A 237,796-nucleotide genomic window follows, 5' to 3' on the forward strand; every position below is an offset into this window, starting at 1 on the left:
CCTGGGAGAGATAAGGATTTTGAGAAGCGTATCCACTTACAAACTAGGTACAATAGACCGGTAATTCCCACAGCAGGTAAAAATTACATTGTGTTTGTGACATAATTTGCCTTTACTTATTCTACAGGCTGTATAGCTTTGCTTGCACGTGCTATTTAGTTATTTTTCGTGAATATTTGATTTGTCGCTTGGAATGCTTGGAATTGTATAGGTACCTAATGAATAATTTTAAATAATAATCAATCTAATATTTTTATATTAACAACAATAAATAAGTACTTAACATGTTCATTTATCTTTTGAAGGTAGGTAGGTATACCTTTCTACTTAGATGCGAAATTGCCTTTACTTAGTCCGGGCCATCTCATTTCGTGTGATTTTGCGTATTGGTCAATGATGATTAATGTTGTATCGTATTACTATTTAAACAATTTACTAGAATTATTATGACTATAATTAACACTGTTATGTATAAATTTGTCAACTCGGAAATATTTGCTGAAGCCAGCAGTTTTGGTGGTTGATGCTGAATAAAACCGTTGTACGCGGAACTTTTGTTTGTAAAAGTTATCGGAGTTGCGCGTGTGCTATCGCTCCGTGGCCGACATTCCTCCCTCGCGCGTACGCATTTCGCGACTCGTTGATCGTTCCCAGTTTGAATTTGGCGCGAAGGCTAGCGGTCGAGCCGCGCGCGCGCTACTGCCCAGAGTGCCCAGCGACCCAACATACGAAAAAAAAAACAAAAAGTTCCGTTCTCGGTTCGCGGCCGGCTGGGCTTGTCCGTGTTTATTTTGTATTTATTTTCTTTAGGACTGGTTTAAGTTAAGTGCAGAAACTAAAGTTTTATGTGTAAATATAGGACAAAATTAAGTGTAAAATTAGTTAAATTGAAGAAATTAAAACAGTGGCTTCGGATTCCTATGGTATGTTTTGCATTTAGTGTTATCAACCCGCGGTTATCATGTGCGAACTTTTTATAAAGCTTTGCTTCCTTTGTTTAGGAGCGCCAACGCCTACGCCGACGATGATTGTATGAACGTAGTACTACGTACTACTGCGAAACATTCAGAATGGATGGAGAAAGGAAAGTTAACTTAGGCGAGGGAGTCCCGTTGAATTCTTCTGGTGCTGCGAACATATTTCTGAATACTGGTAGATCTAAAGTGAACCCGGACGGGACTGTCATACATTTGAACACAGGTGACATTTCCATAAACATTTATTGATATTATTTTCAAACTTAACTGTACTTTAGAAACTTTAAAATAAAAAAGCGTGTTGTTTTTTTAGAGAAACCAGCGGATGTCGGCGTTCACATCAATACGACGTTCTCGATAGCGTCTTCCAAGAAAATTAAGGTTCTCTTTGTGTTGAACTTCCTGCTGAGCGTGATCTGTATGGTGATCAGCTGCTCCATAGCCTTCTACTACTGGAATGAGATGATATCCATGAGGAGACAACTGGATAACATGAAAGACCAGTTCCTGTTAAACCATAGCCAAGACAGGATTGAATCTAGTCCACTGGTGGCAGAAAAACGCCACATGTTCAAAGGTATAGACGTCAGAGAACCCAGAATGGACTCGGGAGCTAAGGCTGATATCTCACCGAATGCCAGACGGTACTATGTGGAAGATCTCGGGGAAGATATGGTATTAGTAGACTCGAGAAAAAAGAATCCCAGTACGGACAAGGCTCCGGTGTATGATTTATCTGTTTTCCAAAAAGGTAACTATAATATGAATTTGTAATGAATGAAATATTTTTACACCATATAAGCTCTGTCTTTCCAACAAAGCTTTTATTTATTTATTTATTTATTTATAAAAAAGGTACACCAACAGGTTATATAATAAAACATTAAATAAAATAAAAGTTACATCAGGAATTAAGACTGTTACATAAGCCAAACAGCTTTTCTTGTTAAAATATAACATAAGTAACTCTTAGCAATTTATTTCCTCATTCAGGTATTGTTATGTATTTATTATTAATTTCTTTATTATTATTTTCAGACCCACTCATTGCACACTTCAATGGAGCAGTAAAGGAAATAAATATAGGAGGAAACAGTGAGTACTTCTATTATAACTATTTTATTATTATTATTTAACCATTATATAAATATCATTAATTGCAATTTTGCAAAAATTAAAATTCTTGTTGTTTGAAAGAAATAGACTCATACATATTGCAAGTTCTTTCGAAGGTTGCCTAGTAGAAATTACTATTCAGCAATAAGGCAGTTGATTGTGCTTCCTTTGTGTTTTTGTAATTGTGTTTTCTAATATTACAATTTCTTTCATTAGGATTATAAGGATATCAAGTAAAAGCTGTGTGAATAGACCTTTGCATTGCTGTGGGACCCTATTCACTAGTCATGTATTAGTGATATGTACCACTCTTGTGTTAACAGCCTCCGTGGTCTAGTGGTTAGAGCATTAGGCTCACGATCTGGAGGTCCGGATTCGATTCCCGATGGGGACATTGTCGAAATCACTTTGTGAGACTGTCCTTTGTTTGGTAAGGACTTTTCAGGCTTGAATCTCCTGATTGTCCGAAAAAGTAAGATGATTCCGTGCTTCGGAGGGCACGTTAAGCCGTTGGTCCCGGCTATTAGCCGTAAAAACACCTCCACCAACCCGCAGTGGAGCAGCATGGTGGAGTATGCTCCGTACCCCCTCCGGTTGATTGAGGAGAGGCCTGTGCCCAGCAGTGGGACGTATGTATAGGCAGTTTATGTATGTTATGTACCACTCTTGTAATGATTAGGTCTTCATATAGGCTGTAGGGGTTACTTGAAGCAAGTTTCTTGTTATATGAGAAATGACCATTAGATACCATAGAATGAATAATAACAAAGACTTCCATCAGCCATTAAGATACCTATAGTCATACGACGTTAATCTGTAAAGTAAAACTGGCTCTTATTACAAGACCACAAGGTCAAGATCTGAGAAACTGTGCCAATGAGCCATATGTTCCATGCCATACAATTAAATGATAATGTATGTATGACTACTGAATACTCACAGGATGTGTGTGTTTACTATGCCTAGATATTTTTATTGTGACTTGACTTGTATGTCACTATAAATAGGTACTACTTCTTACTTTGTGTTTTGTATTGCATCTTGTGCATTGTCATAGAAATACTTTGGGGCCTACAATACTGGGTGTTAGTGACATCGTAACGAAAACTTTGAGGGATGATTCAGACCATGATTCTGAGTTAATATCAAGTGGAATTTTCCGTCGCAAAATTCATGATTTTTTTTTAGTTTTTTAAAATTATTTTCAATTCTATACTTTTGCGATGGAAAATTCCACTTGATATTAACTCAGAATAATGAGCTGAACCATCCCACTCAGCATTCGTTACGATGTCACTTACACCCCGTACAAGTACATACAAGTAGCCATACAAGTAGATATGGGTGTTAGTGACACCGTAACGAATACTGAGGGGGATGATTCAGACCATGATTCTGAGTTGATATTAAGTGGAATTTTATGTCGGAAAAATTATGAAAATTTTTGTGATTTTTTAAATTATTTTCCGTTCCATACTTTTGCGACGGAAAATTCCACTTGATATTAACTCAGAATCATGGCCTGAATCATCCCTCAAAGTTTTCGTTACGATGTCACTAACCTGTATATAAAATGGCCTCCTAAGGCCGAAATTTCCAGACACAATAGTTAAACAATGGGGTTTGGATTTTAAAAGGACTTTCGGTCTTACGACTATGAGGCGTGCGTTCCAGAACGCCACAATACTACGTATAGAACGACAACTCCGCTCCCCTCTGAGCTAGGTTTCACCCCCCCCCCCCCCCCCTGAACATAGTTTAGACGTGAATCGTATGGCGTCAGACGTCATACACACAGATGCGCGTGTACGTTAACGTCAATGCGTAGTGTCTGTGTAAAACGAGGTTGTTTGTATGAAGTGTCTAACGGGGGTGCATTGTTTCCCGTCGGAGGCGCGTGTTGCTCTATGTTTGCCCCCCATATTCCACCATATTCCAGTGGCCTTATTAGGTATATCAATTTGAATCTGATCCAAAAAACTCGCCAGTAGTATAGATGACCCTTTCGTAGATTTCTAATATTCTATGTTGTCCAGTGGTTGAGAGTTGTGATCTGAGGTTCCAAGTTCGAATCCCGATGAGGATATATCACAAAGATCACTTTGTCATCCCTTTGGTTAGTGTAACGGAACCGACCCCAATAACCAACATATTCAGTAAGAAGCGGAGAAGCAAGGGTGGCTGGTACGACATGCGATGGTGGTACATATTATGTTTGATATACCTATTGAGGGCGTTACATTAGGAGCTAGAACTTGGCTCACCCGATTGTCAGAAAGCAAGATGATCCATGTTTCGGAGAGCATGTTAAATAGTCTCTGCTACTGTTTACTTAGTAATATGGTAGTTGTTACATGAGCCATGTCAGGAGCCTGTGGCGGCTCAATGATAACCTTGAGGCCAGGGTTGATGAAATCGGTTATTGACCTTTCAACCCAAATGAGAGAAGAATATTGTCCATGCTTCCGTGAAACGTTATGGGTCATGGCTATTGAAATACGCGTAATGTTGCAAATTAGGCCAAAATACAAATCCCCCCCCCCCATTTCCACGGTTGATGGAGGGGTAGCTTGTGCCCAGCAGTCTGCCTCTGTGTTCCAGTGGTTGAGCGCTGGACTGACGATCCGGAGGCCCCGGGTTCGAATCCCGATTGTCCGAAAGTAAGATGATCCGTGCTTCGGAAGGCACGTTAAGCCGTTGGTCCCGGTTACTATTTACTGATGTAAGTGAGTAATCGTTACATGAGCCATGTCAGGGGCCTTTGGCGGCTCAATCGTAACCCTGACGCCAGGGTTGATGAGGCTGGTATTCCACCTTACAACCCACACGATAAGAAGAAGCAGTGGGACGTACATAGACTTAGATATTTATGTTTTAGCAAGATATCTCGCTCCATTGTATACCTCGATGCGTCTCCCATTTATCCCAAGTTTTGGGGATTTACCGCTGCAATCGAAATAGCGAGAATTTCATTAGCAAAAATAATTATTACAATCTATTCGATCATACCGATAACTTTTTATAACAATGTAATAAAATGTTATTTGTTATTGGATTAAGTTGGGAGAAGTGTGATGGCTCAGTTGAAGAACCCGTTGTCACGGGTTCGAATCCTCGGGTTCGGGAAGCTCAAAGAAAACACGAGGGAAACCCCTATTACATAAAGAAATATATCAATCTCATACTTCTAAATCCCTTCAACATGCTATAGAATTGTGGGTTTCCTCACAACGTTTTTCTTCAGCGATGAACGTGATAACCATTTATGAATACGGAAATTCGAAAATCATTGGTTTACACCCGTGCTGGGATTCGTACCTGCGACCTCATATTGAGAATCAAGCGTTCCACCTGGGCAACCACTGGTACATAGGTCGCTTATAGGGGGTTTGGTCGGAACGTCATGTTGAGTATAAAAATACTTCCTTATTCGAAAACTGCTCCGCATCAGGTAGGCACCGTACGGCCTGGCAAAACTATCGCAGCTGAACCATTTTCACAAACCCTATTTAAATGTTGCTCAAATTTTATTGCCCATGAAAAAAATAAAAATGGCGGAAAAATAAGATGGCCGCTATACAAAGTATATTATATTTGCTCAACCGTTAGAGGTAGGTGGATGAATTTTGAGCAATTACAGGACACGGGAAGCTGCTTTAGCCGCGAACGCACCGCGCAATATGACATCTAGCCACTATATAAACTTACAGTCGCTAATAGGAGTCATGTTGTCTCTTATGTTTGTGATAGCAGCCATATGCGAATGTTTTGATTACAATTAACATCCACTTACAACAATTAAGCTACCAGACGACGTTAGATAGGTCGTTTTGTAGAGCTTGCATATTGTAAGAGCTTAGGCACTAACATCTGTCCGGTTTATGAAGTGATTTTAATGAGTTGTTTTTACATTGTAATCTTATCATTAGATAAACATTTATTATTCGATTTTCTAAGCGTTGATAGATAAGAATGGCTAGCCTTCGAGTGTATTGTAGTTCAAAGCAAATACTTATCCTTTTTTGCATCATCATCATCTTGCATTGTCCCTTTTTTCACAGGGTCCGCTTACCCAACCTGAAGATTTGCCAGGTCCGGTTTTTTACAGAGGCGACTGCCCGTCTGTCCTTGCAACCCGCGAAGAGAAAACCAACCCAATACGGGTTAGGTCACATACCTCCGAAAATGCATTTCTCGGTAATGTGGGTTTCCTCACGATGTTTTCCTTCACCACTGTGCCTTCAAAAAAGGAGGAGCTTCTCTATTCGCCGGAATCTTTTTTATTTATTGATGTGACTTATAGTAGGTTTGCCTCAATGGCTACTTGGACGGGCCTCTAGTTACATACATACATACATACATAAACTCACGCCCGTAATCCCTAATGGGGTGGGCAGAGCCACAAGTAATCAAAGACAACTTGCAGCCACTGTTGATACGAAGTCCAAAGATGGATATGATGGGCCTCTAGTTATTAAATACATTGATTAAAAAGATGTGTTGCTGTTTCAGTTTCTAGTCATTTCTTCTCATCAGCCATAACATTGAAATGACGTAGATTCAAAAATGTTAAATTGACCTTCAACAAGTTTGTCTATGATTGAAAAAATGATTCTGAATAAATAATACATGATTATTCTATGTCGATACGTCATATGAGACAGGGAAATATAATTAGGTACCTACTTATTTCATAATTACGAATGAGTGCACAATGAAAACTGCTTGTGAGGATAATTAAAACGAAATATTTTTTGAAAGGAAAACAAAATCTTTTAAATAATTAAGTTTTCTTTGGAAATCAGCATAATCAAAACAAAGTGTAACTCAAGGAGATCCGCTCAATCCCGTCAATCGCGAATGGGATCTCGTCATATCATGCTTCGGGATTGATCCCGAAAAATTTGTCAAGATTGGGATCCCGCGAAATCGGAATTGCATTCCCTAGTTAGTTACATTATATTTTGTAGCTAGTCATGTCTACATACCTACTGAACAGTAATAAATAACAAGTTATTGTATTCCTTATTATTTGGTGTATTCCCGAAGGGAAATCACTACTAAGTATACCCATACTTAAGAGTCATTGGCTGTAGTAGCTAACAATATGATTCAAAAGGTATTAACCATACGTGTATGTTACAAAACAATAGATAAATCGCAACCATTATTAATTTTAAATTTCTCAATTGTGTCATGAATGCAAAAGTTTAATTGTATTGGTTTTCCTGTCCACAAAAGTTTTACAAATTATCCTTGTTTACACTTGTATCAGGTTTTGTTTCCTAGCCATTGACCTTAGGGAAACTCACATCAGCCGCCCAATTGGACAATAAACAGCCTGTTATAAGCTTTGTTTTATCAATGAGGACTTTTTCTTCTTCTTCTTATCGTGTGGAACGGGAATGAGGGACTTTCCAGGCTACTTTCCTTAAAAAAATAAACATGGCGCTTGTAGAGTACACCTTTTGTATACTGCCATGATTTGGCTCGCCAACACACCATCACTCTGTACAGGCAGACCGTCCTGCATTGACTGACTCTTTGTCTTGCTCTGTATTCAGATGACGTATGCGCCCGAGACAAGGATAGCAATATCAATACACTACAGCGCTGTTCAGAATTAACGTTATAATTACCTATTTTCTCATTGCTCGGGGGACATAATTATCCAAAAATATAATGTAACTTAACCTGTGTTGGGCTAGTTTTCCCTTCGCGGGTTGGAAGGTTAGACAGGCAGACGCTTTTGTAAAAAACCGGACCTATCAAATCTTCAGGTTACGTAAGAGGACCGTGTGTAAAACGGGATAGTGCTGGGGATATGATGATGATGATGATAATGTAATGGCAGAGACATAGAAATGTGTTTCTATATCAAATTGTGGGATAATGAAGTAACTCGGGATATTTTTTAAACGTCTTTACTCCTTTTATTTTACACACACCTTATATTAAAACCAAATCGTCTCACCCGTGCAACATCGCACCAAAGACTCCCCTTTCTTACTTTTTAAAACTGCCTTACGTCCCATTCATTAACCGTCCTCCTTTCATACCATAAACAATCAAATTACCATTCACTATCCTTACATAGCATTCTCACTTTCCTAGAGAAATAGAAAAAGTGATGGCTCTGGCTGCTGACAATGTTCATTTATTCGTACTTTAACCACCTTACAAATAAAAAATAAACCAGGAATGAACGTGGGTTTAAGTATTTGACAGCTTAGCAAAATTTAATCCAATTATCATACAATTCGACTGAACTTTGCTGTCAGTTGTCCATAAATAAATAAAATAAACCCACGTTCATCCCCGGTTTATTTTTTATTTGTAAGGTGGTTACTCTCTAAGATCTATATCCGATTATTTTGATATAAATTCTTTAGAAATATCAGGCTAGGAGCTTTAAAAAAAATATGTCTAGGTAATTTCATTCAATCACTATAAGCCACTTTATGACACAGATAAAAAACTTACAAGTAGACCAAAATATAATACAGATTATTCTTGGGACTATATTAAACATTTATAATTGGAACCATATGGCCGTCATATGGCAAAATAAATACGATATCAAAACTTAGCCGTCTGTTTCCGCAACCAGCAAGTTATCGCTAGAACGAGTTATTTTAATACTATGTCTGTATTCTGCATACGCTTAGAAAACATTCCGAGAATTAATATGGCCTATGTAGCGGCTATTATGTAGTAGTTTGCATCATCAAACGTCATCTTTATTAAACTATACAATACTACTTGAGGATAATTATTAACAGAGATTGTAACACATAAACATAAGCTCACGACTATATCCCAATGGGGGTGGTCAGAGGTACATCCAGCGCAAGATGAACTAAGTACCTACACAACTAAACTGAACACTACTAAAAAAGCTTATTATAAGATTAATGAATACCTAAATGATAAAAATGTCTGGTATTGAATGTGTTCCTCTAGTTATTAAATAACTTGTACTGTACCCTCATTGATTTAATAGATGTGTTGCTGTTGCAGTTTCTTGTCATTTCTTCTCCTCAGCCATAACACCTTGCGAAATGACGTAAATTCAAAAATGTTACATTATCCTTCAACAAGTTTATCCATGATAATTACGTTGAATAAATGATTCTGATTTCTGATTACACCTCACCGAGCTTTCTCTGTAAGACCAACGTGTTGAGCCGTATCGCCGTCTGTAATGGTTGAGCTAACAGTGTCAGTGAGAAGTAAAAAACTAATAAACATAAATCACCATTATACGTCCCACTGCTGGGCTCAGGCCTTCCCTCAATCAACCGGAGAACTTAGTACCCATCAAAAGCTGCTGCAGCTTATCATTTAGCTACTTGTAACTCTGCCCACCAAAGGACGTCATATACGATCCCGACGACCCGATTACTCTAGTTATAGAGGCGGCCAATCAGCTCGCGACAACAAACACTTCAGGACACCGATACCGACCCCGCCGGCGTGGTCGACGATTTCCCTCAATCGGCGCTTACCGTCGATTAATTCTTTGCAACGCTCTGAGCCGAGGTTCGCTCCCAACTGGCATCAATGGGCGCCCTCAGGCCTCTTAAATTTTGTACCGGGTGAGAGCCCGCAACGCCATTTGTCCGGTCAAGTAGTTAATGCCGTCTGTGGCAAATGTACAATAAATCACGTGCAAAAATAGACTGCCCACCACATAAAGGATTACGGGCGTGAGTTTATCTATGCATGTGATACATACATGATGCACATACAGTCATGAGCAATATCGTATACCCACTTTAGAACCCTGTCACACTATCTTATATGACATTTAAGGAGATTTACGGTTTAATCTGTCAAAAAAGTTAATGTGACATGGTTTCAAAGTGTATACATATTAGTACTCGTGACCGTACATACAACAGACAATTCTCACACTCCGATGGCGGTATTATTGTGGTGTAAACTCGAGGGGCTATCATCCACTACTGATAATGCTGTTTAATAACAAAAGCAATCAAAAGATACTACGAAATTGATGTCACTAGCTATTATTAACGTACTATCACATAGTACTAATGTCTGACTATGAAGAAATTGTTTTAATACACTTGATAATGTGAATTAATCTTTGTCACGATACTTGTAAGTGATATTAAGTAGTATAAGTAATGCGCAATATTGAATCATGTCAAGGAGTTCACATCCTGTGCTGTGTTTGATATATGATTGTTTTAACATAACGTAGCATCACGCTTGTATCCCCGAAGGGGTAGGTAGGGCTTCTCTCATGTGGGTTGTGAAGTGGATTACCAACCTCATCAACCCTTGTGTCAGGGTTCTTATTGAGCTGCCAAAGGCCCCTGACATGACTCATGTAACACTCTCGGATAATCAGGTGATCAGCCTGTAATGTCCTAAGCAAACTAGGGACCACAAAGTAATTTTTGTGATATTTCCCCACTGGGATTCGAACCCGGGACCTCCGGATCGTGAGCTTAACGCGCAACCTCTGGACCACGGATGCCGTTAGGTAGGGCTGTATAGTATGTACATCCACTCCTCGCTAGCTCTGTTTCAGTTCCATACACACGTAGGTAATAGGGGAGTGCCTATAGTCATTAAACACGCACAAATCCTGCAAACTACGTGATATCAATCATCTATGATTCAAACATGAATTTAAACTCGAATTCAGTGTTTTACAGCCCGAGCTAGGATTCAAATCCGTGTCCCTACGATTTAAGTCACGCGTTCTCCGAACTGAGCTATTTCTTTCTTTTTTTTTGGTGCAACGAAAATATGTTTATTGTATTATACTGATAGAACACAGTTCCTAAACCTCTTGCGCGGAGTCTCAGAAACCCATGTTTGCAAAAAGGAATTTATGACCCAAATAAGGCCACTAATTCAAAAGCAAAATCTACCTATAATCGTGTCATTGTATTTTAATATGACCTAAAAAGCAGACAAATACGTTTAAAATTTGGCAACCCAGCGATAAGTTATCGCTGTAGATTAGATCCGTGTCCTTCTAATTCTAGAATGATTATTAAATCGACTGGCAACTGGGGTCTAAAAAGGCAGTGGATATATTATTGACTCTCACGCAGATAATGATGGTGCATGCAGACTTGTGTAGTTATGAGGAGGATAGATGGTAAAATAATATGTCGACTCAAAATTCAAAAAAGACACATAAATACACACGAAATGGGCGCGCGGTCGTAGAAAAAGGACAGGGTACAAAGTTGCTATTTTATAAATTCTGTCTATTTATCTATTTGTCTTTTTTTTTTCTTACTGATGTAAGTAAGTAGTCGTTACATATGAGCCATGTCAGGGGCCTTTGGCGGCTCAATAATAACCCTGATACCAGGGTTGATGGGGTTGGTAGGTAATTCACCTCACAACCCACACGATAGTAGTAGTGTGTGCCTGTGTCCACCCACTGCTGGGTATAGGCCTCCTAAGACTGGGACGAGATGTACCCTCGTTCACGCCACCCGGTATAACTCACAACGTCACCAGGCTAGTGGTTTTATAAATTAAAATTCGTCAACCGGAGGGGGCATGAAGCATACTCCACCACGCTGCTCCAATGCAGTTTGGTGGAGGTGTTTGGTCTTGTAGCCAGGACCAACTTACGTGCCTTTCTACTTTATTGCACATAAACATACAAATATTTAAACAACATAATGGCCTCAATTCCTGCAGACACATCCTTATTTTATTTTAAATTATACCTGTCATTTTCCTAACCGCCAAAAAGGAAAGGGACGGGTGATTGACGACTGTTAATTTTAAAATGAATAACCTTGCGAATAAAATTGGCATCTCGCTGCTATGAAATCATTTGACGTGTGCTGTAAACTTAATTTTGTCGGGTGATTAGGCCAATATAAAATTTTGGTAGGACTTTTTAAACTGCCTAAAATGGACGTGTGTTCCATAAATTTTGTGGCTGTTGATTACCCGTCCCTTTCCTTTTCGGCGGATAAGATAATGACAGGTATAACTTAAAATAAAATTAGATGGTGTGTACTGGAATCAGCAGGAAGCATGTTATAACTACAGTACGGTCATGAGCAATATGTACCCACTTTGAACCCTGTCGCACTCTTATTTGACATTTAATGAGACTTAAGGTATAATTTGTCAAATAAATTAATGTGACATGATTTCAAAGTGTATACATATTAGTACTCGTGACTGAAACAAACACATGGCCAATATAAGTAGGATAATATTTACATAATCTAACCAGCCTATGTTTCTTCCAGTGATTCTCGGCCCGTGGGTGCGCGATAAGGAGGTGTCGTCGAAGAACAGCGAGGCCAAGATCGAGCTGAACAACAACTTCGTTACCATCCAGGAGAGCGGCCTCTACTTGGTCTATGCTCAAGTAAGTAGTTAAGTCTCTCAGTATAGGATTCTCTCATAATGTCATAACAGCCTCTGAGAACCAATGGTCGAGCGTTAGACTCACGGTCCCGAGTTCGAATCCTGGTGGGGATATATCACAAAAATCACCTTGTGATCCCTAGTTTGGTTAAGACATTACAGGCATCAGGTGATGACCTGATTGTCCAAAAGTAAAAGTTAAGCCGTGGGTCCGGTTACTACTTACTAATGTACGTAATCGTTAAATGAGTCATGTCAGTGGCCTTTGGTCGCTCTATAACCCTGACACCAGGGTTGATGAGGTTGATAATCCACCAACCCACACGATAGAAGAAGCTTATGTGAAAGAATAATACTAAGCCCAAGAACAATGAGGCCAAGATCGAGCTAAACAGCAACTTAGTCACGATCAAGGAGAGTGTCCAATTTAGTGAACGATGTTACCCAAAAAAATATATATCGATTAACAAAAGAATATTTTTTACAGGTGGTGTACCTAACGCATGCACCAAACTGCTTCTTCATCTGGGCGCGCCAGCCGTCTCAGGACCCTCGTCTACTGACCACCTGCGCTACCGGGGACGACTCCAGCTCGCGCCCACTAGACAAATCCCAGATATCCTGCTCAGTACAAACTGTCACCCGATTGTACAAAGGAGACACCGTCAACATCGCCCAGAGAGAACCAAACAGGACCCTCTGGCTTCGGCCGGGTTATACCTACTTCGGCTTCGTCAAACTTAGTTCCTAATAGGCTGTGATAGTTGTAGGTTAGTTTTATTGCGACCCCGCGTACGGACTGTGAAACCAACAAACTGCTCAAGGACTATGTATCTTAAGAAGAGGTGATAAGTGCGCGGGGGATGAGAGACGGTGTCACTGCCAACTGCCAAGTCAATGCAAAGACAAAGAAGACTATTACCCGTATTCTAAGATGTGCACTCGACTCGTCCTCCACTTGAATCGGACTTAGCTGCGCATTTTGGTATTTCAAGTTGACATTTATGTCCTTGACTTAAGGTCTTTGAATCGAGCATACCATACTGCCAACAAAATAATAGTTGAGGCCCCGTCTAAGAATACCGATTTTAAGCTGAGTTCAAGGAGACCTCAAGGTCGCCTCATTTGAAGACGGAGTAGGGGATGGATCTTAGAATACGGGTGTATGCCCTTATTATACTCTCAGTTGAGGCACTGAAGCATAAGGGTTAGTACACATAATTTGATATTACGATAATGTATATAAACAAAACGAGGTGACTGAGTGCCATAATGTACATAAAGTAATTGCATACGCTACGAATGCATCACATTTGTGAATAATCACGATATGCTTCCACACCTGTTGATTCATTTGTTAAGCAAACGTTTTATTGTCGTTAAAGAGCCAAGGAAAAACTTTAAACACATTTTGTTTATAAATAATGGTAAAGTTAGTTTTTAAAAGTAAATTGATCTCGGTATCGATCGAAGCATCCCACGGTTTTGTACCAAAATTTCGCGTTAAGTTTGTCAAAATTTATTGATATTTTGTTTGTATGTGCGAAGGTTCACTGTTAATTTTGCAATATAGGTAATTTTTACTTTAGCGTGTGAAGAACAATAATTAGCGTAGTCAAGTTTACTTACTTATAATTTGCTCAAACGCCTTTTTTGACTTATTTCGTGTTAATTATACATTTTACATTTGTCTAATATATTAGACATGTCTATACTACTTAAATTTTAAGTACTCTTTTTAAAATAGCAATTATTTTACAAGATTTTTACCATTAGGTAATGTGCAAGTCAATAGTGAATTGAAAGGTTAAAATTAGATGTAAGGATTCTATTGTGGTGCTGATTTATTAATTATTGTTCGGTTAAAAAAGTTGTTACACGACGACGAAACAAAAAGGAGAGTTATTATTATAGTCTTACCTGCATTGCTTAGATTGATTTTATGAGAATACATAAAAGGCATTCGCCATTTTCTACTTTTCGTTGTAACTTTTTTAGCCGTGTGTATGTGAATATCTATAGGAGACAATATTCATTTCAGTGAACACTTATGGATTTTGTTCAATAGGTAGTTACATGAACAATTTCTCCATCATCTTCATAATATTTACTCGGGTTTTTATGACTAGCGAAGCGTGCACTACATTGTACATATATATTATTTACGAAAGTGTTTAGAAACCCGAAAACTTAGTAGTATAATTTATAAATCCTTAAGTGATTGACAATGCCTTATGCATTCCTATAGAAATGCGCATATTTGTCTCATTATCTCATATCATATCCATGTGATATCGCCATATAATTTAGAGATTACTAAATGATAATTCTAGACATAGAGAACCCAGTAATGTACAGATTCTGCATTTCTACTTGTAAGAGATTGTGGTGTAATATTGAAAGTTTTTTGTAATAATTTAAGTAAGGATGTTCCCATACATCTAGTACCAGTTACTTATTGGTCCAAGAGACCCTACTACTGTAAGTTGATTGTAAATATATGCAAACTATTGTAAAAACGTAATAATTTTGTAGACAATTTCCCCGTCCGTTAATAAATGGCCTATTACAAAGTACTTAGCAGTTTATTTTATTACTTTAACTATCCAACGCATTGAACCGCCTGCCTTATGCTCCATAGAAGTTTTGCTCCGTAAATACATAAACTTATGCCTATTGGAGTGGATAGAACGACTGATCTACAAAGATTGAGAAAGAAGAATCTACATCTCAAAGAATCATCTACAAAGAAGCTAGATTTTGGCGTTCAAAGATAGAATAATGATGAATTTACGCTGAAAAATAAGTCCATCACATTTCTTTGTTTCTGAAATCCATATAAAAAGTGAAAACAAGAAGGATGAATATAGATATTTTAATTAATGTAGATTCAGTACGTGTATCCGAATTTATCCGTTCCGTTCCGCTTACTTTGACAGCTAGAAATTTTTATCGGACTTGACAGCTGAACAAACTGTCATGTTGCGCGTAATGGAATGTATAACATAACCTAAAAAGTAAAATTCGTGTGATTTTTCGTAAATAAACCTATATTTATTTCAAAATGTTAACCAGGTCTGCATTCATGAATCATATGTTCTTCTAATAAATGGACTTATTTCGTCAGTATCCATTATTAACCTTAAGCTGAACAATTATTTTCAGACTAAGGTTCAGGCGAGATTTTAGACTTGTAGCTAGATGTTTATCCGACAAACCTTCTGATGATGGGAAACCACCAAAACCGGAGAACCAACCAAAAACTCCGGAAGCACAGAAGAAAGCTACAGACACGGAGAAAATACAACAACTCTTGAAAAGTATGCTGACTGCTAAACCAGTAATTTCTGATGACGAATATAGCAAGAAGTTCACAGTCGCACCTGAAAGGAAGCGCAAACAGAAACCTGACGAGATCGAACGAAAGACGGAGAAAATAGGTACCTACCTACTCAACTAACTTTCATTAGTTATGAAATGATTTAATTTTTAAGGGAATTCGCGCGCCTTTGTCTGCAACATTAACTGAGTACCTAACAATATTAACCTCTCTTTTGTCGAGATACCAAACACAATACATTTTACATTGTGCTAGGTCAATCTGGGTTCCTAAAGAGGGGTTGAGACCGCTTGACCCTTACTTCAACATTTATTCCTTGATATTAGAAATAAACCATAAAAAAGTATGATCGGCCCAAAACAACCAGAATATGTACAAATCATGTGTGCTGATTATTTCCAGAAGAAAGTCTGACCAAAGCGGCTGGTGATGTGGCTCAGGCAATTGGAGGTGATGTGAAGCAGACAGAGGCTGAACTACTGTCTAAAGTCCTCGGAAAAATTAACCAGACTTCTACAAACCTGAGGTATCTATAACACTTATCTAGATAAAACAATGTAAATGTATTGCTAACCTAGCCTCTGCATTTGTATTTGTGATTATTTTACATAAGGTTCATAAACTTTTAATCCCTATATGGGTAGGCAGAGCTGCACAACAGAAAACTAAAATCAAAGAAACAGAAAAGGAAAAAAGGAAGAAAGAAGTTTGGCTGGTTGGGTGAAGGTTGTTAATCAGGAGATAAACTAACAGAAAGATCGGTGAGGTGTGGGTACTTTGTTCATCTTGTGATGGATGTACCTCTAACTACCCCAATTTGTATGTAGTAGTGAATTTATGTTTCTTATCATTCCAGTGACCTAATAATTGGTATGAAGGTGGACCGTAGCAAGGAGAGTGATGACTTGCCAAATGCGACCAGGGGGCAGCAGGTGAAGAGGTTGGTCAGCCAGTCCCGGAGTGACCCACAGAAGACCAGATTTACACAGAGGAAGACCAAGCCTCAAGAAGGTTTTGCTACTGGGAAGAGAAGGTGAGCATAGCTTAACCCAATCACCTTTTATATAAGTACTGTAAATATTTATTTTTTGATGTGACTCATTGTAGATTTGCCACAAATAGCATTAACTACTTGGCCGGACAAATGGAGAATAGTGAAGGCTCTTGCCTGGTACAGTAGATATAGCTCATGTTCAATCTACAGTAGGTACTTATATACCAATGTTTATCACCCACAATAAATATTATATCTTCTTCTTATCGTGTGGGTTGTGAGGTGAATTACCAACCTCATCAACCCTGATGTCCAATAAATAAATATAAATATTATATTAAAAGGTGACAGGCAAACTACTAATACTAATTACTGATAATTAATACTAATCGGGTCATGTACTTGGTTCAAGATAAATTATGAAATTCTGATTGCTAAATAAAGACAGATCTAAAATTAACGAAAAACGTTTTCTGTTTTCTATTTAACTTACTCATTAAATTAATCAAGAAGAACGTAATAATAAGTCCGAGTGAGTCATTTTATCACATTTTTCTATGACATCACACAGTGCTATTTTACACAAATTCCATAATAATCTTGTGTTTTGACTAGTTGGAAACTAACCTATTACTATTATTTCACATCCATTAAAAACAGACTCGGAGTAAAGGACAGGCAGCTTACTAACTTAATAAATGACATATTTTTCTAAACCTTGAAATTACCTTCCCCAGTTTACCACAGGCCACAACTGTTAACATATTCAGCGGCGAACCTCTTGGCATCTTCAAGGCCACTGACTCCAACTACGGCACCAAACTGGACGTATGGGAGAGCCTCAAGCGAAGAGAGCTGTCATTGGCCACCGCACAGCCACCCGCCAACTACTTCCAGAAGATGATACTATGGACAGAGCAGGGGAAAGTCTGGAAGTTCCCCATTGACAATGAACAAGGTAATTTAAAAAAAAGTTGGGTAAATATACACTCATAGGACTTGAAACTCGACATCAATATTCTGAGTTAATATTAAATTGAATTCTCCGCCGCAAAAGTATAGAATTGAAAATAATTAATATTTATTCAGAAACAATAATAATAAAAAAAACAGAATGTAAATCCACCACAGGCTTCGTCAGTACCAACATTCATATTAAAAAAATAAAATAAGGGAAAGCATATTCAATTCATACGTAATAAAATCTGCACAAGCTTCGTCAAAATACAAAAACAAAACCACAATTGGCTTGGCTTGGAAAATAATTTAAAAAAAACCCAAAAATAAATAAACATTTTGCGACGGAAAATTTTACTTGATATTATATTCAGAATCATTCCCCTCAGTATTCGTTACAATGTCACTAACACCCTGTACTTTCCTTGTTTTTTTGCGAAATTCGTACTAAGCCCACTAACTAGCCCTAGCGTACTTTTATAATATACAGTATCTTTTCAGGAATGGAGGAGGAGCAAAATGTCCACTTCTCCGAGCACGTCTTCCTAGACTCCCTGCTCGAGGACTGGTGTCCGAAGAAGGGTCCTATCCGCCATTTCATGGAGCTCGTCTGCGTAGGGCTGTCCAAAAACGCCTTCTACACTGTCAAGGAGAAACAAGACCATATCATGTGGTACAAGGAATACTTTGAGTCAAAGAAGGATGTCTTGACAGAAGTAGGTGCGTGGGATATTAAGTCTGGGTCCGAGTCTCCAGAGGCGTCGACGCAATCGTAAATTTAGTATTAAATTAATAAATGTCTAGGTAGATAAGTTGTTTGGTTTCTTTTCTAGTTGCCTCGCTGTCTATCCCGATGGTGGGCAATATTTACTCTGAAAATATTCAATAATAATATAAAACTAACATTTTTACTTATATTTCAGTCAGGTGCTTGGATATCAATGTTTGGATAAGACAAAATTCTTTCTCACTACCTATATACCATAGAAACCTGTTGTGTACTCTTCTAGAGGTATTTCTCTTTTTACATTGTTTTAAGTTTACGCGGTTTACAGTCATCCCGTGATCATGGCACTTGCAACAGTGTCGAAATATCGAGTCTCATATCCCTATTTTAAGCGCGGTAAGAACCCGTTATTGGTGCTAATTCCTGTAAATACCATCTAATTTTATTTTAAGTTATATCTGTCATTTTCTTATCCGCCGAAAAGGAAAGGGACGGGTAATCGACAAGCATAAAATTTATGGAACACACGTCAATTTTAAGCACAAATCTAAACCAACCGTCTAAAAATTTTACATCCGTCAATAATGATAAGATTGCATACCAGCGACGTACCTTTTGATTCGCCCGGGTTATTCATTCATTTACTCATTCTTCCTAAAATTAAGAGCTGTGAATCATCCGTCCCTTTCCTTTTCGACGGATATGAAAATGACGGATATAACTTAAAATAAAATTAGGCGGTGTCTGCAGGAATCGGGGCCATTATGTTTTAATTATTTCTATTTTTGTTGTAATTTTGTATTTGGTGTGTGCGCAGTAAACTATTAATGTTATAGAAAGGGCGATAAATGAAACCAACGAATTATAGATTCCTTATTATTTATTGCACCTATGGAAGTACACTTCGTTGCTAATTTTCGATGTTTCGAGTCTCGATATAAACATTAACAGTAGTGCCTTAGCCGCCCTACATTTACACGTTAGTTCATTATTATGCGATTCCAAAGATCCCACTATCTAAAATATACAGATGTTATTTTAATCATTATTGATAAATAAGTGTACCTTGACAAACACGAAATCCATAGAAAATTCGATGATTAAAATAACAATCTGCATTCACAAATTAAATTTATTTAAGAACATTCTCGAAGGTTCCTTTTCTAAGGACGCGCGATACATTTCAGTTGGAATCTACAACTACATTTTTAACATTGTGTAGTGTGTAATTATGTAAAACCAGTGTCATTCACTTAGTAGCAACACTACATTAATTATATAGAACATTAACATCTTTGATGCCGATATGACGCCGCTAACTTACAGTACCCAATCGTATCGATAAAACAAAGGAACTCATTAATACCTAAGTACATATTCTTACATTAATCTTCGTATACTTTCAAAAGCCTCCAAAATGTTCCAAATTAAAAAGAAAATACAAAATAAAAATGTACTTAAAAAAAATCACATCAATTTGTACAATCTTGTGCTTGAGTACATTATGTACATGACTTTTGTAAAAAAAGTTAATATAAAGGAACAATAACGGAATGTGAAAAAGTGATTCTTTATTGGCGTTATACATGAATTGTGAAGAAAATAATATATTTACGTCAAATTAACTGGTAGTACTGTAACGAAACAAGTTGCTAACAAAACAAGAGGCTTTGAGTATTAGCCGTGAGTAAATGGTGGTTAAAAAAGACATTGAAGCAATTCATCTAAAAAGGGTTATTGCTATTTGACACTTACTTTTATATGCGCAAATGCCAAATGGCAAAATTATTTTTTTATATGAATTGCTTCATCGCGGCCCTTTTAGGCCCCCAGATCTCAAAACAAGAACTAAATTCATTCAAATCGATTTGACGTAGGTACATACTCTCACAAAATAACAGATTAAAATGCACAAGGAATGTTAGCTGATAACGCAGCATCAACATAAGTAGCATCAAATCGATAAACTGATGAGTATTTCTTGTTAGATAAATATCATTTCCCAAACTTACACTTATTAACTGGAATGATTAACGTTATTGAAACTGAAATAAAGAAGAAAAATATTGAATGCAACGACTATGTTATTACAAATAATGTTAAGTATAGTTTAATTGTTAGGACACAAGACAGTGTATAGTATAGACAACAAAAGAGATATCACAAGAGAAAACTAGCGGAAGACAGAAGGAAGTACTAGACTTACAATTAAGTGCAAAAGTCGAATCACAGTAACAGATCTTTCGATACCATACGTAGAAACATATCTTTTTTTGAAGTTTCATTTTGGCACAAATCGTTTCGGAAACATATTTTTAAGTATAAATGGAAAAGAAAGATTACAAAATAGAGGCATTCATTTGGCAAGAATTTCCACAGACAGTGAGCAGTTTTAGTAAGTTGACTAATAATTTCACAATTGTAATATCTGCCCAACTATGATAGAATGCGCGGTCAATTTCATGTATTTCAGCAAATAAAGAATTCAAATATCATTTAAGTGAGCTGAGTCACATAATATATTATACCACTCGAAGAAGTAGGCAGAGAAATTTTTCGTCGTCCGATCAAAAATGACTGTATTGGATAGTCAGATAATACGATATGCATTGCTTTTCTATCAATCCAGAACTTAGTCAACCTACTAATCACTTTATCCTGTGCCTATCACTCATAACAAATAGTACTCGAATAAAATTACTTACACGTTAAACTCGTAAATAATTATAGTACAAACGGAATGACATAGTTAACTTACAATGGGGGCTAGTTGCGTAGCGGAACTGTAGATTGAGTAAAAGGGAAGATGAATGTTTGTGTTTGTTCATATCACCAATACATAGTATTAAACCTATCGGGCTAATCTCTAGAACCATTTGATCGTTTTGGCTTGTCTTCCTAAAAGACTAAAGGGGAATTGTTCACCTATCTTCAACTACTAAGTATCTATAGGAATTACTAAGCCTGTTATAAGATATTATTGCTGTATTGTGGGCGCTCTGAACGCTCCCAATGTTTTTGAAAAGAAATAGGTATCGATTTTAAGTTTTACAATCTCTTCCCTTATGTATTAAAAACTAAAGCCCTTATCATGTTCATTACATAAAAAAATGAAATTATATTTTTTAAAGTTTATAATCAAGTGGTGTCTGGTGTCATATACTTAATTTTTAGTTTGGCAGCTCTAAAGTGCTGTCCTTCACATACGATGGGTGCAAGAAAGAGATAGACCTAGTTTTAGAGCTGTCAACATGGAATAACATTAAGTTTGTGTGGCAGAATCTGCGCTTGTGAGTTACTTGTCCTGCGAAATTCCTGCTGAGGCCCCCACTCGAATATTGTCTCGACGTATTCAAATTTCTATCAAATTGACATCGCACCTGGACGGGTTCGGAAAGCACGCGACACGCCTTACATCACCTGAAAGTAATATAATTTTTAGTCAGTTTCCGTAGTCCAGTAGTTAGAGCGTTGGGCTCACGGTGTGGAGGTCCAGGTTCGATTCCCGATGGGGACATTGTCGAAATTACTTTGTGAGATTGTCCTTTGTTTGGTAAAGACATTGTATGCTTGAATCATCCGATTGTCCGAAAAAGTAAGAAGATTCCATGTTTCAGAGAACGTTCAGCCGTTGGGCCCGGCTATTAGCAGTAAAACACCACCAATCCGCAGTGGAGCAGTGTGGTGGAGTATGCTCCATACCCGCTCCAGTTGATTGAGGGGAGGCTTGTGCCCAGCAGTGGGATGTAAATACACAGTTCAATCTTCAGGCGGCTTGACAACTCCAGCTACTAGTCCGAATACCGACACACTATAGGGTCAAACTACATCTGTCAGCCACCTCATCGCACTTTCCCATACTTCTATCTTTTTCTGTTACTACTTAAAAAAAGACAACAACATCATATCAAATTTCCACTAAAACAATTACAAAAAAGCAAGTCGGATGTTTGTCGGATGTAAAGTGGGGGTGGACGTCCTGAGATAAAAGGGCCTCACTCAGCACAAGTCGCGGCGTGAACCACAACGCTGATATTATGTAGACCCTGTTGGGTGACGCACGAACGTCGTGTTCCATACATTATAATTATTATACCAAATTACTTTAATAGAATTAGAGTGTACATAAACAAATATTATACAGGGTGTTAGTGACACCGTAACGAATACTGAGGGGGATGATTCAGACCATGATTCTGAGTTGATATCAAGTGGAATTTTCAGTCTGAAAATTTATAAAAATTTTTGTTTTTTTTTTTATTATTTTCAGTTCCATACTTTTGCGACGGAAAATTCCACTCGATATCATCTCAGAATCATGGCCTCAATCACCCCTCAAAGTTTTTGTTACGATGTCACTAACACCCTGTATAAGTGCTATGAGTTGCTGCCAGATGTGGTTCAACCCTTAGTGTAGAGTAGTGTAGTGTATACCTGCAGGATCTGGCTGGCCTCGAAGGCGGTGCCCGGTAGCAGCACGATGGGCGCGGCCACGCGGCCCGCCTCCACGCACACCATGTTCGGAAACTCGTCGTCGCCGAAGTCCGGGATCTCTTTCGCGTACTCCGCCCAGGGGTTCCAGATTACTGAAATATATATAAAGAATGTTAAAACATCTATAATTGGGTGATAAGTTATGAAATTCTAATTACTAAATAAATACAGATCCAAAACTGACAAATAATATTTTCTTTTTTTCTATTCAACTTATTTATGAACTTTAATGAACAATAACGTCCGACATTTTATCACGTTTACCTATGACGTAATTTAGTAATTTCATGGTTTGACGTTTAGTAAAAAGGAACCAATTTGACTAATTGGAAACTAGCCTATTAGTAAAGTCACGGTCAATATTCTTTCCATCATTTGTTATGAATAAAAACACACTTTAGTGTTGCGGAGCGACAGTGTTACCTCCTAGAGAATATTTTGCCGCGTCGCGCAAGCTCAGTTTGAGCTTTACTACACCGAAGGAGACATCAGATATAAAGCAGCGTCTCGAAGTCACAGACGACTTGCACAGCGATCGCCTTGAAAGCTTAAGCACGTAGAACAGCTTGGTCAACATGGTGAACGACCTCGCTGGTCCAGTGGTTGAGCGTTGGGCTCACGATCCGGAGGTCCTGCGTTCGATTCCCGGTGGGGACATATCACAAAAATTACTTTGTGGTCCCTAGTTTGGTTAGTTTGGTTGGATTGTCCGAAAGTAAGATGATCCGTGCTTTGGAAAGCACGTTAAGCCGTTGGTCCCGGTTACAACTTACGTAAGTAAAGTAAGTAGCCGTTACATGAGCCATGCCAGGGGCCTTTGGCGGCTCAATAGTAACCTTGACACCAGGGTTGATGAGGTTGGTACTTCACCTCACAACCCACACGATAGAAGAACATGCCCCTTTACCGGCTTTCGATAATAGAGACACTTGCCAAGTCTGAATAAATTGATAAATAACCGATAGAGGTGAAAAACGGGATAACGCTAGAGAAATGATACTAATAGAAAAATAGAAAATAGAAAAATATTTATTTCAAAAAAAAAAAGAGATTTACAAAAATAATCTGTTACAAAAAACTGGTTTTATGAGGTAGTTTCAGAAAATCTACATATAGACAGATAACACAGCGGACCCTGCACTAAGCATAAGCCTGTATCGCAGGGGCCCGAAAAATTTAACATTGTTTGGTTTTGTTCGGACTTATCCAGAAGCAACAGATGAAACATTTTAAACGTACAAAAGAAACTGGTATGTGAAAAAATATAATATGTATATAATATATAGTATTTATAAGTTAGAAGGAGTGTCTATGTGGGTGTGTGTGTGTGTGTGTGTGTGTGTGTGTGTGTGTATGTGTGTGTGTGTGTGTGTGTATTTCTGTGTGATCCCGTAATTATGAATTTGGCATCAATTCCTCCGTTTTGTCATAGTAAATATAAACTTCCAGTCTTCTCTTGTTCTAGAAGCGATTCTCTTACCAATGAGCCCTGAGCATGTAAAACTCACCAGTATCAGGGAAGTTGTACTTCTGTATCCTCATCTTGCGTCCGCTGACGACGTTAGTGATGATGTGCTCCTGCATGGTGTTCTGGTAGATGCGGTCCGTCCACTCGTTGATGGTCACCACCTCGCGAGTCTCTTGGTAAACCGCGCCTTCCCGCGTCTGGAAGGATTAGGGACAATGTTAAGGATTATTTAAGTCTTACGAACTTAGGTAGGCATACGGACGAAAAGTTCCTCAATACATTGAAAAGACATTGCTTCTCGCCCAGGGTCAGCAGATATATTACATGAATGTAATATACGTAGTCGTTACATGAGTCATGTCAGGGGCCTTTGGCGGATCAATAGTAACCCTGACACCAGGGTTGATGAGGTTGGTAATCCACCTCAAAACCCACACGATAGTAGCAGTAGTAGCAGATATGAATAGATATGTATTTTATAATTGACGTTTATTGTATAACTTATCAATGAACATTCATCCGTGCATGACAGTGAACGCCAGCTCCTTCTTGGGGTTGTAAACACCGCTGTTGAACTGCAATTATTTATGCAGGCTAAGACACCAGTTACCTATAGCTACTCACCATGTTTCGGACATTCTGCGATTTGGGCACTTTAGAAGAACGATCATGACCAAAGGGGATCAGTATATCTAGGTTAGATGACATAGGATGACTTGTACCTTATCAATGAACATGCATCCATGCATGCCGGTGATCTGGCAGCGGCGTACGTCGGGCACCTTGAAGTAGGTGTGCAGCAGCATCTGACAGCTGAACGTCAGCTCCTTGCTGGGGTTGTACACGCCGATGTTGAAGTGCAGCTCCTTCTCACGCAGGATTAGCCGGTATGTTAGTCTGAACCTGTGGAAGACAGACTTGGGTATTTTGTTTTTTGGGGGGGGGGGGGGGGGTTTCATATAGATATAAAAACACAAGAATGGTTGATTACAGATGGAAAAAACAAATGAGAAACAGTTATGATCCTCAACAGTGGAAGTACAATGACATCCTCACCAACCACCAGTTGCTCTGTGTCTGTCGGAGAAAGAAATTCAACAGACACCTGTTGAGGTGATGTTACACTAGTTTGATGACCCTGGTGCCCACAGCTGCTCTTAATATGGAACGAATATCAAGAATAACATAACATAGCATCACGCCTGTATCCTTGAAGGGGTAGACAGAAGTGTATTGTACACCCACTACTATAAACCCATGTAAATGTAATTTGACGCGAGCCTATTGCCATTAACTGGGCAGAAATGGGAACATACATATGTTTTCCATGATTGGATCCATGTTTGAATTCATGTTTGATTATATGATCCAAACATGAATTCAAACTAAATTCGAATTCAGACTATGATGTTAGTCACGCATTCTCCAAATAGGGCTCAAAGCAGCGCTGGGCAGCCTCTCCGGTATCATCTTCACGCGCCAGCGCAGCGAGCTCTCTTCTTTGTAATAATCCAAGGATCATTGGTATATCCTCCTAAGACCGAATGTTCTTTATAAATCCAAACCCCATTGTTTAACTATTGTGTCTGGAAATCTCGGTCTAAAGAGGTTAAGTATACTAACTGGAAATGCCACATGGAGCGGGTGAAGTCATCGTCCATCAGGCTGAAGACAGCCTCCACGTCGCCGCTGGGCAGCCGCTCGGGCATTTTTTCCACATGCCAACGCGCTATCCGGGCGAATCCATGCTGCGGACCGAACGCCCATTGTCCGAATTGAGCTGTTGGGGAGAATACAGAAAAGTCATTTTCCACATAGATACTAGACAAGTTTTTGTCTGAATATTGGTGTTCTGATCATTCGCACGATGATCCTTCGGATTTTTCCATTCCCTGTGCACAATGTCAGAAAAAAACGGAGTTTGGTAAATAGTATAGCATCGCAAGCTAAATCAAGTGGAGCTAAACTGTTGGCCGCGGTTACTATTAATACTTATCACTGCGAATAACATATTTCTACCGATACTGTCAACCAAATAAAATATAGACAGGATGCCAGACAATTCGGCCAGACTGATCCGGATCAAGAGATCTCTATTTACCCGATTCTAATATTATATTTACACGAAATCAAATCTGCGGGACCATTGCATCATTGTGTAACAACTCCATTATTATGGAAACATAAACCTAATTCTAAAGTATTTGTATTTTAAATTTCAGTATACTTACGAAATACGAAAGGTATTCCTCCCCTTATCGCCCGTTTCCCGTCGAAAACGGCTTGTTTACTGGAAAGAAGAAAAACAACATTAAATATAGAAACATAATTTTAAATTAACAAATCACAAATAAAAATAAAGGAATCTCTTCAAGTTGCAGAGTTCATACAAAGCGGAACTCTTAAACTCTTTCGCTTTTAAAAAATGAAAGAAAGAAAGTTATTCCAAGTCCGGAAGGGTCCAAATAGCTAAATGATGACGAAAAATATTTGCAAGAGCAATCAAGATTAACTGTATCTCAACTCTGACAACTTGAAAGGTTTCTACGGGTTTCTTTGAAACATTTCCCGTTTGTACAAACAGAAAAACATCTATTTCTGATAAGCGCTTACGTGCGGGTACAATTTGAAGTGGTTGCGCAAAAAAATCAAATTTGTTAAATTGGTGTCGGATATTGCGGAATCATTAAATCTGTTGTTCTGCGGTGATGTTGATCTTGTCCAAAACGTTATGATTTGAGTCGACCACGTAGGTATGCAATGGTGGCGTGGCTAAATCAGACAGCACGTTTCAATGTTCGGACCGGCCGGGATGTGCATATAAAGGCATTAGCGATCAGTCGGGACCACAATACGACCGCACCATTACCGCTGCAACTCACGTTTGGAGTCCGATCAATTTTAGCGGTTGCATTCCACCGCGGACGGGGCACCGAGCAAAAACCACCCTTATATTATAAATGCATCAGTGGACAGGTCGCCGCGACAAAAACTCAGATCGAGCAAGCCGCGTATAAATTATTTATGCCATTTTTAGCATTTCGGAGTTTGTCGAATGGACAGGACTGGACGAGCCGTCGGCGGCGACAAATCGAATGTCCGATTTTGTTGATTGTGACCTAGCTAGCGTGTTTTGTTAATAATCTGTTGCTGGATGCCACTTTGAGGAAAATAGTAGAACCCGGGAACTTTTAAAGCCGTATTTTAAACCTAAATTTCAAAAATCCAAAGACTTATTTGAACATTCCAACTTGTTTTTTTATACTCTTTTACGGCCGAGTCCATGGCAGCTTTAGCCATAAGATGCTCGTATCATACGGTCGATGACAGCACAGCTTTTCCTTAATGATCTCGCGTTAATGCTCACACATCCGATGAATTCGTGGAAATTTTTTCATCACTCCTGTAGCAAATTGACTCTGGGACATGATGAACTTTGCAAATAAACGTTGTTTCTTGATATTCAACGTTTCAAATAGATCGGTATGATGTTTTTGATGCAATGAACTATGTAAATATGGGTTTTCCAAACAGGACTTGTAGATTTGATTCATAACCTGAATTCAAGATTAATATCGAATAAATATTAAATAACCATCATTTTAAAACGATCTTATAGATTGAATTTAAGTAGAGATAAGCGGATAAAATGGCTTGACATGACAAGGCGACCACGCTTCTTTCTGCCACAGATCAGATCAGATAAATCAACATAGCATCACGCCTGTATTCCCTAAGTGGTAGGCTAAGGTGTATAGTATCTACTACACCCACTCTTCACTACCTATGTTTTAAGTCCCTTGTACTTTATAGGGGTGAGCCTATTGCCATTAACCGGACACAGGTCCTGGATACCACGTGATATCAATTATCAAACTTACATAGTCAAATTCAATGGTTTAGAGCCCAAGCCGGTATTGGAACCCGTGTAACTAAGATTAAAGTCACTCGTTTTGAACAAGGCTATCTCATATACAGATAAATGATACTACGAAAATCGCGAAAACTTGGTCCGAGACAGGTAACACAAATAAAAATAAGCTAATCCCCACCACGATTGATTTATAACAAAAGGCACTATACCTATTTGTCTTTATTACAATCCACTATTGATAAAGGCAATTTATAGGCTGTTACAGGCATAAATAACGGTCGGGAAGTCAATAAAGCTTCACACCTACGTCTATGAACTATGAGCAATCGTGTAACCTAATAATATTAAACGCGGTGAACAAATCACAAACCTAAATGATAGTCTTGCGAATCAATAGGTAATTTGCAGAAGTATTGAGAAAGAATACATACAAAAACTCACGCCTATTTTCCACCGGGGTAAGCAGAGATTAAAAAAAATGTTGTCGTGTCATGTTTAACTTTTTAACGATTTACTTTAAAGAAGTTGTTAAGCATTGTCATTTGATAACTTAATAAGCTTCTAGTGTTTAATAAAATTATATTATGTAATAATTGTTTATTATAAAAGCCATGTTTTATTAATCAGGCATTATTTTATATGTAAATTTTTAATGCGATCTTTAAATGTCGAGTTAAATGCTGTTTAATTTCCTTTTTTTCCCGTCGGCATCCGAGCACACTTATTGCGCATGTTGTTTACGTTTAATAATGCAAGAGGCGTGCTTCTTTAATTGGGACTAACAAATATGGAATATATGACATTATATATTTATAGAGTCTAATGTCACATCACCTTTCCATTCAACCATTGCAATCGTTACCCGGCGGACAACCGCCGGCATATCTAAACGTAGTTTCATAGAAGCCATACAAGATAATTGCATTTACATAGATAATAGCCGAGCTTATTATAATCCAAATAGCTCGGTGTGTTCTGTCCCATGGGAAAATGCATCGTCGTTACATGTAATTATGATTTAATTCTCGTAATTGCGGCTAAGTGATACGCCAGGACAAACGATGTCGTTACTTTCAATTTGTACCTATCGATAAGATTGCGATTACTCAATAATTGCTTATGTTGGTAAACATGTTGTTACTACACATACATAATAAATAGTTCCTTAAATATATTATTTCACATGCTATTGAAAAAGAAAATTATTAAAATTAGTAATTACAAATTCATCAGCGATCTTGACGCTTTTATCGTTGTTGGCAACATCTAACAAATTTTACTTTTTTTTTTTTTTTTCATAAAATAACAGATTTTTATTCTTACCGCGTTAAATTAGAAATATGAGACTCCCGATATTCCCCGATATTATGTGGTTTAGTGATATTTATAACCGCGTAAACCTCAAACAATGACAAGTGTTGTAAGTTATAGAAAAATGGCGCCAGACTTACAATAGCAATGACTGACGTAACAATTTTTCCGGTATCAAATGGACTTTCGATTGGATTTAGTTCGAGAAAGAGCGAGGGATAGATAAAGTTTTAATTAGACATTCCCGTACCCGCGACTTGCCTCGCACATTCCGCGCTTTTTACCGCCATCGGATCTACCATCCTCTCACCCGCAATAAATCCACCTTCGGCTATTGCCGCCCCTTAGATAATCGCACCATTTTTACAATTCACCGTTTTTTGCGGATGGTCGACTTTAGGATCAATCGGGCGTAAAATCGCACGTGCGATTAATTTTTAACACGATTAACTAATCATTTAATAGTTCAACGCAGTTTTAATAAGTTTTTTATTGACGTAACTTATTGGCCGGTCAAATGGGGAGCGCTGAGAGCTTTTACCCGGTACATGAAGACAACAGGCTTGTTAGGCGCGAACCTCTGCTCAAGCCGTTGTCTCAGAGGATTATATTTGAAAGAATTAATCGACCCTAGTGGGGCGATAGCGATGAGCGCTGAATGAGGGAAATCGTCGACTACGCCGAGATGTAATAAGTACACGTGTAACTTGAGTATCCAATTTAAATGGGACAGTAGATATCATTGCGTCAATTATCGTTAAAATTGTTCCCGATTCAAACAAGCGGAGATGCCCGGGGCATAAATGTACCGTAAAGTAGCTCCCGTAACCTGCTTAGCGACTCCGTAAAAGTAAATTGCAGCTATTTTTGCGCCAATAAAGCGGATACAATAACAGAATCGATTAGAAAAGAATAAAAGGAAAGATAAAACTATCATGCGCGTGCACCTGCTAGATGTCTCCAATAGTCTCTTGATAAGGAATGTGGGTACCAGTAGAGACACAAAAAAGTTACACCCTGAATGGGGACAGCGCCAGTTAAAGATCAATGAAGCAATTAGCAGTTGACAGGTTTGATAGGATACAATTCCTACTTGGCAGCTGTACCAGGGGGGTTAAACACGATGTTGAAGCGTTTAAAGACGGTGCAACATGACCTTATTATAACTGGGGGGTCAAAATGGCCACATTCAAATCAAAATCAAAAATTATTTATTCGGACAACATAAGATCCATAGGGTTAGTAACAAAAACTTACACGCTAAGTTAGTTTACAAAATAAGGTGGACGATATTCGGATTTAAATCCGCCCGCCATCCTAATCAGGTGGCACATTAAGGGCGAATCGTATTTGTCGGCAATCGCATTGAAGCAATTCATCTAAGAAAGCAATATTGCTATTTGACATTTGTGTGCATTGCGCACTAACTTATTATGCGCAAATATAAAATTACAATATTGCTTTCTTAGACAATTCATCTAATTCGATGTGGCTGTTTTAACCCCCCAGTTCTTACTTTGGCATCGTGTTTGTTGCTAATAATAAGCTCGTGTTCCACCGTCTTTAAATGCTTCAACATCGTGTTTACTAAAAAGATGAAACTTGACAGTAACCTACTGCGATGATGTGACGTAGGTATATCAATCTGGTTGGCGGGCGCGTTATTTAAAAAAATGCATTTTAATGATCGAGTGATTTATGTCATATGCGCCCAGCCGTAGTAACTTTTCAGTTAATCTGTGATGCAGCCAAGTTCGAAAGGGACATATCAGAAAAATATGTATTATCAGTAAGTTTCAACTCAACTTTGTATCAAATTAGGTATATCATTTTATCATCATCTCCCTATCCCGTATCTCGTTTATCCATTTTTCACGGGGTCCGCTAACCTAACCTGAGGGTTTGAGGTCCAATGTTATTCGAACCCGGGGCCTCCGGATCGTGAGCACAACGCTCAACCACTGGACCACGGAGGCCGTTCTTACACCCTTAAAAGCCACTTCCAAAAAGGATATAATAACTTCCTTCTTTTTGAAGTCGGTTAAAAATCAAATGGACAAAGTTTATTTTTTACTCCAGACGAGACGGTCCATTTCTCGGAATCACTCCACTATCATACTATGCTACTCAGTTAATCCGCTCATATTGTCCTCATTGAGCCGATCACGGTAAAAAAACGAATATTGTGCCAGTTTCACGAGACTAGACTCCCAAGCATTGTGTGCACTTTCAAGTATCGATTAGATGCCTTCCCAACATTGTTGAGGTCGTGAGATGCGCCGGCGCAGGGTGCTGTCACACTATGAGTATTCATTAGATCTAAGTATGGTAAGTAAATGGTTTGTTAATGCTATGTATTATGTAACAAACAACACTTTTTAACACAGTGTTTAATAAGGCCTTCAGGTTATTTTAGTGTAGATCTTTCTTTATCAAACAGCCTTTACTAAACAGCCTAAACTATAGATTGATGGCAAAAGCATCTGGCAGCTTAGCACTGTGTATCTTTGATTACTTGAGACTCTGCCCATTCCGTTAGGGATAACGGGCGTGAGTTTCTGTATATATGCGTATAGCAAATGTGCCTTGGTCAGTGATAATGTTTCCGGCAGTAAATAAGAGCAAAAATACAGGGTGTTAGTGACATCGTAACGAATACTGAGGGGGATGATTCAGACCATGATTCTGAGTTAATATCAAGTGGAATTTTCCGTCGCAAAATTCATGTATTTTATTTAAATTATTTTTAATTCTACACTCTTGCGATGGAAAACTCCACTCGATATTAGTTCAGAATAATGAGCTGAATCATTACCCCTCAGTATTTGTTACGATGTCACTTACACCCTATACAAGTACATACAAGTAGCCATACATTTTTTTTTATTATTTTCCGTTCCATACTTTTGCGACGGCAAATTCCACTTGATATCAACTCAGAATCATGGCCTGAATCATCCCTCAAAGTTTTCGTTACGATGTCGCTAACACCCTGTATGTATATAGAGCTTTATTACCTAATTTAAAAAGGAAAAACAGTTTTTACAACGGGAATATTCTCAAAATGGGAAAATGGTAATATTCCCGGGAACAGCACTACACTGGTGTCGGTTATTAATACATATCCCTGCAGGGTATACAGCTGGTTGTAGACGGTTCATCTTGTAGCGGGACAGTTTCGCTTAATGAATTTTTGTCACGACACTTACGACAAGGCGCGACGGCGACGTCGCCACTGACAATGACAGTGGCTTATTTTTTTTTATTTATAAAGGTACACCAACAGCTTACATAATAAAACAATAAAAAAAATAAAAGTTACATCAGGAATTAGACTGTTACATAAGCCCATAGGGTAGTTTCCAACTAGTCAAGACAGTTACTTTTTACAAAAATGTAAAAAAAAACTTTATACATTTGTATGGAAATGCAACCTGTGACGTCATAGAAAACGTGACAAAATGTCGCACGTATTATTAATTTTTTCTTTATTAAAATTTGTAAATAGTTTGAATAGAGAAAATAAAACTTTTTTGTCACCTTTAAATCTGTCTTTATTTAGTAATCAGGATTTCATAAATTATCTTTGACCTAGGTAACTACCGGATTTAGTTGTTTTACTTTGGCTTTTAACAGTCTCCGTGGTCTAGTGGTTTGAGGGATGGGCTCACGATCCCGGGTTCACATCCCGGTGGTGACGTATCACAAAAATCACTAGTTTGGTTAGGACATTACAGGCTAATCACCCGATCATCCGAAAGTAAGCTGATCCGTGCTTCGGAAGGCACGTTAAGCCGTTGCGTTGGTCCCGGTTACTACTTACTGATGTAAATTAGTAGTTGTTACAGGAGCCATATCAGGGGTTGACACCCTGACACCAGGGTTTGGTTGGTAATCCACCGCACAACCCTCACGATAGAAGAAGATTTTGGCTTTGTATAGATTTTTTTTATTAGACATTTAAGAAGTTAGAACATGTTACATGTCGTTATATTTAAGACGTTTGGAGAATATTTAAAGAAGTTGTAGACCAGAAACTGGTACTGGTACTGGTGTTACATGTTGTGCTTTTTAAGAAGTCAGAATACATAAAAAAACATTTATCCAAACATTTCAAACTCAAAGTCGAATACGGTGGTTTAGAGTTCGAGCCAGGATTCAAACCCGTGATACTACGATCACGAATGGGTCTATGACGGAGAAGTGAGAATTACGTAAAGTATATGAAATGATAACTTGATAAGTAATAAATAAATAAATTATAAACCTTAAGTCACTGTAGAGCGAAGCAACTCGAAGGGTTATGTACATATATGTATGTATACTTAGGTACAGTAAAACTAATAATCTTATCCAGTTTATGTAGATAATAAACTGATACAATTTCAAAAGGCAATTAGTACTTGTAACTTGTTGCAAAGCTAATCAATTTTTTACTTTTTTTTCTATTCTTCAATTAAAAATAGAACTTCCTCGCCCACCACTTTCTTAGAGGTTAACGTACGATAAGTTTACTCGTTATTGAATATAATAATTCCGCAAAGCAGCCAACAAGTACGAGCTCATTATGTCCATGAATGGAAATTCATTAATATTGATTGAGGGCACTTTCCACACGTTAGGGGCGAGACCGCACAAAAACTACGAAAGCATCAATAAAAATGCAAAACAGACATCGTTTTTCCCTTTCTATTTAATACTGTACGCGGATAAAAAGCTAACTGAATTAACTTTTAACTCGTTCTTTGATCACTGTGCTATTATTACGCTCGACTACTACAAAGTATGTAAACGCTTAAACATGTTCAGGTCGGAGCGGTCCTTTATTTAATGAATCCTCTAATTATTTTAACCAGAGGCCGTGTGAAAAAAGTAGCGTGAGCTGTCACAAAAAGCAAAGAGAAACCGAATTGAGGAGCTACCGAGATAATGAGTGGTGCCGCGTCACTTTGACATATTAAGAGGAGATCGGGGACTGGTTCTGATGTAAAAAGCCCTAGACGTAGACTGAGCATCGACAAAATAAAGGTGCGTAACTGATGCGACACCAGACCTTATTAGATCTGTTTAGGATAACCACACCCGCGGGCGATATCATTACCTCCCTACATGGCTTTCGAGGCAATTAAAAAATAATTGTCCGACCACAATGAAGGTTCAGTACATAAATTATATAAATGAAAAATTTAATATGTTGATATTCTCGTTAACGTCGCAAAAGAGAAAAGTACTCCTATTGTATAATAAATACAATGCCATAGCTCTACGTTGCACTAAATATTTTCTTGATACCCATATGATAACCATAACCACACCCAAGCGACTGCAAATCTCCAACTTAATACACCGTCTTTAACCCAAACACTTCTTCTCTTGTGTAGGTTGTGAGACCAATGCCCGACCTTATCAACTCTGGTGTCAGGGTTACTATTGAGCCACCAAAGGTCTGACATGACTCATAACGACTACGTACTTACATCAGTAAGTACCTACCGGGACCAACGGTTTAACGTCCCTCCGGAGCACGGATCATCTTACTTCATTAATAGGGTGTTCAGCAATGTCCTGAATAATCTAGGAATCATAAAGTCCCTACCGGGTTTGAAATTCAGATCCTCCGGATCGTGAGCCACTGGACTACGAAGACCCAAACGCTAGGGAACCCTAAAATATGACATTTAAAAGCGGACAGCATCTTATAAGCTTCTGTTTAATAAACAGCCGATGTTACCTTCCATTTGAGTAATTCCAGTAATTTCTGATTATAAATTATTTCGCCAATCGCCTGATTACACACCTCGAGCTCAAAAATGGCCGGTTAATTTTGTATCAACACGAAACTGTATAAAGTCAGATGGCTTGAGTGTCGGGTTGGAACGCGTGAGTGGGAAATTCTTCAAGTATTTTTTGGAACCGGTTATATTAGAAGTGCAGTAAGTTTGCCGCGCAAAGCAATTCTTGAACTGAATTCCTAGGGTCAGAATCATGGAAGATCTCATATGATAGCTACTGCATTTGTTTATTAATTTATTTGGTCATCAGTCAAAAGAATCGGTGAGCAAAAAGTCAGTGAATCCGAGACTTAAATCGTCACGGGTTGGAATCGATTCGGGCTCTAAATCACTGAATTCGACTTCATGTGTTTTCTTAACAATTGATATCACGTGGTTTCCTGGATTTGTGCCCTGTTTATGGAAATATGCTCGCCCCCTATTACATGGGACTTAAGATTAGTGGTGGTGGTTGAAAGTGATGTGTCAGGATCGAAGTAAGTGGAATTCCATGGTTTCTGCCTACCCCAACGGGAAATAGGCGTGGTCTTATGTATGTATGTAGAAAACACATAAATCGCTTCTTGTCATTTATCATTATCATTAGCTTACAGTATATTGATGACTCTTATATGTATTTCTAATGTTTTCATTACACGAAAAATAGTTTATTATTATTTTCTTAGTCGATTCAAAATAATAAATGTCCACCATAAATAAAATTAACATTAAAGTCTAGTTCGCCGTTGACCTGTTCCTGTTTAATAAAATTAATTAAACCTGATCTGTCACAAATCATTTTATGACATTCATTGCCCAAAAACGAAACGCCTCATTTTTTTGGACGTGACTTTATTGTACATTTCCCGCATACGGCATTAGCTACTTGGCCGAAAGGCATTAACTCCTTTACCGGACAAAACATAATGCCCCGGAGGCTAAGTAGCCCGATGTAATTTTTTTTAAAAGTATTAAGATGATCCATAATTTTCTTTCATAACTTACTGTTAGAAACATATGGCTATGCAAGTAGAACACGGGGAAAAAAGATCCCCGTGGTTCACCTGGGTGGAGTACGAGGTGGACCACGGGAAATAGAAGTTCCTACTCCACCTTCAGCTGCTTCTCTTCCTGAGCACGTCACAAAATCCGATAGAGATTTTGTTCTTTCTAACATGATAGACAATTGTTATGGGCGATAGACGGACCTCTTGTCACCATAAGGTTCATAATATCCATCTTAGGACTTTGTTTGTTTGTACATACTCTTTATTGCTTTAAAATACAAAGAAAATTTGCATATAATTTATCGTTAGATAAAGCATAGGCGAGCTTATCCCTAATTGGGATTTCTTCCAGCTAACCTTGGACAACCTGAAAGAAACTCACTGGGCCGGAGTGGGAGGACTTCGTAGCAACAGTTACTGCAAGTTGTCTTTCATTACTTGTGACTCTGCCTACCCAGTTAGGGATAACAAACGCGAGTTTATGTAGGGATGTTGACTGACACACGCTTATTTACACTGAAAGTAAGTCGTGATCACCCAGCCAATTCCGTTACTACTTTAGTATTTGACAGAAAGAGAGAGAAAACATTCGTATTTAACAGACACCATTGCATTATGAATGAATGTCATACATAAATGCCAGTCCCCCAGTTGCTTTGCAGCTTAATCATAACGTGATCCAAGCCGGTTGTTCGCTTCAAAGCCGTAGGCTTCTGTGCTTTAAAATCAAGTCTGCGCCATTTGGTTATAAATCCCGAGTCTGATAGAGTGAGTGATTCATTCGTAATCAGACGATGTAATAATTCGTATTACAAAACCGGAGACACGTGCGCTGGTTGGGCCCACGCAGTTCCGCACTTTCGCGGCCCTGCGGCTGAAGGTCTCAGGTTCTATAAAGTGAACAGCTATGTTCCACAGAAGCTCGTATCTTATTTAGGCTTTAATATCAGGAGAATATTAGTTTTACTCCCAAAGTCTTCCATTCTTCAGAGGCTATAAAGGCCAATGGTCAAAACGGCTTTCAGATGACTTCAAAACTGACGAAATGTCCAGCCACAGTAGATACATTACGTCTTATGTATTAAAACGTATATTTGTAGGTAGATTTATACTTTTAAATAAATACCGTAATATTCGTTTGTGCCTGGTTAATATCAATAGCTTAGCCCCCTATTACATGGGACTTCAACATAGCTGGTGACGAGTGGGTGTTCTATGTGATATACACCTCTGCCTACCCCCTCGGGAACACAGGCGCGATGCGATGTCACGTTGGTATCTATGCAAGTGCATTTGGCCAACATAGCCGGCCCAATTCCATTTCATCTTTAATTCTTAACTCTTATCTTCGTTGGTTGAGTAAGTCCCACAAATTCTACACTAATTACAACGTAAAACCCATCATAACCCCATCATTATATTTAGAAGACAGAGTTCCGTATTCCGGGTCTATAGAGATCTTTGACTTTATGGTCCACAAACCACGGCCTGTTCGATTCGAAAGCCGTTTGAAGGCCTCTCAGTTGGTTTAACTATTTGTCAATGAATTACAATCTGTCAATGATAGATAACAGGCTGCTTAACACGACTACATTATGGCTATAAAGTTAAAATTTCTGTAGCACGAGACTAGGATTCAATATTCTTTTGACTTTCAAAGTTTCAAGTCACCCGATTAAGAATAATTAACAAAAAAGACCCTACCTATTACCTATTTTACCTATATATGATAATAATAATCATTTGTATTCATAACTTTGTTACACGTCAAATTAAAATACATCTTATAAAATAACGAAAAAAAAAGAAAAATTCATTCATCGTATAATCTGCGATATACAGATAAGTTATACTAAAACTACAAATTACATTAAAATATAAGTCAAATCAGATCAAATATCTATACTTTAACATTGGAAACAATACATTAAGAATGTATAATTTAATAGATATACATTAATAATTATGTTATATCCTTTAATAATATAATGGTACCTATTTTAAAACTGAGTCCTAATTTATCAACTTTTCTCGTTGTGAGATTTTCTAAGTACCTAGATTACTTACAAGTACCTACCTAGATTACTTAAGTTAAGCTAGAAATAGATGCTAGTCTAACATAATCAATTTCATTTTTCTTTTTGACTTATTTTCGATTTTCTTTTATGTATTAAGTAACAATGAGTCCGACTTTTGACTGCTTTTATTAATAACGTCACAGGACAGTATTGCCATACAAATTCCATCGAATTTTTTTCATAGAAAATCTCATTTGAGTAAGTTGTCAAATAGCCTATTCTTCTATATTCTTTCTGGTCTATATTCTTCTCTCTTCTTTAAATCCTATTATCCCCTGCCCGTAATTTGTCCTTCCCTTCCCCTTTGCTTCTCATCCACTGCCTATTGTAAGATAGAACATAATCGATCGGCCTAATCTCGACTGATACATCACTATGCTAATGTACGTCACAACATTGGCTTCTGTACTTTGACAGATCTAACTCGTACCGAGTAATGAAGCTATTGTAAAATATTATCTACATTGATATATGATCTTCAGTAACTGTACTAACTGAACTAGACGTTCTGTTCATTATATCAACCAGCTGGGTAGATCGTTCCGTGTCTTACATACACTGTCTGAATGATGTGTATGAATTAACTATTAATTATTAAATTATTAATTATTGAATTATTGGGTAAGCAGAGACTATGGAATTCCATTTGTTTGGATCTTTACATACTTCTCTTGTTTCCGTGCGCTTACGCGCTCTGTCTATAGCCGTAAGGCATCTTACACCATGTTTGCTTATTAGACCCGATCTTGGTTCACAAACACGTAATTAAGTGTTTATTTTTCAATTTGTAATACTTGTTTTCCTTCTATAATGTTTGTTATAAATGAATCGTGTCGTATCAGGTGGCCAAACATATTTCCTCTCCGGTTCTCTATAGTGAAGGGAAGAGAGGAAGGGGTAGACCTAGGATAACATTTATGAAACAAATAAAAGAGAAGGTGCAGGTCGTGTCGTATCGGGAGGTGAAGGTTTGGCGGTTACTCCACTGACAAGAGGGCAGCTCTTAAATAGAGAAAGAGAGAGAGAGAGAGAATACTTGTTTTAATATCATACTAACGCGGATACTAAGGTGCTTAAATTATTATCTTGGGTTTGAATTCTATATATGTAAGTTAACTTTTCAGACACACAATACCACCTCTAATTACATTTTAGACCTTTATTATGATTATATAACGTAATATACACGTTGCCGAATGTAACTATACGGAAGCGAATGACTCATACATTTAACAAATATAAATTTTGATTGACGTGTTACCTAAATGCGCAAATGGGGATAATTATAGTCGGCGCAAGATTACATGGGCAAACTAAAGAATACCCGAACACGTGTTAAACCAACTTATATTATTATTCGTGAATTTAAAACTAAAGGTACTTGTAAGTAATCTAGGTACTTAGAAAATCTCACAACGAGAAAAGTTGATAAATTAGGACTCAGTTTTAAAATAGGTACCATTATATTATTAAAGGATATAACATAATTATTAATGTATATCTATTAAATTATACATTCTTAATGTATTGTTTCCAATGTTAAAGTATAGATATTTGATCTGATTTGACTTATATTTTAATGTAATTTGTAGTTTTAGTATAACTTATCTGTATATCGCAGATTATACGATGAATGAATTTTTCTTTTTTTTTCGTTATTTTATAAGATGTATTTTAATTTGACGTGTAACAAAGTTATGAATACAAATGATTATTATTATCATATATAGGTAAAATAGGTAATAGGTAGGGTCTTTTTTGTTAATTATTCTTAATCGGGTGACTTGAAACTTTGAAAGTCAAAAGAATATTGAATCCTAGTCTCGTGCTACAGAAATTTTAACTTTATAGCCATAATGTAGTCGTGTTAAGCAGCCTGTTATCTATCATTGACAGATTGTAATTCATTGACAAATAGTTAAACCAACTGAGAGGCCTTCAAACGGCTTTCGAATCGAACAGGCCGTGGTTTGTGGACCATAAAGTCAAAGATCTCTATAGACCCGGAATACGGAACTCTGTCTTCTAAATATAATGATGGGGTTATGATGGGTTTTACGTTGTAATTAGTGTAGAATTTGTGGGACTTACTCAACCAACGAAGATAAGAGTTAAGAATTAAAGATGAAATGGAATTGGGCCGGCTATGTTGGCCAAATGCACTTGCATAGATACCAACGTGACATCGCATCGCGCCTGTGTTCCCGAGGGGGTAGGCAGAGGTGTATATCACATAGAACACCCACTCGTCACCAGCTATGTTGAAGTCCCATGTAATAGGGGGCTAAGCTATTGATATTAACCAGGCACAAACGAATATTACGGTATTTATTTAAAAGTATAAATCTACCTACAAATATACGTTTTAATACATAAGACGTAATGTATCTACTGTGGCTGGACATTTCGTCAGTTTTGAAGTCATCTGAAAGCCGTTTTGACCATTGGCCTTTATAGCCTCTGAAGAATGGAAGACTTTGGGAGTAAAACTAATATTCTCCTGATATTAAAGCCTAAATAAGATACGAGCTTCTGTGGAACATAGCTGTTCACTTTATAGAACCTGAGACCTTCAGCCGCAGGGCCGCGAAAGTGCGGAACTGCGTGGGCCCAACCAGCGCACGTGTCTCCGGTTTTGTAATACGAATTATTACATCGTCTGATTACGAATGAATCACTCACTCTATCAGACTCGGGATTTATAACCAAATGGCGCAGACTTGATTTTAAAGCACAGAAGCCTACGGCTTTGAAGCGAACAACCGGCTTGGATCACGTTATGATTAAGCTGCAAAGCAACTGGGGGACTGGCATTTATGTATGACATTCATTCATAATGCAATGGTGTCTGTTAAATACGAATGTTTTCTCTCTCTTTCTGTCAAATACTAAAGTAGTAACGGAATTGGCTGGGTGATCACGACTTACTTTCAGTGTAAATAAGCGTGTGTCAGTCAACATCCCTACATAAACTCGCGTTTGTTATCCCTAACTGGGTAGGCAGAGTCACAAGTAATGAAAGACAACTTGCAGTAACTGTTGCTACGAAGTCCTCCCACTCCGGCCCAGTGAGTTTCTTTCAGGTTGTCCAAGGTTAGCTGGAAGAAATCCCAATTAGGGATAAGCTCGCCTATGCTTTATCTAACGATAAATTATATGCAAATTTTCTTTGTATTTTAAAGCAAATCGAATTCATTAGTTTAGAGCCCTAGCCAGGTTTCGAACCCGTGACACTACTATGTAAGTCACGCGTTCTCTGAACACACCTATCGCGGATTTTATATCATATTCCGTTTATTTATAGCGTTCATTATAATACAACAAGTCGATATACGTCGCAATGTTTGACGTAGTATTATTTATAAATAACATAAATGGGCCACATAAATAGATCTCAAATGATATATGTTCGCAATTAGTTACCAGTGGGTTGAAATACGGCTAATTGCGTAGTTTTAAAATTAAAAATGCAAAGGATAGCAAACCGGTCAAATGGATATTACTTATTACTTCACTTCGTTCTATTTGCATACTTTTTTGTATTGCACAGTTGTCCCACAATTTGTACGGGACATATTCACAATTATTGAAAAAAAAAAAAAAAAAAACTTTCTTTTGTTTAAAATCCAATTAGGTACAATGTGTTTCGGCGAACAAATACAAGGCGATGAATTTAAAAGAAACAGGTGTCCAGTGACTGCAGTCCATTCCAGTCCGTTTAATATTCAGTGTTCATGAGTTAAGGCTCGTCTTCACTAACGATATGAGTCGATATCGGTCGACGTCGCTAGTTTTCGACCGACTGCTGTCTTCCGAAATCGCGCGTTTTTTTTTTTTTTGACGTGACTTATTGTAGATTTGCCGCAGATGGCATTAACTACTTGGCCGGACAAATGGGGAGCGCTGAAGGCTCTCACCCGGTACAACGTTTAAGACAACAGGCCTGAGGGTGCCCAGTTGGGCGCGAACCTCGGCTCAGGGCGTCATCTGAGAGGAAAAATATTTGAAAGAATTAATCGACCCTAGTGGGTCGATAGCGATAAGCGCTGAATGAGGGAAATCGTCGACCACGCCGGCGGGGTCGGTATCGGGGTCCTGAAGTGTTTGGTGTCGCGAGCTGATTGGCTGCCTCTATGGCTAGGGTAATCGGGTCGTCGGGATCGTATATTAGGACGGACGCCGATACTTTTCAGTACCGTCCCTAAGCGGGATGTATTCGGAAGCCGCAACTACCAGGGGATTTGGGTGGTGCGGAGCAGAATCGAAAAAACGTTTGGAAGCTAATTTGAGCCATTGGGCAATGGTTGGCAGACCTAGGCCAATGTGCAGATTTTCATTGCGAAGGAACCACGGAGCTCCCGTGGCTTTCCGCATGAAACGATTTTGTATTACCTGTAGACGGTGAATTTGAGAGGTGCTCGCGTGAGCGAAAACTACCCCTGCATAGGTCATGATTGGACGGATGCAAGTCGTGTAGATTTTCACCTTATTCCTAAGGGATAATTTACTTCGCTTGTTAAGGAGACAATGAAGACGGCCCATTACAAACGCGGCGCGATCGCGCACTCGTTTGATATGGGCCTTGAAAGTAAGACGTCTATCTAAGACTACGCCGAGATATTTGACTTCGAAATCGCGCGACGCGGGGAATATAATATGAGAATATACTTGGCAGAGGCGGACTTATTGTAATTATCGCGATAACCGAAGTCATCGCGGACGCGGATGGATAGCTTAGTTGACATATAAATTAATTGATGGAGTCTTATCCTTCTAGTTTCACTTTTTTTTATGTACTTCTAATTTTTATCCGTCAATGCCATCGTTAAACGAGTTCATGTTAACATTTTTTTATCAGGTTATGTTGTGTTTCATATTGATGTCGTAGCCAGATCGACACATGAAATGGTTGAACACATCATGAAATGATCAATTCTACGATTTGGCCACGACATTGACACTGTGGCGTTCTTACGTAATAAACATATCTTCTCTCTTTTTTCATCATAATCACTAACCTAGGGGTGTTGATGACCTACCAACGTAGGCTGTGTCTAGTTTAATTAGTCTTTTACCGTGTGGGTTGTTATATTACCAACCCCATCAACCCTGGTGTCAGGTTTATTATTAAGCCGCCAAAGGCCCCTGACATGGCTCATGTAACGCTCAACCACTGGACCACAGAGGCCGTTAATTAGTGTAACTTATTAACTTGTCTTAAGCGTTTTAACACAAAAAAAATGCAAGCAACAAATTATTATAACGAGCGATTAACTCAGTTTTTCACGCTTTTACCTACAGTGTTACTCGGCCTTTATACACGGTTACGCTATTTATGGATACAGAAATCACGCTTGTGCCTCTTTGGGGGAGAGCAGAGCGACAATTGGGTAGTTTCCTAGGTCAAACATAATTTATGAAATTCTGATTACTAAATAGACAGATCTAAAGGTGACATAAAACGTTTTCTTCTTTTCTATTTAACTTATTTATGAATTTTAACACCATAAGCTAAAAAACTAGCTACCTAAAACATGCATAGCATGCTATTTTTTCCTAAAAAGTAGCATGGAGACTGCTACACCGACAAGAGCGTGGCTCTTAAACGAGTGATGATGATGAATTTTAATAAAGAAAAATGTAATAATTAGTGCGACAGTTTGTCACATTTTTCTATGAGGTCACAAGTTGCATTTTCATAAAAATTCCTTAGTAATTTCGTATTTTGACGTTTAGTAAAAAGTAACTGATTTAATTAGTTGGAAACTAATAGGAATCATTATTGTGAAATCACAGGTGACGTACAGACACACACAGGTGATGGTTAGACAGGTGATCGGCATACTCTATGGTTAGATTATGTTTCTTCTAAGTTTAGACGTCCCATTTGTCCTTAGTATCCGGACACAGGGCCCTAGTGCAAATGTGCTCTAATTTAGATAATCATACTTTTATTACCGATCTTAAAATGTAGTACTTGCACAGGACATTTGCTATAGATTAGCATTAGCATGATAGACACCTTGTGGTGGCCATAAATTTCCGTTTTCTCATTTAAAACTCGACTAGGCACCGGTTGCTTGCGCGCCGCGGGCTACTCCAGTCTTATTAATTTAGACTTAAGGTCAGATGTAGATATAAATACGTAGATACAAGATATCCAAGCGATACTTATCGCTACTTGTATCAACAAATTACACGTTCCGTGTTTTTGACGCTAAGTAGTGGGAACGTTTGATCTTTGAATGTGTGTAACTGTAGATCGTTATTGAGGCATCGCAGGTAGAGTAGGTTTTGTTAATGAAATGTTACTAATTAATAGGAGGAGCTCGGTGGCGCAGCGGTTCACGCGCTCGGTCTGCAATTGTTGAAGTTAAGCATACATTTCATAATTTATCTTCGACGCAGTCAAATACCATATTCATCTAAAAACTAAACATTACAATTTGACATTTAGGCATGTAAAACTAAGTGCGCAATGTAAACAAATGTTAAATAGTAATATTTCTTTTTAGATGAATTGTTTCGATGTGGCCTTTTTAACCCCCCAGGCCAATTTATTACGAACAGATCCAACTATAGCCGTATTAATTAGTCATCATCACCAGCCCATCAACGTCCCCACTGCTGGGGCACGTGCCTTCCCTATAGATGGATAGGGAGATCGGGCCTTAAACCACCACGCGGGCCCAGTGCGGATTGGTGGTTATTAACGACTGCTAATGCAACCGGGACCAACGGCACGTGCCTTCCGAAGCACGGAGGAGTTCGAGATGAAAACTTCTTTTTTGTGGTCACCCATCCTATGACCGGCCTTTGCGAAAGTTGCTTAACTTCAACAATTGCAGACCGAGCGCGTGAACCGCTGCGCCACCGAGCTCCTCCTATTAATTAGTAACATTTCATTAACAAAACCTACTCTACCTGCGATGCCTCAATAACGATCTACAGTTACACACATTCAAAGATCAAACGTTCCCACTACTTAGCGTCAAAAACACGGAACGTGTAATTTGTTGATACAAGTAGCGATAAGTATCGCTTGGATATCTTGTATCTACGTATTTATATCTACATCTGACCTTAAGTCTAAATTAATAAGACTGGAGTAGCCCGCGGCGCGCAAGCAACCGGTGCCTAGTCGAGTTTTAAATGAGAAAACGGAAATTTATGGCCACCACAAGGTGTCTATCATGCTAATGCTAATCTATAGCAAATGTCCTGTGCAAGTACTACATTTTAAGATCGGTAATAAAAGTATGATTATCTAAATTAGAGCACATTTGCACTAGGGCCCTGTGTCCGGATACTAAGGACAAATGGGACGTCTAAACTTAGAAGAAACATAATCTAACCATAGAGTATGCCGATCACCTGTCTAACCATCACCTGTGTGTGTCTGTACGTCACCTGTGATTTCACAATAATGATTCCTATTAGTTTCCAACTAATTAAATCAGTTACTTTTTACTAAACGTCAAAATACGAAATTACTAAGGAATTTTTATGAAAATGCAACTTGTGACCTCATAGAAAAATGTGACAAACTGTCGCACTAATTATTACATTTTTCTTTATTAAAATTCATCATCATCACTCGTTTAAGAGCCACGCTCTTGTCGGTGTAGCAGTCTCCATGCTACTTTTTAGGAAAAAATAGCATGCTATGCATGTTTTAGGTAGCTAGTTTTTTAGCTTATGGTGTTAAAATTCATAAATAAGTTAAATAGAAAAGAAGAAAACGTTTTATGTCACCTTTAGATCTGTCTATTTAGTAATCAGAATTTCATAAATTATGTTTGACCTAGGAAACTACCCAATTGTCGCTCTGCTCTCCCCCAAAGAGGCACAAGCGTGATTTCTGTATCCATAAATAGCGTAACCGTGTATAAAGGCCGAGTAACACTGTAGGTAAAAGCGTGAAAAACTGAGTTAATCGCTCGTTATAATAATTTGTTGCTTGCATTTTTTTTGTGTTAAAACGCTTAAGACAAGTTAATAAGTTACACTAATTAACGGCCTCTGTGGTCCAGTGGTTGAGCGTTACATGAGCCATGTCAGGGGCCTTTGGCGGCTTAATAATAAACCTGACACCAGGGTTGATGGGGTTGGTAATATAACAACCCACACGGTAAAAGACTAATTAAACTAGACACAGCCTACGTTGGTAGGTCATCAACACCCCTAGGTTAGTGATTATGATGAAAAAAGAGAGAAGATATGTTTATTACGTAAGAACGCCACAGTGTCAATGTCGTGGCCAAATCGTAGAATTGATCATTTCATGATGTGTTCAACCATTTCATGTGTCGATCTGGCTACGACATCAATATGAAACACAACATAACCTGATAAAAAAATGTTAACATGAACTCGTTTAACGATGGCATTGACGGATAAAAATTAGAAGTACATAAAAAAAAGTGAAACTAGAAGGATAAGACTCCATCAATTAATTTATATGTCAACTAAGCTATCCATCCGCGTCCGCGATGACTTCGGTTATCGCGATAATTACAATAAGTCCGCCTCTGCCAAGTATATTCTCATATTATATTCCCCGCGTCGCGCGATTTCGAAGTCAAATATCTCGGCGTAGTCTTAGATAGACGTCTTACTTTCAAGGCCCATATCAAACGAGTGCGCGATCGCGCCGCGTTTGTAATGGGCCGTCTTCATTGTCTCCTTAACAAGCGAAGTAAATTATCCCTTAGGAATAAGGTGAAAATCTACACGACTTGCATCCGTCCAATCATGACCTATGCAGGGGTAGTTTTCGCTCACGCGAGCACCTCTCAAATTCACCGTCTACAGGTAATACAAAATCGTTTCATGCGGAAAGCCACGGGAGCTCCGTGGTTCCTTCGCAATGAAAATCTGCACATTGGCCTAGGTCTGCCAACCATTGCCCAATGGCTCAAATTAGCTTCCAAACGTTTTTTCGATTCTGCTCCGCACCACCCAAATCCCCTGGTAGTTGCGGCTTCCGAATACATCCCGCTTAGGGACGGTACTGAAAAGTATCGGCGTCCGTCCTAATATACGATCCCGACGACCCGATTACCCTAGCCATAGAGGCAGCCAATCAGCTCGCGACACCAAACACTTCAGGACCCCGATACCGACCCCGCCGGCGTGGTCGACGATTTCCCTCATTCAGCGCTTATCGCTATCGACCCACTAGGGTCGATTAATTCTTTCAAATATTTTTCCTCTCAGATGACGCCCTGAGCCGAGGTTCGCGCCCAACTGGGCACCCTCAGGCCTGTTGTCTTAAACGTTGTACCGGGTGAGAGCCTTCAGCGCTCCCCATTTGTCCGGCCAAGTAGTTAATGCCATCTGCGGCAAATCTACAATAAGTCACGTCAAAAAAAAAAAAAACGCGCGATTTCGGAAGACAGCAGTCGGTCGAAAACTAGCGACGTCGACCGATATCGACTCATATCGTTAGTGAAGACGAGCCTTAACTCATGAACACTGAATATTAAACGGACTGGAATGGACTGCAGTCACTGGACACCTGTTTCTTTTAAATTCATCGCCTTGTATTTGTTCGCCGAAACACATTGTACCTAATTGGATTTTAAACAAAAGAAAGTTTTTTTTTTTTTTTTTTTCAATAATTGTGAATATGTCCCGTACAAATTGTGGGACAACTGTGCAATACAAAAAAGTATGCAAATAGAACGAAGTGAAGTAATAAGTAATATCCATTTGACCGGTTTGCTATCCTTTGCATTTTTAATTTTAAAACTACGCAATTAGCCGTATTTCAACCCACTGGTAACTAATTGCGAACATATATCATTTGAGATCTATTTATGTGGCCCATTTATGTTATTTATAAATAATACTACGTCAAACATTGCGACGTATATCGACTTGTTGTATTATAATGAACGCTATAAATAAACGGAATATGATATAAAATCCGCGATAGGTGTGTTCAGAGAACGCGTGACTTACATAGTAGTGTCACGGGTTCGAAACCTGGCTAGGGCTCTAAACTAATGAATTCGATTTTATGACTTTGAATTCATGTCCGTTTCATAGCAATAGGGTCGCTCCCTTTACATGGGACTTAAAGATGGCTGGCGAGGAGAGTGGGTGTATTTATACACCCCTGCCTATCCCTTCGGGGATACAGGCGTGATGCATTTTCAATATACCCCTATATCCAATCAATAATTCAATATATCCGGGACCCCTTATTGAAAGTAAATATGTTAAATATTTCTTTTTTGCTTATAACCTAATGCTACAATAATTCCTTATTGCGATCATCATCATCATCTCTTCTGGCATTATTTCGTTCTTCACAGGGTCCGCTTACCTAACCTGAAGATTTGATAGATCCGGTTTTTTACAGAAGCGACTGCCTGTCTGACCTTCCAACCCGCAATAGGAAAGCCAGCCCAATACAGGTTAGGTTGCACACCTGCGAAAATGCATTTCTCGAGAATGTGGGTTTCCTCGCGATGTTTTCCTTCACCGTTGAGCACTTGATATATTCATAATCGTGATATAATTCCTTATTCCGATAAGTATCAGAATTAGTAATTTATATTATGTAGACTAATTAATATCGACATAGGTTATGTTAAAACACTTAACTGTGAAAATAATCGAATCGCGTCCTTATATGGTTCTTTGATATAATCTTGATTACACGCAATTATAGTTTGCGTTGAGACACGAATTTATATTTAATAAAAGTGTTAAATGACGGCCTTATCGAAAATGCTTTTATAAAATAAATTCAATTTGTGTAGGTAAGAATCAAATTTATAATTAAGTAAGAAAATTTTGAATGAATCAGTTCGATTTAACGGGAATAAGTCACACTCTAAATATAAACGAAGACTATTTTTAAAAGTTATAAAATGTTAAATATAAATTAAATAAATAAATATTATATTAATATAAATTAAATATATATTGCTGGAAATGTATCTAACATTTTATTATATTATATATAATATTATATTAACAAAACTGGAAGTCTACTTGGCTCCACAACATTGATCGAATACTAAAATTAACATCTTATTGATGTAAGGAATATTCTAGAAATAGTAATAAGATTATCATATCCTTAGCGTTATTCCGTTTTCACAGGGTTAGCTTACTTAACCTGAAGAATTGGCAGGTCCAGTTTTTTTTTACAGACGCGACTGCTTTTCTTACCTTCCAACCTGCAAAGGGAAAACCAGCCCAATACAGGTTAGGTCACATATTCCGAAACGCATTTAAATTTAAAAAATATTAATACGATTATCAATAACACAGTTGGCTCGACCATTATAGGGCGACACGGCTTCCCACCTATCACGTTGGTGTAACAGAAAGCTCGGTGAAGTGTGGGTACATAGATCATCTTACGATGGATGTAACTCTGACTCCACTGGGATATAGTCGTGAGCTTATGTTATTTAATAAGATATACTTTAGTAATAGTAACACACTTGAACAATAGCGTTTAATAACATAAACCACATGAGAGGACAGTTTAGCCGCACAGAGGACAGAGGGCTGTCAGACATACACGCCCTCACCTTAAGTAAAATAAGTTAAACACGCTAGGGTTGTCAACACAAGCTTAACGAACTATTGATCGAATTAGGTAGAAAATAAGATATTATGAAACCAGGCAACGCTGTTTTAGCAAGCCATTTGAAAGAAAATTTATAAAACGAGAATCGAAACGAAAATCAATTTTCGAACACGGGCTGTGTTTTTTATGCAGGGCAAAGACCTTCTCTTGATTCATCCTCTTTTTCCTGTTTCTGCACGTACTCCGGCAAATCCTCCGGTAGGCATAATGACGTCACCACAGTATCTTTTACGAGGTCTACTTCGAGTTTCTATTAAGTAGTTACAAATTTACGTTTATAGTTTCTATCTACCACATAATGCTTTCCGTGCCACGTGAGGTAAATAAACAAACTCGATCATATCTGGACCAGCTTCAAATATCCGTCCTATCCTAAGTATCTCGACATCTCCCATTATCGCTTCCCTAACATTAACCTGTTTTCACAGGGTCAGTTTACCTAACTTGAACATTGACAGGTATAGTTTCTACCACTTCCAACCCACCGCGAAGGGAACCAAAAACCAGCCCAGGTTATCCTAACATATCCCATGTATTAATTCCCTACGAATAAAATATACAAATGAATTAAATAAGAAACATGACACATCTCTGTTTTAAGTTTACGCGGTTATTATCATAATTAAAACACATAATAACGGGTTCTTACCGCGGTTAAAGTAGGGATAGGAAGTCTCATATCCCTACTTTAAACGCGGTAAGAACCCGTTATTATGTGTTTTAATTATGACACATCTCATTGTAACATGTAACATAAATTTCAAAAAACCGCCAAAAAACTCACGACTCCCCAACCCTACAGGCGGGTCAGTCTGCAAATAGCGTCCGCAGATGTACGGGACAGCCGATTAATAAGACGGCGCTCCGCCCCCGGGGCTGCGGTGGCGACTTAACAGCACCAATTTACAAGCACCCCTGATAAGCCGCTTACAAATCTCTCTGACGGCTACTGAGATGTCACCAACCCTGGTTTTGGTTTGCATTGTTGTTGTCTATTTGCATTTCGGTTGAGTTACTTCGCACTTATACTTTTTTTATGAAAAATAAGTTAGCCAATTTAGACTATTATAAAAGGAGATAGCGCGAGTTTTTGACGTGACTCGTTGTAGCAAATCTACAGAAGGGATTCACTATATGCCTGGACAAACCCTATTCAGTATTCTTTACTTAGGTACTATTCTTATATAAATTACGTGTCACTAGAAGCGTCTTGATTGTCTGGTGGGTATAAGCTCTGTGACGTCCCGCTAAATTCAATGTGGCGCCCTCTAGAGGACATAAACTGAGGACGAAAAAAATGTTGTCCAAGGGTATCATAAACTGCCTATATACGTCCCACTGCTGGGCACAGGCCTCCCCTCAATCAACCGGAGGGGGTATGGAGCATACTCCACCACGCTACTCCACTGCGGGTTGGTGGAGGTGTTTTTACGGCTAATAGCCGGGACCAACGGCTTAACGTGCCTTCCGAAGCACGGAATCATCTTTCTTTTTCGGACAATCAGGTGATTCAAGCCTGAAAAGTCCTTACCAAACAAAGGACAGTCTCACAAAGTGATTTCGACAATGTCCCCATCGGGAATCGAACCCGGGTATCAAAAGGGCTTAATTTTCACAATTAAATAAAGTACATATTACTAGTTTATACCCCCGGGTTTGCTTGTAATTACCTAATAATTACGTTTAATGGATAACTCTGCTCTGCAGTCATGTTTTAGTTTTTAATTTTATATTTTTTTATTATATCAAATCGATTATAATTAGCTGCAGAGCAATAGAATGCGCTCAATGAAATCATTTTTAATGTATCTCCCAAAGAGAACAAAGATGACTTGTACAAAAAAGTGTAAGTAGGTATGTCATGATTCATTATTAAAAACATTTTTTTCGCCATCACAGAATCTGGCAGTCCATAAAAGCGATTCAACATCCATCTCCAGATCATGATCGCAAGACGGGTCTCCTTTTTAAGCGTGTTCTGAAACGATCGCAATCAAACACGATCAGCTGTTTGCAAGTAATAGATCATACGCGTATACGCCACCTTGTAAGGCAGGGCGCGTGCGCGAACAATCCGATGATGTCATGTTCAACAGTTGAACCGCGAATCGTAGATCTTAGACATAACATGTGCTGGGTGATAGATAAGTGTAGTGTAGCTATTTATAGACGTAAGTAGACTAAAGTGACGAAACTGCACATGATTTAAACCTCCATCCATCTACTCATGACCTGACTTATTGTGATTTTCCTCAGGAAGCATTCACCACCGCACACATAGGAGCTCTGAGGGCTCTTAGAACATAGAATCACGGATGCTGCTTCTATGCTGTTCTGGGAGCAAATAAAACTCGTTCTGCTTATCTTCCCGGGCATGTCGTAAAATCCGACAGAGGGATTGTGTCCTTTTGGGCGCTAGGCTGATCCCTTAACACCATAAGGATCATCATATCCAGCTTACGACATCGTATCAACAGTGGCTGCAAGTTGTCTTTGATTTGTCGCTCTGCCCACCCTATCAGTGATTATGGGTGTGAGTTTAGTATGTTTATGTATGTATCACGGATGTATCCCCAAAGAGGTTAGGCAGAGCTGTATATTAACCCCACTCCTCGCCAGCTATATCTAGGTCCCCTAAATTAGGGGTCCAACCTTTTGCCAATAACCGGGCAGAAATCGTGGAAGCCACGTGATATGAATAATCTACGATCCAAACGTGAATTCAAACTCATCAAGTCGAATTCAGTGCTTTAGCCTACGCGGTCTCATCCGGTACAAAATTTAAGACGACAGCCATGAGTCTGAGAGTCCGAGCGTAGGTTTTTATGAACAGAGGGAAGACTAGGTGGTTTATAAAAAAAGGAATATTCTAGAACCAGCAGGTTCCTTGCAGCGTTTTTCTTGACCTTTAAGCATGTTAACCAATGTGTGTTAAGTTTAGAATGAATAATCCATTAGGCGAGTGAGGACGGTACATGTACCTCCATAATTTATTTCTCTGCCTATTCTTATCTAAGCACTATAATTCTTGAAGATGCTTCGATTACGTCATTTCAATGAATGTTGTAGAGATGATTTACTTCAATGTTTCTTGATTCGACATTTGATTACGCAGTCGCTTCTGTCGGATATACATATTATGTCGTAAAGTATTGTTTCAATGTTATAATTATGGGGGCAAACAAAAGTCAACTTTATTGTGTACACGAAATTGTGTACACGAAATTGTGACCACGCAAAACGTGTGGGCTGACAGTAATGAGTAATGGTGACAAGTGTTCCTCGAGATCTCATGCAAATTAGAGATTTTGAGCAATGGCGGTTTTATACGCTTTTTTCTAACGGCAACTGCTTCCACAGACTATGAAATTTTACTTTTTGAAACATTTTTACTAGTTTTAAACCCGTCAAAAACCTTACAAATGAGACAAATTTACTAAGACTCATAATAAAATAGCGCTTATATCTTAAAATGTGCCTAAAGCCCACGAACTACATGAACCATGTTTAGAAAAATATTTGTCTTATTTTACAATGTAACTCTGCATTTTTCATATTACTAAAGATCATACCTATTCAGTCAAATTCTATTCGCAATTTAAATAGTCAAAGGTCGTGGCGAATTCACGTCAAAAATTATAAAGAGGACTTAATTATGATAAATTACATTCGGAGTATAATAATTACGAGTTGTACCGTCTGTGGATAAGTCATGTCTGGGTTAGCAGCAGGATAATTGTACTAAATCGTTGTCTACGTTCTGTGGGTGTTGCCGAGATTAAACCCGACCTGCTAAGTAAAGACTTCTAAGTATATCCTTACGAGACCCGGTTTTCCAGATTTTATAATACATCTGGCCTTACGATCATAATTATGACATAATATAGTATACCCTCATTGCGCATCGCTTTACTCGTCTTGGCAGGGGCACTCCCGTGCCCCCAGATAAATGGTACTGATTCTTAATTTAATTTTAAGTTATACATGTCATTTTCTTATCCGCCGAAAAGGGACCAATAATCGACAGGCATAAAATTAATGGAACACCCATAAATTTTAGGCAGAAAACCAAACAACCCTCTCAAAATTTCACATTGGCCAAATATACTTTATTGCACCAAAATAAAAAGAAATAAAAATATATATTTATTTTTTGCCCCAACGAAAACAAAGTGTTACAAGTTTATCGTTTGCACCTAATCATGACGACAGATTAGCCTAACCTTCTATGTTTCTAACAAAGCGCAAACGATCACACCTCTCATGGCATTGCAAAAATGTTCCATTATCTTCCGTGTTTTTATTTCGCACCTAACAACAGCGTTGGAAAGACGCAAAGGTCAATCTTCCCCACTGTTTATGTTAAACGAACGTTAGAAAGAAATGATAAAGGCAAAACGCACCATTTAAAATCAGGAGAACCAGTTTCTCGATCCTAATTCATTAAGGACATAATTTTAAGACCTGTCGTCTTTCACCAACGGAAGAGCATTTAGACGTGACGATTATTCACATGGCTTAGTTCGCGTGGAATTCGGTTATCATAGTAATTACTTACGTACCTAAGTCAGTCAGATTCCGAAAATGACCGTTTTAGAGTTTCTACTGTGCCAATTTTCATCCAAATCGGCCCACCGGTTTAAGCGTCAAAAAGTAACAGATAGATATACTTTCCCATTTATAAAATTGGCTTGGATTGACTTGGTCTAAGTAAAATAACCAAAGTCGGTGTTATGAACAAAACGATTTCGTAACTCCAGTGGAGCTGTGATAGAGATTATATTTCGTCGCTTTGTCTTGTCTTTGCCTCTGGGATGTGTGAAAAAAAGAAAAAACGTCAACATGTGTCCTGCCGATGACAAAGTCAGCACGTGCACTGGACGTGGGACATGCTTTATTAATGACACGCGTTTAAAAAAAAATGCTCTTTCTAACACCACGTGGAGGAACTCTTATGTCGCCGTATGGTTTGACCTGAAGGTTAGTAAGTAAATGAAGTTCGTAAAAACGAAGTAATGGAGTTGGATTGGATAACATTAAAAGTTCAGTAAATATCAAGATCATTTAGGTTGCCTACATTTCATTTAAATTATTTTGATGTTGAAACAGAAATTGTTGGATTGCTCCGAGTCAGAAGCAAGCGTGATATTAACCCAATCTAATCTAACTTATCCAAAAAGAAAGCTACCCCTGACTCTAACCATGAATAAGCATTTTTTGTCAGCCAGAATATTGGCTGACTCTGATGACTTTCTCCTTAACCACATAGACTTTCCAAAAAACTATGTAGGTCAGACATTTAATCAAACCGAAAATTGTAGACGACAAGTACAGGCTGTTGATTGATCGAACAATATATATAGGAATTAACAGGAAAAACTGAGCACAAATGTGCAAACAATGTTCGTAACAGATATTATCCGTCGGAGTTAAGCACGTAGTTCTGGTTTAGGTATAATTAGCGGGCACCCCGAGCGGCAAGCGTTCAAATCGAGATGTATGAGTCGGAGATTACGCGCGAGCAACGGACCCGGCAGCCGACACTATTCAGCGGAATCAATGGCGTGTGACCGCCGGAGGTCGGCTGGGTGACGCTCGCATTCCTTGCCCAAGTCTTATTTTACTCTTTTTAACCACCTAGAAACATTAGACTTGTTTCCACCGGCCGTGATTCAAGTACGAGTACCTTGTACAGCGTTCCCTCGTATTGTCAGCTTACATACATAATCTAACATTCAATACTTTTACTCCACTTCCCATCTCTCAAGATTAGTGAGAAAAACATCTCGAGATAATTGCAAAGCATCATTAATTACCATCTAATGGTGCGATAAACCCGTCCAAGGCGCCGTTGATCCGTGAAGCGAGCACAAAGCCTGCACTCATTGACGCGCGTCGATCGATGGGTAATCTCGCGGTCATCCCGGCCCCGCTTGTGCATCGGCATAAAATTATCTGGGCATTAGCGGGGGGAGGGTGCTCGGGGGCCATTTGTCATCGGCAGGGGGCGGGGGGGAAGAAAGTGGCGGCGACTCGGGGCTGCAGACGCGACCACAAAAACAAGACGCGGCCAGGGGCGGGCCGGCTACCGCGCACCGCGCCGCCGCAGGGATGTGCCGCACCTATCAGACCTGTTTACTGCGATGTTTGTTTGTTTAACGTTGCGGTTTCTAGCTGCTAGATACAGCTGGTCCTAGCTTCTCATTCCCAAGCGTACCATCGTTAATTATGACATGAATTATGTGTCTACCACAAACTATGTTTCGAAGTTTCAACATTCTCATTTGTTCGCTTTCTGAACTGAATCGTATTTGCAATTTACTACCGTATCGTTTGAGTTAAAATGAAAATGTTATAACTACACTATCCATCACACATGCCATGTTATAGTGTCTAAAATTCGATTGTCCTTTTAAAGCCGCTCGTCATAAAAGGGTCAAGCGGTCACGTCGGCTCGGCGTGGTCGCAAAAACGCCAAGAGTACAAACTATATTGGATATTAGAGCTGAAGGCGCGTGCCGACCACTTTTTGTTGCCGGGGACTCGAGCTCTGGACACGCCGCGTATTTAATTTACCAAATACCGCACCAACGGTCGCCGTGATTTCCAAAACTTTTTGCACATAAAAGTTATTAAATTTTCGGGTAACCCCGACGTTATCACGTTTACGAAGTATCGCGGAATGAGGGTTGGTTTTAATGTGCTACAAAAACGTCTCGATAAGCTGACAAATACGTGGATATAACATTTTTAATCATTGGTTTAGAGCAGCCTTTCCCAGCACAGTTCCGAAACTAAACGAGCGTGCTTCTATGACCTCACTAACCTCCCAATTCGGAGTTCGTGTTACGTAACAAAACGGAATCCTAACTCGCAGAGTAATCCTATGGCTGAGGCTCGGAAGTCGACGATAAACCATCATAAGGTGACTGACGTGAATATTCGCTCGATATAAGCAAGTTACGAATCGATTTTTTTTGCTATATCTTTTTCTGCCGTCCTGTTATCATGAGGGCTGTGAGGTGGACGACCAACCTCGGCAACTCTAGTGTCAGAGTTACTATTGAGCCACCAAAGACCCTGACATGACCTCTGTAACGACTACTTACTTACATCAGTAAGTAATAATCGGGACCAAAGACTAAAGGGTGCCTTCCCAACCACGGATCGTCTTACGTTCGGACAATCGGGTGATCAGACTGTAATGCCTTAACCAAACTTGTGATCACAAAGTGATTTTTGTGATGTATCACCACCAGGTTTCGAACACGGGACCTCCGTAGAGCGCAAATAGTGCTGAAACTATGAGCATTTTATTCGACACGAATATTTACATCGAGCGCCATCTTGAGACTGAGCGTTTGAAACACATACATTTTTTTAAGAATTTATTGCGCACTTGAAGTAGAGCTAGTCATATTCGCACACGCAAATAAAAGCCATCGAAATAGTAGTCTTTAAAAAAGGTTTTAAAGTCTAAAGGCCCTTTCGTTGTCGATACTTAAATCGTTACCGCCCCTGCTAACGTGTTCTCTCATGTCTCCTAGTGCCTGAATTGAATAATTGATTGCCTAGGTTACATGTACAGTATCAACGGTATAAGTAAATTATTATATTGAAAAAGAAGCAAACGTTGAAGATAAACTGTACAATCAAAGAGCAAAAGTGCAGTCACTGAGCCCAGCGAATTATTTGTAAACAGTGGCGAAATTATGAACCATTAGTTGTCATAATTCTAAAATGTATGTTTTTGTAGGTGTTTTTGGTCTATTACAGAAACGACATGTAACCAGGAGGTCTTAAGTGCAACCAGTTAATTTATTACTTTGGAAGAAACTGATTGGACTTTTGCACCATATCGTACATTTGTGTTTTTAATGATAAAGAATGAAGTATTTACGTTCGTTGTCAATGTAAGCGCATTGTGAAGTGAGATACCATGTTGAAAGTCGAAATAGCAAAGCAACTATGTGTACAAAAGGCAGATCACCATCATCATCTATCTCTCTAGCGTTATCCCCATTTCACGAGGTCCGCTTACCTAATCTGAAGATTTGACAGGTCTGGCTTTTTACAGAAGCGACTGCCTGTCTGACCTTCCAACACACGAAGGAAAAACCAGCCCAAGACAGACTAGGTCACATACCTCCGAAAATGCATTTCTTGGGAATGTGAGTTTCCTCCGAAAACACATTCTAAAGACTACAAATCGATAATATCTGACTTGAACAGGATTTGTACCCGCTGCTCTTGGAAAGCCGGAAGCAGTTAACTATTACACCACCGGGTCCTAATCCTATGCACGCGTTGTGACTTGTGAGTTTCGCTAAGCACGGATGAGTGCTTTAAAAAAAACAAAATCGGTGACATTGTAAGGAGTTGTTATTCCAAAATTTGCGCCGTTTTAATGGCAATAGTGGGTGTATTACACACCTCACACCATGTATTATCACGAGCATTAATATGTGTACACTTTGGTACCATGTCACATTAACTTTTTTGGCAAATTGAACTGTAAGTCTCACTAAATGTCAAATATGTTAGTGCGACAGAGTCCTAAAGTGGGTACATTATATTGCTCATGACTGTACTACACACCATGCCATACAGGTGTGGTGATATGTTGTTATTCCGACGAATTTATCTAAAAGCTCTTGGTCGATTTGTGCTAAGGTCCATCCACTCCCTCACCGTTATTCTCCGCGCCACGTGCTATATCTGTAGCTATGTGGCACATAGAATCATTAGCAGCACTCGGTCGTTTGTTAGAGCCATTCGCGACGGCGACGAGTTTTTGTGACTACGCTAAATTGCATCCGCACAATACGTGCCTCTAAATTGATTTCGTATTAATTGATACGTCTAAGGTAAGGTACCTATAGTTATCTGACTGGAGGTATTCGGAGGATAATTCCTGTAAGTCATTATCGGTGGCGTCTTTTTGTCAAGATGGCATAGAATAAAGAATAATACTGCGTATAGGACTGTAACTCTCCCCGCACCAATTCGAATTGGGCGCTGTCCTCACCCCTTCTGGGTCTTATTTTAGTCTTAAATGGCTAAGGAGTAAGGGAAAGCACGCGGACTGTTAGTCTTGCACGCACTTACGTGTCACAGGTGCGAATGATATTTATATATGCAGTGTCCGGGGTGTAGCGATGGCAAAGCAAGAGTTTTTTTTTTAAAGCATCAGAAAAGGCTAAGATACGGTAGACAGTAGACTAGACCGTTTTGAAAACAAGTAAAAAATTTCAGCGAGTTCTGTAAAAACTACAAAATTACATTATTAAACTCCTCACGGCAACTGATTACGTAAGTTTATGATGCGAATAAGTATGCTTTTATTTTCACCTATAAAACTGTGAACAACCATTCGATGCGTAATAAAATATAAAACACATGTAAGCGAGTTGAAGAACCCATAAAAATCATCTTATGCTTTTTTTATTCTGCAGTAGCGAGTGCTAATTCGAAGATAAAACACGCCCCAAGGAGATTGATGGATTAAGGATCGACTTTTCTGTACAGAATGGGGTATGGAAATGAACATTATAGCCGTTGACTTATTAATGGGTTTACGACGCCGTGGAATGAGTTCTGACACGATATCAACTCGGTAACGCTGCCCGCATATCGCTAGCGAAGCGATAAAAGAGCTAACTCCATACGATAAATAAACCAATTCTATTGACTCATTTATCGCACCGCGCGCGATATGCGTGCCATACGCGACGGGTGCGGATGTCAAGTTGAGTTTTGTTTGTGGTCAAATAAGTCACTGGTATATGGTGGTGTTTGAAAGGTTTCAAAAAAATGAAATAAAAAAAAATAAAAAAAAGAATAGAGAGAAGAGAAATGCAGCGGGAGGGCTAATATAGTTACATGATAATACTCGTAAATGGTGCAATATGAAAGAGCGTCGAAAACGTAAAATATAAAAAGGGTAAAGTGGTTATTGTAGTACCCACAGAACAGATCTGAAACCTAACGGAATATCTAAAGTCTAAAGAAAGACAAAAAATGCTACGCCAATAACACAGCCTACATATAGCAGAGTGATACAGCAATAGAGTAATTAAGTGGTTATTGTGGTACCCATAGAACAGATCTGAAACCTAACGGAATATCTATAGTCTAAAGAAAGAAATAAAATGCTAAGCTAACAGCCTACATATAGCAGAGTAATAATACAGCAATAGAGTAATTAAGCTCTAATTAAAGAACTATAATGCACTTACGTAGTTTTTTATTACAAATTGGCATTAAGTTTTACATGCAGATAACAGCAGTAAAGTTAAATTGACCGAGTTTATTAATTAATTGTTTCACTGAATGTTTTATTGATACTTTAAGCGGCAAAGGTTGTATAATGCACAGATGTTGGTGAACTAGGTACTTGTTTCAACATTTCGCTAGCGTTATCACGTTTTTCACAGGGTCCGCTTACCTAACCTGAAGATTTGACAGGTCGGGTTTTTTTACAGAAGCGAAGAAGCCGTCAGAGCCCCAAAAAGGTGACTGTTACTGACAGGTAGATTTCAGAAAATCTGCCTATTTATAGTTATTAATCATGATGACTTATTAAAGTCATCGTCACTAATTCAAGAACCACGCTCTTGTCGGTGTAGCATTCTCCATTCTTGTCTATCAAAGGCTAATTCTTTCACATCCTTATAAGTTACAACGTTCACCTTCTCTTTAGTCTGTTCCATGTAAGCCCTTCTTGGTCTTCCCCTTCCTCTCTTTCCTTGTAGCTTCCCGTCTACGATGTTTTTAATAAATTCGTCGTGTCTTATTAAGTGTCCAATCATCTTGCCTCTTGTTCTCAATTACTCTCAATATTTGCCTCTTTTCCCTTGCATTTCCTCGTAGTAACCCTTTCAGTCCAACTTATTCTTTCCATCCTTCTACAACACCACGTTTCAAAGGCCTCAAGTCTCTCTCTGTCTTTCTGTGTCAGTGTGCAAGTTTAACATCCATAGAGTGCTATACTCCATAAGAAAATTTTGATGCATCGTTTTCTGATTGCTTTGGCTATCTTAGCGTTGAATATGCACCGCTTGTTATGTAAGGCTTGTTTTGCTATTGCTATAATTAAGTAATAAGTATTAGGTGATATTTAGCCAGTCCCCAGGCTAATAATACAATATGATCTATTAGGTTTATGGACAAGTAGGATGCAAATACACATACCTGTAGTCCTATTGTATTCAATAGACGGACGTAATGCATTGTCTCTATTATCTGATCAAAGACTGTACTAACCAATTTCCGATACACAGTTACATGTGCATATATACGTATTATATACTTATATATGAACTAGCTTTTGCCCGCGGTTTCGCTCGCGTTAAATTCGGGGTAACACGGTGCAAAAAATAACGCAGGGAGTTTTCGTTGGTAACAAAGTTTGTGTACCAATATGTAGCTTCCTACTATGAAAACTGTAAAATGACACCCCCTCTTGGAAGCGGTTGGGGGCAATTTCCAAAAAAAAATTGATGCACGATATTTTTTTTAGTCACAAATAGTTCAATAGTAGCGATAGTAGCAATTTTTAGTTTTCTACCTTGAAAATTGCGGAATGTTCCATATATACTTCCATCCCCTATTTTAGGGAAGTGGGGAGTTGTTGTAGACAAAAAGTAGCCTATTTCACTCTCCATCCCTTCAACTATGAGTACTTAAAAAATCACGTTAATTCGTCGCTTCGTTTTGCCGTGAAAGACAGACAAACAAACAGACACACACTTTCACATTTATAATATTAGTATGGGTGCCATGTCATATAGCTTCGTTTGTTCTGGTTGTGTGTATAGAACCAGTGATGTGCCGGGGATGGCGTCCAGAGTAGTCTTTTTCAAAGCCGTACTAGGACTCCTCCTCAGTCTCTGAATAGTACTGACAGTTACTGCTGCTCTCTGTCTGTCTTTTAGGGTGTCTGCTATATCATTGATAAATAATTTAGTTACGCGCAACTTACATCATAGCGTGACGAGATCGAATTCCGCCTGGGGCTCTTATCTTATCCAGCCTAAAGTGTCCCACTCCTGGGCAAAGACCTCACTCCATTTCTTCCAGGACACTCCTGGGGCTCTAAACCACTGAATTCGATTTTATGCGTTAGAAATCATGTTTAAAATAAATAAATGAATAAAAATTGTTTATTGTCATAGAAAAAGATCAACACAACATTGGATGCTACAGAAGTATAACCCTGCTACCTGAACTAGGAGACCTGTATCTCAGGAAGCAGTGTTCAGCAATTACATCTTTTATAATGTCAGTTGAGGCAAACCATTGTTAAACTGAATTTATTTCTCTTTTAAGTTGTTATGTAACATGTGTAACATACTACGTGCTATAATGCACTTAATTAATTAGTATAGCACTTTACATAGTTCAGAGGGGGGAGCCTGGTGAACTGTAATACGGGTTTCGAGCCCAGTACAGACTCTCTCAAAGGTATTCTTTCAAAACATTTTGTACCCATTAGTTATTAAGTGATCCTTTGTAGAGAGAGAAATAAATAAATAAATAAATTTGACAATAAACTGTAAACTCACGCCTAGTCCCTACAGGGGTAAGCAGAGACTATGGAATTCCATCAAATTGTTTGGATATTAGTTAATTGATATTACATGAATTCTAGGATTGGTGCCCGGTTAATGGCAATATGCTCACTAGCTAGCAAGGCGTGGATGTATAGTACTATATGCAGGTATATATGTACGTATGTTTACATAGTTTATACATTTATTCAAAAATCTGCAATTTATTTAAAAATCGTCATAGATAAATAAAAGAGCAACGATAAACAATAATCTATTCTATCTTAATCTATTCTTTACCTACGTTTACACGTTTTAATACTCCCTCTTTGTTATCGGTCCATTCACCTCTCAGACACACCCACAAGTGAGACGTCTGTAACTTTCACGTTCTTTTGAAAATAAATCTTTATAGAAAACAATGTATTAAAAATAAATTGAAGCATAGATTGGTGTGGGACGGCAAAAAATATTCCAAAGCGGAGAAAAAAGATGTTTACTGCGTCAACTTCCTAAACTAGGGTTAGCTAAATGCACTTGTAAGTAACATTGTCCAAAAACTTTACAATGAAAGAAGTAGATAGGATATACAGGGTGACCCAAAGGTTTGAAATTCAAAATGAAAAATTAGATAGAGGGGCTCATTAGCTTCCAGAAGCACTCCATGTATATTCAGCGTTTATTTACGGTTTAGGATATATTATTATGATATAGTATTTTGTACCTTTTCCAAGTTTTTCTACCTTACTTCAGAAACCATTATTTTGTCGCTATATCTTTCTTAATAATTCTTTTATTTTACTTCATGCCTGTTCCTAAGGAAGTGGACCGCTTGTTGAAAAAATAAAAACAGCCAAATCAAACATAAAAAATAAGTTATTAGAAGTGAAATTATTATTATTAATTTGGCCTAAATTGTAACAGTTGTTAAAACTTCTACTCCTCTACATTCATCAGTGGTTTAAAACGCGCGCCGGTTGATGGATTGGCTAATGTAATAAGTGCTGTACTAGTATTTACATACGTTACATACGTAAAGGCTAAATGCATATGCGTGCCGGTGCGTGGAGGCGGGAATGTCAAGTTCACGATCAAGACAAGACAGATATGAATGAACAAACACTCGCATGTTAATACTTTATGAGTGCTTGTTTGCTTCCTGTTCATTAGGTTATTATAAGATTGATAACACGTTTATTTACATGATTGATAAATAGATGGATTGATGAAGTATTTATTACGTATAACAATAGTTTACAAAAAAAAATACAGGCAACAAAAAGGGTGTTTATTTCAGCATAAAACTCTGAAGACCCACGGTCAATGGAGCGCTGATTTTCAGCTGTACCCTAAAATATTATATATTATAAATAATAACACATAACATGTTGTCCTTCATGTTGTTCTGTTGTTGTCTCTGTATTTTGTGTCCATTGTGCTTAATAAAGTATTTTATCTATCTATCTATAGCATCACGCGTGTACCCCTAAAGGGACAGGTAATAATAATAATTAAGCAAGTAACATAAAAACTTAAAATTAGTTGATTGTTAGGTATACATATACCAACGTATTTAATATGTTACTTTATATCGAAATTTGAAATTGTTACGTGCGTGAAACTCCGTTGTATTTTCTATACCATGATGGACAACCACAGACCACAACGTATGGGCGATGGGTAACCTATCACCATACCATCATTTCTATCATAGGATTTCAATAGTCCAGTGTCGAAAATCAATTATCAGTTAAATTAGTAGACTCCACGATTCTACTATTGATTCCTGAATGAATATTTTTTTTACATAGTATTTTGAAAAAAAGTGTTTTTTGACGTCACTTATCGTAGATTTGCCTTTTTTAAGAGATTTGAATACGTTAGACCACGATCCCACCTGACGTTAAGCAGCAATGTGGTCTAAAGTGGAGCACACAAACTCAAATACGTCGCTGATATCTCGAACTGTATCGTCGCTGTATCTGCCAATTTATGCGAAACTGATTTGCACCTGTTACAACTGTCAATAGGACACAAGTCGCTTTAGAAAAAATTACAGATACATCAGTTAACAAAGTCAGCCACGAATAGTGCAATTGACAACACTTGGCCGGAATTTGACAGCGTGAGAAAGACCATCACTGGAGCCTATCTAAATCAAGAACTAAATAAACTAGAAAAAATCCAGACAAATTACACTAATGGCTGATCATTTAGGAATAAAATACATACATAAACGCCTATTTCCCACCGGTGTAAGCAGAGACTATAGAATTCCATTTGCTTCGATCCTGGCATATTTCTCTTGCTTCCTCCAGTTCATCAATCGTTTCATAGTCGCCGGTTCAGAGTAGATCTTACTGAATTTCTAAGGACATCTCCAATTTGGTCAATGTACGTCCTACTGGGAATAAAATAACTTGAGACTAAGCAGCCAAAATGCGCCACTCTGCGTCTCGTCATTAGCGGAACGCGTAGTAACCACGCGGATACATTCAGGGCCAGGTTTTTTAATATCACATAACCACGCGTGCGCTTAACATCTCGTTATACCACCATGCAACACTTGTTGCGAACAATCTATCGGATCGACTTCATATCGCTAAAACGATAAAATTTACCTACTAGTATTTCCGAATGCATATAACCCGGGTGCTTTCAATGGCAGAGTGAACAGGCACCTTCTGGGCGAGCAAGCTCCATCTTAGACCTCGTCAATGCCTTCGGGAAGGTCTATATAACCCGGGTGCTTGCCGTGTGCTGGGGCCAAGAGCAAACCCATCAAAGGTAAAAAAAAAACAAAGAACTTCGAAATGTGCAATCTGAAGAAGCTAGAGCACAAAAAGTGATACATTTAAGTAAAACTTAAACCAAGTTTACCCTTTAGACGACAAACGCCCGTAAGTACAGGGGCTCATTAGAATTCGAAGGAGTTGGAGGCAAAGTTTAACAGGACATGAGTTATAGAGCCGGGAGCGGATGCAGAATGAATGCAAATGTTATGGCATAAGTTATTAATGTAAATTTAATTACGCATAAACCCGTAATTGCATGGTGTCAAAGGCGAATTAATCGCAATATGGTAATTACCGATTTGCCATGCCTGAGCGGCGAAATTAGAAATTAAGATGCCTAGATTGCTGATAATGTACAAACTTGTTTATAAAATATGTTTTTATGGAGACTTTCCTGATTAAACTAACATTGTAATCGAATCAACTGTACTTTGTTGCACACAAACAAAACATACAAACCTTTAGCAACAGTACAAGTAGGTAATGTAACCATCTATTCATTGTAAGTGAAGCTTTCTTTAAAGTCATAAGATTGAATGTCCTTTTAGAATGAATTTAATGTGTGCGTCAAGCTAGCGGCCTCAAAAAAAAAATGGGCACGAAAAAATAATTTGACCATACCAAAAAATAGTACTCATATTGAAAAAAATAGTACCTGTTGTAAAAAAATTAGTACCATCACGGTTCTGGATTTATAGCCATGTTTTATTGCACTTGCTAGCTTGACGGTGAGCGAAATTTGGCGAGAGTTAACGACAAGGTCTTTCGCTTTGATTTAAACGCCAAAAAATAGTACCGAAATAGTACTCACCCCCTGCAAAATACCGAAAGTAGTACTTCAACGGTTCCAAAGTTATAAAGGCAGTTCTTTGATCCCGCTAGCTTGACGTTTTGAAAATACCTATTATCTGGGGAACGCTTGCATACTTCAGTATGTAACTAATGTCAATAAACTCGTATGAAATAGTACTCCCTACCATCATAATTTTGATCCGATTCTCTTTGTAGAAATGTTAAAAAATCATCATAACCTATGCCATACATTTGTTGTTGATACAGTCACGTAGACAATTACATAACCTCACAATTTATTCGTAAGTATTGCCATTTTAGAGGTCTACCCTACGATTTCTTTGCACTTCAGAGTGCTGCTATTACAAAAAATTCCTATTGCATACACCCATATGCACTAATTTTAATAGGAAATGGCTGCATGGGTCTAGTTCTTATCGAAAACAATCTGTGATTTTAATACATCATAATACATTTTTAATCTACTGTTTTATTTTATAATTTATACCTTCATGTTGAATTTGTTACGGATCGAAGTGTTTGTTAATAAACAATTTGCAGTATTTGTAGAATAACTCAAAGAGTTTGAACAATGATATTACTTTCATCTGACAACCCTGGCACTTCACCAATTTTTACCCAAAAATGGGGAAAAATACTAAAATCTGACAACATTCTTGACCATGTGTAATAATTTTGTGCGCGACTGTACTTGTCTTGATAAATGTATGACATAGGTTATAATGACTTTTTGACATATTTCTACAAAGAGAATCAGGTCCAAATTATGATGGTAGGGAGTACTATTTCATACGAGTTTATTGACATTAGTTACAAACTGAAGTATGCAAGCATTCCCCAGATAATAGGTATTTTCAAAACGTCAAGCTAGCGGGATCAAAGAACTGCCTTTATAACTTTGGAACCGTTGAAGTACTCATTTCGGTATTTTGCAGGGGGTGAGTACTATTTCGGTACTATTTTTTGGCGTTTAAATCAAAGCGAAAGACCTTGTCGTTAACTCTCGCCAAATTTCGCTCACCGTCAAGCTAGCAAGTGCAATAAAACATGGCTATAAATCCAGAACCGTGAAGGTACTAATTTTTTTACAACAGGCACTATTTTTTTCAATAAGAGTACTATTTTTTGGTATGGTCAAATTATTTTTTCGTGCCCATTTTTTTTTTGAGGCCGCTAGCTTGACGCACACAATTTAATGTAACATTGATTTAAATTGCCTAGAAACAGCGAATTGATCATTAAATACATACACATACATAAACTCACGCTTATTTCCCACCGGGGTAAGCAGAGACTATGGAATTCCATTTGCTTCGATCCTGACGTACTTCTCTTGCTTCCTCCACATTCATCAATCGTTTCATACACGCACGCCGGTTCGGAGTAGATCGTACTGAACCTTTTCTAAGGACATCTCCAATTTGGTCAATGTACGTTTATAATATGATAAAAATGTAGACAGTAGACACAATATGATTACCTATAATCAATAGTGTGAATTTGCACCTGCTACAAATTAAGAAGAAATAGATAAACAGGTTAAGATTTTCTTTTTATTCTGAACAGATTATTAATTTTATAGCTATCTATTGATGGGTTTTGTTACATTGATTGGCATAAAATATGACTATTTTCTAAGTATTGACTTAAACATTCTCAAGATAAGGGATAATTTAAACTTAGCAAGAAATGTTTTAGATAGAAATTGATACAATTGGGTAGTTTCCTAGGTTACAGATAAATTATGAAATTCTGATTGCTACATAAAGACAGATCTAAAGATGACAAACAATGTTTTCTTATTTCTGTTTAACTTATTTATGATTTTTAATACAGAAAAATGTAATAATAAGTGCGACATTTTGACACGTTTTTCTATGATGTCACAGGCTGCTTTTCCATACAAATTCCAAAGTAATTTTTTGACATTTAGTAAAAAGTAGGTACTTTGACTCGTTGGAGACTACCCTATTATTACACCCTGTATCTGAAAATAAATAGTAAATTTTTAATCTTACCTTACAAATAATTGTTCTTGATTATTAACCCGCCATGATACAACAGTTGCCCCTGTAACAAACAATTAAGTATCAATAAATGATATTAAACATGATAATTGTTGAAGTCTCAACAACATCATAATCCAGCATATAAGTCCACTAGGTACTGTCCATGTGTTACAATATTTGAATCCATGCACAAATGTGTGTTCATAGCAACATGTAAAAATAAAAACAAGTTCAAGGTAAAATCTGTTTTGCATTCATGTATGTTGTATAACAAACAAGTGTATCTAATTGTCAGGGCAAATTATATGCAAAATTACAATTCCAAAACATTACACACAGTCTACTCAGACAAAGTATGTAATTATTTAACTCAACAAGATACTGGATTACAATTAGCATATTTACTTAATATTAATTATGGGAATTTCGGTTGACTCCCAACACTAATTATATGCTACAATTATGTAATTACCTCTTTGCTACATGCATTAATATTAATGTGAAATCAATGAAAATATATTATACAAGTTGCTAGAACACGAGTTATGAATATTTTTTGTGAGTACATCAAATACCAATCTACAATTTAAAAGCAAGTATCTACGGTTTACTTCCTACAATCCAATAGCCAAGGTCACAGTCGCCGCAGACAACTTATTCTATTCACTATACAAAAAACTTGTTGCCTCCCAAACTTAAGTACCACTCAACAATCAGCACAGACGCACAACACCAGAATTTTTCACTAAATCATTTTACGTCCTCTGTACAGGCATCAGCACCAGATTTTTATCAAAACACAAATTCAAAAGTTCCGCGCCTCACATAAAAAAACAAATAAAAGTTAAGGTTATGCGGCTGCTTCTACTGACGCTTCTGAATTTATGAGTGGACGCGAAAATATGATATTATAATAATGTTAACGTATCAACAAATTAGCAAAAACAATACTCACCGAAAAGATTTACGGTACAAGTTGTATTGTTGCCTCTGTCGAGAACGACAACACTCGTCGCTGCCATTTTCCGATTGACAGCAAGCCAACTGCTGCCAACCGCAAGAAAAAAAATAGTTACAAGCTAGTGAAGCGCAGTGCTTTAGTTGTTTAGTAATGTCAATGAGTCGATCGATTAAGTTAACGTGACATTAGTGAAAGCGTAAGTAATGTCATGTTAGCGGTCATTTCAATTTTAAATAAATTATATACAAATATAGATTTTAAACATGCTGACTCAATATGCATTATGTCCGTTTTTTTTGTCCGAAATTAGAAGGTTAAACGAAGACAAATTTGTACAGCGCCATGTATATTTTTAATTTTTATAGAGGACGTAGCCTTAAAAGTCCCTCATTACTATTTTTAAAAGTTTGATTGATATAATATAAAGGGAACCTGCAGGATTTTAAATATTAATATAAAAGTTTATAATAGTTTCTATATTTTATCCACAGACATTTAATACTTTATAAATATCTGTGATTTTATCAAATTTATTAATGCTCGTTCACGCACGCATGAGTGACATAATGAATGTCACGACATTTATTTATTCATGAACGCATCAATAAATGACCAATGAGAAACAGCCAACGCTGTGCCGGCTAATGTCACTTGCGGCATCATACGTGTATTTTTCCGGTCCTTGTCCTTTCTCTAGTATTTCAGCTCGTGGTCGTCAGCGGTGAAATACGCACGGTTTAGCGATAAGTGCCGGTGACTTTATAAAAATGTTAGGTTCACTAAAACTAGTGTTATTCTTAGGTGTAATTTATTTATGTAGGGCCGCCGAGGAGGATGTACTTGACCTTACAGATTCGGACTTTTCGTCGGTGATAGCTCAACATGATACTGCTCTAGTCATGTTTTACGCACCTTGGTAAGTCATTCACCTTTTATGTCGTTAAATTTGTAGTAATAAGGGCTAGAAAGTTTTTGTTTTTTGATGGGGTGTCTTTGATTTTCTAGGTGCGGCCATTGTAAACGCTTGAAGCCTGAGTACGCGGTTGCGGCCGGCGTGCTCAAGACCGACGACCCACCGGTCGCCCTGGCCAAGGTGGACTGTACAGAGGGCGGCAAGAGCACCTGCGAACAGTACTCTGTGTCGGGATACCCTACACTCAAGATCTTCAGAAAGGGAGAGCTCTCCTCTGAGTACAATGGACCTAGGGAGTCCAGTAAGTATTTCTCATAGCTACTGTTTCTTATAAGACTTAGAAATTACAGGATTTGCCTTTATAGCACAATTTTGGTTAAGTTTTAATCTCTCTTTTTGTGACAAGTCATAGGTGGGTACTTTCTCCTGAATATGTAAGTGAATCACCCAGCATTAGTCTTAAGTTTTCAACAGCATGATTCATATCAGAGAATCTACATAAAATCTATGAGTATTAACATTAAATGGACTTGATAATAACCAGTTCATTATACCTAGCTTCTAGAAGAGGAAAACATGTTTTTTAATAATAAGCAAAAAATATATTTGTATAGCATGTATAAGATAGAGAATTATGATAGTTCTTACAGGTAAGTAGGTATGTATGATAGCTGCAAAAGACCAATCAGTTTCTTGCAAAGTAAGAAATTAACTAGTTGCACTAAAGACCTCCTGGTTATATGTTGTTTCTGTAATAGACCAAAAACACCTACAAAAACAAAAAAAATATAATTATGACAAAATGGTTCATAATTTCACCACAAAAATTTGCTGGGCTTAGTGACTGAACTTTTGCTCTTTGATTGTACCTCCTTAGACCACATCTTCACTTACCATCAGGGAACATTGTGGTCAAATGAAAGCATATTTATAAAAAACTAGAGGCCAAAAGAATTTCAATTAGATCCAATGTTCAAAACCTGGGTTTACTAGAAAACTTGATTATTAAACAAATTTTATTTATCCAGTAAAACACATCAATTCTAAATGAACAATTTAGGTAATTAAAACGCATTTAAGAACTAATTGTGTATGTGAAAAACTCTTTTAAAGGTGAATTATTCCCATATTAGGGAATCTTTACAGACCCTGACACCACTAATAGTACATTAAAACCTATCTGTAAAACTACATTAAAACTTATCTGTAAAACTACCATATTGACACCTTACTGTGAAAACAACATAATTTGCATTTAAAAAATTCACATTCAGGTGTGATTTTTGTTAAAAAAAACTTCACAATATACAAGCTTATTTCAATTCAGGACAAAAATTGGAATCTCAATTTTTATTTGGAATTAAATTGTGGTTGTGTTGATGAAAAACACATGACACATGTTTACATGTTTTTTAAAAGACACTACTTTTTAATGTTTAATGAGACTTCTTATACCCTGGGTAATCAAATAGCTGCTTGTGTTTTCACTATAAAACGAAGATATAATGATATTGCTGTATGGTAAATAAATCTGTTAATGCTTTGGGTACTGAAAATAACAGAAGCACACAACTATATCCCAATTGGGGTAGTTAGTGATAAGTCCATCACAAGATGAACTAAATACCCACGCATTACCGAGCTTCCTGTTAGACCAACGTGATAGGTGGTGAGCCGTATCGCCGTCGATAATGGTCGAGCCAACTGTGTTAATGAAAAACTGCACTGAAAGTAAAACTTATTATACCTATCTTTTCAATCAGATGGCATCGTCAAGTACATGCGTGCGCAAGTCGGTCCCAGCTCTAAGGAGTTGCGCACCGTCAAGGAATACGAAGCCTACCTGAACAAGGATGACGTGGTGGTCATCGGCTTCTTTGAAAAGGAGAGCGACCTGAAAGGAGAGTTTATCAAGACTGCTGACAAGATGCGCGAGGAAGTCACTTTCGCTCATTCCTCGGCCAAGGAGGTTCTGGACAAGGCTGGATACAAGTAAGTTCCTTTGCTTTTCATATAGTACCTATATATGTTTTTTTTTTCAGAGGTATTAGTACTGACATTCTAGACCACATCTTTTTAGCATACTAGACATTTTAGGAGACAACCTTGTCCGTCTGAAGGCTCAATAACAGTATGTTCATGTCTATGCGACGTAATTACAGGTTGTTACATTATAGAAGAGAGTAGGAGAACTATGATTGAATAAATCTGTTTTATCTAAAGCCTCTTAATTCAGATAACTTTTTCCAGTCTAACACTTTCATATAACTACCAGGGTATATTAATATTTTAGATAAGATTTGTAAATAATTTAGTTTATTTTATCACTAGCTTTCTGCCGGCGACTTAGTCCGCGTGGATCGCGGCTCACGCGTCTTTTTTAATTTTCATCCATCCCTTTAGGGGGTAATTTTCGGGATAAAAACTATCGTATGTTCTTTCCTAGGTTTCTATCTCCATACCTTTCATCTAAATCAGATAGACTCTTCGTATTTGAATATTAATATTCTGCTAGTAAACATCACACGACAATTACGACATAGTTTTTCAGTTGTCATAAACCTTAGTTATATTTGAAACAATAATGGTACTAATTTCTGTAAACACAAACATTCCTGTAGACTTTGTTGACAGCACTGTCAAACGGGTTGCAAACCAGTGAGATACATATGAGATTCACCCGGGTTTATCATAAAATTAACAGCCGTCAATCATCTGTCCCTTTCCTTTTCGGCGGATAAGAAAATGACAGGTATAACAAAATAAAATTTGTTGGTAAAAAACTAGTTACTGGAATCAGCAGCAATAATTGCAAACTATATCAGTGCAGAGTAATCAGGTTGCATGTTGTGCGTGACTGTGACTCGGTCACACAATGAATTGTAACATTATCATGACAATCTACATGGCAATCTTCACACATAGTCATAACTGTATTTCATACTTCCATACTCATACATAAATGCAACTTTGTGAATTGTGATGAATGAGGTATTTGACTTGCTCAAAGATAAATTATAAAATGCTAATACAGAAGTAGAAGCCAGCGTAATATTTATTTATTAAGGCCCAATGCGCTGTATGACGAGAAAACAATATACAAACTAATACAACAAATATAAACATTGAATGAAAAAAAGAAACAAAAAGAAAAATAAGACTATAAATAACATGAAAAACACTAAAAGAAAGTACAATTTCAAAATTAAAAAGTAAACTATCACACAAAAATAAAAATAATAATATAAAAAACAAAACAGTAAATATGATCAAAAATAAATCTCATTTTACTTTTCGACTTATTTTCGAATTTTATTTATGAATTAAATAAAAATAAGTACGACGTTTGACCGATTTTATGGATGACGTCACAGGACAGTATTTCCATACAAACTCCAAAGAAAACTTTCGTTTTGATGTTTCATAAAAAGTATCTCATTTGACTAGGTTGTCAAGTAGCCTATTATTACTGAAATAATATCTCCAACATAATAAATAGTCAAATAAATACTCAATAATAGTATCTAGTTACACTTTGAATCGTAATTTTTTTGTCAAACTTCTCATCCGCCTGAAACTACTGCAGCTTTTCAAAACCTGTATAGAGTATAAAAGTAGCTGCAAGAAAAACTTCGGTAATATGATCCATGCTGCAGTCCAACCATTAGTGCGAAAGAGACATTTTCGTCTCTTTAAGTCAACATACATACATACACATACATAAACTCACGCCCGTAATCCCTAATGGCAGAGCCACAAGCAATCAAACACAACTTGCAGCCACTGTTGACACGATATCGTAAGCTGGATATGATAAACCTTGTGTTATCACCTAGCCCATAACATTAGTCCATCATGTTAGAGGACACAATCCCTCTAAGTCAATTAGTATTATTTCTTTTTATTTTGGTGCAATAAAGTGTATTTGTATTGTATTGTAAGTATTATAAGTCAATTTCTAAGTAAAACCGAAACCTTGAGAGTTAAAGCGTGCAATCTAAAAGAGTCGAGTATTTTTGCTGTTTTATTTGTCACAGTGATAACAGCCACTGTAATCACCCGTATTTATTTCACCATTATCGGTTATTTGAGAGGAAGTCATATACTCACTGAAAACGTTTAAATGAACTTAACTTTAATTGGGAACTCTGTTTTCTATGTCGATTTTCATTCTGAGATTTTGAATAACCCATAATAAAATATAAGAAGGTACTTATTCGACTATTATATATTACGAGTTACCGCATCACTAAATTTACATACATACATACATAAACTCACGCCCGTAATCCGTAATGGGGTGGGCAGAGCCACAAGTAATCAAAGACAACTTGCAGCCACTGTTGATACGATGTCGTAAGCTGGATATGATGAACCTTATGGTGATAAGGGATCAGCCTATCGCCCATAACATTAGTCCATCATGTTAGAGGACACAATCCCTCTGTCGGTTTTTACGACATGCCCGGGAAGACAAGCAGCTGAACGTTTTCTATGTTTTTTATTTGCTCCCAGAACAGCATAGAAGCATAGAAGCATCACTAAATTTGGTTAACATAAAGCTCGGTGAAGTGAGGGCTTAGTTCCTCTTGCGATGAATGTACACATAAACAGCCTATATACATCCCACTGCAGGGCACAGGCCTCCCCTCAATCAACCGGAGGGGGTATGGAGCATACTCCACCACGCTGCTCCAATGCGGGTTGGTGGAGGTGTTTTTACGGCTAATAGCCGGGACCACCGGCTTAACGTGCCCTCCGAAGCACGGAATCATCTTACTTTTTCGGACCATCAGGTGATTCAAGCCTGAAAAGTCCTTACCAAACAAAGGACAGTCTCACAAAGTGATTTCGACAATGTCCCCATCGGGAATCGAACCCGGACCTCCAGATCGTGAGCCTAACGCTCTTACCACTAGATCACGGAGGCTACGGAGGCGATGAATGTAACTATACCCCAATTGGGAGATAGTCGTGAGCTTAGGTTATGTTATTTATATGAAACCTTATATAGATACTGGTGGTCTGGTGTTGATTCCTGGAAACACCATCAAATTTTATTTTAAGTTATACATGTCATTTTCTTATCCGTCGAAAAGGAAAGGGACGGATAATCGACAGGAATAAAATTTAAAAAACACACGTCAATTTTATGCAGAAATCTAAAACAACCGTCTAAAAATTTTACGTCGGCCAATAACCCGACAGAATTAAGTTGACAGCACGCGTCAAACGGGTTGCGTATGAGCGAGATACCTATTTTATTCGCCCGGGTTATACATTTATTTACTCATACTTTCCTTTTCGGCGGATAATAAAATGACGGGTATAACTTAAAATAAAATTAGGATGTATCCGCAGGAATCGGGACCATTATGTTATCTATTTATTATTGTGTATGTTATACAGGGTGGCCCAGAAGTTTAGGTTCAAAATGAAAAATTAGATAGAGGGGCTCATTAGCTACCAGAAACACCCCCATGTATGTTCAGCAATTATTTACGGTTTAGGAGATATGACCCATTTTGTACCTTTTTCTAGATTTTCTACCTTACTTCAGAAATAATCATTTTGTCGCTATCCCTTTCTTAATAATTATTTTATTTTACTTCACAACTATGCCTTAGGCTGTGTACCGCTAAATCAAAGATAAATCAAAGTCAAATCAAGTATAAAAAAAAAGTTATCGGAAGTCAAAGTGAGAATTCGACCAAAATTGTTACAGTTGTTAAAACTTCGCCGAAGAATAATAAACACATGAGATTGTCATGGACCCTGAAAGTATTTCTAAAAACTTCTCCATTTAATAGGCTTTTAGAAACATCCAAAAAAAGTACCCTTAATAAGGGCATAAAACTAAGTAATTAGCCCTCAAAGATTGCAAGACAGACAGATTTGAAGGAAAATTTGACATTCTCATACAATGTAGCTGCTTCTTTCCAACGTTGTTAAAGGTGCTCAAAGACAGATTTTATTTTAGTATCCAATAGTATGAATCACCAACAGTGTTTGGGGATAACACATAATCACTTTAAGCGATAAGACCGCTATTTGCCATGTACGATAAGCTGCAAAAATCCAATCAGTTTCTTGCAAAGTAATAAATTAAAAGACCTCCTGCTTACATGTCGTTTTTGTAATAGACCAAAAACATAAATGTTTTGGTCTATGTTGTGCTCAAGGTATGTCTATCAATGTGATCATCATCCCCCTAGCATTATCCCGTTTTTCACAGGGTCCGCTTACCTAACTTGAAGATTTGACAGGTCCGTTTTTTCCCTTCGATTGATTGATTGAGACGCTTGTGCCCAGCAGTGGGACGTACATATGCTGTTTATGACCAAAAACATAAATTTTATAATTATGACAACTAATGGTTCATAATTTCACCACTGCTTACAAATAAGTCGCTGGGCTCAGTGACTACACTTTTGCTCTTTCATTGTACCTAGTTAAGTCTTTTTTGTAGCCATTTCCTTTTATTTTAGTGCAATAACGTATAATTGTATTTGAATTATTGTATAATATATATTTATAACTTACATAAATCCCACCCGAACTTATACAACTTTATGAAAGGTATTCTTTTGGGCTATTCAAGGACAGTTTTCAAATATTCAAAACAAATATAATACATTTTTTCCATAAAATAATGTAAAAATGTTTCCAAGTCAATTGTACACCCATTTTAAACTAATATTAACTTTATGACCTTCATTACAAATAAATTACATATTACTTACGTTGGTTGTTATGAACTGTATATACATATAGAATTTCAGATACAATACATATTGATTCAACTTTAAATTGTTTGCTTTTTAAACAGATGCTTATTTTGAAATTGAATAAAGGAGAATATTACTTAATATTTTATTTGTTATAATATTAATTAATGACTTATTTCACATTAGTAATAATATAAGTCATTTTGAACGTATTACACAAATGTTTTTAAATATATTTTAGTTGTTTTAAATAGTTGCTTTGACCTTTCAGTTGCGTTCAAAATGTGAAAACCCTGATGACCCATTTGTCAGGAAATTAGTCAAAAATGAGTTCATTAAACTAATTTCATTTCTGGTTGTATCTGAGTCTGTATGGACATTTAAAATGTTTTATATTCACTTGTGAAAGCTTTTAATTTGCATTTGTTCTTACTTACGAGCATCCATTTTATAAAAAGGTTGTAAGTTACCCAAATAAAATAAAGTTGATAAATTACGAGTTTAAAAATACTACCACAGAGTAGGTAATTTAAAACAAGTAAACAGAAAAGGCGGGAACGGAAGCGAGAATTACGCGGCGAACGAAACAAAAGGAAAACGGGGTTTTTTTTTCACTAATATACTTGGGTCGACCATTATAGACGGCGATACGGCTCACCACCTATCACGTTGGTCTAACAGAACTCGGTGAGGTGTGGGTACTCAGTTCATCTTGCGCTGTATGTACCTCTGACCACCCCATTTGAGATAGTCATACGCTCTATTCTATGTGATTTTATGTCAGACGTCTTCCGACTAAATCTGTTTACTATCTAAATGTTTGGAACCTTTATCGGCGTTATAAACAAATTCAAGTAAAGACAGTCTTATCTAACTAATAATTAAACAATGGACACGCGGCCTATACTTTAAGATAAGAAATTCAATTTATTCGATGACTCATCAAGCGATCGAATCAGTTTATTGTAATGATGTATCACTATTGATAACAAACTTTAGCCATAGAGGTGTCCAAAACCGATTACCGATTCCTTCTAGACATACTCGCACCTTTCAGGGTTCAATTCCAAAATTCCCTAGTAGTTGCGATTTCCAAATACATCCCGCTTAGAGACGGTACTGAAAAATATCGGCGTCCGAGAGACGTATATACGATCATAACAACCCGATTACTCTATCAGCCAACTCGCGACAACAAGCACTTCAGTCTCCTAGTGTCAATTGTTTTTTTTTTTTTTTCAAATCCTCTCAAACGACGCCCTAAGCCGAGGTTCGCACTCAACTGGGCACCCTCAGGCCTGTTGTCTTAAATTTTGTACCTACCAGGTTAGACTCCTCAGCGCTCTTAATTTCTCCGGCCAAGTAGCCATATAAGGCAAAACTACAATAAGTTTCGTCAAAAAATAGAACTACGAAATCTATAGATACTCCCAAACAAAATAACATCATCGTCTCCCTATCATTTTCCCGTTTTTCACAGGGCTCGCTTACCTAACCTGAAGATTTGACAGGTCCGGTTTTTTAGAGAAGCGACTGCCTGTCTGACCTTCCAACCCGCGAAGGAAAACCAGCTTAACAAGTTGTGTGATTATGTCATTCGAAACGCATTTCTCGGGTATGTGGGTTTCCTCACGATGTTTTCCTTCGCCGCAACACGTAACAATAATTTATGAACCAAACATGAATTCGAAAATCGTTGGTGCGACTGCGACCTCACAGTAAGAGTTGTGCATTCTTCCAACAAATAACAAACTAAGCTAGTGTAGTAACAATACATAACAAGGGTGACTCGATAAGGCTATCGTATGCTTATCAGCTTACATTACGAGTACCATCGAATTACCTCGATGGAAAGCTGTTAATTAATTTAACACAATAGGCTAGTTTCCAACGATTTATTCTTCGCTTGTCCCACTGAGTTTTGTCCCATATTATTAGGTCCCAAGGAATATGCTTCCTTCGTCCCATAATATAAAAAAATAAATAAATAAAAAGGGTTTTATTTCTGTAAATCTATAACAAACAAGTTACAGGGGCTTCCCTTAAAGTAGTCAGATGACACTTGTGATGGGAATGCCTCGCTCTTCCAACGCAACCAGTACAATTTGATTTACACTATATTGTCTTAAAGTAAAACTTAGGTAAATTAAACATAATACATGTGTGTGTATGTGTCTCTCTCTCTCTCTCTTTCTGTGTGTGTGTGTGTGTGTGTTTGCGTGTGTGTGGGTGTGTGTGTGTGTGTCTGTATAAAGTTTATATAATATAAAGTTTAATAATGGACGTTTTTCTAATAGGTTTTTTAAATACAATTATTAAAAAACATGTTTATTATGTTGAGGGGACGCATGTCTGTATCCAGCAGTGGGGAATATAGTTTAATTATTTTATTCCTATCATTTCAGTCCTATTTTATATTCCTTCTCCAGCTTATACTTTTTTTATATGCCAAAGCTTAATATTTGCTTTGACAAAACTTACCATTTTGTAGAATCAACAAATAACTAAGTAATTGAAACAATTAAACCGACTTCAAAATCTGTCCCAAAAAAAGGAAGAAATAATATAAGGTTCAATATATTTTAATACATTTTCAGTTTAAACTCGAGTAGTGCTTTTTAACTTATTTTGTTGATTGTAACTTGAAAGTACCTCATCCCAAATCTCGATTTGGAAAGGACAACTTCAACAGTGATATGGGACAAACTAAGATTTTTTTTGGGTTGTGGGACAAAACTTCACGACGAATGGAGAATAAATCTTTGCAACTAATCAAATCAGTTACTTTTTACTAAACGACAAAATACGTAATTACTATAAAATTTGTATGAAAAACCATCCTGTGACGTCATAGAAAAACGTGAAAAAATGTGGGACTCATTACGTTTTTCTTATTAAAACTCATAAATAAGTTAAATAGAAAAAAGATTTGCTTCGCCAGTTTAAGCTCTGTCCTTATTTAGTAATCAGAATTTTGATAATGTATCTTAATAATCATAATCATATAATTTATCATTTCTTTGACTTAGGTTACTACCCAATTATTGAAGTTTTATTGTAAGTTGAATGACATACAAAAGCGAGATTATCCGGGATTCGGAAGGCACGTTAAGCCGTTGGTCCCGGTTACTACTTACTGATGTAAGCACGCGGTCGTTATTCGAGTCAGTTCGGGGCCTTTGGCGGCTCAATAATAACCCTGACACCAGGGTTGCTGAGGTTGGGAATCCACCTCTTCCCATATAGAAGAAGAAATACGGATTTGATTAGAAATCTTTTTTTTTTTGACGTGACTTATTGTAGATTTGCCGCAGATGGCATTAATTACTTGGCCGGACAAATGGGGAGCGCTAAAGGCTCTCACCCGGTACAACGTTTAAGACAACAGGCCTGAGGATGCCCAGTTGGACGCGAACCTCGGCTCAGGGCGTCGTCTGAGAGGAAAAAATATTTGAAGGAATTAATCGACCCTAGTGGGTCGATAGCGATAAGCGCTGATTGAGGGAAATCGATAACCTAGTGAATGCTAGTGAAAATGTACACTTTGTCCGGACGCGAATGTTTGTGTGGTTTCCCTACCAAATTGGTAACTAATAGTGCAATTTTACACCGTTTCACGCCTATTACAGACAATTATTTGAATACCTACGCAATAACACATTATACTGAACTATACCTAATCATATTACTTGATAACAACTCGAATTACCTAGACCGATAAAGAAAAAAAATATGTTTCTTTATTTTTTTAAACAATGGCGTGACGGTTTTATGTTTATTTTATCACTACAAGTGCATGTTGATTACGTGTCTCTTTAAAAAGAAAACCACGTTGCTTTTTCTGTTGCTGACTGACTAAGATTGTGGTGGCACTGGGAACATATAAAAAAAATATAATAAAGTAGATTTGCCTATTGCCATCCCTTTCTAACTCCTTGGTTTCGGATGGCTGTAACTATTTCGATTCTGTTTTCACATCGAGAGAGCTCGCACTGCGTTAGACGGGAAACCCCCCCCCGTAATAATGATATTTTTGAATGATATGTCCAGAGTGGGCACAGGCCTACCCTCAATCAACCGGAGCGAGTATGAAGCATACTCCACCACGCAGCTCCACTGCGGGTTGGTGGAGGTATTTGGGAGGTATTTTTGCTAGTAGCCCGGAACCAAAGGCTTGTCTTGCGTGCCTTCCGAAGCACGGAATCATCTTACTTTTTCGGACAATCGGGTGATTCAAGTCTGCAATGTCCTTACTAAACAAAAGACAGTCTCACAAAGTGATTTCGACAATGTCCCCATCGGGAATCGAACCCGGACCTCCACATCGTGAGCCCAACGCTCTAACAACTAGACCACGGAGGCTGGCTGCTGTGTTCGAATATACATATGTAGTATTAAACGGAAGGTCTAGTTCAATACAAGTAGTGGTTATATTTCAATAAAGATAATGTTTTTCACTCCACTTTTATAGTTTATAGCAGCCGGTCGTCATAGAGTAGACAACCATTACCGCCAAAGTCAAGTATAGAAGATAATGTTTTACATAGCTTCAAAGCGTGGTACGAGTTAGATCTGTCAAAGTACAGAAGCCAGTGTTGTGACGTACATTAGCATAGTGATGTATCAGTCGATCGATTCTGTCGTATCTAACGGTTGTATGTATATTCGGTTGTACCCGCAAGTTTTGACACGTAATTCTCTTGCCCCCAGGGACAACGTGGTGCTGTACCGTCCGAAGCGTCTGCAGAACAAGTTCGAGGAATCCTCTGTCGTGTACAACGGAGAGGGATCCATCAAGGCCTTCATCAAGGAAAAATAGTGAGTATTGTGCTTTAAAAAAGTCACTGTGGCCCTGTGGTATCGGTATACCATAGTATCTTTATTTACATGAGAAGCAAGCCGGTGCTTGCTTCTCATTCGGAGAGCGAGACTCCTTGGTTTACACCAAGGAGTTATTAATTTAAGTGCAATTTTCTAACACAGTTGGCTTGACCATTATAGACAGCGATACGGCTCACCAACTATCACGTTGGAATAACAGAAACCTCACCACCTATCGCGTTGGGTTGGGCCGCCTATTGTACTCATTCTATTTCTCTTTTGTTTTTTCCTGTTTGTGCAATAAAGTATTTGTTATGTTATGTTACGTCGGGTTAACAGAAAGCTCTGAGAAGTGGGTACTTAGTTCATCTTGCCTATGTTCCTCTGACTACCCCAATTGGGAATGTACACAGTCGTGAGCTTATGTTATTGAGCTATATTACTTTGATAATAAGAGTCGTGTTCGCAGTAATACATCTTACAATTTATAAAGATATTTACGAAGACGAAGTCGCGGGCAGCCGCTAGTTAAAGAATATAAGTAGGTATTTACTACTAACTACTTAGATCAGGAACCACCACGCTAATGGCGATGAATACGTTTTTCTTGCAGCTTCTTTTCCCCAGCTATACAGGTTGTGAGCTGCAGTAGTTTTAGGCGGATGAGACGTTCGTTATCTAGAAATTGATGATTGAAAAGGTAACTATGTAAATAAAGATATTTTTGAATTTGAATATATTCCTCCCGTGTGTCACCCACAGCCACGGCCTCGTCGGCCTCCGACAGAAGGACAACATGCAAGACTTCACCAACCCGCTCGTGGTCGCGTACTACGACGTGGACTATGTAAAGAACGCCAAGGGAACCAACTACTGGAGGAACCGTGTGCTCAAGGTATGTCTATCAATTTATTTTATTTTTATTTTATTTATTTTTTTATTATTATCCCGTTTTTCACAGGGTCCGCTTACCTAACTTGAAGATTTGACAGGTCCGTTTTTTCCCTTCGATTGATTGATTGAGACGCTTGTGCCCAGCAGTGGGACGTATATATGCTGTTTATGTTATGTATTAGTTGTAGTATATGCATTCGTGAGTGGATGTCTTAAGATAATAATTTTGTTACCTAACTTTTTCTTAACTTGGTTAATTTGTTTGTTTAATTCATAATGTTACATTATAATATGTGAAAATTATATTACAATCGTTTCTGAACTTCCACTCGGCCGTACACATAACTTCAAACTCTGACTTGGTCCCTCAATGGGAACGTAAGATAATCCGTGCTCCGGAAGGCACGTTAAGCCGTTGGTCCCGGTTACTACTTACTGATGTATAGAATAGAATAGAAATGATTTATTTCGACCATGTGTTCGTACAAATTAGTAGATGTTACATGAGCCATGTCAGGGGCCTTTGGCGGCTTAATAGTAAGTACCCTTACTTACATCAGGGTTGATGGGGTTAGTAATCCATCTCACAACCCACACGACAGAAGAAGAATGAGAATGTACAATCGTGATGATGGATAACGGTGGTGGCCAGTCACGAACGAGTTTACTATTGCTAGTTGTTATAATAAAGCTACTTATCTTTCAATGGTGTACCCTTGCAGGGCGTCACATGTACAATCAAAGAGCAAAAGTGCAGTCTCTGAGCCCAGCGAATTATTTGTAAACAGTGGTGAAATTATGAACCATTAGTTGTCATAATTAAGAAATGTATGTTTTTGTAGGTGCTTTTAGTCTATTACAGAAACGACATGTAACTAAGAGATCTTAAGTGCAACCAGTTAATTTATTACTTTGGAAAAAACTGGTTGGACTTTTGCACCTTATCGTACCATGTAACACCTTAACTACTTGTGACTTTGCAATGAATGACCAACCAACTTTCCCCCGTACAGGCAGCGAAGGAAGTCAGCGAAGCCACGTTCGCGGTGAGCGACAAAGACGACTTCACACATGAGCTGAACGAGTACGGCATTGACTTCGCCAAGGGAGACAAGCCTGTGGTCGCTGGCAAGGACGCCGACGGCAACAAATTCGTCATGACCAATGAGTTCAGGTGAGAGAGAGACGGAGAGAGTACAGTCATGAGCAATAACATGTAGCCACCTTAGAACCCTATCGCACTATCATATTTGACATTTAATGAGACTTACGCTTTAATTTGTCAAAAAAGTTAATGTGACATGGTTTCAAAGTGTATATATTAGTACTCGTAAGCGTACATACTTTTTTTAAATATAAGTGGGTTTGAAATTAACACATAATGAAAATGCGCGTTTCGGGCGCGCGAGGTGTCGCCTCCTGTAACGTGCATTGAGAGAATTGTTAACATACAACTATTTAATGAATAATGTATGTTTTTAAATAGTTTTTCAGACGAGGAATACCAATACTTTTTCGGAAGTGAATTCAAACAAGCCTCGCGTCCTCCTATAAACAGATGGACCCAAACACATAACACGTTGACCAAAAAAACTTAGCAATGTTTAAAAATACTAGTATAATATTGATCTCAATGTAAATATGATTAATTTTCTAAATAAAATTACATAAATTGCCATGTCTAATAAATTACTTTCCTACTGTGAATTATAAAAGGACAGTTATAAAAGGGAAAGTTTTTGTTGAGACTGCAACAACATATTCCATGTTTCCACATTCGCATCTTACATCCAAATGCAGAAACACGGAAAGGCAAAGTCTTTTATGTATTTACGTATTTGCACGGCAGTGTAAAAGTAATAACTTTTGACTAGGTCATGCGAGTCGGAAGTTATTAAATTGCTGCTTTGCGTTTCTACTGCGTGAAATGTAGAGGTTTCTTATTATAATCTATAGATTGGGTTTAGGTACAGTCTCAGAAAAAATATGGAAGCTAGTTGCCAAGCGCACGCGATTCCCAAAGTACATGAACTATCGGTTCGTGTTCTGTTATTCGTGTGACGGTTTAATAATAATAAAAAAGTTTATTCAGGTAAAACCTACGACAGACATAAACATTTACAACATTAAAATATACACACATTAATAATTAGTTGGAAAACATAAAAGTATATATATGGGTGCCGCAGCTCACCAAAAAAGGGGTTCAGTGAAAATTTACCCAGAGGGCAACACTGATTTTCAACCCACGCCGATCGGTTTCGTTTTGGTATGCATAGCTCACTAAAAAAGGCCAGGGTTCAGTGAAAATTTACCCAGAGGTAGTGCTGCAAAGAACTTTAGGCTTTTAGCCCTTATTTTAAGACTAGACTGTTAAATAAAAAGCTTAGTAGGCTAAAAACCTATAAAGCCATTTAGTACTTGCGGCTAGGCTAGGGTTAAGCCTATTCAAGCCTATTGGTTATAAGCCTAAAGGCCTTAAAAAGGCCTAACCTTGTTTAAGACTAATTTAATAAAATAAGACGCTCAAAAAGCCTATGAAGCTCTTAGACCTTAAGGTTATTTAGGCTATACATACAGTCCCTTTCTCAAGTAAAAAAAAGTAAAAGTGTGGGTGGGTACAACAAACTTTAAAAACATATATACCTACACAAACACTGTGAAAAATTGATTTATTGTTAGATGCACAACTAGCTAACTAACTATGAATATTGAAAATAACTTCTTACTATCAATTAGTATGGAAATAGTCTAATAATTATAGTAATACGTAACAGCACGTCCCGTCAGCCCCATACAAATTACTTACGCCAGAAGAACCGATTTTTAAGGCCAATATCATGTGTGAATTTTATGTAGCTCCAATAATATTATATACATACGTATCGAATTGATAACTCCCTTTTTTGAAATCGGTAAAAAGGCTTTTACTAAAAAATGATAATAAAGACTCCAGTCCCAAAAAGCCTACTACTTTAAAAAAAGCTATAGGCTTTTTAAAAGCCTACTACATTAAAAAGGCTATAGGCTTTTTTAAAGCCTACTACTTTAAAAATGGCTAAAAGTTTTTTAAAATGACGAAGCTTTTAAAGCCCTATTTTACTGGTCTAGTCCCAAAAAGGACTCGGTAGGCTGAAATTTAGGGCTAAAAGCCTAAAGTCCTTTGCAGCACTACCCAGAGGGCAACACTGATGTTCAACCCTCGCCGATCGGTTTCGTTTCGGCATTTAAACGCACTTTAATACATCGGCTCCCAAAAAAAAGTGGCATATAAATAATTTATCTTAAGTGCAGTTTTCACTAACACAGTTGGCTCGTTATCACGTTGGTCTAAAAGAAAGCTCGGTGAAGTGTAGGTACTTAGTTCACGTAGCGAAGGATGTATCTCGGACGACTACAATTAGGATATAGTTGTGAGCTTGTATGTTCTTATGCTTCAAAAATGCCCTGCTTTTTTCTGACGCGACTTATTGTAGATTTGCCGCAAATGGCATTAAATACAAGGCCTGACAAATGGCAGCTCTGAGGTCTTTCACTCGGTAAAAATGTCCTGGAAGCAATGTAACTTATATGAATTTCTCAGGTTTCCCATTGTTGTAACTAACTGAACTAAATAAAAGGTTTGTGTAATACAAATAATGCACCGGTACATTTGGTTTTTATGTATTTTGTACAAATAGATGCCGCAACAAACATTCCGTATAAGCGTCGCCCCATTTTGGCTACACTAAGCACACATGTCATGGGCTGGGATATATTTCAATTATTTTGTATCTATTTTTGTGTTATAATCGGTACCTGTTTTGTGAGCCTAATAAAAACATACGTCCCAATGCTCGGCACAGGCCTCCCCTCAATCAACCGGAGGAGGTATGGAGCATACTCCACCACGCCCAAAAAATAAATAAAAAAAATATCTCCAAACAGCTGCTAACAATCTACTCCGATCTATTCCAGCATTGAGAACCTCCAGCAGTTCGCTAAGGACATGCTCGATGGCAAGTTGGAGGCGTTCGTCAAATCTGAGGCCATTCCTGAAGACAACAGTGGGCCTACCAAGACAGCTGTGGGCAAGAACTTCAAGGAGCTGGTGACTGAGAGCGGCCGGGACGCCCTGATCGAGTTCTACGCGCCGTGGTGCGGACACTGCCAGAAACTCATGCCTGTTTGGGAGGAGCTTGGTGATAAGGTAAGATGTTTTGGACTCTTAGGAAAAAATCGATAAGCCACGTCAGAGGCCTTTGGCGGCTCAATAATAACCCTGTCACCAGAGTTGATGAGGTTGGTAATCCATGTCACAACCCACACATTAGAAGAAGAAAAAAATCATAACTTACATTGTAGTGTTACGGGTTCGATACCCAGCTCGGGCTACTAGGCTGTGGTTTTGGGCGACACACGGGAGGAATACATTAATTGACATTTCATTAAATAAATGCAACCTGTTCCTCCCTGTTCGGTGAACGCGTGATTTACATCGCATTGTCGCGGGCTTCAATCTCGACACTGGCTCTAAACCACTGAATTCTAATTAGAATAGACAATTGAACGTCACCTTGAAACAATTATCCCGTTTTTCACAAGGTCCTAACTTGAAGACCTGACAGGTCCAGTTTTTTATAGAAGTGACTGCCTGTCTGACCTTCCAACCCGCGAAGGCAAAACCAGCCCAATACAGGTTAGGTCACATACCACCGAAAATGCATTTCTCGGGAGTGTGAGTTTTCCTCACGATGTTTTCCTTCACCACTGAGCACGTGATAATCATAAAAAACATTAATTCGAAAACCAATTTATCAATTATCTAATAAGCAATATGGTTATTTGACATATTATGTTGACATTGCGTACTTAGTTTTATATGCGCAAATATCAAATTGCAATATTGCTTTTTAGACTCCGAGTTTGACGTAATTAATCTAACATCACCACTGTACCCTCCACAGCTGAAGAACGAGGATGTAGACATCATAAAGATGGACGCGACCGCCAACGACTGGCCCAAGTCCCAGTTCGAGGTGTCTGGTTTCCCCACCATCTACTGGAAGCCCAAGGACACCAGCCAGAAACCCGTCAGATACAATGTGAGTTTACAAGGAGATTTTATTTACTTATAATCATGTAACAACCCATGTTACATGATTATAAGGCGAATGGGTTGAGTAGCCAGAATATTACTCTTGCCGAACTATCGATAATTTGACTTGAAAATAATCCATACTATTGATATTGGCCTATTGATAGACGGCAGCATTACTTTATTTCTGCTCCTCATATAGGATAAGTTTTAGCTTTTATATCAGAGGGGTGGGGTGGGGTCATCAGGTCGCAGACAACCTATCTCCATAGAGAATTAGATAAATGTCTAGTGGCCATCCATTACCCAACCTGAAACGGGCGCGGTGGTGGGGGGATGGAGGGTCATGGCCCAGCAGTAGGATGTGTATTATAACCAATAAGTCAGTAATGTAATTTCAGTTTCTTGTAAATCTAGTTTTGTTTATTTATATATTCTATGTTAATAATACATAAATGTCTGCTACAGGGCGGTCGTGCGCTGGAGGACTTCATCAAGTACATCGCGGAGCACGCGAGCACCGAGCTGAAGGGCTGGGACCGGAAGGGTAACGCCAAGAAGGAGGAGCTCTAAGGAGCGAGTGAAGCGACAGGCCACGTTGTAAGGGGGGATCCAGGCGGGTACGGGTTCAATAACCTCCTAGAGATAGTGACAGAAGCATGGGGTCATTACCCTCTGAGCGAAATATAATTTCTGATTGGTTAAAATTTCAACAAATTGACAGAGGTTGCAATTTTCAGCCAATCACATTAAAGATGGTCATTACAAGAGCGCATACTTAACAATTTTAAATATCGATCATCTTGTTACATCCTGCCCTATAGTGTATTTTCTTGATTACGTAATACTGGCAGAATTATAATCACACAGAAGCCATTCATCAAGAATTGGATTGAAGTTTGACCTCGTAACTCGCATCTGGATTCGCCTCTATGCCTGTAGATCTGCGAGCGAGCGGAGATACACCGCTACTGCTGACCACCAATTGTCATCCAACCTTATTTATAAGTATTATAATGGTAATTTTCCAACTGCCGTTTTCTTGTAGATTTTGGTTACCAAATGCTAAGTCTGAACAAAGCTGTAAAAACTTGCGTAACATCACAATCTATCAAGACCTAATTGGTTATACACACATCCAGCGCCGTTTTGAATGAAAGAAAGGAAAAGAAACTTTTTTTGCGTGTATTCACTTATATATTTTCGGATTTTTGTTTACATTGTCACATTCCAGCGGGATTGGTCTTCATATCGGTACCATGTTCAGTAGTGTTGTAGTCTCCTAGTATATATAGTGTATCTGGTTCATGCACAGTTGGTGCCAAGACCTGCCAGTTGTATACTTAAGCGTTTGTATCATTAGCGGCACCAAATGTCCATGAGCGAGATTTATATTTTAGATTGATCTAAATACAGTAATTTCGAATGCATTTCTTTATATGTCAGTGGGATGATGAATAAATTAGGTTGTATTTATAATTCGTGTATTTTATTTGTCCTTTAATTCAGTTTTCATTTATTATTAGTTGATCATTCATCATTAACAAGTCATCATTAGTTATATTTTATTCTAAAGATTTTATTTCGTTTATTGAATCCATACTTAGGTAATACTAGTGTCAGTAAAGTAATTAAACACAACTAAAACACCGCATCGAAACAAAACCCTGAAAAGTTCGAAAACAATGGGTTTATAGAAATGAAATTTGACTATCAACTATTTATTAATTTTCATCATAATTCTTCCCACTACCAACATCAGTTGGAGAACAATTCCAACCCCGTTTTTCTTTTGTTTCATTCCCCGCAAATTCTCACACTAGAGTGAAGTAAAGACTTTTTCATAAACCAGATTTTTTATTTTGTTTGCTAGCCCAAGAGCAAAAGTGTGGAAGGCAAGAGGGAAACCATTACCCTATTTTTCCCTAAAAATGTAGCACGGAGAAGGCTACACCTACAAGAGCGTGGCTCTTAAATTAGTGATGATGAGCCCAAGAGCAACACGGGGCTCCACTAGCATTCTATAGATTGTTCTTAGAACAGCTTAATCATTTTATTGTTCCAGTTTCTTATTTAGTATGTGAAAGTACCAAAATATCAGGAAAATAATACTCTGGTTCCGTCCTTTTGCCCTGAACCTTTACAGAAACTTAAGACAACAAAATATTATGTTAGTGCCATAGGGCCATTTTCGGTATATCACACTATTCCCATGGAAATAGTGGCACTGCCACTTTTTCTAAATTATATACCATTATTTCCATTGTGGCAAAAAAACGCAGTTTAACACATTATCTACAAAAAAGATTACATTGTTTTTTGTTTTATTTTCTATGTCTAGCCATACATCATAGCATGGACTGCATAAAATAAAACCAGCCAGTCTTACAACCAAGTTTATTATAAATTCTCCTCCTTCCATCTCTCTATCCATTCAACAATAGTGTCAACATTTGTCTGCAATTGCTCGTCTGTGTTATTCTGCAACTCTGTCACTATTTCTGGCTTGTACGAGCTCTGTGCTTCCTCTAATAATGTCTCAAAGATCTCACATTGTATGTTGTCTTCTAACTTCTTGCCTGTGTAACCTCTGCAATAGAGAATAGTTTTACAGAGAGATAACAAAACAATAATAGATATAATATTATACTCTATTGCACACTCAGGAAATATGAAATTACAAACAAAAGAGAAATAGAAAACCACAATAGGCAGACTTATTTCTTAATATCCAGGCAACCTTTGATGAGGCTTATGAAACATTTGTTTGTTTTGTTAGCAGCTTCAAATCAAATACTTTGTTACTGGATGTCTGTCATAGATAAGGGCTTGTTATTTATTAGCTGGGTATACCCATATTACCCTCAGGAAATCTTGGAATGCAACAATGATTTATATAACTACCAAATATATATGCATACCTGGCTGTAAGACGGTCATAGAGTGTTGTGTTGTTGGCCCTGACGACAAATACTCCATCGAACCATCTCTCAGGGAAGAAATCACATCCGTGGTAGTCCACAATGTTTCCTCCTTTGGCCATCATGCCTTCCATTATATCCAGCAACTGGAAAAAGAATCTAACAAATAAACTTTATCTCAGAAAACATGGCAAGGAAGAGATGCCAATTTCTGAACACACAAATTGCAAAACATAAAGGTTTGTTTTCAGGCACACCTTACCTTGTCTTCATTCAAGAAGGGACACTGATACTCCGGATCATATTCATCAAGACAATTGTGTTCCTCAGCCAGTTTTGATACTTCTCGCCACGTAAACTTTGTCTTCTCTGCTAATAGTCGAGAAATAGTGGACTTCCCTACACCTGGAGTGCCTGAAAAACAATTACAAATAATACTTTAGGTATTTTTCTACTAAACAGAAAAGCTCAATAAATATAGAATATACTTTTACGGACCTGTTATTAAAATGTTAGGCACATTTCTTGTGCGATTGGCCATTTTTTTAAGACCTGTAAACGATATTACAAAGTACCTATTTACGCAAAAAACAATATCAATAGTTTTAATAATGTGAGGTTATGTTTTTCCAAAAACATGTTCGGCAGGCTGACACCTGAGACTGACAGCCAACTGACAGCAGAATAAAAATAGTGAAATACCATAGGTGCGAAAAGGACAAAATTCGAACGTCGCTGAATTGATGTTCGGCTACACGCAGCTATTAAAATCTTAATCGATCGATTCAATTTATAATGTTGAACGAAAATGACAGCAGGAAACCGAATACAAACTTCTGTCAAAATTGTCAAATTGTCAATTGTCAATATTATAGGTTACATAAAATAACCTAAAAGGTAGCTAAAAGTACGTAATGTACGTATTTCTATAAAATACACCTATATACTTTATTTATTTTCTTTCTGGTTATTATGCTCCGTATTCCTAAACCAAGAGGGATATCGAGAGGCCAATTTGTACTCGTAGCAGTTTTAGGTGTTTTTGGTGGAGTTTACATCTGGAAACCCGTATTTGAGGACCTTTATCCTAGGAAAAAGCGTGCACAACAGCCAGTTCCCGTCGAGAACTCAGAATAAAGTATGGAGGCTGTACGACATTGGTTTAAAACATCTGGTCCTTTAGTAAAAACCCTGATGGCTATATCTGTAACTTCTGGCTTGATGGTATGTCACCGGATGTGGTATGCACCTTACGCTCGTCGACAGAGGTACGCTGCAGCTGAAGCGTGGGCTAACGAAATTATTGAAATGGAAGAAAAAATGCAGAAGACGGGCGAAACATTTGAAAACTATAATCTTAGATACTGATTTAATGTAAATATTACATAATTTATAGGAGTTTATAGGCAATAAAACTAGTTGTTTTCAGTTTGTCTATTATTGTTTTAAAACCTAGACAAACTAAACACCCAACACACACAAAGCTGCTTTCTGTTGGTCTAACAGAAAGCTTGGTGAGTTGTGGGTGCTTAGTTCATCTTGTGATAGAGATATGCCTTTGACTACCCCAATCGGGATATATTCGTGAGCATCTGTTATGTAAAAAAAAAACAAGTTTTAAAAAACAAAAAAAGCACTATATGAAATTTAAATTTTATGTTAAACTGTCTAGTTTTATTATGTTGTAGGTATGTAAGGTCCATGACGAACATTACCAACCTTTGTCAGCCTAATGTCGTGCCTCCAAAACACGACTTGATTGATTGCAATCACCACTTTACGAAGCATTGGCTTCATAAAGTGGTAGAGAAAGTGTGTAAGAATTTCTAAACTAGGCATAAAAATAATATGATGATTTAGACACAATGTAAAATATATTGTGTCTGGTATCTCGCACAGATAAGAGTTTAACTATACCAGCTACCTATTTTATTTTAATAAGTATGTTATTCTAGACAACCAAGTCACAGTGATTCTTGTTAGAAAGTATAGATGCATGTGCCAGCCTACGGTGGGGTGTGGGCATACATAATTAATACTTATATTATTTTATTGACATTGTAATAGAGAATGTTGGCATTTGATTAGATTACACATAGGTAGATAACATTATGTATAACACATGCCAGGGCTTAGCTTAGTACCTGCTATATATGCACTAACCCACTAATATTATATTTGTACAAAATTTGCCTGTACCCATAGGTTGCCTGGAAAAAATTGCTGCATGAGCAATAAGGCCGCCTGTTGTGCTTTTCTGTATATGTTGTCCTTTTCTCTGTATTTTGCGTCCATTGTGCTCAATAAAGTATTTTATCTGTCTATCTATATATTTAATACTTAGGGAATCGAACCCAAGACTTGCCCAACAATTGAAGAAGAGAGTGGCACTGTCCGCGATGCACAGCACAACCGTCAGAAAGTAGGTACGTACCGTAGACTGTGGGCGTCTGTGGTAGACGGACGGAGCGCTAGTGAAAAACCGGCTTCGGATACCTACCGCCCGTTACGCGTGGTCCAATTACTGATCCATGGCTTTGTCTCGCTTAGAGAATTCTCTTTTTACCTTTCACCATCCACGATATAGATTAAATTATAGATTCTGCAGAGTATGTACGCATTCTTTCATTAGCATTCATTAGTTCTACGGTTCTACATGTCAAATCACTTTATGAAATGCATCGATATCGCATGCAAAATAGGTACCTACATCTAAAGAAGTACCAACCTTTTGTTCCTGATTTCATGACGTTACGTAACGAAACCTTTGGATCGTTTACGTATATGAATCTGATTAATGTTGATCAGGTACTTTTCCTCTAAATATCTGAGGTTACTGGCCTAGATTAGAAGTTCGTTGGCATATAGCATAGGTACCTATTTAATTGTGCATTCTTTAAGTGCTAATCGTTTATATACCTACTTAAATATGGCTTGAGTGATTTTGAAAGAGATAGTGAAACTGTGACCGAAATAAATAGCGCTGCGCTAGTCGCAGTCTTTACTTGCATTATTAACCTATTGCTACATAGAGGTATTTAGTTTGAAATTCCGGGCGCAGGAGAAAAATAATGTATGAGCAGTTGATGACTCACGGTAGACTCAGTACCTACCTAGTTTCTATACCTCATCACTGATAGTAGGTACTACTAGGTAGTTTATCGTCTACCTGCGAGCTGCGTCACACATTTCAACGTTGTGCAATGTTGTAAAATTATTTTAGCAATTGATTTCATAATTTGATTTAACAAAAATAATAGTGCAACTCTTCATGCTAGCCTCTATCAGGAGTAGACAGGTGAAGGTATACACACACGCTAAACACGCCTAATGCTCTCTGTTTGTGTAACTTTTATTCTTCATCGACAAGCTAGGTCTTCCTAGAACCTAGTTCTAGGAACTACTAATAAGATTTTTTTTTACGCTGAACTGGGAGTGAATTAAAAATCCAGAATACCTAATATAGGTAATAGACGTGGGTAAAAAGGCTGCAAAGCTGAAATAGGGTTGAGCTGGTCAGCAGAATGCATCCAGATAGGTGGCGAAGGCGATCACGGAATCGACACCTCCTGGACAGTATAGAGACAGGGGCAGATCTAGGAAACGTTGAAGATGATCTGGGCTTTGGACGGTTTTCATAAAGACCGGAGGGAAATTGCTCAGGACAGAAAGGGATAGAAAAACAGGGGGAGGCCTTTGCCCAGCGGACAATAGGCAAGAAAAACAAACCAAGAGGAAATTGTATTCTATAGCTAAGTAGGTAACAACCAATCTAGGACAGCAAAGGATAGGAAGTCAATATCATTACCATTAACACAAAAATATTCTAGGAACTTTGGTCTTATCCTAGAACTTACGTAATTTGGCGACATACCTAGAGCCTAACTGGATCTACGAATAAATAACTGGATATTTGCAAAAGATATTTTTGCGTCTACCTTTGATATTGACTTCCGGTGTTAGAGATTTTTTTTTAATTCATCTAATGTTTTATTTGATAAATAGATTTTATGCAAAGAAATATTATAATTGTCAATTTGCCAAACCTAAAGTTACCAATATGGAAATATCGATAGGTAGGCAGGACGGAAGAGGCGACTCACCGGGATTGTAACCTGGAACATAATAAAGGGCAGCAGTAACTGCCAGTACATTTCAGAGGCGGAGGACAGGAGTCCTAGTACGGCTTTGAAATAGACTACTCTGGGCGCCATCTCACTCGCGTCAAAGTACTGCGGGGCAGAAACTGCTCCATTTTTCTCTAAAAAAGTAGCATGGAGAATGCTACTACACAATTATTGATGATGAGGCAAGTACCTACCCGACACGACTACAAGATTCATATAGGTAGTTTTTCCCAAATATGTTATAGCTAGCTGCTGTAGCTTTTTCCGGGATCATTCACCCCAATAGTCTAATTTTAGCAGGTGTCCGCTAGAAAACTGTTATTTTTGTATTATCTACAATACCTATCTAGTATGTTTACACACATATCGGGCAAAAATAAAAGTAAATTACAGTAGCCTGTCCTCTACGTTTCTCGAGGTGACATGACAAAGTGTAAAAGCTTTCACTGACTTGCTTCTCTTTAACCATGAAGCGGTTTATATACTACGTACGTACCTACATTATTTAATTTTAAACCACGTGTTTGTGATGTCTTTTATCTACGGCCCGTGTTGATATCCTTCTGGCATGGCGTGTGTAAGAACATAGAATAATCCTTGTTCATTTTCAAACTACTTTTATTTTGTGGACAGGATTATGAGATAATTATACGGAGTTTTGTCTTCCCACCCTATTAGGGATTATGAGCGTGAACTTTTATGTATGTTCATTATTACATGAAATTGATATTTTAAGAAACTTAACATTTTGTTAAAGATCTCCGAATAACTTCGTATTTGTCAAGTTTTGCTTGTGTAGGGTAAATAAAACTGTAAATAAATTACTGGAGGCTACCTTTATTCTATGAATTTACACTTTAGTTGCAGTCATAACAAAATATTTCAGATATATGTATAACCTTATATAAATTATAAAATAATGTTACAGTATAAGCCTTGTAAAAAATATAGAAAAGGAATGAGTTTGTAGCCCTTCTTTCCTTCTGAACACCTTTCGGTGAATGAAGTATCGCAGCTTAATGAAGAATTGTGCTGTAATCAGCGCTAGCTACTTCTTGCCCTTGGAAGCCTTCTCGGCGGCTTTGGTGACCTTGCCACCGGCACCCTCCTTGAAGTTGACGGACTTGATGACACCGACAGCGACGGTTTGCCTCATATCACGCACGGCGAACCTACCCAGAGGCGGGAACTCCTGGAAGGACTCCACGCACAGAGGCTTGGAGGGTACGAGGTTGACAATAGCGGCATCTCCGGACTTGATGGATTTGGGGTTGTCTTCAGTGGATTTACCAGTACGACGGTCAACCTTCTCTTTGATTTCGGCGAATTTGCAGGCAATGTGGGCTGTGTGGCAATCGAGCACAGGCGTGTAACCGTTTGAGATTTGACCAGGGTGGTTGAGGACGATGACCTGTGCGGTGAAGTCGGCAGCGCCCTTGGGGGGGTTGTTCTTGGAGTCACCAGCGACGTAGCCACGACGCAACTCCTTGACGGACACGTTCTTGACGTTGAAACCAACGTTGTCACCGGGCACGGCCTCCTGGAGAGCCTCGTGGTGCATCTCCACAGACTTGACTTCAGTGGTGATGTTGGCGGGCGCGAACACGACGATGGTACCGGGCTTGAGGATACCGGTCTCCACACGGCCTACGGGCACCGTTCCAATACCGCCGATTTTGTAGACGTCCTGCAGGGGCAGACGAAGGGCCTTGTCTGTGGGGCGCGCAGGGGGCAGGATGGCGTCCAGCGCCTCGATCAGGCACTTGCCCTCAGCTTTACCCTCCTTACGCTCAACTTGCCATCCCTTGAACCAAGGCATTTTGGTAGAGGCCTCCAGCATGTTGTCTCCATGCCAACCAGAAATGGGTACGAAAGCGACGGCAGCTGGGTTGTAACCGATCTTCTTGATGTAAGAAGAGACTTCCTTCTTGATTTCCTCGAAACGGGATTCGCTGTATGGGGGTTCAGTGGAGTCCATTTTGTTGACGCCCACAATCAGCTGCTTGACACCGAGGGTGAAGGCGAGAAGGGCGTGCTCACGGGTCTGTCCGTTCTTGGAGATACCAGCCTCGAACTCACCAGTACCGGCGGCGACGATGAGCACGGCGCAGTCAGCCTGTGAGGTTCCAGTGATCATGTTCTTGATGAAATCTCTGTGGCCAGGGGCGTCGATGATGGTGACATAGTATTTGCTGGTTTCGAACTTCCACAGGGCGATGTCGATGGTGATACCACGCTCACGCTCGGCCTTGAGCTTGTCGAGTACCCAGGCGTACTTGAAGGAACCCTTACCCATTTCCTGGGCCTCCTTCTCGAACTTCTCGATGGTACGTTTGTCGATACCACCGCATTTGTAGATCAAGTGGCCGGTGGTGGTGGACTTGCCAGAGTCGACGTGTCCAATGACGACAATGTTAATGTGAATCTTTTCCTTACCCATTTTTGGTTATTCTAAAACAAAGAGAAAAGATTAAGATTAGTATCGCGATAGGGTTATTCGGGGGTCAACGAGAGTCGCGCGATGTGCACCGGCTACGCAAGGTCGCAGCCTCATGTACCGATACACGACCGGCAATATGGCCGCCGCATGGCCGCCTCGCCCTATCTTGACATTTCACAATGGATGTCGGCCATTATGGCAAATTAGTGGAAAAAGCGAATATAATCTGGAATATTACTTTGCAATAGACCTTCTTACTACTGTTTTTTCACTAGAAGTTAAATCAACGAAGGATAATAACCGAAACAAAAGTGTAACAACCACGTGGTGGCTAATGTGCCGGTACGTGCACAAGTGTGACGCGTAAGCACTCTTGCAGATTTTGATTATGGAACAAATTAAACACGTGGAGACGTTCTAACAAACAAAAGACATTGATATTACAGGCTTTAGAACACACTCATAACTTTAACTTGGTTAACGTATGGAGGTTTAGAATTACACCACGATGACTGTAATTAATTCCCCCGGTTTTGGACAAACTACTAACTATTTAAACTGAATCAATACTAACACAAATTATTATAAAATTAGGGGAATTCCAATCACTTGTTGGCACTGCACTTGTATAACTATTTCTTCTGACACTCACCACGGATTACAGACAGCGTGTAATATCCGAGATAGACTCCGACAGAATGGCCGAGAAATGGGTTTTCCTTCAGCTGGAAGGACGAGAGGAACTTCCGGTTTCTAGTGTGGCCACACAGAAAAGATTGTTTACCCTAATATTATCAAGTCAAGTCATGACAACATGTCACTCTCACTAGTGATTATCAAGTAATTTGATTCCTATTGGATGACCCTATCTGTTTACCAACATATTTTTTATAAAACGTTGGTGCAGTGCAGATTTTGATATCTGACTTTTACATATCCATTTTCTTTAACTAGTTGTTTATTTTTTGCATACACCGCAATTTTATGGTCATAAAACTAAAAAAAAATATTGACTTTCCAGGCCACGTTTTCTAAATTTTATGTATGAACTTTTAAACTTTGTTTTTGGGACTCTTGTTATTATGTCCAGGCACCACATTTCTTCAGACCATTATTATTCAGTTACTCTATTCCGTATTTTATATTATTTCTGGCGCATCTAGGTGCGCATTCACCTTTAAGTGTCAAGAATCAATATAAACTGTAACAACATAATTCTATACAAATCTAATCCAAATATCAAGCAACATTTTTTTTTACCCGACTTCGGCGAAGCAGTATAATATATGTATGTATGTATGTAAGTATGTGCCTATACACGTCTGTTCCAACCGGACTTCTTCTAAACCACCTGTCAGAATTTTACAAATGAGATGTCACTAGAAGCGTCTTGATTGTCCAGTGGTTAAATCGTTAATAGGCTGTGACGACACGCAAAATTCAATGTGGCGTCTTCTAGAGGACATAAACTGAGGACGAAAATATTTCTTTTTCGAACGAATTTTGTTGGGTATCAAATAAATTGCAAATTTCAAATATGTACATATTATTTGCGGTTTCCTTGTATTTACTCGACAATTGCGTTAAATTGTTAACGTGACTGCAGACATGTTTGGGATAGGTTTTATCTCCAAATCTTGCATAAAACATGTATCGGAAGCACGTTCTCTTGATAAATAAGACCCCAAAACAATAATAAAAAAAAACTACTACGGCTAAATCACGTTCTAAACAGTATAAAATTAGAAAATAAAATATATTATAACATAGTCAAATTAAATATCCACACTAAAATATGCCAAAACACAAAGATATAGTAAACCATATCACTCAAAAAGCCCTCCAGAAAGCGAGCCCCGCCCGAACGTACCCAGTTTGCTTGCAGCGTCGCCTCTCTGGACCGCAAGTGAAATACGCTGCGCGGGGAAAAATTCAGTTCAAGGATCTCCGCCTCCAACCCTAAAAAAAGAAAAGAATATAGGTATATTTCTCTGAAATTCTTCCGAATAGTGATGTTTAGGAGATAACCGTGGTTTATTTTTAAACTTTTATTTCTATATGACTCTGACTATACAATATGTTTTTGAATAATTCATTATGCATCCGAGCAAGGAAAAAATGCGTAATTATCACATAGGTGTTGTACAGCGCCGTAACAGTATGACTTGGAAAAGATGATACTGTTATTTAGAATGACATAATGACGGTGCAATGTTTTGCAGCTCTACCTACTTGATTTTATTCAATTTATAAAATAGATCTCAATTCACATATTATTCGTTAAGAAAACAATTAGCATTTTCGACTGTGCCTCACGCTTATGACCTGAGCTTTGTTTTAACTTAGTGATTTAATTATTGTGATCATGTAATTATTTTTCACAGCCATATATTATGATGATGATGAATCAAGGGGCAATAAAAATATAATATGTCTTTTAATTTTTATGAACGAATTTGTTGTACTATTTGATGGCTATTCTGACAAATACAAAAATCAATAAGTGCATTTAAGACACAGAGATAATTTTAGAATTTATAAAATTAAGTTGGTACGTGTCAAAATTGACACCACTGTACAAAATTTACTACACAAAAATATTTCCCATGAATAAGTACCCTTTTTCTGTTAATACATTAAAAAAAAACATTAGACAAATATTTTTTGTTTGTGTTTAACCATCTTACCCAAATTTTACCCAGCCTTTAAGTAAATAGTTGACATTTGGCAACATTCAAATAGATCGTCATTTCCTGTGATGAGTAGGCTGTACCGTTATCGTTCAGAAATAGACTGACGCGTTGTAAATGTCACATTTTCTGCTTGGAAAATAATCAATAACTACTATTATAGGTACGCACAAAAAAACTGGTTCACATGAGCTTTTGTTTGATAATTTGAAAGTGTAATGAGTATTGTTTTGAATGTTTTAAAGACATTTATAACGTCATGGATAAAAATCAATTGAAACAATAATGTTTGTTTCTAAACGACTAGAAAATAGCGATGGGTCGTTATCGGTTTTTGAGATAACGTAACGTAAGCGTTATGTGATTTCCAATAACTAGTTTCTTAACTAGTGATTTTTATAACTAGTTATTTTCACAACGTTCTGAAGCAAACGTGATAGGCGCGTTTTAGGCGCGTTTTACATTACTCGTTTTACTCCTTTACGTTGTCAAAGCTATGTGTAAGGTGGTCAATGTAAAACGTCGTTTTCATCTTGTCATTACGAATATTGTAAAACCAGTGATTTTGCGTGAGTAGTGAAAGTAGCCAAACATCGACGCTATGCCTTAAACATAAGAGTGAATTCGATTTAACTTTATGGCGTTGTGATTAAAAGAGTTATTGAAGGAAGACTGATGCCTATTTCGATCGTTTAAATGGCGTTATGAATATCACTAGTTTTTGTTGTAGTGGAAAACGAGTGATCACTGTTCGAGCTCGTAACTGCATATATAACGAGTTATGGTTAATAACGCCCATCGCTACTAGAAAACCGAAATGTCAAAATTTCCTCGTCCTCCCCCTCCCGCACACACCTCAAAATTCCATTTTCGATACGAAATTGGACAAAATTGAAACAAATGAAGTTTTTCAACGGAGAATAGACGATGCAAACACTTTTAATTAAGTTGAAAGTGTTAATTTGACATGACTAATTAGCGGGCACGTGTTTGTTTTCAAATACTCTGAAGAAATCGTTCGGTCAGCATGTTCAAGAGTCGGGGTGATATTGTTTATAAATGTACGGTGCGACTTTTGGAGGATACTGAGATATTAGAATGTGAATTCCATGTGAGTACTAGGCTCTATATATTATTGTTTTATCATTTTCATTAATTGCTAACCGGCTGTTACAATACACTAATTTCACTATCTGCTACTTTGTGATTTATCCAATAAGAATAATGAAAAAGAAATATTGTTTTTATTTATGTGATGTTTTAACTTAAAAATCTCTAGTAAATAAAATTCTACATTATGTTCCTCTTGCTGTGCGTATGGGCAGTATTGGCTAGCTAAGCAAATTTTACTATTTATTTTATTATTTAAAAATTACATGATTATGTTTTTTTTTTAATATTTTGTAAACACACATGCTATACAATTAAGAGGCCTGTTTTTACAATGAGTCAGCAGCCTACTATATTTTTGGGGCATTCTAAATTTGTTTTTTTTTTTAACATTGTTTTATTTTTCTTTCAGCCAAGTTACAAGGGCAAGTACCTCTTGGAGCATGTGTGCCAGCAGCTTAATCTCACTGAGACTGACTACTTTGGGCTTCGATATGTTGACGCAGGAGGGCAGAGGGTAAGACATTATTTGGTGATATTTTGAAAATTTTAGTTGCAGCATTGTTACACTAAAATATATCTTCCACATATTGAAATAGCAAAACCAATGTTAGCTTTTCAATATTTTTGATAAACAATATAATGTTTTCACAGTTCACAAAAGCACTTTTAGAAACAAGCAATATATATCAACACCATTGAAAGTGTTGAGTGAAGTCTATATAATTCCACTCAGATTGTTTTTATTTCTTAAAATCAAATATTTGGCACCTTTATATTGCAAAAATTTAGATAGATATAGATCTTTATAATGAAAGCAAGATAAAATATCACTTTTATAACAATGAAATAACTAAAACTTTAATATATTTTTTTAAGAAAATAAAGATCCGTGTCCGTATCCGCGGATCTTTACACTAAATATCCGTATTCAGATCCGTATCCGTGGATATACATTTTTAACGATCCGGCACATCACTAATCTGAGCCCACTAACACAATATAATAATATCTTAATAACTACATATTGGAAATATATACATAAGATCACTCCTATTTCTTTTTGGGGTAGGCAGAGTCCACAGAATTCTACTTACAATACTACCACTTACTTGATATTGAACATTATAGAATTTTAAAGGCATTATTCTCAGGCATTCAGGTTTGTTTCGGAATTAATTTATCAATAATAATTAAGGGCATTGAACATTTCACTATGGAGGCTGGCATAGCCTGGTGGCGCCACCTAGCGGATTTTTCAAAACTGCGGCGCACGATGAAACCTGTGCATATCGATAGGGGGTACTTTTCTGCACAAAAAAGCTTTAATGAACCTGTGCTCTAAAGCGTCACGTTTTCAAGATATTTAGCTTGAAAGTTCCGAAAAGTGTTGTATGAACAAATCGATTTTACTTTTATATGCAATTGGAATATAGTGACTAAGTGATTATGCATGGAATATTAGTGTTTAATATACCGTATATTTACTTTATTGAAAAATTAATAAATAGAAAATAGATAAAATAAATATCTATAACTTACTTATATGTGTAACTTAAAAGAAATCCAGAAACGAGTCGTGAGATGTACAGCTCATGACTTATTCTCGTGGTAATCACGCTCAAAGTTATTTGCTATGATTGTCTAACAATTTCACACTTTTTGAGTTTTTATGTTTATTCAATGAAAGGCAGCTTAAATGTCTAATCACAGTGAAAGCAGGTGGGGTGTGAAAATTCGCTTTTAGGACTAGTTTACAGCAGTGTATGGAACATAACTAGTTCGTATAGACACACCAATGGGGTGTGTGCCTTCAATGCAACGGGACCTTAAGCTGTTTAGTTCATAACAATCATATTACATGAACACATTGTTCAATTATTCATCGATTTTCTTAGTTGTGTTTTTATAAGTATGAAATAAAACATCGTAAAAGTAGTCATATAGTTATTTATATTTTGCTTCAAAATGTAATCAATACTAATTGTTATTGAATACATACAGTGTATATACTTATAACAAATAGGCTTTTTTATACAAATTCGTACCTATTAGGATAATGAATATCAGTCTTCTTGAATAATCAATCTTCTTCTTCATCAGAAATAATAACTTGATCTAAAAAGGCAGCAGGGGGTTGAATTTCTTGGTGCCGAGCCCATCCCATATACCAAACTATGCACATGACATGAGCACAGCACCCGAGTGTCCGTTTTCCAACTATACAGCTGCAATAGTGACCGACAAGTTTATTTCTGTTTTTCAAACTATTATTTAGCAAGATATATACAAAATAAATTCTGTTGCTCTGGTGCCTCGAGAGTATTTTAGCTCTTGTCAGCCAAGGATCACAAACTACTATGTTGTATTGATTTAAATTATAGTCAACTTCAAAATCTTCATACACTTCAATGAAAAACGTTCCGTTTTCTTTTAGGTGTTCGCCATAGTAGTTTCTTGCCTGCGTCACTTGATACGGCCCCAGAGACATTATCAACAGATCCTCATATGATAAGATGGGAAACTGTTGAAAGCCTTCACTTGAGTTTATAGCTTGGAAAGCGGCTCTGCGTTGATTTAAATTGTTTTGTATTACAAACTCGCACAGATAGTTTGGGGCGTCGTGCTTAAGGTATATATCGTTGATTATTTCATTTACGAGTGGGTGATCTGTCACCCGTTTTCCGAAGGCATTTATTAGGGCGCAAGCAATCCTCACTTCCTCTTTCAAATGTGGCATATTCGGTATTGCGTAGTTAGCTGGAAACGATAAGAATACTGTTCCATCAATAATGAAGTAAGTACGTCACATTTAGACTGCGTTTCCACCAGTAACATGCTAGATGCTACGTTGCATACCCTACAATCGGGTTCATTGTGCCGATCAGAATCAGACCCAATTATCTGATTGGTGGATATTAAACCTAGCAACGTAGCACATGTCAGATGAAAAAACAGCCTTACCGTTGTGCTTGCATTAATATGAACTGATTACTCTCTACTGTTACAAAAAAATGCAAATATCATTTATTATACATAATTAAGTGGTAATAGTTGGCTATAAAATCTATTGAAAGCGTAAGTCTGGTACACAAGTGATACGCTTGGCGTAAGAGCTATCTCTGGCTAATTATAATAGAGATAAGTTGACGACTTTCTGTTAAAAATGTTTTGCGTTGATTACACTTTGTCTAAGACGCTACATAATGAGAGCTTCGATAAAGTAGGATATATTATATCCATACACGAATTTTTTTCATATGACATTTCGATTATGAAAAGCACGATTGAGAAACGAGCCGAATAATAATTATACATTGTCATTTTATGTATTATACTGACCAGGGACTATAATATAGATACCAGATACACTGCATACTGAGATTTTTATTTTTTGCAATGTTCAAATAAGATTACTTAGCTCTCGATCGTCAAATAAGTGGCGAGCATAATTCAGGATGTTGGGGTGCCTAGCAATATAATCTTCAGTTGTCAAGTAAGACTGTATAGGACGCCGAGATCTTCGGCGTGGGCCACGAACAGTGCTTACACCACAACAAAAAACATTGCCTGGCACCAACATGACTGGACATCTTGCCAAGACAACAACAACAAATTCAACAATAACACTAACAAAGTCAACAAAAATACTAACAAACTCAAGAGGAATATTAACAAACTCAACAGTGGTAACAAATACAACAGAATGAACAGGATAGAGTCTCAGAACAGAGAAAAGCGCGTGCGCACGTTGAAGATGAAAGTGGCAAACTGACTGAAAGTTCACCCGGCTGCCAATCGTCCTATTGTATTTATTGCATGATGTTGTCTCACTCACACTTATTGTATGGCTATTCGCTATCCTTGTTGATTCCGCCGAAATAATAGAAATTCGTGCAACTTTAAACAAAGGACCTCCATTTTCGTAGTTCCTGGAATTAAACGAGAAAGCAAAATGGCAGTTAATAAGTACACCATTTTGTTTCTCTTACACAGATTTCTTAAACTTCGAGAATTCTGCTTTTTAACGAGTACTAATGATGCCGCACTAAACGCATTGCGTATATAAAAATGTAAACTTTATTTTATATTTCATTAGATCCTGTCGTTGTGTCAAGTAAAATCAAGTTAAGGAGTAAATGACGCCTATATCATACATAACACAAACTGATAAACTCAGTTTGCAATTAGTAACCTTAGATAAGGTGTGCACAGTTAAGTACTTACCTATGTACTTCCTATATAATGTAGCAAAGACAAAAACCATTAATGTTGTTGCAAGTATTTATTAATTTCATTTTTTCAATAAGATAAATTGTTGTATATTAAATAATGTTTCATGTATAATCAATCACTTTGTCACTATATTACGATTGTATATAGATAAAGAGTAAAATCGATTTGTCCATACGACACTTTTCGTAACTTTCAAGCTAGATATCTTGAAAACGTGACACTTTAGAGCATAGGTTCATTAAAGCTTTTTTGTTCAGACAAGTGTCCCCTATCGATTTGCACAGGTTTCATCGTGCGCCGCAGTTTTAAAAAATCCGCTAGGTGGCGCCACTGAGATATGCCAGAAAGGTTCATAGCCCTTTATCAATATAGGTATTCAAACCTGAAACCTTGAGAGTTGTTGCCATTAGACTTATAAAAAACTTTCATTTATCTGCTAAGTTTCTGGTGATAATGGCACGTTAAACTTTTTATTGTACTTGTTAATACAGATAATTATGACAAAAATGAAAATATGTACAAAAGGTAGAAAACGTAAAAGATGAAAATATGTACAGGGGCCTGTAACCTGGAACCTGCCAGAGGGCAGCAGTAACTGTCAGTACTATTCAGTGACAGGAGGTCTAGTACGGCTTTGAAATAGACTACTCTGGGCGCCATCACACTCGCGTCAGATAGAGTACTGCTGGGAGGAAGGCAAGAGGGTAACCGCTGCCCTATTTTTCCCTTAAATCTTACATGGAGAATGCTACACCAACAAGAGTGTGGCTCTTAAATTAGTGATGTCAAAAGGTTATCTCTGCCAGCCAACCCTGCTTGGAGTGAGAATGTACAACAATACTTTTGAACTAAAAATATAACAATACTGTTTAATGTTATTCCATGCATTTGCATTTAAATATTCCTTGCATATTGCGATCTGACGTGGGTTCTCATTTACATTACAAAAATAATATTTGCGTAACAAAAATCACATACCTATTAGCAATATGGTGAATATGTTTTGTATAAAACTTTGTTTCTTTTTCAGCACTGGCTACATATGGCAAAGTTAATACTAAAGCAGGTGAAAGGTAAGTAATTCACAGGTTTTCTTTTAAATATAATGATTACTCAAACTCAATAAATAAAAATATCACTTTGAATCGTCAATTTTTACTTAACTAATTTTTATTTTGTCGGAAGTCTCAGTGTAACCGTGGAGAAGTAGCTACAAAAAGAACCTCAGCATGGAGCCCTAGACAACAGAACTTAAAATATTGAATATGATTTCAATAATTTAGCTGTCTAATATTATTTCTCAAGTGGTTACATATAATAACTTTTTTATTAAAGAAACATAAACAGCCTATACAGGGTGTTAGTGACATCGTAACGAAAACTTTGAGGGATGATTCAGACCATGATTCTGAGTTGATATCAAGTGGAATTTTCTGTCACAAAAGCATGGAATGGATTTTTTTTTTATAAAAAAACACTAAAATTTTCATGAATTTTCGAACAGGAAAATCCACTTTATATCAACTCAGAAACATGGTCTGAATCATCCCATTCAGTATTTGTTACGATGTCACTAACACCCTATCTACTTGTATGTACTTGTACAGGGTGTAAGTGACATTGTAACAAATACTGAGGGGGATGATTCAGCTCATTATTCTGAGTTAATATCAAGTGGAATTTTTAATCGCAAAAGTATAGAAGTGAAAATAATTTAAAAAAAAATGAATATGGCGACGGAAAATTTCACTTGATATTAACTCAGAATCACAGTCTGAATCATCCCCCTTAGTATTCGTAACGATGTCACTAACACCCTGTATTATGTCCCATTGCAGGACACAGACCTCCCCTCTATCAACCAGAGGGGGTAGACTACAAGACAGTCTTTTTCATTTAGACATTTGTTGCAGATGCGTCACCGATCCTGTTCAGTTTCCGTGTGAAGTTCTACCCTCCGAACCCGCTGCTGTTGAAGGAGGATACAACGAGGTTCCAGATATATTTGCAGCTGAAGCGAGACCTGCTGCACGGCCGGCTTTACTGCACCGCCAACGAAGCAGCCATGCTGGGAGCGCTAATTATACAGAGTAAGAAGATACAAATATACAATAAGTTCAGGGGAATTAAAAAAGGCCACAATGCAGCAATTCATCTCAAAAAGCAATATTGCTATTTGACATTTGTTTGGCCTTTGATATTGGTTTCATACAAGACCAATAACCTGCCCCAGGGGGGACAGAGTCATCTTCTGTGCCCTTCACTGGGACAATTCCTTTTCGGCGCGTTCTTCCCGCAAGCGTGGGCGCCTCATACTTCACTAGGTCGGAGTAAAATGGTGGTTGAGTTCAGACAGGGACTCAGACCGACGGGGTATATCGAAGACCTCAACGGTTGCAGAGGCGGAGGTAGGAGCCATCGGAATGGCAATGAAGGACGGAAGGGGCAAGTCACAGGGACTGTAACCTGACAGAGGGCAGCAGTCAGTACTATAGGAGGACAGGCGTCCTAGTACGGCTTTGAAATAGAATAATCTGGGCGCCATGCCACTCGCGTCAGACAGAGCACTGCGGGGCGTAAGGCAAGAGGGAAACCACTGCCCTATTTTTCCCTAAAAAGTAGCATGGAGAATGCTACACCGAGAAGATAGTGGCTCTTAAATTATTGATGACATTTGTTGATATTGCACTTAATTTTATATGCGTAAATGTCAAAATGCATTATTTTATCTCTGATGGGTTTGCTCTTGGCCTCAGACTCGCCCGAAGGCATTGACGAGGCCTTAGATGGAGCTCGCTCGCCCAGAAGGTGCCTGTTTACTCTGGCCTTGAAAGCACCCCGGGAATGTTATTAGTTTAGGTGGATTGGTGGCCTTTTTAGACCCTTATGACATCCGAATCTGTGACAGCCCTATTCGGCGAACGAGTGACTTATATCATAGCGTCATGGGCTCTAAACCACTGTATTCGACTTTATGGTTTGACTTCACCCTTCTGGGTCTTACTTTAGTCTTAAATGGTCGTAAAACTAAGGAGTAAGGGGGACACCGTGGACAGTCTAGGTATTTCGCTGGCAATGGCGCGTTAAGGCTTCAGCACACCAAGCGGGACAGTAGCAGCGCTGTTTGAATGCGGGCCCGCGCAAGTTGTAATGTAAGAAACTCTTTGAACTGCGTTACACCAAATTTTAACGCGGGCCCGCGTTCGTAATGCTCCGCGCCGCGCCGCTCTGCAGTCCGTGACGTTCGACATGTTGGAGCCTACTACTACCTCCCGTCACAGTGAACGCGGTTTAAACGCGGTCCAGCGTTGCAACTGCTTTGAAACTGCCGCTGCGTTCAGTGTGCCGACTCCCGCGCTGCTACTGACCTGCTCTGCTTCTGACCCGCGTTTGGTTTACCGAAGCCTTAAAACCGGCACAGCACAGAGGGTATGAGTGAGGTTTTTGTACGGAGTGTGTTCAGTCATGAGCAATTTTATGTATCCACTTTAGAACCCTGTCGCACTATCATATTTGACATATAATGACACTTACGGTTTAATTTGTCAAAAAAGTTATTGTGACATGGTTTCAAAGTGTATACATATTAGTACTCGTGACCGTTCATTAGTGTTGAGTTTACCGTCATTGATAATATTTCTAGTTGAACTCGGTGACTACGACCCGAACATCCACGTCGGGAACTACGTGACAGAAATGAGGCTGTTGCTAAGACAAACCGACGCCATCGAAGCCAGAATACAGGTGACAACACTTGTGTAAATATCATTAGATCGAAATCGAAGTAGATTAAAAAGAAGATGTTGACGTAAGTACAGGGCAATACTGATTATACATACTACTTGTTACTAATTGCTAAGCTATTTATTGGAAGGCATAAAAAGGTTTTAATAAAACCATAACAAATTATTAGTTCTGAATTCAAATTAACGTGTGTCAAAATTTGAATTTAGAACTAAATAAATTATTGTTGTTTTGTTCACATAGGAATCTTTAGTAAATCAATAGGTGAGTATTTAGTTCCAAATTCAAATTTTGATACTTTAATTAATTAAAGGGAGGCATGTGGCTTGTGGATCCAGCACAGGCCTAAACCAATGATTGCCGAATTTGTTTTCGAATTCATGTTTGGATCATAAATTAGTATCACGTGTTCAGCGGTGAAGGAAAATATCGTGAGGAAACCCACATTCCGGGAGATGTGGGTACTCAGTTCATCTTGCGATGGATGTTCGTCGCCTACCCCAATTGAGTTGTATCCTAGGTCTAAGATAAATTATGAAGTCTATTTAACTTATTTATAAATTTTAATTAAGAAAAACGTTAGTTTTCGTTGTCTTTACAGTGTGCTTTTTCATGCAATTCCGTGTTTAGACGTTTGGTAACAAGTTACTGATTTGACTAGTTGGAAGCTAGGTTATTAGGATGTAGTCGTAAGCTTATGTTATGTGTTCCCAGGAATTGCACAGAGAGCCAGTAGAAGGCACGCCGGGCGGCAGCGGTGGCGTCAAGGGCATGTCCACACAGGAAGCTGAACGCACGTTCCTCAAGATTGCCTGCCAATTGGACACGTACGGCGTCGATCCACATCCCGTCAAGGTATTGCTCTTATGGTTTATTTACTACCGAAACAGATTTATGACAAGCAAATAATAAAAAAATATATATACATACATAAACTCACTCCTATATCCACTATATGCCAACAACGCATCCTTTCTTATTTCGGCCACACGATGCGCAGAGGTGATGACAGTTTAGAGAAACTGATTGTGGTTGGGAACACTGAAGGCAAAACATCGCGTGGTCGTTCACCGACTAGATGGACTGATCAAGTGAAAGACTCGTCGTCATCCAAGTTCTACACAGTAGTAAGTTAGGTGCTGGACAGGAACCGGTGGAGGCAGATCATCCGCTCCAGGTGGAACCCTGATGCTGACCACGATCCTCAGATATGAGGGACCCACCAAGAGAGACATATCCACCAGGGTAATTCAAATTCAAAAATATCTTTATTCAGTAGGTAACATAGTTACACTTTGAATCGTCAATTTTTACATAACGAACGTCTCATCCGCCTAAAACTACTGCAGCAGCAACTATGGAATTGTAAGCAGAGACTATGGAATTCCATTTAGCTTCGATCCAGACTCGGACACACTTCTCTTGTTTAACAATATCCCGTTCTGCTATTGGAGCAGGACCATCGGGGCAACCAGCTGTACCTGGGCATCAACCACGGCGGCATCCTCACCTTCCAGGGTGGGCGGAAGACGCACCACTTCAAGTGGAACGAGGTTCACAAGATCAACTTCGAGGGGCGAATGTTTATTGTGCACCTCAACTATCCTGAGGTAAGGGTCATATATATCTGGTTTTTGTTGGTTTTGTCGACTCCTATATTGAGATGGGTGTTCTTATCCACAAAAAAAGACAAACCCTTTACATCCATATTCTAAGATGTTAACTCGTTTCCACCACTCAACTCGACCAATACCGTCTTCACCATAAGGGCACACGGGGCCCGTGCCCAGGGCCCCCATTCTCGCGGGGCCCCGAAGGATCCACAATTTCTCTCACACACTTATTCTCAAAACATTTTTGTCGGGCACATTACACTTTTTTCAGAAATCAGGAATCTTATCAGAACGTTAGATTTAACTCGAGTTAAATCTCGAGTAAACTCGAGATAAGGTTGAGGCGACGTCTAAGAATTCCTATTTTGAACTGAGCTCGAAGACCTATCTTCTTTGGGGAGGGAATCGAGGAAGGTTCCGAGTGAACATTCTAGAATACGAGTTCAGACCATCTAATTTTATTTTCAGTTATACCTGTCATCTTCCTATCCGCCGAAAAGGAAAGAGACGGGTAATCGACAGGCATAAAATGTATGGAACAAACGTCAATTTTAGCTAGAAATTTAAAAATCCCTCCCAAAATTTTATATTGGTCAATAACGCGACAGAATTAAATTGACAGCAAACGTCTAACGTAGCGAGATGTCTATTTTATTCGCCTGGATGATTAATTCATTTCATAATTAACATGTTTCCAATCATCCGTCCCTTTGCTTTTCGGAGGATTAGAAAATGACGGGTATAACTTTAAATAAAATTAGGAAGTGTCTGCAGGAATCAGGGCCATCATCATCATCATCAGCCGTACGACGCCCACTGCTGGGCATAGGCCTCCCCCAAGGATCTCCACGACGATCGGTCCTGCGGTGCCCGCATCCAGCGGATTCCCGCGACCTTCACCAGATCGTCGGTCCACCTTGTAGCGGGCCTACCCACTGAGCATCGTCCGACACGCGGCCGCCACTCCAGAACCTTTCCGCCCCATCGGCCATCGGTTCTCCTCGCCATGTGTCCTGCCCACTGCCACTTCAGCTTTGCAATTCTCCGAGCTATGTCGGTGACTTTAGTTCTCCTGCGGATCTCCTCATTTCTGATTCGATCAAGCAGGGCCATTGTTTTGCTTTTGCATTGTTGTATACTTAATTATATCTAATAAAATATGTGTGTCTCTTTTAATCCAAGTATCTTTGCCTCATATATGTTAAACAGTAAGGAATTTGTTTCAGAAAAAGCACACAGTAGGTTTTAAGTGTCCGACGGGCGCCGCGTGTCGACACGTGTGGTGTTGCGCCATCGAGCAGATGCTGTTCTTCACGTGAGTAATATCACTTATTACGTTTCTCCAGACATACTTTTATACATTGCTTCTATGCTGTTCTGGGAGCAAATTAAATACAGAACACGTTCAGCTGCTTGTATTCCCGGGCATGTCGTAAAAACCGACAGAGGAATTGTGTCCTCTAACATGATGGACTAATGTTAACGGCGATGGGCTGGTCCCTTATCACCATAAGGTTTATCATATCCAGTTGTATAACATTTTAAATTATAAATAATTTATATTTTAAGTAATAATTTATATTGGTTACGTAATTCTTATATGCTTTCTTTTATTATATCCCGATCGAATGTGCCCATTACGCCTCCCTCATTCAGCGCTTATCGCTATCGACCCACTAGGGTCGATTAATTCTTTCAAATATTTTTCCTCTCAGACGACGCCCTGAGCCGAGGTTCGCGCCCAACTGGGCACCCTCAGGCCTGTTGTCTTAAACGTTGTACCGGGTGAGAGCCTTCAGCGCTCCCCATTTGTCCGGCCAAGTAGTTAATGCCATCTGCGGCAAATCTACAATAAGTCACGACAAAAAAAAAAAAAAAAAAAAATACGCTCGCAACGAGGGGAATACGGCGAATATTAATTCTATTTAATAATATTTTAATTCCTAAGCACTTCTCCCCAGGCTCCCGTCATCGTCAGACGCGTGCGTGTACTCCGGCGGCGGGCTGTTCTCATGGGGCACCAAGTTCAAGTACGTGGGCCGCACTGAAAGAGAGATCCTCGAGAGGGACGGCCTACTGGCGCCTCGGGATGGTCATGTATGTATTGTATTGTACCTATTTATCTACTAACTACAGGCATAATGAGCAGTTTATGGGTCAACTATACGAAAAACTGCTATAGCAATCTACGCGTGCAGTATAACAATGCTTTCAGGATGCTGATGGGGTTGCCACGATTTTGCAGTGCGTCCAGTATGTTCGCTAGTGCACATACTGATGACTTCTACGCCATCAGAAGGAAGAAAGTAGCCTCTTTATTGAATAGAGTGAGGTTTAGCCATAGTGGCATCCTGAGGGGTATGGGTGATAGGTATGAGTGTCCTATAATTAGGCAATGGATGTCTGTTCTGGTTGGACCTAATAAGGATTCAACTAGAATAAACCATAAATATGTATACTTTTAAAAATTTAATTTAAATACAATTGTTTAATTTGATACTAACTTACTTTTAAGGTTTTCTACTAACACATGTATGGATGAAAGTCTGAAATAAAAATGTTTTATTTTTATTTTTTTTTATTTTATTTATAATAATACGATCTATTGACAGTTTTTTCGATCTAGACCTGTTTTGTTCTAAAGTATCCATGATGCGACAAAAAATTGCGAAAAGTTTCTTTAAAAAAATAAATAAAAATAAAATATTTTTTATTACGGGTAACTTGGACTCAGGTTGTTAGTAACAATGATTCTTTGAGACAAGTGATTTATTAGCCCTATTTCGGGAACGTCATATATTTGTACCTACTTTACTTAATTCTTAATTTTTATGATTGTAAAAGGGTAAATGACTTAGCCACTATTAGGTGGAGATTGTAATTAGCCTTTAGTTACATACATAGTTACATTTAAGCTTAATTCTTTGTTTGTTCAAATGCTATTCTACGATAGTCACTTTTTTATTATTATAATGGCCCCGATTCCTGCAGACACCGCCTAATTTTATTTTAAGTTATATCCGTCATTTTCATATCCGTCGAAAAGGAAAGGGACGGATGATTCACAGCTCTTAATTTTAGGAAGAATGGGTAAATGAATGAATAACCCGGGCGAATCAAACGGTACGTCGCTGGTATGCAATCCGTTTGACGTGCTGTCTACTTAACTGTGTCGGGTTATTGACATGGTAAAATTTTTAGACGGTTAGTTTAGATTTGTGCTTAAAATTGACGTGTGTTCCATAAATTTTATGCTTGTCGATTACCCGTCCCTTTCCTTTTCGGCGGATAAGAAAATGACAGATATAACTTAAAATAAAATTAGATGGTATTTACAGGAATTAGCACCAATATGATGTTATTAGTAATCCTGTTTGTCAAGGAGGAGGGGTCCAGCGCAACCGGTGGCAAGCGGAAAGCGTCCAGCGTTCCCGCCACACCTTCCACGCCTATGACTGGAGATTTCGGTTAGTTTTCACACATTTTAGTAGTATATACAAAATCCTATAACTTTTACAACATATGCACATCATCATCAGCCCATTAACGTCCCCACTGCTGGGGCACGAGCCTTCCCTATGGATGGATCCCTATCCATGGTGTATGAAAATCAGGTATACTCAATCCTATGACAAGCCGTCATTGCTAGCCCTTTGATGACGTAAGTGTTACCATTACATTGGTATCTCCAACATTCCAAGGACGTAATTTTATTATCAAAAATTAAGTGAATTACTGACTAATGTTTTTAATTACTATTACTTGTCACATATATAAAAATCATTAAAACTGTAAGTAAATATTTTACTAAAACTTCAAAATTTCCTTGCAAAGTAAATATAAAAACAATAATTTATTATTTATTAAAAAAATGTAATTTATTATTTACGAAATGGCAACCCAGGGTGGGATGGCGTCTGCTGGGCTAACCTTGAAATGTTAGCTGTCACTTTTGAGCATACCTGGTTTTCTTATACCATGATTATAAGTACATAACATAACAAATACTTAATTGCACAAACAGGAAAAAACAAAATACAAAACAAAAGAGAAAAATAATTAGTACAATAGGCGGCCTTATTGCTAAGTAGCAATCTCTTCCAGGCAACCTTTAAGTATAGGAGATATTGAATATTATGTAATATAGCGGGATAGTGCAGCATGGGAATACTTGTACATATAAAAATAAATACACTTTCGACTACATAAAGTACATAATAATAATACACATAATTATAATTGTTATAATAAATAAATATCACTACTTAAACTACTACATATACTATGGAAGAAAAGGAGTAGATAGATTATGAAGTACGTTTCCATAAGTACGTACTTTACTTGCAGGCTACAGCAGTCTACCCCGTTCGACGCACAGCGCGCCGCTAGAGGAGAGCGGCATAATCCCAAGCAACGAAGCTTGCAACGGCGGCTGTCTGTTGAGCGGGCCTGCCGTCGACATCGCGCTCGCTTGTGATCACGTGCGCCCGGAAGACCCTAAGCCAGGTTCGACTTCAGGGTTACACCAAATCTCCTTACTCTTACTAGGGGACAGGTTAGGATTTTAATAAGGGCCCTCACGGGGCATTGCAGGCTTAATAAGCACCTACACAGAATGGAGCTGACCGAGTCCCCTTTATGCAGATTCTTCTTAAGGGAGGATGAGACGCCACTACATCTGCTGTGCAGCTGTGAGGCTCTCATACATAGTAGAAGCCGTACACTTGGGGGCCACATAATGGACCCCCGGGAAGTCATGGAGCTTTCTCCCAAAAAGACGTTGGATCTCTTCGAACAGATCGGTCTGGAGGAGGATTTTTAAATGTAGGGATTTAGGTCACAATAGATCTGACAAGGTGGCAGTGATCTCGCGGGCTGTATCAGTTCGGCCTTCAAAATTCTCTAATAATATATACCAAATCTCTCAGCACTTCAACCACTTTTCTATGCTTTTATCCTTCTCTGTTACTCATCATCATCTTCCTAGCGTTATCCTGGTTTCACGGGGTCCGCTTATCTAACCTGAAGATTTGACAGGTCCGGTTTTTACTTCCAACCCGCGAAATGAAAGCCCGCCCGATACATAATTATAATCGTTTATTTGCTCTTGAGAAGGGTTCTTATATGTTAATAAACCTAAAACAATGGATAATATTAAAAAAAATGAAATATTTACCTGTTTGGACACCTCAGTAATTTGTAACAAGATGAAAATGACGATTCATAATTTTGCCAATCGTTGGTTGCTAAGTGTAAATTTGCGAATTGTTTTTTGCTCAAACGACCTGATCCCGTGTGTACCCTACACCACATCTTTACTTACCATCAGGTGAGATTGTGGTCCAACGCAAACTTAATTTATTTTTTCTTTTTGGCAAGAAGCTAATAAAAGTGATAAATTATTACATCGTCACTGGAAAGGCAAAATTACATAAGCGCCAAAATATCCTAAAATAGTAGTCCATCTATTGCTAGACATAGAACTTGAAAAAACAATGTAAACTTACGTTGACGTCATCTAAATTGGATAAATGGGTAAAAAGTTATGATAAAAAACCAATAAAATACATACATACATTTTGGCGCTTACGTAATTTTGCCTTTTCAGTGACGATATTATTCTCTTACAGTTATGGTCTCACCGGAATATAACCCGCGCGACTCCTTCGAGCATTCTTCGACGGAGTCCGGGGCCACGACCCACACGCTGCACCCCCACGAGGAGTGGTCCCGCGCGCCCCCCGCGCCCCCTCCGGCCCTACAACCGCCCCCGAGGCCCTTCAGCCTACTACGAGCGTTTGTACCCTCCTTCATATTCGTTTGGCTCTCTCTAGCACTCCTAACACTCCTAGTCTTCGAAACAGACTGGCCTCCTCTAAGGTCTTTAAAACGGAAACCAGAGCTAGTATCCCTCAGACATCACTACTACGCACCCCTAAAGGAGTATCTCAAGAAAAAGGTCATAGAACTCTTCTGATTCCGAATGATGAGTAAACGGTTCAAAGTTTGATACGGGGTTCGGTACAAATTGCAAACATCGAATTTGAATTAAATAATTGTTAATTTAAAAGTAGATTCTTTGTTAAGAATGTGATTCAAACGAAGGTAATAAAATGTAGTAATACAAAGCGAGATTTAAAATATTCAAAATTCCACTAAAACGAAAATTTTACGATGACAAAACTCTTACTTGTCGTTTCATTACGATAAAAAAATATTGATTTGTCGAATGCGAATCATACACCAATAAAAATGATAACCTCATATCATAAAGTATTCAAATCCACTTTGCGATTTGTCCGTGTTTTGTATCAAATTTTATAAAAAGCAGTACTGAAGAACTAAGATTTAAGTAGTATATCTCATACAAATCAACTAGACACCACACCTTACTAGTATGCAACTCCCTAGTCGCGAGGGGTCTAGTTAATTTGCTTGGGTTATAAGTATAGGTCGGTAATTTCGTGCTGTATTTACCTAAACAGTCCATAATGTAGAGTTGTGACTATCGTTCAATGTCTTTGCTGATTTTTTAAAATGCCAATAATTTAATCTTCATCTGAACATTAAAATACTTCCTTAACATAGCTGGATGTTTTACATAACTGTTACTTAAATATGTTATTGATGCGATATAGCTTTGAAATAACCAGAAATTTATTCAATTGCAAAGGACGATTAAAATGATTGCTATTGTAAAGCGGTGAATGGTATTATCAACTCTATATTATATACTACCATCAAGTTTAGGTAAATAAGCCACCGATTTTCCGAGCTATAGTTATAAGTTCGATATGATGCGTCTTTACGCAGTGCCAAGTTCAGAGGAGCTTGCTTGAGCCGGTGTCTATTTTACAATAAAAAAAGAAAAATCTTTTTAGTGTACTAATGTTATAGAAATACATACTATAACAGTGTGTTTACTTAAAGATGGAAATGTGACATTTGACAAAGTGACAGACTAAGAATATGTTACGCGAAGACGAACTCATTATATGAAAACTGTGTATCGAGCATGCGCCCGAATGAAGTCCCGCGGATTTGAATTGAACTAATTGACAACTCATAATAATTCTATGAAAATACTGCGACACTAGCGCTGTGGCCGCGGGACTTCTTTCGTGGCGTGGACTATAGCGTATTCACAATTTCGCATGTTGCGAGATTACGTAGGTCTTAACTCGCGCTTTGATATTTACTCGTTCTACTCGCGCCGTTAGTGTGAATAAGTGAATAGAGATAAATATTGGAAGAAGAAGGAGAAATACAACTAACAAGATATTATTAAGCATTTTTAATCTTTCAATATACGCACTGTTTCAAATTCTGATTTCATACTAGCTGAATCCCTTTCAAACATGTCCATTTAAATATTTGAACATATCTAAATCTTCTCTACTCTATGCACCTATTACATTAGTACACTAAAATCTGTTAAATAATATGATAATATCTAAACTCCCGATGCTGGCTCTCGCCGACTAAATAATAGTGTCAAAATCTTTTCGGACACGTTTTACTGTTAGCGGTAGCATTTGTATAGATAAATGTCTAGCATTTCTCTATAGAGAGACTACTATGTAAAAAGGAATTCTAATATTAGGTCACGCTACGCTTTGTACAGTACAATTAATTTGTAAGCATCTTTTATTCGGCGCACAAACTTGTGATAGCACTTTCAAGGCTTCGGTACACCAAAAGCATAACAGAACGGGTCCGCGCTGCAAACCGCGTTCGGGGTGTAAAAATACCACATTTGAGCAATTCATCAAAAAAAGCAATATTGTAATTTGACATTTGCGCATATAAAAGTAAGTGCGCAGTGTCAACAATGCCTTTTCACATTTGTTTCTCGTGCAATATTCTCCCACAGCGATGTTTCTGTAATATTTGTCTGAAATCGTTTATTTTACGCATACATTACAAACACACACACACACATACACTTATTACATATATACTACATAAACTTTTAAGTACATGCTTATTTTCTACATTTATTTTTACGTATTAATTCATTGATTTTTTGACGAACTGCACTGCCACTGCTTTTGATGTGGAAGGAATATTACGCATAGAACGTAAATCCGCTCCCCACCAGCGGCTGAGCTAGGTTTACCTCACCCACCTCGGTCTTACTTTAGTCTTCAATCGTATGGGGTCAGACGTCCCACACACAGATGCGCGTGTACGATAACGTCAATGTGTAGTGTCTGTGTAAAACTAGGTGTTTTGTATGAAGTGCCCGGGGTGTGGCACTTCATGTATAGTTTCTTGTATTAAGTACAGCCATGAGAAATATAATGTACCCACTTTAGGACTCTGTCGCACTAACATATTTGACATTTAGTAAGACTTACAGTTCAATTTGTCATAAAAGTTAATGTGACATGGTACCAAAGTGTAAACATATTAATGCTCGTGACCGTACATCATGTGCAGACGCACATTCAAACTGCGTTGATTTGCTTTTGGTATGCCGAAGACTTTAGTCTGTGTCTTTTTATTTTAGTATTTAAAGTATCCGCACAGTAAAGCAATCTTTATTAGCACGTTACACTCTAAGAAGAGGTTGTTGTAAAAGAAAAAAAAGAAAAAATGGAGTTAGACTTATTATTAAATGTTACAAAGGTTTTTCCAACAACTGTTAAAACAACTCCCTTTAGTTTTTTTGTAACAACACAGGTTTGTTTGATAACTGTTTGATAGATCATCGTCCAGAAGACAGACAGACACATACAGATAGAGACAGAAGGTCTACTCCTTACAAAAATCTCATTCCTACCATGCGCCGCGTTACTGCGTAAGTGCGAGCGAGACAGACAGTTCGCGTCCTCTCCCCCTTACTCCTAAGAGGCTTACGACCATTTAAGACTAAAGTAAGACCCAGCGGGGATGAGGTAAATCTAGCTCGGCGCCCGTTAGGAATTGGAGCGGGGCGGAGATTTACCGTTCTATACGTAGTATTCTTCTTTATTCTATGCTATCCATAGAGCATTGTGGACACGGAATAGAAGAAAGCGGTTGGAAGGGCCAAGTGAGCGCGAAAAGCGCGCCATACTTGGTACAACTATGAGCAAATAGTTCATACTTCAACTTTGGACTCCACTCTTCCGCAAACTTTGCGACGTACGGAGCACCGCGATAGTACATTAAAATGTCGCCTTGTGCATTATAACCTGCAGGCCAAAAAAACAAAATTCGACTATCATTAAAGTCCCTCCTTATCACAGGAAAGCTTAAATGATCGGCTATTTATCAAAAAAATACTCCTGTATGCAGTATCTTACGAAAAGTAAAGATAATATTGCAGCCTATCACAGTGTAGTAAAGTGGCTATGGAATTTGAGAAGCAGTAGAGCTATCGTAGTTATCTGTTTGCAGGAGTAGTAGTAAAAGGGAGTGGGGTTTAACCGGCGACAGCGGTTCTCATACAAAATGCGCAATATGGCCTTTTTATCTTCTTTCTCCGTCTTTGTGGACGTCTGGCGGACTGTGCTATCAGACAGAGTGATAAAACAGGTCCTAAACCTCGCGGTGTTTATTTTTTTAAAGTACAGAGCTTTATTAATGTCAAGATGGCATTCTTCACTAACTCGCACATTCCTGTATAGTCTTCCAACTATTATTTCTACAAGCTTTTATTTATTAGATTATCTTAAGAGTGACACGATGCATTTATTTATATTTATTATTATATAATTATATTATAAGAGCACAAAAATGTTTCTTTATAAAGTTCTCTTGCAAAAGATTTATGATAACGCTTGTTGTATATGGAGCTGGGAAAGTGGGATGAGCGGTCTAGGGCGCGGCAGTTCGTAATTGGTAATAATTTACTCGTCAGAAACGTGCTACTGTACAGTGCGATGTGATAAAATGCGGTGCAATGTGGTACTATTCGGTGTAATTTGGTACATCATCATCATCATCAGCCCATTAACGTCCCCACTGCTGGGGCACGGGCCTTCCCTATGGATGGATAGGGAGATCGGGCCTTAAACCATCACGCGGGCCCAGTGCGGATTGATGGTTATTAACGACTGCTAATGCAGCCGGGACCAACGGCTTAACGTGCCTTCCGAAGCACGGAGGAGCTCGAGATGAAAACTTTTTTTTTTGGTCACCCATCCTATGACCGGCCTCTGCGAAAGTTGCTTTACTTCAACAATCGCAGACCGAGCGCGTTAACCGCTGCGCCACCAATTTGGTACAATTTGATACAATGTGATACAATGCAGTGCAATGTGGGTGCGGTTTTATATAAAATCCCGCAACGAAAAATTCCTATTTGTACGGCCAAGTAGTTAATGTTATCAGTAATATCACGTCAAAAAAAAAATGCCCGTTAGCCCCGCTTTCCAAGTTCAGTGTGCATCTATCTTAAATTAGGTAGTTTCCAATCAGCTGATAGAAATAATTAAGTAATATTTCGCCATGGCACCTTACAAACGAACTTTTGTATATTTAGATTACAATGTCAATGCAAAAGTGCCATAAGGATTTTACAAGTAAACTAGTCATTTTAGAAATTATCCATTAATTAAAAAATCTATTGAAGCAACTATTAGTTGTATTTTACAAGTCTTAAATGGTAACATTGAACATAATATTGAAATGGTAACTTGTAAAAGTTGTAAATTACGTAATAAAAACAATTATTGTATACTAGCGCCAGCGTTACGTACAAAATAGGACTAACGGAATAAATAAGTTCGTTGTCAGTTATCTATGTTTTTTTAATACAACAAAATGTATGAGAGTATAATGTGATGGACAAGGATAGAAACGTAATTCTTCAGTATATCCTATCTTGTCATTCGCTGTTCAATATAAATCTATGTGATCAGCCAATCAGAGAGCGGCTACATCGCGTGATAACAAGGACCTGTTATTGGTCGAATCATATTTATTGTTTAAAAATCGAAGTGCATTGTTGTATTAGAATTTTTGACATGTATTATCGAATGAAACTTTTTGCATTTATTTAATGAAATGAAATTGATTTGTTTAATATTATATGAGCACAAATAATATTTATACTATTTTTAGATTTAGAATTACTTTTTAGTGCTTAAGTTAATACTTTTTAAGGAATTGCTAATAGCCAGAAAAGTGATACATTTAAAAAGTAATTGAAATGAAAGATCTGTTTTATGCCTATTCTTAGCAAAGAAATTGTTATATAAAGTTATTTTTATCAGCAAAATTATGTTTCTACATATATTGAATCTCTTATTTTATTCCTATTTGTTAAGCTTATTGCATTGTTAATTTATTATTAAGGAATATTATTTTATCGGAAGCGGTAAGCAGTACTTTTATATTATTTTAGTTAAATACAGCAATTGTTAATGCCTTATTAGGAGTGTGAAGTAGGTTAAGAAAAGCCTTGCTAATAAATGTTAGGTAACCATTTCTCATTTGGATTAAAAAAAATACATTTTATTTTAGTGTTATTGTTATATTAAATGTACGGATAAATGAAGAATCTTTGAAATGACGTCGGTTATGTACCTGAAAACTTGTACTTAAATGAAATAAAATCTTCATGTCTTGATAATAAAATATATATCAGTCACAGTTAATAATAAAACAGTAATTTTGGGTTGAAGTTCATCTGGCAGCATCGCATCGCACTTTCCTATGCTTATATACTTTTCTGTGGCTCAGAACCGTCATTTGCTAGAGAGATTTTAGCGGCAGAATCGACAACGCCAGTGGGTTTAGCACCGTAAGCGCGCGACTCTTTCTCGCCTCGACATACGTCACCCGTCACTCTCTCACAGTACTGCACAGGAAGAGACAGACGATCTCTGTCGCGGCGAGAAAGAGTCGTGTGCTTACGGTGCTAGGCCCGCTGAGCGTGTGTTCGCATGTTTAAGCAGGTGATAGCGTGATGTCAGATGTGGTAAACCTTTCGGCGATTAGCGTCCACAATTGAAAATTACCATTTCTAAAAAAAGACCACTTCTTAAAATGACTTTCTCCTAAAATAATAGCAGCCTTTTGGTCCCCTTGCTCTCAGTAACGTCTTTTCCCATCTACACATTTTACAAAAGTTAGCATACTTGTTTACCTGAGCTTATTCATGACTTTTACTCATTATCACCAACGATAAATTTAACTTATTTTTGTACTTATCTCATTTACGTATCAAGAAATGTAGAGAACATAATTATAATATTCTTCATTTTTTAGTAAGGCACTAGTTAAGACGCTTCTTTCTGCCTAGTCAACCACATTCTTCATACTATGTAATTTTAGATGTAACCTGAACACAATGAAATAAGGTATGAAAAAAGAAATGTGTGATGTTTATACCCTTTAAAACGTAGTGTGATTAGAATTACATAGCACGAAAGAGACGAGAGTTATGTGACTCTATATATTACCCTTTTGAAGGGTATAATAAATATTCGCAAACTTAAACTATATTCTGCACGGTTACGCTATCCCGCATGGCGCGATAACTGTGGCGGGCTTCAAAAAATACTAAGTACGACGTGTATCTATTTATTTGCGACTATTGGTTTAAAGTTTAAACCCCAGGTAGTTATCGTACCGCTCGCGAAAGCGCAACCCGTGCAAACTCTACAGATTAAAAAAAAATTCTTTCATCCAGTAACTCTTTCGTTCTCAAAAATATTTCCTTTTAGGTACCTTATTTTATTTTTGATTAGTTTATTTGTGTGTCTTTTACCCGCTGCCCAGCAAAGACAGGATACTCGTATGGATCTGATTCTTCGCGAATAACTAGATATTTTCTTTCATTGTGCTCAGGAGTCCTGCGTCAGGACGTAACGTAGTAAGTACCTGCTAAGATGAAGATGTAAAATCGTGTCGATTAAAATATTTTTACAAGACGCTAATCCATTTTAAGGATCCTATTTCATTGCCGACGGTCTACCGTCACTTATTAACCAGAGTATATTTTTTTGTATCCCTAAATCTAAACTTTATTCATTATGAATTTATGACTCAACTTTTTAAGGAATCCTATAAAATATCGAATGTGTCTAAGCGGAACTTTTTTAGCTGAAATACTTTTGTGATTGATATAGTCAAAATAAAAATGAGTTACATGTTATTGCAAGTAGTGTGGTAGAATCAGGAATTTGCAGCAATAAAGTTTGTGTTACGTTTTATTCGATTAAATCACTAGATTGTCGTGGGTCTAGTGCACGCAATGTGTTATTAGTGTAGTGTTTCTATGAAGCTGCGACACTACTTGTATATATTCAATGTGATGTAAGTAGCGGAATATTAAACCGAGGTTCTAAAATATTATCTATACAGTCATGAGCAATACCATGTACCCACTTAAGAACCTTGTCGCGCTATCATATTTGATACTTAATGAGACTTACGGTTTCATTTGTCAAAAAAGTTAATGTGACATGGTTTCAAAGTGTATACATACCTATTAGTACTCGTGACCGTAGACAAAAATATATATTATAACATTAACAGCCTGTTACAATTTAAAACAGACGGTGTCGAATATTGAATTGTTTTTTTTTTGTGTTAATAATTAAGTATCATATACGAGTACTTACCTTGAAACGCGGGTCATGCGTTCGCCTCGTCTTGAGTGCTCGAATGATAAAAGCATCGGTTTCAATATTCACGCTCCGTGGACCAACGCTTTCATTTTGTAATTTATCTCTGGCATGTCTATTCCAGTGGTGTCTATACAGATACGCTATCGCGCACGGCGCGAAGTATATCACGGCCTTCAACTAGATGTACGCGTTTATCTTAGTACACGTGGGATGCGTCTGTTGGTTAAATCGCGCGGATATTTATCGCGTCGCGCATGTTAGGGTGATCCGTGCAGACCTAGCAGATTTTGAAAAATTGTACTTAGCATACTAGACATTGCTTGCAAAACGAACTTTATCAAAATCTTTGTGTAGTATTCGTTTTCTAATGTTGGACATGCCAATGTGGCTTATGTTATTTTCCAAGCTGTTTGACCATCAAGTAGAGTAAGTTTGTACTTTAGTCTACTAAGCCTGAGCGGTAACTGCAAATAGATATTTAAATTATACGGAAGCCAAACTTCGCCATAAGTTGAACAGAATTCGTAGTATTAAGTTGCCAAGTTAACAGAGAGCACACAAATGTCTCGAAGGATTTGTATCATATTCATTCAAAAATCAATTTTCTTCTAAATCTAATGCTTGATGAAATGCAGTGGTTCTCTGTTAAATTGTCAATTGTATACTAAACTCCATTTATAAATGCTATTTAATAAAATAATTAGCTAAGAGATTAGCTTTTATTTAAGGTTTTGAAAAAATCTTAGAGGTTTTAATAAAACATCCTGCCGAAAACGATTTCGTCGTTTTATTATTAAAAATACTTCCAAAATAAGCAACAAACAAATAACAATGTAAACGAACATTTGTGATGCTCTAATTGTATTAGACTCGGACACTGCAACGATTCCATATAGTAAGTATAATTCATATTGTTTTAAAGAATTAATTTATATTAACCTTGTATTTATTCTGTAATATTGTTTCAGAATCTCACTGAATAAATTATATACTTTGAACTAAACATTATGAGCCACATTGACTCCTTCCATTATTATCATTATGGCACTAGTTATGTTACAAAATAAGTATGCATAATCGCTGTCTTGCATTAGCATTAAAATGATTATTTATTTACTTTTAAAAGTAGTTTAAAAATGTAATATATTTAATATAAACCAACATTCCATTATCCTCGATTAAGATAGCCGTTAAAAACAATATTAAAATACATCGATTACAGTGTTTCGAAATACAAAGCAGCGAAATAAACACAAAATGATCACAAATATAAATTCAGATTCACCCTTATCATCACGTAAATTATACATCCGTTTGAGCTATAAACGATATAACTAAATTCCATATCCACCCATAATATATGTAGGACTTACACTAAGCGTAATTATAACGAAATATAACCTAGCTCGCCTCTACAAGTTAGTACAGAATGTGCTCGAACGCTGATGATATGGTTTCTAACAAAATTGTGTACTAACGTGAGGGTCGCCGAGAGTTGCCGTTTAAGTATGATCGAATGACAGCCCGCGGCGAGGCACAAGCGTGCGGCGGCGATGGAGGCGCCGCGGTGGGCTCGCTAGCAGCAGTATTATTGTCCGGGGGTGGGCTCGCCGTGCTCACTCCACGATGGAGATCTGCGCGTGTCCGATGAGGCCGCGCTCGTCGGCCGGCTCGGCGGGGTCGGCGGACTCCAGGCGGAAGGTGACGGAGCGCGCCGCTTCGGGCGCGGGCCCGGCCGGCGGGGTGCTGGGGAACAGGTGCGCGTCCACGAGGCGCTGCAGCTCGCGCGCGATCACGCCCGCGTCTCGCGCGTCCACCAGCCCCGCGCCCACCAGCTCGGTGGCGATGCCGTCCGCAGAGTCCTTGCCGGGCGCGAACTCGAAGCGGATGTCGTTGAGCTCTTTGCGTGAGTTGCGCATGCGCAGCACGAGGTTGATTTGCGGCGCCTCGCCGGCGCCCAGCGAGCCGATGGTGAAGCCGGCGGCGCCGGGGGCCGCGGTGGAAGGCTCGTCGTCGCTGTCGCTGGACTCGGCCCGCGCCAGCGTGTTCATGGGCCGGTCGCGGTCGCGGCGCTCGGCGTCGTCGTCGGCGTCATCGTCCTCGTCGCTCTCCCACACCCACTCGCCGGTCTCCATGCGATGCAGGCGGCCCGACGTGCCCGGCTGCCGCTTACTCGCCTTGTGCACGCGCGTCTCCATGCTCGGCCCGATGGCCACCAGCGTCTGCTGCAGGTACTTCCTATCCTTCGCCTTCTTGAAGAACGAGTGCTTGAGCAGCTCGGGCGCGGAGGGTCGCTTCGTCGGGTCCTTCTGCAGGCACTCGGATATCATCTTCCGGAAGGTTTTCCCGTAGGCTTTGTACTGGTCCTTCTCCTCGGCGCCGGTGTCAAGCGTGGGTGGGTCGTTCTGCAGCGTCAGCATGAGCACCTTCATCGGCGGATACTTGTGATAGGGCGCAGTGCCGGTCGCCATCTCTATGGCGGTGATGCCGAACGACCAGATGTCAGCCTTGAAGTCGTAGCCGTGGTTCTGTTCCATTACTTCAGGAGCCATCCAGCAGGGCGTGCCGACGAACGTGTGCCGCACCTTCTGGCGAGAGAGGTCTCGACCGGTGGCGAGCCAGGCCGACACACCGAAGTCCGCGATCTGTACTGTCCCATCGTCTCCCAGCAAGATATTCCCGGCTTTAATATCCCTGTGTATCTGTCCGTTCTGGTGGAAATATTCCAAACCCTTCAACACTTCTTTCAGCACCGTCGCGATAGTGGCTTCATCGAAGACGCCGTGCTTGCAGTTGGATATCCTCATCTTATGCTTGATGATGTCCAACAGACTCCCGCCTTCGAGTAGCCTCAGTACCAACCACAGCTCCTCTTTGACGACGAAGCTGGTGTAGTAGGTCACGACATTCTCGTGGTTGCAACTGGACATAGCTTGGATCTCTTTGAGGAGTTCGTCCATAGAGGTGTTCCACTTCTCCAAATTGATGCGTTTGATGGCGCATTTCTCGTTCTTCGCGCGACAATACGCCGCGTGGACCACGGCCGTAGCACCAACGCCGATGACTTCCAACAACTCATAATCGTCCTGGCTGTTCGGCCAAGAGTGCCCGGTACCCGCCATACTTACACTTCTTATTAGCAACTTAATTCGTATCTAATAAGGCAATAGCTAAGGCATGAAATAATCCTAGCTAACGGTCATATGGACGTCAATGACTTGATCGCCCATATCTACGTTCTTAGGGTTAAAGTTTTTGAACACGAGTCTTGTCTTATTGTCCACAAACTCGTAGCGATGCGCCGTGCGGCTGGTTTCTCTTAGTTCTAAGACTGATTTGTCTGATTCTATAACTGTAGGCTTATTGTAGTCTATACTTGATGGGTAGAGCTCGTCACCTGTAACAAGAGGCGCAGAGTTATTCCATCTATAATAACCGCCCGTAATATACAATGTGTTATTATAGTGACATCGCAACGAATACTGGGGGGATGATTCAGACCATGATTTTGAGTGAATATCAAGTGGAAATTCACGTTGTTTTTCAATTATTTTCAATTCAATACTTTTGCGATGGAAAATTCCAGTTGATATTCAGTCTCTCAGTATTTGTTATGATGTCACTTACACCATGTACAAGTGCTTACAGATAGCCATACGGGTAAGGGTGTTAGTGACACCGTAATTAAAACTTTGGGATATGATTCAGACCATGATTCTGAGCTGATACATACATACATAAACTCACGCCCGTAATCCCTAATGGGGTGGGCAGAGCCACAAGTAATCAAAGACAACTTGCAGCCACTGTTGATACGAAGTCCAAAGATGGATATGATGAACCTTATGGTGATAAGGGATCAGCCTATCGCCCATAACATTAGTCCATCATGTTAGAAGACACAATCCCTCTGTCGGTTTTACGACATGCCCGGGAAGAGAAGCAGCTGAACGTGTTCTATGTTTTTTATATGCTCCCAGAACAGCATAGAAGCAAGCTGAGCTGATATCAAGTGGAATTTTCCATCAAAGTTTTCGTTACGACGTCAGTAACAGCTTGTGTGTAATTACAATGTTAGGTACACATAGGAATTCTTAGTGTTTAACAGAGAGTGCTCCCTTTTCCAGTTGTTTTTGGGTTATGCCGTGTTACCAGGGTTCTAGGATGCAAGGGTTCGTTATTCGAAATTAACACAATTCGGTGTGTAAAAAAAAGTTACGCTAATTCTAGAATCATTTCGGGATTTAGTCTTAGTCTTATTTTTTAGCTCTCAAATCAGACGAATGGTGTTTATTTTACAAAAAAAAAAAAAAAAAAATTGGCCTTTTTGTAACCTCTAAATGTAGCCTGTTTACCCAAATTGTCGTTGCCAAATACAAAATGAATATAAAAAATAATACGAAAATAAACGTCATTCCATGCCGGAGTACACTCGAGTTAAGGTTGAGGTACCGTTTAAAAATATCGATTTGGAGTCGAATACGAGGACGCCTCAACTGATTCTATTCTTTTATTCATTCTATTTATGATTTTATTTACATTATATTATTTATATTCAGTGTTATTCATAATAGTTTGTTTGTTATACTTATTTGTTATGTATTATATTCAGTACAAAAAGTGTTCTTAAAAGGAATAAACTTTTTTAGCTTATGCATAAATCTCTAATAATGTTGTAATTGTAACGCTACTGCTCTCATTTTGTTATGATTTTTAAGTGGATAGCTCTTTTGGCAAAAAAATGTAATTTCGAGACTAATTTATACGTAATTATGCTGTTGTTGTCCCAAATAATAATAAATAATTAACATTCTAGAATACGGGTGTTAGACTGACCTGCATAAACATAGAGCTTTCCGTCGGTGGCCCGCACAGTGGCATGATAGTAAAGCGGGTCCACCACGCCGCTGCGCTGTCTGGCGGCGGCGGCCAGCGACGCTGCGTCGGCGCAAGCGGCGAGGCGGGACAGCTCGTACGTTTGTGGCGGGTACAAGACCAGCTCACTGCTCCGTGTCAGGACTTCTGATGGGGTCTGCCACTGCAATGATGGAGATGAAGGTAATAAAAGTTTTGTACAAAATATTGCACTTAGTTGCACGTACAATAGTAGAATATAATAATATTTATTTTATTATAAAAAAATAAAGGTTTAAAACTAAAATCCGGCTACGGAAACATCGCGCTCAAAAGTATGATACAAGAAAATATTTCTTTGAAATTCTTCATTTGATACCGAACACAATATCATTGGAAAAAAAAAGTCTGCAGTAACCTATAACCACCGCCGGTCGATTATTTCTAGTGACACCTCATTTTTGTTAAATTCCGACAGGTGGTTGAGAAGTTAGGTGGTAACAGATTGCATACATACATAGTGGACAAACACATAACTCTCCTTTTGCTTCGCCGCAGTCGGGTAAAAAGGACACCAAAAATAAGATAATAACATCATTTAAAAGATTGATGTTCCTCGAAACGATCATATTGACACTTTAGATTCGAATTTTAAATATTTTGTTTTTTTTTATTTTAAATTGATTTGTGAAGACTAATGCACGTTTAATGAATATTAGTAATCCAAGATCCGTTTTTGTTTCCGTTCCTATAGAACACCCGTGCCGAAGAGTGTGCGCGGTGTACGCGTGGAAAACGCAAAAGGGGGCGGCCCAAAGAGACTTAGTGACGCTCGGTTGACTGAGAACTAAAAACTCTATTGTGGGGGCAAGTTATAGAGGCTGAAAAAATCACGAGTCGAAATCTGTTGCTGAAAACATAAGAAGGTCTGTTCGCATCAGTTGTCTATAAACAAGCAGTGACAACCATATAGAGGTAGGGTTGTACGATTTATTCATAATAATATGTGAGTCACTGATAATGTTATTGCCTCATTTTTTTTTCAATATTGCCCAACATGCGATTGACATTCACCTTGAAAACATTTCGATTGTTTTCATCATCATCATCATCAGCACATTAACGTCCCCACTGCTGGGGCACGGGCCTTCCCTATGGATGGATAGGGAGATCGGGCCTTAAATCATCACGCGGGCCCAGTGCGGATTGATGGTTATTAACGACTGCTAATTCAGCCGGGACCAACGGCCTAACGTGCCTTCCGAAGCACGGAGGAGCTCGAGATGAAAACTTTTTTTTTGTGGTCACCCATCCTATGACCGGCCTTTGCGAAAGTTGCTAAACTTCAACGATCGCAGACCGAGCGCGTTTACCGCTGCGCCACCGAGCTCCTCTGTTAGATTGTTTTAGTTACAAAATATTTTTGGTAAACTAAGGCTTTATTCTGACGTCAACTAAAATAACATGTAACTAATTGAATGATTTTAAAGTCAGTAAAAATATTTTTTATTTTTATGAGCGACTCAAATTCTTGTTCACTATTCATTTCTTAGTAAATATTTTATTATTCTTTTAAACTTTGTTATAGTTTTAAATGAAAACTTTATGTTAACAAACTATTTTATGGGTAAACATGTACTGAATACATGTTTCTTCTCTTGACATTAGGAATTGTGTTATGCCCCTTTATGTGATTGTGTCCTTTTACCATAAAAGTATGTACAATGTTGATTAAATTATGTTGGGTATTTCTCATAGAATTTTTAGCTATTTAGTACACGTACTTATATATTTTATTTTGTTGCATGTTAAAAGAAAAAACCTTGAGATGATCGATGACATAATGAAATGAGCAAATTGGCTGTATTTATACAAAATAACAGAGTAAATTGAATGCAGACGTCTGGTGTTTAGTCAACTTATTATCTGACTGCGCCGAAGCAAAGGCCGGTTATTTGCCGCAGATGGCATTAACTATTTGGCCGGACAAATGGGGAGCGCTGAGGGCTCTCACCCGGTACAAAATTTAAGACAACAGGCCTGAGGGTGCCCAGTTGGGCGCGACTCTCGTCTCAGGGAGCCGTCTGAAAGGAAGAATATTTAAAAGAATTAAACGACCCTAGTGGGTCGATAGCGATAAGCGCTGAATGAGGGAAATCGTCGACTACTCCAGCGGGGTCGGTATCGGGGTGGGTCGGTATCAGAAACATACAATTTAAGAAAAAAAAAGCAAAAGCAAAACTCACCTCAACCTTCACAACTTCTCTACTCCCCTTTATAACGGGTTTACTCTTCAGAGCAGCTAAGAAGAACGCTGTATCGAATCTCTTTGGCAGCTGGGTAGGGGACAACCAGTTGCTCCAGTAGTACAAGGACCAGATGTCTGGGTAACACTTCAGCTCCTTGCAGAGGGTGAATAGTTCTTCAGGGTCTTTGCTCACCTGAAAACAAGGAAATAGGGAGATTAACTTATTTCATCATAGAAGATGTATTTGACCTCTTCTGTCATGTGGGTTGTGAGGTGGATTACCAACCCCATCAATCCTGGTATCAGGGTTACTATTGAGCCGCCAAAGGCCCCTGACATGGCTCATGTAACGACTATTAACTCACATCAGTAAAAAGTAAAAGGGACCAACGGCACAACTTGCCTTCCGAAGCACGGATCATCTTACTTTCGGACAATCAGGTGATCAGCTTGAAATGTCCTAACAAAACTAGGGATCACAAAATGTTTGTTGTGATATGTCCGTACCGGGATTTGAACCCGGGACCTCCGGATCGTGAGTTCAACGCTTAAACCACTGGACCACGGAGGCCGTTATTTATTAATGATGGTGTTCTTTTTTTTAAGAACGTCTAGGGCCTAGTGTAGTTTTCCTGCAGCTTCTTTTCCCCGGCTATACAGGTTGTGAGAAGCTGCAATAGTTTTAGGCGAATGAGACATTCGTTATGTAAAAAATGACGCTTCAAAGTGTAACTATGTTACCTATTTAATAAAGATATTTTTGAATTTGAAGATTCGATTAAGGGTGGTATTAATAAAGTAATCTCAGCTGAGACTGCCCTCAAGATCATGCTCAAGTCCCTGTTTTTATATGAGAACTGTCACATTGACACGATCTTGAGAGCAGTCTCGAAGTTGAAATTAGTTTTTTAATACCGTCCTAATAGCTCTCAAACTGTCATGTGTAATATTCATAAAAGTACTCGTGTCAGTAGTAGTTTGCAAGCTTGGCTAACACGGCTCTTTTTCCAGTACATAGGAGGAATATAATGAAAAAAGAACAAGTATATAATCAATAAATTATAACAAGAAAGTTACTTCACAAAACATGAAGAAAAACAAACATAATAAAGAAAGTTGGTTGTAAAATAATGGCGCATAAATAGATCGATAACGTGCCTACTACAGGTAAAATATATCTACTAGTGTTGCTTGTCGATACAATTGAGTTTTTTAAACTATAGATAGCCGATAGCTCCCATTCATATTTTGAAAACATGACTTCGGCTTCTTCTAAAGTTGCTTTCTGCTGTGGAGTCATTTTAAAGGCGTTTTGTACTGAAATCTTGGAATAACAGTTGCAAGAAATCAGTATTATTTATTCAACGTAATTATCATGGATAAACTTTTATGATCCAAACATGAATTCGGAAACAAATTCGACAAGGTTTCGGCCTGTGCTGGATTCGAACCTGCGACTTCAAAGTGAGAGGCAAGCGTTCTACCAACTGGGCTACCACGGCTCCCTAATAAAGTAAGCTTCACATGAGCTTTAAATTTATTTTGACAAATTCAAAATATTATCAGGTATGTTATTGGACGGACGACGCTCAGTGGGTAGGCCCGCTACAAGGTGGACCGACGATCTGGTGAAGGTCGCGGGAAGCCGCTGGATGCGGGCAGCGCAGGACCGATCGTCGTTAAGATCCTTGGGGGAAGCCTATGCCTAGCAGTGGGCGTCGTACGGCTGATAATGATGAATGAATGATGATGTTATTGTAAAAGAACAATCGATACTATCTATAGTGCTATCAAGGTCAAATCGATTACCAAATTAACCTTTTGTTTATCGTATTTAGGTTTCTATCTAAGGCACAGATACAAAAAAACGGCCGTATAACAGCTACAACCGTTTTTAGCTTAGCTTTAAGACGATTTGTCGTTCTGCCTATGCCTAAACCACATAACAACATCACAGCATCCCCAAAGGGGTAAGTAGAGGTGTATAGGTAATATATTTCCTCGCCAGTTATGTTTAAGTCCCATGTAAAAGGTGAGCCTATTCGCATTAACCGTGTACAAATCCTCGTAACGTGATGTCCAGTACCTATCCATGATCCAAACATGAATTGGGTCGTGTACAAGGTTCAAGATAAATTATAAAATTCTGCAGAGTTAGCGCCGTAAGCGCGCGACTCTCTCTCGCCTCGACATAACGTCACCCGTCACTCTCTCACGGCACTGCACAGAAAGAGACAGATGATCTCTGTCGCGGCGAGAAAGGGACGCTTGCTTACGGTGCTAAGCCCGCTGATTACTACATAAAGACATCAAAACTAACGAAAAACATTATCTTTTTTCTATTTAAGTTATTTATGAATTTTAATCAAGAATAACGTAATAATAAGTCAGACATTTTATCACGTTTTTCTATGACGTCATAGTGTAAAAAGTAACTGATTTGAATAGTTCGAAACTAGCCTATTCAAACCTCATCATCCCCCTAGCATTATCCCGTTTTTCACAGGGTCCGCTTGCCTAACCTGAAGATTTGACAGGTCCGGTTTTTTACAGAAGCGACTGCCTATTCAAACCTACAAAGTCAAAGTCAGTAGTTTAAGCCGAGCCGGATTTCTGCCAAAGATACCTAACCAAAAGATACCTATTTGCGTTTGAATTAAAGTAGGTATGTGTGTATACTATAGTACTTGCAGGGGATAAAACCGTAGCTATATTTGTATCTCGCGTGGAGTACAATTGTTTGCTATTACGATAACAAACATAGATAACATGTGTTTATTGAAACAATACAAATGTAAATGATGTTCAAACTTGGCCTATTAGGCTATTAAGCAAGAGGAGAGATCTAGAAAAATAAATTAAAAAGACCATTATTTACATGAAGTCGCGACCGTGCTCAAAGGGTCATAGAATAAATAATAATACTGTGTATAGAACGGTAACTCTCCATTATCATCGTTTTCTTGGATGTAGACCTCTACTATACCAGTGGTTGAGCGTTGGGCTCACGATCCGGAAGCCCCGGGTTCGAATCCCGGTGGGGACACATCACAAAAATCACTTTGTGATCCCTAGTTTGGTTAAAACATTACAGGCTGATCACCTGATTGTCCGAAAGTAAGACGATCCGTGCTTTGGAAGGCACGTTAAGCCGTTGGTCCCGGTTACTACTTACTGATGTAAGTTAGTAGTCGTTACAGGAGTCATGTCAGACGCGTTTGGTGGCTCAATAGTAACTCTGACATCGGGGTTGATGAGGTTGATAATCCACTTCACAACCTACACGATAGAAGAAGATTCTCTACTGTGAGAGAATAGAGAGTAATGCTTGTTTTTGTACTGTTGCTAAATGTTTGTATGTTTTGTTTGTGCGCAATAAAGTTTCACAATCATGATTTTTACCCATCTCCTAATTACATGGGACTTAAACATAACTGACGAGAAGTGGGTGTATCTACTATTCACCTCTGCCTACCCCTTCGGGCCTACCCATACAGGCGTGATGTTTGTTTTTTTAGCTTTTTTTTCTTGGTTTAAACTACAATCAGTCCTCTAGACTATAAGCAGTTTCGTTGAGTGGATAGTTTTTTAGCTTTAACTAACATTTGTTCGTTAGTGAAATAGGTTTTAGTTGCCCGTTACCCATGTCACAAGACTTCATAGCAATTATGGGTAATTTTATGGTTCAATTAAAAACCTTTCTCCACTTCCCATTAGTCACACTATACCCTGTCATCTAATACAACGGAATGGTATTGACGTAATGAAAAATGGAAATTTACAGTGCATAGATAGATAGATAAATACTTTATTGAGCACAATGGACACAAAATACAGAGATAAGGACAACGTAGCTTTAGCCTAGTGCAGGAGTTACAGCTAATCTTGTAAGAACGTTTAATAACAGTTAAAATATGTACCAATACTTTGTCTGAAGATGATTGTTTGAAAATAGTTATAAGTACTTATGTTTTTTTTCTGATTTTTTTTATTATTATTAAATTTAAAAAGAGGAGCATATACTGAAAAGCACAAAAGGCGGCCTAGTGCATAAATTTGGTCATTAGAATAAAAGAACAATTTCATGTCAATAAACCAACCCTATATCTCATATTAATTTTAATTTACAATATTGTGATTCGGAGTTAATATCAAGTGGAATTTTCCGTCGCAAAATTCATGTGTTAAATTATTTTCAATTCTATAAGTTAGCGATGGAAAATTCCACTTGATATTAACTCAGACTCATTGTCTGAATGATCCCTATCAGTATTCGTTACGATGTCACTTATACCCCGTCGAAGTAGCTATACAAGTACTTATGGGTGTTAGTGACAGCGTCACGAATACTGAAGGGGATGATTCAAACCATGATTCTGAGATGATATCAAGTGGAATTTCCTGTGTGTGTTTTCGTTACGGTGTCACTAGCATCCCGTATTTTGCATCAAGTAATGGAAATTGATTGTGGGTCAACAAATAGTCAATAAGTCCACTGAATTTCGGGACTTGGTCACAATAGATCTCACAAGGTTGCAGTGGCTTATCATTTATCATGCTGCATCAGCTCGATCTCTTTTCAAATCATAGTATGTCTTATGAATCTTGTAATAATAGGTAAAATAATGGAGATTTTAAAATGTTATTAGGCCCACAACCACTGGCTTCTGTATAAACCAGACCTGTAACATCTTCAGGTTAGGTAAGACAACTCCATGCAAAACAGGACCAAGATAGGGATGATGATGATCAGTCCCGCAACCTTAAGATATCAATGCATATGAACTGATGAGTAAATAAAAACCACTCACTCGACTCTGCCAGAGTTGGACATCAAAGTCGGAGAGATGGTCGGCCCTCACACTGTCCCTGTCTGCCTTACGAGCTCGGCTGCAGATGAGAAGCCCTAGCTCCTCAAATGTCTCCCGAATCGCAGTGATTCGCAGGGCAATGTGTCTACAGACAATAAAATAACACTGTGGGTTTTCTATTATTATCAAAATAAAGTAGTGAATTAAATTTAGTTTATTTTCCTGTCTTAAAACAGTTTATATATAGTTTGCATTATATATGTACTGGCTTGAGAGAGACAGGAACGCAAACTGGAAGATCTTGTGTTTTGGGTCGCCGAAGGAACAGGTAGTTATTAATCTTGTAAGGCCAAGATTTCCAGACACATTAGTCAAACAATGGGGTTTGGTTTTTAAAAGAACATTTAGTCTTACTCTGATGGAAGTGCAGTGTTAATAATACTTTAAAAAATATGCACTGCACCCCTATGTACTGGTGAACGGAAATAAATGTTGTTGTAGAATTCTGATTCTACTTTTTTAATGGTGTATAGACTGATAAAATGCCATGCACATTTACCACGTTAGATGTCATAGATATCTAATAAGGGACTACAACTTGCCTTGTAGCTCAACCCTCTGCAGTACAGTCACCATTATAAATTCATAATAAAAATAAATCTGTAAATGTTTTTATTTATGTACAGGGGGTATAAAAATGCCCCATTGTTGCAATTCATCCAAATATGCAACGTACCAATTTGACATTAGCGCATATAAAAGAAACGGTCAACAAATGTCAAATAGCAATATTGCCTTTCAGATGAATTGATTCAATGTGATCTTTTTAACCCACAGATCTTAAAAACAATCGGAGTACAAAAATATGTTAGGCAAAAACATACCCTGATCTGTATTGATTCACCACGGTCTACAAGAGATTCAGATTAATTACAATGAACAAAAAATTGAACAAGAAATACATCTGATTGTATAATGATTTGTTTGATCAAGATATCAAGTAACAATGTTTTGTAGCTGCTATTGTAACATAATACTTTGATAACTTCAAGTATAAACAGATATAACATAAAGTAGTATCATGTTATATCAATAAACAGAACAATAATCCCTCACATTGTAAACTAGACAAATATATCTCCTGATGTGCCGTTCCTGGGAATGTTACCAAAGTGGTAATGTTCCCGTTGTAAATACTCGTTGTTATAAAAAAGAAAATAATCATTTTCGGACACCACAGACAGACAGGCACAATATGTTTAACACAGGACAGAAACCACACGGAAAAACGTATAAAAAAGCACATTAAGACTAAAAATTATAAAATACAAAACAAACCAAACAAACCAAAATCATAAAAAAAATAAGGTTAATAGTAACAACACCTACTGCTTTACTTTTACAAATTGTTCTTTCTTGTATTCTGATCTTATTTGCCAAAAGGTTAAGTAAAGTTATAAGTAGTAGTGGGAAGGCAGCGACGGGCGTACTTGGTCGCAATCGACCAAGCGCCGCCTTGACGGGGACCTGTGGACGGTGGTCGGGGGACCGCCGTCCACAACATAGGTCCCGTGCTGTAGGGCTCCCCGAGCCCTCGGCGGAGGGGGAGGCGCTTGACGCGCTCCCATGGGCGCTGGGCCCCAATTTTACATAACTTTTACTAACGGGAATGTTTCAAAATGTTTCAAAGTGGGAATATTCCCGAGAACGGCACACCACTGTTCCTGAATTAGTAGTAGTAGGTTAGTCGGCTAGTTGCATGTGAGTTCACATAATAAGAGTAAACCTGCTTGAAAAAACCAAAATGATAATAAAATAACTAGCGGTATGATGATATCTAGACGAAAGCAAATATTTAAACTTGGAAACAGAAACATAATGTACGTAAATATAATGTACATTCCTAAAAAATACCATATTCATGTACTAGACTGTGCAACTGATATAATAACATTTATTATCTGTATGTTATATGTACATTAACCTTGTACATAGAAAAAAGTTAATTGAAAAACAAACAATTTCTTAAAAGCCACTGAATGTATATAATTTGAAATTAATTAAAAGTGATAATACTAAGGAATTGATATCATTAAGAATTTTTATCAACCAAAACGCGTATTCTTTATATCAATTATTTGTAATTGGTTATTGAAGTGTGTAGAGGTGAATCATCACAAAACAATTACCTGCTTGTTTGCTTAATGCCAGTTGTGTTACACTTTTCAGGGACATTATGTAGATGACAATGTATTGTTGAAAAATTTTGTTAAATATGCATTACCATACAAACAGATTTAGGTAGGTACTAAAGAATTTTTGATGCTGAATGTGACATTGAGTGTCTTAGTGAGATGTAAAAAGCCATGTTTCATTGTTTTTCTTTTTAAATGACTAACCATTCAGGCAAACTCTTATCTACTTGTGAAATTATCATGTAGTCGTATTGAATATGGTTACCTGAGCACAGGATTGTCTTGTAGTATAGGGGTGATGTGAGAGCCAGGATGGTGGAGAGCTTCGAAGTCGGACTGCGAGTAGCCGAACGAGGTGAGGAGGCGCAGCCAGCCGGCGCTCGCATCCGCGGGCTCGCTCACTCCGCCGGGGAACACCACGCTGTTGCGAAACGAACCTCCTTGCGGTCGAGTCTGCAACAAGACCTCGTAGTTACACGGATCGCGTGCCACCGACACGCGCGGACTCAGCGCCACTAACGACGCAGCGTTGCGCCAGCCCTTTCCAACCGCACTTTTCATAATACCACCCAAATCCACAACTGCGCCGAGCCCGAAGGGTTATAATGGTTACGATAAACACAGTAACGATACTCACGTTCTCGAATAATGACAAGTGGTACGTTACGAAACAGAAATCACCTTATCAATGATAAGTTTGTTTTCACAACGCAGATAAATGGAATTTTTACTTAGAATAGTACAAAAATAGCATAAAAATTGACTTTGCTTGCTTGACGTTCGGTCGTTTTAATCTAGTGATGGGTTCGTTGACGTCAATAGTATCGATTATTGTTATCGGATGAAATAGTCATGTCATTGTAATATTATACGGTAGAAAGTTTTAATCGATAAAAACCCGTACCAGCAGAAAAACTATATTTTTATAATTAAAATGTAGGTTTTGAACACAATCATACATACCCCACAAAGACTAATCGATATATTTTTTTATCTCGATTAATTTAGATAAGAGGTGTGCTTGTCACTAGTGGTAAATTTTTGACAGTTAATTTTCAATGATGATTGGTTAATATTGTGCTGCAGTAACTTGAACGGTCCAATCAGAACGAAATATATATCCAGCTGTTGGCTGTTGGATTTAGTGCTGCCATCTATGAATTTGATAAACAAATTTCAGGCACGTTCATAATTTATAATGGATAGGTAGGTACGTATGCGTTTGTAGCAAAGAATTTTATTATAAAAGAAATAGGCCAAGTATTAACAAACGTTGCGAAATATAATCGCAATTTTTGTAACAATAATTAAAAAAAATAATTAAATGATTAATAAAATCTTATAATTTACTTTTTGTCAGTCTCTTACCTTTCACACCTAAACCGCTGAATGATGAAAATTTACATAAAGATAAATCGAAAGTGTTTTCCGATGCGTTGCGGATGCGATTCGGAGGGATTATAACCGTTAGATACAAAAAGCTTATAATTAATTTTCTCATTACTCGGGTACATACTCGTAATTATTCAAAAATATAGTGCTATCTTTATTGCTTCTCTTTATTTTGAATAGAATAATAATAGTTTAATAAAAAGGGTCATCATTTATACCCAAAAACAGAGATAAAATATGCATAAGTACTTATAATATCTTTTATCCATGAAATTATAAAAACGAAGGCATATCTGTACAGCGCCATCTATATTTTTTTGGAGAACGTAGTCTGGAAAGTCCCGCATTAAATTTAAATTAATTGTTCCATGCGTCACTAATTATTAGAGAGACCAAGCGAAGTCATCAATGGCAAGAGTGGCTGCAAGTTATAAACCAATCTGTGGATATTGTGGGTTTGTCTCCAACAGGGATAATCAACGCCATAACGTATTTTAAGTACAAGCTTATACCGCTTATGGTCTATTTACACGCCACTTGAGATAAGCGTCTACTTATTTACCTTCTCCTCTTAGATGGGGAGGGGACTGGAGGGTAAATCTTATGAATAAACCAATTTTGACCTACATTTTATGTCATTACGGCGGCGGCATTTCAGTTTTCTTTTTTCTTCTTAACAGGTTGATTATTGCAGTAATTTCGTTAATGTGTTATCGGGCTAAGCCGCGCCACAAGTATGAAGTCCTAAGATGCATTTTGATTAATAGTAGTAGGAAAAAAAAACATACACAAAATCACATGTTAACAGAAACGTAAAAGGAACAGAATAATAATAATAAAATACAAAATATTGGTCGTAACAGTCATATAAATGTTTGTATGTTTTGTTTGTGTGCAATAAAGTATATTTGATTTGATTTTATGAGGAGCTCGGTAGCGCAGCGGTTAACGCGCTCGGTCTGCGATTGTTGAAGTAAAGCAATTTTCGCAAAGGCCGGTCATAGGATGGGTGACCACAAAAAAAAAAACATCTCGAGCTCCTCCGTGCTTCGGAAGGTACGTTAAGCCGTTGGTCCCGGCTGCATTAGCAGTCGTTAATAACCATCAATCCGCACTGGTCCCGCGTGATGGTTTAAGGCCCGATCTCCCTATCCATCCATAGGGAAGGCCCGTGCCCCAGCAGTGGGGACGTTAATGGGCTGATGATGATGATGATGATTTGATTTAGATCATGAATAATTTATATCACGTGGTTTCCAGGATTTGTGCCTGGTTATTGGCTATAGATTCGCATGCACATCGGACTTCAATATAGCTGGCGAGGAGTTATTAGGTAGATAATATACCTACACCCTTTGGGGATATAAGAGCGATGCTATGTTACATTTTAGATAAAGCTTATTTTGTTTATGTTTACATATTTTCCTTATAAACGACGATTCTTCCTTATGGATGAATATAGTGAAACTTATTTTTCGTAATAATTTTCCTGCTCAAACAAATTAACTTCGGAAATATTTCTATCTATCATGAGATTAAACGTTGCGTGGCGAAATTCTTTTATACGAGCATGTTGCGACGAATAAGTAAACAATCTCGGAAAATCTTGGAGAATTTTCCTTTATGTATGTACTATAAACTCGCGTCCACAAGGAATCCCAGGAGGAATGGTACAGTGCTAGACATTGTGAGAAAACATGTTGCAGCTGTAATACAAGAATAAAATGAATATGATGCAGTGCAGTGATATTACTTATAGGTACTTATATTACTATGGTAACGGCCTCCGTGGTCCAGTGGTTGAGCGTTGGGCTCACGATCCGGACGACCCGGGTTCGAATCCCGATGGGGGCCACAAAAATCACTTTGTGATCCCTAGTTTGGTTAGGATACAGGCTGATCACCTGATTGTCCGAAAGTATTAGGATCCGTGCTTCGAAAGGCACGTTAAGCCGTCGGTCCCGGTTACTACTCACTGATGTAAGTACAGTATTCGTGACATGAGTCATGTCAGGGGCCTTTGGCTCCTCAATAGTAACCCTGACACCAGGGTTGATGAGGTTGGTAATCCACCTCACAACCCACACGATAATTCATAATTAATTTATTCGCCTTTAAAAATGGTAGGTACAGTTTGCAGATGGTCAGCAAGAAGAAGAAGACTATGGTTCTAGATAGTATAATGGTTCCCTACGATTGTATCCCAATTGGGGTAGTCAGAGGTACATCCATTGCAAGATGAACTAAATACCCACACCTCGTGGTAGGTGGTGAGCCGCTTTTTTTTTTGACGTGACTTATTGTAGATTTGCCGCAGATGGCATTAACTACTTGGCCGGACAAATGGGGAGCGCTGAAGGCTCTCACCCGATACAACGTTTAAGACAACTGGCCTGAGGGTGCCCAGTTGGGCGCGAACCTCGGCTCAGGGCGTCGTCTGAGAGGAAAAATATTTGAAAGAATTAATCGACTCAGTGGGTCGATAGCGATATGCGCTGAATGAGGGAAATCGTCGACCACGCCGGCGGGGTCGGTATCGGGGTGGTGAGCCGCATCGCCGCCTATAATTAATGATTAAACGAACTTACCTGTAAGTATGTGAAGTTCTATCATAATTATACGAAGTGCTTCGTCCGAAGAGATTAGTAACAATACAAGAGTAGGTAGTGACATTCGAGTCCTACTACATAATGTTAAAGACTTACTAATCTTGAGGAAGCATGAGTATAATGGACTACCGTGTAAGTCATCATCTTAGCATTATCCTGTTTTTCACAGGGTCCGCTTACCTAAACTGAAGATTTGACAGGTTTGTTTTTACAGAAGCGACTGCCTGTCTGACCTTCCAACCCGCGAAGGGAAATCCAGCCCAATATAGGTTACGTCACAAACCTCCGAGATGCATTTCTCGGGAATGTGGGTTTCCTCACGATGTTTTTCCTTCACCGCTGAGCACGTGATTAATCATTTATGATCTAAACATTAATTCGAAAACAAATTCGAAAATCATTGGTGCTGGGATTCGAAGCTGCGACCTCAAAGTGAGAGTCAAGCGTTCTACCAACTGGGCTACCACGGCTGCTCGTCCACGTGTGATCTGTATTAGTGAAAACTGAAAAAAATGCAAGTTCGGGTCCAGGATTTGAACCGACGCTCCTCGATTGAAAACCGAGCCTGTGTACCACAGGACCACAGTGAATTCCAGTACACACCAACTAATTTTAGTTTAAATTATACCTGTCACTTTCTTATCCGTCGAAAAGAAAAGAGTAATCGACAAGTATTTACGTATACATCTTTGCGATAATATTTGTCTATGTACACTCTAATTCTATTAAAATAATTTGGTATATATCATAATGTATATTTTTGAATTTAATTTGAATATATACACCATTAACACATGTTTATGGAATACGATGTTCGTGCGTCACCCAACAGGGTCCACATAATATCAGCGTCGTGGTTCACGCCGCGACTTGTGCTGAGTGAGGCCCTTTTATCTCAGGACGTCCATCACCACCTTATGGTCATTTCGACAAACATCCGTCTTGCTTTTTTGTAATTGTTTTAGTGGAGATATGATGTTGTTGTCTTTTTTTTTGTGTGGCGTCCTTTTATAATAAACTTTTTCTATTCTATTCTATACAAGTTTAAAAATGGAACGCACGTCAATTTTGGCAGTAATTTAAACAACCGTCTCAAAATTTTGTAGAGTTCTACAAATGGACGCCGTCTGCGAAATCGGTCCTCATAACGATAGACTATGCGTATTTCTAGAGTAGACTATGCATAGAACAAATTCATGAATGCATCAACATACATCGCCGACACTCGTGTAGATACATATACCTACATATTAGATTATAAGTGCGTCTGGAATCCACTAGGACAGCCAGGCTATTGATTTTGCGTTACCAATCGCCTAATATGTTATGTATGGCTGTCTATCGTCTGTATCGATATGCGATAGGCGTAGTGGGTATGTCGTTAGAGTCGCGAGATCGCGATCCGCACCTGAAAAGCTCATCAACGTATCTTTATGCGAGGATCAGAATATTGATGTCATTCTAAAGTGGAAAAACTCCAATTTTCTCACATTGCATTTTTATCTTACTGCCAATGACATTAACAATCTTTTTATGATAAGTTCTATCGTGTGGGTTGTGGAGTACCAACCTCACCAACCTTCGTGTCAGGGTTACTATTGTGCCAAAGGTCCCTGACATGGCTCATGTAACGACTACGTACTTACATCAGTAAGTAGTAACAGGGACCAACGGCTTAACGTGCCTTCCGAAGCACGGATCATCTTACTTTCGGACAATCTGGTGATCAGCCAGTAATGTCCTAACCAAACTAGGTACCACAAAGTATTTTTTGTGATATGTCCTTACTGGGAATCGAACCCGGGACCTCCGGATCGTGAGCTCAACGCTCAACCACTGGACCACGGAGGTCGTTGAAACCTCGTAAGATCAGGATTTCTGTCAACAACCTTGCAATAGATATGCTAGTTTCCATCCAGGTAGTAATTTGTGGTGTCAATTTTTACCCGTAATGAAATGAAAGGAAATAAAGGTATTCAAATCAAATCGTTTAATTATTATTTTTTTTCTTTTTTTTCTTTTTGTTGAACAAAATCACATCAGAAGGTGATTTAAAATAAATGCGTTTAAGTACTTCGTTTTCGCTGTAATGCGTTAAGTAGGATTAACCACACAGTGAAAGTTGATTTTTCATTGAAAGTATTTATAACAGCTTATTAAATACACAGAAAAATACACACGAAACAAACGTTTGTTTCTAATAATTTACTTATAAACAATTCTATATTTGAACAACAGCGTTATCAGGATAACAGGTTTCTCCCGGGGTCCGCTTACTAACCTGAAGATTCGACAGGTCCAGTTTCTACATACGCGACTGCTAGCCTGACCTCCCAACCCGCGAAGAGAAAACCAGCCCAATTCAGGTTAAGTCCCTACAAAACGCATTTCTCGGGAATGTGCATTTCCTCACGATGTTTTCCTTTTACCGTTGAGCACGTGATAATCATTTATAATTCAAACTTGAATTCGAAAGCAAATTCTAAAATCATTGGTTTAAGTCCGTGCGAAATGCGAACCTGTGACCTCATAATGAGGGTCAAGCGTTCTTTCAACTGGGTGACCATGGCTATTAAATACTTATAAATATAAGTATATAGCTACCCGCCCCGGCTTCGCTCGGGTGCAATGCTGAGGAAAAAATGAAATTATTTACGACATTACTTTAAAAATCACAAAAATAACAGTATTTCTCCACTATTTAATGAATGTTATTATACATATAAACTTTACTCTTGAATCCCTTTATCTATTAAAAAAAAAACGCATCAAAATCCGTTGCGTAGTTTTAAAGATTTAAGCGTACATAGGGATATAGGGACAGAAAAAGCGACTTTGTTTTATACTATGTACCTAGTGATTTACTTATAAACAACTATTGTTCATAAAATCACGCTCGCTATCTATAACTGGGTGGTCAAAGTCACGATTGCCACACATATAGGGAAAAGTTTCAACATAAAGAAGATAGATAGACGTGTAAGTACATACGTAATGTTTTGTACAAAGTTATCGCATTAGGAACATCATGTCGCTTCGCATCAAGACATTTACAACATTTAACATAGACTAGCGTTAAACCTAACAATATTTAGAGCCGAGCTCACTCTAATTCCTAAGTAGGCAAGGTCGGTTTAACAGTATTCTAGTTGCATAAAATAACGCGGTAAACGTGACAAAATTATATTTAGAATCCACCTCACCCTAATTCCTAAGCAGGTAAGGTCGGGTTGAGTGTTCTGATGCATATAAAAAAACGTGACAAAATTATATTTAGAAGAGCCCTTCACTCTAATTTCTAGGTAGGTAAGGTTGGAAAGAGGGTATTCTAGTGTGTGTGGTTTGTGTATTGTGGCCGCGCGCAACAAGTGCGGCGCAGGTTGAGGGTTGGAAGGGGGGATCATTGATCAGGCGACGCCTGTTGCTGGACGTCCCCCCCACTCACCCACGACGAGTGTAATCAACCTGACGTATGGCAACACTGCGCTGAAATGACTTCTCATCACCATTAAAACCCGCTAACTGTATTGCCGTTATATTTTAAATTTGCACGAATATTCTGGTAAAGGCAACTCTGTAAAATCTAGTAAGTACAAAGAGGCAACAGATTTGTTTTACGTAAGTAACTTATAGTGGTATTAATAAACTAATCTCAGCTTCTGTGACAGTTCTTATAAAACAGGGACTTGAACATGATATTGTGGGCAGTCTCAATTAAGATTAGTTTATTAATACCACCCTTATGGTAGATTTGGTGTATATTCCATTAACTACCTGGCCGGACAAAATATGAGGAGCGCTCTCACCCAGCACAAAATACACCACGCCGGCGGGGTAAATATCGGGGCCCTAACACTGTTGCGTTACATAAAATATAAACATAAACAGCCTATATACGTCCCACTGCTGGGGTCATGTCTCCCCTAAATCAACCAGAGGGGGTATGGAGCATACGCTGCTCTACTGCAGTAGATCTCTGGTTGATTTAGGTCTGGCAACCTGCAGGTTGGTGGGGGAGCTTTTACGGCTAATAGCCGGGACCAACGACTTAACGTGCCATCCGAAGCACGGAATCATCTTACTTTTTCGGACAATCAGGTGATTCACGCCTGCTTACCAAACAAAGGACAGTTTCCCAAAGCTATTTCGACAATGTCCCTATCGGGAATAGAATAGAATAGAAATAGTTTATTATAAACGCCACACGCAAAAACAACAAGACAAAAACATAATTTTCACAAAACAATTACTTACAATAATAGCAAAACGGATGTTCGTCGAAATGATCATGAGTTGATAAAATGAGAAAAGGGAATTGAAGCCGCACCTCCGAATCATGAGCTTAACACTCTAACCACTAGACCACGGAGGCTGTTAGCAGTTGTCGTTATTTATGATATATGATAAATAATACAGGGTGTTACTGACATCGTAACGAATGCTGAGGGGGCTGAGTCAGTCAGACCACGATTCTGAGCGAAAAACACAAAAAATAACATGAATTTTGCGACGGTAAATTCCACTTTGTGTCTCAGAATCATGGTTTGACTCCCCTCAGTATTCATTACTATGTCACTGTACTGTACGGTCACGATTACTAATATATATACACTTTGAAAACATGTCACATTAACTTTTTTGACAAATTAAACCGTAAGTCTCATTAACTGTCAAATATGATAGTGCGACAGGGTTCTAAAGTGGGTACATGATATTGCTCATGACTGTACATGTAGTCACTGTACATGTACTATAGAAATAGAAATGTTTTATTCCGACCATGTGTTCGTACAAAATGTAGTGTTATGAAAATATAGAAGAACTTAAGTATTATAGTATCAACATGGACCCGGTAAGGGCACTGCCACTAGTAAAGAAGACAATGGTGCTAATTCCTGTAAAGACCATCTAATTTTATTTTAAGTTATATCTGTCATTTTCTTATCCGCCGAAAAGGAAAGGGACGGGTAATCGACAAGCATAAAATTATGGAACACACGTCAATTTTAAGCACAAATCTAATACAACCGGCTAAAAATTTTACATTGGCCAGTAACCGGACATAATTATGTTGACAGCACACGTCAAACGGTTTGCATACCAGCGAGATACCTTTTTGATTCTCTTACTCATTCTTCCTAAAATTAAGAGCTGTCAATCATCCGTCCCTTTCCTTTTCGGCGGATAAGAAAATGACAGGTACAACTTAAAGTAAAATTAGGAGGTGTCTGCAGGAATCGGGGCCAATATACTTAATTATAAAAATATGTTGTAATGGATGTCTGTTACGGGTAAAGCCATTCAGGCTACTGAGCCGAAACTTTGGCTATTAATAAAAAAATAACGACTAAAAGGACACAAAGAACTCTCTGGTAGCAATTAATCATGATTATGAATTTATGGTTTCGCTTATCGTGTCATTAGGATCTTAATCGAGCCATATTGCTGCGAGGTGGTTGCCGTATGGTGTGGGATGTGTGGAATAGGTTGGCGATGTCGTTAAGAGGGTGATTAGACGGCGTTTACGATGGCTTTGAGTACAGATTTGCTACTAATTGTTGTTTTATCTCTTCCAGCTATTCTTGTTTACGTCTGGGTTGTTTGTCTGCTTCTTTAGGTATTTTCTATTTATTTATTTAATAGTTTACTGTACACAGAAACTTGAGGAGCTCGGTGGCGCGCTCGGTCTGCGATTGTTGAAGTTAAGCAACTTTCGCAAAGGCCGGTCATAGGATGGGTGACTACAAAAAAAGAGTTTTCATCAGTTTTCTCGAGCTCCTCCGTGCTTTGGAAGGCACGTTAAGCCGTTGGTCCCGGCTGCATTAGCAGTCGTTAGTAACCACCAATCCGCACTAGGCCCGCGTGGTGGTTTAAGGCCCGATCCATCCATAGGGAAGGCCCGTGCCCCAGCAGTGGGGACGTTAATGGGCTAGTGATGATGTACACAGAAACACAAAATGAAGACAAATAGATTACACTCAAAACCGACAAACGGTTTAGCTTTTTTCTACTTATCTATGTAAAACCTAAATGTCTGATACTAAATGTGTTCCTCTAGTTATTAAATAACTTGTAATGTAAGTATACCCTCAATGATTTGTGATTGCTGTTGCACTTTCTTGTCATTTCTTCTCCTCAGTTATTGTGTTACATTGACGTTCAACAAGTTTATCCATGATAATTACGTTGAAAAAATTATTCTGATTTCTAATAGATCGCTTTAGCACCGAGCATTCCACGCAATTATATGCTATTTATACTTGGATCACCCTACAAAATCGAATTAAACATGGCCGGTCAAACGTTAGGTTTAAGTTGATATGACGGGGAGTAGACGGGCATATCACAAAATGCCGGCACATCATGATCTGCTCTGTTTTACGATAGGTCCACGACACTTATGAGCCAAGGAAAATATAGCGTCACGCCTTTGTCCACGGTGTAGGCAGAGGTGTATAGGCAGTGTTAGATAGAAAAGAATCGATCGACTTAATATCGACTGATACATCACTATGCTAATGAACGTCACAACACTAGCTTACGTACTTTGACAGATTTAATTCTTACCGCGCATTGAGACGACTGTAAACTGTTATCTTATTGATATAATAATCAATAATTGTACTGTACTGGGGGGTTAAAATGGCCACATCGAAACAATTCATCTAAAAAAGCAATATTGCTATTTGACATTTGTTTACATTGCGCACTTACTTTTATATGCGCAAATGTCAAATTGAAAAATTGCTTTTTTGGATGAATTGCTTAGATGTGGCATTTTTAACCCCCCTGGTCGTTCTATTTAATAGTAGTAAATACACCCACTCCACGCCAACTATGATAAATGGTTTGTTAGTTGTCTTTTTTTTTTAAATATTATATAAACATTAACAAATCAAATTCATTAATTACATAAACATCGTCATTCCGTCGTTTCAAGAGACACTAGACCGTCTTCCGTTTATTCATCACAAGAAAATTAATTTGTTCATGGTTTTCATTATTAAACTGTATAATGAATAGACTTTAATTAAATATTTTCACTGGGAATTGCCGCAAAAAGCTAAAGGCACAATTTGCGGCATATTTATCTATATTATATGAGCTTACATATTTATCCATCTTTCAGGATGAAATATGACAAAAATCACCGGTATTCATTCATATACCTATAAACAAGTATTAAGTGATTAAGTATTCATATTACGTTAGTACGTAATATACTTAATAATATTATAATAACTTTCTTTTGATTGGGAGGAAAGTCTTGAAACATCTAAACTTAAGTAAAAGAAAATTTCGTTTCTCGTATTGACCCAAACGGGAACTGGTCCCGGGTCTAACAAAATGGTGGTCTAGGTGTCTAAACGTACACCACAGACCGTCGTCAGTACGACGTCAAACAATTTATTCAAATGAGGTAAGTAAACTTTTTACGAAACGTCAAAACGATTTTTTTTAAAAAAAGAACGTCTAGGTCCCTGTGCCGAGGTTTTTCTTGCAGTTTCTTTTCCCCGGCTACACAGGTTGTGAGAAGCTGCAGTAGTTTTAGGCGGATGAGACTTTCGTCATGTAAAAATTGACGATTCAAAGTGTAACTATGTTAATTTGAATTTGAATTATGGAATTTGTATGTAAATACTGGCCTGTGACGTCATCAGTAAAACCAGTCAAAAGTCGAACTTATTATTATTTAAAATAAGATTTATTTTTGACCATGTTAGAGTGGCTTCTATTTTTAGACTACCATTTTATAATTATGTTTGACCCAGTCAAATACCCTATTAAATTAGAGCTAAAATATTATGGGTGCTATACTTGGCTAAAACTAGAACGAAATATGAATAAGTAATTAGTGGTGTGACCTTAAGTTAGATGAATAAATATTCACTCCATAATTAAGTTCCTTTGTACAACCTTAGGTCGTTATGTTTTTAATTTATTTTTCATTAATTCGTTTTTGTATAACGGAGGTAAATAATGTTTATTGCCGATTTGGCACACGAAACATTTTTCCGTGGGCTATTTTAGTTAAATAAAACTCTTACTTTTAGTCAATGAAGGGTTTCACTTCTACCTTACCAGGGACAGGTCCGGTTTTGATATTTTTTTTCTTTTGTAGGTGTAGTTTTTTTGTATCATTTTACAGTTTCGTGTCATCTGCAATAAGTAGGTACCTTTGAAACATTGACACACACCGGACACTTCATACAAAACACCTCGTTTTACACAGACACTATGCGTTGACGTTATTGTACACGCGCATCTGTGTGCGTGACGTCTGACGTCATACGATTGAAAACTAAAATAAGGTCGAGAGCTCAACCTAGCTCAGACGCTGGTGGGGAGCGGAGAGTTGCCGTTCTATATGTAGTATTATTCCTTATTCTATGATATTGGTGTATAATAAATATGTATGTCACTATAGTATTTGAAAGAAAGGAATAATTCATTAAATTGTTTATCTTAAAAGGACGATATATACTGTAATAATCTAAAAAATCAAATTTAAAACAAGACTTACACAAAGTGACAATTAAAAAAATTAAAATAGCATTTGTCACGATTTGTCTTTGTCATGGGATTGTTTTTTTTTGACGTGACTTTTGCATTTAATGACATTAAATATTTTGTCGAAAAAATTGAGAGATCTGTGGGTCGCGAAACGAAAAGACAGCAGGCTTCTAAAGACTTTAATGTATTACGTATAACATAAAAATATGACATTTAATTTTAGTTAGACAGTTTATAAAACTAGCCTTATCTCTGTCTTGCACTCTTCATAAGTAAAGGACGGCACTAATTCAGAGCTGTCAGAAATAAAAAGTTTTGACTGCGAGAATCGGCAGCAATGTATATTTATGTTCCAACGCCAAATACGGAAGACTCGACAGGAGCCCTCCTACAGCTATACGTTTAATTCTGCTGGCCAGTTATTCTGTGCGCCACGTGGCCGAACTTTCAAATCGAAGTTCGGTTTTGCTAGCCACATTAGAGCCTATCATAACAACGACCTGGGATAGACATTTAGGAGTCGCCGCCGCCGGACACGGCTTGGACGCCATGATGATGATATTTGTTTAATCCCTTCTCTTGTTAATCCAATTTTCAAGGGATTTAAAGACATTATACTATGCAATGGCATTATCATCCCAAAAAGACAGTCAGGATGAGAGTGTCAGAAATTACTACGGAATTTGTATGAAAAAGCCAAAGACCAAGTATTCTTGGTCCTTGGAAAAAGCTCACTGTGACGTCATTGAAAAACGTGATAAAATGTCGGACTTATTATTACGTTTTTGTTGATAATAATTCATAAATAATTTTCTGTTATACAGAAAAAGAAAATGTTTTTCGTCATTTTTCCATCTTTGTTTATTTAGTAACCAGAATTTCATAATTTCTCTTGAACTTAGTACCTATCATCTCAGGCCTTTACATCTTTATCAGATGATTCAAACAGCGTTTCTGTGGCAGCTTTTAAAATGGCTTACGACCTAATTAATTTGAAAGCTGTCAGAAAGACACGTAAGTAATACAGTTTGACATTAAGTTTAGTTTGCAAATCAAAATTACCTTCAGGCTATGGAGTATGCATCTTCTATCGTGTGGGTTATCAGGTGGATTACCAACCATATTAACCCTGGTATCATGGTTACTACAGAGTCCCCAAAGGCCGCTGACATTACTCATGCAACGACTACTTACATAGTATGATAAATATAAATTGTATCACTGACTAATAATTAAGTATGTTGTCCTCTCTACCAGTTGCAGTGCCCTTACCGGGTCCATGTTGATATTATAGTACCTACGTCTGTATTTTTACAACACCACAATTTGTATGAACACATGGTCGCAATAAAACATTTTCTATTCTATTCAGTAAGTAGTAATTGACAACGGCTTAAGGTGCCTTCTGAAGCACGAATCATCTTAGTTTTCTTTATTTTTGGGTATAAATGATGACCCTTTTTATTACACCCAGGCATAATTACATCTTCCACGCATTATTATTCTGATCAAAATAAAGAGGAGCTATATAGGCAGCAACGCAACTCTATACATAATGTAATCCAAATATCAAGCAACAGTTTTATATATTATGCTTCTGCCATTACATTGTATTTTTGATTATTAATTATGTACCCAAGTATTGAGAATATAATAAATCTAGACAACGCCATCTAAATTATTTTTGGCGAATGTAGCCTGGAAAGTACCTAATTACGCGGTTAAGCGACACACGGAAAGAGCAATTTTTGTATACAGTGTCCGGGCTGTAAAAGAGTGATTATAATCTCTAACGAAGTAGGTACAAAGGTCACTTTGGTAAAAGCTATTCCATACTTGGCACGTTTTAGGTTTATTATTGCAGAGGGTTAGATTGTAATCAATCACTGAGGCAGTTAACCGCCATGCCCATGTTGTGGCTTCAATCCGTCATGGTTACAATTTACATTTTAGAAGCCACACCCCGGACACTTCATACAAACAACCTCGTTCTACACAGACACTTATCATCATCATCATCAGCCCATTAACGTCCCCACTGCTGGGGCACGGGATGGATGGATAGGGAGATCGGGTCTTAAACCACCACGCGGGCCCAGTGCGGATTGATGGTTATTAACGACTGCTAATGCAGCCGAGACCAACGGCTTAACGTGCCTTCCGAAGCACGGAGGAGCTCGAGATGAAAACTTTTTTTTGTGGTCACCCATCCTATGACCGGCCTTTGCGAAAGTTGCTTAACTTCAACAATCGCAGACCGAGCGCGTTTACCGCTGCGCCACCGAGCTCCTCGTATATATTAAACAATAATTCTGCGTATAGCCACTGTGGTCATGTGGTTCATCGACTTGCTTCTCAAACGGGGAGCGGCGGTTTGAACCCCGGTACCGAATTGGCACCAATAAGTTGTTAATTTATCTTAGATATCTCATAGACACTACACATTGTTATTATCGTACACGCGCATCTGTGTGTGTGACGTCTGACACTATACGATTCAACTCTAAACTATGTTCGAAGGGGGTGAGGTAAACCTAGCTCAGACGCTGGTGGGGAGCGGAGAGTTGCCGTTCTGTACGTAGTGTTATTCCTTATTCTTTGGCCTAACGCTGGAGTTTGATAGCAATCATCACTACATCATTTGGCAATATTAATAGTCTAGTATTTAGTCGCTGTGGTCTTGTGGTATATCGACTTACATCTCAAACGGGGAGCGCCGGTTCGATTTGTTTGTTTTTATTTTTTGACATGACTTTTCGTAGATTTGCCGCAGATGGCATCAACTACTTGGCCGGACAAATGGGGAGCGCTGTGGGCTCCCACCGGTTCCACAGGTGGATTCAAACCCTGTTACCGGACTTGCAACAATGAGTTAATTTTATCTCAAATTCAGTTTTCACTAACACAGTTGGGTGGACCATTATTAGATGGTGATACGGCTCAACACCTAACACGTTGTTTGGATAATAAGCTCGGTGAGGTGTGGGTACTTATACATTGTTTTAAGTTTACGCGGTTATTATCATAATTAAAACACATAATAACGGGTTCTTACCGCGTTTAAATGGGGATATGAGACTCCCGATATTTCGACACTGTTGCAAGTGCCATGAGACTGGAGTGCCATGAGATGAGATTGGAGTGGAGTAGGTAGATCCATAATTTTCTACGGGCAGACATATCTGTCTACCCTCTTTCTTTGCCGCTTGTTTATGTTTTTGATATCGGAATGTTCGGACCCATCTGAACTCGCACCAAACTCACTACGACAAACCGCACTCACTGTGTCCTCACGTTTTTTCACCACATTAGGCCGTGTCAAGCTTTTTACAACACCTACTATTGGATTCCACATGGTCGATAATTTGAACCCGTCTTCCCTGTTTGTTTGTTTGTCTGTTTGTTTGTTTTTTTAAACGCGGTAAGAACCCGTTATTATGTGTTTTAATTATGATAATAACCGCGTAAACTTATTGTGGGTACTTAGTTCTTCTGCGATGGATGTACCTCTGACTACCCCAATTGGGATATAGTCGGGAGCTTATGTTGGTTATCTCTTTCACATTAGACATCTACTGACATTTCTATGTTTGTGCCTTTCTATTTTACTGTGTACAAAGACAATTTGTCACGATTTTGTATGTTGATGTTTTCTTGCCACTGGTTGCCTGGTTGTTGCTTAACAATAAGGCCACCAGATTGCACTGTATCATTACAATACAATACAATACAATACAATACAAATACACTTTATTGCACCAAAATAAAAAGAAATAATTACAAAAAGTCTCTTAACTAAGTACATGGCAAATGGCGGCCTTATCGCTTAAAGCGATTTCTTCCAGACAAGCATAAGGTGAGGAAAAAGGTAAAAAAAAAAAATTTCAAAGATTGCGGGTACAAACTATGCATACAACTTAACAACAAATACATGCAAATAAATATATAACATACTTACAAATATAATATATACCTAACCTATATAGGTTATATACATAACCTAGCATATATACCTACTTATATAAATAGTACACACAAAATACCTAATAATAAGCAACTCAAGAGATCATTCGTACATGTGTGTAAAACTTGTTTTGTATGTTGTGTGCAATGAAGTATATTTGTATGGTATTGTATTGGTCTGTCTTGCTTCCAAATTAATTAACAACCATTTTTTGAGGTAACCCTATTTTGAATTTTATGTGCGATTCAATTCAACATCTACCAAAGTGAGGGCTGTCACAGACGACTAATATATGCGGGTCTGTCGGTCGGTCGGCGCGTCAAACTAAAGTTTAGTTTGAAATTAGTTAGTATAGTAACCCCAACTATATGTCCCAGATATTGGCCATAGATACTAAGTTTGTTTTAGACTTGTGTTCGGCAAATATGTACCCGCAAAATGCAGATTTCTGGCAAGAGACTTTAGGTATATTTGTAAAATGTAACTAGTTCATAATATGTGTGTTTACGTACGTTTTGTTTGCTTATATTTCTAAATGATACTGTCTTTGTTCGCTCTGAAAAAATAATAATGTTTTTTTTTAACACCTAACACAAATGCCAAAAAGTTTTTGCTACAACGTGTCATTATGTATATTACTGGACGAAAATGCACAGAAAATTCGTTTCGAAGCCATTAAAAAGTATAAAAACTTAAACATACTTACTTTTTGAAAAGTTAATGGCTTTATTATTATTTTTTTCTGAGATAATTATGGCCAGGAGCTTTTGTTTGAGTTTTCAAAACATAAGGTTGTACCTATATGTTTTCTTAATCTCTTTATTACTTATAATTTGTTACATTGTGCGTTTCTGTTCTATTTTTGAAAGATATTTAAACCCTATAGAGCTGAGATTAATATTTAATCTTTTCCATATTTAACAATACGATCGTTTCTTCTATCTTCTATCGTGTGGGTTGTGAGGTTACCAAATATTGAGCCGCCAAAGGCCCCTGACACTCATGTAACGACTACGTACTTACATCAGTAAGTAGTAACCGGGACCAACGGCTTAACGTGCCTTACCAAGCACGGATCGTCTTACTTTCGGACAATTAGGTTATCAGCATATAATGTCCTAACCAAACTAGGGATCACAAAGTGATTTTTGGGATATGTCCCTATCGGGATTCGAACCCAGGACTACGGAGGCCGTTATCGCTTTTTTTACTATTTTTCTAAGACTTGTGAATCTAAAGTTTTCTCTTCAGGCGACTCTATTTTTTCTTTTTTTATGGTAAAAAAGGCAATGGAAGGTGCGAGAGCACGTCCTGTAGAAGTTCCAAATTTGATTGATTCCGGGCATTGATTGGTTTAGCGTCCAGACCGTCCCTCGCGCTAGTTTACCCCTCTGTCTTGCAAATCAATGACATGACATCAATATCGGCATTGTTGCAAAGTTCCTACAAATTATTGTTTTAGTCTATGAATCAATGCTTCATGAAATAACTTAAAGTGAAATGAGGTCAGTGTGTATGAGAATTATTAATAATAGAATTATGTTGCTATCTACTCGTATTTTGATCAGAATAATAATGGGTGGAAGATGTAATTGTGCCTGGGTGTAATAAAATGGGTCATCATTTATATCCAAAAACAAAGATTGACGATGTATATGTATGTCTGTTATCCATGAAATTAGAAGGTTAAACGAAGGCACCTCTGTACAGCGCCATCTATATTCTTTTAGGGAACATCGTCTGGAAAGTCCGTCATTGAAGGAATGAATTGATGAATTATTTGAACGAACATGAATTATTTTAAATTAACGACCTCCGTGGTCCAGTGGTTGAGCGTTGGGCTCACGATCCGTAAGTCCCGGGTTCGATTCCCGGTGGGGACATATCACAAAAATTACTTTGTGGTCCCTAGTTTGGTCAGGACATTACTGGCTGATCACCAGATTGTCCGAAAATAAGATGATTGATGATTTTCGTGATGAAGGCACGTTAAGCCGTTGGTTCCGGTTACTAATTACTGATGTAAGTGAGTAGTCGTTACGTAAGCCATGTCAGGGGCCTTTGGCGGCTCAATAATAACCCTGACGAGGTTGATGAGGTTGGTACTCCACCTCACAACCTACACGATAGAAGAATTTTAAATTATGTACGTATGTAATGTCTTATTTTGGAATAATGTTAATGGTAACTATTTGTACGCTGTTGTCAATAATTGATTAGGAGAGATTTGTTCTATTATAAGTGACTTGTTGCCTTTGGTCTTGGTTCCATACAACTGGAACTGTACAGCGCCATCTATATTATTTTCGCGACTCGCGACACACATACGTCCACTCACTCACAAACAGATCACATTCTGGTGCTGATGCAAGGAGTGCATTAAGCATGTGCACGGCACGGAGGAGTGGCGAGTGTGTGCGCAACACCATCTAAGAAAGCAATATTTTAATGCGAAAAGTTGATTCGCCAAACTGTTTGGAATGTGGCGTGGTAGAAGATGTATACCATATTTTGATGGAGTGTACTCAAAATGAGTCTGCGAGGTTCAATTTGTACAACACTTTTGATGATTTAAGATATGTTGGAGGATGTAACATTGCTTTGGCAAACCCATTATCGAAAAAGGCCAAAGCACTTTATAAATTGGTCAATATAGGCGTAAACTTAAGATAAGTAATGTAATTTGTTTTTAGTACTCATTTTTGTTGCCTTATAGAGCGACATAGTTTCTGTTTGTGACTAAGCTCTTAAATAAAGATAAAAAAAAGCAATATTGCTATTTGACATTTGTTTGAATTGCGCACTTACCTTTATATGCGCAAATGTCAAATTGCAATATTGCTTTGTTAGATGAATTGCTTTGATGTGGCCTTTTTAACCCCCCAGATCACGGATTCACGTTAACGTAGATATTACGTTCATTTATATCAGTCACCACTTTTGTTCACGAGAATTTCCGAAAGTAAATATGCGTGGGGTAATGGGAAAGGTTGTTTGTTAACTCTCAGTGCTAATAAGTTACCTACCTAACTGGAACAATATAGCACAGAGACGGAGCGATTAGGGGTGGCAATTTTTGAAATAACATAACAAATATTTTATTGCACAAAGAGGAAAAAACAAAAGAGAAATAGAATGAGTACAATAGGCGACCTTATTTTCCGATTGCTAAGTAGGAATCTCTAACGTCAAATGTTCTGAAATGTTCTGTATCTACGTATTAAAAGTGAAAGGTCACTGACTGACTGACTCACTCATGAAACTATAAGTGCTAGGAATCTGGGATTTCCTTTTGAGACGTAGTTGCTCACTACCTCGGGATTTTGCGAAATTCAACCCCTAAGGGGGTAAAATACGTGTGAAAGTTTGCGTGAGACTTCTATAGTTTTAATAGTGGGGTTTTACGAGAACTAAGCCATGGGTAACGGCTATTATAATACAGGGTGTTAGTGACTTCGTAACGAAAACTGTGGGATGATTCAGACCAAGATTCTGAGTTGATATCAAGTGGAATTTTCCGTTGCAAAAGTATAGAACTGGAATTAATTAATTAATTGAATATAATATTATTCACTTGCCTACCCATTAGGGGATGCAGGCGTGAAGCTATATTATGATTTGTTCTTCTCTCTTCACATATATACATACATAAACAGCCTATATACGTCCCACTGCTGGGCAAAGGCCTCTCCTCATTCAACCGGAGGGGGTATGGAGCATACTTCACCACGCTGCTTCAATGCGGCTGGTGGAGGTGTTTTTATGGCTAATAGCCGGGACCAACGGCTTATCGTGCCCTCCGAAGCACGGAATCATCTTACTTTTTCGGACAATCAGGTGATTCAAGCCTGAAAAGTCCTTACCAAACAAAGGACAGCCTCACAAAGTGATTTCGACAATGTCCCCATCGGGAATCGAACCCGGACCTCCAGATCGTGAGCCTAACGCTCTAACCACTAGACCACGGAGGCTGTTCTCTCTTCACTGAGTTAAAATTAACTCATACCCTTCACATACAAATATACATCTACACAAAAATTCCATAATTGTTAATTTGGTAGCATGAAAGCGCGTTTCATGATGATATGCAAAAGATCTCATCTCGCGGGGAACTGCTGCGGAACTTTTGTAGCGTTGTTGCTGTTTACATAGTCAAAGCTCACCAGAATTGTTAGTCCTCATTAGCCGCGACTAGCGAGAAACTAAACGAATTTTTATAAGGTATTTATCGATTTAAATCTGTATATTCCGTTCAAATAATTTGATCGAAAAAGATCAAATTATTTGAACGTTCCACCAAAAATACTGACTTGCACACTAATTATGCACATTAAATAATGCGAATTGAATATACTATTTAAAGGTATTTGCAAAACTGTTTTACTGAACGAATCACAATTATTAAAATTATATATCTAATCTAGGTTCATCATACCCAGCTTACGACATCGTATCAACAGTGGCTGCAAGTTGTCTTTGATTACTTGTGGCTCTGCCCACCCCATTAGGGATTATGGGCGTGAGTTTATGTATGTATGTATATATCTAATAATTCCTGAGTTCAACAAACATTCTAAACTTTCAACTTTCTAAAGGAAAACCATCATCTAATTTACTTTTAGGGACATCGTTTATTCTAAACAACATTGTCAAGTAGGGAAGTTTCGAAACTCTTCTTACCCGACTGCCAAAGGAGGAAAGTAATATTTTTTCTAATAGGCTACTTGAAAACCTAGTCCAGATGAGCTGAGCTGCCTGGTATTCCACCTCACAACCCACACGATAAGAAGAGACCTGATTGACCAAAAAGTAAGATCAAGAAGTGATTCGTGTTTCGGAAGACACGTTAAGTTGGTCCCGGTTACTACTTACTAATGTAAGTAAGTAGTTGTTACATGAGCCATGTCGGGAGCCTTTGGCGGCTCAATAATAACCCTGACACCAGGGTTGATGAGATTGGTAGTCCACCTCACAACTCCCGCGACAGAAGATAGAAGAAGCAATCGTATTGTTAAATATGGAATAAGATTAAAGATTAATCTCAGCTCTATAGAGTTTAAATATCTTTCAAAAATAGAACAGAAACGCACAATGTAACATATTAAAAGTAATAAAGAGATTAATAAATCATATAGGTACATATAGAAGAATTATTTTATCGCCCGCAGTAACACAGGTGCCGTATAAAGGAGCAAAGTGTGAATAAACCGCGATAAGACGGGGTGTCTCGGTTCAACCCGCTAATAAATTGTCAAGTTTTCACGCCACGCCAGCGAAATGACGGGTGTTCATTAAGTTTACTATATTTACATACCCAGGCTTTATACAGGCTCGAGGCTTTGTTTCCCGCCTTTAGATCATACAGCTATAGATTCTTCGATTTGTGTTAAAAATATACAGTTTTGTAGCAATCAATTTATCACGTATAAACAAGTACATAGTTAATAATTAGCGTCCGTTATATGGGTGTCAACCATACGCGGCGTCAATATATTTTTTTTCTGTCGCGTCGACGTAGATAGCATAACCATGTTGTGAGAGTATGGTTATTCATGTCATTTGCGATTCAAACTAAATGCTAGACTTTAAGGGAGTCAGTTTGCTTAGAATTTGCACTGGCTTTGCGAGCATCAAAGCCGTTTTTGTTGAATGCTGTGTATTGTTTCTACAAAGTGCATGCGCGTGCACAAACATACCTACATCCATGAACATGGATGTATACAGGGTGTTAGTGACATCATAACGAATACTGAGGGGGATGATTCAGACCATGATTCTGAGTTAATATCAAGTGGAATTTTCCGTCGCAAAATTCATGATTTTTTATAAGTTTTATTTATTTATTTTCAATTTTTTACTTTTGCGATGGAAAATTCCATTTGATATTAACCCAGGATAATGAGCTGAATTATCCCTCTCAGTATTCGTTACGATGTCACTTGCACCCCATACAAGTACATACAGATAGCCATACAAGTAGGTATGGGTGTTAGTGACACCGTAACGAATACTGAGGGGGATGGTTCAGACTATGATTCTGAGTTGATATCAAGTGGAATTTCCTATAGGAAAATTCATGAAATTTTTTGTGTCTTTTTAAATTATTTTCAGTTTTATACTTTTGTGACGGAAAATTCCACTTGATTTCAACTTAGAATCATGGCCTGAATAATCCCTCGAAGTTTTCGTTACGATGTCACTAACACCCTGTATACAAAAGTGGGTAGGTAGCGCGTGTGATCGCATTAGAAGTTTGTAGTAGAAATAGAGTTATATAGGTCTTCAGACGTAGCTCTTTATTGGTTTACTTAAGGATACTTGGTGGCGCCACCATTGTCGGGTCACCAAAAAATGTAGGTATGCTGCTGCTTGTTGGTGGCACAACCAACAAGACTCCAAGAAAAGTAGAATTTATGCAACTACATACATTTTGTTGTTGGCGCAGTCACGAAGATTAGGAAAAAATACTTATTTTTATTTTTTGAAACAACAAAGACAATCTAAAGTAAGTAAAAGTCTGTGAATACAGTTAAACATTTTAATTTCCGCAGCTAAAAGAATAACAAAAAGCAGAGACTGACAGATTCGTCCTGAAGTTGGCCACAAACTCTACAAAGAAGACGAAGTTCTGATTTTAATTATTTTTATTTCAGAACGAAAATAAAAGCCCGTTTTTTCTTTTGAAATCTCGGCGACATTGTTCAATCCACAGAGGTTTGCTCTGAGACAGAGGCAGTATTTTTGTTCAACCGCAGTGACAGTTTTACTTTTTAAAGTTTGCGCGCGGTCTATTCAGCCAATTCTGTTGGTATTCTTGGAAAATGAAGAAAAGCTGTCTGAAAAGGCGTTGGTTATGTAGTTTGTAAGCCGGCTCTGATATGAAGTGGCCGAGTAATACCCGTTGCTCTGAGGAGATTACACGAATTAGGAACGTGTTATGGCGCTGTACCAGCCAGTAATGGTATTACGGTCTCCGTATTAAGGTTCTATTTTGAACTCAAAATTAAGCACAAGCCGCTTGCCAGTCGTCGATCGAAGGAGATCGTTTGCAAGTAATTTAAGAAATAATTATGTTGCGGGCTTTATTTTTTTAAGTTGATTTTATACGATCAAAAGTAAGTACTTAAGTAAATACCTATGGTTTTTGAAGCAGGTTATCGTCTGAATAATCTGAATTCATATTTAAACTTATAAATATTTTAGTTGTAAGTAGAAATGTGTTTAGTAAAAGTATTTTGTAAGCTGTTGGTTTTTACATGTAAGTAATAAATAAAAAAATCGGTTTATTCCAACAGTGGTCTACTAAGTAAGTAATGTAAGTATATTTCAATCCTTTTGATGTGTTTTGTGAATAATATTCACTGATGAGAGACTTTCCAGGCTTCGTTCCCCAAAAACCAAATAGATGGCGTTGAACAGATTTTCTCACTGCATAATTATTCAAAAATATTATGCAATGGCAGAGGCGTGTATAAAAATAATTGTCGCTTGATATTTCGATCAGATATGATACTTATAGAATTATGTTGCTACCTGTTTCACTTTATTTTGATAAGAATAATAATGGATGGAAGATATGCCGTGCTTGGGTGTATTTACAAGGGTCATCACTTACACCCAAAAACAAAGATATTTTTATTTTTTTATTATGCATATGTCTGTTAAACGAAGGCTTTTTTTTTTTGACGTGACTTATTGTAGATTTGCCGCAGATGGCATTAACTACTTGGCCGGACAAATGGGGAGCGCTGAAGGCTCTCACCCGGTTAAACGAAGGCAAAACTGTACTTATTTTAGGGATGGCAGCCTGGAAAGTCCCTCGTTGCCCGTGCGGTAAATCTACAATAACTAACATCAAGAAAAACAAAAAAAACAACAACATAGAATGGAAGTCGCATACCTATGCAGTTTTCACTCAGATTACAGCGGTATTGCCTTCTTTCTACGATCTCGCCTAATAGTAGACCACACAAAAGTTATTGTTGTAGAAAACTTCGTAAAACTCCTCTAAAACAAGAGTTAGTTGGGCAAAGTTCCAGGATAACTTGACATAAAGTTTACTTAACTTCTTATCAAAGTGAGAGTGTCAAACAGGGTCGCATTAGCAGATTAGACCAGAGGAATGAAGTGTTTTATGGGTAAAGAAAGCTTTGTTTTTTATGTTTTAAGTTCCCGGCTACTATTTACTTATGTACCATATAAGGTTCATCATATTATTTATCTTAGGACTTCTTATCAACAGAGTTACAGTTGTCTTTGATTACTTGTGGCTCTGCCCACCCTGTTAGGGTTTTTTACGTAAATACAAAGATACAAATATACAAAGATATATATAGATAGATAAATAAATAAATAAATAAATACGGTAATCCCTGACGGGGTGGCCAGAGCCACAAGGATAAACTGCTTAACGCGCCTTCCAAAGCACTGATCATCTCACTATCAGACAATCGGGGAACAGTCTGCAATGTCCTGACCAAACTAGGTATCATAAAGTGACTTTTGTGTTATAACCTTACCGGGATTTGAATCCGGAACCTCCGCATAGTGAGCTCAACGTCAACCACTAGATCACGGACTCCATGGAGGCCGTCAACCAACTTGGTATCAACCTTCATTTCAAAACTGCATTCCTCTAAAAAATATATGTTTAAGAACTAAAACCCGACTACCGAAAAATCGCGCTCTAAAAAGTATAAAACAAGAAAAGATTTCCCTGAAATTCTTCCGAATAGTGATGTATAGGTGATGATAAGGATTTAATTAGATTTTTTTTGATTTTAGCCTTGGTAAGCAAACTCGTAGGATAGATTGGCTACATGGAATTTTGCGTGACTTCACTTAGCCTATAACCACCGGCCAATCAAGACGCTTCTAGTGACGCGTTATTTGTTAAATTTTAATAAATGGTTTAGGAGTTAGGAAGGAACAGACGTGCATATACGGTCACGAGGACTAATATGTGTACACTTTGAAACCATGTCATATTAACTTTTTTGACAAATTAAACCGCGAGTCTTATTAAATGTCAAATAATAATAGTGCGATAGGGTTCTAAAGTGGGTACATGATATTGCTCATGACTGTACATACATAGTGAGCAACAAAATCCTACTTAGAAAAATAAGCATGTAGGTAAGTACACTTACCTTACAGGAAAAAAATACAAGCGTATAAAACATTCTAATATGTTTTGTTTCCCGCTTGTTAAGTCCGATGAATCCGTGTAATCCTGTAACTGAATGTTTTGCTAACAAATTGCAGATGCGATCCCTCGACTTTCAAATAATAATGTTACAACACGAAAAAATATTTTTTTTTGTAGAATAAAGAATAATACTTATTACGTATAGAACAGCCTCCGTGGTCTAGTGGTAAGAGCGTTAGGCTCACGATCTGGAGGTCCGGGTTCGATTCCCGATGGGGACATTGTCGAAATCACTTTGTGAGACTGTCCTTTGTTTGGTAAGGACTTTTCAGGCTAGAATCACCTGATTGTCCGAAAAAGTAAGTTGATTCCGTGCTTCGGAGGGCACGTTAAGCCGTTGGTCCCGGCTATTAGCCGTAAAAACACCTCCACCAACCCGCAGTGGAGCAGCGTGGTGGAGTATGCTCCATATCCTCTCCGGTTGATTGAGGGGAGGCCTGTGCCCAGCAGTGGGACGTATATAGGCTATTTAGTAGTAGTACGTATAGAACGGTAACTCTGCGCCCCGCACGAATTTGTATCGTTTTTTTGACGTAACTTATTGTAGATTTGCCGCAGATGGCATTAACTACTTGGCCGGACAAATGAGGAGCGCTGAAGGCTCTCACTCGGCTCAACGTTTAAGACAACAGGCCTGTGGGTGCCCAGTTGGGCGCGAACCTCGGTTCAGGGCGTCGTCTGAGAGGAAAAATATTTGAAAGAGTTAATCGACCCTAGTGGGTTATCGTCGAGGGAAATCGTCGACTACGCCGGTGGCGTCGGTATCGAGGTCCTGAAGTATTTGGTGTCGCGAGCTGATTGGCCGCCTCTGTGGCTAGAGAATTTGTATTGAGACTGCTCCACCCCTTCTAGGTCTCACTTTAGTCACAGAATATATTTAGTTGCTAAGTAAGGGAGAGCGCGCGGACTGTGTCTCTCTCGCACGTACGCGTCAGGTGGCTAAATTTAGCTCGTCACGGTTATGTACCAATCGGTGCTGGTCGAAGAGTGTGTTGACAATTGCAACATAAAAATAACTTTTAAAAAAAGCGACCCGCCCCGGCTTCAAACGGGTACAATGCTGAGGAAAAAATGAAATTATTTACGACATAACATTCTAAACCTCAAAAGTAACGGTATTTCCTCTTGAATCACTTTATCTATTAAAAATCCGCATCATAATCTGTTGCGTAGCTTTAAAGATTTAAGCGTACATAGGAATATAGGGACTGAAAAAGCGACATTGTTTTATACTATGTACTTAGTGATAAAAAAATGTTTGTAACCTTTGTAATTACTTAAAGTGAATTATATGCGAAGTAGCAAAACAATCAGCGTTTTTTACTACAGTCTACGAGTGGCGAAACTAATCAATCCATACACAACAGAGTGTCCGTTCTAAACATATTATTCTATGACTAAAGTCAAAATACATGTTGACTGAGTGAGGCAAGTTACTTTCTAGGTGAGTTTATGTACTGAAGTTTAAAATAGTTTCCTAAGAAAAAAATACCAGGTTATTATGGATTCCGGTAAAGACTCAGTAAAAGAATACGACATACTATTACGACTTATGACAAAGGATGAAGAAACGTCAGGAAAAACGATCTTCAAGGCATAAAGGGAACGGTAGGGCGATTAAGGAGAATTATCAACATTTTTCCTGTCCCGAGTCGAATAACGGAAAGGTAAGTAAGGTAAGTAGTCTGCCTTACCACGTAGAAAATATAAATGAAATATGCCCTTGATCGCGGTATAGATATAAATTATACGTTATGTTGTTGAAAGTTTTCGAGTAAAGAATAGACAAGATGATTAGAAAATCTATCCTGTGACTGGCTAAAAATTCAATCAATTGATAGGAACCATTAGTTTCAACTAATCACAGGATGGGAGTTTTACCTAAGTAGAAAGTGAGTTGGATGAACACGCTTTAGGAATTAGTAGTTCTTATTGTATTTGATATTTGGTATAGCGTCCGTCTCAGAACAGAAAATAACCGTACATTTCGAGTACTTATTATATTTTTTACATTTTGTTACATATCTGGTAAATCCCGTGTATTCAAACATTGTTACTTTCACTGATTTAATAACTCATTATAACTCACCCTGTCCGCAAAAAATAATTTTGGGGTATTCGTCCATATATGCGTGTTAGTGACACCGTAACGAACTTTGAGGGATGATTCAGACCATGATTATGAGTTGATATCAAGTGGAATTTTCCATCGCAAAAGTATAGAATAGAAAATAATTAAATAAAACACAAAAAAAAAAATAAAAAAAAAAATATGTTTTTACTCTCACATCAACACGATAATTGGTAATTAACAATAAAACAAGATTATGATACAGTGGTTGGTGAGAGAGACTGGGGTCTGTGAGAAGCGTTAGCTTGTAGTACAGAACCCCAGGCTCCCCCTCGGATGATTAGTGTCTATAGCTACTTATTTTATGTTTATATAACACAAATTAACAGAGATGAGATTTGATGATACATAAGACAAAAATTTTTTTTTTTTTTTTGCGATGGAAAATTCCACTTGATATTATCTCAGAATCGTGGGCTGAAACATCCCCCTCAATATTCGTTACGACGTCATTGACGCCCTGTATTTTGAAGTATTGTACAAAGAAGATTATCCTTGCTTAGGGGATCTCATTGGCGGTGCAATGCATGAATGCTGCTAGCATAATGAGAACCTTTGGGCAGGGCGCTCTCCGCGATGGTTTTTTTTATTTACAGATGAACGAGGGGCGTAGCCCCGGATATATTTAATTTATAATATTGTGAAAAAATGTGTAAATTCAATATTATGTCATACAATGCAATTTATAATGTTCACAAACAACCCACACGATAAAAGAAGACACCATTTAAACAAACGAAAGTTTATTTATAAGTAAGTAATAGAAAAAAAATAACAATGAAAATGGGAACATATTACTCAGCAAGTACTTACTTATATAATAAATTGTGAAGATTGTTATTTATTTTTATTTTTGTTTTGACGTTTTTATTTGAAAGAAAATAATAATAAGTTTGTTTTTTTTAAATACCTTTAAATAATATACAAAATCTAATAAAATCTATCGTGGTTCATTCCCTTAGGAGCGAATCCTATTACGCGAAGTGTTGAAGTATCCATTCCCTCAAAACATATAAAATGGGGCTCCAATTAAAATTGGTAGGGTTACGATTTCCATTATTAAAAATTTTCATTATTACAAGAATGCTATTATCAAAACTACACATGTAAATTACATGTTACAAGTGTCAATATTTATTTCGCAAGTATATTTTGCAATTCCTCTACTTTTTTGATAAACGTAATTTACACGTACTTGTAGCTTGTGAACGTATAGATTTGTAAGTTTTGATAAACACAGCACAGTGCCCTGTTAATCAAAACTTACAAGCCCTGTATTACAAGAAATTCTTTTGTAAAAAATATCATTATTACAAGAATGTGTTTATCAAAATTATACATGTAAATTACATGTTACAAGTACAAGTATCAATATTCATTTCACAAGTATATTTTAAAATTTCACAACTTTTTTTGATAAACATAATTTACACGTTTTTTGAATAAGTTATAGCTTGTGAACTTGTAGATTTGTAAGTTTTGATAAACACGGAACAGATCGTGAGGCGGACACACCAATCACTAAACTACGAATGCTACACGATCATCCGGGGCAAAACATTACCGTATTGTTTACGAAATACGTCACCGCTTTTTAATCTCGATTATAAACACGCCTCGGTATGGTCACGAGTACTAAATGTATACACTTTGTAACCATGTCATATTAACTTTCTTGACAAATTAAACAGTAAGTCTCATTAAATTTCAAATATGATAGTGCGACAGGGTTCTAAAGTGGGTACATGATATTACTCATGACTGTACAGGTACAGGCCACCCTGGTGTTTGTGACACCGTAACGAAAAATATAATTAGAACGTTTACTTGACTGTACTAAAAAATATTGTACTAAAAGGAGCCGTGGTAGCCCAGTTGGTAGAACGCCCCGCCGGCGTGGTCGACGATTTCCCTCGTTCAGCGCTTATGTTATCGACGACGCTCTGAACCGAGGTTCGCGCCTCAAAAAAAGGTAGAACGCTTGCCTCTCGCTTTGAGGTTGCAGGTTCGAATCCGGCACAGGCCTAAACCAATGATTGTCAAATTTGTTTTCGAATTTAGCGGTGAAAGAAAACATTGTGAGGAAACCTACATTTCCGAGAAATGCTTTTTCTTAGGAATGTGATCTGACTTGTATTGGGCTGGGTTTCCCTTCGCGAGTTGGAAATCCTTCTGGTCAGACAGGTATTTCTGTAAAAAACCGGACCCGTAAAATCGTCAGGTTAGATATTCCACTTGATATCGACTCAGAATCATTCCGAATCGTACCCCAAAGTTTTCGTTACGGTGTAGCGGTGTAGCCTGTATAAAGTAGGCCACATTTTATTGAATTACGAGTATAACCTTATCTGGGTTACGAACGGCTTCAACGCTTAAGTTTAAATAATAAATACCTTTTCATAAAACAATTTTGAAATAAAAATCGCATGTGAAAAGTTCTGCCAACTGAGGAAAATTACACGTGCTTACCGCGTACCGGGATTTGCCTCTGTGGCTGTCTGGATTCACGATCCAGAGGTCTACGGTTCGAATCCCGGTGGGGACAAAATCTCAAAAAACACTTTGTGATCCCTAGTTTGATTAGGACATTGGAGGCTGATCACCTGCTTGTCCGAAAGTAAGATGGTCCATGCAACGGAGGGCACACATTAAGCAGCCGGTCTCGGTTACTATTTACTTAAGTAAAGACGTAGCCGTTACATGAGCCATGTCAGGAAGTTTAGGCGGCTCCATAGTAACCTTGACATCAGGGTTGATGATTGATTGATGGAGTTGATGATTTTTGTGATATGTCCGCGTAATCATCTTTGTGATCCCCAGTTTGGTTAGGACATTACAGGCTGATCACCTGATTGTCTGAAAGTAAGATGATCCGTGCTTCGGAAGGCACGTTAAGTCGGTGGTCCTGGTTACTACTTACTGATGTAAGTGAGTAATCGTTACATGAGCCATGACAGGGGCCTTTGGCGGCTCAATAATAGCCCTGACACCAGGGTTGATGAGGTTGGTAATTCACCTCACAACCCATATGATAGAAGAAGGGTTGATGAGGTCTGCCATTGATTTCACAACCCACATGATCTCTCTTTTTCCTTTAGTAGCGCAAACTATATTTTAAACCCGGGAGTTTAAAAAGTCCCCATTGAAGCAATTCATCTATAAAAGCAATATTGCTATTTGACATTAGTTGACACTGCGCATTAACATTTCATCATCATCATCAATTTAAGAGCCACGCTCTTGTCGGTGTAGCATTTTCCATTCCAGTCTATCAAAGTAACATTTAGGTGCCCAAATGTCAAATGGCAATGTTATAGAAGTAGAAATACTCTTTATTTGCTTTTGAAAAGGGTACATTAATAGATGGATGCTCATAAAAGTCTCTCCTTATCAGCTATCAACAATAGCATGCAAATGTTGCTGTTTAGATCAGGTATTATCTTTAGAACTTATTCGTTATGTAATACGGAGGTACTCGTATGCCTATAGAGTTCAAATGGAAGAAGTTCCATTATTTTAATCACACTAATTTAAGAGCCACGCTCTTGTATACCATTCCCCATGATGCTTTGGGCAGTGGTTTCCCTCTTGCCGTCCGTCCTGAAGTACTCTTTCTGCGAGTGTGATGGCGCCCTGAGTAGTCTATTTCAAAGCCGTACTAGGACTCTTGTCCTCCGCCTCTGAATAGCACTGACAGTTATTGTTGTCCTCTGTCAGGTTCCAGGTTACAGTCCCTGTGACTCGCGTCTTCCGTGCTGCGTTGCCTTACCGATGCCTCCCATCTCCGCCTCTGCAACCGAATAAACATGAATGTGAGCACATCTTTTCCTCCTATTTTTACCCCAGTACATTATTTCATGATAGATTCGACCAATCCATCAATACACAGAAAAGGTTCAGTGAGAACTGAACATACTTCAATGGGATTTATTATTCATTCTTTATTTGTGCGTAAATATTTCCTTTTACGCGTGAGAAATGCTTATACAAAACGAATAAGATTTATGAATTTCTAATGTAGTTTTTGTTAGGTAGAATACCGATATCTACCTCGCTGGCGTTTCTCGCTCGCTTAAATCGCTATTGGCCCCGATTCCTGCAGACACTTATCCACTGAAAAGGAAAGAGATGGATGATTGACAACTGTTAATTTTAAAACGAATCAATGACCCGCGCGAGTTAAATAGGCATCTCGCCCATTTGCAACCCGTTTGACGTGTGCTGTCAACTTAATTCTGTCAGGTTATTGGCCAATATAAAATTTTAAAATTTAAATTTCCGCCTAAAATATACGTGTGTTCAATAAATTTTATGTCTGTCGATTACCCGTGCCTTTCACTTTCACTTTCATATAAAAGTAAGTGCGCAATGTCACCATATGTCAAATAGCAATATTGCTTTTAAAGATGAATTGCTTCAATGTGGCCTTTTATTCTCTTAAACTCCCAAGCTTAAATTTTTGTTAGGCTACAGTTATCACAAAGTGGTAACCGATTGCTTCGTATACACAGTTATACATACGATTTTAACGTGGTCGCTTCGAGAGTCATAGCGTTTGAAAGTCAAAGGTTGTAAAACCAGCAGTTTTACCTTCGGCCACCGTTAACATAAACAAAGTTGTAGCATGTTACATTGTATGCGTGTTTCACGTCCAGGCTTCCTGAGTTTTGTTCAAAAACAATACATGAGCGACGCAGCCTTCGTAGCGCTTGCTACGCCGTAGCCAACTTTGTAGCTCGACAATGGAACGCGCTACGGAAATTAAATTAATCGTAGCATCGCATTACGAAGAATAGGAAAGTTCTATTTTATTCATTGTTTTTTTGAGAATTATTTGAAATAGCTAGGTGTGTTATATTTATTCGTAGGTTATACTATACACCTCTAACTACCCACTCAATTATACAGGCATAATGCTATGTTTTCTTCTATCGTGTGGGTTGTGAGGTGGAGTACCAACTTCATCAACCCTGGTGTCATGGTTACCATTGAGCCGCCAAAGGTCCCTGATATGGCTCGTAACGACTACTTACTTAAGTACATCAATAAATAGTAACCGGGACCAATAGCTTAACGTGCCTTCCGAAGCACGGATCATCTCACTTTCAGACAATCAGGTGATCAGCCTGTAACGTCCTAACCAAATTAGGGACCACAAAATTGTGTTATGTCCCCACCGGGAATCGAACCCCAACGATTAATCACTGGACCACGGAGGTCGTGATGATGCTATGTGAAACGTTGTTACTAAGTTCATCATACAATGCTAGTACCACTGGCTACCTCAATTAGGAACAAAGACGTGAGCTTATATGCTTTTGTCATTATATTAAGAAAATACATAAGGTCGTTGAGTGTTATAAAAGCGAAATACCTGGCGAATTTTTACTGTGTTGATTTAAAATTATAATTTTATTTTATTATCATTAGGAGCTCTGGGGAGTTATTGCACTTTTTTATAGCCTGTTGCGTATCCCACTGCTAAGCAAAGAATTCCATTTACTTACTTTTTCAAATATCTATGATGGAGTGTCCGCTGGAAGGGGTGAGGTCGGGGCGCGATACGAATTGGTGCGGGGCGGAGAATTACCGTTCTCGCTATATTAGTTATAATAGTTGTCTTTTAATAAAATATTATCTAAATACAGTGAAACTTGGTTAAGTGGGACCTGGATTAGTGAGAAACCTCCATAACTGGAACTCAAGCTGAGGTCCCAACACTTTGGCACTGAATTACACCTCTGTTAGTGGGACGAGGTAAGCCTCTATATCTGGGATTCGTTCTTTCGATTTATCATCATAGTTACTTCTATAACTGAGAAAGCGAGTAAATTTTTTATTCATAAACCTCTGTAACTGAGATAACATTGTTTGTTTACTCATTCTTATTCTACCCACAAATTCCACACGTAATTCCAAGTACGTAAGTACAAATTTTGAGCTTCAATTACCTTCATTTTTAGTTTCGCTTAACTATCATACAGATGTTTATTTGAAAAATGCCAAAACGAAAGCTACAATCGTTATCTGGGTAAGTGGAATCGAGACACTGGGTAAGTGGAATACCTCTATAAGTGAAACGACATTGCAGGTCCCTTGATGTCTCACTTAACCAGGTTTCACTGTATATAAAAGGAGAAACTGACTGACTCACTGACTGACATATCAACGCACAGCCTAAACGGCTAAACGTAGGCACTTTAAATTAGGAAGGGACGCAGCTTAGTTACCGTAGAGGTGCACTAAGAAAGGAATTCCCGAAATTCCCACGGGAACGGAAATTAGCGGGAAAATCCTTTTGTATAAAAAATCTAAACCACTTAAGTTAGACGCTTGAAATTTGGCATGCATATACCTTAGTAAATTTAAAGCTTAGTTGCAACAGGATATTGCAAAATTCCCACGGGAACGGGAGTTAGTGGGAAAAAACATTTGTATGAAAAAATCTAAACCGCGTAAGATATGAGTAGATGTTTTCAATCTAGCATGCATGCATACCTTAGTAATATAAAGTTTAGTTATGGCTGTATTTTAAAAAATGGGAGTTAGCGGGAAAAAAAATGTTGTATGAAAAAATCTAAACTGCATAAGTTAGATGCTTGAAATTTGACATGCACTCCCACACACACAAAGATCTCTCTTTTATAACACGCCACGCGGACGAAGTCGCGGGCAAAAGCTAGTTATTATTAAAAGACAAATAAGTTACGAGTAACTTATTCCGTACCAAGACGTGCGACATGTTGTTGTTGGCTGTACATATACCTAAATTGTTTAGTACTAAGACTATAATGTAATGATTTTGTACTGCTGTTTTTCATCCCAAATAAAAAAAAATAAGACAACTATTAAGTATTATTATGCTTTATTATATACCTAAACAAACCCCAGACACTTCATACAAAACACCTCGTTTTATCGTGCACGCGCATCTGTGTGTGACGTCTGATGCCATATGATTGAAGACTTAAGTAAACCGAGGGGGTGAGGTAAATCTAGCTCAGCCGCTGGTGGAGAGGGGAGTTTTGCCGTTCTATACGTAGTAAGTATTGACCTTTATTGTGTGCCTGGAGGCAGCAAAGCAGTCTGCTGCAGCGACAGCAGACAGCAGTTGCACTTAGTTCTGGCTTGTAAACTTTAGAAACATTGAACTGACACCCGGCTACAGTAGATACAATAACTTTGTCATATGTTTCAGATTGTTTCGTAGCTGTAGCCTAGTTGAAAGAACCCTTGTCTTTCACTGTGAGGTCGCAGGTTCAAATTCAGCATGTAGCTAAACCTATTATTTTCAAAATTGTTTTGCAATACGTCATTTTGTGAAAGGTAAGATTGAAAGAATACATACATACATACAAACATAAATTCACGCCTATTTCCCACAGGGGTAAACAGAGAATATCGACTTCCATTTGCTTCGATTTTGACCTATTTCTTTTGTTTCATCCACATTCATCAGTCGCTGAATGCGACTGCGCTACGCTACAGCGTAGTTCGTACTAAACAAAAAGGTTATTAGGTACTTACCTACCTAATTAAATAATATTTAGAAAAAAAATCATTTAAGTATGTGTAGTACAAAGAACAAAAACAAAATTATAGATTAAGTAAATTAAATTCATCTTTTTTGGGGTTAGGAATACGTTTTTACGATGACAATATTTTGAATTCGTCAGAAAATTAATTTATTTATTTATTTATTTATTTATTTATTTATTATGGACAACTTACAAGCTACACTCTGCACATGCAAAGTTACAGACAATAAAAAAAGCTCTAAATTTAAAGCTCGTGTGGAGTTTACTTTATGCAAAAAAGCTTATTATAAGATTAATGATTACCTAACTGATAAAAATGCCTGGTATTAAATGTGTTCCAATATTATTGTTTCGTTGTAGGTAAGTACCCCAAAATTGTGCAATGTTTTTGTTTCAGTGGAAACAGTTTTCAACTAAAACTTTTCACAGCTAAAGTTTCTATTGTTTTATTATATCAAATTAATTTTATACGGCCAGTGGGATCCGAGCACGGGATGAATAAATTAGTTTTTTAAGTCGCGTAGTTTAATTTAGTTTATTACGAATTCAATGAATAATTCATATTTCATTTTTCTTTGTTGGCGACGCATATGCGTAAAAAATTAAGTACATATGTACTTAATTTTTTACGTGACTAAGTGTAGGTTTGCCTATGGGGAGAGTTGAGGGCTCTTAATCGGATGCGTTTACATAGGTAGTAAATGAAGGCAAGATTAATTACGTGCTGTCGTGTTGAGGAGCTCGGTGGCGGAGAGATGAACGAGCTCGGTCTGCGATTGTTGAAGTAAGTTAAGCAACTTTCGCAAAGGCCGGTCATAGGATGGGTGACCATAAAAAAGAAGTTTTCATCTTAAGCTCCTCCGTGCTTCGGAACGCACGTTAAACCGTTGGTCCCGGCTGCATTAGCAGTCGTTAATAACCACCAATCCGCCCGCGTGGTGGTTTAAGACCCGATCTCCCTATACATCCATAGGGAAGGCCCGTGCCCCAGCAGTGGGGACGTTAATGGACTGATGATGATTATACGGTTCATGGCATCTATTATAGGACTGTAAAACCATAAAATAAAGAATAATACTACGCATAAAACGGTAACTCTCCGTCCCGCACCAATTCGTACGCCGAGATCTACCTCACCTCCCCTGGGTCTTATTTTAGTGTTAATAGCTGTAAGCCGCTAAGCAGTAAAGGGGAGAATGCGTACTGTCTGTCTTCCTCGCAAGATGATTCGTGCTTCCTAAGGCATGTTAAGCCGTTGGTCTCGGTTACTATTTACTGATGTAAGTACGTACTTAGTAAATAGTAACCAAGACCAACGCCATCGTTACTTGAGTCACGTCAGGGGCCTTTGGTGGCTCAATAATAACCCTGACACAGGGTTGATGAGGTTGGTCATCCACACGATAGGAGAAGTAAAAAAGAGCAACACCGATTTCAACACGAAACGGTGGATGAACGAAGACTATCTGCCCATTCAGCTTTCCTGGGCTGTGCAACAGGCGAGGCGAATTGGCTCGCGGCCAACTGTGCTAACAGGCCGTTTATGTTAACGACCTCTTCAATAGTATTGTACTGAATATTGCATGCTTTGATACAACTATTACCTACTAAGGGCTCTAGCTCACTGAGATACCTATAAAACGTAGCAGTTATGTATACGCTATTTTTTTTTGACGTGTCTTATTGTAGATTTGCCGCAGATGGCATTAACTACTTGGCCCGACAAATGGGGAGCGCTGAAAGCTTTCACCCGGTACAACGTTTAAGACAACAGGCTTGAGGGTGCCCAGTTGGGCGCGAGCCTCGGCTCAGGGCGTCGTCTGAGAGGAAAAATATTTGAAAGAATTAATCGATCCTAGTGGGTCGATAGCGATAAGCGCTGATTGGGGGAAATCGTCGACCACACGCTACCTCAGCGCGTATACGCTACCTCATTTGGTGTATAAACAAAAATATTATCATCATCCCCCTAGCATAATCCCGTTTCTAACAGCGTCCGCTTACCTAACCTGAAGATTTGACAGGCCGGTTTTCTACAAAAGCGACTGCCTGTCTGACTTTCCAACCCGCGACCCACCCCGAAGCAAGAGAACTGTGTCAGGATTTAGGACCGAAGCAAATGGAACTCCACAGTCTCTGCTTACCCCAGTGGGAAATAGACGTGAGTTTATGTATGTATGTTTATTAATAATACTGAGGACTACTTATAAACACTTCTTCGACTTTTCTTCGCATCACTCAATCCCTTTGGCAGTTTCTGTTATTCTATTTTGTTATTTATTCTTATAATTGGCGTCCTATTTTTATAAACTGGATTAAATATGAAGCATTTCACCGCACAAAGGGCGAAGCCCATGATAGACGTAAGTAAGTATGCCATTGCAAGTGAATTCAAGACTTCTTCACAGCTGTCCATGATGACAATAATCCAAATTAAATGGACGAATATGATAGCTTCCGTTGTCTGTAGTCTGGAAATGTGATAACTCGGTAGTTTACTAGGTCAAAGATAAGTTATGAAATTCCGATTACTAAATAAAGACATATCTAAAGGTGACAAAAACGGATTATTTTTTTTCTATCTAAGTAACTTATTTATTTAATTTTAAATAAAAAAAATATAATAATAAGTGCGACATTTTGTCACGTTTTTTTGCGACCTCACAGGTATCTTTTTCATACAAATTCCATTGTCATTTCGTGTTTTGACGTTTAGAAAAAAAATAACTGATTTGACTAGTTGGAAACTAGCCTATTGCTGAGAGACACTAACAAAATATAATACTTGCTGTACATCTTGATAAGTTAATTTAGTTTGTAAATAGCTAAACTCAATACAAAGCTGTTACCATAAATAAATCATAAAGGGGAAAGAACAATGTACTTAAAATAAATAAAAAATCTACTGCCATGCACGCCTATGTCCTCATTAAGCATGCTCTGTATGAGCCTTTATGGAAAAATAAAAAATATAAGCTTACACAGGGCTTTATCGTTTTATTTTTAGCGCCAAGGCTTTGTTGACACGAAACAAAGGAATAAGCTGACGCCATGATGGCTTAGTGGCAGAACGCGCGCTACGCATTTAGAGGTTGTAAGTTCGATCTCGGTAGCTTCATAATTACTTAAGTAACTAAATAAGTAAGTAAATAGTAGCCCAGAACATTTTTTTACAAGCCATCCGATGCACGGATCATCTTATTTTCGGACAATCGGGTGATTAGCCTGCAATGTCTACTAACCAAACAAGGGATCACAGAAGGGTTTTTGTGATAATATGTACCCACCGGGATTCGGACCCGGGACCTCGAGAGCCTAACGATCAACCACTGGACTACAGAGGCCATAATGGTGAATTGCATGATAGCAGGGTCTGCATGAAAACCGAGCCGCGCGCGATCCGAATTATATCGACCAATAAACGCAGCGAATGCTATCTACGTAGATAAACGTCTCAGGTCGAAGTTCTCGATTACGCGCCGCGTGCGACGTGTTTGCCATGCCGCGAAGGCTGGACGTATTTGTTTATTCTAGGCTTCAGGATAAATCAATCTAAGTTCGCATCAATTAGTCATAAATTACCGCATCGCCTATAATTATGTGAACCAATGTAACTATAATTACTCCGAAACTGAAGAAAATATTTATCCCGCACATAATGAATTGTCTCAGTACATTAATGTTTCTTTTTTCAGAGTGTCTGGCAATTAATTCACCTCTAACCTTTAATGTAAGGTCGTAGTATGGCTTTGTACCGTGTTGACAATGGTTCGGTTGAAAATAAAACAAAAGGTATTGTGTGTGGGTAATTATTTTTATTGACTATTTTCTTTTTAAGTTTTGAAAGGTGCTGATTACATTAGACACCTCCTCCTAGTGTAATTTTGAGTTATATGACCTGTAATTTTCTTATCCACTGAAAAGGAAAAGAACGGAATCGACACGTAAAATGTATGGAACACACGTCAATATTAAGCAGAATTCTAAAATCTAATTTTAACGTTGGTGTATAATACGACAAAATTAAGTTTCCGACACATACTCGTATCAAATGGATGAATACCAGCGAGGTGCATCCAAAGATATAGATATTTTTAGCCTTATTTTCATACATTTTGGGAACAAAAACCTATGGGATCACATAGGACACACCTCGAATCAAGAAGGAAGGTCTTACAGCACAAATAAAGGAAAAAGTCCGAAAATCGTGACATTGGCATAAACAGCCTATATACGTCCCACTGCTGGGCACAGGTCTCCCCTCAATCAACCGGAGGGGGTATGGAGCATACTCCACCACGCTGCTCCACTGCGGGTTGGTGGAGGTGTTTTTACGGCTAATAGCCGGGACCAACAGCTTAACGTTCCCTCCGAAGCACGGAATCATCTTACTTTTTCGGACAATCAGGTGATTCAAGCCTGAAAAGTCCTTACCAAACAAAGAACAGTCTCACAAAGTGATTTCGATAATGCCCCATCGGGAATCGAACCCGGACCTTCAGATCGTGAGCCTAACGCTCTAACCACTAGACCACGGAGGCTGTTTATCCATCGCAAAAAAACAAATAATGTTTTTGCAGTGCCCTAATCGCGACCTATTTCGATCCTATTTTGTATGGAGATAATAAAGGGCAAAGTCAAAGGCGGAACCCTCGGTGTGCGCGTCGGACTAGCACTTGACCAGCCTTTATAGAACAGAACGCTTTCACCTTTGAACTTTAATTCAATACGGTCTTTCTCCCCAACATGAAATGTATTTCAGCTTACAAGTATAAGTTTGAAATAAAATTCCCCGGTGTCGAATGATTTAAGGATTTACGTAGCATACCTGTTCTTTGGTAACGTACAGACGTTTCAGCAGTTAGGTATGTTCATTTAAAATACATACATATACAGGATGTTAGTGACATCGTAACGATTACTGAGGGGGATGATTCAGACCATGATTCTGAGTTAATATCAAGTGGAATTTTCCGTCGTAAAATTCATGTCTTTTTTAAGTTTTTTAAAATTATTTTCAATTCTATACTTTTACAATGAAAAATTCCAATTGATCTTAACTCAGAAGAATGAGCTGAATTATTCTTCTCAGTTTTCGTTACAATGTCGCTAACACCCCGTATAAATAGGGGCGGCTACCGAGTGGGCCGCTAGCCAAAAACTGGCAAAATATGGAAACTTAATGCGGACCCTCGATTTTGTCCCTTTTGCCGACGAGACTTCGGATGTGGGGTGTTCGGCGGCCAAAAACTTCATTCACGTGTTGCGGAGGCGCTTGAGGGACCGCGGTAGTGACCTTCGCGCCAGCTCGTTCCTGTTTCAACAGGTTTATTGGCAATAGTGCCCCGATTCCTGCAGACATTTTACTTCAAATTATTCCTGTCATTTTCTTAATTTTAGGAAGAATGAGTAAATGAATGTATAACCCGGGCGAATCAAAAAGTTAACTCGCTGGTATGCAAACCGTTTGACGTGTGCTGTCAACTTAATTCTGTCGGGTTATTCGCCGATTTACCGATTACCCGTCCCTTTCCTTTTCCTAACCAAACTAGGGATCATAAAGTAAATTTTGTGATATGTATGTCCCCACCAGGAATCGGACCCGGTACCTCCGGATCGTGAGCCCAGCGCTCAACCACTGGACCACGGAGATCGTTATATTTCGTTATTTGGGTACTAAGTACCCAAATATTCATTAATATAATGGATAAGTCTTATCCATTATATTGATGAATAGTAGAATTTAAGTTACCATACTTCATATTATGTATAAGTGTGTTCGAGCAGGCGTCCGCAGCTTATGTCACAGAAAGGGATGGGGCGATTTTAGATACGAGTAAACGAGAAAACCTCAATATCGCATAGAATACTCCTCGTATAAGGCTTAACTGTGTGTAAACTGCTACTTGTTATAATATAATATAATATATTTTTTATTTATTTCAAATAGCCTAATACACAGGTAGCTAAAAAATAAATTTTACAATGTGTGGCTGTTTCAATTTTACACGAGGCAATGACCTCTGAACTCCCATTATGGTACGCAAGGGTAACACCAGTGTCTTCTATCGTGTGGATTGTGAAGTGGATTACCAACCCCATCAACCCTGGCGTCAGGGTTATTACTGAGCCGTCATAAGCAATCGACCGCAATTTCCCTGACATCGAAGCAATTCAACTAGAAAAAGCAATATTGCAATTTGACATTTGCGCATAAATAGCAATATTGTTTTCTTAGATGAATTGCTTCGATGTGGCCATTTTAACCCCCCGATATTAACATTTACTTACTAATAGTAATTAAAATAATAGTAATAATAATTGTTTTCAACTGACAAATCGCTCACTTTAATTTTCGTTGTTTTTGCCAACTTTTTAGATTGCAATAATAAATAATATAAGGTTAATAACTCATTGGTCTCAGAGACTGTCATTAACTGTCAGTACTATTCAGAGGTGGAGGACAGGAGTCCTAGTATGGTTTTGTAACAGACTTCTCTGGGCGCCATCCCACTTGCTTCAGATAGAGTACTAGGGCGGAAGGCAAGAGGGAAGTCACTGCCCTATGTTTCCCTAAAAAGTAGCATGGAAATTGCTGCACCGACAAAAGCGTGGCTCTTAAATTGATGATGATGAACTCATTGGTGGTAGAGTTCGAACCGACACTTCCCATTTGAGAAGCAAGCTGGTTAACTACGGGACCACAGAGACTTGCACTTAAGATTGTTTTGTTTATGACTGTGCAATAATTTGTATTTTACGAATCATTGGCTACGCTGTGCTTATGCCGTATGAAGGTAAAATAAAATCTCGTGTCAGTGTAGAATCTCAGCGTAGAATATAATCTGAGAAAGTGTGTAAAGATTAGCTCGTGGAGATACGGGCAACGACGGAACTTTTCAACTCTCACAGTATTAAACTCCGAACAAATACGTGATTATGAGTCCCTGCAACTTATCCCAGATACGAAGGATGTAGGGTGGGGGGGGGATAAGGATTTTGTAGATACACTTCTACTACAATATTATTATTATAAACGGTTGTGTTACGTACAGTCAAGAGTTTCGAGTAAAATTTTGGATATGATGGGAGACATAGCATCACTCTTCAATCCTCGAAGGGGTAGGCAGTTCTGCCTGCAGAGTTTATAGGACACACTTCGCGCCAGCTATGTTTAAGTCCAATATAATAGATGCCAATCCTATAAATAATGAAAATATTCTGAATATTGCGTCTACAGGGTGTTAGTGACATCGTAACGAAAACTTAGGGGGATTATTCAACCCATGAGTGGATTATTCATTTTGTCCAAAAGCCTCTAATTAGAACGAATAAAACTCAATAATGAATAGCATAATAAGTTTAACTTAGTAATAAAGACGGAACCGGACAGAACCGGAAAATTAACTTACAAAAAAAAAATAACTTTATACTTTTCAAATTTTACTTTTAAATGGTAATAATGCAGGTATTAAATGTGTTCCTCTAGTCATTAAATAACTTGTAATGTAAAACCTAAATCTCTTATAACACACTATTTACGTTTGAACAATATACTTATCCTAATGTTGATATTCGATTTAAAAGATGTATGAAAACTATATTTAGAGAGGTAAGCCCTAGAGGCTCGGCTAAATCTGCATTTAGATGCAAATTGTTACGGATCCCGTGCCGAAGGTATAATAAGTTAATTTAATTTTGTTTCATTTTATTTTTCACTTCCAGAACGAGTTCCACAGCTGAGTAAAGCCAATATCTAAAGCCTTCTTTTAAAAAAAGCTCTTCTCTGCTAGACTGGACGTAAGGACGTAAAAAACCTTCAGGTGCAGTCTTCTTCTTCTATCGTGTGGGTTGTGAGGTGGATTACCAACCCCATCAACCCTGGTGTCAGGATTACTATTGAACCGCCAAAGGCCCCTGACTTGACTCACATAACGGCTACGTACTTACATCAGTAAGTAGTAACCGGGACCAACGGCTTAACGTGCATTGCGAAGTGCGCGTCATCTTACTTTTGGATAATCAGGTGGTCGGTCTGTAATGTCCTAACCCAACTAGGGATCACAAAGTGATTTGTCCCCCCCCCGTATTCGTAGTTAGATTAAAAAAAATTTGTTAATTTTAGCTTTCTATCTTGAAAATTGCGGAATGCTCCATAAAAACTTTCACTCCCCATTTTAGGGAAGTGTGTGTGTGGGTTTGTTAGAAAGAGACAAAAAATGGTCTATGTCACTCACCATTTAAAAAATAACGTCAATTCGTCCCTCCGTTATGCCGTTAAAGACGGAGAAACAATTATACACATATACACTTTCCCATTTATAATATTAGTATGGATCGTGAATGCATGTAGGTACGCCATCATAGAGATAGATAAAGGACAAATCAGTCTAAATCTCCTTTAGAAAATCTTCAGCTAACTCGTAACTCCAATTATCTGAACCATACAATGTTCCAATTCAAGCTAAATCCATTTATGTCCGAGAATTCTTTATGGTTGTGCCTTGAAGGTCCCGACCCGACATACAATTTTAACTCTTTATTTTCCTCGTTTCATTTTGCTCCATACATGACTTGGACTGATTTGTCACAGAGAAATTGAGGAGGAATAGATTAGAGTGATATGGACAGTGGTGAAGAGAGGTAAAACCAGGTGAGAACGCTCAGCGCACCCTATTTGTCTGGCCAAGTAGTTATAGCCGTTTTTTGGGGGCAAACGAGGAAAATGATCGCCTGACGGTAAGCAAGTACCATCGCCCATAGACACACGTAAAAAAAGTTTGGGTGTTGGCGGGGCTGAGGGGAGATTGCTTGTCTCAAGTGCAGGACGCCTTTTGCCATTTGCGGAAAATCTATAATAAGTCAAATATTAAGTAAAAGGAGTGGTGAGATACTATAACATGTTCAAAGAATGCGGTATTCCCTCACTCATCACGCAGTCATGCAGCCTTACTGCGTAAGTGCGAGCGAGACAGACGGTACACACGCGCTCGCCTATATTACTTACCATACATACATACATACATAAACTCACGCCTATTTCCCACCGGGGTAAGCAGAGACTATAGAATTCCATTTGCTATTACTTACCAGCTTACAGTAATTTAGACTAAAGTAAGACCCAGAGGGGGTGAGGTAAATCTAGCTCGGCGCCCGATATGAATTGGTGCGGGGCGGAGAGTGTCTGTTCTATACGTAGTATTATTCTTTATTTTAATGCTTTTCATCATCATCAATTTAAAAGCCCCGCTCTTGTTGGTATTGTTTATATATCATGTCTATTGGCTTTCGTGTCTATCAAGGACCTATTATTTGACTTCCTTATAAGACACGACGTTCGACTTCTCTTTAATTTTCCTTGTTTTTCTTCGCGTCTTCTTTTTATTTTTTTATGCCTTTACTATTCATATTAAACTCAGAGCAGGTAGAAAAATAGTTGAAGTACGAACAATGTTTTGTTAGCTTCTAAAAATCGACTATTTCTGAACAAAAATTGCATCCTAAGATGTCACGTCTTAGTTTTAAAGCTTTGCTTTCAGAAGCAAGGAACGCTATTTATCTTGTCATGTCGGGACTAGACGGAACAATTCCCAAGTTATTGCTATTGGATGGTCAATGTCTAAAGTCCGTGTGCTTAGGGTTTACGCGGTCGGGAAAACCTTTCAAGATGTATATCACCAGTACCGCATCCCAGACACTTCATTCAAAACACTTCGTTTTATACAGAGACTACACATTGACGTTATCGTACACGCGCATACGATCGCAGACTCAAATTCAAATTCAAAAATATCTTTATTCAATAGGTAACATAGTTACACTTTGAATCGTCAATTTTACATAACGAACGTCTCATCCGCCTAAAACTACTGCACTGACTGACTAAACTATGACCGAGGGGGGTGAGGTAGGGGGAGGAGGTGTAGCTCAGCCGTTGATGGGGAGCGGAGAGTTGCCGTTCTATATATAGTACGGTCACGAGCATTAATATGTATGTCGTGGCCAGATCGTAAAATTGATCATTTCATGATGTGGTCGACCATTTCATGAAATGGTCATATTTCATGAAATGGCCAACTTAAGTTGACCATATCGTTGAAATCAATCAACGTTTGGCCATATCGTTAATGTAGGCGGTGTCCATGCTATGTGGTGTAATAAAAATACGAATAGTCGATTAATTTCTTAGGTTCAAAATTATGTACCTATTCGATATGAAAAATTGAACAATTACATTGATTCATCGATTATAATATCAATCAAGTTTTAAATATAATCGACACCAGCGCCACTATCGGTGGATAAAGTTACTAATTTTACGATATGATTGCCAATGTTTGGCCATATCATGAAGGAATCATACATTTAGTTGCTCATATCGTTAAACTTTTGTATTCATTGATCTGGCCAAACTACATCATGATGTGGTCAACGAATGATAATCTATTTCATGAAATGTGACCATTTCATGAAATGATCGAACACATCTTGAAATGATCAATTCTATGATCTGGCCACGACATATACATTTTGGTACCATGTAACATTAACTTTTTTGACAAATTGAACTGTAAGTCGCACTAAATGTCAAATATGTTAGTGCGACAGAGTCCTAAATTGGGTACATTATATTGCTCATGACTGTAGTATTCCTTATTCTATGCCGGTACACAGTACACAGGTTATTTTCGTCAGTCTAGATTTATTTATTACACAATACTTACTTTTCTAATTTGGTTTCGTGGGGGTTTTGGTGGTATATAATTTTGTATCTTTGTTTTTTTTAATCTTGTGGCTAACCTGTATTGCTGGATTTCCCTTCGCGGGTTGGAAGATCAGACAGGCAGTCGTTTCCGTAAAAAACAGGACATGACAAATCGTCAGGTTAGGTAAGCGGACCCTGTGACAAACGGGACAATGCTAGGGGTGATGTTTTTTTAAATCTTTTATTGATTTTTTTTCTCATATTGTTTAAATTTATTTTCAATCATTTGTTGTGATGATTGCGAGTGTGGAGTATCACCACAAACTATGGCTCACCTTTTGTGCTGTCCTAAGTGCCCTAACACCTGCACTATTGAAGACCTTTACGAAGCCACTGACAATGCCGTAAGCGTGGCTAATTATTGGTCAGCAAAAATTTAGTATCGATCGCCATCGACTCGCAAAGAAGAAGAAGAATCATTTGTGGTAGCTTGTAATTGGCCTATAGTTATTAGTAACTCACATATATTGTAAATAATGCTGTAAGCTTCTTTAAGACAATAAAATAAAATAAATAAATAATTAAAAAAAAAATTGCGACTTTTAAGTGTAGCAAGTCACTATTGCTACGTCTTCTGTATTTAATTACCAAACCAAGGCACAAAAAATATAGCATCAGACCGAGATCAGAATGAGTAGGCAGAGCACTGATATACAACTCATCATCATCAATTTAAGAGCCACGCTCTTGTCGGTGTAGCATTTTCCATTCCAGTCTATCAAAGGCCAATTCCTTGACTTCCCTATAAGATACGACGTTAACCTTTTCTTTAATCTGTTCCATGTAAGCTCTTCTTGGTCTTCCCCTTCCTCTCTTTCCTTTTAGCTTTCCTTCTATGATGTTTTTAATAAATTCATCGTCGTCTAATATATGAAATAAGACGATGGCGTACTTTCTTAATTAGACACGATTTTATTTATCTACGTACAGCTGTGTCCGAGTGTATAGCTAAACAAGCGGCAAGTTTTCGCCGTATTTTTGTTTGGAGCGCGGTATCTAGGTAGTTGTATATTAATGAGGCAGATGTGTATATAATACTCACTCCTCGCTCTCACGGAACAGAACGGATCGGAATGAAACGGAACGGAACGGAACATTATATCAAATTTCCACTAAACAATTACAAAAAAAAGCAAGACGGATGTTTGTCGAAATGATCATAAGGTGTTTCATAAATATGTGTATGACCTATTTAGCCATTTGCATTGCTACACTACTATGACCTATTTACGATTACTAAATAAACAAGCAAAGCTTTTCCCTGTAGAATTTAAATGAGGAACTCTTACAAAAATTTCGGCCTTAATCCCTGGAAATTTCGTTGCCTCATTTCCCTTTATCATTGTAATTCACTTACAAATCCGGCAGAAGGACGGAACCACAATACAAAGCCGGTTATTAACTTGGCAACATTCGGCGTGAACAGCGTTGCTCCAACACAATACCAGCCTGCAAGCCCTTGCTCTAAATATGTCTTGCTCTGTAATTGGGTGGATGACTGGGCGAAATAGAAATTAAGTGTGAAATGCTAATCAAATCAAATGCAGGGTGTTAGTGAGATCGTAACGAAAACTTTGAGGGATGATTCACACTATGATTCTGAATTGATATCAATTGGAATTTTCCGTCGCAAAAGTATGAAATAATGGAACTGAAAATAACTTAAAAATTTTCCGACAGTAAATTCCACTTGATATCCATTCAGAATCATGGTCTAAATCATCCCCTTCAGTATTCTTTACAGTGTCACCAACACTTTAAATTAAATTAGCCACATGGAAGCAATTCATCTCAGAAAGCAATATTGCTATTTGACATTTGTTTGCATTGCACACTTACTTTTATATGCGCAAATGTCAAATTGCAATATTGCTTTTTTAGATGAATTGCTTCGATGTGGGCTTTTTAACCCCCCTTTTAGTTAGAAAAAACATTCGTCAGAATGCCGAAAGTCTGTGATTAGATGAACAATAAAAGAAGGTGCTCGTTATAGAATTGCATATTTATAATAAAAGAGGAAGGTAATGAAAATATAACATATAAGTATTCCTTCTTGCTTTATTATTATACACTCGCGTAGATTCTCACGCTAATATCCTTGCAGGTTAGACAAAGGAAATCGATCGGCGTAGGTAAAGTAGGTACTTAATGAACCAGTCTGTTTTAATAGCACTTATCCTTGCTTAAAGAAACTCTCAAAGAGAAAATTAAATTGAATAACTCTGACTCGATTCGACTCTGAGTTGAACTCCTAGCTCTTTCCAAGCCGAGAGCGTATAAACCATTACACCACCGGGTCCTCATCCGGCCCATACCAAATGTTTTGCCGCTGCAGTGGGTTTAAGTCCCTTCTGAGTCAGAATTTTCGGTTTAATAAAAAATACAGATACAAAACTTTATTGCACCAAAATAAAGGAAATATTTACAAAAGACTCTTAGTAATAGTAATAATAATAGATTTATTTATTATTATCATTCTTATTCCAAAAAATGCACTTTCGGAGGTATGTGACCTAACCCATATTGGGCTGGTTTTCCCTTCGCGGGTTGGAAGGCCAGACAGGCAGTCGCTTCTATAAAAAACCGGACCTGTCAAATCGTCAGGTTAGGTAAGTGGACCCTGTGAAAAACGGGATAATTATGAATAATAGATTTATTTTTATGATTTTTTCTTTATTTATTTTAATAATAATGTTACACTCTTTTGCCCATATCCTACTAAAGAAATTAATTATCATCTAAGTACTTAACTTAATCAAAGACATGCTTGAAGACTTTCATTTAAACAATAAAATAAAAATAATAAAAATCATTTATTTCCAAACAGATTTGTACAAGTGTGTAGTGGTGCACTTAGATTAAACAGAAGACAAATAAATATGTACAAATTAATTGTTGAACTTTGATCCCCAAAATAAGCTTAAAGGGTTCTTTTTATCTTGGAGATCAGCGTTCGACCAGACAAATAAGACAAGACTGTAACAAGCGAAAGTGTTGAAGTAAATGCTGTAAAGACCATCATGACATATTATTATCAATCACCTATCATCTTGGACGTTCCATTAATATGAATATAGGACATCATAACAAAACACAAAGCAAGTTGACTTCCTTATTTTCTCTTACCGTATAGGAGAACACATGCGTGAGTTTATGTATGTGTACCTACAAGGAATGACGTCACAAAAACCGTTGTTAGACCAGCGATGTTTCACAGACACAAAGACAGCTTCACATCCGGTGCTCAATCGTCAGTATAATTGCTTATTTTCCCGCCGTTCGACTTCTGTTCAACAGACGCCACCGACACTGCCTATTGTGAACACTCGTTGAAAAGCCTCCTTATAAACAGTGGTTGCTCCCTAGAAATAGAATATCAACATCATAATAAATGTTTTGTAAATTTGTGTGCAATAAATTGTTTTATTTGTGTATTTGTTATGTGTTTTATGTATGACAGTCGCTTCTGTAAAATAACCGGACCTGTCAAACCTTCAGGTTAGGTAAGCGGACCCCGTGAAAAACGGGATAATGCTAGGGAGCTGATATTTCCGAAACACAGACAGTTGCAGCCTGTGAATACTGAACACTAAAGTGCACACTCCCCATAAGGTAAACTGTGCGTTGCGTCGCCTACGCTGTAACGCTGCATCGCTTCACAAATAAAAAGCCGTTTTTACAGTAAGTTGCGACGACGCAACGGATTGGCAGCGCCCGAATGGCCTCTCTCTGGGATGAGCTACATTACCGCAGACACAAAGAGCGGGAGTACGACCACATTATTATTTCTCGCTCTAGCTGACGACAGTCCTGAGTGACAGAAAAGGATAGAAGCTGAAGAAAGTGCTATACGGCGCGATCAGGTGTAGTTCAACCCTTAGGTTCGTAGTTGCGGCACAGGTCATAGAATAAATCATAGTCGTAGTGTCCTGAGGGACTGCACTGTGGTCCGACTGCACTCATTCTTCTGTAATAGGAATAGGAAGGAATATTCGGAACTTTAAATTTGTACAACGACCTGAACAACTTCATTAGAGCGTTGCAGGTCGCCTATTGTTATTGAAATTCTGAGGTAAGCGGTGTGATGCAGCTATTATGGTTGTGTTGTGTTTTATTATACTCAAAAGTTGCCTGGAAGAGATTGCTACTTAGCAATAAGGCCGCCTATTGTGCTCTTTCTATTTCTTTTTTGTTTTGTATTTTTTATTACCTGTGTGTGCAATAAAGTATTTGTCATTTTATTTATTTTTGCGTCTCTATTACTTATATATATGGAATTCGAGATCAAACTGTAAACAAAGGTGTGATCAATGATCATCAAAATAAAGCTATCACTTGGTGGTTACCGACTATTTTTGAATGACATTATAAATAAATTTTAAAATAGTAAGTACTATTGATAGAATTCATTTGTCTCTGCTTATCCCGATGGGAAATGCGCGAGAGTTTATGTAAGTATGTGAAAATTATATGCATCTACTTTAGGAACGCTTTAAAATAATAGCTTTAATGCTGTTCCGGGAGTGGATAAAAACTGCCTTTTAATTTGTAACAGTGCAACAGAGCGATATGATAACAAATCTATACAACACGATAGATGTGCCTCAGTGATTGATTGGCTCTTCAGTCCCGTTCATACATCACGTCCTCACGTAGCGTTTTCATCACAGGATACCTACATTTCAAAATGACAACAGAGTCGCAAAAGGTCTTATTAAATTAAGTAATTCTCAAAAATGTAATTCTCTAACTAGCTAATTCTCATAATAGATAATTTTCAAAAAGCCTAATAATAATTCTCAAAATCAATAAAGAGGTCAAACGTCGTCACTAAAATCATTTTTCACCAGTTTTTTACAGGGTCCGCTTACCTAACTTGAAGATTTGACAGGTCCGGTTTTTTACAGAAGCGACTGCCTGTCTGACCTTCTAACCCGCGAAAAGTAAACCAGCCTAATACAGGTTATAGGACATTTTCCTCTCAGACGACGCCCTAAACCGAGATTTGCGCGAAACTGGGCACCCTCAGACCTGTTGTCGTAAATTTTGTACCGGGCGAGAACCCTCAGCGCTCCCCATTTGTCTGGCAAAGTAGTTAATGTTATTTGCGGCAAATCTACAATAAGTCACGTCAAAATCAATTTTCGTAGTCTTTCAAAGGAACGTTATTTATTTATTATTTTTATTTATTAATTACAAAAGATATTATAAAATTCTTACATTACGACACTGAAACCCATAATGGGTTTAAGATGTGTCAAATTCACGTCAGGCAGTACAGGTATAAATTAACACTTAACACAATAAATTTAAGGTTGAAAAAGTAATATAGGTACAATACGAATGTATGCGCGGGTAGTAACTCGGTAATCAATTAAGTAACAAAAGATAGTTCACTGTAGCACAGATAATTAATATTAACACAATAGTCTCAAATAGCGCTCACGACCGTTTCAGCATTCCCGGTCGACTACAACGAAATTTAAAAAGTTCGCCTTTGTAAGTTGAGAATTTTTAATGTTATTTTCATCTGGTTTGTGGGGACCATATTCGAAGTTCGTTCGGTTTTTGAATTACTTGTTGAGTGAGAATCTTTGATAAAATTTTCTGATTGAACGTAGAAAGTTGGTTTTTAGTTTGTAGATAGAACTTTCTTTGTAGATATGCTTTCTAGTAAGTATATTTCTTACAAAGTAAAATATTATACCTAGTTAATAACGAAGCAGCACAAGAAGTGCCAGCATAGTATTATTTTATATAATTGATGTATTATTTATTAGGTAAAGACTTTTGTAAATAAATTCTCTCAAAAATAAAGTCTGATTTAGGTAAATAAATGGAAGAAGCCTGGGAAGGAACCCTCAGCGGTCCCCATTTATTGATTAATATTTACATTATAAATATAATTATTTTTAATTATATGCTTCTTCAAGAAATGTTTAAGTAAAGTCATTTATAGTAAATTGTTTTGTTTCTCTGTTACGCACTAGTAAGAATTATCTTGCAGCTATGTAAGTAAAAAAAGACGCATAATTATGCATAGGTACCACGCGAGGGATGTAAGGGGGCTCCAAATTACACCTTTCGGAGCCCAAGCGAACCTCGCCTGCACACGATACATCCTGCTGTTCAACGAAAGAGGCTCTGGCGACCAACCAACACGCACTGGACCAGCGCGGTGGGCTTATGGTCCAAACCCCCTCTTTGGGGGAGGCCTACGCCCAGCAGTGGACGTCGTACGGCTGATGATGATGATGATGATGACTACGCGAATAAATAGTTATCGAAGGTACTGGGCGATTTTCAGAAGGTTTATTTCTCTTATGTTATGTTATTTATTCATTTATATGCTGAGGTAACAAAGACCCGTAGAAATATATACTTTAACCTAAAATACATATCTAACGGTATAAAAAATAACAATCACACAAATTACTCGTATGTTATGTTAGCGGGCTGTTTTCCGAGATTCAAGGATGGCCCATATTCCTATTGCATTTATTTAATTAATAAAAAATAAAAAAAAAACCTCTTGTAAAAGGAAAGGTTACTCCTTTTTTCTTCGATTCTCGTTTTTTTTAACGTTTCTCTTTTTTTCTTTTTTCTTTTTGAGCCATGTCGGGCTTTTGGCGGCTCAATAATAACGCTGACACCAGGGTTGATGAGGTTGCTAATTCACCTCACAACCCACACGATAGAAGAGACTCTTTTAATATTTTATTCGTATATTATTCGTGTAATAATTTTCCTGTTCCAAACACACGGTTGTAAGCTTTGCCGCCATGTTAAACGATCCGTAAAATTCGATGAGCAATTTTGTGCTCTCTCAGAACGTAATAAAGCGAAATATACACGCCTTTCTGCTTACTAAATATAAGCAAAACCCGTATACGCAGGGTGTGAGTGACACCGCAACGAAAACTTTGAGGGATGATTTGGTTTTTCCATAGTAATTTCGTGTTTGGACGTTTAATAAAAAGTAACTGATTTGACTAGTTGGAAACCTATTAACCAAATCCCCTGGTAGTTGTGGCTTCCGAATATATCCCGCTTAGGGACGGTACTAAAAAGTATCGGCGTCCGAAGGACGTAATACACGATTCCGACGATCCGATTACTCTAGCCATAGAACCAGCCAATCAGCTCGGGACACCAAACACTTCAGGACCCCGATACCGACCCCGCCGGCGTGGTCGACGATTACCCTTGTCTTAAACGTTGCACCGGGTGAGAGCCTTCAGCGCTCCCCATTTGTCCATTTGGCCAAGTAGTTAATGGCATCTGCGGCAAATCTACAATAAGTCACGTCAAAAAAAAGGAAACCTATTACAAGTATCTTGTTATTAAACTTAGTCTAATGTTCAGTCACGGTGGCGCGAGCAAGCTGGGGACAGGGAGGAGTGGAAGAAGGGAAGAGAGGCCTTTGCCCTGCAGTGGGACATTGAGGGCTATTAATAATAATAATAATAATGTTCAGTCATGAGCAATATCATGTACCCACTTAAGAACCCTGTCGCACTATCATATTTGACATTTAATTAGACTTACGGTTTAATTTCCCAAAAAAGTTAATGTGACATGGTATCAAAGTGTATAGTATACATTATTAGTACTCGTGACCGTACCACAGTGCATTACATTATTTATATTTCTATTAAATCTTGGCCAAAAAATACTTCAGCTGGAAATGAATCTCAGACCGTAATTCTAGACCCAGTCGACGATGAAGTTTTTCTATTTTCTTTTCTAGTAGATCGCTCCTGTATTGTTTGACTGCGGGAAACTTTCAGGTTAAGTTCGAAACTGTAGAACTATAAGTAGAGAGAGGAAAGCGTATTAAATTTTATTTTTGAGCTTCTTTGCTTTAAAAGTCGGGGTTAAAAGTCAACAGTTCATTCTATAAATATTTAATTTTCATTTTTCATACGCCGGACGGGAAGCGAATAAAAAAACCTTACTTATTTAAATTAGAACATGTTCATGCTTTTTATTTGTTCAATAAACAAACATAGCCACCGGTTACCGGCAACAGGCTCGCCCCTTATTGTATGGGACTTAAAAATAGCTCGCGAGGAGCGAGTGTAATACTAACTATCTTTCGGGGATTCAGGCATGATGTTAAAGATACTTAATTCAAACTTTAAAGGGGCAAGTCACAGAGACTGTAACCTGGAACCTGACAGAGGACAGCAGTAACTGTCAGTACTATTCAGAGGTGGAGGACATGAGTCCTAGTGGCTTTGAAATAGACTATTCTGGGCGCAATCCCAATCGCGTCAGAGAAAGTACTACGGGGCGGAAGGCAAGAGGGAACCACTGCCCTATTTTGCCTAAATCGCTCACGCGAGCCCCTCTCAAATTCACCGTCTACAGGTAATACAAAATCGTTTCATGCGGAAAGCCACGGGAGCTCCGTGGTTCCTTCGCAATGAAAATCTGCACATTGACCTAGGTCTGCCAACCATTGCCCAATGGCTCAAATTAGCTTCCAAACGTTTTTTCGATTCTGCTCCGCACCACCCAAATCCCCTGGTAGTTGCGGCTTCCGAATACATCCCGCTTAGGGACGGTACTGAAAAGTATCGGCGTCCGAAGGAGGTAATATACGATCCCGACGACCCGATTACTCTAGCCATAGAGGCAGCCAATCAGCTCGCGACACCAAACACTTCAGGGCCCCGATACCGACCCCGCCGGCGTGGCCGACGATTTCCCTCATTCAGCGCTTATCGCTATCGACCCACTAGGGTCGATGAATTATTTCAAATATTTCTCCTCTCAGACGACGCCCTGAGCCGAGGTTCGCGCCCAACTGGGCACCCTCAGGCCTGTCGTCTTAAACGTTGTACCGGGTGAGAGCCTTCAGCGCTCCCCATTTGTCCGGCCAAGTAGTTAATGCCATCTGCGGCAAATCTACAATAAGTAACGTCAAAAAAAAAAAAAAATTTGCCTAAAAAAGTAGCATGGAGAATGATACACCGACAAGAGCGTGGCTCTTAAATTAGTGATGATGATTACCTACTTTCCTCTACTAGTATTAGAGAGAATTCTATTTTCAAATAAAGGACGGTTTATTGCGCACGTGGCCGCCCGTGAGGTGTTTCGCCAATTTGATTTTCCACTGTCCTCCGACAATTCAGATTCAATGCTTTCGGCACACTTTTAGGCGTGTCCCAGATTTCCAGCGGAATATTTGGTAAACTGGATTTTCTTATACTGTGATAAGGGTGTATTGTGGTGTGAAAGGTGTAGTTAGTAATAATTAAGAATGCTATGAAGATACATGTAGAAATGTAGAGAGAATAAATGAAATAATAGCAATAAGACTTAACATAGTTGGCGAGGTGTGGTTGTAAGTATATGTACAGTCATGAGCAATATCATGTACCCACTTTAAGACTCTGTCGTACTGAGATATTTGACATTTAGTGAGATTTACAGTTCAATTTGTCAAAAAAGTGAATGTGACATGGTACCAAAGTGTGACCGTACTATATCTCTGCCTACCCCTTCGAGGATACAGGATACTATATTCTTTCTTTCTAAAAGAGAAAACGTTAAGCTGTTGGTCCCGGTTACTACTTACTGATGTAAGTGAGTAATCGTTACATGAGTCATGTCAGGGGCCTTTGGCGGTTCAATAATAACCCTGACACCAGGGTTGATGAGGCTGGTAATCCACCTCACAACCCACAAGAAGAAGACAAGAAGACAAGAGAAAAAGTTGCCCTAATTGCAGAGCATTCCAAACCCTCACAGGAGGTGCGTTAAGTTTTGCGCAGAGTGATTATGTCCAGTGGTTAGTAGGTCATTAATTTACTAGGTTTCGTTAATGGCGGCCATTAGGGCTAACGTGCGCAACGTGATAAAATTTTGTCACGGTCATTTTATCGATTCTGACCATATAATTATGTCGTTTTATCGATTGATGTGAACACAAATAAGTCTTGTCGTTCTGACAAAAATCACGTGTCACGCATGTTAGGGGAAAAAAAACATCGATTTCGGTAAAATGTAATTAATCGATCGATAATTTTATTACGTTGCGCATATTTTAACACTCACATCTTTATATATATTTGAAGTTTGCATTATGGTGAAAAAGAATTTGCATTTATTCCCAAAATATTCCGGACCCAGACACTTAGGGCCACAAACTTGTTTGCCGCTCCCTATAACAACCACGGAAATGGTAGGTTCTGGTCCATTTGCCATGGCAGTTAAAATTTACAATAGGATTCCAAAGGTACTACAGGAAGATTTAAACATAAAAAGTTTAAAATTAACTTAAAAAAATTCCTAATTGAGTTTTTAGACACTGCAAGAGTTTTTCTTACATGATAAATAGACTGTAAGTGGTGTAGATTTTGTTGTTATTAATAGTTTTTAAGATTTTCACAGTTATTTTTAGATTAGGTTTGTTTAATGTTAAGTACTTATTATTATGTTTTTTTTTTGTATTTCTGGCCTAATGTAGTTTCTTGATATTTTTGTTTGTTTTTGCTATACCCTCCCGGGTCCATATGTGGTACAATAATATTTATAACAACTGTTTACCATATGGTGTGCAATGAATACTGTGACTTTGTTAGCCCTGCTGGTCGTAAAGATAGGTCATCTAATGTCACTTTTACTTGCGCGACAACGTCCATCAGATATGCTTGTCATTACTTTGGTCATTAGTACTAATGATAATACCTCTATGTCATCAACTTAGCGGCCTCTGTGGTCTAGTGATTGAGCGTTGTGCTCACGATCCGGAGGTCTCTAGTTCGAATCCCGGTGGGGACATATCACAAAAAATCACTTTGTGATCCCTAGTTTGGATAGGAAATTACAGTCTGATCACCTGATTGTCCGAAAGTAAGATGATCCGTGCTTCGGAAGGCATGTTAAGCCGTTGGTCCCGGTTACTACTTACTAAGGGACCAAGGGCTTAACGTGCCTTCCGAAGCACGGATCATCTTACTTTCGGACAGCCTGTAATGTCTTAACCAAACTAGGGATCACAAAGTAATTTTTGTGATATTTTCTCACCGGGATTCGAACCCAGGACCTCCGGATCGTGAGCCTAACGCTCAACCACTGGACCACGGGTTATGTAATGTGTGTAATGTAATGGCATTAGGCTCGCCCCCTATTACATGGGTATCTTCAGGGGCCTGTCTAATAAAACTTACAATTGTAAAGTACAACGACAATTTGATGTACATTACGTAGCTAATATGAAACTGCAAAATATTCGTGATCACACACTCCGCAATGTACATCAAATTGTCATTGTAACTTACAATTGTAAGTTTTATTAAACAGGCCCCAGGCGTGATGCATGGGTAATAACATTGTTTTGCCCATTGTTATTGTTGAAGGGATAGGTATAGGTGTATATTATACATATCTACATCCACTCTCTCTAAAGTAGGTACCCATGTACGGTCACGAGCATTAATATGTATACACTTTGGTACCATGTCACATTAACTTTTTTGATAGATTGAACTGTAAGTCTCACTAAATGTCAGATAAGTTAGTGCGACAGAGTCCTAAAGTGGGTACATTATATTGCTCATGACTGTACTAGGCCTGTACTTTCTTTGATAACTGGTTATGAAACAGCGAAGAAAATTCTTTTTTCATAACTAGTTATGAAACTTTGGTTACGAACGTGGACGAAGGGGAGCCTAACGCCATTAACAATACAATGAAAATTTTCTGAAAATATTCCGAATCATTAAACATCAAATCAGACGAAGTTCCAGATTTCAAGGTTCGTTAAGAAATGTTTTTATCAAAGTATCATTTTAACGTCGGTTAGGAAAAAATAAAAATACGAGTTGCCTTTTTTAATTAGGTTGTTGCGGCCTGAAGTTTCTCAAGTGAGACTAGTGCTTAAGTGGCACTTAATAAATACCTTAAACCGGAGAGCGTTGACCTTTGGACTTTTAAAACAAGTCTTGAGAACATTCGACCCTAAGCAATAAGTCTTCTTCTTCTTCTATCGTGTGAGTTGTGAGGTGGATGACCAGCCTCATCAACCCTGGTGTCAGGGTTACTATTGATCCGCCAAAGGCCCCTGACATGGCTCATGTAACGACTACTTACTTACATCAGTAAGTAGTAACCGGGACCAATGGCTTAACGTGCCTTTCGAAGCACGGATCATCTTACTTTCGGACAATCTGATGATCAGCTAGTAATGTCCTAACCAAACTAGGGACCACAAAGTAATTTTTGTGATATTTCCCCACCGGGAATCGAACCCGGGACCTCCGGATCGTGAGCCGAGCGCTCATCCACTGGACCACGGAGGTCGTTTGGACCCGTAACACTACGACATAGGTCACGCGTTCTCTGAAGAGAAATATTTCCGAAATAATGAAATCTTGGAGTATTTCTTCTATCCATTTTCTTACCATATTTTTACTTCCACAACTTACATTTACATACTTTTCTTAAACAGCCTCCGTGGTCTAGTGGTTAGAGCGTTAGGCTCACGATCTGGAGGTCTGGGTTCGATTCCCGATGAGGACATTGTCGAAATCACTTTGTGAGACTGTCCCTTGTTTCGTAAGGACTTTTCAAGCTTGAATCATCTGATTGTCCGAAAAAGTAAGATGATTCCGTGCTTCGGGGGGCACGTTAAGACATTGGTCCCGGTTATTAGCCGTAAAAACACCTCCACCAACCCGCAGTGGAGCAGCGTGGTGGAGTATGCTCCATATCCCCTCCGGTTAATTGATGGGAGGCTTGTGCCCAGCATTGGGACGTATATAGACTGTTTATGTTTTTATGTTTATGTATTTTTACTTCCAGCAGAGAAATCAGATATACATACTTGCATAAGATCACGCCTTTTTCCCTTTAGGATGGGCAGAGACCACAGAATTCCACTTGTTACGGTCCTGACTTATGAAGATTCAAGAAATCAAATATTACTAGTCGCAGTATTATTATGGTAAGATTTCCCATCAGTTCTTCACACGGCTCGGTGGATACATTCACATTCATTCATTCATTCATTTGTGATTCGTAATAGAATAGAAACTTCCCTATTTGTATGGCAGTTCTTCAGTAGTCATGTCACATTATCCTCATCACAAAGTTCATCGACATTGAGAAATACGAAACAAGCAACTAACTTGATAAACTCCAACATTACTTCGCATTTTGGCATACTTATACCAACCACCTACCTATCTACCTGTGGAAATGGTAAAATCGGACCTCAATTTTGTTAGTGTTGTTAGGGAAATTCATCGCGTGGGAAGCACGGGTAATTTTGGTCGTTTATCTTTTTTTTTGGCTCGGATTTTTTAAAGGGTGTGAGAGGGAAATCGCTGTGGTCCTGTGATTCATCGGATTGTTTTTCAAACGGGGAGTGTTATATGATCCCAAGTACCGGATTTGCACCAACGAGTTATTAATTTATAACAAAACATAGTACCTATAGTAACAGCCTCCGTGGTCTAGTTAGAGCGTTAGGCTCACGATCTGAAGGTCCGGGTTCGATTCCCAGTGGGGACATTGTCGAAATCACTTTGTGAGACTGTCCTTTGCTTAGGACTTTTCACGCTTGAATCACCTGATTGTCCGAAAAAGTAAGATGATTCCGTGCTTCGGAGGGCACGTTAAGCCGTTAGTCCCGGCTATTAGCCGTAAAAACACCTCCACCAACACGCATTGGAGCAGCGTGGTGGAGTATGCTCCATACCCCCTCCGGTTGATTGAGGGGAGGCCTGTGCCCAGCAGTGGGACGTATATAGGCTGTATATATGTTTGTTTTATGTAGTACTTATAGAAGACGATACGGCTCACCAACTCGCCGCCTTTTACATTGATTTAACAAAAAGTACGGTGAGGCGTGGGTACTTGGTTCATCTTACGATGGATGACTACTCCAACAGGGATAAAATCGTTATGTTTATAACATAGAATCACGTGTGTTCATTACTTTGGATATGTTAATTTATTGTAGGTACAACTTTTATTAACACAGTTTGCTATCGACCATTATAAACGGCGAAGGCTCAATACTGTTTCATGTTCGTATAACAAAAAGCTCGGTGAAGCGTGATTATTTAATATAATTATTGTAGGATTTGGGAATTTGTCCCAATAGGCTAGTTTCCAACTAGTCAAATCAGTTACATTTTACTAAACGTCAAAACACAAAATTGCTATGGAATTTGTATAAAAATGGAACCTGTGACGTCATAGAAAAACGTGGCAAAATGTCGCACTTATTATTGTAATTTTCTTTATTACAATTCATAAAAAAGTTAAATAGAAAACAGTGAACGTTTTTTGTCACATTTAGATCTGTCTTTATGTAGTAATGTTTTAACCAATATTAATCATGCCTTGTGATGTTTGTTTTGTTTTTATGTGTTTAATATGTGGTGTTGTGTTGTCCTTTCTCAGGAAATAGTGATACCTTTGGACGTACTTATATGAACATTATCTATGGACAAATGTGGTTCCTGTACTTGACATTGGCAGTAATGGTTGTCTCTACTCTATGACGACCGGTTGCCATACAACCATAAAATTGAAGTTGAAGTAGAATTTCATAATTTATCTTTGACCTAGGAAACTACCCAATTGGGAATATACTTAGTTGTGAGCTTATGTTTTCTTTTTTGGTTGGGTTATGGGATGTAAGAGGGATGCAAAATAGAGGGTACAGGTTTCATCCATCCGGCACGGATCGTCTTCCGGCCCCCGCGCCGCGCCTGCCCGGGTCGAAGGGGCGCGGAGGGAATAGTGTTGCCAGCGCAGTTTTCCTACATTTTCCGGCAATTTCTCGTCAGCAAAGTTTCACTGAAGGTTCATTGATTTGCTTTTGTTTGTGCTTTTGTTTCTTGTCACGCAGTACATAGAAGTGTAAAAGCTGTGTATTAAATAAAAACGTGAACAATTAATGTTGGAAAATGACGTCATTTTTATAACAGTGTGATAGGTATTTTTATGTTAATAGGTTTTTTTTATTTCGTACGATTTGACTTTACTAACACTTGCGTAAGTATAATTTATCATGAAATAATTGAACATACTTAAGTGACCAAAAATGCGATATAATTTCATAAAATCTGGGCACCTCAAAATATGAAATGCTTAATCGTTTCAAGGTTTTCACCCGGCAACAATCAACTTTCAAACTCAAATTTTCTTCAAAAGTTAAAGAACGAAATTCAAAAATGGAATATATTCAAATTGCGAATCATAGAGTGGCAACTCTGGTTTCGGTGCGCGGCGGCGGCGCGGCAGTCCGCACGGAGGCCCGCGCGAGCTCGGTCCTCGGTACGGACCAGACGCTCCACCTGCCCGCAGGTACGCACGCGCCACCCTGTTGCGCACTCCACTACAATGTTTATGCTAAACAATGCACCGCCGCCTCTGCTCTTGCTCTACTCTATGACGCTCTTAATTTCTTAATTAGAATCTATATAGAATTCGCGCGTAGTTTTTTTTTTGCAACGGGTCTTTCAGTCTTTGTGCATAGGTTTTAAATGGGAAGTGAACATGCTTTTCAGCCTACTCTGTCGTCTTGCACTTGAATTTATTTTCGTCAAGTTTCGCGCGCAAGATTAATTTATTTTGCAATGTTTAATTTAATATTTGTGCAAAACTGTTGAAAGCATAATTTAAAAAATATTAAGTATATTTATTGAAGTAAAGTTGTTACTCAGTTGAATTAAAAAATATAATTATACTAGTCAGCATATTATGTGATTTCGCGCGTAAAATTTGTAATTAAATAGCGACAGATTGTTTTTTATTTCGTGCCGTTAAAAATAAGGGTTCAGTAGTGTGTGTGCAAGAATTTTGCAAAGAATATTGATTTCAGCTGCATTTCTAGGTAGTCTAGGTTTTACAAAATAATAAAATGTACTTAGTTACGATGTTGCTGGCTCTTTGCGCTCTAATCATTTAATATTTATGTTTTTGGGTTTTCTTGAATTGAATAAATAAGTAATTGAAAAATAATAACCTATCGAATAGTTTACTTTTTTAAATTTCAGTAGAAGTATTAATTCTAGCTCTCGTGATAATATTTTATGAAATAAAAACGATAGAGAATCATAGTCCTACTTAACATTGAAAAGCAACAACTAATTTATATCTTAGGTTGAAAATTAATTAATCGCAAAAAATGTAACCAAAAAAATGTGCGTTCTTTATTTAAATTCGAATAAAAAGCAAAATATTTTTGTAGAATGTACTTTTGTCTTAAACGCGGAGCTCTATATTCGATTTCTTAAATATATACCTAATGCCGGTATTAATTTACCATCATTGGTCTATTTTTATAATTCCACGTGAGCTACCTGTTGACTTCTACATAAATAAATAGCCCACAAGTAGGCTACTAGGCCATCTCCTTTTATTCGTGCCGTAGTATGTCTAATTCTTAACAATGAGAAAAGGAAACAGAGGATAACTAGGTACTTATAATTAATTTATTTCCCAAAGTTAGTAGACGCTAACTTTATCCATTGCATGCAAATTTTTATAAAATGGTTTTTGCCAATATGTAAATTCTTAGGATTGTTTTTAAGAGATTGTATTAAAAATAAAAGTTTGAAAAGTATATCAATTTGCTTTTTAAATATTTCGAAATAGGAAATTAAATACGATACTTATTTTTACTTATTTTTCGTATTTGAAAGTGAGAACGAAGTTAACAGAAAGAAATGGAGTGGTATTTAGAAAGGCCTACTTAAATAATTTTCAGTTTTGCACATCCATACTAATATTATAAATGCGAAAGTAACTCTGTCTGTCTGTCTGTCTGTCTGTCTGTCTGTCTGTCTGTCTGTCTGTCTGTTACTCTTTCACGCCTAAACGGCTCAACGGATTTTGATGAAATTTGGTATGGTGATAGATGATAACCTAGAAATGGTCATAGGCTATAAATAATCACGCCATCGTTCTTAGGGGGTAGGCAGTTGGCAGATAACTAAATTGATTTAGTGATTTGTAGTCGTTTTTGTTGGGACTTTTGCTCTTTCACGTCTAAACGGCTGAACGGATTTTAATGAAATTTAGTAAGGTAATAGTTGGTTATCTAAAAACGGTTGTACGAGCAAATTGATCACGTCATCGTACTTAGGGGGTAGGAAGTAGGCAGAAAACTGAATTGAGTTAGTGATTTTTTTATAGTTTTTGCTGGGAGTTTTGTCTATCATGCCTAAACGGCTCAACGGATTTTGATGAAATTTAGTTAGCTAATCTAAAAAAAAACCTAATCTAAAAAAAAAAATAAAAAAAAATAATCTAAATCTAATCTAATAGTCTAAAGTAATCTAGAAAAGGATATGGCCTATTAATATTTATGCTATCGTACTTAAGGCGTAGGCAGTAGACAGAAAACTAGGTTAGTGATTTTTAATTGTTTGTTTTAAAAGTTTGCCTCATTCACGCCTTAACGTCTGAACGGAATTTTATAAGACTTGGTTAATTTAAAGATAGGATCTTAGGCACGGACACAGGCTACTTTTTATGGCGGGAAAATACCTCATTCCCGCGGAAATCTAGATTTCGTGATCGTGTCAAGAAGCGCATGACGCCATAGCTACTGGAATGATTTCGATGTTTTTTTTTTTAAACTGAGTGACCTCAAGTTAGTATTTGATCACTTTTCTAACTTAGAGGGTAGGTAGGCGCCATAATTTAGGGAATTTATGATAAAATTTTGATGCAACTGTCTTTATTAAACAGTTATATCTCATTCCTACAGGAACCTACACATAGCTATAGCTAGCTATCTATTAACATTAAAACTCTTTCTAGAATCACATTACGCCAATTAATTGATCTGATTTGTATAAGTTTTTTTATTCAACTGACTGTTACATTACATACAGATAAAATCTAATTACTTACACCACATAATTAATATAGTACTACATGACTAGCTACGCTTTAAACTTGAGGAGGTAATTCGATAGACATTTATACGAACTTTAAGCCCAATCAATCAATCAATCAATCATAGTAATAAGGTAATACTCATTTTAGACAAAGAAACGGATAGGTAATCAGTTCGTCAACGAAATTATAACACCTACACTTAGTTTGTTTACTATTTAACGAGGGAAAATAATCCTTACTAATATTATAAATGCGAAAGTAACTCTGTCTGTCTGTCTGTCTGTTACGCTTTCCCGCTTAAACCTCTCAACCGATTTTGATTAAATTTGGCACAGACAATCTTTAGACCCTGAGAAAGGACATAGGATACCTTTTATTGCGAAAAGAAGGGACGAAGAGATTGAAATAGGGGTTGAAAGTTTGTATGGGATATTTTAATTTTAAAATATAAATCCATGAAACTTTATATTTAAGCACTTGATAAAAAATAATTAAACATTTGTTCTAGCGTTGCTGAAATTTCGACCAGTGAGGGGGTGAAATGAGGGTTGAAAGTTTGTATGGGAGTTCGTCATTTTTGGGGATAAAACCACGAAACTTTATATTTAGGTACTTGATAAGAAATAAAAAAACAATTTGTTAAAGCGTTTTTGAAAATTCGATCTTTGAGGGGATGAAATAGGTGTTGAAATTTTTTATGAGGTTCGTCATTTTTCAAGATAAAAATATTAAATTTTGTGTTTAGGCACTAAATAACAAACAAAAAATCGTTTGTTCAAGCATTTTGAAATTTTTACCAGTATGGGGGTGAAATACGGGTTGAATGTTTGTATGGGTATTCGTCATTTTTGAAGATAAAACCATGAAACTTGGTACGTAGGTCTCTTAGGATGTGCAGAGTTTTTCCGGATACAAACGGATTTTCCGAAATTCGAACGGAACGGAACGGATTCGGAACGGGAACTACGAAGCCAAACTTTTTGTATACAAAATATTAACCACTGAACCTAGGAACATGATATTTAGTAGTTTTGGGTGTATCAAGTTAAAAAAATTTGGCTTTTGTAGATAAAGTTCCTTTTAACGAATACTCTGCATCGCCGCCACTGCCGTCGGTCGTCGTTCGTCGTCGCGCACATTCGCCGAAGTGTGGCGGCAGTCAACGGCGCTGTCTTGTGGTGGGGGAGCGCACGTGGTGTATACGTGGCCTGCTCGCGAGTGTCGAGTTCGAACAATTTCTACATTTTAACAAATAATAACAAAATAGCAAACGTTGTGTACAAAAAAGTTTTAAATTAGGTCATTTTAAAATATTTTTGTACACAACGTGACGCTGACCCCTGTAAGTGTCTTGGACATAAGGGACCGATAAATATTCCTAGGTAATTTCTGCCACTCAATGGAATACATAGGTACTTTATAACGACTGTAAACAGATATTTTTTATTTTTTTTAAATATACCTACTTACTCTCTTTTAATCACATGCTATACCGTTCCTTTTATATAATCCTTAATATTCAAATTATAAGTACGCAGACGAAGTCGCGGGTACCAGCTAGTTGTCATATATTTTCGAGCCCTTAGTTGTTCATCTTTGTCTAGTTATAGTGAACAGTTTAACTGTGTATCCGAAACAAGCTTCTTTTTTTGACGTGATTTATTCTAGATTTTCCGTAAACGGCATTAACTACTTGGCCGGACAAATGGGGAGCGATGAACGTTCTCACCCGGTACAAAGTTTAAGACAACAGGCCTGAGGGTGCCCAGTTGGGCGCGGCGTCGTCTGAGAGGAAAAATATTTGAAAGAATTAATCGACCCTAGTGGGTCGACAGCGATAAGCTGAAGCTGGATTCAAACTAGGGTGTCTATTGTTAGGTTTTGTTAACAAAAATCTCATTTAAATGTGATTTTTCAAATAGGCGTTAACGAATTGTTCATTATAAGGGTAGGTACGTTATTATACATAATATATAGAGTATTACAGGTTTGATATACATTCCCCTGTACATCAGAAAGAGATTTGGGCCGTTAAAAATGCATACGGCGTCGGTTGTAATCAAATCATCGTGTTTGGGAATTTTCCCTCCTTCTTCGTACCTTATTTGCGGCTGAGTTCTATCATGTGCTGGAATTATTTATTAGGAAATGTGAACGTGGCATGAAATCTGCGATTGTGGATTCCCCTTTTATATTTTCATTCTGTTCAAAAAGCGGCTTGGAAAAGGCGTAGGTACTTTCCTACTTGAATTATTTCTGATGAATATTTCTATTTTTATATTTTGAGCCAATACCTACGAGCATTGTCTAAATTACTGTGTGAGAGCGTTTGTAGCTCTGTATTTCCTCGGCCAAATAATGAATGTAAACGTCCAGAAAATCACGTCATAGATTTATTTAAATATTATAAAAGTATTTTTTCCTGTACCTAAAGGTTGTCTGGAAGAAATTGCTGCGTGAGCAATAAGGCGTCTGTTGTGCAAAACCTATATATTTTCTTATTTTCTGTACCTTGTGTTATGAATGCTAAATAAAGTATATTATTTATCTTATTAACTTAAAGGGAGTAGTGATAATAGGATAAAAAAATCTAATCTAGAAATAAAAGCCAATGTAAGACTATTAAAACTCAGCCCCATTTTTCATTTTGATTTATTTTAGATTTTTAATCATGAATAAATGGACAATGAGTACGACGTTTGACCCCTATTACTTATGACGTCATACAACCATAGAAAATGATCGTTTCGACGTATAAAGTTTGTCATAGATTGGGTTGTCAAATAGCCTGTACAGTCATGACCAATATAATGTTCCCACTTTGGGACTCTGTCGCACTAACATATTTGACATTTAGTGAGATTTACAGTGCAATTTGTCAAAAAAATCATATGACATGGTACCAAAGTGTATGCATACTGATGCTCGTAGCCGTAATTAAGAGCCACGCTTGTCGGTGTAGCATTCTCCATCCTACTTTTTAGGAACAAATAGGGCGGTGGTTTCCCTCTTGCCTGCAGCTGACACAGCACAACAGCTGAGAGTGTTTTTTTTTTAATAAAGCAATTAAAAAGGTTTTTTTTTGGAACTTGTTACTTTATACAGGGTGTTAGTGACATCGTAACGAAAACTTTGAGGGGTGGTTCAGGCCATGATTCTGAGTTGATATCAAGTAGAAATTTCCGTCGCAAAAGTATGGATTGGAAAATATTTAAAAAGAAAAGAAAAATTTTCATGAATTTTTTGACACGAAATTCCACTTGATATCAACTCAGAATCATGGTCTGAACCATCCCCCTCAGTATTCGTTACGGTGTCACTAACACCCATACCTACTTATATGGCTACCGTAGGTACTTGTACGGGGTGTAAGTGTCATCGTAATGAATACTGAGAGGGATGATTCATCTGTTTATTCTGAGTTAATATCAAGTGGAATTTTCCATCGCAAAAGTATGGAAATGAAAATATTTTAAAAAAACTAAAAAAAAATCATGAATTTTGCGACGGAAAATTCCACTTGATATCAACTCAGAATCATGGTCTGAACCATCCCCCTCAGTATTCGTTACGATGTCACTAACACCCAGTATATTCGAGGTATAAAACAGTTTCCACGCAAAGTCGCGGGAAACAGCTAGTCTGACTGTAAAAGTCAATGGAGCGAGTCATATTTGAGTATACCTGTTGAACTAAACGGGAGTAAGCGTGTTCTAAAACTTCAGGTAAATGTCCCATGCTATGCTTTTCCAATAGAAATGGTCATTCTACTCAGAGAACTAAGCATGAATGAAGCTAATTGGCATAGTTGTTTCTATCGAACCATTGAACTAACTGAAGCTGAATCTAGCAGTGAATTCTGATTCTGGTTATTAACTTGGATGAAACTGATATTTGTACTTAATACTTCTCTTCTCTCGCGTGAATTGTGATATAAATTACTTACCAACTTTATTTTTAGTTTATTATTCTTTTCTTAGCGCGTGGGTTGTGAGGTGGAATACCAGCCAGACATGGCTCATGTAACGATTACCCACTTACATCTGTAAGTACTAACCGGGACCAACGGCTTAAAGTGCCTTCAGAAGCACGGATCATATTACTTTCGGACAATCAAGTGATCAGCCTGTAATGTCCTAGCCAAACTAGGGATCACAAATAGATTTTTGTGATATGTCCCCACCGGGATTCGAACCCGGGGTCTCCGGGCAATCGGGCAATCGTGAGCCCAACGCTCATCCACTGGACCACGGTGGCCGGGAGGAGGTTATTATTGAACCACCAAAGGTACCTAGCAGTTCTTACTACTCACAGAAAGTAGTAGCTGAAACCAACGGCTTCTGAAGCACGGAATAATCAAATTTTTCAGACAATCAGGTGATCTCGGCCTACAATGTCTTGATGCACCAGGGACAGTCTTCATCATTAATTTAAGAGCCACGCTCTTGTCGGTGTATCATTCTCCATGATACTTTTTTAAGGAAATATAGGGCAGTGGTTTCCTTTTGTCTTCCGCCCCACATTACCCTGTTTGACGCGAGTGGCATGGCGACCAGAGTAGTCTATTTTATTAAGGCCGTACTAGGATTCCTGTCCTTCGCCTCTGAATAGTACTCGCAGTTACTGCTGCCCTCTGTCAGGTTCCAAGTTACAGTCCCTGTGACTTGCCTCTTTCGTCTTGCATTGCTGTACCGATGGCTTCTATCTCCACTTCTGCAACCATTAAGGCCTTCACCCGTAGCCCTGGGCAAGGGTTCTACGTTATACCCCGTAGGTTTGGGTCCTTATTCGATCTCAGCCACAATCTCACTTCAGCTTACTGAAGTAAGAGGCGCCCACCCCCGTGGCAAGTACTCGCTGAACAGAATTGCCCCAGGAATTTCTCCCTGGGGCCGGTTTAATGGTCTTGTATGAAACGAAAACTAAAGGGACAGTCACACTTTGTAAGTTTTTTTTTGTTCTACGTATCCGTATTCATCGTGGAAGCGAACCCAGGTCCGATCGTGAGCCCAACGCTTAACTAACGTACCAAATAGTACTGGATAGATACTATATTTAATAATATGCAATATCAACGTTAAGAAATTGGTGCCGCCATTTTGACGCTAATGTATTTTTCAATAATACTCTGATTGAGGAAAAAACATGGAACGTGTTTTCTTGTCGGAATCACGCCTAAAGGTCAGCAACGGAATTGTGTCCATTCCATCATGATGGATATTGAGACCTTTTAGTCGAGCAAATGACAAAAAAATGGATTCCAACTGCAAAACATTAGGCTTACTGCCGCGCTCTAGACGCGGTCTAGACAAAGATACTTTAGTAGGGATCATTTCCATTTCGTAACGCTTTTGGGTCGGCAATAACTGTAGGATTTTTATTGAATCTATTTCAGTCCCCATGCTATGTTTACAATCTTTTCTTGACGAGGTTCTAATGCATAAAATTGCGTGGAACATGGTTATCGACAACGGTTTGCGTCCAACTGGGCACATCAGGCCTGTCGTCTTAATTGTGTCGGGTGAGAGAGCGTCTATTCGATCTAGTAAGTAGTTAATGCCAACTGAGGGAAACCGGCCAAACGTTATCGGCTCATTGTTAGTTAATTCATAAATAAAATTCGAAAATAAGTCAAAAAGTAAAATGAGATTGAATTTTGATCATCTTAGACTGGCTTCTATTTCTAGATTAGCATTTTATAATTTATTTTTGACTAAGTTACAGTAAGTTACCCTATCGTATCTACAGTTGCGCTCCTCAAAAATCTGTACTTTAGAACATATTAAGGTTTTTAGAAGGTTGATTTTGGCTTGAATAATGTTAGAAACTTTGAAGAGTGTCATATCTAAAATAAGTTGAGTATAAAAGGCTATGTTTGTTATCTTATATCGAACAAGATAAAAGAAAATAAAAATAGAAAAAGATGACATATGGAGATATATAGATAAGGTCCTCGTATATATATTTTTGTTATTAGTTTTTATTAGCTTTTCTTTAAGGCGGTGCTGCTTAGATTTTTTCAGATGCTTTTCCCTTGCACTAGACTTTTGATACCTGCTTAGTTTAGAACTGTCGCGCTTCGATAAAGTTATAATGTATTTAACAAGTTCAATTAAATAGAAGTAATGTGTTTAGTGAACGTATCCTTTGGTACAACAGGAAGCTTCTCGTCTCTTCGGAGTGGGTGAGTATTTTTTTTTTATATTAATTTGACATAGTGAACGAGTGCCCTCTACACCGGTTCCCTGGTAGCATAGCCGAGCTGCATTGTGTGACGGATGCGGCAGAGACTTGGCTAGGGGATCATGAGCTATGATCCACGCAGGATATTTTATTTTTGTCTTCCATACGCAATGTTAATTAATTTGACAGCACCAAAAATGTTGCTGTCATTCGTTTACTGTCCCTAAGAATTATATCTCACCATAGGATACCATGGTGGCGCAACCGCAGTCGCGCCACTAACAAAATTCATCATCATCATCTCCGTAGAGTTATCCCATTTTAATAGAGCCCGTTTACCTAACCTGAAGATTTGATAGGTACAGTTTTTTATGCCTTTCTGACCTTCCAACCCGCGAAGGGAAAACAATTACAGATTAGGTCGCAAACCTACGAAACGCATTTCTCGAAATTCGAAAGGGTAGGCAGGAGCGGATCCAGCTTTTATATGAGGGGGGGATAGAGAATTAGTTAAAATTGCAGTGGCCAGAGGTTTCGAATTCATGTTTGGATCATAAATGATTATCACGTGCTCAGCGGTGAAGGAAAACATCGCGAGGAAACCCACATTCCCGAGACATGCAATTTTCGGAGGTATGTTACCTAACCTGTATTGAGCTGGTTTTCCCTTCGCGAGTTGGAAGGTCAGACAGGCAGTCGCTTCTGTAAAAAACCGGACCTGTCAAATCTTCAGGTTGGGTAAGCGGACCCTGTGAAAAACGGGAGTAATTCTAGGGAGATGATGTATTTTAGAAATAAAATAACATTTAAAGGTAACCGTCCATTCTGACGTCTTCTTCTTCTTATCGTGTGGGTTGTGAGGTGGAATACTAGCCTCATCAACCCTGGTGTCAGGGTTACTATTGAGCCGCCAAAAGCCCCTGACTTACTTACATCAGTAAGTAGTAACCGGGACCAACGGCTTAACGTGCCTTCCGAAGCACGGATCATCTTACTTTCGGACAATCAGGTTATCAGCCTGTAATGTCCTAACCAAACTAGGGATCACAAAGTGAATTTTGTGATATGTCCCCACCGGGATTCGAACCCGGGGCCTCCGGATCGTGAGTCCAACGCTCAACCACTGGACCACAGAGGCCGTACGTGACCATTCTGTACGTGGCCATTCTGACGTGAGGACCACTTTATTTTCCCACTGACTTTACGTAATAGAAATCTCTAAACAACTTGTGAGCACACCCCGGACACTTCATAATCAACCTCGTTTTACACAGACACCACACATTGACTTTATCGTACACGCACATCTGTGTATGTGACGTCTGGCGCCATACGATTCAAGTCTAAACTGTGTCCGAGGGGGAATGAGGCAAGCTTAGCTCAGGCGCTGGTGGGGAGCGGAGAGTTGCCGTTCTATACGTAGTATTATTACTTATTCTATGCCCTGAGACAACAAGTCCAGTTTTTTATTCTCGTCTCGGGACATTCAAATCTACGTTAAATAACAAGTTAGAACGGTGCACTAAAAGCTTCTTTTACATAATATTACCACGAATATTATTGTGTTATATATCTCGAACATAATAGCTGTCCTTTGAGGTTGTTTTGTTAGTGGAGTTAGTATTGTGGATAGAGAGCTTCAGACTATTCTCAGGAGATGCGTGTTAAGTGACTGTTCCCGACACTAAAGCTTCGTCCCAGGATTAGTAAAACGACACAGGGCCTAAGTCTGCTGTAACGGATAGTGCTACATAAATAGATCGACATTGTATTACAACGTTAGTATTCTGTGATCTATGCTTCCACTAATACTTTGGCAGCTTGGTGGAGTATGCTCTATACGCCCTCCGGTTGATTGTGAGGAGTAGTTTGTCCAGTTGTGGGACGTATTTAGGCTATGTTATATCGTTTTATTTTGGTAGTTAAAACAGTCTATTATTTATACAAATGTTGTATTATTTTTCTGCAGAATTATCTATTACTCTAAATAAACATAATCTATAATTGTACCTCACGTTATTCTTTAGAATTTTTAAGTGAAAATACTTGTTTCAAACAGAACGTCGACATTTATATGGTGTTTCTATTTTCTTAATGTTGTTTTGTTCGCGTCAGAATCAAAACAAAACAATAATAAAGAACTTAATTCTGAATTCAAATTCTGATTCACGATAAATCTAATAATTAATGAATATGGAAATTAGCATTCTTCAAATGTCCATTTAGAAATGCGATGATTGCCAAGGCGCGAGGGACTTTTAGTATATCTACCGATTCTGTTTTTATCATAAGTTTAAGAACGAGGTAATAGAGTTTCTTTTGCAACTATCAAGTTAAATTAAAATTAAGTCATGCCTCAATTACGAATTGACATCAATGCCACATCTGCCTTTAACACATAATTCTACACTGGCCTGTAATACATAAACTCACGCCGATTTCCTACCGGGGTAAGCAGAGAGGAATTCCATTTGTTTCGATCCTGACATACTTCCCTTGCTTCCTCCACATTAATCAATCGTCTCAAACACGCACACCAGTTCAGAGTAGATCTTACTGAACATAAATGCAGTTATTTAGAAGATATGAATGCATGAAATTAACTGTCTGAGAACTGATATCAGGCAGCTAAATTACTCGATTGTAAAAAAATATTTTATGTTAATTATTTTAAAGAACGTCTAGGGCCCTGTGCCGAGGTTTTTCTTGCGGCTTCTTTTCCCCGGCTATACAGGTTGTGGTGTGAGTAGTTTTAGGCGGATGAGACGTTCGTTATGTAAAAAATGACGATTTAAAGTGTAACTATGTTGCCTACTGAATAAAGATATTTTTGAATTTGAATTTAGAAAAAATAATGAAATTTTAAAAGTGTTGTACCTACTTAGTTCTGCAGGGGTATCTGAACTAGTCGCTGTGGTCCTGTGGTACGCCGGCTTGCTTCTGAATCGGGGAGCACGGGTTCAAACCCCGGTACTGCACTGCCACCAGTGAGTTATTAATTTATCTTAAGTGCAGTTTTCACTAACACTTTTGGCTCGGCCATTATAGACGGTGATACGGCTCACCTGTCACGTTGGTCTAACAGAAATCTTGGAGAGGTGTGGGTACTCATGATGTACCTTTGATTACCCTAATTTGATAAAGTCGTGCGTGAGCTTATATTTATGTATTCTGAAATGTTGTTGGAATGAAGCTGGTCTTTAGTGTTGTGAACAGAGTATTTGAGACTATCCTCAGGAGATATGTTGAGTGAATGCAGTAAGTACTAAATCTTGAACCTAGTACTTGTAGATGACAGACGAGCTAAGTCCCTTGTGTCACGGATTGTATAAAATATATTTTACACAGCTAGACTTAGCTCGCATTTTGCTTTAATATTTAATACGGAATGGCTGTTTATGAATAAACTAAACAAGAATATGTTATTATGGTGCTTTTGAGTATCTTCCCTTTTATGAAAGTTTATTTCCTTAAATATACATTAAGCCCTTCATAATGTCCCACTGCTGGTTGCGTGGAAGAAATTGCTTTATAGCAATAAGATTTCCCAATTGTACTACGTTCATGTGTTGTGTATTTGACGGCGAGGTTGAGCTAGCGTCAATGGATGTTTTCGGGGTACTGAACAGAGCATAGTATCCCGCTAGACACCAGTTGGTAGTGTGACTATTTGACTAGGAAAATTGGAATTTGTGGGTCGCGCTGTGCAAACTTCGTAAGCGCGTTTCAGGCCTACATTATTGAATGGTAGCGCCATCTGTTGCATGTGGGCGGAACTAGCTGGTCAACGGTTCGCCACATGTAAGTTTGTATGTTTCTGTTCTAGTGCAATATACTTTTGATTGATTGATTGACTGCTGGGCAATGGCCTCCTCCTCAATTACTGAGTAATTATTACATGTATCATTTTTTTAATATTACTAGGACCGCAGACCAACTAAGCTTATCTCTTTATAGAGTACTAGCTTTTGCCCGCGACTTCGTCCGCGTGGCGTGTTATAAAAGAGAGATCTTTGTGTGTGTGGGAGTGCATATCAAAATTTCAAGCATCAAACTTATGCAGTTTAGATTTTTTCATACATTTTTTTCCCGCTAACTCCCATTTTTCAAAATACAGCCATAACTAAACTTTATATTTACTAAGGTATGCATGCATGCTAGATTGAAAACATCTATCTTACGCAGTTTCGATTTTTTCATACAAATGTTTTTTCCCGCTAACTCTCGTTTCCGTGGGAATTTTGCAACTAAGCTTTAAGTTAACTAAGGTACCTGCATGCCAAATTTCAAGCGTCTATCTTAAGTGGTTTAGATTTTCCGTGGGAATTCCGGGAATTCCTTTCTTAGTGCACCTCTACGGTACCTAAGCTACGTCCCTTACAAATTTCAAGTGCCTACGTTTAGCCGTTTAGGCTGTGCGTTGATATGTCAGTCAGTCAGTTTCTCCTTTTATATATTTAGATTTATTATATTAACTTTAGTTTACTTTTATTTATTTCTTGTTGCATCACCCCGCATCTAAGTCTAGTAAATTTTTGGTTCCTGGCAGTGGTTTGGCTGAAAGACATTGCTCTAGAGCAATAAGGCCGCCCGATTTGCACGTGTTATATCCATGTGTTATGTGTGGTTGTTAAAATTAAGTTGTGTGTAATAAAGTGTATTTGTTTTTATTTCATCTTTGTAACTAGAAATCAACATTAAACCTTACAATAAAGATAAAAGTTACCACGAGATTGTATTACAGTTAGTAAATCTTTTACTAAACGTACCTACGTTAAGTGAATCACTCCAAATACTACTCTCTGATCCCCGGATTTGCACACTACCCCCCTTCCCGATTTGGTGTGTAGTTGGGGAACCTATGAATTGGAATACAGCGGCGATGGAATAATCCAGAACGAGATAGGATCGTAAGAGGATTTCCAAATTTCCTGTGGCGATTTTTGATTGGGTTTTGGTCAGCGATTGTAATAGCTAGGAGGTTTTTTTTTTACTAAAACTAAAAGAGTATGACTTCGTGACCATTATGTTTAGCTAGAGTTTTATAGTAAGGTGGATGTCATTAATCACTGCTATTACTTTTTAATTTTTATTTATTTTCATGTTAAAAATGATGAATGTGGAGGAAGCAAAAGAAGTGTGTCAATCGAAGCAAATGGAATTTCATAGTCTTAGCTTCCCCCGGTGCGGTGTTTTTTTTTTGACGTGACTTATTGAAGATTTGCCGCAGATGGCATTAACTACTTGGCCGGACAAATGGGGAGCGCCGAAGGCTCTCACCCGTACCGGTGCGGTGAGTTTATGTTTGTATGTATGTAGAAAAAAAATGAATATGACGTCGTTAAATCCCGAAAGGGTTTGTCCCAACATCATATCACCGTTTTTAGTGTTGTATTTATATGTGCAATGGAACGTTTTTGTATACCCACAACACGTATTTGGGTCGTTCTTCTTTTTTATCGACAATAAAAAGACATTTTCTCGATTTATCGGATTTAACATCTTTAAAATTATAACGGCAATAAATATTTTAAAACATCATATAAAGATGTGTCTGTAGAGGACTATTTAGTGGTTCTCTTTATCTTGGTAACATACTTTTCTTTGCAGGCGTATTCCAAAAAATATTGTGACAGAGTGGCCCTTTTCATCGGAGACAGCATTTCAATTTACCACTCTGTCACATAATTTTGTGAAAAACGATCAAGCTACGTTAATAACTAATTGAGGAACCGATTAGTATTTTGCTTGTATTTTGAGTATAATAAGATAACTATATTTTTGGACTATCAAAACATGAAATAAAATTCTAAAACATAACTTATCAGAAGCAGAACGAAGGACAGATCATTGTCGATAAAAAAGAAGAACAACCCATTTACGTTGTATAGACACACACACTGATTTGGTTAAGAAAGCCATCCAAACACACGAACATTATCTAATTACAATTTGAGAATACTGTATGAGCTTTCCTCGCGTGTTCTCATTTACATCAAACAGCACCACAATAATATTATGTATGACATTATGGCGAGTAATTAACTTTTAATCTCTAAAGGTCGGTGTTATTTCAGTGAAGGTCTTTATATTCATCGTATTAATCTATTATATAATATACATCCTAGAAACCGTGGTAGCCCAGTTGGTAGAACGCTTGCCTCTCACTTTGAGGTCGCAGGTTCGGATCCAGTACAGGTCTGAACCAATTATTATCGAATTTGTGTTCGAATTCATGTTTGGATCATAAATGATTACCACGTGCTCAGCGTTGAAAGAAAACATCGTGAGGAAACCCACATTCCCGGGAAATGCATTTTTTTTAGGTTTCCCTTCGCGGCTTTGAAAGCCAGACAGGCAGTCGCTTTTGAAAAAACCGGACCTGTTAATCTTCAGGTTAGGTAAGCGGGCTCTGTGAAAAACGGGATAATGTTAGGGAAGCATATTTGTCAGATTGTCACTTAACAGGAAATATGTACTTACATTATTAGGGTAAGTTTTGTTAACTGTACTTACTTTTGTAAGTACAGTTTTCAGAAACATACACCGGACGCAGCAACCGTACCTACTGAATATAAAAAAAATAAAATAAAAAAGTTAAAACTGGTTCTACAGGAACCCTTTTGTTAGTACCGCTTATTTCTTGCGTAATTTCCGCACTCTACAACTTACAAAAGGATAACCTACAAAATACCCACGGTCTACGGAAGTGCTACGGCGTAGCGCGTAGCTGATTGCTACGAGCTGTTTTGGTCTTGTTTATATGGCCATTCATAGACCATACTCTCCTTTAGAGGTGGCAGGAGATGCATAAATATATATAAAAGCTCACACACGCAGGCCCTAATAGGGTAGGCAGAATCACAAAAAGAAACCTTGCAGCCACTTCGATTCGAAGTCCTAAGATGGAGAATACGAAATGTAAGGTGACAGGTAGTTAGCCTTATAATATATTAAAGAACATAATATTTTTGTCGGTTTTGACGACACGTCCACCAAAAATGCCAAATTGAAATAATTCATCTAAAAGAGAAAGTTTGACATTTGTCATTGTGCACTTGCTTTTATATGTGCGAATGTAAAATATATTTTTCAGATAAATAGCTTGGGGCCTTTTTATACACTCAGCACAGAAGTACTTTAATAAGAATCGTAAGTACAAATACATTGGTGAAATTCTAATATACATTTCAAATTTCAAATATTTAATTAGAAAATTCAAAATGTGCTTAGACTTCGTGTTGTGTTCGTGTTTTTTTTAATGTGTTCCCTGATTACCTTACCAGTTCCAACTGAAAATCAGCGCCATATAGGCTAGGGCATTATGCTGATTTGGAACCGTTTCGGCATACATTCATAATTGTATTATGTTCTTTTAATATGTGAAAACATTAGTATGTCGAATAAATATTTTTTTTCTTTCTTTTAAAAAAATTACCTAATATATTCAAAATGTTTTAAGTTTCGTACATATTTACGTACATATAGGTATAGGCCCCGATTCCTGCAGCCACCGCCTAATTTTATTTTAAGTTATATCCGTCATTTTCATATCCGTCGAAAAGGAAAGGGACGGATGATTCACAGCTCTTAATTTTAGGAAGAATGAGTAAATGAATGTGTCGGGTTATTGACTGATGTAAAATTTTTAGACGGTTGGTTTAGATTTGTGCTTAAAATTGACGTGTGTTCCATAAATTTTATGCTTGTCAATTACCCGTCCCTTTCCTTTTCGGCGGATAAGAAAATGACAGATATAACTTAAAATAAAATTAGATGGTATTTACAGGAATTAGCACCATAGTCTACGTAAGATAGGCATGTTCAAGCGTGTCATGCTGCTTATTATTCCGGGCACGTCGGTTACGTCTAAGGGATTGCATTGTGTCTACCAAGATGGACATCTTGTAAAGGAACATGTGACTTGTTTGTCTATTTCTCTATATGGTTACGTTAAAAATATGGAGTTTGGAATAATTAAAACCATGTCGCATTCATTTTTTTGATGTTTGAAGTCATGAAGTCTTCAAACATCAATTTTATATTTATATATTTCTATTTTATTTTTATTTATTTATTTTACTTTTATTTGTTTTTTTTTATTTATAGTATTTATTATTTTATACTAGATGTTGCACTGTCCCGCACCAAATTGTAATAATGTTTCCTATCCACTGGTTGCCTGGAAGAAATTGCTGCTTAGCAATAAGGCCGCCAGATTGTACTGTATCTATCTTCATCTGTGTGAATCTGTTTTGTATGTTGTGTGCAATAAAGTATATTTGATTTGATTTGATTTGAAGTCTTAATAAGTATCAAATATGTTAATATGACAGGGTTCTAAAGTGTATGATCGTACGGTTTATTGTATTATTTATCTTATTCATAGATAAATCTATAAATAGATTTCTTTAAAGATCTGATATATAAATATCCATCAGTTTCCGATACATAATGTATCAACGTATGTTAATTAAAAATATAACATAAGCAGCCTATATACGTCCCACTGCTGGGTACAGTATCTCTTAAATCTCCACTATCTATCACCACGCTGCTCCACTGCGTGTCGGTGGAGTTGTTTTACCGCTGGGACCAACGGCTTAACATCAGCACGGATTCATCGTCCTTCACCATCTTCTTCTTTTTGTTTCTTGATTTATAATGTCATGCTAAGAATAAGTAGGGTCAAACACCATAACCCTCCTCTTTGCTTCGCCGCAGTCGGGTAATAAAATGCCCTTATATATCAATCATAATGTAAGTTATTATATTGAGCTCACATTTCCGAAGACTTTCTTCCGAATATGGAGTTTCCTTGCTTACATCTATAACCTTCCAATCTGAAAGTTTTGACAGATCGAGGTAATGTGAAATTTACAGCGGGGGGAGCCATAAAAATATATTCATACCCTTTTCTTGGTTCGGTATTTAAATATAGCCTTGGATAGTTTTCACTTATGTGTCGTAATCTTTATTAATTTAAATAGTTTTATACTCATGAGGAGTTATTGAGGACAGAAGAGGCAAGATGATTAGACAGCTAATTAGACACGACGAATTTATTAAAACATCATAGAAGGAAAGAGAGGAAGGGGAAGACCAAAAAGAGCTTACATGGAACAGATTAAAGAACAGGTTAACGTCGTGTCTTATAGGGAAGTCAAGGAATTGGACTTTGATAGACTGGAATGGAAAATGCTGCATTGACAAGAGCGTGGCTCTTAAATTGATGATGATGACTTTATTCTACGAACAGTCGCTACGCTATGTGACTATAATGTAATTAGAAAATCTAAGAAATCCCGCCAAAAAATCCATTGGTTTCCGTCAAAAAAACTTTAAATCAAAAATATACTTTTATTGCACACAGACAATGTAGACCAGTTAGATAATTACTCATTTAACAATCGCTGCATTTATATTTAAAAGTAGTCGGTTAAAGTAGGCTAAAGCTGTTAACCTTAATTAAAATATCGAACATTCTTGGAACGAAAGTTTCTCAAGTAGGGAATTGAAATAGAATGAAAATAATTATCAAACGCTAGTTAGAGAAGCCACGAGTTTTCACCATCAACGTAGTAATTGGGTCGTATACTAGTTTCATGATAAGTAAATTATAAAATTCTGATTACTTACTAAGTAAAGACTGGTCTCATATCCCTACTTTAAACGCGGTAAGAACCCGTTATTATGTGTTTTAATTATGACAATAACCGCGTAAATTTAAAACAATGTAAAGACTGGTCTGTCTTTAAAACTAACGAAATTATTTTTTTTATTTAACTTCTTTATGAATTTTCTATCAAGAAAAACGAAATATAATACAGGGTGTTAGTGACATCGTAACGAAAACTTTGAGGGATGATTCAGGCCATGATTCTACCTTGATATCAAGTGGAATTTTCCGTCGCAAAAGTATGGAATGGAAAATAATTTAAATAAGCTCTAAAATTTTCATGACTTCTCCGACAGGAAATTCCACTTGATATCGACTCAGAATCATGGTCTGAATCATCCCCTTCAGTATTCGTTACAGTGTCACTAACACCCATACCTACTTGTATGGCTACAGTATGTACTTGTATGGGGTGTAAGTGACATCGTAACGAATACTGAGAGGGATGATTCAGCTGATTATTCTGAGTTAATATCAAGTGGAATTTTCCAACTTCTTAATTTGTTCTTCTTCTATCGTGTGAGTTGTGAGGTGAATTACCAACCTCAGCAACTTCGGTATCAGGGTTATTATTGAGCCGCCAAAGGCATGGCTCATGTAACGACTACACACATCAGTAAGTAGTAACCGGGACCAACGGCTTAACGTGCCTTGTAGAACACGGATCATCTTGCTTTCGGACAATCAGGTGATCAGCCTGTAATGTTCTAACCAAACTAGGGATCACAAAGTGATTTTTGTGATATGTCCCCACCGGGTGGCGAACCCGGGACCTCCGGATCTTGAGCCCAACGCTCAATCACTGGACCACGGCGGCCGTTAAATCATTTGTTTAGGTGCTGGGATTTAAACCTGCGATCTCACAGAGAGAGTTAAGCATTCTTCCAATCCAACTGGGCAACCACAGACCATATAAACATAAAGTTCTATAATTAAAGCCATGATGCTATAATATAAGAAGGAAGTTTCTACTCAATTACCGGGCAATCTGCAGAAAAGCGGGGTTTCACCAAAAATTAATATTTAAGAACGGTCATTTTGCTCGAAGTTTGTTGTGCGGGATTGCAACGAATTGCGTGTTGACCTACTGAGAGTAGGGATGTCAGCTATGCCAAGTATCGATATGCATTCTGCAGAAACTGGGAATGGAGTTATACAATGCTATCACGAAGGTATAATTAATTATTCTTATTTATTTTTCTAACCTTACTTACATGATTACTGCTTTCAATGAACTTTCAATGTTACTTACTTAGTACTTTCCTTCTAACCTCCACCTGGTAATATACTACAATCAGAAGTACGAATGTAACTGATATTAGACTCATCATTCTCCTGTCCTTATCCCAGTCTAAGGATGTAATGTTTTATATCGATAAATCGAATAAATAGTAGGTATCGATATTATTTCGACAAGCCTACTGACATAGCTCTAATTCTGGAGGTCTGAAAATTGCCCAGGCGGCGTCGAATAAAGTCCCTTTTAAAACTTCGGCTGACTCTCTCGTGCACGTAACTTTAAATCTCGTCGTAGTTTTTCCTGTCTGAATTTTATTTTTTGTTTCATCCTGACAGTGGTTGCCTGGAAGAAATTGCTTCAGAGCAATATGGCTGCCCATTTTTACTGTTGCTAAATGTTTGTATGTTTTGTTTGTGTGTAATAAAGTATATTCGATTGATTCATCCCAATCCCTTCTTCTCTCGTGTGGTTAGTGAGGTCAATGACAGACCTCATCAACCCCGGTGTTAGGGTTACTATTGAGCCGCCAAAGGCCTCTGACATGGCTCATGTAACAATCAATAAGTATGTAGTAACCGGGACCAACGGCTTCACGTCCTTTCCGAAGCACGGACCGTCTTAATTCCGGACAATCAGGTGATCAGCTTGTAATGTCCTCACCAAACTAGGGATCACAAAGTGATTTTTGTGATATGTCCCCACCGGGATTCGAACCCAGGACCTCCGGATCGTGAGCCCAACGCTTAACCACTGGACTACGGAGGCCGTTACATAAGTAAATATTAGCCATAGCTGCCCTCGGAACCAGGAAATAACTTTACTCGTCGCCACTTTTGGTAACGGCGTCTAAAGATTGGTGTTTGTTTATATTTTCCTTTCCATCTATAAGTACATAATGACACACATTTTAACAACACCTCATTAGGGATACTACGAGTAGCTGGCCTTTGCTAAACAACCCCTAAAACCCACTAAGGATTTTTTTTGCTACAAAAACACTGCGCACCGAATTCTCGTTAATTAGTGCTTTAGTGTTCCATCGTAATACGAACAGAAACAGGCTTCTATTAGCCACTGAAATTCCAGTTGTTTAATAATTAAAGCTCGTTCTTTTTGACGTGACTTATGGTAGATTTGCCGCAGACCGCATTAACTACTTGGCCGGACAAATGGGGAGCGCTGAGGGCTCTCACCCAGTACAAAATTTAAGACAACAGGCCTGAGCGTGTCCAGTCGGGCGTGAACTTCGGCTCAGGGTGTCGTCTGAGAGGAAAATATTTGTAACACTTAATCGACCCTAGTGGATCGATAGCGATAAGCGCTGAATAAGGGAAATCGTCGACCACGCCGGTGGGTTCGGTTTCGGGGTTTTGAAGTGTTTTTTGTCGCGATAAAGTTTTGTTATTTAAATTTGTTTGGTATTTCAGTATGATCTATGTATACATTGTTTTAAGTTTACGCGTTATTATGTGTTTTAATTATGATCTATGTATTTTTGAAAAAAAAAAAAAAAAACTAGGTACGTAATAGGCTCTCTTGTGTAAGTTGTTTTTATTACGTGTTTTGATTACAAGTTATGTTTTATTTAGTGTTTTGTTTTTTATGTTACTGTGGTGTCCCTTTATAATAAACGTTTATTTGTTTCTTCTTTCTTAATATCAAAACATTAAACGGCGTTACAAATAATTTGATTAATTTGACAGCTTCTCCTTTATAGGAAATCTGTCATAGGACACCACGGCGATTAGCCAAGTTGCAGACAATTTCTAAAAGCTACAGTGACAGTGACCGTAACGAATGGGGTTGACACAAGGTGACATGTCATATGAGACATCCCACACAAAAGTAAATTTAAGAAAAACTTAAACGATACCTGTCTTGCTACTAATTGTTAATTTAGGTACTTACATATTACTATTATATATTCCTTCCTGCAGATAAACTGTTTAAATTAAGAAAATTTATTTACACCATAAACAAACAGTTATATAACAAAAATATTAGACAAATATGAAACAAAACAAATAAAATTAAAATAAAACTAAAACAAATAAACAGAAAATAAAATAAATTATGTACAATTAAAACTTAAACTAAACTATATTAATTAAGAAGCCCGCCTCGAATCGTACCTGGTGCAAATGTACCCATAATGCTGGCTGCGTTTCCGCGTTGAACAGCCAGCGATATGCGTTGCACCAGATACGATTCTGAGCGGGGATCCGCTCCACTATTTCTGAGGCGCCGCCCCAACTCGCTGTTTAAATAGTTTTGCAGGACATTCCTAAATTGTATATTAGTATTCATCATTAATTTAAGAGCCACGCTCTTGTCAGTGTAGCTTTCTCTATGCTACTTTTTAGGGAAAAATAGAGCCTTATTCTGCCCTAAAGTATTTTTTATTTATATTATTTACTTAAATATATATTTTATTTTTTATCACTGTTACTGTCGTTTTTTTGTAATCGTTTGCAACGTGGCTAAGGGCCTTGGCGTCCGTCATTTTTTGATTCCACTCAAAATGTCAAGGGTACCAAACTGGACTACTGGACTTCTTTAGTCCGGATTTACGACAGCTTCCCGACTGAATATCTTAAGAAACCTATACACGCTTGAGTAAATTTGGAAGCTATCTGAAGCGTGATGTAGCACGCAACATAAAAAGCTGCGGATGAGACAGTCTGAGCCTTGGATTATAGAGGATATTTTAAGTTTGGAACGTTGTTTTGATTTCTATGAGAGTATGCGTGTATCATCGAACACACAACATTCACAAGTTCTAACTGGAGCTTTGCAAAAAGATATAAGGTTCTAGGATATTTTTGCGTTTACGGTAATAGCATGAACTTCGTAAGTAGTAAGTAGTCGTTACATGAGCTATGTCAGGGGCCTTTGGCGGCTCAATAGTAACCCTGACACCAGGGTTGATGAGGTTAGTACTCCACCTCACAACCCTCACGATAGAAGAAGACATGAACTTCCACTGTTCGAAGAACGGAGAAAGCTTTGACGCTCGGACTGCCTCGTACTAGGTGCCACGACGTCGCAACGCATGTGCAACGCATCGTCATGTCGTTGTGATTTTTATACACGCACGGCGAAACCAAAAAGGAGAGTTATTTGTTTGATGGCTATGTATGTATGTGGATGTTTATGTACGTCTGTTTCCGCATATTTTTAAACTACTTATCGGAATTTCACAATTGAACCAGCCTAATATAGGTTAGATCACATACCTCCGAAACGCATTTCGTTCATTTTCTCACGATGTCTTCCTTCACCGCCCAGTACACGTGATACCTAATTATTTAAAAATCGAGCTGGGATTCAAACCTGCTATTTCACGGTTAGAGTCAAGCGTTCTTCCAACTAGCGCAATACTTTTGACGACATGTTGGTATCTGAACGCATTCTTTTCTTTACCCTCAATCCGGCAATTTTTACGAGAGCCTTACCCAAGAAATGTAGATATAATACATGAACATTGGTGCTAATTCCTGTAAATACCATCTAATTTTATTTTAAGTTATATCTGTCATTTTCTTATCCGCCGAAAAGGAAAGGGACTGGTAATCGACAAGCATAAAATTTATGGAACACACGTCAATTTTAAGCACAAATCTAAACCAACCGTCTAAAAATTTTACATCCGTCAATAACCCGACACAGTTAAGTAGACAGCACGTCAAACGGATTGCATACTAGGGACGTACATACCTTTTTGATTCGCCCGGGTTATTCATTCATTTACTCATTCTTCCTAAAATTAAGAGCTGTGAATCATCCGTCCCTTTCCTTTTCGACGGATATGAAAATGACGGATATAACTTAAAATAAAATTAGGCGGTGTCTGCAGGAATCGGGGCCATTGGCTATTTAAAATAACGTCTCAAAAACGTAGAACAAAAGGAACTTTTCCACATAAAATATTTTCTCCAAATACGACACATTCCGTCGATTTTCTGAAAATAGTTTTCTCATAAAGGATAAGTACGCCAATATATTTCGTGGAGACATTATTGGTAAGCTTTATATCGTTATTGGGGCTCAGACAATTTTCATGATCGACTCTGTTTATGGCGAAGGTGATTGGTCAATTGACTGTAATATAATTGGAAAGACTAAGTAACGAATAATCATCATAATTTGTTTCTACCCTGTTACCATGTCAACAATAGAAACCTATCGAATAATAAAATATTGTAGTTACTCACTATCTTGATTATATACGGTCAAGGTATTTTGTCTTTTTTGCCTTCGTATTGCATCTCTACGGTACAGGCCTAGTCTAGTGCAGGGAATCAAGCTAATCCATAATTCATTTATTCGCAGTAACAATAGTTCAGTTGGTCAGCATTTAACATTTGGTGTATTATGTACATTTTACCCTATTCCCAATAGTCTTACCGAGTAGTCTTACCAGTTGAACTACTGGAAATTTCCTTCCCAATAGGTAAACAGTGGGGTTTGGGTTTTAAAAGGACATTCGGCCTTACGAATTTAAATAATAACATGTAGACAATAATAAAAGTAAAATAATATTAAAAATTTAAATATGTCGAATTTGTTTTCGAATTCATGTTTGGATCATAAATGATTATCACGTGCTCAGCGGTGAAGGAAAACATCGTGAGGAAACCCACATTTCCGAGAAATGCATTTTCGGAGGTATGTGACCTAACCTGTATTAGGCTGGTTTTCCGTTTGCGGGGTGGAAGTTGAAAGGCCCAGTTTCCGGTTGCAGAATTCAGAATATGAATATTTTCACCCCTCTCGGGGAGCACTCCCGCTGACGTCACTATACCTGAAGTTGCTCTACTTTACTATTCGAAATATTCGGTGAAGGACGCTGGAAGTCATCTTCTGATTATTTGGTCGCTCAGCCTTCCCCCATAGGTATTACAGGCGTGAATTGTCTATCTAGACTTTAGCCTAGTTAGTTTCCCTTGTTACTAGATAGTGTACTAAAACGATTAATATAGTTAAACGAGTTACGGCGCGGCTAGTGGCCGGAGACAGTTTAATACTATTAATTTCGAGCTCCTCTGTGCTTCGAAGGGCACGAACATTGTTTCGGGTAATGGGCACATGACAGTACTCGTTAAGCCTAGTAACAGTCTTGTAGCTAAATGACAAATGCTTAATAAGTACTTACGAAACAAACGAACGCGAAAAAAAACTAAACTTAAGCGAAGTTTGGTAGGGCTGGCAGAGGAAGACCTAGAAGGAAGTACATTGACTAAATTGGAGATGTCCTTAGAAAAGGTTCAGTAAGATCTATTCTGAACCGGCGTGCGTGTATGAAACGATTGACAAATGTGGAAGAAGCAAGAGAAATATGTCAGGACCGAAGCAAATGTAATTCCATAGGCGCTACTTACCCCATCTAGTACCGTACATAAACTACCTATGTAAAAGAAGACACCCACTCAAGTGATAAGCACATAACTCAAATCTCACTTTCTCAAAGCGAAAGATCATTGACAGACTGGCTCACATGTGACGAAACCTTAGAAACTACAATTATTAGGGGTCTCAAATCGTGTCCTTTGATTTGAGTCCCCTAATAATTGTAGTGTGTTAAACTAGTTGTCACCTGTGACACCATTGTCAGAAGGAGTGGCAATGTTTGAATGAAGAATCAAAGTAGCAGGTAACAGCTAGTTTAAAAATATAGGTAAACGAGACTTAAGCGTTGAGTTGAAAGAAACTTCGGGTATTATCGGTGTAGTAGTACCTAAGTATTGTGAACAAAAACAACAATGAATTACATTGTATTGTATAACAAAGTGTGTACTATAACAATGTCTGAAACTTTACATTTTTCTTTACAAACTGGATTTAAAGAGAATGGGTTTTGGTTTATTATGCGGGACTTTTAATCCCACAATCGCTCAAGTCTGATCTGCAACTATGAAACTGGTTATGAGCGAGCTGTGGTCGCCATTCGTGGTCCTAATAGGTTTAAATAGGCACGTTGTATCATGATTGATCTTACTTTTGGACAATCGGGAGATAAGGCTGCAAAAACTAGGAATCACAAGTTGTTTTTCGTGTTTACAATATCAATATCGCCACTGGTCGCCTGAAAGAAATTGCTGTAGTGTAATAAGGCAATTGTGCTGTAATCTTTCTTGTGTATGTTTTAAAATCGTTTCGTGTATGTGTCTGCAATAAAGTATATTTAATTTGGATTTGATTATGTCTCCACCGGGATTCGAACCCGGGACTTCCGAACCGTGAACCCAACGCTCGACCACTGAACTATGGAGGCCGTGAGATTATGGTGACATATTTTCAGACTTATCTATCAGCTTATTATCCATACCAAAGAACCTCTACAAAATGAAACACTTAAGTAAGTAAGTAAAATATTTATTTCCTCTACAAATAACATTGTTCTTATACTAATTTACAATAATTTTATAACATGAACATTAAAATATTTGTAGAGGCTGGAGCCTAAACTAGGGTACCCTGTGTTATAGGTCTCCAGGCCTCTACCTCCAGGAATACGCTCATTAATAATGTTAACAATAGAGCAATACAAAGAAAGCAAATTAAAAAAAAATAAGTATAAAAATAATTTAAAAATACTATTATAAAAAGGTAGTGTGTATGTGAGTGTGTGTGTATGTGTGAGTGAGTGTGTGTTTGACTTAACAATACTTTTACGTGGCAAATTGTTGTAGTAGGTACAGTCATGATTAATATCATGTACCCACTTTAGAATCTTGTCGCACTATCATATTTGACATTTAACGAGAATTACGGTTTAATTTGTCAAAAAAGTTAACGTGACATGGTATCAAAGTGTATACATATTGGTATTCGAGACCGTACCTACCCAATAAAGAAAAGCAATTTCCATTTTTTGTACCAAAAGTTTCGAGTTCCTATTACGTACTTCCAAAGGTGTAAGGAACGCAAAGACGTATATATTAAGGTTATGCAAGAAGGTTCTATTACGGTCGTAATTCGGTTCGTGGACCCTTCCGACACGGGACCCTAGAAGAATGATCGTAAAACCCAACTTGAGCATAAACAAGTCAAACATAAGTGCTATTAGCTGTCCCGGGAATGGATTTCTCTTTTACAACAATCTGAGATACTTCTATTGAACGAATTAGAGAGTAACTTTCTTGGATTTGGAATTAATTCCTCTCAATCGCAAGATGATCAATGAGAATGTACTTTGATAGTGATTACAGGGGGGTTAAAAAGGCCACATCGCAACAATTCATCTAAAAAAGCAACATTGCAATTTGACGTTTGCGCATATGAAAGTAAGTGCGCAATGCAAAGAAATGTCAAATCTTCTTCTTCTATCGTGTGGGTTGCGAGGTGGAGTATCAACCTCATCAACCCAGTGTCAGGGCCATTATTGAACCGCCAAAGGCCCCTCACATGACTCCTGTAACGACTACTCACTTACATGAGCAAGTAGCAACTGGGACCAACGGCTTAGCGTGCCTTCCGAAGCACGGATCATCTTACTTTCGGACAATCAGGTGATCAGCCTGCAGTGTCCTAACCAAACCAGAGATCACAAAGCAATTCCTGTGACATGTCCCCACCGGGATTCGAACCCGGGACCTCCGGTTCGTGAGCCCAACGCTCAACCACTGGACCACGGAGGCCGTTATGTCAAATAGCAATATTGCTTTCTTAGATTATTTATTTATTTTTGCAACAATGTGGCCTTTTTAGACCCCCTGTACGTATCTTATTTTGGGCGATTCATACATGCACGCATACACACACTCACGCCTATTTCCCACCGGGGTAAGCTGAGACTATGGAATTCCATTTGCTTCGATCTTGACACACGTCTGTTGCTTCGTCGACATTCATCAATCGTTTCATACACGCACGCCGGTTCAGAGTAGATCGTACTAAACCTTTTCTAACGAAATCTCTTCAGTCAATATATAACATACACCTTACTTCAATAAAATTATGTTACTGTATAGAGTTACCGTTCTAAACGTAGTATTATTCTTTATTCTATGGTAAATGCTCCTTAGTGAGTGTGGCTACGATTTCGCCGTACATTTCATACCTACACCCGATGCCCGAGCGCTTTTGGCTACGGACTGGATGGATTGGCAATTGTAATAAGGGCTTTATGCGGTTTTCCGCTCCGGAAGACAATATGGTCGCACTCCCGTCATGACTTAAATAATCTACAAGTATAACACTCACACCGCGGCATATTGTAAAGCTACGTACACACTAACGAACAACGCTGCGTTTTTTAGTCGGCAAACGCAAAAAATATTTTGTATTTCTTTTTTAAGCTAACGTGTATGAAAGACATCAATAATAAAAGTTTTTGACGGCAGTCTCTGGTTTATTATTTTTTTCTTAGCAAATTATTACAGAGAACGAGTTGAGTCGATAGAAATTGAAAATGGAAGAGCGAGTGAATGATTAGAACGAATGTTACCATATGTCATATTATTATATATTTTTTTAATAATAAAGGGTTTGGCTAGAGAGTTCTTTTGAACACTGTGCTACTATTGAATACGGTCCTTTGAGGACGCCATCACACTTGAATCAGCCGCTATTTACCTTTTATTTCTTTTTCGTTCTTAATCTTATTATTTTTTTCTGTGTGCTGTCGTTATGCTGTTTTTTCGGCACTGTTCTGTGTCGCTGTCGTCACCGTCTCGGTTTCCGTAGTCGTCCAGTCCTCAGTCCCAGTGTGTACACGGCTTAATAGACCCACGTAATAGGCTATTACAGTGAATAATTTAACATGCCAGCCATGTTCGTTGTCTTCTCGAACGAGCTAATTTACGTTTCAATTACAATTATTTATATTAATTATGTCTTGTAATTGAGAATCATATCTTACTCAAATTGTCTTTTATATAAAAAGGAGTGGAAATTCTATTACTTTAAATACTTACTAAGTAATATGAATCAATTCTTGTGCGTATTTCAAAACGATTTACAGATAGTGTTTTGTTTTTGAAAATGTCATCCATATTGTCACTTTTATACAAACAGCCTCTGTGATCTAGTGGTTGAGTGTTGGTCTTGAGGTCTGGGTTCGATGCCCGATGAGGACATTTTCAAAATCACTTTGTGAGACTGTCCTTTTGTTTGGTTAGCTTGAATTACCTGATAGATTGAATCCTGGGGAAGTAAGATGATTCCATGCTCCGGAAGGCACGTTAAGATGTTGGTCCAAGCTACTGGTTCAAACACCTCCACCAACCCGCAGTGGAGCAGCGTGGTGGAGCGTCCATATCCACTTCAATTGAGGGGAGGCCTGTGCCCAGCTGTTTATGTTATGTAAGTGTTTTATAACCTAGGTTTTATTATGGGTATAGGTAATTTTACTGTGAAGTTTTATCAAAATATTTAATATTATTAACAATCCTTCATACACCCTCACAAACTTACGCATTAATTATAATATTAGTAGGTTTATCTTTGATCAGTTATACTCAATGTGTACCTGCAATCTGACGGAGGACAGCAGTAACTAGCTGTCATGTCAGTACTATTCAGAGGCGGAGGACGGGAGTCCTAGTACGGCTTTGAAATAGACTACACGGGGCGCCATCCCAATCACGTCAGACAGAGTACTGTGGGGCGGAAGGCAAGAGGGAAACCACTGCCCTATTTTTTCCCTAAAACAGTAGCATGGAGAATTCTACACCGACAAGAGCGTGGCTCTTAAATTACTGGTGATAAAGCGTTTTATACGATCTCGTGAAATCTGTTAAAATTAATTTTCACAGTCGTTTTTCACCTCGCTGTTTTTCAATTACGGCGGTCGGGCTCGATATCTGAATCAGAAACTTTATAGAACCTTAACTTTCTTCGAGTTGAGTTTAATTTTGTTTAACCTTTTTTCATATTGTTCAGGTTTAAAAGGTTTTTTATTATTTACAGCTGCAAATACCGCACGAAATATATCGAGGGCTTTAACCAATTGACGTACGCCGTTTATCCACGTAGATAGCATTCGCTGCGTTTATTGGTCGAAACCCTCGATACATACATACATATATAAACTCTAGCCTATCTCCCACTGGGGTAAACAGAGATTATGGAATTCGATTTGCTTCGATCCTGAGACACTTCTCTTGCTTCCTCCACATTCATCAATGGTTTCATACACGCACGCCGGTGCAGTGTAGATCTTACTGAACTATTTCTAAGGACATCTCCAACCCGTAGGTCTTGGTCAAAACACTCTATATAACTACGATATAATTCGCGACACGGAAGGGTTAATGATCATTAAAGAAAATAATATTCCGTGCTTCAGAAGGCACGTTAAGCCGTTGGTCCCGGATTGAGGTCGCAGGTTCGAATCCAGCACAGACCAATGTAAGCCGAATTTGTTTTCGAATTCATGTTTGGATCATAAATTATTATCACGTGCTCAGCGGTGAAGGAAAACATCGTGAGGAAACCCACATTCCCGAGAGTATGTGACCTAACCTGTATTGGGCTGATGTTACCATCGCGGGTTGGAAGGTCAGACAGGCAGTCGCTTCTGTAAAAAACTGGACCTGTCAAATCTTTAGGTTAGGTAAGCGGACCCTGTGGGATAATGCTAGGGAGATGATGAACTAAAGATTTAGTAGAAAGTTCTTCGAACGAACCTGAAAATTCTAATTTTATTTGCACAGCGCACTAAACGGTGTAGTGGAAAAGGAAATTATAAATACCTGAAAAAAGCAAATACCACCGGGTTGCCAACAGCATTTTGTAAGCGGAATTGCAAATAACGTGCGCGTTTTTGTAAAACCTGTTCCCCTCTAGGTGGAATATGTGAAAAGCAAGGCAAAAAATAAATCGCGTACGTTCATACCGTACAAAACATCGGAACTTACATGCTTGAGAAGATTTCAAAGATCTGTATGTAAAGTCATTTGATATTTTATTTGATAAATACTTATAGACATACTTAAAAAAAGAATAATAGAGCTGGATTGTACGCCTCACATTTTGCTATGTGTTATACATGAACCGCGAATATCGGGCGATTTACAAATAGGGACCCTAGACGTCACCTTATTATGAGGTTAGGACCCTAAACATCACCTTATTATAAGGTTAGTGATTGTTTAGAAGATCATGCGTGGGATTAACTGTCTGGAAAATATTAGGCAGACAAATTACTAAATTGTTTTTTTTTTAATTTATTTATTCAAAACATATACACTGCAGTTTTACAAAAAGTATGTTTCGCTAAACTGCAAAACAGTTTGTTAGCGAGTATAACAAAATTATTTTTTTTTTTTAAAGAAGTGTCTAGGTGCCGAGGATTTTATTGCAGCTTGTTTTCCCCGGCTATGCAGGTTGTAAGAAAGAAGCTGTATAGTTTTAGGCGCATGCGACGTTCGTCATGTAAAAAATGACGATCCAAAGTGTAACTATGTTACAGGGAGTGGAATTCTTTGCCGTCTTCTGTATTTGCGAATGCATATAACCCGAGTGCTTTCAAGGCCAGAGTGAACAGGCACATTCTGGGCGAGCTCGCTTCATCTTAGGCCTCGACAGTGCCTTCGGGCAAGTCTGGGGCCAAGAGAAAACCCATCAAAGGTAAAAAAGAAAATACTGAATAAAGATATTTTTGAATTTGAATATGAAGTTAGGTACTCACTCATTACGGGGCAAATGCTCGCAATGTTTGTATGTGGTTTTACCCACATCGCCCAAAGGCAAATTATCTTTTTTGTCATACGACTGCTCTCCGCGATTGATTGTTTTACTAAATTAATGAATGCGACTAATCAAAAAAATAAGTTTAAAAAAAAATCGATGTATCAAACGATTGATTAAATATAACCTAATTAACACCGACCATAATGAGGGGCCGACCACAAAGAGAATATTCAAACTATAAATTCACAAAATTGCGTAGCTGCCAACTTGAAACGTATAAAATGAATATGTTGAGCTCGCTAATTGGAAGTGGTCGGGCATGGTCATTTTAATGATGAATGAATGAGAGACTTTCCAGGCTACGTTCCCCAGAAAAAACAATAATAATAATAATAATAATAATAATAAAACACTTTATTGCACACAAATTCACAAAACATTTACATTCACATTTTATTCAAAATTTCAAAATTCAAAATTCAAATTCATTTATTCGTCAACATAGGTAAAAGAGATGTTACAATATAATATGTGTTGCACTATGTCGCACCTTTCGGTATACGAATTTAAAACATAACAGATTATTAAATTACAAATAAACTTATGAAATAAATTACAATAGCATTCAATATAATCAAAATAGAAAATTAACAAATATATTGTAATGAAATGTCTTTTCAATATAAACGTTAGAAAATTTTATTTATTTTATTTTTTTTACATTTATTTTTAATACTTTTTTTTTGTTTTTAAAATCCGCTTGATGTCGCTGTACCGTTTACCTACTACATTTTCTACATCGCGGTGTCAAGATTCTTTGGCAATATATGACCTTCCGTTTCTATTGTAATATTTTTTTAACATCTGTAAGAACCATTTAATACACGCTAGTATCGAAAATTGCGGTTGTGTCATTATTGGGGTCAGCTTTTTTAAAAATTATTGTTAAATAGCTGGCGTTGTACAATGTTGCCCGTTGATGGCGTTCAATCTTCTGAATAATGTTTACTTTTATTTATACGATTCTGCTACAATCCGATCAATGTAAATTCATTCTCGTATGGGCTAAAATCGTCCTTGCGATATAGTTTAGTTTCCCGCCATCAAATGGCTCGGTGGTTGACTGCCAGCAGTCGTTTTAGTTTAGGACGGTGATGGAGCAGGGTCCTGTAAGTGGACTACGATCTTTACAGCGAAATCATGTAAGCGCATTTTGAAAAATCACATTGGGAAGTGATTTTCGCAATAGACAAGCTAGTCAATCCAGGTAAAAATTGTGATCTCAATTTATAATGACATTACTTAATTGAAAGAAATCGAGGTTTTGTTGAAGACAATCACATTAGAATTTGAGTTTTGAGAAGCGATCCAATCAAAAATCCAAACATGAATTCAGATTCATAAAGTCGAATTCAACTTGAACCGGAATTCAAACCTGGGACGCTGCGATGTAAAACACGCGTTTTCCGAAAGTCGCATTCACGGTATCTCGGATAATATTTGATAAAAAAGTAAGAAACCCTAATTTATGTTAATAAAGTATATTTAGGCAAATTTTCGCCATGTTTTTTTCTTCTTTTTCTCGACGCCATTACTCCCTGGTGAGCTACACTTATTATGGCTGTTCGCGCTTTTTGTCTAACAACAATATTGCGTGTTTCGTCTTGAAATTAATTCAAGACGACGTCCCCGAGACTAATCAAACATTTGTTTAAAGCCAGACTTGTGTAGTTATGTTTGTTTGTTATCACAGCGTAATTGTTTACTTGTTTATGTACGTGAGATAAGGCACTGGTGAGTTCACTCGGTTTCGCCTATGTACAATTTATAACGCAAGTTAAATTCATTCAGTGGTCCTCGAGATTAATCCGAATATTGTACACAGAACAAGGAAAACAAAATAATCAAAACATATAACAAAAGGTATCTTAATAAGAGATCTCTTCCACTTAAATAAAATGGTAATCTAAACCGCGTAAGATAGGGTAGATATCTTCAATCTAGCATGCATGCATAAATTAGTAAATATAAAGTTTAGTTATGACTGTGTGTTTTGAAAAATGGGAGTTAGCATGACAAAAATGTTGTATGAAAAAATCTAAACTGCATAAGTTAGATGCTTGAAAATTGACATGCACTCCCACACACACAAAGAACTCTCTTTTATAACACGCCACGCGGACGAAGTCGCGGGCAAAAGCTAGTAATTACATAAAGAAATACATTTACGCGTGATATAAACAGCAACGTGAGGAAACCCACATTCCTGAGAAATGCATTTTCGTAGGTATGTGACCTAACCTAACCTGTATTGGGCGCGCTATCATAATTTAGTTATTTTCATAAAAAAAATAACAAATATAATCAATTACTAAAAAGTGATTAATTGTACTCTGACGTCACTGCGCCCTGGTTCAATTCTGTTGCTTTTGTTGGCGAAACAAACTTTGATGATTGATTTGTCTGTCCTCTGAATTAATTGTAAGTATCCGAAATTTGAATAACTATGTTGGTAAATACAGGGTGAAAATTCAGACTATGATTCTGAGTCGATATCAAGTGGAATTTCCTGTCAGAAAATAGATTAAAATGGTTGTGTCTTTTTTTTTTAATTATTTTCACGCAAAAGAAATACAATTCATAATGACAAATTATTATAAATTATCAATGTAAATTGAAGAGAAAATGAATGTGATTGTGATTGATTGTGTGTGTGTGTGTGTGTGTGTGTGTGTGTGTGTGTGTGTGTGAATGTGATTGTGAGAGAAGTGTGTCAGGATCGAAGCAAATGGATTTCTATAGTCTCTGCTTACCCCGGTAGGAAATAGGCGTGAGTTTATGTATGTATACTATCAATGTGAATTGAACAACGCGAACAGTGGCTAGACTACGAATAAGTGCACCGCATCAAAAAAATCAAAAATATATATACGCAAACTTTTTTTTTTACTAATAAAGCCTTAAATATATGACAATTAAATATTAATATATATAATATACGACAACTAAATATTATGAAATAAACATTTTCGACAAAAAGACACTAACCACCTTACAAATATAAAATAAACCAGGGATGAACGTAGGTTTAAGTATTTGACAGCCATGCAAAATTGAATCCAATTATCATAGAATTCGACTGAACTTTGCTTGGCTCTCAAATACTTAAACCCACGTTCATCCCTAGTTTATATTTTATTTGTAACTAGCGACACGCCCCGGCTTCGCTCGGGTGCAATGCTGAGGAAAAAATGTACTTAATTATTTACGACATCACATTAAAAACCTCAAAAATAACAGTATTTCTGCACTATTTAATGGATGTTATTATACGTATAAACCTTCCTCTTGAATTACTCTAACTATTAAAAAAAATCGCATTAAAATCCGTCGCGTAGTTTTAAAGATTTAAGCGTACATAGGGATATAGGGACAGAAAAAGCGACTTAGTTTTATACTATGTAGTGAAGAGGTTAGTCACGTTAAAAAACAAAAGAGCAACGGTGATTGCGCCATTATGGTGTTAGGTGAGATAGGACCATTACTATGAAGGTGTTGGTAACTATCGGGAGTGGTACATGAATACAAAAACATCTCTATTTTGAGAATAACATAAAAAATAAATTCCAATGAAAACAGTTTCATTACGGATAACATTCCCAATTTACGAAAGCAATGACTTCGCTGAAACGCTGTTTATGAAATGAACAAAGGTTTAAAGTCGACTGTAAAATATTACTCGAATTGCTAAAAAAAGATGAGAATAAAGATAAGAAAATGCTTTCTTATTATTAGCTTTATCTGTAATTTTATCTTATTTCAGAGTAAGAGGGAAAATAATAGAAAACATAAATGAAATTGGGTTGTGAAATAGCACTCTCTGGTGTTAGGTAATATAATTTTCTTGATACCAGTACTATCTAAAATTATATTTTTGAGTTAAATAAGCATAGTTATCAGCCGCTTTCATACAATAGCTAGAGATAATAATAATATCTACTTACTTACAAGAAAAGAATTACATATATTATACCTATAGAAGTGATTAAATTCTCTTTGAAATAGAAGGTTATTTTTATCTATTTCTTTTTTTATTATACAATATAGAGCTGGAAACCCATTTACTTATCATCATCAGTCCATTAACGTCCCCACTGCTGGGGCACGGGCCTTCCCTATGGATGGATAGGGAGATCGGGCCTTAAACCATCACGCGGGCCCAGTGCGGATTGATCCATTTACTTATACGGCTATCAAAAGAAAGAAGACAAACCACATAAAATTCACCGCCTTTTTCGATATATGATAGAGAAAGCGATAAAAATGTCGCGACATTTCTACGGAATTTGTATAGAAATACACACGAATGACGCCATCGAATAATATGTGTTGGAATTATATTCTGGAATATTCATTTATTTTTAAACTCGGCCAGGGAAGAATAATTAATTCCATTTTATCTGTGGCTCGACATTGGGCATCAAAGGGTGCGGCCAATGGACAAACATAACGAACGAAGGGGTTGTTTGTTTGAATTTGGAACGTTGAAAATTTTACTTTTTTCGAAATTGGAAACATTTATTAAGTAAGTACCTATACAGTTTATACACTTCTATAAAACCAAGATTATTTTTAATGTTATTTCGTATATTATGCAGTGTTAGTTTCTTATTAGCCTCAATAATTCTCGAGGACCATCTATTTATTGTACACAGGATAACACAGAAACACAATATGACAACATGAGGAAAGACAAAAGGCACAACTTATTATAACTTATTATTATCTATTATGAACCGAGCCCAAGAACCGCATGATGTCAAATTTTTTTTTACCTATGATGGGTTTACTCTTGGCCCCAGACTTGCCCGAAGGCCAAGGCCAGTTCACTCTGGCCTGGGTTATATGCATTCGGAAATACAGAAGACGGTAAAGTATTCCACTCCCTCTTTTCAAATCTTTTTATTACACGTTTTTACTAAGTTATAGTTTGTCTGATTCAACTGACATGATTCTTTCTTAGGAAATGTTGTTCAGAATATTCTAGCTAGTTGCGTCGTGAGCGATATAATTATTTTGATTATAATCTCTAAGTTATGGAAGATGTGGGAGAACCATTAGGCCCACCTAACTACGTGCTAATCGGTATTAATTACCAAGATGGGCTATGATAGAATGGCTTAGAAAGTTGAAATCGACTTAGAGATCAAGATCTGTCTAACTTTATGGACTTATTACTAATATACATCAAAGTTATACTAACTTTCCAACCGTGTCTCCGTAGCCTGATGACTTCGACCGCGCGGCACTATTTTCCTACCCCCTTTTCATCCCTTTAATGTATGATTTCCGGGATAAGATTATCCTATTTTCTTTCTTAAGTCTGAAACTATGTCCTTACATTTTATCTTCTTCATTTCAAATCAGTTCACCGGTTTAAGTGTTAAATGGTAAGAGACAGACAGTTACAGTTACTTTTGCTTTTATAATAGGTAATATGGATCTTTATAACTTTTTTAAACGACCTTCGTGGTACAGAGGTTGAGCATTAAGCTCACGATCCGGAGGTCCCGGGTTCGATTCCCGGTGGGGACATAACACAAAAATTACTTTGTTGTCCCTAGTTTAGTTATGACATTACTGGCTGATCACCAGATTGTCCGAAAGTAAGATGATCCGTACTTCGGCAGGCACGTTACCCCGTTGGTCCCGGTTATTACTTACTAATGTAAGTAGTAGTCGTTACATGAGCCATGTTAGGGGCCTTTGGCGGCTCAGTAGTAACCCTGACACCAGGGTTGATGAGGTTGGTACTCCACCTCACAACCCAACAATAGAAGAACTTTTTTGTTTGTCATTATACTACAATTGTTACAAACCTTACAATTACGAACATAACAAAAATGTGTGTTCAATTGCGTTTTTGGTTGTACCTGCATCTAAATGAACCTGACTTCAAGTTGTAATCAACTGTTGTAATATAATATCTGATATCATTTTTGATTCTATTGTTGTATCCATCACAATACCTACATTTCAAATGGATATTGAAATCAAATTGATATTAATCACGCGATGACATCCCAAAGGCAAAGCGAATCCTTTCAAATGCCTTTCATCAGGTAAATTACTGATTCAAATAATAATTATTATTGTACTATTAAAATTATATTCGAATGTCAATTTTGTAAAATGTTTCGAGGGATTTTTTAAACAAATATATTTTAAAATTATTTTCGAATGTACCTAATTGTAAATTCGAAACCGTAATGATAATTAATTCAAGATAATATAAGTAAACGTATCTCCGCCCTTGTACGCTAAATTCATTAACATGTTATATTCACTCTTTGACAGCTGAAACGATAATCGAAGACCTCGCCGAGCTAATGTTAGAAAGCTAGTTTGAAAATATAATAATGTACATCAAAATTTCAAAGTTAAATCCTCAGAGAAACATATTGGAAGTGAAAATTCAGCTCTGGTTCTATTTTGCAGTCACTTACCGAGTACTAGGTTGTACTAGTATTGGTAGGTACTGATTTAGAACGTGTTGCTTCAAATAGGAGAAGTTATATATTCATCCTTGTTACATTCACTCTGCTATAAATATTTTATTTTACAATTGTGAATTGCAACTACACATCCTTTATTAATTATTTACCTCTACAACATAGGATTTCAAACATGTTACAGGGCAAAAGCGTTAAATTTAAAGTTTAAAAATAGAAAATGTTTTCGTTGAAACAAAATGGTGGACAAAATAGTGAAAGTTTAGTTCAATTGGACAACTTTTTACTTTTAAATAAATACTTAATTGTCTGAAAAAGCACTC

General features: G+C 38.0%; 9 protein-coding genes across 12 annotated transcripts; 4 read left to right on the forward strand and 5 right to left on the reverse strand.

Annotated features, from left to right (window-relative positions):
- The first annotated feature begins 620 nt into the window (after nucleotides 1-620).
- On the forward strand, nucleotides 621-15,052 carry LOC126378699 (uncharacterized). Its single transcript, XM_050027082.1, has 6 exons — nucleotides 621-923; nucleotides 1,002-1,200; nucleotides 1,291-1,728; nucleotides 2,016-2,072; nucleotides 12,356-12,477; nucleotides 12,964-15,052. Exons 2-6 carry the CDS (start codon nucleotides 1,071-1,073, stop codon nucleotides 13,225-13,227), a joined length of 1,011 nt encoding a protein of 336 aa, XP_049883039.1. The 5' UTR covers nucleotides 621-923; nucleotides 1,002-1,070; the 3' UTR covers nucleotides 13,228-15,052.
- A 393-nt stretch (nucleotides 15,053-15,445) lies between these two features.
- LOC126378647 (28S ribosomal protein S31, mitochondrial) lies at nucleotides 15,446-18,579 on the forward strand. The gene is made up of 6 exons (XM_050027028.1): nucleotides 15,446-15,551; nucleotides 15,642-15,916; nucleotides 16,219-16,342; nucleotides 16,673-16,849; nucleotides 17,548-17,768; nucleotides 18,269-18,579. The coding sequence occupies exons 1-6, from the start codon at nucleotides 15,541-15,543 to the stop codon at nucleotides 18,541-18,543; spliced, it is 1,083 nt and encodes a 360-aa protein (XP_049882985.1). The 5' UTR covers nucleotides 15,446-15,540; the 3' UTR covers nucleotides 18,544-18,579.
- Nucleotides 18,580-19,356: 777 nt separating this feature from the next.
- LOC126378818 (uncharacterized) lies at nucleotides 19,357-69,342 on the reverse strand. The gene is made up of 8 exons (XM_050027240.1): nucleotides 69,235-69,342; nucleotides 68,289-68,340; nucleotides 26,688-26,746; nucleotides 26,080-26,236; nucleotides 25,179-25,359; nucleotides 24,497-24,653; nucleotides 22,929-23,080; nucleotides 19,357-21,914 (listed from the first exon to the last, which is right to left on the reverse strand). The coding sequence occupies exons 1-8, from the start codon at nucleotides 69,299-69,301 to the stop codon at nucleotides 21,906-21,908; spliced, it is 834 nt and encodes a 277-aa protein (XP_049883197.1). The 5' UTR covers nucleotides 69,302-69,342; the 3' UTR covers nucleotides 19,357-21,905.
- A 558-nt stretch (nucleotides 69,343-69,900) lies between these two features.
- On the forward strand, nucleotides 69,901-89,152 carry LOC126378359 (protein disulfide-isomerase A3). Its single transcript, XM_050026644.1, has 9 exons — nucleotides 69,901-70,156; nucleotides 70,246-70,454; nucleotides 71,917-72,145; nucleotides 81,592-81,699; nucleotides 82,465-82,597; nucleotides 83,610-83,770; nucleotides 86,554-86,785; nucleotides 87,543-87,680; nucleotides 88,142-89,152. Exons 1-9 carry the CDS (start codon nucleotides 70,008-70,010, stop codon nucleotides 88,244-88,246), a joined length of 1,464 nt encoding a protein of 487 aa, XP_049882601.1. The 5' UTR covers nucleotides 69,901-70,007; the 3' UTR covers nucleotides 88,247-89,152.
- On the reverse strand, nucleotides 88,737-91,248 carry LOC126378986 (adenylate kinase isoenzyme 6 homolog). Its single transcript, XM_050027563.1, has 4 exons — nucleotides 91,093-91,248; nucleotides 90,857-91,008; nucleotides 90,595-90,740; nucleotides 88,737-90,263 (listed from the first exon to the last, which is right to left on the reverse strand). The coding sequence occupies exons 1-4, from the start codon at nucleotides 91,133-91,135 to the stop codon at nucleotides 90,074-90,076; spliced, it is 531 nt and encodes a 176-aa protein (XP_049883520.1). The 5' UTR covers nucleotides 91,136-91,248; the 3' UTR covers nucleotides 88,737-90,073.
- Nucleotides 91,249-95,538: 4,290 nt separating this feature from the next.
- Nucleotides 95,539-97,917, reverse strand: LOC126378413 (elongation factor 1-alpha). 2 transcript variants are annotated; one of them, XM_050026766.1, is made up of 2 exons: nucleotides 97,814-97,917; nucleotides 95,539-97,172 (listed from the first exon to the last, which is right to left on the reverse strand). In XM_050026766.1, exon 2 carries the CDS (start codon nucleotides 97,159-97,161, stop codon nucleotides 95,770-95,772), a length of 1,392 nt encoding a protein of 463 aa, XP_049882723.1. In that variant the 5' UTR covers nucleotides 97,162-97,172; nucleotides 97,814-97,917; the 3' UTR covers nucleotides 95,539-95,769. The 2 variants fall into 2 exon arrangements, with proteins under 2 accessions (XP_049882723.1, XP_049882731.1); XM_050026774.1 differs by having other exon boundaries at nucleotides 97,736-97,877.
- A 2,776-nt stretch (nucleotides 97,918-100,693) lies between these two features.
- LOC126378318 (FERM domain-containing protein 5) lies at nucleotides 100,694-124,896 on the forward strand. Of its 3 annotated transcripts, none has more exons than XM_050026514.1 (12): nucleotides 100,694-100,962; nucleotides 101,374-101,478; nucleotides 106,228-106,270; nucleotides 107,111-107,287; nucleotides 108,841-108,941; nucleotides 109,656-109,796; nucleotides 110,396-110,551; nucleotides 111,781-111,869; nucleotides 112,516-112,651; nucleotides 113,937-114,021; nucleotides 114,902-115,060; nucleotides 116,185-124,896. In XM_050026514.1, exons 1-12 carry the CDS (start codon nucleotides 100,879-100,881, stop codon nucleotides 116,529-116,531), a joined length of 1,623 nt encoding a protein of 540 aa, XP_049882471.1. In that variant the 5' UTR covers nucleotides 100,694-100,878; the 3' UTR covers nucleotides 116,532-124,896. The 3 variants fall into 3 exon arrangements, with proteins under 3 accessions (XP_049882471.1, XP_049882492.1, XP_049882481.1); XM_050026535.1 differs by having other exon boundaries at nucleotides 113,940-114,021; XM_050026524.1 differs by having other exon boundaries at nucleotides 110,399-110,551.
- LOC126378349 (serine/threonine-protein kinase OSR1-like) lies at nucleotides 124,892-127,241 on the reverse strand. The gene has a single exon (XM_050026617.1). It carries the CDS (start codon nucleotides 127,239-127,241, stop codon nucleotides 125,736-125,738), a length of 1,506 nt encoding a protein of 501 aa, XP_049882574.1. The 3' UTR covers nucleotides 124,892-125,735.
- A 66-nt stretch (nucleotides 127,242-127,307) lies between these two features.
- LOC126378658 (acyl-coenzyme A diphosphatase NUDT19-like) lies at nucleotides 127,308-138,803 on the reverse strand. The gene is made up of 5 exons (XM_050027040.1): nucleotides 138,493-138,803; nucleotides 136,033-136,177; nucleotides 131,220-131,414; nucleotides 128,956-129,157; nucleotides 127,308-127,516 (listed from the first exon to the last, which is right to left on the reverse strand). The coding sequence occupies exons 1-5, from the start codon at nucleotides 138,786-138,788 to the stop codon at nucleotides 127,308-127,310; spliced, it is 1,047 nt and encodes a 348-aa protein (XP_049882997.1). The 5' UTR covers nucleotides 138,789-138,803.
- Between the last annotated feature and the right edge of the window lie 98,993 nt (nucleotides 138,804-237,796).

The sequence above is a fragment of the Pectinophora gossypiella genome, chromosome 2, assembly GCF_024362695.1.
Source record: "Pectinophora gossypiella chromosome 2, ilPecGoss1.1, whole genome shotgun sequence".
Lineage (NCBI taxonomy): Eukaryota > Metazoa > Arthropoda > Insecta > Lepidoptera > Gelechiidae > Pectinophora > Pectinophora gossypiella.

What these genes read in the sequence shown, in the direction of transcription:
- LOC126378658 (XM_050027040.1), bottom strand. Translation starts at nt 138,788, where the DNA reads ATGAAAAGTGCGGTTGGAAAGGGCTGGCGCAACGCTGCGTCGTTAGTG. An exon ending in CAAGACAATCCTGTGCTCAG is followed by an intron (nt 136,178 to 138,492) that starts GTAACCATATTC and finishes TATTGTCTGTAG; the next exon opens with ACACATTGCCCTGCGAATCA. An exon ending in TCCAACTCTGGCAGAGTCGA is followed by an intron (nt 131,415 to 136,032) that starts GTGAGTGGTTTT and finishes CCTTGTTTTCAG; the next exon opens with GTGAGCAAAGACCCTGAAGA.
- LOC126378359 (XM_050026644.1), top strand. Translation starts at nt 70,008, where the DNA reads ATGTTAGGTTCACTAAAACTAGTGTTATTCTTAGGTGTAATTTATTTA. An exon ending in GTCATGTTTTACGCACCTTG is followed by an intron (nt 70,157 to 70,245) that starts GTAAGTCATTCA and finishes TTGATTTTCTAG; the next exon opens with GTGCGGCCATTGTAAACGCT. An exon ending in AGAAACCCGTCAGATACAAT is followed by an intron (nt 87,681 to 88,141) that starts GTGAGTTTACAA and finishes TGTCTGCTACAG; the next exon opens with GGCGGTCGTGCGCTGGAGGA.
- LOC126378318 (XM_050026514.1), top strand. Translation starts at nt 100,879, where the DNA reads ATGTTCAAGAGTCGGGGTGATATTGTTTATAAATGTACGGTGCGACTT. An exon ending in GGGAGCGCTAATTATACAGA is followed by an intron (nt 107,288 to 108,840) that starts GTAAGAAGATAC and finishes TAATATTTCTAG; the next exon opens with TTGAACTCGGTGACTACGAC. An exon ending in TCGATCCACATCCCGTCAAG is followed by an intron (nt 109,797 to 110,395) that starts GTATTGCTCTTA and finishes CTGCTATTGGAG; the next exon opens with CAGGACCATCGGGGCAACCA.
- LOC126378413 (XM_050026766.1), bottom strand. Translation starts at nt 97,161, where the DNA reads ATGGGTAAGGAAAAGATTCACATTAACATTGTCGTCATTGGACACGTC.
- LOC126378647 (XM_050027028.1), top strand. An exon ending in ACGAAAGACGGAGAAAATAG is followed by an intron (nt 15,917 to 16,218) that starts GTACCTACCTAC and finishes GATTATTTCCAG; the next exon opens with AAGAAAGTCTGACCAAAGCG. An exon ending in CCCCATTGACAATGAACAAG is followed by an intron (nt 17,769 to 18,268) that starts GTAATTTAAAAA and finishes GTATCTTTTCAG; the next exon opens with GAATGGAGGAGGAGCAAAAT.
- LOC126378349 (XM_050026617.1), bottom strand. Translation starts at nt 127,241, where the DNA reads ATGGCGGGTACCGGGCACTCTTGGCCGAACAGCCAGGACGATTATGAG.
- LOC126378986 (XM_050027563.1), bottom strand. Translation starts at nt 91,135, where the DNA reads ATGGCCAATCGCACAAGAAATGTGCCTAACATTTTAATAACAG. An exon ending in GCCTAACATTTTAATAACAG is followed by an intron (nt 91,009 to 91,092) that starts GTCCGTAAAAGT and finishes ATTGTTTTTCAG; the next exon opens with GCACTCCAGGTGTAGGGAAG. An exon ending in TATGACCGTCTTACAGCCAG is followed by an intron (nt 90,264 to 90,594) that starts GTATGCATATAT and finishes TCTCTATTGCAG; the next exon opens with AGGTTACACAGGCAAGAAGT.
- LOC126378699 (XM_050027082.1), top strand. Translation starts at nt 1,071, where the DNA reads ATGGATGGAGAAAGGAAAGTTAACTTAGGCGAGGGAGTCCCGTTGAAT. An exon ending in AATAAATATAGGAGGAAACA is followed by an intron (nt 2,073 to 12,355) that starts GTGAGTACTTCT and finishes TGTTTCTTCCAG; the next exon opens with TGATTCTCGGCCCGTGGGTG. An exon ending in TCTACTTGGTCTATGCTCAA is followed by an intron (nt 12,478 to 12,963) that starts GTAAGTAGTTAA and finishes TATTTTTTACAG; the next exon opens with GTGGTGTACCTAACGCATGC.
- LOC126378818 (XM_050027240.1), bottom strand. Translation starts at nt 69,301, where the DNA reads ATGGCAGCGACGAGTGTTGTCGTTCTCGACAGAGGCAACAATACAACT. An exon ending in GATGCATGTTCATTGATAAG is followed by an intron (nt 24,654 to 25,178) that starts GTACAAGTCATC and finishes TAATCCTTCCAG; the next exon opens with ACGCGGGAAGGCGCGGTTTA. An exon ending in GTACAACTTCCCTGATACTG is followed by an intron (nt 23,081 to 24,496) that starts GTGAGTTTTACA and finishes TATATATTTCAG; the next exon opens with TAATCTGGAACCCCTGGGCG.